The sequence below is a fragment of the Synchiropus splendidus genome, chromosome 6 (genome assembly GCF_027744825.2).
Source record: "Synchiropus splendidus isolate RoL2022-P1 chromosome 6, RoL_Sspl_1.0, whole genome shotgun sequence".
Taxonomy (NCBI): domain Eukaryota; kingdom Metazoa; phylum Chordata; class Actinopteri; order Syngnathiformes; family Callionymidae; genus Synchiropus; species Synchiropus splendidus.
This window is the reverse complement of record NC_071339.1, coordinates 10675744-10922742: the sequence shown is the minus strand read 5'-3', so window position 1 is coordinate 10922742 and position 246999 is coordinate 10675744. Positions and strand designations below refer to the sequence as shown.

The 246999-nt window shown below is 43.1% G+C and overlaps 1 protein-coding gene across 2 annotated transcripts; it reads left to right on the top strand.

Moving 5' to 3' along the window:
* The first annotated feature begins 25370 nt into the window (after nt 1–25370).
* On the top strand, nt 25371–178557 carry LOC128760024 (plexin-A1-like). Of its 2 annotated transcripts, none has more exons than XM_053866907.1 (32): nt 25371–25510; nt 51369–52788; nt 64750–64932; nt 92292–92432; nt 106486–106586; nt 108705–108828; nt 109902–110055; nt 110816–110915; nt 117276–117390; nt 128334–128534; nt 138821–138917; nt 141058–141248; nt 146700–146851; nt 150157–150280; nt 150359–150495; nt 153029–153196; nt 154999–155092; nt 155728–155964; nt 157106–157249; nt 157982–158216; nt 161052–161194; nt 162286–162542; nt 167888–167954; nt 169823–169969; nt 170230–170389; nt 170479–170582; nt 170805–170901; nt 172348–172538; nt 174719–174888; nt 175067–175279; nt 175351–175501; nt 175785–178557. In XM_053866907.1, exons 2-32 carry the CDS (start codon nt 51610–51612, stop codon nt 175878–175880), a joined length of 5673 nt encoding a protein of 1890 aa, XP_053722882.1. In that variant the 5' UTR covers nt 25371–25510; nt 51369–51609; the 3' UTR covers nt 175881–178557. The 2 variants fall into 2 exon arrangements, with proteins under 2 accessions (XP_053722882.1, XP_053722881.1); XM_053866906.1 differs by having other exon boundaries at nt 170805–170913.
* Nucleotides 178558–246999: the final 68442 nt, after the last annotated feature.

Here is a 246999-nt window from a genome sequence, read left to right as displayed (position 1 = left end):
ATAAAAGAACCACACATATTTGGGCATTTTTCCAGCATAATGTGATCGTGCTGACGTGCCCCCACGCTCAGAGGCGACGGGTCAGAGTAGGCCACATGATCCCGGGTCAGCGTCTCCCTTGGGGCCAGCTATAGCATCTAGTGGCACAGCCTGTTCAGGACAGCCTGTGGAGCCAACACGCCGGCCACTGTTGTGTCCTTCTTTCACTCCCACTTCCCATGGAATCAAACATTAGTGTCACATTAACCAATTTATGTCAGCCGCTGCCAGTTTTTATGTGCTCCGTCCGCATCCTCCTTGTCTGCTGTCGTCTCCCGCTGCCTTTATTCACATTATCTGGATGCATCTCTCCCTCCTCGGCCTGCTCCTCTAATGCCTGGCAGCCCCACTGACATGTTCACAACACACTGCCTCGGTATTTAAAGCTTGCAATCCACAGCATCTTTAAAAAGAATAGACTTGATGTTAGCGTTTCTTCAGAGCCAGCGGCTAACAAAGAACCAGAACACGCCACAAGTTATGCACAGCAACTGTTGTTACTTTACTGCCTTAACCAGAGGTCTCAAACTCCACACTTGTGGGCCATTTGTGACCCGCCAGATGCAATTCCGTGGCCCACCACTTGGTGTCCAACTGTAGTATAAGTGAGGCCCCAACAGGGCAGTCCCTTTTGTGTTGTTAAAAAACACTGAATAGGTACATTCCTTACAGATAGATGTGGCTACTGATATATTTCATTTTTATTCATGATTCATTTGGGTGAAGTAGTCATAGCTTTAATGATACTTGAGATGGCACATCTAGTAAGTCCTGCTGTACATAACTCAGGCTTCCCCTGTGGCCCCGCCTCTCTGAAACTGTGCCCCTTGAGCGCCACCTAATGGACGGTTTCATGAAGCCTTAACAGCACTGTGTATTTCTGTAACTTTCACAGCAAATGGAAGTCATGATTAGATGCATTTGCACGTGAGGACTCTATATTTGTTCTGTTGAGTGCTGCAAATAGACTTGAATATTAAGAGTCAGTGACTTTTGTGGGGGTTTCACATGCTGAGAAATTAGTGATTGAGGACCAGTTTGGGTCTCTCTGTGCACGCGCTGGTCTACATGGTTAGCTGTGTTTACTTGGGCCGTTCCAGTCGGAATAGATGCCTGATCTAAATGAAAATACTGTCTTTCTGACGACCGACTGGCAACAGGTTGGAAGGGAGGAGCAGTTCACTGAATCAAGGTCACAAACAACAGATCAATGACTCCAGGATCTTAGTCCAAACTAGGCAGAAGTGTCCAGACAGGGTCCAAAAAACCTGATCAGACAGGCAACATAACAAAGGCTGGAGAACTAGACCAGACAAACGATGATCGTGTGAAGTGGAAAAGCAGCTGAAGGTGGAGTGGGCGTGACCGATCGATCGACAGATGTGACAAGAGGAAGTCGTGTGCTGGAAGAGTCTCTTCTTCTCCGCTTCAAGCTATTTGTGCTCGGTTTTCTGGCGCTGCTCATGTCAGCGTAGTTTGGTTCAGATTAAAAGCCGGATGCCAGGAAGATGGTGGATGAGTGGCTGGAGTAGACGTGTCGTTTTGAGCTCCTGTCACACGGTCCTTTTTGAGTCTTTCTCGCCCATATTTCTCAAATTTGACCGACCCACAGACATGTCATCAAAATATAGGAAAACATCAAGAAAAAACGAATAACCTGAGACTTCTTCTGTCAACATCAATAACACCACCTTGGCTAAAATGTAAAAAGAGCTGCAAAATCATCACTTGACCGGGCAAGACTCTCTCTCAGGCCATTTTGGAGACTAACTAAGGACAAAGCACTCTTAAACTTGGCGGAATACTGAGTACCAATTCTGACCACGAACATCAACTGAAGGTAAGATTTAGGGCAGCTTCTAAAGATTCCACAGTCAGTGTGACCAAGCGAGCAAACTTCTGCCGAGCTCGGCTTCATCGTGTTTTTGATCGACGCTCAAAACAACAACAACAATGGCAGCCATGCAGGGGTTCACGTGGGTTCAACGTTTGCTGCTCCCAGGAACAGCTGGACAAGACTGGAACCTCTGTCAGAACCAGCCTGAAGTCAGCTCAGGAATGGAGTCATGACGGATGACTTCAACAGAATGTGACAGAGATTACCAATGGGCGAGTGTACAGTAGAAAATGACCACAAACCTGAGGCAGATTGATGTTACTCTCCACAGTGTTATCGCCATCAGCCAATATCAAACTCTACCAAACTTTAATTGAACAGCCGGGGAGCACCGACAGGATGTCCTGGTTTTAGTGCACATCTTAAAGACATTACAATGAACCGGAGTCATGTAACTGGTCACCGGATATCTTCAAAAGACAGTGACTTTTCTCAGTTGTGTTCTGTTCCCTGGAATCTCCTCAAGCCAGCGCTGCACTTCTCATCTATTCCCCATAACAATAAGGTAATTTAATCTAAGACCAAGACTATCGAAACAGCACAGAAACAACAAGTCATAGTAGAGCTGTGGGAAGTCGCCATCACGCAACCAGCATGTGCCTGACCTCCTTTAGACCCAGCAACAGCAGCAAAGTTTTGCTTCCAGCGAAGAGCATGTGATGAGGAGTTTAACTGGAGGAAATGAAAAACAAAATGCAAAAATCCCAGCAAAATGATTACAAGAATTATTTATTACATCTGAGATGCAATAAACAAAATTCCTGTCTGTCATCAATTTGGAATTTAGAGCAGAATATTAATACATTATGCAATAGACACACACGCGGTCACCATCTGTGCCTGCCGGGATTCAGACTCTTTAAACGCGCTGATGTTAATTGAAGTGCAGGAGTCCCATGACAACAACTGGGCGAAGCCGAGCCGCCAGAAGAACACCTTTATTAAGAATAAATAAATAAAAACTTGGCTTCTGAAGGTCGTCCTTTGGATTCAAGCCTTAATTGTGTGATTTCAAAAGAGTAAGACATGCTTGTGGGGACTTCTGTTGACCTGTCAAGTGAGTCACTCGGTGGCAAAAATATTTTTCAACTTTTATCCATGTTTTATGCGATCTGTTTTAGAGAGTCCAAGAAAAACGTCCATCTACACAACATTACCAAAAGCAAGACACAGGAGAACATAGTTATCATACTGGCTAAGATGAGGACAATTTATAGATTTTTCATGTCAACAAAATTAAAACATTTTAAACCATTTAAAATGTCTCACAATTTCCTGATGTCGTTTCATAATTCTGGCTGTTTAAAAAAATCATTCCCAGTCCTGTAAATGAAATATTGTCATATAGCGGCCGCAGGCTGTCGCTTTGAGGGTCATGATTTATTCGATAGGGGAGTATTCAATGGCATCAATATGCATATGTACACGCTAGACATCATCCTGCACTACTTTTCCACTCATTGCAGTATTTGTCTTTTTCTCTGTCTTTAGATTTTCTCCAGGGAGAGGCATGGGACACTGAAATCCTGGGCAAGCATCTCCAACAAAGAGACGTCACATTCTGTTGCTCTGGTTTGGAACAAATTGTCAGAAAAACTCCTAAATTGGTCATCTTTTTATTTTATTTTGGTTGGACCTCTGCTGCCTTAAGGTAAGAGAAGAACGTGTCCTTGACCAGAGTGGCCAATAATGTTCCCAATGTTCCGCTGTCAGCATGTTGTCAAGCCTCTTCAAAGCCTTTGAGGTTATTCGGAAGCATGTTCTTGACACTATCTGTTCTGTTGGGTTGTTGGAGGAAACAAATGTTTGCATGAGGAAAGCATTATTGGCCACTCTGCTGTGGAGAACAGCTTCCATTAAGATACATTTAGAACAGATACAATATGTGGGATTCATTTGCCATTAATCACGAGTTAACTCAGCTTTAGCGCGATTAATTCAGATTAAAATTTTAATCCATTGGCAGCGCTAGTGATTTCAAATTCTTCCTAGAATGCATTGCGTATTGGGAGAATTTCTGAAAGCATCTTGGTCATTTTCATCATCTGCCAAGTCAGGATCTGCGTAGAAATGACTGCTCGAGCTGTTCTCTGCAGAAATGCCATTTTTCTGAATGGTAACCTCCAAACTCCCAGCAGGGAATACATGCTCAACATCTTCCACCTGGAATGTCCCTTCAGTCGTAGTCGGTGGTGCAGATTATCTGCCCTGATCTGTGCTAAACTCTCCCTTCTTCAGGTTTCTTTGTCCTCTAATTACCTTTCCCTCTCCACTTTTCCCCATCACACAACTCTCTCTCCTGCCTCTCTTATCCACTCTCTGCCCGCACCCCTTTTCCTCCAGGGAACCAGCAATCCCATCTCCAGAGTAATGGCTCCTTCTGACCGAGCGTTACAACTCTTTCAACCACAAATGTCTGTTGAGTGACAGCCTCGGAGAGGAGAAAATGCCAGTCAGATTGCTATTTAAGATTTGCCGGAGGAGACAGAGAAGCCAATCTCTTCTGGCGGAGAGTCAAAATATTCCACCTGGACTTAACAGTGGTGGCGATGAAGGGCTACCCTCAAATTCAAAAGTAATTTTCTGTAGCAGAGATAACGCTCTTGGATAAAAAGAGAAAGGTTTTACTTACTTCTCATAATTATCGAGATTAAAATCGTACTTGGTATGTGTGTTTCGTCATGCCTGGAGTAGAGGCAATAGAAAACCTCAATCTACCTCAATGCATATTGAGATGTGATATTTAGAGGAACAGAGACATGAACTGGAATACAGTGTCTGGATTGATGGTCTACGTCTGCCGTACAAACTCCTCCTGAATGAGACCCAGTCTACTTCTCCTAAACAGTGACGCACTTCCCTTTATATCTATCTCTCATGTTCATAATTCCTGATATAAATCATTCTTCGTCACTCCTCAGAGCAAAAATCTTCTGAATCCATTTGAATTTTGGGTCACACTTTAGATTAAGGGACATATAAAGCTGTCAGTAGTTTATGTGTCTTGGCAGCGTATTAGCGGGTAACTAACCGTTATTACACACCAGGAATAGAGTTTCACTGTAAACCACACCATAATTACTGATTAATGACCGTAAATAAGCAAATCATTAATTTTTAGTACTTAATATGTCTTTTCCGATCTATAATGTAACCAAATTTTGATTCCAAGATTTCAACCAAGCTCTGGCTACCAAAGCTGGATACAGCCGAACCACACATCTTGCGACAGAAACAGCCCTAAACTGAATTATGCTTGTTTATAAGTCAATTATTTTAAGTACTGTCATTGTGAAATCAGAGCTGGCATATTCTCCATAGATCATGGTTTGGTTTGGTTTTGGTTCCCAGGCTGTTGTGTGCGGTGAATGGATGACAGCAACAGGGTTTCCCCTCATTATGAAGGGGCACATTCTTTCCTCACTTTGACCACGTCTTCCCGTAAACTTTGCCGTCCATGTGCATCTACATTTCAGTCACTGACTACCAACTAGTCTTGAAATGTAGCACCATATCACACTTTAGAAAAATAAATGAGCTTAGACAACATAATTCACTGACAACCTTAAAGTATTTGTGTCTTCCCAACAAGGTTTTATGCCCTTTCTCCACGATGAAAATTCTTTCGTCTTTACGAAAATTTTCACCAGACGGCAGACATTTCTGACTAGCAGCTGGCTAAGTTTTTGACAGACGTCACTGTTATGTCTGTGGCATTAAATGGACAACGTTTCTGTAAAGCGCCATGGATGATTTTGAAAACTTTATTTTCAAATTATATATTATTTTCATGGATAGGAATTTCAAGTTGTGCCCAGCTGGCAAAACAACAACTGTTTGCAAAGACAAAATAATTTCTGTGGTTGGAAATCACATGAAACTGTCAGGATTTCGTCTCTTCCTTTGCCAATATTTCACTGTGCACTGTTGCTTGGCTAGTGCTTTTGTGTCCATCCCAGATACAGGGGCATGATTTGCGCAGGTAGCGTGCTTCACCTCCCCCTCTCCACCTCTCTGCTCACCCACCACTGCGGCGCATTCAGTTCCTGACAAGGCCCCACATCCTGCTGGCTGCTACTAAATGAATAATACATGCATGTTCTTGCGGTGCTGTTAGACGGAGGGATCAACAAAAGAATGAGACGCTGTGTGTGAGTTGGTGTGTTTCTCAAGGACTGTCAAGTCCTCCAGCCCGGCTCGGACGGGTTGTCATGGAACTTTGCAGAGTCTATACCCGGCCACGCAGGAGGTGCTTCAGTCTAACGCCAGCTTTCTTGTTGCTCATGGAATTGGACAAAGGAGAGGCAGAGCAATTACGGATGATTGAGAACATTATTTCAGTCCCTGGATGTGTCTGACTGTACAGCAGTGGTGCAGCTGCAGCGGCTCCCCGGCAGAAGAAGGGTTGCCCTACATTTTATCAGCTCTTCCCTTTCAGTTTTGACGGAGATCAAAGCAATCCACCAGCCGCCAGCACGAGCTTGCATGCATTACCAGTCGTGTCTGTGGCTTTTTGTTGCGCTGGAACGTCTACTGCCGAGCAGAGATCAAACGGAAAAGGTCATCAAAGGCGCAATGGTTGTCTCGATGCAAGCGGGTTGATTTGCACCCAAATATTCCTGATGTACGCGTCCGTGCTCAGTTTTGTTGTTGCATATATGCGGCACAGTTTTCAGATATTTGTCACAGATATTATGTGCCGTCCTGTGTACTTGAGATTGCTGCTGTTCTTCATTCTGCCTCCATTTTCCCAAGACAAGAAATGTCTGATATGAGCATAGTATGTTATCTCAAAGGACACATGCAGAGTCAAATTACTCGGCTCATGCTCTGAACTGTTTCGGCTTTTATTAGGGAAAACTGAGCAAATTAAACGGAACAGTGGGGGTGGGCCGTGCTCGCCTCTCTTCTGCCTTTATGCTTTTCGGAATTTGAAAGTTCTGCCGATGCAGGCTCAGCTGTTTCCAGTGCTGCAGGTGAGCCGGTAGGTGCCGTCCTGATGGCAGGCTGCTGATAGATGCTCCCTGACACAGACAGGCAGCTGAGGAATCTGTCTGCACCGCTCTCGACACACTCTCACAAACGTGTGTAGACGCTCACTGTTTCCAGGCAGAGCCTGATGAGTCAGGAGCGCCCCTCGATTGGCAGCTTTTTCTCCAATTTCTGCTCTTCATTATCAATCCCTAATTGGCAGACTCTAGAGTAGTGAAAGAGCAGCTCCTGCTTCATTTTTTTTTTTACCTCTGCTAAGGCAGTAATTATGTGTCCAGGGGCGCGAGTTCAAATCCCTGCAGGGGCCGACGTTTTCGCCTTGATCCAACACATTTCTGGAATCATGGAAGTTGCTAGTTTTATTGATTTGACTGTACGCTGTGTTTTTTATGAAGTCATGTGAGATGAGCTCCTCGTGACAATGGTAGGAGGTAAAGTGAGTATTTAGGTCACCTGCAGTGCTGCACACGTGCACCACAGGAAGCAGAATATGATCAAGAAATATTGCTTATCCTCTGACAACCTCTTGAAAATGACAGGTCTTCCAGATCTCAAGTCGCCTCTTGCAACCTGTAGTGAATGTCGGCCCGTTTGAGGCCTTCGTGTTGCGTCACTTCTGTCTGACAGTGCCACAGGCCTTGTTGACCCCCCCAGTCTTGTGATACACGTTGTGATTATCAGCTATGGGGAGCCAAGTTATCTCTCCTGCTGCTGGCTCATCTGCACCAGACAAAGCCTCCTGTCACCAGCATACACACAACACATACTCTATTCCTCTCAAACACTTTTTTATGACATAAAATTGGGTGAAAGGGTAAAGGATAAATTAGGTTTGAGGATGAATAATCAGTATTTGGTTTGGGATTCATTTGACCCAACTTTTACTCGGTGAGGTCAGGCGGAGACTCTGACCTCTCACCTGGCAGTGGGGTTCTGGCATGCAACACTGCATCCTGAATCCACTGACTTTCTTTGACTATGAGCTGGAGATGAAGGAAAGTTATTCAGGACATCTGAGTACATCATAAAGCATCCAGAAGGAAAACATATTGCATACTTGGCTCCAGACTCTCAGTAAACTGGATTGCGTCAGACTGAATTTTCATTGTAAAACAGCTTTTTACATTTCTATAACATTCATGCTTCAGTCCTTGCTCAATTGTGATCTGTAAAATTAAAATATATATATATATATAATTTTTTGTTTTTTTATTGCGACCAATCATGCTAGAGCTCATGGTTAACTCAAGAGTCATCTTAATAAAATGGACAAACCCCATCTAACAGTGCTTCTGTGTAGTTTCATTGCTTATTGTTGACTTATTGCATGACCATGAATGCTACAAATTACGGAAAATGAAGGTTGAATACCTAGTTTCCCAGAGTACGTTCAGACTACATCCACATAGATTTTGCAATCATGATAGTCTTGGCTACCGTTCCTTCCTGGTCTCGCACACTAGAGGGGGGATAGAGGGTCATTCCAAACACACACGTGGAGGTGCAAAGAGCAACACATGCGCGCTAATCGCGTGTTAAAAATATTAGTGCCATTAAAGCCCCACTTCTACTCAACGTTACAGACGGATACAGATATGGACAGAGCCTTCTGGCCATGCTCTGTGTTCATTTCCTCCGTGTTTCTGCATGTTTCCACAAAGCTAACGGATACTGGACAAACAGATCCGTACCACGTGAAACTGTAGGGGGCAGTGTTGCTGTTACTACCTGTTACGAAGCTCTAATGAGACACGATGATGATGATGAATGTTATGTAACAATGGTGGAAATTCTCCATCCTAAGTATGTCAAGTTAGGGGAACATGAATGGGCCTCAAAAGTCCTAAAAGTTTGCACTGAATAGGTTGCTATTCTACAGAGCCCGGAAGTGACATGAGCATGTGTTTATTTTTTTGAATGTGACATGCATGACTTAATCTTTTTTTAGCCCGAGATAACAGCCATCTCAAGAAATTTTTTATCTCGGGATAATAAAAATTAAGTCATGCATGTCGCTTCCAGGGACGCGTAATACATATCGCTTAGTCACATGTGGTATTATTTTGAGTTGATCCGAGTGTTAAAAGCGCACAGACTTGCAGACAGTGAATGACAACGTTGACACAGTTATGAAGCCATGGGAGACATAGTGGTTCCAGGCAGAGGTATACAAAATGCTTTGCCAGAGAGGTAGCTACGCATGCGCTGACATTTACGATCGTATCTTGATATAAAAATTATAATTGTTATCTCGGGCAAAAAGAAATAAAGTCATGCATGTCACATTCAAAAAAATAAGCACATGCATGTCACTTCCAGGGCTCCGTACTATTTGACACATACGTTCAGCAGTTCAACCTCAAACGCAGAGTAGCGGTCCAAACCAGGAAGTGTCCAAGAGTTTCAGAAGTTCGCCATACATAGGAGCCAGAAGGCTTGACACAAAGTATATTTTGTTATGGGAAAAAAAACAGTAAATGTGACGCCCTCCTGCTGCTAAACCTGCTCCAGTACAACTCCTTCCTCTTCTCTCATTTCTCTCCTGCGTCATTATCGCTCTGATTCCATCTTTAAAAGCAAGCTCACACTCTCTAATTCACCTTCCTCGTCCCATGTGCCTCTTAATCGCTTGTTCTCTCTCCTGTCTTCCCTTCACCCACCCTCTCTCTTTCTTCCTCACTGCCTCCTCTGCCTCAAAGTCCATTGAGGATTCTCAACAATAGAGTCGTAGACTGGATTAAGCAATACAATGTCTGTTGGAGGGGGGCCAGCGGGGAGAAATCAATGGGCAGACGTGATTTCCTAAGCTGCTAAACATCCTCTGACACATCGACCAATTAACTGTGTCAAATGGGGATATCTCAACTGCGTGTGCAAGGTCATTAGATAAGTAGGACTGTAACACCCTGCGCATTTAAAAGTGTTTGCTAAACAAATAGGGAAAGTAGCGGTGGAGTGGAGTTTTATCTTCATTACCTGCATGCACTGCTTGAAAACATTTGGGATTCCACAATTTGCCGCTTGTCACACTGCAGGTGATTGCATTCAGTTTGGAGAAATGAATCCACAAACAATACAGCGCTATTTTCTGCTTCATCTGTAAATGCAATTACAAAAGACTTCATTGGTTGGCTTTCTACACCCCAACTGTTTCTTTATTGTCTGCCATTACTTACAAATCCAGGAAAAATGAAGAGACTGATGGCTGTTGTTCCTGTTTATCGGCGGTGTAGCAAAGCGGCGTTGATAAACAAACAGCTCTCATACAGTCTGTACTCCTCAGGGACATCCTCCCGCTCTTCACTCGTGTGTGCCACATGTCCTTTTTCAGTCGACTTTTTTTCAAACATGGGGCAGAATGAATAGCGTTTAAAAATATTGTGTTTGCTTTTCATTATGTATTGACTTTGTCAAATTGCTGAGATCAGATCCTTAAAGAATGTCACCTCTGATGCCTTACAATTGTCTGATATGGTGACAGACAGACTGACAGAGAATGTGAGGGAGGAGTCTCCTTGGATGATGATGTTTGCTGAAGATATAGGAATTTGCAGTGATGCTGAAGGGGAGGTGGAGGCAATCAGTGAAGACAGGGATTCAAACAGTTGAGAGTTTAAGTGTATGGAACCAGTCATACGGAGTGATGGACAGAGATTAAAAGAGGTGAAGAGGAGAGTCAGGGCAGGGTGGAACGGGAGGAATCACAAATGGTGATACTCAGATTTTCATTGAGAGTGACTCGGAAGGACGACATTAGAAACCAGTATATCAGAGGGACATCTCAAAAGTTTGGAGGCCAGACTTGAGATCAGACACAGAAAATGTGTGGGCTAAGAGTGTTAGAAAATTATTTTTTTTAAATGACACCGTGGGGTAGATGCAGCGACATAGTGGATGCTGCCCAACGGTGGCGACTCATCCGTAACATATTGACGTTGGAAAGCACAAACTCCGCCTACTTTACCTCCCTTCCAACTAATTTTTTTCAGTTCTTGGTAGTGTGTGTGTGTTTGATGGCATCACTAATGTGTGTTTCTCAACTTAACTTAAACGCTGGGACATCGACATGAAGATTGACCGAGGGTCAGGTTTGGGTCATCCGAATGTCTTGGGCCAGATTTGGCCCCGAGGTCCTGTGCTCTGACCAGACTTCTGAGACTACTAAGCCTATTGAATCACACTGACATCTTGGTAAGAATTAAAAAGTAAAGTATAAAAGGTGAGTATAAAATAGCCAAGGGTGATGTATTTATTTATTAGATGTGGCTACAAAATGACCAAACAGCACTGGGTCAGATTTACTTCCAAGGAATGTCTTGTTTTCTTTTAGATCATCTTCGATGACAATTGTTAATTTCCCAGTGGATTTTGAGAGGGAGACTGTAGCCTTCGCTGCATGTCTGTTTACACTCATTCATACAGACACAAAGAAGCTGCTGTGTATCTAGCAACCAATAAAACCTTGTTGCTCTAGCGAGAGACAATTGTGTAACTTGTGAAATCCCTCTCTTTTCTTTTCCATCATGCAGAAGGTACAGTACTGGTTCCCAAGGTGTTGGTGTTTTATATTGACCTTGGGAGAAGATGGTTGAATGTGTACCGATGAGAGTGTGCTCATAATTCTGCTACAAAACCAGAGCTTGTCTGTTTGCTTCATTTTGACTTGGACTTCAAGGGCTCCTCTTCATGAGCAGGATAAGTATTGAATCCATGATCTTCAACAATCCCATCTCATGGAGCATCACTTGCTTTTTTTCTGTAATCTAGCATCATAATAAATCTTTTATTTTCCCTCAACACAGTAGAGTCTTGTATTTCCACCAGCATCCGTCCCTCATTTATTCTTCAAATCTCTCAGCGAAACGAACGTTTTTCGGAACACAAGCTCCTCTGTTTCTGGAAAGCTGTTTTATTCCTGATATAAAAAGATGGTTACTTATCATAATGTTTACACTAACGTTGCTTCTTAGTCTGACGCGTGAAAGTCTTTTTGTTTTGGCCGTAACACTTTTGATAAACTGCTTATTCATGTGCGTATTCACAGCATGTTAGCCATTTTAAATCATTCTCAAGTACTTAATATCATCTTGCTTGGCATGACCCAATATAACCTGAGGACACTACCCCATGTATTGTTGTTCACTCTAAACAACAATCAAATTCTATAAATTACATTTCTTGACAACAGCTTCCTTAAGTTACACATAGAACAGATACAAAATGTGGCGTCCATTTAACATTAATTGTGAGTTAACTCAGGTTTAGTGTGATTAATAAAGATTAAATTGAGACAAAATTAATAATTTAATCTTATTAAAAATACGTCATTTTCATTCACTGCTTTTTCTTCTGTCATGTCAGCTCATGAGGCTACAATTGGTTTCTCCATCTTCTTATCCTGCGTCGCTGTTCCCAGAACTGAGCCCAGCTGCGGATGACTGAGCTCAGGAAAGTGTTGAATTAGGGACACAGTGTCAGTGGTTATAGAAGCGCTGACCTGAGACTCGCTCTCCTCTCCGCTTCTACTACCTGTCACCTTTTCCATCCTGCTACAGGATTACATATCGAAGAACACAGTGGGCAAGTATGGGACATTTTTATTTTCCTGTAAGAGCTTTTCCAGCCGAATGTCTTCTGAGGGATTCATGCTTTCAACTCAACCCATCAACAAGCTGAAGCTATGTGTGTCACATCTTCTCTGTTGGATATGTAAAGATTGCTGTTGTTGTGTGACCTTCACAGTAAGATAAATCATATAACCTACTCTGCTGACTGGCAGCATTAGGTAACGTTACACTGATAATAATGAATAAAACTGCCCTGATTGGATCCAGCCAGATTCCACTGGATATCAGATGTCACACTCTTAAGATTCCTCCGCCTCCAGAAAATGTGATTAAAAATGCTGTTGAAATAGTTTCAAGTGAGAGGTAATGAGAAGGATTCTATCCATGCAAGTTTTTCTTTATTATTATTATTATTATTATTATTTTAGTTCCGGTACAACTCATTAAATACTGTGATCAACAGCTCCTTGTTTATTGTATAAATGAAGCAATAATATGTAGTGGTTCGTTCACACTCATTGAAATAAAAGATTCTTAATTCTAACAGAAACATAAAGGCTTGCATTGTTTGGGGAGAAGTCTTTTACTGTTCTGCAGATGTCTTTCATATCTGTGTGAACACTTTAACAGCACATATGTTGTCATTTTTACTTTACAATTTCTGCACATTAGTAAGGAACCAACCACTTTGGGAGACTCTTAATTACATGCAGTAAAAAGTTGCAACACATTCATTCATCAGCTAGGTTGTGTTGGGCACCAGTAACATGAAAATAAAACAAGTGAAATGTTTAAGTGAAGGTGCAGAGAAACTGACTGAGTAAGTGCAGGTCAATAATCAACAATAAAGAGCTGCAGCATCAGTGCGTTGTCTTAGGTGCAGTGTTGTATTGGTCATGATTTGATGGGAAAATATAACTTTTGAACCAGGAGATTCTGGTCCTGAAAAGCTCAGCCTCCTGCCTGAAGGGGGCTGTTCAAACCAGAGATGTTCTGGGTTAGAGGGGTCTGCTGCAATGCTGTCTGTCCACCTCAACAACTGGAGATGTACAAGCACTGGAATGAGTCAGTCTGATCTGGTTTGTTACAGTAGCAGTGGTGGACCACACAGTGAGGAGGTGATGGAAGAACTGCACCAGCATCAGCAGTGGGAGGTGAGATTTCCTCAGATGACAATGGAAGTACGTCTGCTTGTTCATCTTCTACTTCTGATCCCCGGTGAAGAGGCTAAACTCCACAGCAGTGGTGGTTGAGCTGAGGTATCATGAGACAGTATCGCAGGGTGGATAAAACTGTGTCACTCGATGGCGGTTTCATTGAATTAGTTGTTCAAGTCCAAACATTTTACAACAGACGGCGCCATCTGGTGGCCTCTGAAGATCAGGACACTGTTTTATAAAACCTCATCAAACCTCCAATACGCCATAGTGTGAACCATGGAGTGGCAGAGGGTCTGTGGGTTGGGGTTCAGTGGAGCTCTTCAGAGGTCCACCATCATCTTCAGTCTTCTGAGCATTGGGCCACAGGTCATTCTGGCTGCACGAGGTCATCAGTTGATCCAGTTCTGATCTATAGATGGACTCATCTCTATCCAAGATGAGCCTGATCAGACTGGTTTCATCCACAAATTTGAGTGGTATCTCAATATGCAACTGTTTGTGTATTTCACTGTTTTGAAAATTAGCATCGCCACAAGCTCCACTTTGAATCTTTATATAATTTTCATTCAATTCAAAGAGCATTGTTCCATTCCTTTGGCATTATAATGCAGAAGCTTTGTGTGTGTAACAGACACCAATTGATAGCACTGGTGAACCCCCCGAAAACAAGACTCACACCTATGCAGTAGCTTTCCAGTGAAGTGACATAGTCAATGTAAATATTCATCACGTTGTGTTCACTTAAGATTAACTGATATCTTGACTTGGTAAAACACCAATAAAGTAGGATGAGTGACAAGGACTACAAAAATGGTTGAGGCGATTCCAAATTTGTTGGGAATGGGGACATACTGTGTAAGTTCAGATCCAGAACAAATCGTTGGAATAGCTCGTTGACTGAGCATGAGATTCTTACAATACCTGCAAGGTAGTGGGTCATGATTGCTTTTACCAAACCCACACAATAACAAGAGATTTATTTCAATCCCATGTCAAACATACAACAACTCTCCCACTTGGATGAGGTTTTAGGGGTCGGAAAAATCTCTAAAAAATAGAAAACGCACTTACTCTTTGTAGCGGTCTTAGGTAACTATGAGCGCTTTCCCTCACCACCAAAAACACGCTGTTGTCTTTCAGGAAAAATTATAAATGCAGATAAAAAGTCTGTTGAGTCTGTCCACCTGTCACAGTGATGTGCCATTGATCCCATGATCCCTTGTGTTAGTTGCTTGAACACGCTTGGTACAAGTGACATCATAAGGACATTATTTACAGTTACATTAGTTAGTTACATTTATAAAAATGCTCGCATGTTTAATGACCAAATCAAAATGTTCTTTTTTCATTTTCTTTCATTTCACGTGACCAAATATGGTAGTGAGCAAAGTGGGCGGCACATCACCTGACCAAATATGGTACTGAGAAAAGTGGGCCGCGTGTCACTCGACCAAATATGGTATTGAGCAAAGTGGACGGTAAAGTGGGCGGCGTGTCACTCGACCAAATATGCTAATGGGCAAAGTGATCGGTGCGTCACGCAACCATATGTGGTAATAAGCAGAGTGGGTGGCAAAGTGGGCAGAGAGGCCACAAAGGTAAAAGTGCCAACTCATTTGTAAATCCCTGGTCGTCGTTCTTGAAATATTCAACAACATTATCGCACACCTTCTCCCCTTCCACCTCGCAGCTCTTTGCTTAACGCTGCATTTTTACAAGTTGCTCTGATATTCTCATTTTCAGCCCTAAAAGAGCAGAAATATGTGACTGCTATCTTAAAGAAAGATCACTGAGCTCAGGTACATTGTTTGAGCAGTTCTCAGGCGGTCAGGCATTTCTATTTGCGCTACAGATTAGAAATCACTTACACTGCTGTATCCCAAAATGGGTGCGAAAAATGGCATTTAAACCAAGCTGCTTGCTCCCTGGAAATATCATGGCGTATGATGATACTGAATTTTTGAAAGTGTCTGCGAAGGCGCACAATTGCTCTTTTTTATTTGCGGGCTTTAATCCAGCAAGTTTCATCGGCAGGACAGCTGCTTCCATTTTGGATTCACCCTGAGGCCACTTGGATGGCAGCGCTCTCTCTACATAGGATCTTGTATTCTCTCTGGCTTCTTAATAATTCAGCAGAAAGAGGAGATGTCAGCACTGGTATAATTACCGTGTGATGGTGACAAGCTCCTACTTCAAGGGCAGCTGCAGCTTCACTGTATCCAGACACCATCGCCATGACTGCTCAGAGGACGTGTGAGACAGTAAATGTGACAACATGAGAGAAGAACGATGTTTAGGACAGACTCTTCAGTGCTGGAGTGTAAATATTCAGTGTCTGGGAAATGAAGCTGTAACAGTTCATCCGGTTTTGCTAGTGTTCCAAGTTCTGCAGGGTCAGCACAAGCCATGACCGTTGAAATGAGGGATCTGATTTCAGCTGTGGGCTCAGCGGAGATGACAGATCCTGTTCATGGAACCACCAAACTTCCTGGTGACTAAACCTCAGCTTTTGAGAAACCTGCCAAGAGAGAGTGGAAAGTGTATGTTGGGCAAGAGCAAAACAATGGCAGTTGTCCCAGGTTTTATAATGTACCAGCAAGCAGGCCTAAAAAGGAACAGTCTCAGGAGGGTAGTACCATCCTGGCTTGTCATTTCCGAGAATACCTGTCCTAATCCTAACCTTAACCAAGTTCATCCTAAAACACTCGTCTCTGCTCAGCTACTTGCTTCAGTTGCTCAGCTACGGGTGAGATGTCAGCTCAGCTTTGTTAATAATATGTTATTCACAGATATGAATTTCCACTGAAAGCAAACCAATAGATGGTGAACTTGCTAATGACTAAGTTGGGATCATCTTGTCTCATCTTGTAATATTCTTCACCCAAGGTAGCTTCAAACTTCAGACCATGCACCTGAACAATATCTTTTTGAAGTATGCAGTGACTCAGAGAAAAACTAATGGGAAACGGGTGCGATGGGGTCACCAGTCGAAACATCCAACCAAGGCCGCTGCTGATATGTCTACAAAGAACTGTATAAAACATTTGAGTCTCCAGTACCCTCAACAAGTTCTTCAGCTGATGACTTCATAACCTTGTTTTTACTCAACTCTTCCAGAGTAAGATATCCTGTTTTAGATGTTCAGTAGAAAAGTTTTTTTTTTTAATTGGCATCAGAAACAGCTTTTTACCTCAGATGTTAAGCCTGCTCTCAAAGTGAGTTGATGTTATGGTGACCAAATGTTTCAAGAGCATTTAATGACTTTGAATAGAAACACCTCATCCCTGACTCTCCCCTTTCAGATTGCTGAAGGGTCAAGTGGATGATACAGACAGTGCAGTCTGTAGATTTCTCTGCTGTCCTTAATGGCAGTATTTGTTCCTTTAGATTCATTCAAACTGAGCTCAGTATGCTTCATTTTTGCTGGTTGGCAAAAGCCCAAAATCCCTTTTTTTGTCCCAGTCCAGCTCTGATTGTTGGGATAGGTATTTAGATATCTCAGTCCTCGACACGATGCTCTCTCCTCTGTTACACATATTTGTCACATATTGACCTTCATAGGAAAGAACTTTTTTTTTATTTTTAGATTTTTTAGATTTCACAAAGGATTTTCCAGAGGATTAGTAACTTTTCTCCTCTCATTACTGAATGAAGGTGGGCAGCAGAAATCACAACCTCCAATCTTGTCATTTGGATGAGAGCCTTTAATCAGAAACGCCAGAGTCACATCCAGACCCACATCGGAGCCCGACAAAGAAGTGTTTGATAGCAGCCGAAAAATCACTGCGAAGAGCCTGTTTGTGAATAAATGGGTGACTGTTGCCTCAACTAGATTTCAATTATGATTGGATACATCAGAAATGTTCCCTGCAACCTTTTAAATGCCTTGCATAATGGCTGGCCAAGTCAGGGGAAAATAGCTAACTGAGGTATCAGCCAAGTCAACTTCAAGACAATCCAAGACCACAGACACACGTCCCAGAGAGGACGAGCTGGCAAAAGATCTTTAATCAAAAGTCTGAGTAGAGGTCAAAACCATACATCAGTGAGAGGTGCTGGGCAAGTCGAGTAAAGAGCAAGACAGGATTGAAAGTGGAGGTCACAGGAAGACCAGTTCACTCGTGTGAGATATCACATCACTCATCCACCACCAGTCAGACGAGTCCAGACACCAGTCTGTGTAATCTGTGTGAGTGGTTGGATATTACGTCTGATGAGGGGATTCATGAACAAGTGAAAGGATGAGGGGTGAAACATGAGAGGGCAGCAGATAGGGTCCGCTCTCCTTCATCTGGGGCGCACATCACATCTTTCTTTTCCCTGACTTGTCGGTGGAATTCCTATGACTGTGGACTGATGAAGACAAACAATGAAAGACCAACCCTTGACCTGGGGACCCCACTTAGGACACAACAATCCTGACAGATCCCAACATTCCAAAACCAAACTAAGTAATGCTTCTGCTTCCAAGATATTGAATCAATAGAGAGCAGTTTCACTCAAATTCTGATCCATGATTTAACAATATTTCACATTCAATACACCGGACTCTAACAACACACTGCTGCTCTATAAAATCAATGCCACCCACATTGTGTTGTTCATCAGACAGAATATAGCATCGATGATTGTTTCAGTTATTGTGTCCTTGTTTATCCATCTGCTTCCGTCCGAGAGACGCAGGGAGAGGCTGCATTTACACTACAGATAAATGTGATCGCCATCTGTCGATGACTGCCTTTGAAGGGGGATTGAAAGAAGTGGATTCAATCGCTGCTCATTGCATTTTGGGTGTGTTTTACACTGGGAAAGCTCAATTTAATGCCAGGTTTTCTAAACACTGGTGTATATGTTCATGATATTGACGAGAATCCAACTTTCCACTGAAACTTAATGTTCAGCCGAGCAGCTTCCCTTCCCTGCAGGTGGATCATCATGTGTCCGACATGACTGGGCTTATTCCCACCGGTATTCACAACAGTCAACTGATAATTGGAGCCTATGAAAAGATGCACATTTAATCAGAGCTAATGAAGCTGGAAGAACAAGTCTCCAGAGTGTTGTGAGGTGTCTGCAACTAAAATGCATTCTGAATGAAAAAAAAAAAATGTTTCACTCCAATGCTATTTCATATCTTGAAATGACCTCTCACCTCTGGTGGTACACTCTTTGATTCTCGATTAACTCCGTCTGTTTTTTTTTTTTTATAATTGCTTTTATCATCACCACTTTTATTATTTAGACCTTGGGAAAATGCGTTTCAATGGAGTAAAGAAAGTTTTCCTTCCTGAGGAGCGGGGTTGCATAGCATGTCACTTGCTATACATGACCCCTTGTGTGGCTATCCTCTTTACTGACATGATGGGCTGCTGAGGCTTCGGGAACCAGTGTCCTCGTTTTCAGGGCCCATTAGATGCCGACAACTTCTGAGATCTCAAATTGAGGACACCGTTTCATGAAGCATCATCTGCCCATCACTTATTGACGTTTGGAAGTTCATGTGAATTGCTGCCTACGAGGTCAGGATTTGCCGTGGATGTTGAAACGTGCCCCAATACCGAGCATGGCAAATAAAAAAAGAATAATGACTGTTTCTGATGGAATTACTCTGAGAGTTATTCAATCCACTTATCCATCTACTTGTGAAGACAGTATAGTATTTAAGCATAAGATAATTGAGAATACAAAAAGCATATGCGAAGAAACATGACTCTGTGAGACCTGCTGTCAGATGATAATTTCCATCTTTAGAATGAGGCCTAAAATATCGGCTTCTGCGTCATATCATTCACAAGAAATGCAGATCCTGAAATGGTCCTTGAAATATAGGGTTAATAATAGATTATAATCGGGTTTGTTGGAACTATTTGCCATGGGCACAATATGAATAGATTCAAAGTATTGTTTTTTAAGTTTTTTTTCAAGATAAATAATGAGCTGAATTTCTGGTGTGTACACAGCTTACGATCTGTTGAGCTTGACAGTTTGAGGCTAAAGCAGTTATGTGAAAACAAACATTGAATCCAAACCGTGACAAACTACCACACCATTTGTTTGTGTTGGACGGTGTTTATATCTGACAGGTTTAGCATGAATCAGGTCTTAGAGGTTCTTATCACTTCTGATCTGGCAGCCGCGACTACAGATGGCCCTGTTCCACGTTGGCTGGAAATACTGCAATTTGAACTGGGAACAGAAAGACTGAACAAACTGATCCCACTCGTTTAGACAGATGATATCCTGTAACTGTGCTCTCTCCTGGTCAGCCATCTTGTTCTACGCCAATTAACAGGTCATTACCTGCTTAGACTGAGCGGTACCACCCGAGGTTGCAAGGCCACCAAATCTGCACTCCACCTCTGCGACCAAATCTTATTAGCAGCACCCAATTGGCACTGATGTAATGGGTTTTTGGTTTTGAGTTCAGCTGATCAAATAACATGGGCAGAGGAAGCTGCAGCAGGTGAGACACAGTAGAAACAGGTTTGATCTGCTACAACAACACCAGAATGGAATGGCTGATCCAGTTCAATGACATTTCCTTGTGCATTTGAAAACATGAACAAAATAAACATCCATCAATCTAGTATTCTATCTATGTGAATACAAACAAAAGGTGTGTGTTTATAAGTGTTTATTAAGTGTCTGTTGACTATATATATATATATATATATATATATATATATATATATATATATATATATAGTACTGTTTAAAGTATACAGGGAAGCATGCAGGCATCAAGAATTGTCAACTCTAACTAAACTTTGAAAATAGAACAAAAGTATTACTGCAGAAGCAAAATCTCTTTTGTTACCATTACATTACCTTGTTTTAAACTCCAAAGACTTCCACATGAAACACAAGCAACACAAGTGCTGAAGATTCCCAGCTCATAGTATTGACTACTCATAGTATCCTGCTCAACATGGATAGAAATTGGGGACAACAGACAGCAAGAAGAATCAGGGAAAATAAATATGTGCTATGCTCAGATCTTGTTGCCATTTTTAAATTGTCCCAAACCCAAAACAGGACTAAAAAACTTGGCATCTCCACCACCAATTAAAATGAAAACATTTCCACTTTCATTCCAAAATTGTAATTCATGTTGCTGTTTTCTGCAAACCAGATTCCATAGAGATAATGCTGAAAAAGATGGGAGAGAACAGCTATGTGGAAGATCAATTTCAAATGAGCAAAAACGTATTGTAATCATTTGGTGACGTCCGCATTTAGCCAGCTCCATTTTACTACGCATGAACGTTCGCAAGTGAGGAAGAAGAAATAAAACAGCTGCACAATGAAAATGACTGCCTCGTGTATTTATAAAGACCATATTTAATGGTCCTTTCTTTACTTTATTTAACTGTATATAAAAGCTGAGACGCCTTGTCGACGCCTGATCCAGTGGCCATTTGCTGTCTAAAATTGGTGATGGTACTGTAACTCTGCTCATAAACTTGTTTACATTTGTTGTGATCAAAAGCTGATAAAGGATGGAGAGTGAGAGTGAATTAATATCCCAGCTTTGGAAATAGGAAAGAAATGAGAAAGCCTTCCAGGCTTAATTTTCTTTATGTTCAGTGTCACATTGCATGCTACACTTTCCAAAATTACTGGGAACTGACTGATGTGATGGACAAATATTTGACAGGCTGTGAGATTCAGCTGCCCTTTTATTCATGTAGCGCACACCAACATGTCTGTCTCGTTCGATCAGAAGTGCCCTCCACACTGGTCTCTCTCTCACACACACACACACACAGGGCCAGGTGGTGTGGTTAGTGCAAGAGCTCGCTCCTTGCTCTCTGGAGTGCAGTTGGTAACCCGAGCTGCCTGTTTGAATAACTCAGTTATCCCAAAAGCTTCCTCGCTGCAGTGAAATCATGGAATGCTGCCCAAAACACACTCCGTACAACCTCCATACACTGGCTGATGAATATTAATGAAACATTTCCATTCAAAGTCACTTTAGCTGTCCTCACATAACAAATCACAGGACAGCAGAATTTAAGAAAAGTTCGTTCTAGCTCTCCCGCTTCTATCCAGGATCTGTCATCACTGTGTCACCCGTGTGGCGAGTTTGTGGAAGAGCATAGATGTATCGGCTGATGGGAAATGACAGGCAATCCTGGGGCCTTTTCATTAAATTAGGAGCCAGTCTCCTTTCATGGAGATCACACTCAGACTTGTCTTGTGGTCTCTAAGGCTTTTTGGATTCAGAGCAAATGTACCATCCGGCGGTTTTTCCAGCGGGCACTTGTTGTTCTACACACACTGGAGTTATTGGGTCACACAGCTGAGACGTCTTCTGTCCGTAGTTAAATATCACCACACCATTCATTTTCTTGACTAATTTCCAACTCGGTGTCAATCATATTTCATGGAGACTTGGGCTGAACCTTTTTGCGAAGAATCTGAATTGCGATCTATTGTTACTGTTGTTGTTGGTAAGTATGCTATTTTTAAAATGTATCTAGTTATTTTAAACTAAACACAAGCAATCCGTTCTTCTTGTGGTATGACCAACAACATATAAACACACGTTATGAAATGATAAATGATGTATACATTGATATGACAACATATGTTTATATAACTAGTAGTGTAATTATCATTTGCTTAAAAAAGATTAGAGAAAGAAGCAAAGCATGTAAACACACTCTGGTCGCAGTGTTCAGGGGCATCCTCACACCCAAAACTCTACTGACTAACTAGACTGGGTACCACGTTCCACTCCAGCAGGGAGTCAGTCATTGGAAAGCAAAGTAGATAATGGTAATAGGTAAATTCTGAAAGTTCCCCAATGCATCAGTGCAGACTTTGAACCAGCCTGGACACTGCGATGCTTTTGCTTTCAAACTCACAGCCTCTGCAATTTGACATTCTATTACACCGCTATGTCTATTTGAATTGCAAAAATCACAACAAATGCATCAGTAAATCCTGAGTGTTGTCTTCCTCACTGTGGGAGGGTTTTATTTTGAGTTTTCTCCGGGTTCTCTGGTTTCCTAGCACAGCCCAAAGACATGCTCACAAGGTTAATCGGACATCGCTGGGATAGACTCCAGCACTCTGCACAACCCTGAACAGGACTAAGCACTGGTTACCTGATGAAGTGCTGTATGTATGTACTGTATGTATGTTTGTGTCAGGGGCTCAGGTTAAGGGGGCTGAGCTTAACTGCAACTGGTGGCATGAAATGTATTGATGAATGTCTCTGTCCAGTGAATCATCTGGTTGGGCTTCCTCACAAAGACTCTTCACAAAAGCCTCCCCTCCTTGATCTTTCAATAAACAAGTGGAAATGAATCACTTTATTTTAGAAACTGGTCTTTATACACTTGTGCTTATTTCCTGCAGAGATATCTTGTGATTAGATTTTGTCGAGTCTTTCATCGCCCACTGGTACAAAGTGGCAGTGTTTCCAAGTACAAATAAACTGTTGCCGAGTGTTTATTAAAGCCAGCTAAGAACGTGCTGCTACAGGGTAGATTAATTCAGAACATTGCTCAATGTCAAAGTGAAGCCTTCAGGAAAGTTATTCAATTAGGAGATACTTGATTGACACTAGTAGCCAGGAGGCTATGTTTTTGTCAGGCTGTGTTTGAGGAGAAGTAATGACTTGTGGAAGTCAGTATTTAAAACATGAAATGTTTGATCAGAAGTTTAAAAAAAGGACTCAGTGGCAGATGAAATATAGACGCCATCTCCAAGAGGGTGGTTCATCTGCATGGACTCTGAGTCAGCAAAAAAATAAAACCCAACCCACGGTGCCTGATTCAATAATTGTGTTGGCTCAGGGTAAAAACAAAAGTAATACCTTGACCCAGAATCAAACTGGAGCCTCAGCAGATGACTGTAGCACTTGCAATAACCCCAGTAACAGCAGTTGGAAACCATAAAACAATGATGTCTGACCATTAACAACATGTTTAGTCACTACATTTGATACATTTTTTTTTCTCTTGTTTCTTTGCTTTTCTGAGTCGAGCAGGGCGCATGAGAAGCCATGTTAGTGAATGACCATTCATTCAGAACTTTGCCTGGTTTCGCTATACTTATGGGGACCAATTCTTGGAAACACGCCTGCTTGTGAGGACGTTTTTACCTGTCCCCACAGGGTTAAGCCTGAATTTGAGGATTAAAGATTCTAAATAGCTGGGTCATTATAATTGGGTTTCAGTTTGGTACAGAGTAAGGTTAAGGTTAGTCATTTGAGGCTGGGGGAAGGGCTATGGCAATGAGAGGTCCCCCATAATGATGGCAGTACAAGTGTGTGTGTGTGTGCATTAGATGGTTCAAGGGTCAAAGAACAGAGAGATAATCAGACAAATAAATACATGAGAAAAACTTTGATCCAACATTTAAGAAAGTTATTGAAATTAATAATCATTAACTTGACTGAGATTGTTTATTAAAAATGTGTGTGAGTAGTCCAATTTAGATTAGCTAAATGTTAAATGTTACTGAAAAAGTCTTGAAAGTTTCTCTCTTTTGAACGTCTTGTCTTGACTGCAGAGCAAGAGTTCTGTGGTTTCTAATCCCTTGTTTTGGTGGTTGTTAAAGTGCAAAGTTGTAATCTGTCAATATTGATACACCGCTCAAGCAGTTAAAACAAACAAGGAATCACTGTCTCACACTTGAATGACATTTAAAACTATTATTTTGAACCAAAGTCTCAGTGATTCTGTCCACACTGCTGAACATGCTTGAAGCAGGTTTGTTACTGAGAAGAATCCATCAAGTATTTACCCTAAAAACGGGATCTAGTCAAAGGTCGCTTCTATATCTTTGAATCTGCTCCTCAGAGGTCACTTAGCAAGCTTTATATTTATATCATAACAAAGAACATTTCTGGACAAATATAGTTGCCTCTTATTGAGTAATTCAATGGAGATGTGGTCTAGATTAGCAGAAGCATCCATGTGAAATATAAAATAATTCCTTGATTTAACGATTCTATAGTAGAAAAGTCTCTTGTATTTTGAATGTGTGAGGGTTATGCTTTACATGTATGAGGAGAGTGGGGAGGTGTGACCCAAGAGTGAGTGAGATTTGAGAGTAGGATTACGTGCACTTGCTGTGATGATGGACTGAGGCTAGGAAGGAGTCTTGGACAATGATGTGAACTCATGTTTTTGGGAAACATCACAGTGCTGTGACTGGTGCTTTTGGTGCAAACCGCTTTTTAAGACCCTCAAATACAAGATACATGCAACAAAATCAAGTTATATCATGTTCAAATTGCATGGTAAATAGTTGTTGTGGTAAGGGGTGATGTCCATGAATTGATAGACAGCAAAAGTTGTCTTTGAGGAGCAGTGTTGTTGCGCCAACATTTGTATGATACTTTTCTCCTACTCCATTACATTATTAATTTTTGTTTGTTGCCATCTCAGAACTCTGTCGTAGTACTGTTTTTGGTGGTAAGTGAACCTTTTTTTCCTGATTTTAACTCACCAATTATGACAAATAACTCCACATATAACACTCTCAGTCACATCTAGTTTTAACCTGATGAAAATTGTGATTAAATGTGCTCATAAAGCCTCGCTGTCTTCAGCCTTTTGTTACTATGACAAATTGGCGGCACATGCCTGCAGAAAGCGCGAGTCGGATCAGCGGCGCCCTCTGTGCCGCCTGACAGGTACTGCAGCAGGGAAGCTCCCTCCTCCCTCCTCCTCCTCTTCCCTTCGAGCCCGAGCTGCATTCCTCTTCTCTCCGTCCATTCACACGCTGGGAGCCGCCGGAGCGAGAGCCCCGCCACTCCGGGTCACCACTGGAAATGTCTCCAAGTTTTGGATTTTAAAATCATGGCGAGGATATCTAGCAGACGGATCACCTAACCAGTAAGTGGCGATGCGAACTCCGATGTGCGGCGTGGGTTGTGTGAGGAGTCCGCGGGGTTTGAGTGGCGGAGACCGGCTCCGATCTTAGCTCCTGCTCGGTGTGGTGAGTTTGCTCTTGCCGTGTGCCGTGTCCACGCGAGTTTGCAGAACTGAACCAAACCCTGCAGCCGCTTGAAAACACACGAAAAAACTTTGAATATACTGCCGCTAAATAAGTATAGCGACAAGAAACGAACATTAACTGGTATGGTTTGTTTCCATGTTCAACCGCTGTTTTCCACAGATTTGGTGCAGCCGACTGTTAGCTACAGCAACTGAGAAAACCCTAAATATTCGGATATTTGTCTGTTCAAACCTTCACAATTGTTTGTGTTGTCTCATTGTGGAGGAGCTTAGAGCAGTCCGTTGCTGGAATGAGCTTCTAACTGCAGGTATTCACACCCTGTGTCGCCTGGACAAACAACCAAACAAACCGTACCGGGTTTATGTAAAACATGTGTCCACCGCACTAGTTTATTCCCACCTTTTTTTTTTTTAGACACAGTTCGCTCTCTTAATGGACCTAAGGGAGGAGTTGAGTGGGTTTTCTCCAGGGAGGGACGTGGTACTCGCCTGTTTAACAAATCGATTCCCTTATTAGCTTTGAAATAATTAGAAATTGTGTTGGCCTGGTCATGAAAAGAGTGCTAATCTGCCGACGAATGAGGGCAATTTGTGGGCTTTTATAATTCCACCCTCAATGAATTCTCGTCTTGGAGAAGGGCGGATGGTGTGCAGAGGCTGGGAAGTCATTCAGTCAGTGTTTTTAAGTCATGTAATATCCACACACAATTTATTTGACCTTATGATAAAGGGCAGAGCACATTTATAGTCCTCAAAATTGCCTGTGAATGAACATTTAATATTCATCTATGGTTTTGGCAGGGTGTCTTATTCACATCAGTCTTATTTTACTGACCTAATGTTCATTTAAAAACACACATGTAACAACTATTTTGCATCGTTCCAGTCGAGCCACCGCTAGTTATTGACAGTTGAATGCGATGACCAGCATTCACATGTAAATGATGTGGGATTTGAACCGTGACATGAGTGTTTATTTAAGAGGTGGTGCCCAGTCACGGCTTTAAGTCAGTCACCCACCCACACACACACTGACATCTCAGCAACAGTGCCTCCGAAAAGTCCACTTAACTTTTACATGAGCGCTCGACAGACGCAGAGGAGGAGCTGGCGTTCAGGCAAAGCTTGAATATTAACGTTTGAATTTGCTTTAAAGGGGAATGTAAACCGCGTGCATCACGGGGGGGGGCACTTTTCGGCATGTTTGTCCAGGGAAGCTGCCAACTCAGGCAGAAAATAACAAGCAATTTGCCTCAATCTTCCCTAATTATGATACAGATCCACACACAATGGAGTGACCATGTCATGGGTTTTCAAAGTCTGACCCGTCCGATCCGTCTGCTGCAGTGAGGGTTAAAGCTGTGATGTCCAGACTTTGGAATTTGAGCTGACATGTGCACGCTGCACCCCTATGGTTCTTCCTTTGTACGTTCCCACCCCTGTATAGCATTCCTCTGGAGTGCAGCATATTCCAGGTCTAGGGTTTGGTTGGAGATGAATGACCAAGCCAGTTTGGAGAATGCAAGGAGAGCGGCAGCAAAGTTGGCGGCTGAGGCATTAAGAGTTACACAGCGAAAAATGACCAGTCATCAATGTCAAAGAAGCTTTTGCACGTTTGCGTTACTCTGCTGATGCATTAATATCCACCACAGAGACTATTTTGTGCTAATGGTTCCTGGTAGAGTTGGAAGTTCTATCAGTCAACAAATACATAATAAAAAAATGTATCATTTGGTTTTATCTCATTTTTTTTTTCAAAATGTCAGTTTTAGAAGTGCAGCTATAGAAACGCCGATTATTTAAACTGTTTAAACAATAAAGCAATGTGAATTTAAAATATACAGAGGCAATACATAACGTATAACTAGCTACTCAAATGTATAAAAATAGAAAAGAACACTCTTTAAAACGAAGCAAGTAAAATGAATTGTGGAGCAGTCTCTAATCTGCACACTGAAGTGAAGTGGTGTTATGCCATGTTGACTGCAACACAACAAACGGACGGTCTAATTGATAAGTTAAATATATGCTCAGTTATGGTTTGAGATATTTTATATTTTGGTGGTCAGAGGAGCGGTGTATTCAAATAGCTTTCCGTTCAATTGATAAGCAGGATGACATGACAATCTAGGTTGTCCATACATTTTCCACAATTGACTGTGTCTCTAGGGCAACTACCTTTGTGACCTTTTTGTTAACGGTGACATTTTTGCTGCTATTTCCACGGTCGCTGTGTTATTTAATTAATCAGAGAAACTGTTTTCACATTTGTCCAGGCCAAATATTGCAGTTCCGCCAGTAGTGCTGTGTATTGGCGGGTATCGTGCGATACGATACACAACCCGGTATGAGGAGTGGTGATACAATAAATGGTGAAACTGTAAGTTCAGCACTATATTTTACAATACAAGCCATTATTTTTAGGCCCAAATCAGAAAATGCTGTACAGTGTTATGCACATGAATACTTATTCTTATGATGTCTGCAGTGTGTAATAAGGAAACAAGTCCATGATATTGTACTGCATCTGATTTTCCTCCATGTATTGCTGAGCTAACCGTATTGCGATGTATTGTATCACCACTCCTCTATCGTGGTACGTATCGTACTGCAAAATACCTGCCAATGCACTGCCCTAATTGGTATTAAATACGTCACAAATGCAGACGCATATCCAAGTATCTAAGCATTAAATATGGATATAGACAACTAGCGGAATAGCGGAATCAATTTTTGTCATATTTGAGCACATCGAGATTTTCTTACACCCCCATCTGTCAGACTCCTTGGAATTACTCGAAATTCGGAGGAAGACTGCACCTGCAGACCGGCATGCTTCCTTGTGCCTCTGTTTGGCCCTGAGCTCAGAGCGTTCACTCAGATTTGAAGTGGTTTTGTCAGTGTGTTGGAGTTGCTTTAGTTTATGCACTTTCCCTGCGCGTGATTGAGAGCTTCCTGAGCACCGCAGCGCTGTAATGCAATCTCTGCTTTCATATTGTAGCCGGTGCAGACGGCTTGTTTTTATTACATAAGTTTTCATTTGTGTCAGTCTCGATAAAAAGGTTAGTGCGAGTGCTTGCGCTTGCTCCGTCTTTCTTGCCTGCTTGTCTCTTCTCTCACACCTCTTGTTCTTGTCTCAGTTCTGTCACATGGCAACTCTCACCACATCGTCACATCCGCTCCATTGTGTTAGGTGTCGGAGTGTTGCAAAGGTGAGGAGCGCGGCAACGGCAGGACACTCCGCCCACTGCCTTGTATGTTCATCGATAAACTGCATTGGTGTGGTGCGAGAAGCATGAAGCATCATTAGTGCCAGTTAGACGTGAACTGAATGGAGCCGCCCACTTGGTAAAGATACTTTGCAAAGGAGGATCTTCTCACGCTTGCAGGTTTATTTCAGTCCCAGAAAAAGTCCTGAATTAGAATGTGGTCGATTTAAATTGTCAGGCTTGGTTTGTTTTGTTTGATGCTTTGACCCATTCGAGGAAAGTCTTTGTTATATCTCTGACTTCACTTGTCGCTAAATAAAAACCACACTGGCGAGGCAGTGAAGCAAATTCCTCCATTTTTTTCTTTATCTCCAAACAAAGCAGCCACAGTTTCCATTTCTCCTATTCGCTCATCTGAGTGAACTGCCTGTTATGTATAATTAATTTTTCTCCTCTCTCCCGGTTTATTTTTATCGCCCACTTTTAACCATTCCTTCAAAGGACCCCTCCCCCGCTTCAGTCCTCCATAGCGCCTACTGAAAGTGACAGCTGCTTGGGTGAGGGGGAAGCTTTTTGAAGCAGGCACTAAAAAGGCCACTCACTCAAGATGACTTGGAATGGAAAAAATATCTGCTTTTCTGACAGTATCAAAACACTTGCGTTAATCTGGCTGCAAATTGAAAATAAGCCCTGATTCATCTGTCCGGCCTGTTAGAAACATTGATTACATACTTGTGTGTTCAGAGAGCAGTCTGGTTGGGACTTCACTGGTTGACATTACTCACTTCTCGACACCTTAGAGTACGACGTCCTTCTTGTGCCAACAGGAACGACGGCAAAAAATCTTCATTGGTGAGAATGTGTCACTCAAATGAATTATTTCTCTTTTTGCGTCCTCTTTGTGTAACACAACATGATTTCAGGAACATTCAGTATTTCACTGCTGGTTGTCCTCATATTGTGGCAGTAGGTAACACATTTTTGACCAAAATTGTTGTCTATAGTAGTTTAAGTACAAAAACTGACCCCCCCAAAAAATGCTATTGAATGTATCCAGTCAAGTTAATTGTTGACATGAAATCTAAAAAAATCTCACCCGGCCTGTTTCTTGTGTCCAGCCAGGATGCGCGACACCTGTCATTTAGTTATGTTTCTTTTGGGATTTTTACGTTAACTGCATGCCAGAAAACACCATAATAACTCCACTTCTATCCACTTCCATGTAATGCGTTTTCCGCATGTTTCAATGTTTCCACTTCGTTTTAATACGTTTGATCACATGAGCGTTCATCTTTAAAAAATATCAATGTTCTGAAGCGTGGCAGCTTTCATTTAAGCTGTGGCATTGCAACGTGAATGTATAACATAAATATTGTTGCTGTTGAGCTTAGACAAACACCAGGCACCATCTTCCTTCAGTTCTGTTCCTCATGGCAGAAATGCTTACCTCTGTAAAAAGCATTCTTTTGTTCTGTATTCCATGGAAATATTTACCGTGGCTACATCTCATCTTCCGCAAGCACTCGTCAACACCCAGATTGAGTTGCAGTTTTTTTCCAAACGGTCCAAAGATGCTATGTTGACCCCAGTTCTGCATCTGACCTGGTGGCCTTGAGTGGAAATCCCACCGTCCTCCTGCTGCTCTTTGGCACAACCTTATCGTATGGAGTTTCCTCACTGTCATGCTAATGTTCTTGTCAGCATTCTCTTCATACCCTCTCTGGCTCTACTGCCAGCAGTGTTTAAAAATGGCAGCGAAGATTTGTTTGTCCGAAATACATAGCCACAATACAGGACCCTGCAGCATCAACCATAATCTGCTAGCACAGTGTATTTGTTGAGTTATTCCTCTGTCTGTATGATATACCTGCTTGTGCCCAACTGCATTAAACTCGAATGCTCCGTGCATGATTGCCTTGTTATTTGCTGAGTACTGGTTACTCCTGTCAAGTGGTTCGACATTTCCTCCTTGTACTGAGCACCTCCATATGTGGATGGGCGGAATAAAAGATGGTGTGTCTACCAGTCTGCTGTCCCTGTCCCACGTTTTGTCGTCAAATCCTGTGCTGTCTATACTAAAATAGTCTCCGCTCAGATGAGGAAGCCTACTGGTTGTTTACTGTGCTCACCAGAGTCTGTCTGCCTCTTCAGGCATGTTTGGCTTGTTAATGAGAGGCGCAGTGTGAGCGAGGAGGCGGCACACTTTGGGTGTGTGCTTGTGCATGTATTTGCATTGAGATAAGCTGCAGAGCATCATCAGCGTGCGTTTGACGGCGCTCACAGAAGGGAAATAAACTGGATTTTATATATTTGGGATGAAGTCGTATGTTGTGTGGAATGAAATCTTAGCTAGCTGTTATGGATTTGTTTGAGTGGAGCTTCCGAAGGTTGCTCATTTTTGTGGTTATTCACAGTCCATATCTAACGTGACTTGCCTTTCTTCTGCTATTCATTCCTCACACATAGCCATGTAGTTTCTGCAATTTCCCGGGAGGGCTAATCCTCCATGATTCTCTGTAAAATGATGACAATTAGTCCCATAATTTTGTGTTCAAAATATTAATATAAATAGTGTAGTCATAGGTATGTCTGTATGCATGGACCATGAGGTCCACTTAGCCTTCAGGGACTTTAATATACAAGCTCCTCCTCAATCTCATCACATAATATTGAAAAAGGTCAATGAATTTTCTGGCAGAAAAATGTGGGATGATAAGCTACTGGAAAAGAGGGATTACTCCTTTCTCAAGAAAACGGCTTCCACACTTACACACTGATTCCTGCACTTAAATGGGCATTACCTGAACCTCTGAATCACTCGAAACAGACATTTAACTACCTTTAACAGATCTCTCTACAAGTGCCTGTGTGCCAGAGATGGATGGCGGACCCCTTACTGGTTGGAGGAATACCAAATTAAGGCTAATGGATCCGACTTGGGTGTTTTACTACTGTGTGAAAGGCGGCTTCTGTGTTTACCTGAAACACACAAGTTACACAATGATTTTTTGGGAGAAAGCTTTACGAAAGCCAGAACTGACACTTCCCTTTTCTGTGAAATCCCTGTGCAGGTAGAAGAAGAGTGCAGGCAGATTTTAAACAGCTTTTAACTTGTATCACTGTATAACACTCCCAACCTTTCCCCTTTTTGCCTTAAACTCTCAGCAGCAACCTTTCAAGTTGCGGCTCAAGAAGACCTGGAAGTCTGGAAGCAGCAGGAACGTATCTGTGGATTACAGAGTTGGAAAATTACCCATGCGCTGCTAAATAAAAGATTAGGCCTGAGTAACTTTGTTTACAGCAGACTGTAAAATCAAGTTTCAAATATTGATGCCATAGTAAGCATTGAGTACGTATAATTATTGCTAACACTTGCATCACATTGTAAATAAGTCCTTGTAAAAAGGAATTTTATTTTATTTTGGGTTAGGGTTTACCCATCCTCCCTTTCTTAGTCCCATTGTTTCCCCATATCTTTGTTCCTCTTGTGTCCCTTTCTCAAAGGGTTGAAGAGGTGGAGGTGATGAGTAGCCTACCAAGTCTGACCTCAATTGTGCGTTGCCATTGTGAGACTGCATCTCATGCCAATCATGGTCACATGCACGAGAGACATTCTTGCATTTCTGTCATTCACGGCTCTATTTTAACGCCACCCATTCGCAGGTGAGCGATAAGCATCGATGGTATTGGCAATGATTTACTCCTATATTAATCTGTCCGGACCTTATTGTGCGTCTGAAGATTTGCCTCTCCCTTGCTGCTGTTTGCCAGAACCGTGTTGCAGAGTTATGTAGAATCTATCATTGACTCCCTTCCAATTTTGGAATTTACCAGTAAGTTTGGTTGTTTTCACTTTGCTCTCTCAGTGGAAACATGTGCGTAAATCCATAAAACCTGTTCCCCTCCCTTTCCTGCCTTGCATAGCTTGTTAAGAAGAAAACCACTCGGGCAGCATGTTGTGAATACTGGTGACTGTTCAGCTTTATTCTTTTAGCAGGCATTGGTTACCTTCTTTTTGCATTGGCTCAATTCCCTAGGGGGCTTTAAAGTCCCTTCTCCGTCCTCGACCCCCTGCTGAAGAGAGGCACGCAGGGCTGAGGAACTCTGTGAATAAGTCCTCCTCATCAGACAATTGGTGAAGGGGGGGCTGGGAGGCCACCAAACTGGATGCAGCTTTAGTTAATAGGGTAGAATGAGGTCAGAGGTTGTACTGATCCGAGGTTTAGAGGTGGAGTGGGAGCACAGAGGTTTATTACTAGATTCCTCTTCCTGCCTGTCAATCTGAGCAAAACTTCTCGTGATGAACCTGGTTGTGCTTGATGACCTTTGACCTGGGGTGGTCCGTCTCTGATCACAAGATGCCACATTAGCTGGTGTCATTGTGACTAGAGGTGATGTAGCGTTACGTTTTCCCGGTTAATCATTTACTTTTTGCACTCATAACGCCTCCACCACTGAGTGCGAGCACCAGATGAACCAGCCAGTATGCGTGAAGGAATGCATCAGTTGATAAGATTCACTTTTTGTTAGGCTGCTGCATTCCAAACAAAATGGGGCGTGTAACTTGTGACTGGTGAGACGTGCTGATGCGTGGCAGCTGGGAGGAGTTGCTGACTATTTCACCTTTTTTTTTGTCTTGCAGCCATTCTTCATTGAGATCTATGATTTCCATGCGAGTGCAGGAATGCGGCTGGTCGGGTCGGTCCTCTTGCCATTGTTGTTGCTCACTAATGACCTCATTTGGCCCTTGAGATCAGTGTGTCATGGCCTACAGCATGCCAACCTCTCTCCTCTTGCCCGGTGGCACAACACAATAATCGGCTGTCCAACCGGCTGTTGAAACAGCACTGAATAGTTCTCACAACAACAAAAAATGCTTAAATTTAGCCCACTGGTCACCGGAGGTTGCATTCTCTGAGCAGGTGAAGATCACACAGGAGAACCGATCTCAGGGAGACACCCTATGCTGCCAAAGGCAAAGTGTCCAAACTTGGCCAGAGCATGCATGATTACTAAGCCCTACTAGTTGCCTCTACATAAAAGCAGGGTGTAGAGAAATGGACTGGGAAAAAACTGAGCAGAACCAAGCCAGAGACGGCTCCTTGGTCAACTTCTCTGGGGAAAAAAGACTTGAACAAAAGTGGGTGGGAGTTGGCAGTATCACTCAGAACAGCCAAAAAAGTCTAGTGATAAAACTTTCTAATAAATACAGTCAACATATTTATATATGTAAAAAAAGAGGATGACTTGCTTAAATTCACATGTTGGGGAAAACTTAAATTAAAGGCTGCTGGGTGCATTTACTTCTGAGGTTAGTAGTGTTACTTTTTCACACTGGCTTTAGAGCTTTTGTATTTGGGATCGCAACAGATGTTATGAGGGGATAGCACACCAGAAGTTGAGTGACAGAGGTTAGGGAATTAAACTCTCGCAAGGATTTGTGAAGTTCTGCTGGTAATATCGCTGATGCTTGACCCATTATTTCCAATGGTTATAACAAAGTACAATGTATAAGAACACTGGTTGTAGTGGTGGCTCCGCGAACTTCACAAAGTACATGACAGTGTGGAAGTTTTAAACTGTTTAAACACTTAATGGCAAAAGAGTTGATGTTTAAATTTACCTTGCTCCGCACCAGCTGGTTCTGCCATATGGCATAATATAATGGACAGAAATGAACACTGAATTTTAATTTTACTCGTAAATGTTCTGAACAAATAATTTGTTTTTGGGACACTCCTGCCAAATGGGGTAGGTATGCGGTGTCAGTCAATCAAAGAGGAAGGATTGCGGTTTTATGGCTTGATCTGCCGCCCTCCAACCAGAGTGTGGGCAGTGGAAGGGTTCCGGCCACCATGGTACACCTTGAGTCTCTCATCACTCAGGAGTAGTCTATTATGGTCAGACGCGGCAACCTCGCCTATCAGATTCCGTCGTCCTCATGCTCCCTCTCTCTTTCTGTCACTTGCCTGTGAAGGACGTGATGAAAATGGCTGTTTAATCATGCAGAGAGGTCAACCAATCACAGGGCCGAGGCTGAGTGATTTAAGGGCCTATTCAGAGCACAGCTGGAAGGTTGGAGCAAGGCGAGGGAGAGAGATGGGCTGGGGTTTGATTGCTGCATGGTCAGGTCAGCCCTCATCCACTTACCACTATTCTCATTTCACCAATTATTGTGCCTGCTGGATTAATTTGTGGGCTGGCAGCTGAATAGGTAAACAGGCAGAGGGTGGGTAAGCAAGCTTACATTACAGAGAAAAACCGTTGAGTTACGTGGTACAGACTAATGTCAGAGTCCATTGAAAGTTTTAAGCACACTTTTGTCACTTCATTCTGTTTTTTCTATTGGGGATATTCCTGCTTTAACATTATATAATGTCTATAATGTCTAACAAAACATCTAAAGTTGAACATTTTGAACATTTTACATTTCACAATTTTGTCGTCCTTGTAATCATGTTATACCACCGTCAACCTTTTCTTGTCTGACCGCTTAGTATCTGTTTGTGGAGTACCACTTCATTGGATAGTTGGCCTCGCTCACTATTGCGTTCTGTTTTCTGCCCCCCCTCCCTCCAAACCCCTCAGCCTCTCTGACCTTGCGTTGGCGTGTGATGATGAGTACTGAGTGGATATACTCATGAGTGTTGAGGGCGTCTGTCTATGAGCTGTAGAATCTGTGGGAGCTTGATTCATTGTCTAAATGTAAGCCGCTAATTGACTGCTGGGCACGCAGCCTCTCCTTCAGTGGCTGAACCTTGCCCTCCACCGGGTCCTGGGGATCCTGCCAGGAAATTGTTTGCCCCCTCACACGCTTACAACACCCTCCCTTTCTTTCTGTTCCTCTGTTAGAGCAGGCCTGGCAATTTTCCAAATATGAAGATGGGCACAACATAGACTTTTTCTTTTTCCATGTGCTGCATCTATTATGAAATAATAAACAGCATCTGAATACAGTTAAACACAAGAGACCCTTCTTAATAGTGTAACCATGAAAGGTGTATCACTTCCAGATGGTTTTTATACACCTGGCTCATTGAGCGAGTGTTAAACCAAAGACTACATTTTTGCTGTGTAGGTGCTTTGACTGCAGTTATTTTGTGTGAAGCCATTTGAAATGTTAATATCTGCTCTCACACACACATAAAAAAATAATATCAGATGTATTCAAATGTGGTAGTGCTTATTTGAGGACATGCAGTGTTGGTGCTGCTTGAGAATTAACAGACTTTGTGTGTGGGTTGAGTTGCTTGAATTTTTGCTGATGGCATACTCTAAAACAACAAAGCATTAAAATTAAAAGCAGTACGCACTAGACTGACACCACCCTCTGTTGAAGGTTTAACCAAACATAACATTTGGATTGACTCAACAAATAATTTGTCTGAATGTTGTTACTGCATATTATTCCAAGTGTTATCTGTAAAGTTGCTAAGATTGTTTTGTATCACAGCAACATAGATGAGTCATTACTAAGTTAAACAGATGGCAGTATTGTCAACAACCTCACAATACGATATGCATAGCGATACCTGGGTCACGCTACAATATATTGCCTGTGACTTATTGTGCTATTATCATAAAAAAAAAATACACTTTCCTTGAAATATAAAGGACAAATTATTTGTTTGATACTTTTTGTTTGAAAACATCTTTTCCATTTTATTTATTTATGCTTTTTTTTTTTAAATGCTGAAAGTCAAATCCTGTATAACATACCAGCAGGGTTTCCTCTACATATCGAGTATTGTGGCGCACCTATGTGATGAAATGCATTAAGATGAAGTGGAAACACTTCCTTCCTGCCGTCAGAGTACTTGTTGATTGGCTGCATTCAGCTCAGTTTTTTTTTTATTTTTGGGGTGGAGGGTGACCACCAGCGGGCTCTTTATCCGTAACCTGGAGTTTTGACCCCCAGTATGTCAACATAAAAAGGTCCCTCACTATTTGTGGTGGCTTGTCGTGGCTGTTTGTCATGGCGCCATCTTTAAATGATGACACACAGTCATAGATGTAGAATGTGCTGTGTCATCATGTATGAATCTGCCTTCAAACTTTGACACATCTCCACCCTTATTGTCGCTCCCCTCTTCACTTTTAGCCGTGAAGGGCATCAAGTTTGTCACGTCAACTGCTGTGACATGTCAGCATGCTGCCACGTCAATATTTTATCACACTGCGTGTGTTTATAAACATCTTTCACCTGACTGTAACTCACCGGCTTCAACACTTTGACATTGGCTATAAAACTACTTCTTGTTCCCTTACTTTTTTTGATACCAAGCTGGAAAAAGTGAAGTGACCTGAACTCAACAACAGTTTTTATGTGTGCTTTGGTAATGATTGTTAATGTCGCCAAATGGTGTGTAATGTTATGGGAGACCTTGCCAGTATCACACACAGTGTTGTGGGGGGAATTTGTGTCTTGTTGTTTGAACCCCGGGGGAACTGTCTACAATCTGAATTTTGTTGTGTTTAATATGCCGAATAGATGCTTATCAGTGAAGAAGTGCAAGTCAATTACACCTGGGTAGGAAGAACTGCGACTGTATCAGACCTTCAGTGCTCAGAATTTCCCAGGCCACTCCATTGTTCTGCAGCAGTAAACATTTGGGAACACAGTGGAACAAACAATAAACTGACACACTCTGTTTAGACTGCAAACACAAAGGAGCAAGTGCATGTTTGCATTCATCAAACATGACAGTAAATCACATTTATGAAACTGAGACAGGAAGTAGGAGGCTGTGTCTGAGCTGATGCATCAAGTCTCTGCAAATCTGCCCAAGATGCATGTAAACGTTGCAGGAGGAGCATTTTTTTCTCTAAAAATACGTCTGTCATGGAGTAATTCCAAAACCAGGCCAAGTGAACAAGGAAAGCTGGTGCTTGTTCGAGACTCTGTCCTCATCCGGTGACGCTGCATATCAGGTGCTTCTTTTAAAAATAGCCTCCACTTGACTTGAGGACCATAATTTGTACAGTTTAATTGCTGCTAATGATCCACAAAGAGACAAAAGCGAGGATTTAACACGGACCTCGCCACTTGTGCTCCGCAGACGGCAACAATAGGATTAGCTGGCATGCTAAATGACTAAGGTCTAAGCCAAGCCTCTTATAATGTCACAAGACCCTTTTTAATATATTTTAATGCAGCAGTTGTTGCAGTTGATACGTGACATTCCTATCTGGAAAAGTGAAAATGAAAGGACTAATAACGTATTGAGAGAGACCTTTGAGTTCAGTGTGGGACACGCGACGTAATGACTTTCAGTGCTTCAAATAATTAACCTAGGAAACACCAAAGTGGTTTAATTTTTGAGCTGGCTTTTAGCGAGGATTTTGAAACGGGGTGTCAGAAACCCCGCCTCTAGCATATAACCCCGCCCCCAATTAATCCTCCTCCTGACACGCGATGACTTACTTAACAACTTGCTTTGTAAAAAAGAAGCTGTAAACAGTCAAATAACAATCATTTATATATATATATATATATATATATATATTAATAATAATTAATATGCACACATTCTGATCTTAATGAGGTTTGCTGTGATTATTCTTAGGTCCTATTTGGGCATAGTAGTTGTATTTTTATACTCAAGCTCTGTCTCTCATTGGTTGTCACAATGCATTTCTTACAACATAAACAACATATTCAGAGTTTATGATATATGTGGGCTTCTTGGCCACAGTATGGTGGAGAACAGTCACATGACAAAAGTCAATGAATTTTTGACAACCACACCATAACCAGTCATATTTTCTGTTGAAAGCTTTTGCTTTATAAGCCAACGTTCACTTAGCACGTGTATGTGGATGGAACTAAGAGCCACTTCTTCTGCCAAAATTCCCATTTTTTTCAGTTGTGAAGAGGTCTATGAAATAGCATTGATCAACATATTTTGTTTCTTTATTCAATGTTTTTACTCTGTAGTCACAGAAGATTCTGCTCTGTCACTTTATCAAACTGTCCTTCAGTAAGATGTTTGTTTGATTTCCAGTTTAGAAATATAGTCTTCGTTCAAATTATGAACAGTTTCCTGTGTGCTGTATAGGTTTGAGGAACAATTTTTATTGGTTTTCTATGAAGCAGTTTTGCATTTGAAACATATCTGAATCATGTTTAGAGTGGATGGATGATAAGAAACTTTATTTAAAAAGTAAATTTACAATCTATGGCCAGAGATGAAAGAATGCGTAGATTCCCCTAATATTAGATGAGTGTATGCATAGTAATGAGAACAGCTAAGTTGTTGAGATCATTTATTGCACTTGTCCTTGCTAGTCTTTTATCAAACATTAATTTGTATATAACATACTATCAATGTCCTCTTTGAACCTCGTCATGTGACATGCTCGGAAGGAAATTTCACTTTATGACTCCATATTGATCAAAGGGGTTACCACAGCTGACCCACAGCCGCTGTAGGACAGCTGGACCAACTGTTGTTCTAACGCCGAGAAAATGATTGATCTGAAACGAGTAATGTTTGTTGCTCGCCAGTAAAGGCAAATGTATTTCCTGTTTTGATCCCCTCTATAATCCCCATCTCTGCTTGCTAAACACTATCTCTGTCAATAAAGCTTAGCGTAAAGTATCGACTGTGCTGAAGAGGCAAAGAAAGTCAGAAAATAACAGGGCTGCCGTGGCAGGGGAGTGGAACGGTGAAAACTAACAGAAAGCAAAGAGAAAGGAGAACAATTTGCTTTTCCCCCTGCCAGCTGTAGTGGAGGCATCATAGCCAGACATGCAGTGTTGAATCTGAGTCAGCAAGACTTGAACTAGAGCCCTTGTCTATAGCCCCAGGGGCAGTAGTAACCCACACACACTCACACAGGCACTGTGTCAGACCTGTTGCCCTATTCTCTTCAGCCCTGCAGCACCAGCTCTAACCATAGCTGTTCAGCCGAGCACTCTTAATTACTAACTGCTGCTGCTGTCGCCCTGCCCAGGCGCCACCAGAGCGCCCCAGCCCCTGGTCACACTATGTGTGTGTGCATCATGTGGGACGCTGCAACAATTCTATCATCAATCTCCATGTGTTTTATCTTGATGCTTTGCATGCTGCGTAATGGATAGTTTTAAATGTCTGGTGTAAAATCATGTCGCCGTGTCTACTTTTTCTGACTCCCTCACCAAGTGTCCAGATTTCTGAGTGTTTGCCAGGCACTTTGTTGTGTTCATACTCTTGACATCGCTCGCTGGCTTTTCTCCACACCCTGTCATGTTCAGAGTATGCAGGGGGCACCGGCGGTCTTGTCCGAGCAGCAGATAAAGTTGACACATTTCTCTCAGAGGACCCTGGAGAACAAACACATTGCTGGAATAGCTCTGCAGGCGAGCGACTGCAACCATGCGCCTGCTAATCAAGAGCAGGTCGTGATTGAAGGGAGGGCAAATGGGATCCCAGTCTTCGCTCAGCACAGGAAACGCGCCCAGCGCAGGAGTTGACAGACTATAATATAAACAGGCTCCTTATGTATACACAGAAGGTAAATAAATCGATTGTGAAGCGCCAACAATGGAGACCATGAATCCCAGTGACCCAGATTTGCTTATGGGGAAATGCATTGGTGTGAAATATGAAGGCAAAGCTTGTGTGCAGTTGCTTAAACTGGGTTCATTCATGCAAAAGTACAATGCTGCCAGCTGTGATGGTCACGTGCAGTATACTATAAAATCTGATCACAGTTTCAGAACAATGTCCTCATATGCTGATATTGCCACTTGCTATAGTTTCTTAGACTATTCTTATTTGACACGATTATGTCTCCAAAAGGTTTTCGTCAGTGGTCTCAGTGGTTGTGGTCACACTGCATAATCTGCCAGATCTTTTTTTTCCCCGCTGGATCCTCTTTTTCATCCCGTCTTCTCTGTGTGTAATGAATCAGCTTACAGCGAGGCTCCATGTTCTCATGCCCTGTTTATGCAGGCTTTAAGCTGCAGAATATCCAGTTTTTGGTGACAGATTGACACGTTTGACTAACCAAAAATAAGATCAAATAAGGACCGCTCTGTGGAGCTTAGAAGCATCTACATCTGTCGAGTAAATTTCTCACAAAACATCAGTCCTAGTAATAATCTTTTTGCACGTCATGTTACATTATCTCACGTTCAGCTGCCCTTTGTTGACCAGATCTGTTATTTTTGGCATAAATGGTTGTAAAAATTGCGCATAGAGAACACGAATTTGACCGGTGACAATTCCTGTGTGAGTCTGTTCCCTTTTGAGAATTCACATGAGTTTAAATATGCTGGAACAGTCCGTATAAAGCAGGCTTTCAGAACATTTTGGGACGATTCAGCCAACCTGCAGAGGAAAGTGAAGAGCTGCAGTGGCTTAGTCTCGAATCTCATTATCAGGCTGCATTTGCCAAATAAAAGGTCAAGGCCCACTTGTGCCAGAGACAATTGGGTTTTAATCCAGAGCCTGCTGTAACTAATATTCTTAGAGCAAAGTTAATTATTTAACATTGGCCTGTGCTACAGCTGGCAATGAATGACATAGTAGGTCAAATGTGGCTGTTGGGTTTAATGTTAAAGAAGACGAGGTTTATAGTGTTGTGAAGAATTTTCCTCTCCTTCACACCGTCTTCAGCTCCATTGTCTTCCTGAATGATGAAGCACATGTCACAAGCGCCTCTGCTATATGCTAGTCCATGCAGCTCTGCGTTATATTGAACAGAATAATGTTATATTTAGTCCCTCCTCTGCCCTGTCCTCTTTCCTACCCCCCTTTTTGTTTTTGTCTCAGGCATTCCTCTCACTCACCACTCTAGCTCTCATCTTCCCTCGCTCCCACCAGTCTCTGCTTATCTCTGTTCCTCTCTACTCACATTTCTTTTTTCCAGCACGTCTCCCTCTGTTTTCCTTCCCTGCGTGTCTGCTCTTATCCTCCCGCAAGCTCCCCACCTCCCCAAAGCTCTACCTCATCCTGAGTTCTGTTGCTGAAACGATACTGACAAGCTCTCAGGACGCAGTCTTGGCTTGCGTTCATTTCCGCCTGTTTCTCCCTTTATTGACTCGTAGTTTTGCAGCGCAGCTATGTGATTCGGTTTCCCGGTCACTGTTCATGTAAACTTATACGGACAGCAGACACCCGTAAAATAACATACTCAAACAGCATGTTTACACAAGTGACAGCTTTATTAATTGCACTGTTTGGGTGAAAGACAGATACTGTAATGTGGCCTAATTGGTTTGTGCACCAGGTTGTTGGGTTTTGTTTTCAGTTGAACACTGTGCCCTTCTCGCTTAGTCTCATCCTGTAACTGTAACTCAGTCAAAAAGTGATATTTCTTGTTTATCCGGAACAACCTGTTGCACTCTTTCTGTTGAAGGAGCGGTTTGGCAGACACGTCTTCACTATTGCTTTGTTTTGAATGGTATTATTCAGTCGACTGAAGTGATATATGGCCTGGTTTGTGTTAGGTGTACTCTACCGATACTGTTACTTTGAACACATTTGACCAACTACCTTGACACATGTTGAACTTATTGGAAATATTAGCACAACATCTTCGGCAGTCTTTCGATAACATTGTTTACATTTTCTTGTAAATTAAGACAATATATATGGATATAATTGTTCATTTAAGATCGGTGGTAATTCATCTTAATTCCAATATGAACCTCTTGATATATACATAGGCCCCTGTAAAATGTAAAAAAGACCAGAAAATGTCTGACATGGTCTTGAGGCATCCCATCATTCATTGCAGGACTGAAAGGTCTCACTAGACTCTTTTTTTTATTATCCTTCTGTATGGATCTCGTCTGGTCAAAACCAGATGTGGTAACAATGGCAGTGTTATGATGACATTAATAGCGATAACATTTGAGTGATTTGGTGGTATTGCACTTTAATAAAGGTGCTTCCAGGATAAAGCCTAAATGTCCTCCATTGGAATTCATGTATACAGTGTTTTCTAAGCATCTGACTTTGGATAAAATGGGGGTGCCCTGTCAAGGCCACTAAAATTGGGCATGCAGGGCAGGCCACAAAACTGCATCATGACGGCCTAAAATGGCCTGCAAGCCTGTGAGTTTGAGACCTCTGATTTGTAATTTTTACGGTTCCTGCTGTAGCTATAACAAAATGAAATGAGTGTATTTTTATCTCTGATTTTAAATGCCCATTGTTGAAACCAAAGAGACAGAGAGTGTGCCATCGTATCCATCCATGATCCAGATGATTTTATATTTATTCAGCTATTATTTTGGTTGATGGCAACGCTGTACAAGTGTCACCTTCTTATCGCGGCTCCCAAGGCAGCTATAGTATATGAGGGAAGTGTTGCGTAGACAGGATTGCCTGTTAACGTGAACTTTGACCAAGTTCTTGCTTTAGCATGGCACAAATTAATAGAATTGTTCTTGGCCTTACGTGGCTGAATTATTATTGTGTCACTTAGACAAATGGTCCTGTCTTCAGGTTCTGACCTCGTGTGCCTTTATTAGTCAAATTGTTCCCGGTTGTTTAACACATCACACAGTCAGTCAACCTTTAGCTTGTCGGTAGAATATCAAAAGATATGATGAAATGCAGCTCGGCTCTCCAGCCAAGATAACATTACTGTAGCTACAAGTTAGCAGCATTAGCATATTTATGATGCAGACCAGCAGTTAGAATACATTATCTTGGAATGGTGAAGCATGTTTTGTAATTGACTTTGAGTCACAGCAGCTTAATATAGCCGTATAAATGATTCCCGCTGCAATAGTAGTCACTGAAGTCAATGACCTCCAACCAGGACACGTGGATTAACTCTGTCTTGTGAATCATCAGGGTACACAAAGTGGCTCAATACCATGTGACACAAGCCACACGCTTGTCTTAAAGCATTTAGGGCAGTTGATAAACGTTGCGGTCATAGTCAGTGATATGGTTACGAAGGCTCCTCAACAGCACACATCCGGAAACTGTACTGGCCTTAATGGACAAAGATGGATAAGGATTTGGTACCCAGTCAATAGAGGACCCACCCAGACACACTCTGAAAGTGCTTTAGTTCTTCGCTGTCGTTATAATATAGAGGGACATTTATTTCAATAAACTTGTGGACTAATAGAATGATTCTGACTGAAGAAGCTGGAGCTCCAGATGGCCAGCTGGCTGTCTCTTTTAATAGACATAATAAATGGAGACTATTTCAAGTAGGATGCACCACAAGAATGTGCAGAACTGATGCAAGTCTCGTGGTCAATAGAATTTAGTGGCGACAAGATTAATGAAATGTATATTGCGATTGCGATTTTGCCTCAAAACAACAGGCCTCACCCATAGGAGATAGTTTGTTCTGCGCTTTAAAATGCAACTAAAGTTATCCTGAAGTCTGAAAATGACACTGACTTTATTTAAGATAAAAATAAAACAAAGAACAGAAAAATCATTGTGAACAGAATTTAACTTGGTCATGAATATTCGCTATATCTATTTTAGAGTTGTGTGTAGTGACAAGCTGAAATTTTTGTTTTTCCTTATTTGTTCTCCTGTTCTCTGCACGTTAATGGACTGAAACATTCTTCAGAAGGAGTGAATTTTGGTTCCGTTCATATCTGCTGCATTAAAAATGAAATGTATTTTTCAGGTTCGGAGAAGAGAAAGTGCACACAACCTGCTAGAGGTGAAGTTAATGTCCATATCAGAGTTTTAGTTCACGATAGCTCACCTTAGAAGTGTTCTTAAAAATAAAGGCACTGTTTATTGCTCCATTATTGTGAAAGTAGGCGATGAATTCTTCTTAAAGCCTTTCTCCTTGAGGAGCTTCTCCCCTCCAAATGTCTGCTGTCATTACAGCCTCTGTCCTTAAAGCCATGGCGAGAGGATTTATATTGTCGCACACTTTTTTTTTAACAGCAGTCAATTTTGTGCAGTCTAACCAGAGTGTGAGGGGAAGAAAGTAGACAAGGGCAGTATGGTTTTATGCCAGCAGTGTTGGGAAATAAGCTGTTTTGGGCAGTCTAGGCTGCATTCCATTGTACTGAACTCAGTGGGGAAAGTGAAGCGATGTTTTACAGAAATGCATTTTTTTTGTTGAAGCTGTTGCACCAGTGTGCACCATGTGCTGCCCACGTTTTTGTTCGTTTCAAATTTCACTAAGAACACCAAGTTATTTATGCGTTCCACTATTCGGAATTGTCATCAAGGCTTCAACACCTGTTCCCTAAACCACATGGGAAAATATTTATGACTTTATGTTTGTAGATTCAACTGGCATGTTTTGTTGTTACTTTTGACCTTTATTCTGGTCTACAACAATGACGGCATTGGCTTTAGGCTGAATATGGTGATGGTGTCTTGAGCTTTGTGAGCTGGTGGTGAAATGTTCAACTAGATGTGCGATTACTGCATTACGCTGTGACTCATATCAGGCACACTCCAGCCATGACCTACATATCGCCTACCTCACCCACCTTCACATACTGACATACACTCACATCGACAGAAACAGACTGACACTGGATTTGCCATAGAAAGAAAGGCCCAGTTGAGAGATTAAGAGTAAACCACTAATCTTACCGTGTATTTGTGTGCTGTGCGCACCGTTTTGAAATGTGGGTAGGTTTTATGTGAGGGCTGTTAGACAGCGTTTCATTCTGTTTTTACAGCTGCATTGAAAGCTTTTTTTCAGGAATTTCTCCCTTGATAGAAAAAAAAATGTTTGAGAAAATGACGGTTGTGGAAGTTTGAGTCTTGCAACAATTTTGCCATGTTTTGAGTCACTGCGCCGCAAAGAGTTTCAAGCAGCACAGTTGAATGAGATGGATACCCATAATGGGTTGGTCTGCTTTCAATGTGTTGTTTTACACATTGCCTTAGAGACCCTCACTGTTGTGAAGCAGTTACAATCTCACACCTGAGGGAAAGCTGATAGTGGCACATATAAAGCACTGGCAGTGTTTGCAAACGTATCCCCAACTAATGTTCAACACAAGGCAGGGTTTCCGCCAGGATTTTTGGAAACACTGATGGAGTAGCAACAGCCAATAATGGTGCAAGAGAGAAACCATAAATCTGAAGGGAAGGTTTTGATATTTACTGAATTGTAATTTTTGTTTAAATCATAAGAAGTAGATCTCTGAAATCAGCAGCAGTCTGTCCCTTCATATGTCCGACCGGAATGTGCAACTTCAGTTCTGCGAGCAACAGACTTGAGTTATTATGATGTTATGGGATTTTTCCGTTAAAAACATACCAAATACTGTCACGCTTAAGTCCACTTCCATGATGTGCTGTATGATATCGGTTTGTTTCAATGTTTACACTTTGTCATAAAAAAAATTACAAGTTTGATTACGCGAGTAATCAAACTTGTAATTTTAAATATCTTTAAAAAGAGATTTTTGTCTGATGGATGTGGCAGCTCTCATTTAAGCAGTGACTGTGCTGTGAAAACCCTACAAGGCCTTGTCATGACGCAAGGTTATTACAATGGTGAACAACTGCCTGTCATTGAGTTCAACATAATCCAATCAGTATTACCAGTCCGTTGGTGCCCGTCGTTTGACTGCTACACACTTGAGCATGCAGGAGTTTGGTGACATCCCTGTGACGTCCAGATATCTCTGCTCCCCCAAATGGTGGTGTGTTTACCTTCTTGTTTTGAACCTCCATGATGGATCACTCACTTTTGTGAGTCACTTTGGCTGTAAACATCAGCTACGTTTTGGCTGTACTCGCAGTGACACCTGTCGTGAAGTTTACACGTACAGAATCCCACGCACAGACTTCGTTTTATGAGGTGATGAATTCCTAGTTGAGGTGTGTTCACAGAACATTCCTGCTTTGTTTCTGTTTCCTTTCCAGGCTGGCTGTGGTTTCTAACAGAGTTGGAAGAACTGCAATTGCTTTGCTTTTTTTGCTTTTGCTCTCTGGAGATGGTGACTGTGAACCCTTTGTATTAAATATGTTGACCTCATACTTGGCTGGGCAGTTGTTGGTCTTCACAAAGGCATTTATGACGCAGCTGCTGCACTCGGATACACAGTATTTCTTTGCATATGTCAGTATGAAGGCTGATCTTTGTTTTTGCACCTCACAGAATGATGGAACAATTTCACCAGTATTCACTAGTCATGCTCCCATGCTCAGTACTTCATTAGAAATAAAGTTAAAGTTGTACAATAATACTCCTGACCCATTTCTTCCAAATTCAAATACACCTGCATGTGTGTGGGAGTGTTGTGCATTAATTAACAGACCAAGCTAACTCTTGTTATTTTAATCCTTTCAAGTACCTGTAGCTCTTGTTTTATTGGCTTTGCACCAATGAGTCCCATTTGGAAAAAGGTTACAGTCTCCATTTTCTTCATTAAAAAATTATAGCTCTCAGCAGCAGTTGCAGTGGGGCTGCAAAGTATTAAATTTTAGCGCTGCACTCTATGAACTTACTTCATGTCACCTGCCTCCATGAGCAAGTGTTCTCCCTGACACTGATCAAGCTGGCACTAAAGCAGAAGTCCTAGGGGTTTTTGCTCCAACTCTGTTCCAGTCAAGGCAGGAAGGAAATGATACACGATAGCAATGCGCAACAATGCCTTATTGTCTCGTCTCCCAAAGACCCGTTTTCTCTTTCCATCAAATGTGACTTGGCTTAGTAGATTATTACGATACATTACAGCCATGTTTAAATGCCAGTATATTTTAGTTCTAGATCGTCTTCCAACAGCAATCAAAACATTACCCATTTATGTAGCCAAAAAAGCTGCGTGGCATTCATGTTCATGTTTCTATTTACCCTTAACTTTGGCCTGAACGTGAGAGTATTCTCAGGTAATTCAGCTGTCTGGGTGCTCTGTGCCCTTTGCTTGAATATTTAATACTTCTGAGTGTGTTGAAGGGCAATAATCCCGCTGTTTGATTTTCACATTGTGCCTGGTCTCAGTGGTTCCACTACACACTACATGGTGATTTAGTAGTACTCTACTAAAGCATGCTATCCACAGAAAACATCTCTCTGAGGGGAGTGTGTACTTCTGCTTGCTGCCAAACACCAAAGCACTTTTCCTCCCAGTCAGCTCGCCTCAGCAGCTCTCCTGGTCTCGCCATTGCTCCCTGCTCTTGACCAAAGACCAGTCTGTCTCCTGGTTTTCCTGCTTTTGTCATACACAGTCATTCAAATGAATCACATGTTTGGAATCATTTTTAAGTGGTTGATTTCATTATGCAGATGTTGTGGGGGACTTTGAGGGAAGCGTTTATGTTTCAGCATTCAGGATGGAATTAAAACTAACTTCTGTTTGCCTCTTTGTTGTTTAGGGGTTTTGTAAAAAAAATGCTCCAATAACAGGGGTTAGTGTCTAGGGTGCTTTGGATTCTGAAGAAGGGTGGCTGATGAATCCTATAAGGATCACGGCACGGCATCTGTCACACACCCAGGTTTGAAGCTGTCTGCTTCGAACAGTGTGATCTTGTTGGGTCACCAGCCAGGTGGAACCTAGAATGTTTCAGTTTAGGCAAGAAAAGATCGTGGGGCTAATGGCAATGGAGTCACGTGACTCTGTGTTGACTAATGTGTTACGTAATTGATTCGCTTTGTACTTCATTAGTAATAGTTTCTCTCGATTTAATTAAAAAGAAAGCCAGCAATACGCTATGTTTATGCTCCTGATTGATTCATTCTACACATAAATTGTTTTCATCCTTTCCAGAAAAACTCTGAATACTTAGTTTCAGTCTTTACTTTGTGTGCTGTGAGCGTAATCTGAAAAGCCGAGTCTTTCTGGGGTATGTGGTTTAATAGGAAAGCTAACAGGCTCACCATTCAGCCACAGACAAGTGAAACACTTTTAGCTCCGAGTGCATGAATACTTTAGGGAGCAACTCCTGTCCCTCGCAAGTGTCACCCAGACCACGTGTGTTTGTGTCTGTGAGTCTCTATCCAGAGATCCGTCAATCCATCGAGCCATCAGTGTGTCGGGGGATGGTAATCCATTCTTCCCATATGCAGATAGTGGCAGTGAGATTAGGCAGACCCCGGGTGAGGATTAAAGCACCAGGACTTGGCTCCCCTTCTATTTTACCTCCTCTGTAACCAGCCATCCCCCTCTACCATCACCCCACCTCATTTTTCCATCCCCTCACCCAGCTCCCACCCCCGGGGCAAATCTGCAATCTGTGGAGTGTTTTGGCTGCTGTGTGAAGAGGTGGAGAGCAGATTAAGATAGACCCATTTAGGTTCTGAATGTATGTATTTTGATTTACTTGCATACATTTTATTGGTGTGCTTCATGTGTTTAGTCTGTGTGTGTGTATGCAATGTTTGCTCATGAGGAATATGCAGCAAATGTGGGCTGTAGTGTGTCTAATGGTTCTTTTAAGTTATATTGCTTGCGGTTGCCTTCTCGATTATGTCATGGTATGGATACAGTAATTGACTTTCTGGAAATGTGAGATTGACTGTGTTGTGCTCACTTGATTTGCATATTTTTATGGACTCACCATGCTGTTCAGATTCTTCCAGTGTACTGTTGGATTTTAGACCTCTTCCTAGTGGACAAATATTGACTGTTGTTTGATGTGATAAAGAATTAAACGATTCATGTCTAGAACTTTATGTAGACATCCTCACAAGAAGACAAACTAATCTTTACACATTATTTTAGCGTTCAGCAAGTTGAAGCACAAATCTAGGGTGGTTCAGTTGCCAGTTGGTCCCAGTCCAGGAACTGAACTGAACTTATGGCACAGTGCGTTGTACATCCGTGATGGTCCTCCATAAACATCTGCCTTATAAGGCGTAGTCCTCATCCATCGACTGACTTTAACGGAGTACTGGCGTTGCGAGTCATGAGGCACTTCATGCTGACAAAAACAGACGGAAACTCACCCTGAGGAAATCAGTTTGGGGGCCCCTATAGGGCTTGAGCACTTGGTAGAGCCGTGGTGTTCTTCTGGTCACAAGCATACGAATGAACAAGCTCTTTTCATCTGCTTCAACCTGCATCACAGGGCTGACTTGAGTTGGAATGCAGAAGGCAGATAAAAGCTAATATTGGTTCACATCTGTGTGTTCCCTCTCTTGCACTGACCCTGCTCACTTCCCCACTTCACTGGGAAACACGCTCACCCCAATCTCCTTTCACTATTCCAACCACTTTAAAATCAAATGAAGAAAATTAACCAGAGCTGAGCGCGGAGTCTGTTTTCCCACTGGTATCCTGGTCACGTTCTTACTCGTTCATTCTCTTTTCCAGACTCGGTTGTGATGCAGTGACGGCCTTCTCATTTTTGTTCTCAAAAGAAAAAAAAATCCCGTTATCATCATCATGTAGTTTGCTCTCACTTTATTGTTGTCATTCCATTATTACTTGTATGTAGCGTATAGATGTTTCAATCCAGATGTTTGTATCTTATCCCATCTTCTTTTAACGGTTAGGTACTGTAGTTCATTCATTTTATTACCTTCTTTTAACGTAGAAGTTCAAATCAATGTTTCTCTTACTTTATTCCTTGACATGAAAAACATTTGTTACTCTTGAACACACAGATCATGTAACAGAAATAGCTGCCCCGGATATTAATTGTGTCAAATGTATACAAGAAAATGCATTCTATTCTCCTTCAGATGGTCTGGACATTTATTGATGGTCCTAACACCTGTTTTTAGCTTTTTGGCTGTTGTTGTAAAGTTCCCTCTTTAGATAGTCGAGGTGAAATAATTTCTACAGTTGTAATTACTGTAGAAATTATTTCTAAAGTCATTATTTCTATTACTTTAGAAACAATATATTTTTAGGTGCAGGATTGGCAAAAAAAGTGTTGCTCCTACTCTTTGTCCTTTACAAGTAAAACCTCCATCCATGTTATTGTCTCAGTACCTGAAGATAAGCAGAACAGTGCTGTGTTGTTTATTTTACCTTTTGTTTTTCATTGGAATGACCTTATGGGCTATCTATGATTTGCAATTGCATGGCAATACGATGGCTGACATTTACTGCATTGGGTGTCTAATTGAACTAAATATAATGTCTTTCAATTAGACTCAGGTGTTGTGCTTTGTTCAAGTCTGACGGCTGATTTACACCAGTCATGTCCTGAAGATGCCAATATTAGACAGCAGTAAACTCCTGAAGGTTTGGAACGGATCTGCAGAAGTCATGTTGAGTGTGTTTCAGCAGTGACAGGAAGGTGCCTGCCTCTGAATCACTTTCTGTCAGTGTTACAGGCTCCATTGGCCCTTTTTCAAACTCGGGCATTTTCCAAAGCCACCATGGTTGAAAGTCATTAAATATTCAAGAGGTTAATGTTGCAAGTTCATAACTCATTTCAGCAAGACTGAGCCGACAATAATCGGCCTACAGCTCCCTTGCTATCGTCACTTTAATTAAATGCCGACATACATTTGCCTTGCAGACTTGATTTGATATCATTTATTCATCACTGGGGCAAATGTCAGCTGGGCTTTTTTTTTTTATTATTTTGGATTTGCATTTCTGCGTTTATGGCGGCATGGTCGATTGATCATCAATAGGAAGTGTTCCATTGACATTCACAGTGTTATTTCTCTCTGTCTTCCAGGGCTCTCTCCTTCTCCCTCCGTGGATGATGTTCCTGATGACGGCTTGCATCACTGACAAGAGGAGTTGAATCAATAGTTCTGTTCCCCTGTCTGAAACCTTCTCTCCGCTTCAATGTTCTTTCTATTTATTGACAGAAAAGTTGACAAAATATAAAGCCCTTAACCGGTGCACCTAACTGGTTTAGGCCAGTCCTAATTCCCACCCCCTACTCCCCCTAAATTGCATCTAAAAGTGCCCTGATGTCTCCCCTAGGTCGGCCGACGGCCTCTATTGGCCTGCAGCATTTGATACATCTCGGGCTTTTACTTGTGTGGAGTTCACCTTTCTCTGAAGGCCATGCCCCACCATTTGAAAGATTCAAACCTTTCCAATGGGGGCTCACACATTTGGCTATCCACAATCAAACTGGAGAAGTCTATGTGGGTGCCGTCAACTGGATTTACAAACTCTCCAGCAACCTCACCAAATTGCGCAGCCACATGACTGGACCCGTTGTAGACAATGAAAAGTGCTACCCTCCTCCAAGTGTCCAGTCTTGCCCTCACGATCTGGCCCAAATTGCTAATGTGAACAAGCTTCTTCTAATAGATTACGCTCAGAATCGTCTTATAGCCTGTGGTAGCACCTCGCAGGGTATCTGTCAGTTTTTACGCCTCGATGACCTCTTCAAGCTTGGTGAACCCCATCATCGCAAAGAACACTACCTTTCCAGCGTGGAAGAGTCCGGAACGATGTCAGGGGTCATCATTGGGGTCCCCTACAGCAAAACCAGCAAGCTGTTCATAGGGACCCCTATTGACGGCAAGTCTGAATACTTTCCAACCCTGTCGAGTCGCAAGCTGATGGAGAATGAAGAAAATGCTGACATGTTCAGTTTCGTCTATCAGGATGAGTTTGTTTCCTCCCAACTCAAAATCCCTTCTGACACCTTATCCAAATTCCCTGCTTTTGACATCTACTATATTTATAGTTTCAGCAGTGAGCAGTTTGTCTATTATCTTACCATGCAGTTGGATACTCAGCTCACCTCTCCCGATGCGAGTGGAGAACAGTTTTTCACCTCCAAAATAGTCCGCCTCTGTGTGGATGACCCCAAGTTCTACTCTTATGTTGAGTTTCCCATCGGCTGCACGAAGGATGGTGTTGAGTACCGTCTTATTCAAGATGCTTACTTGGCTCAGCCGGGGCGCCAGCTCGCTAACTCCCTGGGGATATCGGAGAGCGAAGAAGTCCTCTTCACCATCTTCTCTCAGGGTCAAAAGAACCGGGCCAAACCACCTAAAGAGTCGGTGCTGTGTCTGTTTACGCTGAGAAAAATCAAGGAGAAGATCAAAGAAAGGATTCAGTCTTGCTACAAAGGAGAAGGAAAACTGTCTCTACCATGGCTGCTCAACAAAGAACTGGCCTGCATCAACTCTGTAAGTACTATTGCCTATTGTTTTAAGGAATCACTTGTACATGTGATGTCAACCTTTTTCAAATTGATCATGAGCAGTGTTCCTTGACTCAACATGACCCTTTTTGCACTTGCAATTATGCACGACGGCTAATCCTATATAGCACCTAAAAAATTGGTCACGTTTTCCACTTGAAAATCCACACATCCAACTTTTTTTTTTACTGCAATGGTAGATAGCATTGCTGATAAAAATATAAAAAGGTGTTCAGGGGTGTTGGAGTTTGTGCGAGCCAGGAAGTTGCCTGGGGCTGGATTAGATATTTGCTGCCAAAACAGCTCTCACTGAAAGTAGTGATGACAAAGAGAAAAGGGATACCTCAGCAATGCAAATACTTGCTTCATTTTTTTTCAAGACTGTTGACATTTTTTTGCCTGGTCTGAAAAGGTACTTTACAACCTAAACCAAGGGTATTGATGACCATCTGGGATGTCTTGAGACTTATACCAGTACTAGTACTACCAGTACCAGCCTTTTTTGCAGCAATGGTATTCATCATATATTGCCCACCTCAGCACCTGATACCTACTACAGTGTTCCCTTGCTATATTCTGTGGGTTCATTGCGTTGCAGGTTTTTACTGTGCTGTCAACTCTCAAACTAATGAGGGTGGGTGGCAGGTAGACACTCCCTGATGTTCAGCACGGTGGCGGACCTTGGCTCCACTTCAAATCGGCAACGGTTCTATTTTTTACGGAGCTCCGCCCACCACCAAGGATCTTTCAGGCTGGAACTATACAATGAAAAGTGATGTGAATCGGAGCACATGCCATAATAAAGCATTGTGGAGACGCATTCAACATTCAATGACATTAGTAGTTCCAGAGACTGTGCTTTGTATCAGTACTCTATTAGCAAGTACTCATGCTTAGTCACCAATAAAGTAGTATCGAGACCTCCCTAATGACTATATGACTGACTTTATGAAATACTGCTGTTTTTAATGTTTCTATTTAATCTTGTAAATGACTTTGGTTTTGGTTTGTTGTGCTAAAAGAGATGAAAACAAGCTTATTTTGGCGAACATTCGATGGTAGGAAAAGGCAGAGAAGAGGAATTTTGATCACCCTACTAGCCTTTACACCAGCTGGTTGTGTGTTTCTCACTTGTTTGGTAGTTTTTTTTCCCTCTCCTATTCACATCTCGCTGCAACCCCTTGGTTCTTTGATTTAGTCAGGCTGGGGACATCATTAGACCACAGCCCTGGATTTGTGAAATGTCACTCAGAAGTCATTCAAACATGCACAAACCCCAGTAAGAGGTTGGTTTCTCTGCAGTGTTAGATCCTCAGGGATAGAATCAGCTTGACTTGGTTCTTTACTAACTGATCCACTGAGCATGGCCCTGCATGTATTAACAACACACATCCACACTAACTCAAACTGTCGACCTCACAGGGCTACACACAACATCACAGGCTGGTTCTCTCTTTAACCTGCTCACATACTGTGGGTATTCTGTATGACCTTCATTCTCTATTCAGTTCCGTCGATCTTCAGGATGCAGCTGCGTGCTTTTATTTTATTCATATGTGATTGTGGCCACCTGTTTGAGAAAGCCCATTCCTCACTCTGCTTTCAATCCTCCCATCATTCATGCCACCATTTTCTCTTCTCAAACAGCCAAATTAAAAGACCACTTAGAGACACTTTTTTTCCCTTCAAATGTCACCGCACTCCATTTCTTGCAGAACATGCCATTGTGTGGCAGTTCAGTCTGCTCTGTGCTCAATGGACTGGGTTACTGGATATAAAAGAAGCGCTGCTCTTCTTAGGCCTTCATTAGCTTTGTCCTCAGGTGTGTTTTTCTGTGACAGTGTAAATGATGATAGTGGCCTTGTTAAGACCTCCTGTACCTCCATCCCCCTTCTATCTCTGTTTCACCAATGCACTGTGTCTCACTCCAGTTTATAAAGTTTGATTATTATTATTATTTTTTTTCAATCACTTTCGTCACATGGATGATAGCATTTGGTGCAAAAGAAGAATTTCTTATTTATAGCTACCAGAATTGTTCAGCACAAGTTTTCCATCAAAAAGTTGCATCAAAATTTTGATCCAGCAGCTGTTTCTAGAGCAAAATCTATTTTGTCAACACTTAAGTCAAACACTTATTTGGAACTGTAACATCATATTGCGTGCCATCCTCCTTTAAACATACACATACAGAGGACTGATACCCCTTCAACCTTTAAAGGTATTTTGATGTCAGCAAGTCATATAAGACTGGTGTCTGAGGAGTTATAATTTTAATGTCACTCTGACAGTTCACCTTGACTCTTTCTGTTATAGCTTCTGGTATTTTTGTAATGTGCTCATTCAGTAGTGATATTCCTCGAATGGACAGAAAGTGATGATGGTCAGCTTGTTGGAGCTGTGGGCGGTGGTGATGTAATGGCCTGGGAGACGAGCTGACCCGGCAACAGCAGTGAAGCTGAAGGGTCAACCTTTAGGTTAATGACATCTACCTCCTTGCCCTAAAGCAGCCCCTGATGTCAGTGCTCACTGCTGACCCTAGCCACATTAGGTGGCACATGGGGCCTCAAATCTGACCTCTGATTTAAGTCCAATATCACGCTCAGAGAGTGAATATTTCTCCAAACACCGTTTGTACAATAAAAGATGTACCCTACACTTCCATTAATGTTGTGACAACTGATGATATTATCATTATTCAAAGTCCTAGACAAAACTGAAGCGAGAAGGAGAATAAAAACCATAGAGTGTGTTTTCTCCCGGTCCACCGCTAATTTAAAAACAATATTTTGTGTGCTATTTTATACTTTGAGGCAAAATAAAAATCTTCAATAGCTTATTGTTTCTCCCTTGTTGACAAAAAAGAGACATACTTGCATAGATGTCTTTCTTGTTTCTCTTACGGGAACAGGTCAGTGCGTTTTCCCTTGGACTGCGATGTGCTCAGAAAAAAATATCCTAACCTCTTGCTTAGCCTGGCTTGAGCACCCATGTTCAGTCGATGTGAAACATGTATTTTAGTATACGAAGTGACCAGCTTATATACTGGGAGTGGGCTTTACAAGTGTACATGGAACTGGGAAATTCTCAGCTCTGTCCACAAAGTTAGATTTGATGGGGGGAAGATGTGAGAAATCTCACCATCCTGAGATCATAATCCAAGATGGCTTCCCTGATGTAAAACAAGACGTAGAAGTCAAGAATACATGAAATATAGCAAAGGAAAGGGACAGAAATTCAACATCTTTGTTTTTCCGCTTCATCTTGAGGTTTTTTTGTTGTTAACGAAACACACATTTATCAAGAAGTTGATTATGTTCGGACAATGCTTGCTTGAGGTTAGCTTTCGCAGACGTCGCACCTTCTTTTCCGTCCTTCTGAGGGAACTAGTGGGCTGCAGTGGTGAAGGTTTTTTTTTTTTCAACCAATCTAGAGGACAGGTGTCTTAGGTCTGTAATCAGTCAGATGTTGCTTGTTTCAGCTGAAACCTCATTGGTTAAACCGTGAGCGCTTAACTTGCCTTTGACTACTGGATTGCCGTGGTCTGTTATATACTGTACGCTGTTGGTGAAATTATGAATGTGAATGTGACTGCTCGCAATCTCGAAGAGATGACTGACTTGCTCAAGAATCATGTGAAATAAACTGTAAGACTAACTAGTTAATCGTGGTTTTGGAGCTCTTAAACAGGAGGCTTTGATGGTCGACACCAGGAGAGAAGTTGTACACTTCAATACAGTAAATTAATAGATTGTCTAAAGTGGACTAATACATCAACTTAAGTAACAAATGATAGATATATCACACACTGGGTTCTATTCTTGCTTTTCTACAAGAATGTTTAATCATCTCCTGCCCGATGTTATTATTTAAAGCAATTACTCTTTCTTTAACAAAGATCATAGTTAGGCTCACATTTTAAAGAGGAGTTATAGAATTATCTTTTGCTTGAGGCTTGTCCTCTGATGAATCAATGAAGCGATGCCCCTCGGCGGAGCAGCGTGGGGAAGATGCCACGCTCGACTCTGCGACAGTCCGCCGTAGAGGGCAGGGAGGGGACACAGCTGTTTGTCACTCTGGCGAGATTAATGGCCAAGACCTTAGTCAGGATCCCGTGTGGAGTTTTGACTTGTACTGCTTCATGATTTGTAGCCTCTGGGTGTCATTAGGATGAAACATTTACAGTCACTGTGAGATGGAGGCTGTTTTCTGTAAACACGCGTTTGGGCACACAGCAACGGCTTCATAAATACACACACGCACCATTTAATCTTGGGTCAGTTTATGTGTGGTTGTGTGTTTGCCTCCTGTTTGGGATATTCATAAGCAAACTCATTACCTTCAATAGGGTCTTGAGTAAATAGACGCAAGTCTTTGGAAGATATTAATATGGTGTTAAACTGTGTTTGCGAACTTTGTGGCTGCATTCTGTCTCAATTAATCATAGTCATTTGATGTTGATTTTTAATGTTGACTTGTTGACCGATCATTTTATTCCCTTGGCCTTGGACTAAATTAGCGGTGTGTCACTAGTGCGTCAAAGCTGTTGCTTAAAAGTGAATTAGCTTGAGATCTTGACAGTCCACTGAGGCGGCTATAGAATGGTTAAATATTTTTAGCAGGAACATGTCGTGCTTTCGTGCTCAGATTCTTTTCTTGTGTTATTGTTGTCGTGTCCCAACTTGTGTGGGCGGCAGGGAACATTCGCATGGTGGCTGCAAACCTAAACATAGTGTTCAAGAGCATAGTAGGAAATGGAAGGAAAGGTGACACAAGAGTAGTAATTTTAGGCTGAGAAGATGAGGAAACGAGGGAACGGTATGCAGAGAGGGAAAGTAGAAGGCGATGCAGTGGTTCAGCGGAATAGTGCTGAGGGCCTGCTGAAAGAAAGAGTAATAGCCCCAGAAATTTTTCACCACCTCTTCCAAGAACAGCATGAGAAGAGGGTGGATAACAGGATGGAGTGATAGAGTGGAGAACATTGGGCCTCAGCACACGTGATATCAGGGTTTGTCACCTGGCCACCACACTGTCCGATTCTCCAGCCTGCCTTGCTGTCATGTCACTTCCATGTGTGAGTTCTATGGATGCCAGAGACAACTTCAGAGCGATCCTCATTCGAAGGGCCGATACAGGTGCAGGAATGTGATGATGCAGTTGGAGAACATCCCTGCTGAGTTCATTTATATATTTCTGTCCTGTAAAATTGTTTTATTTACTACTGCTCACAACAATCAAAACAATTAACTGATAAGGATTTCACATGCTCTCAGTGGGGTCACATTTGAAGGGAAGACATGCAGGAAAAAAAAAAAAAAAAAAAAAAAAAAAAAAAAAATATATATATATATATATATATATATATATATATATATATATATTTTTTTTTTTTTTTTTTTTTCCTGCATGTCTTCCCTTCAAATGCGAAGGGAAGACATGCTACTGGTGAGGAAGAAGAATGTCAGTACACACACACACACACACATATATATATATATATATACATATATACGTTTATATATATACATATATACGTGTATATATATATATATATATATATACACGTATATATGTGTGTGTGTGTGTGTGTACTGACATTCTTCTTCCTCACCAGTAGCAACTGAGTCGACCAGAAGACTATTCAAGTGTCACAGTGCTTTCTGTCCAGCACCAGATGGATGGCGAAGTTTTCATCTTTGACACCAACTAGTACATCAATCATGCAATCAATCATAGCAAACCAGTCGATCTGAAGTGTCTTCATTTCATGTTAGGCATGCCGGCTGGTATGTGGTCGCTGGGGTCAGAGGGGTCAACTCTCAATATATTGCCCAGTGTGGAGAAACCACATGACTGTTGACTGACTGACCCCATATCCAATAAGAACTATGTCAATTTTTTAAATGTAATTTTTTTTAAATAAAGCTCCCCATTCCCCAAAATTCAACATGTATAATATTTCCTTTACACTATATTCTTGCTGTATCTCATTACATATTAATTTTATCATGATTCAAACACTTTCAGGTTTTTTTCTGTGCCTCATTTGCTTTTCACCCAGACAAGTCAAGTTAGTTTGCTCCACAATGTCAAGTTAAGAGTATAACTCACTTATGCTCTCATTTAAACTCTTCTCTTTCTGTGGACTGAAGCTAAAGGGATCTACCGGCAAATGCGTTTAAGTAATTAGGTTTGATTAATTGAGTCAGAGCCGACGAACAGAGTTAATAGACAGGGTGGACGTGTCGAGCCAAGAGACATGCACTGATCTGGAGGCCTTAAATTCTTCCTTCAGGTTGACTTTTTCTGTTTTTTTTGGTTTGATATTTTAATGGAGGCTCATCCGATTGTGACAGTTGTGTGTGATTATGGATGGACGCATTCATGTGTGAGCTTAAATATCGTGTCACCTCACCACAAGTGACTGTGAGAAGTTAGCGTCTTCTTCTGTCTAATTGTGAGTGTAATTATATATTGATCTGCTGCCTCTCTCTCGCTGTGTGTTTATGGGTGGGTGGTTTGTGTACACTTCATTATCATCAGTTGAACTCGGCTTTAACAATACAAATCGTTTGTTTGTTTTCTTGTAAATAGGAAAACATCTTCTGCGTTCTTTTGCTGTCTTGTGTTTCAGTTTAAATGTGTGGTTTTGGAAGCAGTTCTCTGTAGAGGCGCCAACGCATTGATGTTCCACTGTCTTCCTGGAGAGCGTTCAACAGCAAAATTACTACTGTGTTACACGAATGTGGAACGCAGTCAAATACCTTTCTCATTGTTTTGTTCAGTAAATATAGTCAGAATTTGTGTGTCTATCATGCCATCATGATTTATTATTTTATTATTACAGGCTAAAAGGACAGTACTCCAAGTTATGATCAAATATTTATCATTTCACTGTGTTCATTCTATGTAAAGGTTGGCGTGCAGGCGCCATATATTCCTCCGATTAGGAAGCAATGAGTTAGTTTTGTGAACAATTGTTTATGGTTTGGAACTTATCTGTGGTTTCCTCCTGTCATCACAAACAAAATTCAATATAAACCAGTGAGATGACACTACAAGGTGGGCATTATACAGGCACTAATAATACATTTAGGGCGTCCTGCTGAGGAAACAGGGCATCCGGCTTTGAGTGCTGGACGCCGTCCATTTTTTCATGTTTTGCAGTTTATGGCGCCCACCGGATGCCCAAGACGCCCTCTAGCTAAAAGCCTGTTTACATGTTTGCAAGTACATTTCCAGAGGGATGACGTTATATTATTATTATATGGTGACACTTTCGATCGGGGAACAAATAACCATTAGTTGAGTGTTTATTCATGTAATTAATCATAATAAACTAAAAGTAAATAGGATAAGAAACCGTGTAAATAGAAGGCTTACAAAATACAAGAGAAATTATAATAATGAGTAACGCTTAAATATTTGAAAATAAAATTGGTGTCTGAATCATTCCTTTAAGGACTGGCAAATAACCCTCTCTGGGTCCTCGCATTGTCACTGATGCTTTTACTGACAGTGTTGTGTTTCTAAGATTCGGTGCTCCTGACTGCACGTCGTCAATACCCCTAATTATCATAGGAATGTCATTTTGACATGACTTTTATAGCTGACCATGATCTATGAGGTGTTGGTCAGACTTAACTGTTTGAGTTCTTGCAGAGAGCTAAAGCTGTTCTCTTTAAATTGATAATCGGATAATGTCTGCTTCAAGCGTGTTTGTTTTCCAGCAGCACTGCACACTTGATGTTTTCAGCTGCTACCTACTGAGCCCTGCAGTTGTCTGTTGCCTCTGCAGAGATTCTCGATTATTTATTACCCAGCCTGACCCAGAACGCCGTCGTCAGCTTCACTCGTACATCAGGAAATTAAATTGTCAAACTACTTTAAAAGTCAGTATATATTTTTGGTTTACTATCAAGGAAATTACTGGCAAATTGGAATTTATTTCCATTGGAGCGTAGAAGAATGCCCAGTCTCCTGGTCATGTGAAGGGAGCGAGTTTAACTCGCTGAATTAGGAGTGTTAGCGCCACCTGTCGTGTCTGTGTCAGTGTTTCCTGGGTCTGACTGACTAGTACTCAGGTTTAAAGGTTAGATTTTCACTGTTGTATTGTCGTAAATTCCCTTTCATGTTCGATTTGAGATCAGCTTTTGAGGAGATCCGATGAATGATGAGTGACTCTACCATCCATCACTGTCTTGTTTGCGCCTTGTTTCTCCTGTCATTACAGATGTAATTTAGGATTTTGACTTTAATGGCTTTTTTTTGTTTCGAAATAGTGCATGTCATCCTACACCAGTTGTTTATATTCTTACTGAAAGCAAGGGATTGTGGACAACTTGGCCAGGATTGTGTGCTTTTGCTGAATATGGTGTTGGTTTTAAGCCATTTCCTTAACATCTGATTGCCGAGCACACACCAGTGTTATTATGGGATGTCATGTGCATGCACACGAGCCCACAGCTGTATGAATGACTGCATTTCACGGTTTTGCAGTGTGAAGCTGCCGAGGCTTCCTGAAAGCAGCCCCGCCCTTGGAAGCCCCACAGTAGTGGCTGTTAGCCAGGATCCCCTATGACCCCGAGTTGTTTGCACAAGCCACCCTGGTTCTGTGGCATGTCTTTATACCTCATACTTTGTATATACTGTAGGTCACAGGTAGGTTTCTGACCTTTAAAACCTGCCCATGTGCGCCGTAGATGACTTTAAGCTGTGCTCTTATTATTTTTATGTATATCATGGGGTGCAGTCACTTCAGCACTGGTTAGAGGAATGATTTTGGCTGCACCTCTTTCAAGTCTTCTGTGTCAGCCAGAGAAGGCTTTATTGAATACAGTGAGTGATGAGCAATATATTCATGTGTTGGAAAGTGTCAGCCATCAGCACAAAACAAGGTTGACTGCTTAACAAGGCCACACAGTTATTTATGATAATTACTGATGGCTTTTTGAAAGTTTGTTGACGAATGTCAGAGCAGTTGTGGAGCCTGTGTGACGTCATTCTGTCCCAAACAAGCCTTTTTTTTTTTATAACAATCATTGGGACAACTTTTCTTCTCCTACATTTCATCTTTGTTGTAATACATGTAGTATCTGTTCCACTTATGTTGTATATACAATATTACATAAGTGACTAATGATTAGAATGTAATTTGAAATGATAAAAGCATTTGTTCATTATAACAGGTTTTATCTCACCTCACTTTTCTCATGCATCGGAAACCGATATTAATATGCTCAAACCACGCATTATAGTACTCCTAGAAATGAATAGAAAAAAAGAAAACAGTTTCCTGTCAGTTACACTGGTGAGACCACTGTGAGGAATATTATTTCCATACTGAATATCAGCCTCAATTCCTGAGGGATCACTGGAGAGAGTTAAATGGCAAACCCACTCTAAAATGTTGCGTCTATTAAAATGGTCCCTGACCTCAAGGGACATGCTTTCCTTCTATACTTTTCCGAGCTGCCTAAACCTTCCGATATCCCAGAGAGTAAAGCAGGGATTTATATATGTTGCCTTATGCACATGTTTTTGCGCGGTTCTCTTGGCCCACTGTGTCCACGGTTCCCACAGTTCCCACACTCCACTGTAGCAAATGAATTAACCCTTTATACTTGGTTTGCCTTGCCTGCTCCAATTGTTTGGTGTTGGTGGTGATTTGGTCTGAACAAATTCAGAATTATGAATGTAACTCCAACGTCTATACCTTCGTGCATATGTAACGTTGCTTTAATTTGTGCCACAGTGGTGAATTATAATTATGCCAATAATTTGTTTCTTACAGTTTAAACAGAAAAATAAAAAATACATTTTGGTTTCCTGTGAAAGACCTGTGTTAAAACCAACCCTAAGATAATGCTGTTAAAAGTTCCAAGCTCAACAATAGTGAAACCACACAATTGCCCATTAATGTTGATGGGTTATATGATTCTACCATTCACTGTCCAATGTCAGCTATCTGGCATGTTCATATTTTGATGGAAGATTCCATCCATTTTGGTCAAATTACCCTTTTGACCCCCAATTTCCTGCAAGCTGGACAGAAGTTTTACAAAAAGAATAAATTGTTTTCAATTTGTCCATTCCCACTGGCTGTGGGGCTTCGCACAGCACCACTGTGGACACACTCGTTGAGACATGAAATCGGCCAATATGGGAAATTTTCATAATTAAACACCATGTTTTGATTAATTTATTCGTACCTTACTGTGAAAACAATATGTCATAACCCGTGAACGTGTCTCCGAAGTTATTAATTTTGGTGAGCGTTCTTTATAACACTCTAAAAAGACTCTCTATAACTCTATAACTCTATAAAGACATTGGCTCTTTAAATTCGCATAGTACTGCGGGGGTGTTGATTCTCACGTGACTGAGTGGATAACAGGTGGAAACTGAAACTCCTGCTCCGTAGAAGATAGAAAGGGGTTTACAGGGACAGGTATTGAAGTGGTCTCTTTTCATGAAAGAACAGCAGAAAAATGAAAATTGTATCAGATTAGTGATCTGTTGTCAGTTACAGAGGTCTATGTTGTTGTTGTTTTTTTTAAGCTAAACCTGTGAACTAGTGAAGAAAACCAGAAGGGCAATTGACAGCTGTCCAGAAGAAGGCTGGAATTTGGGCGATGTGGAAAATTGGGCAAATCCGACCAGCAGAGAGAGCGAGGGGCCGGCACTGTTATCTCTCTTTTCTGAATCAATTAGATAATGTACTGATAGCACTGTGGATGACGCTGTCATTTACTCCCCGGCATTGACACACTTGCCAAGTGTGTCTGCTGAAACACACGTGAATCATGAGAACACAAGCCCCCCATTTAGCATGGCTGTTCACCAGCGTTAACTCCCCACTATTACACACATTCACTGTGTTCCTGATACCATCAGTACCAGTCCCAGCAGATATACTTCCTTATGTTAGGTGTGGTGCAGTCTAAAGCATGATTAATTGCTCTGTCAGTTTGGGTCATTTTTAAGTTGTCAGAAGGTTTTGAGTATTAGATTATGTATTAGCTTAAAGACTATTAATCTTGATGGCCGCCTCGTCCACCTCGCTGACAGCTGTATATAGTAGATGTATAAGAGCCGACTGGTTGAGACATCATATGGGTCAGTGGATTGCCTGGGGCAATGGTCCCTTCGTGACACAGGAATGCTCCAGATATTGTCACATGGTCTACAACATAGCCCCCTCCCGCCCCCTGCATCACTGCCATGACTGAACACTTTTGCCGGGTGGAGATCTTTTGTGGTGTTTATGAATGGCTCCTAATTGAATTGGCGGAAAATCAACTTAACAATTTAATCCAATGACGTGTCTTTAGGTCACTACATATTCCTGCTGGTTTGACAAAAATGGGATCAATGATGGACATTGTATTCCTGTGCATCCTTATTTATCCAAATCTCGTGTTTAACACATACATTGGAAACAGGAGTAAAACTGCTGCCATCACTTGTTTTAAGTGAAAAAATTAAATGACTTTTGATATAGTATGTAATGCTGTCAATAGATTATTTTAATCTCAATTAAAGCAGAGTTAACTCGTGTTAATAGCAAATGAATCCCATATGTTGTATCTGTGCTAAATGTAACTCAAAGGAAGATGCTCTCCAGAGTGGCCAATAGTGTTTCCGATGTTCTGCTGTTAGCATGTTGTCGAGCCTCTTCAGAGCCTCTGAGGTTATTCTGCAGCATGTTCTTGACAGTATCGGTTATGCTGGGTTGTTGGATGAAACAAATGTTTGCATGATGGAAGCATTATTGGCCACTCTGCTTTACATCCTCCTTTAATCTACATTTAGAAATGGTGGCTTCATTTGCCGTGAATCGCTGCTTAACTCCTCTTTAATGCAATTCATTTTAATCTATTGACGGCCCTAATTATTTCACCTCTCCTGATCTAAATCCAACTCTCCTCTCTCTCTCTCTCTCCAGCCTTTGCAGATTGATGACAACTTTTGTGGCCAGGACTTCAACCAGCCCTTAGGGGGCACCAGCACCATCGAGGGTATTCCACTTTTTATCGATAAAGATGATGGCATGACGTCGGTGGCAGCTTATGACTACCGCAGCAACACGGTGGCGTTCGTCGGAACACGCAATGGCAAATTGAAAAAGGTAAGAATTTTTTTCCAATTTTTTTCCTGTTGTTTTGAGCTGCTGATGCTTATAATTGCTGCGTCAAGTTTAAAAATGTAGTTTCTCTTTTATGACTGTTTAAGGCTGGCAATCTAATCTTTTTTTTATACAACTAATTTGAATTTTCTATGTGTAGCTCAAGTTAATGCCCACTAAAATGCTAATCTTCTGCGAAGTGAGATGCTGCTGATTGGGAAATGGTGATAAATGGGTGCAAGCAGGACTCGTCCATGTGATCATATGTAATTTACTTTTAAAAATAATGGTCTAGATTTATACAATTGGCTTGTAAAATGCCATTCTGCGCGTTGCATAGTTATTGATTTAGAACTGTCTCATATTTGAGAATGTGGGAGAAAACGCTTGTTGGGTAAATGGAGGTTCATTTGAATTCACCCCGTTTCCTCTGCGTAGCTCAAAACCTGCCATCTATTCAGAATTCTGAATATATAATCAGTTGTGTCTTTCCCCACGTTTAATGCATACTTTGCTTGCACACTGTTTGTCAGTCTCAGGAAACATAATAACGCCTGTGCTGGTGTTGGGAGGAATTTGTGTGTCTGTGTGTGTGTTTATTAGAGAATGAGAGACGACAAACAATACAGTGTTGACTAAGATTCAGTGCCGTGCATTTGTCAAAGTGACATCCATTCACTTAGCTTGACAACAGTTTCTTTATTTATTTTGCTCATGTCTGTGCATTTCCTATTCCCGGTGTATTCTTCTGCGTGTATAGAAAGTCAGTGGGGGGAAATAATACTGCACTGCTGTTTGTTGTTTAGCTGTCTATGTTGTTTGTTTGGGAGTCTCATGTTTCTGCCAAAACTAGATACTCTGTGTTGGCCACATTTCAGTCTCGCATGGGTTGTATATACCTCAACCAGACGTTGTGGCTTATAATTATACTCAAATGATGAACCCTGGAACACTCAGACTAGAATTAAAGACTATGAGAAAATAAAGCTTAATAAGGAGGAGGGTAAGGGAAAATGAAGAGGAACAGCAAGGGAATTTTCTAGTCTGTAATAATGGATTCAGTCGCCATAATCACCGTCCTCATGTGCTGTCTACAGTTTTTTAGGTCAACATTTCCTGGAGTGAGTTATTGTATGGATGGCAGACCACAGTAAATACTAAATTAACTTTGAGTTCAACCAGCAACTTTGCGTTATTATTAAAATGATTTTTACCCTCAAATGGTGTTTACTTCTGTATCTCCTCTCATCGCTAAAGCATCTTTTGCTACTTCAGAAGTCTGTATCAAACTGGCAGAAGCCCTTCAGCTCACTCACTTGACTAGCTCTGTGATGGGAAACGGCTTGCCAGCTTTCTCCTCCTTGCCATGGGCATCTCGAATGTTACTACTTTATTCTCTTGGCACGACGGGGAATGTTTATCTTGATTAGTTTGCATTCAGGCTCTATTTATAAACCACTTCTTCTTTGGCTCACTTTCACAAGACTGTCCCCAACTACTTTGTTGGCATCACACTCGGTGTGGAAGAGTGATTCTTGTTTTTAAGGGCAAATCGGTACAAGGAAAGGAAAGAGGGGAAACCTGATACAGCCAAGTTGTGTGATGAACAAGGTGTCATCTGGATACCACCACAGTCAAGGGCCTAGCATCGGGCAGCTCTTCGTTGCTCTTGTTGAGATCAATATGTTCACTCTTTCTAGTTTATTTTGTATGTTTGAGAAGTCAGAATCAAACGTCTCTTCTGCCAAGCACCTACCTTTACAAACACTACTGTAGCAATGTTTGATTTGCTGCAGTTCTGGCACATAAGTAGGGCTGAACTCTGAATCGTAATGTGATGGAGGTCTGACACAGTTTTCACTGTGCTGTCCGTTCATCCATGTGTTTGTTGTGTCCGTTCCATACAGCAACACGTCAGTCTTAGATGTTATGAGTAAAAATGGCAACCACACTTCACAATTCAGTGCTAGATCCTGCGCCGCCGCTATGCTAGGTCTTGTCGCTTGAGTGTACAAGCCCACATGCTACTTCATTTCTGAAATGTCTTCAGCTCAACCAGAAATGCAGGATTTAATCCCAAAAAAAACAGTCAAGCACATGATTCCCTCCCTCTCAGGTTGTTACTCTATGCGCGAATGTTGCTCTGATATTAAGAAAATTGTGTATCAAAACCATGCTGGCGTACAGAAATGTATTTCTTTCCCCTAAAATCTTTGAATTCTGGACCAAAGTTTGACACTGACAACATGTTACTGTTGGCAATATGGGCCATTTGTCAAGTGAGCATCCAGTGTATGAGGTTATCGTAGACCAGCTGGTCATGTCAGCTTCAGGTGATTTAGTCATTTAAGTCTTCCTCATTTAATCAAGTCATGTGCCTCTCTCACATAAAATGAATCATGTCCTTCATCAAGAAATACAGAGAAATGATCGCGCCTGTTGAATGCTAAAATGCTTTGTAATGATATAATCCTAGATTTCTTTTGGTGGCAGAAACCCTCGAGTTTCAGCAGATTTCCTTTCAAGTGTGCATAAATGTAAAATTAGATGAGCAGTTAAGCGCGCAAATTAATGGGCTCCAATAAATGTCAGAATTAGCTGCCATTACTATTCAGTATTTCAAAATCATCACTCTCCTTTAGGAAATTTAAGTTCTGAGTATAATCCATCCCTTTACATGCAGAGTGACCCTTTATGATGAAAAAGTTTTCGTCCATATGTAAGAAAAACATTTTCTCCAGCTTATTTCGTAACGTCAGAGTGACTGAGGTGGAGCCCTGTCTATCACATGGGTGATCAGATACAGGCAACCGGAGGAAGACTCTCTACAGCCATCACTTTGTGCATCTGTATCTTGTGCATTGTGGGAGGAAAATGGAGGGCCAAGGTCCACTCTTTATATCCAGAGTTCAGCCTTCAACCATTTTGCTCTTCAAGTGACCTCCAAATTCATGAACAGTTTTAAAAACTCTACTCCTTTTGTGGGTTTCTTATTCCTTAATGGATATTCTGTACAGATAAAAGGGCTGATTCTTCAGTAGAAAAATGTTATTTATTTTTAACCCACTGGATTTTTCCTGATGTAGACACGAGGGAATAGAAGGTGGGTGATTAATGGGGAAAAAATGGTGCCACGAATGCTTGTTTTTTGACTAAAACTGCATTTAAAGGCGTTAATATATTCACGCGGGAGAGTCCCAGCAGTAGTTGATAAAGCATATTTAGCTGAAGTGTTTGTCAGGAAAATAAATGTCAACAATCGATGGAATATGTATAAAAATAAATACATGGGAAGCATGTTGAGCTGTTACTCTTGGCAATGCCACACCACAACCAGTCTTAAATTATATAATAATTTTATTTATAGAGAAATCTAGTTTTCATAACTTTGCAGTCAGAACATTTTTTAATTGGCAGTAAAAGCAGAGCGTTATGCTTCCACTGTCCCTCAGGAAGCCCATTTCTGTTTCTATTTATTTCCCCAACTCCGTCTATTGCCACAAATTGGTCTGTAGGGACTGAACCTGCGTTGAACTTCTGGTTCCCAGGTCAACCCTTCAAAGACTGAGGTCTTGTGACACTGTGTCACACTTCTGTGTGCTCTCTTTTAAATGAGGTGGTTAAAGCACAATTACTTGATGGGAAATCAGTGAAGAAAATGTGTGTGTAAAGTGCTCTTGTGTGCGTGTGTAATCGTCTGGCTCAGCCAGTCGAGCCACGAGTTGTTTGGCCGGGGCAGCTGCACAGAGGCTCGCTTTGTGCAGGCGTCTTCAAGCCTACGGTCATTAGTTCACACGACTGCATGCGATCTCCCACGTTTACAACAGTGAGAGGGTGAGAGCAGGGCAGTTTGATGAAAGGATTAAAACTCTTATTTGCATCCTTTCTCAGACTTCCAAGATGCGTTGCTTTACGTCAAAATTTTACTGAGTAGGAATGTTGCGGCCTCATGTGAAGACGACTGCGCTTAACCACGCTTGACTTCACCATCATGTCTTTTAGTTGTGTGGCTTATTCATTTTTGAAATGCATCTGCCTTTGCGTGCATTCAGCTTCCTGTTCAAGCATGTGGATATTAATTATCTTGCTATTGCCAACCCAAATCATGTCTTCCATTTGCTGGTATGTCTTTTGGAAAACATTGAGGTGAATGACCCAGGTTAATTCATTTTGATCTGGAACTATTTGTGTCGTCGTTGATTGACATTGCAATGAAGCCTTCGTGGCATCCCATTTTTTCAAGACTAGTAGTAATTACGCTGTACACTGGGTTTCAGCCTTTTATTTTACAGTGATACTCATAAAATGGCTGCCGATACCATGACGCTTAATGGCAGTGTGCAATTTTTGAATGTAACTTTGTTGAGTTTGTGTTTGTACTGCTGCGAAACACTTACTGTGGAATGTTGTTCAAACAACGATGTATATGGTAAAATTCAACGCAAATTTATAAACTCGATACAGTACATGTTTTTCACCAGGATGGTTTTTGAACTGCGGTGGACAAAAACCACCTGCAGCCATCTTCACCTGGTCTGTCACTTCATTCATCTGACAGGATGGTTGACTTAAGTCAAGTGCAACTGACATGTTTCTGTCATCAAGTTATTTCTTTTTGGATTTTTCACTATAATTACTACAATCATGTCGACCTCTAGGATGCTTTGTGCATTTTTGCTTGTTTTGATTTGTCCCCTTTATCACATTTGATCCCTTGAGATTTCGCCTTTACAGGAACATCATTATTCTGAAGGCATGGCAGTTCTCATTTGTGTGCTGCCATTGTTTATATGTAGCAGAAACCCTATAATAATGCTTTATTTAGATGTCAGCTATTGTAATATATTGGGCACAAAGTTTTGCTCCGTAGAGATGAGCAGGTGCAATGGGCAAGTGAGCTTTTGACTAACTTCAAGAGTGCCAAATGTGTTGGCTGTAGATCTAATGAATGAAAAGCAGTGAAGTGGCATCAGGGAGATGACTGTCCTGGCTTAGTGAGGCACATATGTCACTTACCTGAAACACACGCGGCTCAAGAAAAACATTTGAGTCGAGAATGCCACTTTTTTTTTTGACAGAAGGCGAAAGAAGAGTTTCATGTCAAAATTAAAGCATATTCTGTCAGTGAAATTCAGTTCACCAAATGTGTTTAAGACAGTTTTTAGATTCTTTGAGGGATGTCTTTCACTGCAGTCATGATAGTGGTGTGTTGCCTTTCTCAAAACTGGCAGACATTTGTAATTATGGTTACGGGGTGAATAGCAAAGAATTCTTTGACTGAACCGTATATTTCAACTGAGACATATAACGCAGAAGAAAGATAGATGGCTTATATTTTAAGTTGCAGAAAAAGTCAAATTCCTGTTAGCCATCAATATCGCTGCAGCCTTCATGCAAGCATGTTGATGAATAAGTGGAAGAGTCACTTCCTCACTTTCACTTCCTCCTTCCCGTTTTCTTTGTTTTATCTGACACTCGTCTATTCTCTTTCTACATCGTCTCTCTGTCTCCTCCTGTGATCAAAGATTCTCCTTCTTGATAATAGATGGGCTTTGTGTTGAGTCGAGATCCAGTGTTCGCTATTTTTCTCTAATCATTTTTTCCTCTTTAAAGAGAAGCAGAGTGCACGTGTATAGACACTGAAACACATGCACGTCACGTGAATGTAGCTGCACACACACGCGCGCTGTTTCACATCTGAAAATGGGTTGAAACACTATGTTGGTCGTTAATGAGGATCCTTTTACATTTAGCACCACACTTCCAATTCACAGGCACATGCACACGCGCGCGCACACACACATGGACCCGCCCACTTGGACTCATTAAAGTCTCTAATGGTAGACCTCTTCCCAACCAGGGCGTCAACTGGCGCAGTGATCCATATCTCTTGACTGTCTCTAATAAGTATCAGACACTCAATGTTACAATAGGACTAGCTTGCCACATGATCAATTATTAATACCTCAGATCAGCGCCATTACCGCTCACTCTTAACAATCGAGAGCTCATCTCATTTTAACTCAAGTCGCATTATCCTCACACTAGCCTCACATAGCTAATGACTTTTTTTAAGGACATTTTGGTCCCGATTATGTCAGTGCTATTACAGTTCTGCTCAGACTGTGCTGCGGCTCCGTATTGTGCTCTTTCCAGGACGCCTCCTGATTTGCTGCTTGCATGGGTTAATGAGGCAAAGTGAGGACTGATGAGAAAGGAGATATGTAGGATAAGCTGTGAGAAGTGAAGATGGCAGGGAAGCGAAGGAGATTAATAATAAATGTGTTGGCCAAGAAGCCTTTTTTACAGTAAGATTAGAAGAATGCAAACCGCATGACTGAAGTAGGGCCACTTCTAGGTCAGCTCTGGCAGTCATTTAAATGACCTCGATACTTCTTTTTTCCAATCATTTATTTGCTTTCCATATAGCTCTTTTCAGGATGATGGACAAGTTCTGACTTCTCAGCCATAGATGGTATTTGGCTGGCTGCAACATTGTGGAGCTTCTCATCTAGACTTTTTTTGTCTCTGTGTTGCGCTGTGCTCCTCAATTGTCTCTTCACAACGGTTGCTCCGCCGCGTCACCCTCCTATGCTCCTTTCACTTCATTTAATGATGACATCTCCAATTCAGAGACGCCGGAAACCACCTCAATCGTGTCCATTTCAATGGCATGTGATCACACGATATATTACTATCTTGGAGAATAACCTCCTTGATCAGTGGCAACGAGATTGTTGGGGTGCATCTCGTAATATTTGTTTAATGCAATACAGATATACTAAAAAATACTCCAAAGCATAGATCTCAAACAGCCTGCCATATCTGAAGATAGCAGGCCAAAGTCAACATATTCTCACAGGTATGTCGGCCACCATCTCCCAGTGTGACGCCCCGCGTCCAGAGGGTTAGACATGAGTAGCACAGTTGGTACAGATTACCTTTTGGCCCAAAGGAGCCAGTATCTCGAAGACTAGCGGAGGCACACGTGTCCACTTTCCTCTATCTCTAGCTAGCTATTGGCACCAGCAGCTGCTGCCTTGGCTAAGAAGAAGTAAATAAAATATGACAGGCACATCTCTATCTTCATTACGTCACGTGCAGAGTAAAAATCAGTTATTATCAGGTGGACAATGCAAGACATCTCACACTGCGATGGAAGCCATCTGTAGTAGGTTTACCTTCCTATTGCTTGTTGCTTTGAAATGAATTGCAGGAACATGTGCATGTAGAAATACATTGAAATAGTAATTGAAATACCCAAAACAGACGCACACATGTCAACAACTCAAATGAAAAGCTCACCGTGATCCCTCTCACACAGCATGGTAGCATGTCCAGGTCTGACTAATTATCCTCTAAGCCCCGCCCTTCCACACCCCCTATGGCGACTAGATTTGCCAAATGTTTTCTTAGACTTGTTGCTGGCTGGATATTTTGCCCCCCAGCTAGACAGATTTCAGGCCACCGGCCTTCCGATCGCTGCTAACCCCAGCTGCCCTATCCTTAGTTAATCCTGTTAGTCTATGGCTTGTTTGAGAGTCCCTCGACGACCCACCTGGAATGTCCTCTCAGTAATCTTTAAGCAATGCAGTGACATCAAATAAACAAAGTTATTTTATTTGGCTCATTAGCTGTTAGTTCTGGTGTTGGAAAGTTAATTACACCGTGGAGATAATGGTAATTAAATGTAACTATTGTTTCAGCTGTGGATCAGTCCCTTTTTTTGAATGTTTGCGAGCAGAAAAACAGATAATGGGTCCATTATTGGTGTAGCGACAAGGTCAGCTCACCCATTTCCATCTGTTAAGATCTACAAACTGAGGAATTAGGCATTTAAGAGAAGGCTGACTGGACGCAGTGTGTCACTTGGTGGCAGATGGTAATTTCTTCTTCACCTTTTTCCTCTTCATCTCCTTCGCTCACCCATCACAGATCTCTTAAGTATGAGAGACAGAAAGAGCTCATAGTCTCCTCTTCCTGGTGAAATATTTATTCATCCTCTTTGGTTGAAATGCTTTAAACTGACGGAGTCTTTAATTAGTCATGCATGCATCCTTGCCTCTTCTCTCTCCAGCTCTTGTTCTTCTTGGCTCTAGTCGTAGTCTGTCTCTGTTTTTCTCTTTGATTCACTCACACCATTGCCTCTCACTTTCTGCTCCTCTTTTTCCCCTCAATGGAATTAGTCATTAGCCGACTGACTGAGCTGATTGCATCTATTCCCAAGGCTAGCATTTGTTTGTGAGTCTTCCTTTTGTGCCTTTCTTATCAGACGCCCACATCTCCCCAGTGACTCTCTCCACACTCCACTCTGTCCTCCTCCCAACATATTTCCAACTTATTTACCCTCCCATCAGGATTCCCCCTGGCTGGCGAGCCACGGTAGACTGACACACCCAACCACCCCACACATTCATCGCTTCAGTATGGAGTCTCTTTGGAAATTATTTTGGATAGTCTCCTGCAGAACATGAGGCCATTTCTGAGCGTTTTTTTCACGCTCACCGGGGTCTCACCGAGGTCTTGCCAGCTATTTTGGTTGCCAACATCCTAGATGAAGGTGTGTGCCACAAATGGCAGCGGGAGAAGCGTTATTGGTTGTAAACCCCTCCTTTGTGCCAACCTCTCCTTCCACCATCAACACACCCCTCACCTCCATCCATGTGTTGCAGGTGGATTAAGCTAATTAAAGCACCACAGCAAGGCTCCCGAGAGACAAGCAGGCGACACACAGTTGTTACACACGCTCTTATTCAATGCGGTGAATAGAGGGGGCAAGAATTAAGGAAATGTTTTTTGTGGGCGCCACTAACTGCTGTTATAGTAATTTGTTAGTCATTATTGGAGATGGTTTATTATGTGAATGACACTGGCGGAACAGTGCACTGTGGGTCCATCAACCAGATTAATGGGCAGTCACCGTAAAGGTGAAAGGGAGGGTCCAGGTAGGGTGTAACGACAGAGACAAGATAGTCTAGCCAGAGTAGCAGCATCATAGGTGCTGCAGAGACAAATGCCCTAAAAGTGGACACCAGAACTAAGTCAGGATTAAGCTACTTGTAAATGAGTTTGAGTGTTTCTATATACAGATGGTCAACTGATTGAAACAAATGGATAACACATACCCATCATGGAGGTGGACATGAACATGGTGTTTTTCACAGAAAAAGCCTAAAAAAATGACTAAGGTCTGTTACTCACACAAGTTGCTCATCCCGGCCGGAAGAGACGGACCGCTGCTGATTGGAGATTTACCTTTCATGATGAATATAAATATAAATATTCACAAAAAAGTCCCTGCAATTTTTTTCCTCACAAGTGTTATTACTATATTATACACTTTACGAATACATATGTACTTGTGTCAGACTTTGATGCCAAATAAAACAAGAAGCAGCATTTTATATGCTTGGCCTGCTTTCTGTCTGACTCCACTGTTCCTTTCCAAATATTTGGATCGATGGCCAGTGTAAAACTCTTGTCACCCCTGAAATGGGTAGGATTTTGTCACTACATGATGGTGCAGCTCATGTTCATTTTTGTGGCTTATGGGTCTGTAAAAAAGTATCACTGAGCTGAAAGGCAAATGTAATGACTTTGTATGAGGACACAGAGTCTCAGGGGGTAAAGTATGTTTTTAGGAGTTATTACGATTGGGACTTATGTCTCTCTGTTATATTCAGTAATGTACTGATCGTAAAGTGGGATCGGGCAATGGTGAAAATTGCCTGTCCAGGAGCCGAACCTGGCATTTGAACTCTATGTTTAGTTTCACTGCGCTTTCCAACTCAGATCTGCGGTTCATCAAATAAAATCATCAATCAGTCGATTCTCTGTATGTCATTGTTTAACATTTTCTTGATCGAACGTGCTTAAAACTACATTGATAAACATAAATTCCTTCTAAATATCCTCATTATGCAAATCTCAACTGTTTCTCGTGTCTGAAGTACAATTAAAAGCAAGCTGGCCACACATTTATAGTGGTCATACTTTGTGGCAAAGTTCCCACCATGTCTTTTATGTGTTATAAAAAAGGAAGCCAGCTCATATTTGAACACTGCTGCCGGTGGAAGTGATCCATTCATCCTGTCAACAGAGAAGGACAGGAAGAGAACAAAGTCTGTATCACGGACGAAATTCTTTCCCCATGTTTCTGTACACAGGATATTGAGTGTGCCTCTGGAAAGCTTCCTTCTTCCAGGGAAACCTATTGGATTACTGATAACCTTGGAATGGATAGGTCCAGGACAGATGGCGTGCATTTGGGTCCCACTGAGAATGAAGAGAGGAACATTAGCTAATAGATGTCACCAATGAACATTTAGACAATGTTTTTTGCTTTCATGTATTTGGGATTTATTGGCATGCAAATGTGGGAGGTTCCCAGAGCACATTAAATGCCTTATAGTTGTGCACTCTTCTCATTCTAAGAAGGAGACTATGCATTCTTTTCCTGCCAAATTTGAGGACAGAGAATTATTTTAATTTTTATATTTTTTATAATCCTTCAATATCTTGGCGGTGTTTTCTCTGCTAAGATGCATGTGTAAAACCTTCCACAATGCACTCTGGGAAGCTCATTTTAGTATTATTCAGAAAATATTTTCTTTTTTGAAGAGAATAAACACGGTCCTGCCTGACACACATGAGCACACACCCAATAATAAGACTCCAATAACACAAGTTGTCTCTAAATCCCCCAGTGGCAGGCCTGCTTCTGGGTTGCCGTGGCAACAGTAGTCAGGGCGTGCTTGGCTTGCAGTAGAGTGGAATAGGATGGCTGAGGCAGATAGGGAATCGTATAGAGCTTTGATATTTGTGCTACATGCTGTTGCAACAGCCATTGCTGCTGAATGTTGCAGAGAGCATGACTTCAGCTGGGGTAGAAAATAAAGTGGGCTTGTAGGTCATGTTTACCCATGTGGATGCTGCACTCACACACACACACACATGCATGCCCGTGTGCGACTGCGTTGTTGGTGCGAGGACGAACAAGGCTGAAGCAGTGGAGATAAACAGAAACGATTGGATGTGTGGTCATTTACCGCGCCCCGAGATGCGCTCATTCCGTCAGCACATGAGCCTTGTCGCAAGGACGAGAGCCTCCTTGGGAATTGTTTGCAGCTAATTTAGATCAGCCTCACTTAAATTACAGTGTTCACACCTCCCTGTTTGTTAATGAGTACAGTAAATACATCATTTACAGACTTGAGCTGCGACCTCACATTGCACTCTGTCCAGGATTTTGCCTCATTTTTGATGCTGTCAATAATGCTGGTATACAAGTATTTTTGAATTTTTGAAAGTCGCTATCATTAATTTTCAGGCTGGAATAATTTTAACCAAATATGCTTTATTTGCATAATATTAAGACATAAATGTTCATGCTAAATAGAAAATGATGATAAAATTAGAGCATCTTTTTTATGATGATAATCCGTGAGTAGTTTCTGGGCTGACGCCATGTAGTGAGCGTTCGCTGTTCTGTTACGGTGGTGGGGAATGGTTGCGTGTGCGAGTTGTTCAGCGGCTCTTTATTGCACACAATTTAAACAGTAACTGCTGATATGTACCACAGGGTCGTGATGTTGACTTTCAGAAATAGCGTGGAGAGAGATGGATCTCGTGGTTAGCCATGTTTGTTTACGTCCGCCCCGTATAGTGTTTGGGTGACGGCAGGCTGCAGTAGCAAGTTCTGCTTTTTAGTTCAGTCTGTTCTGCATTTCAACCATGGAAATTTGGACATGATGATACATTATAAATATATTCAGAATTGCTCACGTGCGAATCACGACATTTGCCAGCAATATTTCTGGGCAAACGTGAGTGTTTGGTGTCGCACATGACTGCATCTCAACAAGGAGGGAGGGAATATGATGCTGCACGTGCTGCAAAGAGCGAAAGGAGACTAAAGTGATAGATGGAATTGGCAGGAAAGTTGCGGTGATTGGACAAAATTGAAGCGCCTTGCTGAAATCAATGGACTTGGTAAGAATTTGGTTTTCATAGTTGAGATTGCGACATCGCCATCCCCTGCAGGGACTGGTTAATATCTTAGATAATGAAAAAAAAATCACGATGCATGTATGACTTTGCTCTGGAAGAAAACAGGAATAGATCTTAGACAAGACAGAAAAATGTTGTGTGTGGTTGCGTTTCCTGGCTGTCTGTCTTCATGTGCCCTGCAATGGAGTGGAGCCTTGGTTCCCCCTGTGAGCCTATCCCGGGAATATGTCATAGAAAATACAGATATTCTGGAGCAAATCATGAGTTTGAAGACATCTATAAATAATGTTGAGTCAACACAACTGTGTGGACTTGGCTCGCTAACCAATTCAACTGGACAAGCATGCATTAATCCTATATGTGTTTGCATGACATATCTCACAGTCGACAATATTTCTTATTGAGGTCGACGTCATAGTCCGGGGCGGAAAAGATGGAACAGCGTGCACACACACTGAATTCTTCAATCTAACGGTGTGCCTTTAAGCTACCGAGTCAATACCTGTCGTACATATTTATTACTGTAAAGCCTATGAACCATGGCTGAAGGATTTGAAAGAAGAAAAAAAAAATCAGTAAAGCTTATGAGAGGGGAATTTCCCCTCCACATACTGTACAGAATATTGCTGCAGAGATCGGATGCACAGCAAACAGGCAATTAGTGTCAGCACGACGATGGAAAATCCATAGTTTCATTACTGGCCCAGTGGTATAAATGTGGCTGGGAGGCGACCAAAGCTCCATCATGGGTCCTATGGGAGCAGGAATGGCTGCATTTAGTGATTCAGTGGAGTGAAGAAGCAAGAGGGTCAAGGTTGCAGCTGCCAGTGAAGTGTTTGCGAGACAAAAAGATGCTGCTAGATAAAGTTAATTTGCACTAAGTGGCACACTTTGTTCCATCTTACTCTCATTTTCGACTGTTGTTGTAGAAAATTATTTAAGATGCAAAGAATTTGCTTCATGAAAAAAATATGAGGTCATTCCTCTTTTTTTGCCGTCATAATAAAGAAATGTTTGGATGCATTCCGTTTTTTAATCTAGCCTCTTGTTTTTATCTATTATGACGTCATAATCCTCAATCCAAATTCTTTATTTATAACCGTGGTGCAGAGTTCAGGCCTCCAGAGACCAGAGTGGAGCCCAGTTCCATTTGGGTAGAAAGAGGTCAGTTGCAGTGGTTCAGTTTCCTGTTGAGGACATCACTTTGACTCACATAGTCTTTGGAGCTTTTTCGTGTGCCTGGACCACCTGAATCGATTTTCAAGAAGGAAAATGGAGTTTGTTCATACATAGCTGGCACTGTTCTATAACCACCAGGTGCTGTTTATGCGGTGGCAGAACAGGGTTCAGCATTGAGACTGATTCATGAAACAAACTTCTGAACTCTAAACCATGCCGCCATTTATTTTTTATCACATTTTTAAAGTAATTTCCGGACTATAGGTCGCTTTATTTTCCTTGCTGTCTGAACCCTGCGCCTGATACGACTCGGCTAATATATGGAAATTTACAGGCTAAAGAGTGTCGCGCTGCCAAAAAGCTGAGTGTCGTCACATCAAACCAATGAAATCACAGGCATTTTATTTACCGTAAAGTGCTCAAAATGCACTGTTTTCGCCCAAGCCGGAGACAAGAAGCAGCAGCTGGGACCGGCTGTGGTGTCGGACACATGAAAATGGCGCTTTTTGAGCACTTTAATGTAAATAAATGATGTAACGAGTTGATGATTCAAGTTCAGAACATTGCCTAGTTTGTTTCATGAGTCAGTCTCGATACTGGACACTGTTTTCAAAACTAGTTTAGAAGCGCTCCTCATGCATTTTTAAGCCTGGTGCACCACTGTCCTTTCTATGGCGCAGACAGCACCAGTGCACCCACGGCTTAAAGACCGGTGCGGCTCATGTATGAACAAGATCTATTTTCCTTCTTACACTTAGTGGGTTTGGCTAATATTAAGGTACCACTTTATAGTCCTGAAATTATTGTACATTAGAGTGCTCAAAAAGTGTTGTTTTTCACCCAGGTGTACAAAGTGAATACCCTATAGTTTGTAATCCATTTGCCTTCTTTGGTGTATGGAATACATGACTTTTATATCATAGTCAAGTGTGGCAAAAAGGGTATTTTTGTGCTGATCTTGGTAACGGTGGTGTAGCATGTCATAAACACGCCTGACTTCTTTATTCCCATCTCCTTGGAGAAAGAAACCGAGCCAGCAGCAATGCAAATTGAGTAAAATGTTCCACAAAGTGGCTTCTCCCATCGGGACTTCTTGACTCCAACACTGACTTAACGTGCAAGTGTGTGTGTGCATGTGTGTCATAGCTTTACATATTGCGTTGTGGGTGTCTGAATGTTATTTGTTCATCACGTGGTGGGAACCGTGTTCTTAATTCTGTCTGACTGCTGTGGCTACAGGCCGTTTGTAATGTCATTTTAGGGGTAAAAAGTCGTGCAACCGGCGAGGTAGCGTGTGGAAGAATGCTGGGAGCAAAATGTTGATGGGATTTCTCTCAATCTCACTGGCAGACCCGATGAAGTCGTTGATGAAAAGTTCCAATTCATGTCGCAGCTGCAAGTGCATTCGGATTGAGGGATGGAGACACAGGTTCATCAGAGTTGTGAATTTGTCACAGATCAGTTTAGAAATGCACAGATGATCACTTCTCATTGCTCTGACTTTTAACATCGGTAACTTTCCCTGTTAACGTCTGAATGGTGGCTCAAATGCTGCTTGATATCAAGGAGTTTTATTTTGTCTGTCTGGCAGTTTTGCCTATTTATGTTTGTTTAAAAAAATCATTTTAAAATGCATCACACTACTTGAACAGGGATTTTATTCCTCATAACATTGCATTTGATATCTGTGAAAAAGGGTCTGTCCAAGAAGCCAATCTTGGCATTTTAACTCTATGTTTAGCGCTCAAGTTGACATCACACGCTGCGCCCGTCATAATGGAAACATGGCAGCAGCTAAGAGCACAAACTTAGCTCTGTAATGTAAATATATATAATTATTTCTAATGTCAATTCCACTTCACACTCTTGATTTGCATCTGTATGGGGCTCATCTTTTGTCGTGAGGATAACACTGAAAACACCGAGCCAAAGTAATGTCTACATTACTTTTCATTTGTTGTCTTTCCTGCTTTCTTGAATGTTCATCGTGTTTAAATGATGTTTTCCTACTGTGGAAATTGAACCCACTTACATTGCATATTTATTACGTGTATGTCAAGAAGCTGATGAATCTTGACTCATTGTAGTGCTCTGAACAGAAAACAGTTTTTAAAACAAAAAATCATTAGCTCTCAGTGATTTATCGGAATTGTACGTTCGTAAAGAAAAATACCTGTTTTTCTAATCGTCTACATCTTGAAAAATCAGCATCACATGCCCTCCTGTGAGCATGAATCAAGTTTACCTCCGGATGAACTCTCAGATTTGGTACACTTTTCTGGCCTTAACCCTCACTCCCACTGTGTCTTTTGAGGGGGCCGCATTCGCCTGGCTAAAATTTATTGTCCACCACACATGTGAGTGTTTTCTCTGGGTTCATTTGTGTATCCAATATGGGTGGACAGTGAAACATGGCTTCTCAAGCAACGTCTCAGAAAGACCTTTGTTTGCTTGCGAATGTGAATGCAAATGAAAAGTTCACACAGACGTGTAGTGTGTCTGACTCAGGTACCTCAGGAACCATGAATAAGGAAGTAGAAAACAATAGAGTAGTGACGCTAGTTTACTGGAAGTGGCGCATGTCGGAGAAGGAAGGGAACAGAAACATTGACGTAGAAAACTATTGTGAAAGGACTGCGTCTTCATGTGAAATAATCACCCGATCCTCAGCAGATATTACCAAACTGGTTTCCCACGAAGTCATTTGTTTTGGTGCATTTTGAGTTTGAGGATTGAGGGCACATTTCCATCCGGCACTTATCTCAACAGCCTGCCAGATGCAGCACCATTAGACGTATTTACAACAGCGCCTTCCCTCTCCGCCGACTCTCCCTTGTGTTGCGTCCCTGGAGGATACCAGTGAAGTGTGCGTCTTTCTAAATGCAAAGAGCTTGTTTTGCCATCTGTAAGATGCGCATTCCTTGATATACAAATTTCCGACTAATCAAGCTTTTTTAATTGTCCTCTAAATCCTGCTGAGCTCGCATGCTGCTGCTTAATGGTGTCAGTGTGTGTGCGCGTGAATCACTTGTGGAAATGTGCGTCCAGGCTGTTGGAAGAAAAACAACTTTAATTCTGCCTTCATATTAGGGTGTAAGGTAATAGCGATACGGCCAGTATCGCGATACTTGTGTGATGTTGTCCTCATATTTAAGTCAGCTATATCAACATTTAATACATGGCTGCTTGGATACGACTCAGCATTTGTGACGTGTTTTTCTTTTTGCATGTTATTTTGTAGATTAAGGTAGCTATTGATTCCTCTGTTGGCTGCGCAAAGGTTAATAACAATAAATTCTTTATTTTCATGCACATATTGTACAGCGTTATCAGATTTCCCCTGTTGAGAATGATGGCGACGAATATTGCAATATATTGTTGAACTTAGAGTATCGCAGTGTACCGTATGATCACTCCAGTATTGGGATATGTATTGTATCACAGCCCTGTTTCAGGCATGCTCACTGAATAGAATGACATCAGTAGCTAGTCTGTTGTGTGCCTGCAACAAACTTTAGTAATAGTATTATTAGTCATAACAAGGTTATAATTGTGCTTTATATTGTTTTATTTTATTATACATTATTAAAAACAACTTGACTATATCAATGATAGCTGTTTAATAATGCAGCGAGCACTGTGCCATAAAAGCTTTGTTTTTTTACAGCTGCATAGTTAAGTAAGGATATGCCATTCGTGTAGATGCAATTCATCCCATGACATAATAATAAGACCTGTCTTGCAGGGAAGGACTGTTTCTATATTACTTGTATCATATTCCATGGTGGTCATAATATGGAACGATTTAAAGCTGATTTACTGTAATATCATTAGTGAATAATGCGGAACAACAAACAAATTTCTTCCCTCCAAAAACTGCATGCGAAATCGTAATCACCCAACTCAATTTTTAAAAAGAGTTTTAACTTGCATAGTGATTTCTCCTTAGCCTCGTCTGTTTCAAATGCCTTCCTGCTCAGCTTGATACTGACGCCTAGATTCTGCGCCACCGCCATACGTACATTTTGTATATTTCATTCATGTGGACATGCTTAAAATTTTTCCTCGCACGAAAAGCTAAAAACGCACACGATTTATTCTTTTGTCCAGGATCAGAAGAAAGCAACATTTGTTGTTCCAAATCCGGTGTCAGTTTATTCAACATTTTGTTGCTCTCCACATGAGCTTTTCCCACATCGTTCTACACCATCCGAAGAGAACAGTAATGTTGAGGCTTACAGCAAAGTCAACACAGCTGCGATATAATCTTTACATGCATCGCTGTGAAACTGCCACAATCAGGCCTGATGACTATGATTGCATGTTGGTGTAATTGCCCACAGTGTCCATGCGCCGACCTGTATGTCGACCTGCGCACTGGTGTCTTAAAGTGATCTGAGGTTAATGACTTCCATGTTGTTCTATATGTACAACTTCCCTTGTTCATGCCGGCCTCCTCTTGCTGTGTAGGGCAGATTGAAAGAAAGGCCAGAGGAAGGGGGGAGGAAGGAAATGGGCCTGGGAGGGGGGGGACACTGGTCCACATTGGCAAGAGAGAGATGATGAACAGAGTGACATAATGCAGCACTCTTCTATAAAAAGCAATCTTGTGACTGTCCAGTGAACTCAGCTGACTGTCTGGAAACTTCGCTGCTCATTCTGCTCTCTCTGCTTTCCAAATATAGGGAACCCTTTTTGACATGATGATGTAAGCAGTGAGTGTAAACCTTCTTCTTTTCCTCCTGTTAAATGATTAATGCAAACAGTTGTACACTGTTTGACAATTCCCTTCTTTTCCATATGGATCTTAGTTCATACCTCGGTATCTACCCTCTGCCTGGGTGGAGATGGCCTGCGCCATGGGCAGCCAAATCCATTCACAGTATATGATTTTTCTGAGCAGCTAATGAGGAAAATACATGTTAAATGTAGGCTTGGGTGTGGGGGGCGTAGAAGAATCCCACTGGCTTTAGGACCCTTTGAATGAAGAAAGATTTTTGCAAAAGTTTGAGCGCATCATATCCTAGTTTTGTTTTAAGCTCCCCACTGGTTTGAATGTTGCCAAATTTGTTCCTACTAATTGCGCCAGTGCTGCTCAGCCCTGGATGAAGTCAGTCTCCCGCTGAAACATGCAGCCTCTAATTGTCATAGTTTGGCAGGAATCTGGATGAATGTGGGTGATCCGCATCATCATAAAATGCTTTGAGTGTCAACCAAACCCATCCCCACCTACTCCTCCCGAGACGCTGGCTATTGTGTTTCCATGGCCACGTGCCAAACCAGGAGGGGCATCTGTCCCCCACCTGGTCGCACCAGATGCTGGGCCTCTGCTGCTGTGGCAAATGTCTATGTTTGTGTGCTTTAATGTTGGCATGCAGAATGGGTGTGTATTTTTTCTGTCCTTCCATCCATTGTCTCGCTTTCTTTACTCCCTTTATCACCCAGAAGTTTCAAGCTATAAAGTTGCTGCTTTTAATAGTGACAGTATGTGAGTGCAGAGTGTTCTAAGCCTCATGCATTAAAAAGCAGGAAAGTCAGCGTTGTTGCTGGGCCAGGTGTTCAATCCTTCGCTTTACCCCGAAGGTGCATTTATTTTGTACTTGTGTCGGCACAAGAATCTCCACTTCTTGTTTATATATTCCCCAGACAAGGCAAGTATTGAAAACGCTGGTGACACGACTTCTGTGTCATATTTCTGAGCAAGAATAATGATTATAGTTCCCTTTTCACACTATTAATCTTCCTGCTTTCTACTTAATCATCCCAGAAACCAACTGACAGTACGAAAGGTCAGAGAGTGAGCGTTGAGTGAGGACATGACCCAACTATTTCCCCTAAGATTTAGACATCGTTCCTCTCAGTGGGCGTCATCAAGCAAGAACAATCAGCAGAAATGATCAAACAGGATTTGTGACTCAGCCATGTCATAAGGTTGAGGGAGTTGAGGAGGAGTGGGCTGGTGTTCATTTACAAGGGTTATATACACACGTCAACATGCTAAGATTTTAGATAATAATGTGGTTGAGTCAGGGAGGAAGGGATTGAAGGGGAAAAGAAAAATAATTACTTTATTTTTTAATATTAATATTTCCCCATGTATGCATACATAAACTACATGTCTCTATGTCTCTATGTCTCTTCATATGTCCGGCAGGATTCACAATGGACATGCGCCTGTCCTTTTATTATTTCTGTCAGGATTTTTCCTTTGAATGTGGCGGCTCTCATTGAAGCTGCAACAATCATTTAAATAGCGGAAACCAGTCACATCCTTCTGGTTGTGGCTCAGGAATGAGGGATAGAAATTGGTGATCATACGTTGTGAAATTATATTATCTAAAGGTTATGCTTAGGTTAAGGATATTCCTTTGTTTTGATTGATTTATCTATTTTTATTTGACACGCTTAACGGCACATTTAGCACAATAGTCGATTGTACTTGCTTGTTCTGTTTGGTGGGCAGCAACCAGGAACTTTTCAGCATGTTAAGAAAGCAGAGTGAGCTCACTGGGACAGAGGGAGAGGCGTATTACACTGGAGGTTGGGCATCATGAGCTTGTGAAGACCACATTTCTCAAAGTCTCACCACTGCTCTGTGTTTAACAACCCTGCTATTTCTCCTCCCCATTACATATTTCAGCATTGGTCCTGTAACTCGAGGCCCAAACTTAAGCCAGGTACTTTCCTTTGGCTCTTACCCAAACACAAGTTTGCAATTGCCGCAACATGGTGGAGCTGAACCAGCAAACATTTTCTCTGGGATTTCTGTGCTAGCTCAGTGTTATTATTTGGGTGGATAAACGATAAAAAGTTACTGTAACTGCCCACAGAAACTGCTATGTGTCTCTTTCAATAGACTCTGAAACTGCCTTTGCCTGCCCTTATGGAATTCTAACACAAGACTTCACTCACTCAAGTTCACACAGGCCACTCCACCTAAGTACTTTAGTGTGTTTTCACCTCCCGCCTTCGAACAGACTATATCTGGTGTGCCATTTAACCTTTTCCATTAGAAGCTCGAGCATTTTTGCTTAGCTGCTTGTCAAGAAATATAATCGCCAGTGGAAGCTAAATGTCCAGATTCTCCAAATCTTTTGCAGTTTTGACTTATTGATAGCCCTGAATATATAGTACACTGCCATAAAGTAAATACAATTGTGTTGGTAGGAGCAGTAATGGATTGCTCTGAAAGACTTATGGAATGTGGCCTTTGTCACGCACTAGTGAACACAAGTGTGTCACTATCTCTGACTGTTTCAACTCTTGACCTCGTCTTCATTTCTAACCGACTGAGCCTCAATCTCATTACTCAGTTTCCTGCTAGAGGAGGGTTGTACCAGTCCTTCTTTATTGATTGTTTGGGCCAAAAATGCCTGATTTTGCAGCATATTTTAATGAAAGATTGTGGTGAAAGTTCTGATCATTCATCACAAAACATTGAGTATTTCAACTTCAAAGAAGAAGATGTTCATGTTAAATAATAAATGATAATAAAATAAGTTAATCTTTTTTATGATGTTCCATGAGTAGTGTCTGGGTTGACACTGTGTAGTGAGCACTCTTTGTTTTGTTACGTAGCTCCTCCCAAAGTTGGAGATTCAAAGAGTCAAAGATTGGACATTTATAAATCGATTCAAAAACGTTCACGTCCGAATAGCGACACTTGGCGGCAATATTTGTGAGGAAATGTGTGTGCCATCGCACATAAGTTCATCTCAACAAGGAAGGAGGAAATATGATGCCACACATGCCGCATAAAGGAGTAGGAGAAAGGAGACTAAAGTGATTGGTGGAATTAGAGGCAAAGTCATGGTGATGCAACAAGATTGTAGCGCCTTGCCGAACTCGCTGGGATTGGTTGGAATTTCGTTAATAGTTGCAATTGCAACATTGCCATCTCCTGGAGGGACTGTGAAACGTGAAATACAAAGGGTTGATGATGTTTTGACTTCTGTTACGCTGATATTTTAGTTTGCTTATGAAAGAAAGAAATGATATACAGGAAGTTAGATTTCTAGATTTTATGTTGCGCGACATTTCACTGTCATGAGGCATAAGTCGAGGAATCCAGTGTAGTAGATTGTCTGATGACAATCTGTGAGGAAAGGCAACAGCGTATTCATTTTAATGTAATTTGAAATACAGAGAAGTAGTCAATCAGGTCAATCAGTTAGACTTTCAGTTGGACTACCATTTCATTCTTTATGTGTCGTCTGTTTACACTTAGTCCATCGTGTGATCAAAGCAACTTGAACATTGAGAAACCATCAGTGACGGCAGCATTGGTTTGGTGGCTAACAAGATGATAGACTGAGTTCACATTTGCGTTGTTTTTCACTGGCTAACACACAACATTTTAAAAATGCTGCAGACATGCACCCACAGAACCACTGCCTGCCTACCGCCACTGTAAATTGCTCTAAACAGTGCTATAAAATCTTATTTTAAACGCTACTGCGTTCCTCATTGCTTACTGCCAGACATCATTTTGACTCTCTATTTTATTTTGTTTTTCCCCTCAAACCCCTGCACCGAGATGAGACTTCATTACCAGTAACCTGACTCTTAATTTGAAACATCTTCTCTGTTGCCAAGTAATGATTTTGTGGTTACTGCTTGCTGTTTTTTCATTTTCTCTAAACCCCCCTGCCCCCATCTGTCTTTGGTGTTTTTGATTTTATTTTGGGTGGAAAGTGACAGACTGCTTCTTAATTTATATGTTCTATACAGTTTTGAAATGTAGAATGGGTACAAAACAAGGGTGGCATTATATAGTTATGTAAAGTGGCCATGAAATGAATGCATATGTATGTTTTCTGTGCGAGTGGCTAAAGTGGGTAGAGAAATCAGTTTGCAGTGGAGGGAGGAATGTTCTGGATTGGAGTCATTGGGCGCTCACCTCATTGAGGTGTGGTTTTGGCCTGGCTCCCATTATGCTCGTGTGTTACATCCATTGCTAACATCTGCTTCCACACACGCACACACAGACACACACACACACACACACATATATACTCAAGCAGACATGGGCACAATGGCAAAGTCAAAACAGAGCCTCAGCCATGATTTCTGCTGCTTCCAAGAAAGATTGAAATCACGTTTCTTTTTTCCTCGGTGTCTCTAAAATATGCTATTAGATGCACCAGTGGCCATGTTATCAGCGTGCCTCTGCCACTAGAACACACACACACACACACACACAGTCTCACACACAGCTCCTATTGACTACAACACTAGACAATAGAAACCAATAGTCGAGTGCCAGATTTATTTTTCACATTCTTCCCCTTTGATGAATGCAGTATGTATAAGCCCTATTGTGAAGAGATGAAACTAAATTGGGAATATAGAGCGATAGATTGTTTGCTCACAAATTGATGGACTGGCTCCCATTTAATATGCACCTATATTTATATTCCCTCCACTCCAATTTAGTCTCCATACAAACAGGTAACTCCCTAGTTGTCATTTTTATCATATTCAAATGTGCTCTGCTTCTGTTGCCAAAGTTGCATACAGGCTGGGAATGATATCAGCTAGTCTTAGTAGCAAAAAAAAATCTACGAGTGCAACTGTTGAACTAGAAGCTATATGGCAGGTTTGACTTAAAACTTAATGGAACACCACTTATACCTGATGTTGCCTATGCCTGGTCTAAGACGAGTTGATACAGCTATTTGGTTAGCATTTTTTCTCGCAGCCTGAAGCCAGAGGCTTACGCAACGATGAGGCTAATATATGGATTTTTACCGGCTAAAAGGAGTGTTGTGCTGCCAAAATATTGAGCCTCATCTCATCAAATTGATGAAATCACAGGCATGCTATAGTCCGGAATGTACGGTTTGTCACCTTGTATAAATTGGGAAAACATGTAAGTGCTTGGTATGTTTTGGATCCCAATGAAACCATGCTAGCCAAATAACGCTACGCAACGTAAATGTTGAACACATGCACAAAGAGAGAGAAAGCTGTATCATCATCAAGTGCGTATTTCACGAAGGAGTCGCAGTGGCATGTTCCTTAAAGAAAAGTGGTTCAAAACCCATTTAACTGATTGGAACTAGATAGCATCACAATTTATAAACCATATCATCTAAATCAGTCCATAACGCTTCAAGTTATTTTCAACGCAGACATACGAACCAACACTGTTGAAAACGTAACCTCGTTGAAGGCGGTAATAAATGAACTTGATTCCCGGCCTAGTGGAAGGTGATAAACAAAGGGAATGATGTATGGAAGATCAATGTAAATATGGTTGTTTCTATTGAATTGCTTTGTTTACTTGAATTCTCACGTAAAAATGGCTTTTAATTAGTGAGCAGCATGACATTGTAAAGCGTCAGAATTGGTGTCACCGTCTGCTCTGAGATGTGTGTGTGAGGTGCTAGATAGATAAAATGCTGTGGCCACTCCGGATTCAGCGACCTGCTACACACACTTATCTGGCGACTTCTACCTAAAGCAACTTAATTTGAAAGGTTCGGGCAGGCGAAGAAGAAAAATTTGAAACTTGTGACCGTCAGCCATGTACATGAAAAACATACTGAAGAATGTTGTTCAAATAACAACGTACGTAGAAAATTAAAAGGGCTACTAGCGCAAGTATTCTGTATCGGTGAGCACTCAAATGCAAGTACTTGTACACTACCCCGTCATCCCTTAATAGTAGTAATGGTAATATTACAGTGAATAAATGCTGCAATTATACATTAATACAGATTACTATACAATCATTAACAGAACTATGACATCACTGAAAAAAAAGCAGTCGATACTGTGTTGTTGATTGATTTCACATCTGTATTAAACCAATTGACTGCAAATAACCTTGAAAACAAACCAACCAATGACACACACCGACATTCCACTGCTTGTCTTTGTGATTTGTATGTGTTCTTCTACGTGCCTCGTCCGTCACTGTCAACACAGCTCTTTGTCCATCTTGCTGCTTTTGAAGGAAGACGTGTTTTGTCTTTGTGACCCACATATGGCTCGGGTTTACTCTGTCTGATCGCGGTGATGAAGGACGTTTTTGTGTACTATGCTCCTGTCTAAACTACACACACAAAGACAGACAGTTAAGTGAAACCAAAGTCAACATTCGACTGCGAGACTGAACGTGTAATCATCCAACTGACTGGATTATGTTTCTACAAACGCACAAAAGGTGTGCTCACATACGGCACATGTAGTCAAAGGAGGGAACCACTGGTGTATTTGTTTTGTGTCTGGGCCTATTTACCTTTTGCTTAGCTCCCATCGCTGTCGGAAATGATGCATTTTAGACTTTTATCTGATAGGCTGTTGGGGATAAAAACCCAGCTTATTGGCACAAAGAGGTTATATGAAGTTTACATGAATCTGTCCAAAGGATAAAAGGAAAGTGCCATCTGTTGTTTTTAGATTGTTGTATGCAGCTGTTTGGAATAATCCAATCGTATTAAAACGGCTGCTCATATGGGAATAATTTTCTTTGATAACATAATTTTCATTGAGACACTTTGACACTTTTGTCTTGAATGAATGCTGGAAATGGTGAAGAAGTTTGAGGAGTGTTTCTACAACTTGATTCACGAGGATTATCTTAATCAAATTGCTTGAAAATGTTCTTTTAAGTTTGCATTTTATCTGTTGCCTCTTCAGGACCAACGTTACATTCGGATACGGACGCAGCCTTCTGTCTGTGCAGTGTGCACTCATTTCCTCCGTGTTTGGGCGCAAAGCTTACGGTTACGGGCCAAACACATCAGTATCACCGGAAACCGTGGGGGGGCAGTGTTGTTGTCACTACCTGATATGTAGCTATAATGAGACATGAAGAAGACATAACAAGCGTTGAAATTCTCCATCGTTTTCCTCTTTTGTTGATACTTCTTCCTCAGTCGCCATGTTTGTTTTGGAGTTTGTTGTCATAAACCTTTGACCAGGGGCTGCTCCCCCTGGTGGGCATATTGGTGAACAGCAAGGTAAAGAACGTATGGATACGTGATCAGTGACGGGAATATGGTTGGAAAGGGATGGGTTCTGGTTTTCTGTTCATAGCGGGAGCATGAGTATCCGTACATGGGGCGTTTTCTTGGAACACTCTCCTACCAATATTTAGTCTCATCTGTCTTTGCTCTCCTTGTTGAAAGAAACAACATAGATATAATCACAGCGTTTGACTACCTATCTTTCTCTCCTCAGTTGTCACTCCTTGTGTTGACAGGTATCATTCTCATGGATGTGCTGCTGTCTTATCCTATCAGCCTCTCTCTGTCGCACTGTGCCAGCCTCCCTATCACGAGCGAACGATCCTGTGTGTCTATCAGAGCTCACCAGGCCTGCTGACACAGATAAAACCCAACATTTAGGATGTACTTCTGGGTGGATCGGCAGACTGGGCTATTAATATTCCCGCATTCGGTGAAAACAATGTGTCGTTCAAAGATGTATGTGGGGGGTGAGTTGCATGCCACTGAAGGTTGTTAAACAGAAGAACAAAATGCATTTCAAAGGATGGAATCTGAAGCTCAGTCAAGGCAATATGTTCCAGTGCAGTGGTCATTTGCATTTTTTCTTCCTTGTTAATAAGTCATACACTAATATTCATGTGCTATTCAAAAATACTTATTTCACTGAGTTCATTGAAGCTTAGGTTGACGTCTGCTTACCACATACAAGATTCACAGGAAAAACGTACAAAATAGATCTGGCGTCTTATGAAATGATTTGAGCTGAATGGATGGTGTCAGAGTGATAAGGTTGCGGGAATAACAACATCGTTCTAAACTCTAGAATGAATGCAGTGACCTTGAGGTCATGTTTCAAACTCTTAATATCTGTAATTAAGAGTTCCTGAGTGAACTTTACATCAGTTGGATTGAAGAAATCGCAGCCAGGTGCTCCTTGATATTGAGGGGAATTACATATGCTCCACCAGATTTCAAGCCAAGAAATTGTGCTGAGTAATACAGTCAAGATGCTGTTCCTTGAACAGAAGTGAGGCTTATGTTTTAGCAAAACCTTCAGAATGAAAATATGCCGAGCACATTTCTGGTAACGAAATATATTCAATATCAATATAAGACATTAAAGCTTCATACAATTTGGCTGAGCAATTAACCTTAGAAGAGAACGATCAGTCATATAATAAAGCCTAACCCTAACTCTCTTTACATTGAACTCATTTACTTCTGCTTACAACTTCATCCTATGTCAGGAATATTCCTGTAATTTAATTTTACTCCCCCTCTATAACAACTATAGTTCATGAGTAATATGCATGTGAACATTTCCACGTGCGTGAAAGGTTTTAGCCAGTTTGCACAACAAATCTCACATTTAGAGCCACTAACTTACAAGTCTGAACTCATGTGTCTGTCTTCTGTTTGGTTGGTTATTAGATTGTATCCCTTGACTTCCAGGCAAAGAAGCCTGGTTTGATTTGATTTGATTTGATGATGTTGCTTGTTTTTCTCATCGATCAATCAATAGATCCACCCAGACAAATTCTATATCTATGTGACGCTCATGCTCTCACCATTCTATGTTTAGCTTTTCATTTTTTTTAATCATCCTGAATGTGCATGTGTTATTCCTCCTTCCTTGACTCCTTCTGAGGTTATATATATCATGGATGGTTCACGTCTGTCTTAAGCGTGTCACACACTGATGGGGGAGCCGGATAAGCACATGATTGGTTTTGTCTTGATGCCAGCCATCTGTAAATGAAATGTATCTAATATTTACAGGCCTATTATCTAGATAATAAGATCCATATTTCATTTTCATCTGCAGTGCTTCATCACAGTCTTATGAGCTTATTCGCTTATAGAGATAATATGATTGTTGTCCCTGCATTTTTCCTCTCTGTTGAGATGCTAAATTGATTTTCTTATTGTCCATGGGCGTGTTCAGCCTCCTCCCTGAAGACCTGTGTGTGGATTTCTTTCCTCTCTTATCTCTTCTTTCTGGGCGTTTTTTTTTTAGTTTTGGCCATGTATATTTTTGCAGCTTATCTTTATTGTGCTTTGTCTCTAATGCTAGCTGATAGCATAAGCACAGCCAATAAACATCAGTGATGGAGCGCTAATGCAAGCGCCCTCTTTGTTGTGGCTTGATATGTTACACACAGCTTCCCATCTTTAACCAAGTTAAAAAATGCTTTTTTTCTCTCTGTTATTTTCCAGATTTTGGTCAACTCTGTGAGTTCCAACCGTCCTGCAGTTCTTTACGAGAAGGTGACCTTAAGTGAGGGAGGTCATCCGTTACTGAGGGACATGCTTTTCAGCCCCGACCGGCAGCACCTGTACATGATGACTGACAGACAGGTGAGTCAGAGCTTTATCTATCTTTAAGGACGGCACTTAGCGACGGCATGGGGCGAACGCCCCAAATTTATTGCAAAAGAGTTACTATGAACCAGCCAAAACATGAATATCAAGTAGTTGTTGCTGTTGTCGGAACAATAATTTCCAGCACGGCGGTCGATAAACAACTCCTGAACAAACCCTAATGGTGTTTGGTTTAATCCTCCTCAACCTTTGCTAAACGTAATTGCATGGCTCCAAACTCAACCGCAGTCGCAACCCACGTCTCCGCAACACGACAGTTCTCTAATAATCAAGACATTACAGGCACACCGACATACAGAGTGTGTTATAGGTCACACGTGGAGTGTGTACATGTGCCCGTGGTCATTACCAGCTCCACCGCTGGTAAGTGCCGGGTCTACTTTGATGGTTAGACAGCGGGAGAAAGCAGAGGTGGAAAGGGGAGGGGGGTGTTGGAGGCGGAGGTGAGCGTGTCGCTTCTCTGTTGCTCCCCAGGCCCAGCTGCTCCGCTCGTTTTTCTGTCTCATTAGTGTGGTGAGTGAAGGAAGCAGAGATTGAAGGAGCATGATGGGAACATGCTCGTGTTTAATAGATCTAAGGCAAGCTCAGGAAAGCGGCTGTCTGGTTAAGAAGAGAGGGTCTGAGATCTGTTTTTGGGAGAAGGTTTTAGGCTGATTCACGAGACCTTGGTTAAAGCTGAAGATGAAATACTACATCAGCAGTTACCCTGGTGTAGATACAAATTTGGTCTTCAGGCAACACCATATTATTTTGTTTCGTGCAAACAATGGTTTCATGTCAGTTCTTTCAAATCTTCTCAAAGTAGGTGACTAAATACCAGTAGCTCCAACTCGAGTTTGGTTTTTGCTTGGAGTAAGTCCAGTGCAAGTACGAGGTACTAAAACTTGATTCAACTGAAGGATCATAAAATAATCACAGTGCCTCAAACTACACAATCGAGACACAGAGTTCTCCCCAGGATTTCTCAGACAGTGACGTGTTATAGGGTCCTCCTTTAGGTCCTTTAAAGGTCTACCTCAGATGGCAGAGTCCTGCTCTACTGATTCACCATCAGCACTGACATTGCTGTCATACTGACAAAAACAGCTCCCCCCGTGCTGGTGTTTTCCCAGTGTCAGGGGTGAAGTCCCAGCATGCGAGGTCAAAACCCCAGCGTAGGAAGGCCTTATGATGTGAAAGCGCCAGTGAGAACCCAGAAGATGGCATGGTATGATCCTAACAAGCAACATGCAAACATCACACTTCTCCAACCAACCCTGGACAACACCATATCACACCATGTCAGCCTCTCTGAACTTCCTCCTTTAGGCCTGTTGAAAGATGACTTTTGATAGTACACAATTATCATGAGAAATATTTCACCTTAATTTTAATCATGAAGGCAAGAAGTTGACAGCAAAGTTGATATTGTCTTGTGATTTGTTGTGCTGCCATTTCTACTTCATTCTTCATTTGATATCACTTGTTTTTCATCCATGTTGTGTCCATACTTAAGCGACATGTTATTTAACCACAGGCTTAGGAAAAAAAAATATGGCACACAAACCATGCCTGTGCAGTAACAGCACTCTTGTGGGCGTGGTTCTTGCACGGTGTTATGATGAGGTATGACAGTATAGTCGTGCTATTCTGTGGCCATGGTGAAAAAATGAGCGTCAGAAATATGTTTGCCGTTGCTTGGTTAAGCATGTAGAGGGCTGTTTGACTACGCAGGTGTTAACTTACTGCTAGAACATGATGATGAAGGTTAGAATGTAATGTAGTGTCATGTCCCAGCCATCTCTACTTATTGGGTCGACCAACCCTATGATGAGGCTGAAGTTGCCCTTGGTTGTGTGACTGGGTGGCCTGTCCCACATAATCATGGTGGCTGGACAGGCAAGGAATGAGTGTAAGCACCCACACACTTGAATGCTTGGTGGTCTCTTCGCCACCTTGAGTTTTGACAGTGAGGCAAGTGTGCTCGCTGTGAAATACAAAGACAACGCCTCATGTTCCGGAAAGCATACATTCAAGGACACTGTGCGTCTGTGTCCTTCAATTATTGCCCTTTTTGGAACTTCCTCTGGTAACATAAACCCAGTCCTCATCTCGCTGTGAGTTTGATCATCATTAATAGTTAACAGGCTTGACTTAAGCAGAGCAGCAGTGTTGCTGCTCCTGCTATCTAAACCCCCTTTTGAGTGCTTATGCCTAGAGGGGGCAATTTTCTTCTCTTGCCCTCCATCTTACCCTCGTTTTTATCCCTCGCCCTTCATCTACCCCCTGTACCACCACCCCTGCTTTTTTAAATCTGGCTGCTATACGCACTGAAACCCATTCCCATGTTTCCGCCTAAGCCCAAATTGAGTCTCAGCCTTTTTTTTCACTTTTTCTGATCCCATTGCCGTGTTTAAATGATCCCCTATTGCAGCTGCATCCCCACTCACAGAGGGGAATAAAAGCGGAGGTAGGTTGAGTTTGGCCTTGGCCTGTTATACAAGCTAGGGTGAGAGTTACAGACCGTAGGTCAGAAATTAAGAGGCACATCATAAGAGAATAAATAAGAAAGAAAAAAATAATCACCTGAGAGGAAAAGTAAAATTGAAAGATGATTTTTATCGTGGCAATAGCAAAATGCCATCTTGCAATCTTCAAGGTCAGGGTTACAGGGAAGGGCAGATCTGGAGAGACATTGCGATGTATTAACAGTGAGATTATCTATCTATTCTTTTTCATTAGATCTTATGACATGCGTGCAGAGTTTTCATTTTGACTCGCAGAAAAAAGAGGTGGCTGAATGCTGTACACTCTGACACGCTCAACCCCTCTAGATAAAGCCATTTACCATGGTGCTTTTGTCTGTTCTGCGTCTGCTGCTCAGGCTTACTTCAGAAATGCCGGCTTCTGTTTTTGTGTTTTCCGATGAAGTTGCAGCTCTCGTGGACTTGCGTTTCTGTGTGTGTGTTGCTCACGCCTGGCTGGTTGCCCACAGGGGTTTCTTCAGACAAGCCAAGCACATTAAGGTGTCACTGGACATATCCACTGATGCGTGCCCCGCGTCAGGTCCCCTCGCCACCCCACGCCCCCCCATGCAAGCATACATACATTTGAATACGAGAACCCAAGCTGTGAGGGATTGCGGGGTGAAGCCCAGTGATTTATGACTCCTTCTGCTCCAGCTATATGCATCACTGTCATTATTATCAATGAGGGATACGACAGCAGGAGAGCCAGCCTGGTGCGTGTGTGAATGTCTGTGTAATGAAAAGGAATGTTATGATAATGAAGGATTGAAATTATTAAAAGGCTGAGATGGGCTTGTCTCTTTTGGTTTACAGACTTTTTCCTCACCACTGTGCCACAATGCAGAAATGGAATGTTTTCTCAGACATTTTTGAGTTTGATCGGCTGGATAGTTTATCGATTTATTTCATATTGGTGTGAGCTTTTAGAGGTTGCTTTAAATTAAATATTAATAAAGTCCTTTTCTTGGTTCTCATAACGGAAGAGTGTATGATAAACCAATAGTGTGGTCACAACACTGGAGTTCTTTAGTTAATCTTTAAGGCTGCAGCACTTTTTTGTGTCTGTAACCTCACACTGTCTTCTGTCAGCTTTATTTTGGGGTTCATCAGTGGATCTGTGCTGCTCCATGTTTGTAGTAGGGATGTGTCGAATATTCGTCGGAATGGTCTGGCAACCCAGTCTACCATTCAGAGACATACCGTGATAGAAATCTGGCAACAAACTTCACCACTTCAGCAGTGACAGCACCATCTTGCTGGTGTAAGTACCCAATGGGCTCGGCTGGTCCGATCGCCTCGGGGCGACCACTGATGATGGATTATATTACCGGGCTTACGTCCAGCGGAGCAACAGAACTGATGGCGAGGACGTGATAATAGTGATATTCCATGTTGTATTTTGTAGTAGTTTGTGCCTGTAGTGTGGACGCCAGCAGTGGTTGTCACATGCCTCTGTCCGGCCTTGATTTAGACTCACTCGCTGTTCGCTCCTCAGCAGAATTATTTAGTGCATCCCAAGTTTGTACCTTTGTGTCTGTCAACAAAAGAGGTACCAAAAATGTCATGCTATTATTTCCAATAAGATCAAGGGGCTGCCTTAACAATGTTGAGTGACTGGAAACCTTGCATTAGGGTCCAGCCAATGTGTGTGGAAGGGCACGCTCCAAAATGTGATTGATAGTTCAGAGTAGCTTCACAAATTCTTTACAAACGCATGGAATGTTTAAATACTCTAGACCCATTGGTCTGATTCAATTCCAAGCCTTCCATCTTCATACCGGCTCGCCGCTGCTCACCTGAAAGATCCGACTGAATTAAATCCAACAGCTGCTGCACGCGGTTGCTCTCATCCGCTTGCTTTTGATTGCTCTCTGCTCATGTTAGTGTTGTGGTGTTTGCTGCTGGCTAATTGCTGCGAGCATGAATATTCATCTCCTGTGGTGTGGGAGGAAATGTGATGGGAATGATCTTGAGAGTTTTGTAATCAGAGGAGAGGACCTCTGAGTGTCTTTGTTGCGTTGGACAAAATAGTTTTCTTGAGACACGGTGCTTAGTGTACTGTGAGGCTTCAATGTCAGGGAGTCAAAATGAGTGACAGTTAGGGATGGGTGATATGAGCTGAAGTCCTCTACGTGACATCTCAATGACATACTGTCAGTGTTTGAAAATGAGCAGAACTATTCATGTTGATATCGAAGGCCTTCATCCCAAATTCCAAATACAGCCAGGTGACGGCAAGCTTTAAGAGTTCAGAATGTTTCTGAGCTCACCACTTCACCACTGTCTGACAAAGCCGCCCAAAAAGTAACTATACACAGCAGCAGTAGGCTCCAGCTTGATAAGTTGGTATATACCTGGCTCTGCTGCCTGCCTGTAGTTAATGTCTCGTGGAATATATTTTCCAACCTTTGTATCCAATCACCTCCAGTTTTTCAGCTAGTTCGATGACATATGTTTGCGGGATATTGCCGCCTATTTTTGTGAATAATTTCGCCCAACAAGTAAATGGATTCGGAGAGTAGACCTCTATGTAAATCTCTGCGCTTCCAGCGCTTTCTAAATGTCCATTTACAGTCTGACAGTGATTTTCCTCTGCGGCGTTTATCAAGGATCATCCCTCTGAGGAATTGACACTAATGCATATTTACATACACAGACTCTCACACTTGGTGATTAAGCCATTTCCAAGCTGTTGGTTCGGGTCCCAGCAGCAGCAGCAGCAAGCGCTCGTGTCTGCTCCGTTATTGTCATCAAAGCATCATCAAGTTATGTTTTTTTGCTGGAAATATTGGGCACCCATCGCTCCTGTGCGTGTGTGAGCGCGCGCCCGTGCCACTGTTTGCTGATCTGTGTCTGCGAGCGTGTTGATCTGTTTACATTCACATATTACTGGTTTGCTGCCAATCTCGTTAGCAAACACATTAGCAGCGACTGACATCAACATGCATAATCAGCAGCTGGTTGTATCCATCAAGATTGACATTTGGTGAACTAGATGCAGCTAATCAGTCACTTCTAAGTGGCTGGAAGATTAATTTTCCTAATTTATCAAACTCCGGCGGTGGATGTCCTGAAGTTAACGAGCGCAAAATACAGCGGTTAAACATGCCGTCGTTGGCTGAGGCTGTCTTTCATCATAGCAGGAGGAGATGCCTCTGCAGACAATGGCATGGACTTGGATTGAAGGGCTATTGTCATGCTTAAAACCAGAATTCAGCGTGTCACGAATAGAGCAGCACAATGCTGCCGTTTTCTGTAGCTTCATTTGAAATGGAAAAAGACAGTAGGCTGCGTGTTGGACTGTAATAGCGTGTTGAGACCACTCTCAGCAGAGCAGATGTTCTGTGTCTTCTCATCAAATTTGTATGTGGACCTTGTCCTCAATTGTACTGAGATGAGAAATCTCCAAAAAACAAACCTAATGACTGAAGTCCGTAGCACGTGCGTTCACCTTGTGTGTCCCATCTGGACAAATGAAGAGACGGACCGCAGCTCATTGAAGAGGGATTTTCCTCTCATGATTTACAACTTGTGTTTTTATCATCACCAATTCAGTAAATGTCAAACATTTGCTTCTGTGTTTCTTTATCGTGTCTTGCTGTGCTGCGTTCCATTCTGTGTTTATTATTTATTCTTTTTTCTTTTTTTAGTTGGGTTGGGTTGGCTGGGTTGAGTTGCTCCCCGGACACCCTGAAGTGCTTTGGATGAGTTGTATTTCAAACCTTTTCATTTGTACGTATTCTTTATGCTTTTCTTTTTTCACTTTTGGTTTTGAATAGGTAGCCCGACGTCCTCTGCTCCGACTTCTCTGCACCAACGCACGGGCCACATAAATATACGTTCACACGTTAGTTACACACACGCACACAGACACGTGGACACACACACACCGAGAACAATATGCTGGTCATTGTTATGCAAATGTTAATAGGCTCGGTGCAGTGAAGCGCGGAAGTACAGTGGCAAGATGGAGGCAGTAGTGAAAGTGGGGGTGAAGTGGTAGACGGGCAAGTATATGACATTCAATTACAGGAGTTCAAACCAATATAGTACCTTTTTCATCCCAAGACCAAGTGCTTTTACTCCAACATATACACATTTATGTTAACCATAGCCGTGCTCACCAATACAATTACTTTCAGAGGTCCGCTCTCACGAAGTACTTATTCCCTTCGTCATAGCGAGCCTCTGTTGTCTCTCTTGTCCATAGAAGAGATGATTGCAGAACTCTGCCCAGTGTTTGTTCTTTAAATAAGTGTAAAAGGTGTCTGCATGTCACAGAGCACGTACTTGTCTTTAGCGTGATACCATCAGTCCTAATGGAAGTGTAGCCGTCACTGGATAGCTCTGTCTTTCTCTCATCTCTTTCTGTTTTACTCTGCTGTCGTTTCCCAGAGGATGCTGTGATGGAGCAGACTGATAGGGTTTGAGGAGAACGTGAGATGGATAGGGATGTTAATGGTTTTTCTTTTTGGCTATCTCCCCCATCAGCTTCTTTTTTCCCTCAGTCACTCTCAATCCGACAAACAATTGGTTCTCTTGTTGCCTGACATGGATATGGCGCGCCTAAAGATGTCACTGAATGATCGTCATGAGACGAAGCCGATCAACAGCTGCTGTGGCCCCAAGAGCAGCTCAGTGTGGCACGTCACTGTTTTGGGTCCCAAGGAGCTGAACAATGATCTGCCACTCATGCATGACAAACCAGGAGAGGCATCGGAGTATAGTTATGTAAGATGGAGAAGTTGGAAGTGGAAGGTGTTCATCTCAGTTCTGTTTTTCAGAATAGTGAACAGAAGCCACAAATGTCTTTATGATCAATAAACCATTCTTTATGAACACTTTTATTGGCTGCTTATTTAATCACTAGCTTCTTGATGTCTATTATGAGGCCACTGTCATATACACTGTAATTTCTGTACTATAACATGCTACTTTTCTCCTCGTCTGAACTCTGGGGCTTATACAATGATGCGGCTAGTATATGGATTTTTACAGACTAAAGAGTGTCATGCTGCCAAAAAAAACTGTATTGAGCATCATTGCATCAAACCAATGAAACTACACATTGCCCAGTTTCTTTTGTGACTCAGTCTCAATGCTGGACCCTGTTTTTAAAACTAGTTTAGAAATGGAAACAATGGACTGATATGTTTCATGTTTTTTCCCTTTCTTACCTGCCCATATGTTTAAGCTTCCTTCAGTATTCCTTGCCATTTCTGAACAAACAATTAAAGAAGATCAACATTTATTCTGAGTCCCTCCCTGACTTTCTCGGCCTGTGCATGTACGGCGGCGGGTCACTTGGCGATGCTAATGGAAATGCCAGCTGTGTTGCTCCTCACTCCTCACCAAGTCCATTTACTAAAGTGACAGAGTCATTTACCAGGCAGCATGCTTCTCCCATCCTCACTTAATTAGAAGGCCTCCAGGCCTGTCTACCTTTGCCGCTCACATTTACCTCTTGCTCGCTGCTGTTTTACTCTCCCTCTATCCGTCGTTGGTATTGCTCTTTGTTTTTAGTGCTGTTGAATCTCTGCCGAGCCCCACTTCTTTTCCCATTCCTCCTCCCCCTATGTCTCATGTCTTTTGTCCTCACCTGGGCTTCAGTGTACTTCATGAGGACAGTGAGAAAAAAATGAATGAATCAGTCAATGCATTTAGAGCACAAAGTGACTGTAGAAAGGACACTTCATTTTGTTTGGAAATTTAGTGGGCAAGGTTAGACATGAATGAATGTTCATGAAATATTTAGAATTACTTTGATATCTTTGTTTACATCGTCTGCACTCCTTTTTTTGTGCCGTCCTTTTCATTTCACTCATTACAGCGGATACTGTAGTTTAAATAGATAACCTTGTTGCTAACCTTTCATGAATTTGAATGTTTTCCTGAAAAGTGACAAACAATGATTTAAAAAAAATATAATACTTGAAAACAAATTTATTAGGGATGCATCGAATTTCACAAAAAAAAGTAACCTTCGGTATTTAGTAGCGAAGAGTAACAGAATAGTGGCGCGTGAGACTGTCGGACAACAGCCTGAACCATAATTTATGATGCAAAGGCGACGTAATAGAATGTGTTTTTCAAATACAATACAAAAATGTGCTACGGCGGTGAAACAAGCTCTGTAAGACTGAGGTGGAAATTCTGGCAACCCACTCCCCCCTATTGTTATCTAGCCAGACAATCCTCCAGTTGAACACAAGTGGAATTGATTTGGACTTTCTGACTCATGTATCACACGTTTCCTCTTCATTTGATAATTTGTTTGTTGTCTACATTGTCAAGTTTTAAGCGTGGTCAGCTCTGACCGTTGTCATGGCGACACGTCAGTGCAACGTGTGCATTCATTGTTGAAGAATTTGGATATTTGAAAGTGTTTTAGAGTGAGAATAGAATTGCAAGAGTTTGCAAGAATTTTCAACCAAACTATCTTGGGCCTCCTGTTTATATTATTAGCATGTTCATGGTGGCTAAGCCAACTTGAACCAAAAGGATAGGAATTCTTTTGTAGTGGTTGATCTAATTTAATGAATTTTGGAATGCCTGTTTTGTTTGAACGACTAATATGAATGGAATAACTCATCTCCAATCTCTCCATAATTTATACAATTTAAGTCAGAAAAATAGATGCTCCTCTCCTCATCGAACACTTCTATCAAAATGTACATGATCAACTGCCAGCACTGGTTGTGAAGGCTCAAATATAGCTATAATGTTCCTAATGAAACCATATCTAGTTGTGCAAGTGAAAGTCCACATGTGGTTCAGTCCCACTAACCAGCTACCTCTGGTTTGCTTTCCTTGATGCTTTGTCAGCACAAGCTGATGTAGGGTCTGTTAGTGATGATTCTGTAAATGAAAGAACCAATCAACTCTCAGGTAGTCTCTGGTTTTTCTGAGTCATCCCTGAAGAAATGAGGCTTCCAATGACCAGAGGCCAGGCTGTGACGTCTTTCTTATCACTTTTGCCTGTGATGGTGATGGCAGAGCAGAAACTGACATCATGGATTACGGTCACTGCACATTTATGATTGGCAGCTATGGTGTCTTCCATCAGCTGCGTTGCCTCCACTTGTGCTCCCGTTAATGTGCAGTGCCTTCCTCCTCTCCGGCCCTCCCCTTGTCCCCCCGCACTGCACCCTTTATTTGAATGTTACACCAGAAGAAGCAGTAACAGCGTTGATCCTTTTATGTGTTTAGATTTAACAACCAATGAAAAGCCACATTGAAAGCTTTACAGGTCCTCTGGGTTTTTGGGGTGACCATCACAAAGCCTGTTAGCCAGACTTTTAGAAGTAGGTGCAATCGCTCTGTAAAAGCAGATTGGAGAGGAAAGGTGGAAAGTTTATTGCAGAAAGGAGATGTCATGGCATGGCGACATGGTCGGGGGAGACAGCGAGCAACTGTAGCAGAGAGAGGGACCAGAGATTGGGAGTTACAGCCACAGATTTTATAGTAAATACGGAGATGGCAAGACCAGGAAGAGGCTCACATGGTTTATAAGGTCATTTAAAGGAGTAATGTGGCGCACTGACAGAAACAAGCCTGTGTTAAGAGTCGTTGAATCAAGACGGTTTTATTGTTGTTTGCCTCCCCGATTGTCTGCTCAAGAAGTCTTGTATGGTTCATAATGCTAACTCACGTGCTGCTTCATCCCTACATGGCGATGTTAAGTGGCTTGTTCGATGGGTACTAATGAAGTTAGTTATCGATGTGGCCAAAACAGCCAATACATTATGGTACATTGTTGGTCTCATTCTGAGTGTTGACCGATTTTACATGTTTAGGTTACAACTGAATTCCCAGAGACGTGCAGGTGGGATCAGAGCCGACCCTTCTCACCCTGGACATGGACTGTTTGTTCCTCTTCCCTCTGGCAGGAGGCTACGGTCCATCCAGACCAGAACCTCCCGTCACAGGAACAGATTCTTCCCCTCCGCCATCAGACTGTTAAATTCGTGAACAGCCTTGTTGTTATGTTATTCTATTTATTTTTTTTTATTTTATTTTATTTGTTTTTTGTTGCACTTTATTCCAAGACACTTTCCTAGTCAGTGGCTCCCCACTGACCATGGCAATAAATCTGATTCTGATTCTGAATTCAGTTTGACACAGGGGTTAACAATTTAGGGGGAAGACTGTTTTTTTCTGGATGATATTGCGATCTTGATTAGATTGTGCAGTATTTTAAAATAAATCTTTCACATTTTTCATTTACAAAAAATAACATTATTGGATCATGGATTAAAATATGAAGTATAATTATTTGAAGCCACGAAAAAAAAAACACAAGGTAAGAATCAATTATAATTTCATTTATTAGAAACTTGTGTGCCCAGAACTGGACAACTGAAACTTTTCTAACAATTCTCAGAAACCTCGCTGAAGCAGGCCAGCAGCCTCAAACTACACCCAACTGACCAATGCTGCATGTATTGGAAATTAGCTTGAGGTTTGTCAAAGTGCTCGACTATAGTTGATGCTACTACACTTGTCTGCAGTGCAGAGTTGGAACTGGTAATGAGTTGGAGCCATATCACTATTGATTGCCTCCACAACACAAGTGCATAAAAAAAAAGCATATTTTGTTTTTGGCCTTGAGGCCCTTAACTTCAGGCCATGACCTCTCTCCATGTTTAATGTTGAAGAATGGACAGCTGAGTCTCCTGCCACAGATTTGCTCCTGTTGTTACTTGTGTTTTCCAGGTAGAGCCCAACCAAATGGCTCATTCAAACCAAGTCTACCCACAGTCTTGATGAAGAATGAATCCTTGATGTAGATTATTCTTTATCTCACATATTTACTGGACCTTATTTACCAAACTTCACAGTAAGCTTGACTCATCAATTGCAACAGCTTGGCCACATTTCACTTGCTTATATCAGAGTTATCTGTGACTTGATTGGTGAAGGACAAAACTGAACAGGTGACTTTTGCATATTTCACTTCTCTGAGACCCATAATGCAAACCAGGGCCCGGCTCCCCGCGCCGTCCCTGAGATTAGCACAGGAACAGTTTTAAGCAATTGGCCAAATCTATCATCAGACGGGGATGAGATAAGGTTATGTCGGCCCACCAAGAAACCCCCAGTGAAAGTGTGATTTATGTGGGCCATTGTCCTTAAATAAAGTCATGATGATTAATGGCATGGAGGGCTGGTCTCTGTGATGATATGAGAAACAGCCTGTTCTGGCTTCATTTTCCTTGTGTGTTCCATCATAGACGAAAGTGAAAGGCGTTCTCTGATGTTTTTCTCCTGCCAGGATGGACAATCGAATTCCTCCAACCACTACTGTCTCCCCCATCACTCTCGCCGCTATCACTCTTTTCATTCACACCCCTCTTATCACCCTGTTACTTTGAATCAATTCCTAGCTCCAGCCGCGCTTCATCTCTTTTCTTCTGTGTTGAATTTTGGCTCACACTTTTTGACAATGACTCATAGAAGCTGTCTGCCACCCCATCATATCTGCTTAGCACAATGTCCTGGCTGATTCGCCCCATGTGTGTCTTCCATTACAGTACTCTTTCCTTCCATTCATCTATCCACTAAACACTTCAAGTAGATTGCCTCCTCCTCCCGCGCTCTGGTTCTGACTATTGCTCGTTGGCATCATTTCTTCTGTCTCTCCGTCTCCGGGCAGCCTGCCAGCTACAGCACTGGACTGGACTGCTGAGCATGGAGGCAGCTGCCATGCATCTATCTCCAGAGGAGAAGCGAGCCTTGCTTATGGGCCACTTGGAGGATAGTAAATCACAATTCCTGCTAAAACCTCAGCTTTCTGTCCCGACAGGAAGTAGCAGGAGATGTTGAAAGTGAATTTGTCCGACATTGTGCTCAGCATTTTTGTGGAGCTGCTCACTGCCAAAGCAATATAATTCCTTTAAAAAGCCTGAGGCCTTACTGATATAAGTCATTGTCGCACATAAATGAGTTTCATCATGTCACATCTGTCTCATATCAATAATGTACTTAAAGCTCACAAGGGAATCTCAGCTTCAAGTCTAATATCTCAGCACTGCATTCCTTTGTCATCCTGTTGCCATCTTGCAGCTAAACAGCTTTATCTCTCGTCGTGGGCTTCTGCTTTCTTTCCTCTTATCTACACCCCCATTCAAACACAGCTATACAAGCATGGACGCTCACTAAAGCAAAGAGAAATTACAATGTGCCCAAGGTCTGCTGTCTGCTGTTGCTGGGTGCATGCGAGGGAAGCAAAGGAAGGCTTTTCTCAGATCACCAGAGATGGTGGTTAAAACGTGTGCAAGATGAGGTATAGCTCGCCACACTTCTGCTCATCTGTCTAATACTCTTATTTGATGAAGTCGAACACCCAAACAGAAAAGCTCATGAAAACAAGTGTGCATGTTTGTAGCATGGTGGTGGTAATATGGCTGCATGTGTCCATTGGTGGTGCTGAAAGTTTTACAGCGAATTACTCCAACTGTCTCAACTAATGGACCATCTTGATGTCCATGACCGCAGAGGCAACTGAATACTTCAGGAGAAAAGCACACACACGTCATTAAGGGGATCACAATTCTCATCGACTGAAAGCTGTTGGCGCAGAAAAGTTAAAAGTCGCGTTGACACTTCAACCACATGGGTACATGCGGAGGTGCAAACAGACATGCGTTCTCAGATGCGCTAGCACTGTGCACACATGCGAGCAATCTGTCTGTCACACACTTAAAACACCCTTGATCTCTCATGAGTACCCCAGAATGTGGAGCACCTAGAGAGCCACAGGGACGGTGCTGTGAACCATCTGTTCGCACCCTTTTAGTGCTGGAGAACGTGCCAGGACTGGATCTTTGGCGGCATATGTGTCTTATCAAAGAAGTTTTGCATCCAGTGTGAAGGACTGACAGGCATGTAGTAGTGTTGGGAGGAAAAAAAAATCAACATAATGAATGGGATAGTATCACTTTGAGCCATGAAAACAGAGAAGATTTAATTGACAAAGTGCCCATTGGATGCTGCTGAAGTTTATGAACTTATCTTTTGCATTCACTTCAATCAAAATTGAATTAAAATAGAATTTTGTGTGGTCCATTTTAGTTCACCATCCTTTACTAGTTGACAATGTACTTACCTTTTGTCAACGTTTTCTAACCACATACATTACCAGCCTTTGATGCCAAAATATCTGTCTTGGTCATACCGTCTCCTGTCCTCCTCCTCAGCACTAAGCAACAGCAAACATCAGGGTCTTTCCTTGTGCGCCTTTGCTTTCCAGTGGTTTTTGAGGTCAGCTGTCAATCAAGGCGCTGCTGCCGGGCCACCTGTCAGCTGTCCCAGCATGCAGTGCCAGGCCTCACCTGTGCATGCTTCACTGAAGTCTGTCACACACCACTGGACTAGATTCTTTCAACAAAACAGAAATGTACCCCTCAGGACTGCCTCTGCTCGCGCGAAAAAAAAAATACAGCACAGATTTCTGCTACCTTTCTGATGTTTTACCAGGTTTTCATTCAAACATTTACAAAGATTCTGCCTTTTCTGCTCAGGTGGTGAGAGTTCCAGTGGAGAGTTGTGAACAGTACACCACATGTGGCGAGTGTCTGGGCTCCAGAGACCCTCACTGCGGATGGTGTGTTCTCCACAACGTGTAAGTACCACACACTTCTATTCTCACATTAGCTCACTTCAACTTTCACAATGAGCCCATTTCAATCCAACGTGATCAAGAGATGCGGGTGAATTTATCATTGTGATTCATGCTTTTCTGTGATTAACTAGTCGACAACAATAAGTACTGTCACTCTCCACAGGAAACGTGGAGAAATATGGCATCAAATCTTTTATATATGAACACTGGGTTAAACTCTATTATATTACCATTTTTGAGCTACTTATACATATGTTTATAAGCAGCATTTTCGATAATTATTAATCATTATAAAGTGCTAATTACCTTCTTGTTTAGTCAGTATAGTGTCAACTTAGTGTTAAACAGTCCCATAATTACTGTTGACAATAAATAAGGAAATAAGAAACCATTTTTTATGGACTATAAGTCACCTGTTCGGGGCAAGTTTATTTTACAAAATCTTTAGCATGGAGTGGTAACACCACAAAATTCTTTTATATTCATTGGTCCAGACATGGAACCGAATGTTGCCAAGAGGCGAACTGACTGAGAAACAAGGAAGCAAAGGGGGTGAATTTTGCCTTTTAATCATGAGAAATAAATGAATATAATTTCCAGCTGCTCCTACCAGGGCCATCCCTCTAGGTGTCTGCACTCCACTCTCAAGTAACTCCCTGTCATTTTGTTACTGTGATGTTTCTCTCTGGATTTTCCATTGAAAAACACCATGTGACTTCTTTCCCAGCTTGGACTTCCAACTTCGAGGGAACTCAATGCAAATACGATGGGTGTATTTTGGTCACGTGCACTCCAAGAATCTAGTCTAATTCTTTGTCGATTAGAATATGGAAGACCTGACCGACCAGACCTTCTCTGTGCAGGCAGCCATTAGCCACCAGCCACACACACTCCAGCAAACGCATGTTTCAAATTTCTCTTTGTCATCACAGAACTGAATCGCAGATAGTGCCGATACTTGGACACTATTTGACCTTGTCTCCCTAATACGGGCGACTCATTTCCAACTGTGCCATGTTACCTAATCTGACCGAGCCCTGCCGGCAAAATGGCCAAGAATTAATAGACAAATTATTTATAAGGCTCATTTCAGTCCTCTGGTACTTTTGGTTGAATCTTATTAGGGGCTGTGGTAGTTTCAATCAAAAGTGTAATTGAGGTGGACACACAGAGACACATTTAGTATTACACACACACTGAATCATTTACACACCATTCAGGCTGAGGCTGATGAATACACTTTTTTCTGTGGTACACACTGACACACCAGAGTGAATCCTGGAGGACCATAATGAGAAAATCTGTCGAAACCTTTTTGTGTCTATTCTTATGCATCTGCCTAGTTTTTTATTTATTTATTTATTTTTTTGCGTCAACTGCCATCGGTGACGCTGGGGACCGATATTCCTTGCTGAATTCGAACGACTGCTGACGAAACGGCGGGGGGTGGGGGCTGCAAATGGACTAGGCAGTTAACATTAATTCTGCCTCTCGCTTATTATTAAGAGCGCCATATCAGCACTTTTCTCTCACCACTGGGAGCCGTTGTTGTTAGCGCAATGGTGAAGTGATAGCCAATGCAAAATGATCAGCAAATCCCAGCAACAAGATCCTCTTTATGCTCATCGCCTTTTTCCCCACACAAATGAGATGCTTTCAAATCAGAAGGGGGAACTTGCTGACCCCTGTCTGAGTGAGGAGGAATTGTATCATTTTAATGGCAGCTGGGAACTTCAATGATTGCCTGTATGTCTCCTCACAAGTTTGAACTGGTGCTGTTGTAAACAGAATTGATGAGGGGAACCGGATATTCATATAGCTTAGCAGTTCTTGCACAAATGTCAGGGGCAATAAGGTAATGATATAAAGGCCCGTGGTAATGGCTGCAGGAAGCTATTAGCCAGTTTGTCTTCGGTTATTGCTCCCATTTCTGTATGATGGCTATGCATGTTTGTCATCTTAAAATGACTGTAATTTAGGTTTAACAGTTGCTCGCATCCTTTGTTTCTTCGCTCCCCCTCGCCTTGTGTACTTTTAGTCTTCATCTCACTGGATGTTCACCACTCCTTTTTCTCTGCCTGCTTCCTTATCCCGTCTTTATTTTTTGCTTCTGCATAGTTGCTCACGCAAGGATCGATGTGAACGAGCAGGAGAGCCCCAGAGGTTTGCGTCTGACCAGAGGCAGTGTGTGGAGCTCACCGTGCAGCCTAAAAATATATCTGTTACCATGTCTGAAGTCCAGGTACATGTTCTTTTTTTCCTCATCTGTGCGGGTACTGCTGCAATGAATTCACTGGATTGTAATGTTCAAGTGGATAGAAGCTTGTTGTTGTCCTAATAAGAGGTCAGCAAATTGTCAAATTTTAAGCCTTGGGTTGGGAACCATCTTCTCTGCGAGAGCCCACATTTTCATGTGTAATTCCATGAGAGCCACTGATCTGCATATATATATATATATATATATATATATATATATATATATATATATATATATATATATATATATATATATATATATATATATATATATATATATATATGTTCTACTGGAGTGGAACACACTCCCCAATGTGCCAGCTAATGTTAAGCATCATGGGACTTACCTTGTTGTTGAGGGCGATGGGACCTCACATGCTACTTTGCTTCACTTATTATTCCTGAGGCCAAACCGGATGGATACATTTGAACGGAAGCCAGGGGGACTGTGCTTAGTCGTGATGTATTAGCTCCGTTCAAAGAGTCAGATGCCCTGGTTGAGAGAGCCACATCTGGCCTAGGTTTCTCTTGTTAGCACACCTGCAAGCTTACACTCAAAATTACCACTGGATAGTCTTATTCTAAAAGTAAGAAAGCACCATAGTATGTACTCATCTGTTTACTCAGTATTTGATATAGTATTGCTGTAATGACCATTTCTGTTTCTAACCCATGAGGACACACTTGTCAACTTCTAGTGCTGATTAAATATGCAAAGAGGCAACCATTTCACGTGATGCCTCATCTGTGCTATTTTTACCGAGTTTTGTGGTCAAGTTCTGTCGTTCATGTTTGCTGCGGTTCCATCTGCTTGTTATCGCACAATCATATTGCTGTTATAGCTGCTGCGGCGGTTGACACACTCTTGAATGTCACCCCCTTTTTATTCTTAATACCGTCTCCTTCTCCCCGGCACACATATACCCAATCTTTTCTCACATTATCTCAGCCTCCCCCAACAGCCATTAACCCTCGTGTCATATCTTATAACAATCCATGTACACCGTGTCCTTCCATTGATCTTGTACTGATTGTCTTCCTCTCTCTTCCCGTCCGTAGCTGGTCCTCCAGGCTCGTAATGTGCCCGATCTATCGGCGGGGGTCAACTGCTCCTTCGAGGACTATGTGGAGACCGAGGGACAAATCCAAGGCGGACACATTTTCTGTCTGTCTCCCTCTGTCCGGGACATAATTCCAATCACCAGGAACAAAGGTCAGTTGTGTGAGAAGGATGGTTATGATATCATTGCGTGGTGAGGTCACTGGGCTCTACACTGGACTGGGTGGTAATATGGGAAGTGAAGTCATGTTCATTGTTGATGTGCCTTTTTTCCCTCCATCCTCTTGGTATGGTCTCATTTTTTGCTTGTGGGTGTCATGTTGTCATCGCAGGAGGTTTTATTGTAACCAACGACTGCTTTAATTTACCGTTCTCTTTTCTCTCAACTCTATTGCTTACACTTGAACTAGAGCTGTTTCTGGTAATGTTTCTGAATAGGCCCTCCGATGTGTTTATATTTAGCCTTCCCTGTCGTCACTAATAACATGATAGTTCCAAGGGTTTACATTTTCCTCAGTTCGAATAGCCACACTGTTTTGTAGCTATCTTTTCAACACAGTGGTGTCAGGTTGGCTTAGCGTTTCTCTCCCATTGTTTTGTAACTCACTTTGCTTCAATGCCATGTTCTGTTACATCAGAAAGATTCAAACAAATTCCATTCCCGGCCATTTATGTTGACGTGCCTCGTAGAAGTTCTTATAAGAAACACAGCAGGAGTGAAAGTGCACACCAATCACAAATTTGGGTTTTCATCAGCTCTGTCATCCAAGCGCTGATTGAAGCTGCTATTTTTAATTCCACCCCACTGTGCCAGCGACAAGAGTGATGTGTTGCTAAGTTACAGTGTTTGTGAGGACCATTTTAAGTTGCTGTTATTGTTCTGTGCTGCTCTTGACACTCCTGTGCGTTTCAGGTGACAAACGGGTGGTGAAGCTCTATCTGAAGTCAAAGGAAACTGGCAAGAAGTTCGCAAGCGTCGATTTTGTCTTCTACAACTGCAGCGTCCACCACTCGTGAGTACCACCCTTTGACTTCAATACTATTCTCTTTTGACACTCAACGTTGTCAAACTGCTATATTAAGATTCACGAGTTTTGGACTGGCATCAGGGTTCAAGCCAGAGATGTCCAAGTTGCAGATTCAAGTCCCACTTTATTCTTTTTGCAATGTTTTTTGAACAAAACATGACAGCTGCCGAAGTGTTTTGCAATGTAGTATTATATTTAAAACAGTCGGTACAGCTCCCAATGATGATCTCATAGTTCATGCTTTCACTATCCCTTCTCAGAAACAATTCACACTTTTCTGTTATACATTGCAGACCGCTCTATTCAAGTGATTGCCAGACGTAGTGCTTTGCACTAGCACTGCTCTCTGGTTTCAGAGTCAGTTGCAACTCAATCTTCCGTAAGCTACCTTACTACTTAATGTCCTTATCACCGGAGAGCCACACCCCTAATTTAATGTAACCCTGAGCTGCATGCACCCTGCTGTGGTAAAAGAATCCTTCGGATCCTCGACACAACCCGAGACCCCGCCTGCTCCTTCTTTGGTGGCTGATCCTGGGGAGGTTAAAACGTCTGCTAGGGTATTAGCCTTGGGGTGACAGATGGCCATGAGGTCCAGGGGGTACTGCAGGGCTACATCCTGGCCTCCCAGAGGAAGCTAGATGAGCCTCCTTCGAGAATTGTCCATAGCACACACGGACACTCATAGAGACATGCACGGCCACACCTCTTAAAGCTCCGCCGCTTACTACTCATTCACGCCATGGACACCTAATCTCTTGTTGTGACCTTTAACCTAGCACCCTGTTTTTTTTTTTTTTTTAACCATGTGGAAGGAACAATCACGTCTCGGCCAATAATTAGCAATGTCTTTGTTCATATATAACGTTGTTATAATGCTTAGATTGTTTGATGTATTTTATTTAAGAAACAAAGAAAAACGCTACAGTCAGCGCTAGGACAGCGTCAACAGTTTGGCTGGAGCTGTATCTATATTGTTTGTCTTGCATAATATCAATACATTAAAAAAATTGCTAGCAAGTACACAATAAACCAACACAAACTATATTCCAGTAAGCCAATGTACGGGTCAGCTATAATATGACATTAATGCTAGAAGATGAAAAAGCCTTTCTCTCCGTATGTTAAAAACTACGACCAAGTGTGATGTCTGACGAGACTCTCAGTGGTTAAAGAATTAATGCAATAATGTGATTAAATGCTCGTCAGAGGTCAGTCTAATGCAGCCTTTCACGTTTAATGAAGTTACCGATCTGTCGCTTCTTCAGGCGTGACTCTGAAGATGCCGAGATAAGACTCTCTCTCAGAGCTGCGACTGTGTCCCACATACCCTTGGCGGCTGCTCAGCATCAGTACGCGGTGTCTGATGAGATCAGACTGGTAATGTTGTTGGCGTAATCACTCTGAGCAGCACAGCAAGACATTTTCCAGAGCACGCCGTCGTTTTCTACCAGGATCAGTTGTTCTCCCTAGTTTAGGTCGGAAAGAAACGGAACATTTTAAGGTTGTTCTGTTGATGTGGTGTTGTCCTTCTGAGTACGCACGTCTTCTGTATGTGTGGTTAAAGTCCAGGTGATAAATGATAAATATACAAGTATCATAGATTGATTTAATTAAAGCTCTATAAATACAATTGAAATTATATTTTAAAATGCTTATACATATATGTCTATTTAAATAACCCTAATGTGTATTTACACATGAAATGCCTTGAGTTAATTCCTCCAAAACACACATCCTGTCGACTTATTTACCCAACTGTTTTCATGAATTTGCATAGTAGTGTTAAACTGATTAGACATTCATTATTTCACTTTAATGTTGCCTCATTTAAAACCCTCCTGGGTGACTCATTAATAAAATATTTCTGCGAGCACCACAGAAAAAGTGTGTTACAAAGGACTGTTTTTAGAATTATAGCTGGAGACTCTGACCTCTTCTGTCTGTCTCCCTACTTCAATGGCTTGTCAATTCAACTTTTATCTCGCCACCGCCATTGTGCGTTGGAGGTGTTGTAAAGGTTCAGTGAATGGAAACAGAACCAGTGAATGTGATTGATGAATGTGAACAGGGGTAGTTAAAAATAACGGGTTAAACATTAGTTAAAAATGTGATGATATTCTTGTTTTCATTATCTCGGAACCTGCCAGACACTTTTCGTTCGATGTAAATGTAGTTTTAATACACGGGGAACACAGGCCTGCTGCCTTGTGTTGGAGAGAAGACACACCTCTCCTCTGCCGCCTGGACAGTCCGATTAGCATCTGAATATGGACAGATTAAATTAGCATCATGAGCGAGACCATACGGGGAGCGTGGCTGCTGCTTTTCAACAACTGGACTATAACTGGAAGAAAAAAATAATGAGTGACTGGGGGGTCTGGAGAGGGGGGGGGAATCCCACGAATAGCAATTAACTACTGGGCCCACTTGCCCCCAGGTGGGATTTTCCTTTTTGGTGCGCCTACGCGGGCTAAAAAAAAGAGTTTTGAGATCCTTGGGCAGCACTTGACAGGGATCATGGTCACTTCAGGAGCGAGCAGTTGGGGGTTGTCAAACAGGATGGACCGCTGGCCTTGGCTGAGCACACATTATAGAACCGCCTCCTCTTTCAAAGAGCGGTATCATGTATTTCGCTGGTAACCTGCTGGTATTTTGATCATTATTTCAATGTCTGCGGTTTGCTAAGGAGTTTGATTTGACATGAATAAAAGATAAAAAGATAAGATGGGGCCGTAGCAGCAGATGTCTTTGGGTGTGACCTACAGTACAATTGATTTCTTCTGCTGCCGACTGCTCTCTTGGCTTTCCAGTAATATATGTGTTGTGCTGTAATTGAATGAGCCCTGAGCCAATACTGTATGGCCCACTGACCTTTAAGCAGAATATTGTTTCTGAGCTAATTATATTAGCTGCTAATCAAAAGGTTAATTTGTGCTGAGCCAATTTGTGTTAACAGTTACCCTTTTGTTTTTAAATCTGTCTGCAGATACACCGGTCCTCCTGGTGTTAGCTGCTGCCGTTTCAGAAGGATGTAAAAAATGCAGGATTTTACAACCATAACACCCTTATGGATCATAATTATGTATGTCACCAGTGAGTGAGGAGCATGTGGAGGCTGTTGGGGAAAAATTCTGCGTGTATATGGAAGTAAAAGGCGATAGAGGCAAGGTCCTGGTGAGGCTGGGCTGAAGGCCAGCAGAATGAGGGATCTCATGGTTTGGCCACTTCTCAAACTGTGGGGGGCACTGTTACTACTCGACACATAGCTCTAATGAGACACGAAGAAGACATAACAACGGCGGAAATTTTTCGTCCTCCAGTCGCGATATATTTAGCAGTCTCACCGACCACCGCCTCCTACAACTCTGCCTCCGTTTTTCTCTTTAGTGCTTGAGGTACAATACCTCTTCCAGAATTACCATGTTGGTTTTGTCGTCATAAACTTTTGAGTCTGGGCTCCTTCCCGTGGTAGATATATTGGTGAGCACCAATACCAATATGAAAAATGCTTGGAAGCATGTGATCAGTCATGGCAACATTGCTTGATATGGACAGGTACATTTTCAAGCATAGACTGGCCTTAATGGTGCTTTCAGAGTAAAGCCTAAAACCCCTTTATTGGAATTCACTTACACAGTGTTTGATAAGAATCTCGCCGTGGATAAAAGGTGGGTGCCCTGCAGGGGCCACTCCCAGGCTAAAATTGGTCACCCAGTGGTGGCCCGCATAGTTGCATCCTGAGGGCCACAAATGGGCTTTAAGAACTTCAACTCAGATTTTGTTTTTTTAACATAGTGATACGACCAGTATAAAAGGGGCCCAAAAATTAAACCCATGCTTAGACTCCAGACATCTGCATCAACGTTGTGGTTTTTGGAATTAACTCTTGGCATATTGATGCTGTGGTCCTCATGGGTCACATTAGCTTCATACATAGCAAGGATCAGTAGAAATTATTTCGATTCGGAATCTTTGCTAGTTGTATTTGGCCCAAGGTTTGAGTTTAAGCCACATGTCATAAATAAAATATTTCAGTTTCACACGAAGAGTCAATAATGAGTCTTTGTAGTTTGTTTAAAAACAAAAGTCTGTCGTCACGATCTACTGACCTTAATCATTTGCGCTGGTCTTTGACTCCAAGCGTTTAGCTATCAAAGCTTTACCTAATTGTTTCTCCCCATACGTTGACAGTATTGAATAATCTCCGCTTTGCTCCAGTGTGGTACCGAGAGGCTCGCCGTGCATCCTTCACTCTAAATGGACAGCTTCACTCAACACAATGTTAAATTGGTCAATTAAAACGGCTGTGGGATTGAATTAAGCTCCAGTCTGTGATCTCCGTCAAAGGGAGGGCTGTGAGCTGGAAACGATTGCTCCGAGTGCTCACCTAACACACGAGCCGTTCTAATTGATCCAAATGAATCCACGTCAGGGTTTGATGGATTCATGAAGACTTCTATCTCAGCCATGTTTAGGAAGCCCATTTTCTAGGGAGATTAGGGGAATACAACTGGCCTTGTATGTGAAAACCGTTCTGATAGTGCTGCTTTAATAAGGTGGTGGTGTGCACCAATGTCTGTTGACCATTGGACTCCAGAACTCATCCCATCCTGATAAAATTCAGTGCGTGAAGCATAGACCCATTGAATTTTTAATGTGTTTTGATGCCACTTGATGAGTCTTTTTTCACTCCTAATCCAGGAAGGGAAATGTAAATTGCAAATGTAATGGCTACAGTATGAACAGCGTTGAGTCCTGGGCCTCTTGGTGACTCATGCTCTGAGGCTCTTGTGTGAGGAACATATGGTGTGGCACCAAGTGGCACCGTGGAGCACATGTTCATTATGTGAAACTGCTTATGACTAAATGCAGCAATTTCATTTATTACTGATGCCAACTTAAGTAGCATGAGAACACCCCCTCCACACTCAACCACTATCCTTATTAGGACCTCTCATTGCCATAACCTTTTCCCCAGCCTCTCACCCTAAACCTAGCCATCCTAAATGCAAGGCTTACCTTAACTTGGACAAACTGAAACCCAATTGTAATGACACAGGTATTTGGAAGTTTTAATCCTCAATTTGATGCTTAACCTTGTGGGCTCCTGCAAAATGTCCTTACAAGGAGGCGTGTTTCCAAGAATCGGTCCCCACAAATATAGCTATACAAAATACATGCACACATATGTATTGTCTTTCACGAATTTGTCCGCCCATCTGTGACACAGCTGCGATGTTCTTTATTCACTGTTCACCGTGGTGTTGAAACGCTTCTATTGTTGCTATATAAGATGTGCTCTCCTATGACTTGTGCTCTGATTATCTCAATATACCATCCTCCAATGTGTGCAACTGTGATATATCGATATAGCTGAAACATTATACAGTAATGCGTTACATCCGATTCTGCATTTGCAGCAATTTGTGTTGCGCCACTAACAACGTTTAGCTCTCTTGCTAAACTGCTGTTGAACCTTGCTGACTCTCCTCACACATCCAACACACACATGTTCAGTGCACAACTTCCTACCGAATGTCTCCCGCGAGACCCCCATGCAGAGCCCAAAGTGCTACAACCCCATCCCTATTTTCTCTCTGCCACAATAACTGGCGTCTCAACGTCGCTCTGGGAAATCCACCTTCTTTTGATCTCTCTCCTTCCCTCCCATCATCCTCTTTTCTTTCTCCTATCTTTTCTTCTGTCTGTCCATCTGCACCGTCGCAAAAGCAGGTGAATTTAAAAAGGTGGAGCGCTTTAAGCTGTGAGGATGAAAGGGAGAGCGAGACAAAAGGCAAAGGGGGAAGCCTTTTAAAAGATGGCAGTGAATGAAAGTGATAGAGGGCGCATGGGAGGCAGAGATGGAAGGATGGGAGGAAAGCATGAATGAATTCAGGGAATTGGACAGATGAGTTATAGAAAGAGAGAAAATGGATGTATGTGCTGTGAGTGGTGCCATTGTGTTGGGAAGAGGCTGACTGAAGTATGAAGGGGTTATGATGGAGGGAGTTGGGGTGAGGAGGGCGAAACAGCTGATAAATAGGATGAAAGGGAAGTGAAAGGAATTCCAGACTGGTCGATGACACCAAAGATTTTTTTTGTCATAATTCCCAAAACTCACTCCATGTTCAGCTGGCCTTTACCTAATGAGTCTCTCAGAAAAAGCTTGTATTTCCTGCCGCTCATGTATCTTCAGCTGTCATCTGATGAAAGCTAGATTTAGATGGCTCTTAATGATTTCATTGATGTTTTTTTTTCTTGTGTATTATGAGTTTGGAAGTGACATAAACAACTGCAGTGACCATGTTGACTTACAACATTGAATATTCTTCTGTGTTCCAGCTGCCTTTCCTGTGTAAACGGCTCATTCCCTTGTTACTGGTGCAAGTACCGACACATGTGTACTCAAAACGCCAACGACTGCTCATTCCAGGAAGGACGAGTCAACATATCTGAGGTACTTGTCTGATTTTTGTTGTTATTGTTGTTGTGGTGTAAGCAGAGACTCCCTGTTGCTGCCTCCACTGGTCATACAAACCTGTATGAACTGGGTCTGAATGCCGTTGGACCTGAGCCCCACGTCTTGTTTGGCATTAACGTCTGCCTCCATAAACCCTCCGGCTCTCCGAGTCGAATGTTTGCATTTGTCATTTTGGATCTTGGCACAGTGTCAAATCTCGTGCAGTGTGCAGCCACAATTCTGTCGGGTCGATAAAGCCATGCAAAGGCTGCTATGAATCACTGTTCATGGAAATATGTGCTTGTTCTGACATGGCTAAATGTATTATTGGTATATAGGCTAATATCAGTAGCACTGCAGGGTGCAGAGCATTAGCACAGAGCGACTCATGACATTTCATGAACGGATATTAGTGACTGACAGATCATCACGTCTTCCTAGTTTACTCTGACAACCCAGATGAGAGTCATGAACGGAGGGAACGGCGTCCTTCTACATTTATCTGATGCCGCCACACACACTCATTCACATGTATCCAAAAACACCCTCATTGCCTCTTTGTGTTTTATCCAATAGCCCCTGTTATCTCAATGCGGATTAAGAACCCCCCACTCCCTCTCTCTGGTTGGCTTGCTGGCATCAATGGCTTTTATTAATTGGTCAACTTTTATCCAATTATTTACCTCTTTATCTCCCTTCTCAACCAGAACACTGCACAAACCAAATCAGTACGTGCTTTAACTGCAGCCCTAGTGCCCATCCAAAATCATACACGGGCCTCTGTCTTCACGCGCCATGGATCTAGCTTTAGCGGATTAGTGCGCCCATCTGCAAGACATGGGAATAGGGTAATAGTGTTGGCAAGCAAGCCCACTCCAAACTGGGGAAGGCCAGAGGGTCAATAGATGGATAAACTGCAGTTATGGAAGGACTGAAAGAAGTGAACTTCATAGAGAATGTGCCTAATATGTCAGTTGAGTGACATGGAGAAACCTTTCTCTATATTTTCGTCGTAGGTTTGAATGGTCTTGAGCTGAATGATTTTAGTTTTTATGTGTGACACGTCCGAAAATCAAAGGGCAGGAACAAAAGGTCCCTTTTCCTCTCATTGCCGTTGTCCTTTCCTCAGCCTCTCACCCTAAACCTAACCATCCAAAACACATGGCTAATCTTTGAGTCTGAGTCAAACTCGAACCCATTGATAATGACCCAGTTATTTTGAGGTTTTCATCCTCAAATTGAGGCTTAACCTTGTGGGGACCTCAAAAATGTCCCCACAGGGACACATAAACAAGTCCACACACGTCCACACACACACCCAGTGATTCATCATCATTCTCAAAGCTGCCATATCCATTAGTTGCCCTCCCTACAAATACAGCTTTCACTGTAGGCCAGACCTATCTTTCTCTTTTCCAAGGCTATTTCTCGCCTTATTACCCATCTCTCACTGCTTGTATTACTCACACCTGTCCGTTGCTCATCCCTCTTCTCCTTCTTCTTCATCTTCTTCTCCTCATACTGTATTATTGTTTGTCATCGTCTTTTTACAAATGCAATTATGCTGCACATCTCAACTCTTTTAATACTCTTGTAATAAATTCAGTTCATTTTGGTGAAAAAAAAGACAAGTGAAATAACTTGATGGAATAGCACAACTTAAGTATAAATGAACCATCATAATTACGGGAAATGATGTCACCCTCAACTAATCCGAGACAGTGAAGAACGCTTTCTAGTGTTAGCATATGAGTGGTTTCAATGAAGAGTTTCGAAGACAGAAGGCAGGAATATTGACAGGCAGATTAAGTCAGCGAGAAATAAATATAATGAGTGACATTTTCAAATCAAATATGCATGAATCAACAGTGCCTCCAAAGGCACAACAAACAAAATCTTGAATTAAGGAGCAACCGGCTGGAAAATTACTGCACAGTCCCTTTTATATAGAAACAAAAAAAAATCACAACATGCAAGAGAAGGCAGGGTCTTGGAGCATTTCTTCTTTGTGGATAAATCTGCCGGAATGAAAGCTGCGTATTAAACGTCTTCCTTTTCTTTCGTTTCCTTCCCGCTCGGAGAGAAAGCGCTTTTCTGCACGGTGTCCCTGATGGGTGCCAGGCTAGGTTTGTAGTGGTCAGACTCGGCTATGTTTAGACCTGCTTATGTGTTTGTTTGGCTGCAAACCAGAAGCCCTGTCTGCCTTCCCTCCTCTTAATTTGAATGGATGTTACCTCTCCCTGTTCTTTCATAATAGTGGGAACCCAGTAAGGTTGTGGTTTCACTCTGTTTCGTCTTAAAATAACAGTTTAGAGTGATTTATATTCAACTTCTCAGCCCCATATATTTCAGCCACAAATGAAAGGACCTTTTGGTTAACCAGGGTTTCTGCCTGGATTTTTTAACAAAGAGGAGCATCCCTTCCTTTCCTCCCAAAACCCCCTACCCCATCCCCCAAACGTGAAATTGTACATTTTTAGATAAATGTATATGTTGCAGGATCAGTGACAATTTGAAAAAAAAAGTCTGAATTGTAGTCCAAAACAATACAGTAATCTTTTTTTCTGAGTAAATTGACTGCACCAGTGGCGTCAGGCTTTGATATGTTGAATGCTTGACACACTGTTTGACACGGTCATATTGTGGTACAGTAAACGAAGAGGCCTCACTTCTGAAACATAATAGACCCAAACAGGACGTTGTTTGCTTTCGTTTCTCTTCTCTTACACATGCTTTTGCTCACACTCTTTCACTCACACTCTCTTTCTCCTGCTCTCTCTCTGTCTTTCTCACCCTCACTCTCTCCTTCTCTTTCTCTTTCTCCATGGCTGACTGGGTTTTTTTGTGACAGAGGTGTGAAGGCCCTGGACCGTGACATTCTGGCACACAGTGTTTACTCTAGCTCGAACTCAGACATTGAACAGAGCACACTCTCACTCCAGAGAAGGACACCCCGCACATTGTGGGCCAAGACCGCTTGAGGGCCTCCCCGGTGTGCATGCATATACATATATTTCCGTTGAATGTGAGTGCATGTGTGCCGTTGGTTCTTATCAAGACGGAGCACAACCTACAGCTCAGGACTGCAGGGAAACACGTGGGTGAGGAGGACTGAGGAAGAATATCCACCCTCTATCTGCTCACTCTTTGCTCATCTCTCTTTCTTCAAGTGACTGTGTCTCAAAACTTCTCAGTTTTCGTCTAGAAATAGTTCATGACATGATGTTCTTTCAGTTTAGGCTTTTTGTACTTTGACTTCAGCGTTTCTGCCAGTATTTTTTGCAACTGTGGCGATACTGAACACAGCAAGCATGAAGCAGAGCGGAACGTTTTGACATTTACTAAATTGGTGAGGGTAAAAACATTAGTTTTAGTCACAGGAAGTAAATCTCTCTCCAGTCAGCAACCGTCCTTCTCTTTATATGTCCGTCCAGATGCACTTCTACAGTTGTCTTTCAGAATTTTTCAATGAAAAAACACGCCCCATACCGTCCTGTTCATGTCCACCTCCATGATGTTTTATGTGTTATCTATTTGTTCCAATGTTTCCACTTGATCACGTGAGATTTCATCTTTAAAAGGAAAATCATTTTTCTGAAGTCACGGTGGCTCTCATTTCGGTCACTCACATATTGTGCAAAACCTGGACTTTTTCCTGCTATATTGAATAGAAATGATTTTTATTTTCCCCAAATATATTTTTCATTTCCACATTTGCAAAACAATATTACTTTACGTTATTACTTCTACAACAAAAGTCATGAATGAAATTAGATGACCTTTCAATGACAGTTATAAAGAATAATAAAAGCACAACACTAATTGAAGACTTTGAATTTTATATATCTGTTGGTCTCTGCATGATCATGGCAGGCATTGGAATAAAGTATAATGCATAGGGAAGCTTATTCTCCCTCTGCGTGCCTGAGTGGGAGAGAAAAGATAGAGGAGCTGAACACTGAAGGAAGTGGAGGCGGCGGGTGAAATGACCACATGGCTCCATTGCCAGATGGATCCCAGTCAGAGCGTGACCAGTCAGGGTTTAACCCTTGATTTGGCCTGGTCGCAGACCGCCTTCTTTGGCTGTCCAAACCACTTCTGACAACCCACTGTCCTCACCAGGCTTTTGGTGTCCTTTTAAAAATTCCATGTTCAGATTTCGCGTGCCAGTCTGTATTTGGGACTGTGATGGACTGAAATATGCAGAAGGTCTGACTCCAAAAATGATGGAATTATGCAGGTCACTTTCGGATCAGGAGCTTGCATGTATTTTTAATTTACATCTGGAGGTGTGTATTTTTAACTCTGACCTTGGTCCGGAGTTCAGATCATAAATCCGAGGCATGTGTCTTGAGAGGCAGCTGCTTGCTCTGTGCCCCGCCTCCACACACAGCGAGGAATGTGTCGTTTCTGTGGATTATTATTCTTAATGTTCCAGTTTGCTTGAGTCAGGCTTTACGTTTTAATACAGGTACAGTACTAATAATTCACAATTTCTTTGGAGTGGATAAAAATATATGTCTGAATAGAAAAGTAATTTTCAGAGTAGCTGGCTTTCTCCCTCACGCTGGGTGATCTGGGAGTTATTTTAATAGCAGCAAACACAGTCAATGATGAGTGTTTTCTTTTCCTTCTTTCCTGAGACCACATGAGGCTCCCCCCTGCAACGGTGCTCAAATAACCCTTGCACCCTTAAACAAAAGCCTAATGAAGAGCAAGAGGGAGGACACATTCACGGCAACGTGTATCGGCAGATGCACACCACGCAATATGACAAGATGATGAATGTTCTGGGCTTTTTGGGGCCGTGCATGAGTGTCTTTCAGTGTTTGTTCCTGTGCAAGTGTTTGTGTCACTCAGGGGTCCCACTGGTTTAATTATTCAGGATGTATTAAATCTTCATTTTGGGCAGCCCTCAGAGCCACTCGCTGGAGAACAGATGTATTTTGCAGCATGGACTCCAGAATGATGTGTACAGAGAGCTGTAAATTGGTAAGGGAGAGGTATGGTGGAGGCTTAACAGCAGCACTGCGGATTCAAAGTAAGAAGTAGAGGATAGAGGAAACGTTCTCAGTCCACATTAACATCCACTTTACTCGAGGTCTTCTTCAGTTGTATTGGATTCGGACTGAAACAGTGCAATAAGTTCCTTCCTGGAATTAGGAAGTTGTACTGTCATGGCTGGAACTTTCCCAATTATATGGAAAGTTTTGTTTTGTTTTTTTGAGGAGAAAGGGGGGGATGAAAAACTCAACAGCCAAAAAAGAAATTTTTTTTAGAAATGGAAAAAGTATTTAATGAAACATACGTGTTTCATCAATTCATGGGACTTTTCCACCCCTCATGTAGAAAAGTTTTTTGAATTGCGAACAATATAGTGGCCACACTTGAGCCATACTTATGTCTCAGATGATTTTGAAATGGGGAATCACAGCAATGGTGGAACAGTGTTTCAGTGCTCTGCATTGCTCTGTCATGACTGTTATCCGTGATCAAGTGATCCGCCATCTAGCCACACCGTACGTTTTTGCAGCAGACACTAGAATAAAATTGTAACAGGCAAGATATGTGCCAACATTCATCCCAATTTTGGGCAATTTTTAAACAATATTTTTTGTTTGTTTTAAATTGATTGAAGAACTATTTATTAAAAATAAATGATTGGTTGGAACAAAGACCTGCACCCACTGGGGCCTTTTCTGGAACAGTCTGACCAGCCCTGGATTAGCGTTTGGTTCATTTCTGGTGTCCACTGATGATAATTTTCGTCCCTCTAGACTTCAGTACTTTTTCAGGTTTGAGGAAAAAGTTTCAATCCCACAATTCCACGCATTCTATTTATAATATACATTATTTATATGCATCTTTAAGCTGTGCGTCTGCTGGGATGAGCTGCAGGTAGGTGACAGCAAAGCATATCTGTCTTTGAAATCGAGGCTTGTCTTTGAAAAACAGAGATGCACAAGGTTTGATTGTTGCTGACATATCTGGGTTAGACTGATAACGGGGGTTTCAAGCTCCCACCCCCATCCTGTGAAAATCCATACAGAGAAGGGGAAGAAAAAAAATAACATCTTTTGCTCAGGAAAAATATTCACACGATACGTTGCTTTTACTGCATTATAGGACATGTATATTTTGTAGAGATGGTGTGTAGGTTTGACAGCTCACAAGTCAGGTAGAAGGGATTAGAAGACTAAATGGCTTCATGGTTCATAAATGGTTCATACAGTCACACTCCAAGGGAACGGTGAAGGAATATGTCAATGTTTGAGAGACTCATTGACGCGCTGTGGAGTTAATTAATTGCCAGAAAAACACCGGCAGAATCATTTTTTCTCATCCTCTGTCTCTGTCACAAGGATGCGAGAAAACAAAGGTCGTGGGCGGACTGTCTGAGTTCCGTTAAAGGTTAAAAGTCCCCGTTCTCAGTCTGATTTCTGAGTGCCTTCACTCTTCTGCTATGTGTTGCTGCCTTAAGTCGCTCCGCACTCTTCATCCTCTTCCATCGTCTCCTCCACCATCTCTGCTTCACCAAGTGATCCTTCTCATATCTGAAAACATCAGTCTGTGACTATACACACACGCTGTTCCTGTGCCACACTTTCTTCCATATTATTTATGTTGTTATTAACAAGCTGGAATGTATGCTACCCAGATGTCAGTGGTTATTTCCGCTCAGTGTCCCGAGCCTCTTTCCTGAGGCTGCTGTTTCTTCAACTCGGCCCAGCGGCTGATGATGGATGGATGTAGTTGATTGAACAAATGAGCATTTACGTTTTGAGGATTGTCAACTTGTTACCATAGCAGCTGTTCACCACAGCCCTTGACCTTTTAGTTTGAGCCAGTGCTCTTTAACCTTAAAGACCGTGTTTATAAGAACTGGCCGCAGTGCAGGTTCCTGCAGTGTAAAGGCATGTAGAGAGGTTGAGATGTGCATCAGCAGAATAATGCGATTCTTTTGCCGTGTATCAGAGTGAAAGCTTGCTATAATATTTATGTGCAGTATAATTAATTCTGCCATGGCTTGTAGACCTCCACCTGCAGATAATATTTCTGACCTTTGCCATGACAATACGGGGTCCATGTTGATGGGCAGTTCAGGAGAGTGTCCCTCATGCGCCGCGCTGTGACACAGACACACATAGCTGAGCACACACACTGTTGCATATCCCGCTCATCGGTACCAACAAGCCCCCATCCAGTGGCCCGCCATGCCATCTTATCTCTCCCTCGGGCTCCACATATCGCTTTACTTAATTATTTAGTGTGTTATTTTTCTCCTCTCTTCTCCACATCACAGAGACAGCAAATTAATTATGGATGGGAAAAGGGGGAGGGGGTAACAAACGACCAGACGCCTCCCTTCATTCATGTGAGGACTGTTTTTCCAGCTTTCATTTATATTAAGTCAGGCGGTGCCAAAGACGTCGCATCTCTTTTTGTTGAATGTATTAATGCGCCCACTTCCCTTTTAACGCCTAAAGGTTCTGTCTTTTCCATTTGGTTGAGATTATATCCTGTTATTACTGTTAAATTCATATGTTACACAATGTTTTTAGATTTCAAATGTTAATTAAAATGTGATAAACGCTGTGTATCGCGCTGCTTGTTACGACATTGTGAACTACATCTTTCATTATGCATTTACCGTTAACTGAGTTGGAACTGTGTCTCTAGCCGCGGGCAACAAAGTTAACACCAGCATCGGGGCGAACACACAGGTAGAAGTAAAAGCAAACCCCCCAGGCTGTTTGACTTTGAAGAAAAGTTGAAGACCTGCACGTCAGCCGTTACAACTCACTCGATGCTGTTAAAATTTGTTCACATCCCAAGATACACAAGTGATGTTGCTCACATTCAAACACAAATACAGTATTCCGAGGTACAGGCAAGTGTCTGTGTTTGCTTGCATGCGTTTGTGTCCCTTTAGTGAGAAAAGACATTGTCCCATTGATCTCTCATATTTGCTCTTTGGCAACTATTGACTCACTGATAAAACATTGCCTCATCACTTGTATCTCAACTGCACACATGCGTGTCATCAGACCTTCATCGTTTTTTCCCACCCTGTTCCTGCTGTAAATCATCACATCTGGCCGCCATAAGCCGACGCCTCTGTCTTCAATGTTGTAATGATGGATGAGAATCAGGAAAAAAAAAAACTGCAAAGGATATTGTGAAGAAATGATCTCTTCCTGCTTCCAATGATTTCCCTCAGTGAAATATTGTTTCAACCTATTTTGCACTTTGTAGCCTCCTTGCCGCCTTTGAACTATTTTGGCACCTGTCACAAATACTAATGGAGCAGCTTCTCCCTGCAGACCGCCTGTTTTCCCGCTCTTTCTTTCTCCTTTGCTCTCACTCCAACTGTGGAACTCTGCTCTCCTTCATTTGTTGAGCAATCAGAGCATATTTTCACGCTGTTACACAAAGCATGCCTTTTTTTTATCTTGTGCCATTGTTGAAATAAAATAATCATGGGGATCATAGGATGCAATTACTCTTCAAAAGACCCTAAAAAGTATCACAGTATTGGATATGCCATGAAACAGCCCAATCATCTGTCACTCTAGTAAAAGCGTCACCACAAAACAAGAAGCAGCTTCCAAGTATGCCATAAAAAGAATTTAATAGGACTGTAAATAGAGTTTTTAATATATATATATACAGTATTTTTTTTTTACAGTGCATAAGTAGCATTCCAAATGCTCCCGGTCAATTGCACCATTTGATGTTTATTGGTATCTAGCAATACAGATTGGTTGTGTGAAATGATGACTACAGCACAACATAACTAGGCCGACGCTAATGTTACTTCAGGCAGAGTGGCTTTGGTGCCATCACTCTCAATAATACACTTAGTTATGTCGACCAAACAGTTCCCATGATGCTTTGCAGTCCAGTCGACCAATCATAGTATACGATAACTGGGCTACGGAGCATCTTGAGAAGTCACTGTCACTGAGCTGGCTGTTGAGGAGGGTGGCACCTCACATGCAAGTCAGGAGAACCGCCTGCAGTTGTGATGGCATCTTGGCCTCTGATATCAGAGAGCACGTCAGCAGGTCATACTCCTTAACCTCGTAGGTTCCCCACACCTGACCTAAAAGCTTGATAGCTGTTTCTGATGATTAGAAAATGATATGTGTCTGAAATGAGGAATTGACAGCAGATAAACTAAGTAAAAGAACAGTGAAGCCTCACCAAGCTCAACAGTGTCCCTCCTCCTCTTGTATCTACCCATCTATCTCAGTCTCTTGCCTTCTAAGAGCTTCTTCGAAGAGTCCAGACTCTTGATTAAGCATGATGTCGCTCTGGGGCTTGTTGGGTTTGTGGCATGCTTGAATTTATCCGATGAATAAAGAGTCAATAAGTATGCGTGAGAATGCAGGAATTTTCTTGTTTCCACCTCCCTCACTCACTGCTTTCTTCCACCTCTGAACAACTCCCCGACTGCTCAGTTTTGCATGACCTCTTCCCCAATTAAAATGAGCGCTGCATGTTTTTTTTTCCTCTTTCTTTGTGTGAGTTTCCAACCTCATCTCTTCATCTTGCCACGCCATTCTTTTTTTTTTTTTCTTCTCTCCGGTCGACCTTTCTGCCCCATTTTCTTTAGTGCTTCAGGATTTCTCTCTCCAACAATTCCTTATCTGTTTCCCTTCTTCAATACCATCGCTCCTGTCTCCTCGCCTTCCTCCCATCTGATTATACATGGTCTCTCTTGTAGCCTGCACCGTTCTTTCTTCAATATTCCCTGCTCTCATTATGTGCTGTGCATGCGTTTGTGTGTGATCAGACACACAAGGCCAGGGCTAAGCAGGCTAATGAACAAACTCCGGCATTGTGTTCAGGCCCTGGGGATGAGCTGTAGCTTCTAATGTACAACAGCTCAGAGTAGAAGAGGGGAACAAAAAAAAAAAAAAACCTGACAACAAGCCAGCTGTCTGCTTCAAGAGAAAGCTTGCAGGAGGACACAAAGAAGGGGACAGTGTAATGTCTGTCATTATTGCTGCACAAGGATGAAATGGATCACTGGAAATAGGAAAATATGTAATTAACAATGAGTAGCGTACAACCAAAACCAATCCTACAACCAGTCTCCAATTGATACAAAAAGCCTCTGCAAAACATGGACAGCCAGCTTTTGTTAATATTGGTATCACAGAGCCCAATGTCAGCTGGGATTGCCACCTTTTTTTTCTATATTAAATCAATGGTTTTGCGGTTTCTTTGTCCTTTTAAACTAATTCCATTCTCCATACAAAAAGTAGTGGCGCGCTGGCTAGTGTGCCTCTCCTCCCGCATGTGTTTCTCATTATATGAATCACAAAATGGTATCATGTGATTTGTTGGCAGTGATTCCACCCAATGTTTAAGCTATGTTCTGTAGGACTGATCATTCCTCCACCCTTTTGCCTGCCTTTCCTGTCAAGAGCCGCATCGCTGAGTTGTTATGGACCGACGCCACTGACATAATTTCTCCTTGCAACATTATCGCTGATCACTATTGGAAACCTGCACGAGCTTTGCAACATATATAAGTGAAGGTTAAGCTGCAGTCTTGGTCAATGGGCTGGACACCAAATCATACAAGCCATAGTGAGTGGATTACATCATGTCATGTAACACAATATGAAACAGACAGGATGCAGTAATAGATACTTTGTCAGGAACCAATGTCAATAATTGACTGTGTGAAGTCTTGACCCACTGGGCATCACATAATCATTCCTCCTTTTTTCTCCTCTGTCTTCTGCTTAAATTCAGACATGACTGTTGCAGGAACTGCCTTGTCTGTCTCCTGAATCATACGCTCTATTCAGCGTGTGACTTCATTTGTTGTCGTTCAAACTGACTGTAAAAAGCTGGTTCTCTCTGAAACATTCCAAGGTATATGGTCCGTTGTGTGTAACGTTTCCCTTCCTTCACTCTCGCAGGATTGCCCCCAGATCCTTCCCTCAACGCAGATCTACATCCCAGTCGGCGTGACCAAGCCCATCACCTTAGCTGCCAAAAACCTGCCCCAGCCCCAGTCAGGACAGAGGAATTATGAGTGTGTTTTCCACATCCAGGGGGAGACCCTCAGTGTCCCCGCCCTGCGCTTCAACAGCAGCTCCATTCAGTGCCAGAAGACACCTGTGAGTAAAATCCCTTATCAACAGTCATATTATGTGTTTATTATTAGTGCTTTTATGAAGCTGAAATGTGGCCTTTTAACTGTCAGATGTTTGTTTGCAGTTAGTTGGACAGTCACATGGATATTTTCCTCAGTTTTCATATTTTACATATTTGGGCTGGATGATTTTGACTACTAGCAAAATCCTACAAGTCAATTTAAATTTTTGGATGGCAATACTAAAGACTGACTTGCTCAAGTGTTGGTATAAGTTGGCAGCGCTATGTTTACTGCTGCTGACATGGTGGCATGCTGCATCGTGCTTAACATGTCCGGATGTATGCATCTTCTGTGCTTCGAGCAGAGGTGGCCGGTGCAGTGGGACACAGACGCCAATCCTACTGGTACAGACAGAAGCAAATCATGATGAGTGGAAGATCATTTAAAAAAGTTTAAAGAACCGGCTGTGCCTTGTTTTGCACTCTGTTTTTATGTCATTTGAATTTTGCTCTACCAATTGAGGCAGTGACTCGGACTACTGTCTCTTGACACAGTCATGTCACAGCAAAAGTGTGTTTGTGATCCTGCTGTTTGGACAAGTAACAGGCACTGACATATTCGTGCACCAGACTTAAGGTGTGGCTTGATGGCGGCTCACTTCACCACGGTTATACCGCGAGTTTCATGTTGATCTGTCTTTTTTAGCCTCAAAATCATTCGTTCTTATTGCTGTCCAATGCTAGCATGTTAGTGTTGTGTAGTTTTCATTGGGGGGTTTTCTGGCAAGTGGAAGGAGAACGTAGCTTCGCCAGTGTGCGAGAGTGGGTAACGTAAATACCGTAGTAAGAGGGCAAATTAATTTCATGTTTTTCGTCCAAAATCCAGATGAATAGACCGGTCCTATATGATACTAAACTGATCGATGCCCAGCGGACCCAAATCATGACCACACTAAGCACGTTGGCTCGTTCAAGTAATGACCTCCTACGTCTAATGACCACTTTGGACACTAACATGCTCATTGTCCTGATGGATCGCTGCACTCTCCGTGGATTCTGGGGACGGTCACAATCCAGATAAATGACCTCATTCTGATCCCCCAAATTGAACTGACTCCTAGAAAACTGATAGTGACGTCGAGAATCGGCTTTTATTCCGTCTGAAATGAGACACTTGGTGATGTTGCTTGAAGGGACAGTTTCCAGTTTCCTCCGGTTTCAGATCTGCATGTGTGAGTATAAAATAGACCAATTAGTAGCTGCCTTTGGAACTTAATTAAAGATCAATGGAGTATGCTAATACATAAATTGTGTTGGCGTGAAACGTAGCGTTGGAATCACTGAACGCTCCGTGCATCCGAGTGTTGCTGTTTATACAGTGTCTCTGTGCTTACGTGTGTCTCTGTATGTGCTGAACTTGTATGATGGATAAGGAATAGCAAGAGTTGCGCTTCATTGAGGCTGAAAATGTGCAGGGGGATGTTGTTTCCGAGGCTAGTTGGGTGCAGATAGATAGACCGGCTCCTTTACTCACTCATGTTTTCAACCGCTTTCCTCTCCTCACGCGCTTTCATCATCCCGTCTTTTCCGAACTGTTCTTCCACAAATCAAGTGATTCATTTCACAAGCTCAATGAAATGCAATTCATTGTTGTTTTTTTAAATCAACTCCCTTCTTCAATTCACTGTAACATAGGAGGAGCGTCAAGGAAATCCTTGAAGCTGGCACCCGTCCATGCTAATGTCTTTGATCTGAGAGGAAAAAGGCCTGGGTTTGGTAATCAACAGCGATGTCTGTTTATTGACTGTTTATTGTAGCTGCAAGGCCAGTGCTCATCAGCAGGGAAGCTCAAGTCTGGCCAGCAGCTGAATTTCTCCACTCAATGTCCACAAAACCGACACGCTAGCAGCAATTAGCCCTGGGCTGTCAGTGCTTTGTCCTTGTTAGCAATTAGCTGTGCCAGCTTGACACCATGTGTGGCGTTTCATAGGACCCCATTGAAGCTCGGATATTCTGATGTGGAGAAGCATTTATGAGGAGTGCTTTTTCATTGTGTATTATGGTGATCATGTGTATTAGTTTGTGGCTTGAAAAAAATACTTGCTGCTCTGTCACCAATGTGTGACACTACCTACAGGCTTAACAGTAAAAACAAATAATATCGTGCAGGTCAGAATATTCATGTTGCTGAACCAAAGATAAAAGATCCACGCCCCATTTAAGTACTCAATCCAGCTTTCACAAACTAAAACAGAGTTGCATTCTATTCAATATAATCCTCACTTGTTGAATTCATGGAAGCATGTGATCAGTGATGGGAATATTGTTTGAAACGGATGGGTAAATTTTCGTAGATGAATGGAGCATAAATGGGTGATTAGACACGCTGTATGTGTACAAGGTCAGATGGGGTTCAGTCGAGTGATTATCTTAGTAGAGCGCAGTTTTTTATTTTTTATTTTTTAAATGGGGTCTTCAATATTAATTCATTCATATCCATTCATTTTTTTTTCATTTATGCACACTGTTTGTTTTTGAAGCAGCTCAATGAATCATAAATGACTGCCGCCGAAGAAGGATTCATAACTCATTCGACTAACAGACTGTTGCCTCCGTTTGTGGACTTAAGGCAGCGGGGGTCTACGAGGATAGTGGCTAGTGTCTTTGCATGTGTGCATCCGTCATTTTGCTTCTGGCAACGGATCCCAGGGTAGTTTTGCAAGTGTGTGTGCACAATGGTTACTGGAAGCTTTTGGGGCGAGGAGAGGGGGGTTCTCTAATCAATAGTGTAAACAGAGGGGTTCTAATCCAGTGTTTAGCTTTCCAGGGCTAGTATTTGCAGCTGTGTCAAAGGACACAAACCTCGAAAACCCTGGATATATCTGACTCCATTTTTCTAATGAATTAATAAAAGCAAGCGATGAATAAATAAAATTTGGTGGATGGATGATGAAAGTGTGAATATGAATTGCCTGTTATTCAGGCAGAACACATGTAGTGATATTGTACGTAAAGTCTTCTACTGATGGATGTGAACATAACACGCGGAAGCCATTGTTTCCACTGGCTTGTTTTACGTCACTGTTGGCGGCCCTAATAGGTCAATACACTTGTAGTATCCTCTAACAGGCACTAAAACCACTGTGTGTATGACACATGCGATACGTGATAATGTAACACGAGCTCCGTTTTAACCTTGTGGGCTATCGCAGATCCATATCTGCTCATGGGAAGGGAAAATCATTCCTGCATTCTCTGAGGTTACTTTACCTACCAGCTAATCCCTGAGGGGACAGGCTCATCATATCACAAGACATGTTACAGAATAGAGCTTTGTGAAAAGACGACACAGACACAAGTTTACTTTCAAAGCCTTGCCATGTGATTTGTTGTGCACTTTCTTTCATGTCACATTAAGGTCTCAGCTTTTCTGCAGGTGTTACGTGGTGGCCTGTTTAGATCCCTTTTAAGTGACATATTTTCTTCCTTAAAATTAAATTCAGATGTAGTCGTCCATCAAGGTTTTCCAATATCATTGGCTGTGAAAATGAATAATGTTATTAGCCATAGCCCAAAATAAGCAGTCGGATCTTCCGCCAGGCCTTATGGTAATAGTTAGCCATAGTCAACAGAAGTGAAAACAACACGCTGCCATCGTGACTGGATCTTGCAGACCTCTAAGCCAGCCCAGGAGGCACCATGGTGTGAAGGCCACTTGGAACTCTAGGTGAAGGGGAAAGGGCAAGAGAGGCTTTAGCTGTGGGCTGTGATGTGATGCCCTCAGCAGCAAGTGGCCACAGGAGCACATAAACACATGCATTCCACAATACGCCTCACAGATGACCACACTCTGGGGTCAGAGGCTGACGAAGCACAGCTGTGTCACCAGAAGAAGGGTGAGGGTGAGAAAATCAACTCGGAGCTGTTAACTTTTCTTTTTTTCTTCTCTTATCTCCTTCTGTTCTCTGCCTTTTTTTCTTTGTTTGAACTTCAGCGTCTCTTATTTCCTCCTCGCACCCCCCTTTATCCGTCATTTCTTACTAGAGGGCAGGAGCGAGTGGACGGATAACATCAGTGTGCGCCTTACACCATTACCTTCCATCTGATAAACCGCTTGGCCACTCCATCATCACCCTCAGTCTTTCACTCTTTTGCCAGTGGAGGAAAACCAGCAGAAGACATGGGGCACGAGGAGAAAATCTCGTTTGGAAGAGGGTGTGCATCTCTGGGCCGAGTGGCTGTTTGTGAGAGAGATATGGGGAGGATCGGGGTTCCTGATGGCATCCAATTAAGGCAGATAAAATGATGCATTGCAGCCTGGACTCTCCTGTAGGTCTGTCAAAAGTTTCAGCTAAAATGAGTTTAGGAAGAAGCTAGTGTCTGAGATGCTATAGTTCGAGAGAAAGCACCCTAAATTCCGACTATACTGTAGAGCGTAGCGGAATATAAGCCATGCCCACTAAAGTTAAAAAGGAAAATAGATCTTGCCGCACTGGTCTATTACACCACACCATTTATAGTTGGGGTTTGCTCTGGGCTGTAGCAAAATAATAAAATTAATTGGAAAGATTTGCATCACAACCTGTCTAACAAGGTTGCTTTCACGTAAACTTGGCGAGCAAACTTGGAGCCTTTAACTATGGAAATGACTGTGCTATATTTTCAGTGGTGGTTTGTTTGTGACTTCAATGAATGACATGAAATGCTTATTTAGTGATGTTTATTTTCTTGTGCTGTTTACCTCTGCTGTCGAGATAAACAGCTACAGGATGGGTGTCTAGACTGCACTGCTAATATCTGCTGAGTAAGAATGTTTACTCTTTGTGCTAGCTTCACAAATGAAGTGATGGGCAGTCATTTGGTTTTTGTCTAAAGAAGGGGTCAGGATTTTCTGAAACCGTGCTGGACCCAATGAATGTGACGGAGAAACAGTGAAGCAGAGAATGCTATCTTTTAATCCAATCTGCAGCCGATGTCACCTTGTCCGTCCAGCCTAGATGTGATACTTTAGTTCCACAAGGAACAGACCTGAACATCTGTCACCGATCTCGCACTATTTTGTAATTGCACCACAAGGTGAGATTAAAAAAAGGTAAAGTCCCTTCCTGGCTGTAGGTTTAAATTCAAAAGTTACATCCAATCTTTAAAAGAAGATTGGATGTAACTTTTTCCTTCCTATTTTCTGACTGCCGTTGCAGCGTGAGAATCTAATGAGCAAGTCTTTTTTAAGAACCCTCTCGTCACGACTGCTTCTGTTTGCAAATGCCCCAGTGTTCCCAGTAAGGACAAGACTACTATTTACTGCTGCACTCTGAGAAATCACCTGCATGTTCATGCACTCTCCTCCCGCTGCCATCATCTATTCCTGCTCACTCCAGCTCCCCCATCTTCGCACCCAGTGACCTTTGCTTTGCATTTCATCCTTCCTCCGTTTCATCTTTGCACATCCTTCATTAGATGAACATAAATCAGTCCTTGTTTCATTCTTGAGATAGAATCTTCGTTTCACAAATGTCTTGGTCGCCTTCATAATAACAGCCTCTCAAAAAGCCTGTAATATACAGTATTAAATCTGGACTCTGACTCGGATTTCCGTTCATTGTTCGACATTTTGCAAATTTCTGCACTTAATAGTTGTATATTTTTGGGGATATTTTTTCCTTTTTGTTTTATTTATTTATTTTTTTTCTACATTGTAGAATTTAATTGATTTATTTTTACATTTGTTTGATTTCTGTTGTTGTTCATTGTATATCTTAGATGTTTTTATGCTGCTGTAACAGTCAAAATTACTCTTTGTGAAGAATAAAGACAGTCTATTCTAATCTAGTACTGGATATAGCATATCTAGCAAGTTATGAATAATAGCTGTGGTTTTCCTTTTCTATTTCAAACAGAATTTGTAAATTATGAAAGTGACATCTGCTGTGACTCGGAAAAAATCTTTTTTTTTGCGTCTCATTGTAACCTCTTCATGAATCAGCGAATGTGTGCTGAGGGAATTGCGTTCCAACATACATAGATACAGAAGGCGTGTGTCTGCTCCAATGAGTGAGATTGATGTGTTTTATTATTTTGGTGTCACCTTGAGCCACCTCGAATGGGAGGGTGGAAGTAGCTGGGTCTACCTCTATATTAGCTTCCCGGGTCCAGGACTATTTTTAGACGCCCAGATTGTGCTTACCTTTAAAATGATTAATTATCGGTCTTTGTCCCACCCATCTCCTTCTTCCAACAGTCTTCATATCAGTGTGATATTTAAATAACATCATTTCTAAATACCCAGCGAGATGCCGATGGTACACTGTTGTATAACATGAGGCTGTTGAGTGTGTAATTATATCTTAACAGCTTCTTTCAGGTGCAAATGTTTCCCCTTTATGTATGAAGTTAAGCGGCTCGATGGCAGTACTGTAAATCGTCTGTACGTAGAGTAAACACTGTGAGGGGAATGTGTGTATTCCCAGAACTGTGTGTTGTACAAAAGTGCTGGTCCTGTATGAAAGTTTAATAAGCCTTCGGTGCGATGAGAGATTCAGAATCATTACCTAATCTTCTTGCCTCTCCCACCCACCACTGCCCATTAAGCTCATGCACTTGCTTACCTCTTCCTAAATATTTATGCTCCATCTTTCTGGGGGAATGTAAATCCTCAGAAACACACATTCCCTTTGCGTGTGAATGGGAAGGACACTTTCCAAAGGATGGAATGGTAGCATCAACACCTTATCAGCTGTGAAGTGTGTGTCGCAAAGTCGCACCTGGATTCACACAAGGTGAAGAGGTTCACTCACTTCTTGATTGCTCAATAGTGCAATAATGTAATTACAATTCCAGTTTTCTGATGAAAGAAAAATTATAGATACAACTAGTAGAACATTTTAGTCGGGCTGTCAAAGGATGGAAATTTTAATCGCACTAAAGATGAGTTGGCAAATGAATCCCACATGTTGTATCTGTTCTAAATGTAACTTAAGGGAAGAAGTTCTCAACAGCAGAGTGGCCAATAATGTCTCCAGTGTTCTGCTGTTAGCATGTTGTTGAGCCTCTTCAGAGCCTCCATACTGAGGAATCGTCTTGACATAATCTGTTATGTTGGGTTGAAACACGTTTGCATGAGGAAAACAATGTTGGGCACTCTGCTGTTGAGAGCAACTTCCTTTAAGATACATTTAGAACAGACACAAAATGCCTGATTTATTTGTGAGTTTGAGCTTTAGTGTGAAAAATTGAGATAATTTTTTTTAATCTCATGACTGCTCTTCATTTCAGAAAGTGAAAAAAGTAAAATATACAAATTTTAAGAGGAATGTTGTGGTCAAAGATTCTATGACCAGTATGCAGTACAGTGATATTTGCTGTCAAGCTTTAAAAGCTAAAAAAAAAAAAGCTTTAAGATGCATTCAAAACGCATTTTGATCATATGCTCGTAGTTTCACCTACATTTCTCCTGCGTTTGAGTGACTTTCATCTCATCCTCACGCTGTTGTTTCCATGCGACATCCACTTGTCCTCTTGAAGTGTCTTTGAACATCACTCCCCATTGTTTGTATACACACACTCACTCACACAAACCACATGTTCCCTTCATCTGTGGTCTGTGAAGAAGAGGCCTCCTTCCCATGCTAAGTGGGTGGTCTTGTCCGGAGGAGAGCAAAAAGACAGGGTTCATGTGCTCCGAGTTTAGATTAGAGAAATGATTGCATCATATACGTTTCTCTCTGCCCTCGTCTTTCTGGTTTATTTATCTGATTCATTCTCTGTTGTTGTGGTTCTCATGGAAACTCCACCCTACTGGAACAGATTTTCACAATTAAGGTTTACTTGGATGCATGTTTGGAAGTTTACAGAATCTGCTTCATATTTCCTTTTTCTTCACTGTTGGTACTCAGACAGGTGGAGTAAGGGAGGAACAAGTCTGACCCCGAGACAGGGGAAGGGGAAGAGGAAGTGGGGATGGATAATGAGGGTGAGGTAGAGAGGGAATCTCGTAAAAAGAGTGCAGGAAGAATGTGCGAAAGGACAAAGGCAGACATGTCAGGGAACAAATTGAAAATGCCAATTTCACTTTAGCCCCAACCGGCTCAGGCGCTTCCAGCCAGGCCGCAGCCTCTTATTCCATGTGCAAATGAATGGTGTCCGCAGAATAACACACAATCACCCCTCTCTATCCGTCTCTGCCTGGCTATTTCTCCTTCACCCTTCGCTGCTGCATTATCATCACTTCTTCCTGCTATCCATTCCTCCATCGCTCCAGTCACAGTGCTCCTCTCTCTTTTTTATCTCTGCTTTTTTTTTCTACCTATTGCCTCATGCTTCCCTGTGCCCCATCAACCATAACAATTATTTTCAAGCCTTCTTGCCACCACCTGTCACATTCCTCACCTCTCCCCCTGCACACACTTGGCTTTGTAGAACTGTTTTAGCGAGTTTTCCAGCTGATCTCGTCTGCATTTTTCCATGATAGACAAACATACATTCACAGCTGATCATCTGCGTACGTAAGAGGTGCTAGGGATTTTGAAACGTTTTCCAAACATTGAGATGTCAGAGGTTTTACGTGACGTCTTTACTAAATATGGAAATCCCTGTCGTACACTCAAGGGCGCATAATATTAGAGGTTATGAAATAGGATCTTACTTTCATGAGGAAAAGCATAAAAAATGATATAATTTCGCAACCACAAGAATGGCAACCCATCTTAGCTTCTGTTGGCTGCAGGTTCAACAGGGAGGTTGTCATTCATTGACTCCAGGAAACAAACCATTCCCCACCTTTACCTCTCGGACTCCACCCTCGTGAGAAGCTCCGTAACAAAACAACGAGCCTTCAGTCCGTAAACTACATGGAACATCATCATAAAAGAAAAAAAAAATGTATTTAAATTTTAAAAATATTTTATTGTGCATTGGAATGTGCAATGAAATGAATGAAATAAAGCATTATAGTACCAAGAAGTTGCCAGTTAGTAACAACCTTAAGTAAACTATTACTGAGGGCATCATGATGGATCAAACTGAAAGGGACTATAACAAGTGGTGGCAACCCTTTAGCCAGATTCCATTGGTGCAGCCCCCCTCAGGCATGAGGCTTCAAATTGGATTTTATCAGCGCTCCACTTGGATAGAATAATCTTGCTATCTCGCACCCCGAGGCTGTGGAGCATAGTGACCACACCAATGGAAGTGGATGTGCCGGTTAGCCTTTGACAGACACAGGTTCGATGTCAACATCGATGAACCCGGAGCCAAAATCAACAGAACACTTTAGAAGGGACGATCTAACGGCTGGTTGTATTTGGAGTGGTCTTAGAGAGGCTTTATCCTTTGCCATCGATGGATGATGAATTAAAAGCCCTGACTTTGTTGAACTACTACTCACTGACATCACTCAACAGAAGCCACGGACATGTTTTTAAGTCACTGCAGCGTCACAGGCTCCTGAATCTTTTGACTATAGATGTAAGTAGCCGATCGACGTCTCATTGATTCCTGCAAAATAAGTTACATTTTTCTCTTAGTTTTAAGTCTTTGTCAATCGAAAACAGGGACAGCTCTTCTCTGCATCCTGAGTTAGCTGGAGCCCTCACGCTTCTGTCTGTGACAGACACTAGGCACACAACGTGGTGTTTTGGGTCATTTATTCATGTGTTTTCAAATTTGGAAGGTAACTCAGAACTTTTGCGCCATATTATTTGATGTTTAAGTTGGAAAATATTCAGATAAAAACTGTGAGGGTTTTGTTCTTGTTTCTAATTTAAAGCACACATGAATGTGCTGCTTCTCTTCGGAGGATTCGCACCGTGTTTACCGCATACAAACTTCACCTGTGATTCCTCCTCTGTGATGGTGGGCTCATTTCATTTCCCTCTGATAATCCTCAGATTATTGTTCTGCCATCACTTGGAAGCCCTAGTTGTGATTCGATTAAAGCGATTACGCCAACAAAGAGTCAATTACATTTTAACTCTTATTAGTTCAGGATGCAAAAAGTGAAATTAGATGAGACCGTTATTGTTGGAGATATATTAAGCGTTTCATTCATCACTGGAATGGAATGAGTCATGCAGTGATGCGGTTTCCAATCTCTTAATCAACTCTGTTCTCTGCCAGGCATTGTCAGATGAGCAGCGTGTAAAAATGGCAATATAGCCTGCCTCTCATCATTCATTTTTATGGGGTTTCAACTGTTTAAACAGCGCTGAGCGCAGCCCACGCTGCCAGGAGATAAAGAGTCTGCACTTCGTGTTGCCCTTTTTTTCCTCTGCGATTCATAAGACTAAGTGCCTTTTCCCCCTTCATATTTCAGTATACCTATGAGGGCAATGACATCAGCGACCTTCCAGTGGATCTGTCTGTGGTGTGGAATGGGAACTTTGTCATCGACAACCCCTTCAACATCCAAGGTGAGCCATGACTTTTTTCCCCTTTCCTCAAATCTTCCCCCTATAATGCACATCCACCGCTGTGAAAAATGGAAACACCATTTGGTTTTCCCAGGACACCGCAAGTGTCTATTCCCCTCTACCTTGTTCATGCTGCGGTCCACTAGACCTCTGATTATGTCATGAAATATTTACAACCATAAACAACTGGCTTTGTTTCGTGTGAAAGGGCAGCAGCTCTGCTCTGTTGAGTTTCACCAGCTAACCCAATGGGTGGCTCAATTATAAACTGAGATTCTTAAACCATTCCTGACTTTCTGTTTCAGTATAGTTGTTGCACAACATAAAACATTTTCAAGATTGTATATGAAATTTGATGGGCTTAACACTTTTTGATACCTCTTCTTTATAAATTTATAAAAAGAAGAAACAAATATTTTTTGCTATTTTTCTAAAAGTTGCGAGAAAGTGTGAGTGCGAATATCACCTATTTTTATAATAATAATAATACTTTATTTATTTTGTTTGTATGTATATATTTTTTATTTTAGTTTTATTTGTTATTTTGGGGGGTAGTGTGTGGATAAAGTAAGCTAAATGTCACAAGTATGACCTAATAAAACTGAATCCAAAGAATAAAAACATAAATATTATGCAAATATATTCATTGCTGTAGGTGATGGAAAAGCCACCTATTTTGAAAAATAGAAAAAAATATTTGAGATATTTCCGTCGCCACACAACATCAAGGGTGGAACCTCACTAACCCCTCTGGATAATTACTGCGTAAACACAAGGCAAAAAATTATTGAAATTAGGAGGCTCTGAAAGGTTGAATACATTCTACACAAATAATATAAGTTGATGTGAGGTGTTGTAAACAACACTGGACTTTTGTGCATGGCTGTGATTGAAGTATATTCACTTACACACACACACACACACACACACACATATACATTATTTACCTGTTTTTTTTCTCAACAGAAATCCATTTATTTCAACATACAAAATGTACTCATTAAATGCTTTGTGACCTGAAGAGCCTGTGGAGTTATTCAGTAACAAACAGGCTTATATACTTACATGCATATTTTCTATGGTATCACATAGTCCATATTTACTGTCCATCGGGGGCTATCGGTTTTCCAGTTAACATATAGCTTTACTTGCTGAAACACTGGGACATGAGATCACGTCTGTTGGATATAATTACTGGGAGGAAACTTTATAGTGTCTCTGTAATTTTCCCTCCCTGCGGAGCACAGCGGGGAGTTGTAACGTTCCTCTCCTGCTGTGAGGCAAAGTAAGATCCTCACTCGCCGCCACTGTGACCCGTGGACGACGAGGTTCAAAGATGGAAGCTGCATGGTCTGCCTCTTTTTTCTTTGGCTTTGATTGTCAGGACACCGTGTGGAGCTCATTTTCCCGTCATTCATTTCTCAAATTACAAGCTGTTTCATGTCATTTGTCGGTGGGGGAGCAATTATTTGCATTTGCACCATAAGAGAATGCTACTGTCAGTCGTACAGTGAATCTATGTGGCTCCCTATAGACCGTGATAAATGAACATAACAAGCTGTTCTCCAGTCTCATGTATGGCTCTCGGTGATGTTTATAGCAGACACCTCTGGAGAAGTGAGACCTAGATTTGCCGTACAACACAACATAAACTACTGTGACAGATTTCGGTCTTGAAAGGCAAAAGCAGTTCAATAAATTCAGTCCCGGCTGCGAGCATTATCAGCCGCATGTATCAGTGTCTGTACGCTGTGTGTGCTATCTGGAGTGTAGATCTGCTGGAGTACACCCATCGATGACCTACGGTGGCGCATTTTCACCGCTGCCACGTGTCTCACTCACTGTAATCATCTGATGAGTTGATACTCACTTTTGCAAAACCCTGATATGTTAATGTAATTAGAGTGAAGTCGTTCAACAGACAGTCATTTGTGGAGAGTTGCTTAAAAGCCGCTCTGTGACTGATGGGATTTGATGATAGAGTAAGGAAGGAGAATCATTTCAGTTTACAATCATTAAAGCCTTGGAAAAAAAAAAAGGAACAACTGAAAAAGACTGGTTTTCAGATGTCAGCCGTGTCTTCTGGATTATATGCCGTTTGTCCATAGGTTTTCCTAAATATGTCCTTCTCACTTCCCAGCCCATCTCTACAAATGCTACGCTCTGCGGGACAGCTGTGGCATGTGTCTGAAGGCGAACCCCAGATTTGAGTGCGGGTGGTGCGTACAGGAGAAGAAGTGCTCCCTCAGACACGAGTGTGCTCCCACAGAGAGCACTTGGATGCACGCCACAACTGGAAACAGCCGCTGTGCACATCCCAAGATCACAAAGGTAAGAGGTCTTCTGGAGATTGTGAAGCACTGTCTCAGGCGCTGGGAACATCTCCAGCTGAAGGTCTGCAGGTGTTTTTGCTTTCGCACTGTGAGACTGTTCTGCAATGATCATTCGTTTTGAAGAAGATTCTGGTCGATACAGTGAACTGAAATACTTATTTAACACACGCTTTCTACTGTTGTGTGCTCAGCTATGCTACAGGATTTTCGTAGCGCGGTGAAAGCCGAAGGTAACTGGTTGGCAAGGTGTTGCCAGGTTAAACTCTGGTCTCCAAAGAAGTGGCACCTCCTCTCCTTAATGATGATAAGAGGGAAGGAGGCAGAGTGGACAGGCATTTTTAGAGTCATCCCCATGACAGTCACCACAACACAGATGGGCTGGCCAGGAGGAGGCAGTTCACATGCACCCAGTCTCAACACTCTGACATGATTAGAAATGATGGTCACACTCACAGCCCGACACACACTCACACACACACTTGTTTTCCTATCCTTGTGGGGACATTTCTCATTGCTATGACTCTTTCCCCAGCCTCTCCCCCTAAACCTAACCATCCAAAACACATGGCAAATCTTAACCAGGACCAAACTGAAACCCAATTATAATGACAGACTTCATCCTCACATTTAGGATGAAGACGTGTTGTGTCCAGCCAAGTGACCCCACAATGTCATACGGTCCTCACAAGGCTAGTGTTTCGTCACCACCACAGACACACACACACACACACATCCACCTGATGAGGCGACAGAATGGGTAATAACATGGAGGTAAACTAAGGGAAGGCAGAGAAGTCTGCCTGTGTGTTAATTGCGTCCCTCCACGAGTGCGAGTGTTTTTGAGAGTGTGACAGGCGGGGTGAGCTTAGGCGTCTAAACACCATAGCGCACCCATCTGCTGCCGTCGTTAGCCGTGGCGGTGGTCCGCGTCTGACTGTGACCCGGGTCACTGTTCCTGCAGCTCTGCACACAGTTTGAACACACACACGCACGGACGCGCACGCACAGACACTGTCTTAGACACATACTCTGAGCAACTGTGTGAAACCCATGCATGGCTGTGTGAGTCATTTCGTGGCACCCCATCCTCTTGCACTTGTTTATTTGTCCTTTGGCTTTTTTTCTCCGCAACTTTTTCAGACCTGTGAAACATCTTATTATAATTCATAAATCCAAACCACCGGCAGAAGGGCTGCAATACTGATAGAAGTTGATTTGGTCAAGCACTTTTAGTGTTTGAGATGCTTCCCCGCTTCATCATGACAGACCTCTGGGGTCTCATCCGGCAAGACATTTCCTGTGCAACTTTGGTTCGTCTTGCTGAATGCCTAATGGAGATTCTGTTTAATTGGGGCACCAGAACATAGATAAGTCTTTTAACAAATTCCACATATCTCTCTCTCACTCCCTCTCGCTCGCTTGTCCGCCACAGTTATCTCTTTGGAACAAGCGTAAAGAGGCAATTTGGGTAGTGATGGTGAGGGTGGCAGCGGGGGTGCACCCCGCACGCTTGTGTGAATTCAGGGCCAAATCCTTTCCTGGGGGCAAGATGTTGATGGCAGCCGAAATAAGGTCGACATGTTAGGATCTTTAATGTGATCAGGAAATGGAGCTGTGAGAGTTTGAGAAGGCAGAAGGGCTTCATGGATGCGATTGTCTTATGCGATTGAATATACACATTGACGCAAGGCTCTCCACAGCATAGGAGGTCCAATTGGGGGATGAGGGCAGCGATGTGTCCAATTTCCGATGGGGAACACAAAAGCAGGGTGTTATACATACATCTTCCTTTCGTATCATTCCTCCTTCCGTAATAGGTGGAGGCTTACTCGACTGACGGTGAGGCAGAATGACATTGGGGTCATTTTTCACAATATTTGGACAAAAAAATTCCAGCTTTTTTTGCACTCAGTTTTTTACAACGCAGCATGGGGAGTGACATTCCACATAGTGAGGCCTTATGGTGCTAAAGCACTGGGAAAAACCTTTTTTTTTGCACTGTGTGACCAAATAGTGGCCTTTTCGTGACTTGTTTTTGCCCTGTTAGGTTTACAATCGTGATCAACATGTGGTCTGGGTTTGCTTCCATTTGATGGAGGCAGTGACTGACCTTCCTTTGTGTGGTGGATGAGATCAAGTTCACATAAAAGTAGGGGCGAACGTTTATTTATTGTAGACTGATCTTCAAGAATTTTACCTTGGATAGAATATGTATGAAGGATGGCAGCCCTTTTTCTTCAAATAAGTGTGCCGAAAGAAATCATCGCACCACACTAAAAGAAATCTTTTCACTTCCATCTGTCATTTGTTCTTGGCGAACATAACATCAGCCACACAAATTGAATATTACTCCACTTCTTACTCTCCATTTGTTCAAATCCCTCTTCCCCATTTGATCCCTTTTTGTGTTTCTCTTTGCTCCATTCAGATGGCTTTGTTCGTCGCTGCAGAATGCCCGGCTGCTGCGTGTCCATTAGCTGGAGGATTAGCTGCTAATTTGATTTCGTCTGCAGAATGTATGTTCGACCCGGAAAGCCGCTAGAGGAAGAGACAGCGTGACTGTTCGCACAAACATTTGCTATTGTGCGCTAGTGTGCTTTGTGTAACAGGACATACATTTACACATTTATCTTGCTAGCTCGAGCTTTCAGAGCCATTTGGTCCCATTTCTGGCGTTGTGTTGCCCATATAATGCTGCTCAGTAGCGTGCTATTGGGTGCTGTTCCACTAATGGCTTCTGCACCTTTGCTGCTCCCCAAATGTGAGCATTGATTCATTTCAGAGATTGCAAGGACTGTAATTGTCTGGTAAGTGATGTTTTCTTGTGGTCCTGTTCTACACGTACTCAGCTCGTGTTTTCGAGCGGATCTTATAAAGAGGCTCCTTGTAGAAGCAGCAATCCTAATTAAATCGAAGGTTCACAACTTTTTCTTGAAAAACACAGACGCACACACACACACACTTCTCTGGAGTCCAGTGCTGGACTCTTAGATGCTGCCTGTTTTTTTATCATTTATCATTCCTCGTCTGCTCCGTCTGAGGGGACCGGAAGACCAATGCAGCTCGCCCTTAGAAACCAATTAAAAGCAGTGTTGCCACTGAGCAAGGGACTGATCCTGTTTCCTACTGTGTGTTGACTACGTTGACTCGGCTACGTTCGAGCTGCGACTTTGTGATTTTGCGTGCAAGTATTTTTGGCTGATAATCAGGATTTCCGCTACATGTAAATGATCATGGTCCATGTTAAATGAGAGCCGCCACACCATCAAATTGTTAAAGATGAAAGCTTACGTGAGCAAACATGTTCAAATAAGTGGATAACCCGTAACACTTCATGGTGGCGGACATGATTATGGTGGTTTTCGGTGTGTTTTTAACAGAAAAATATTGAAAGGAATAGCACAATAACAAAGGTCAGTGCTCGTGGAACACAAGTGGCAGGTCCGGAACGCCTGAATATTGGAGAAAGACTTACTTTTCATTCTCAAAAACTAGCGTTTTTTATTGCCATGGGTTCAATAAATCTCAAAACTCCACCCCACTGTTTCCTTGTTTGGCTGTCGGATCGTTTCTTTATTTGCAGTGCTCCATTCAGGATATTTGTTTATTATTTATTTAAATTGCGACTAGAGTTCTGCAAGCGACATACTTTTTTTCCCTTGAAAAATACACTGAAAACCATCACGTTCAAGTCCACCTCCCTGATATGTCATGTCCACTTGTTTTGATGTATCCACTTCGTTTCAATATGTGAAATTTCACCTCTTAAAAAGAGACTGTTTTTCTAAAAGTGGGGTGGGTATAATGCCATGCTCATTTACATGAAGAAGAAACCCTGTATTATTTTTACATATTTTTTAATTTGTTCATTTAATACTTATTTGAATACGCACAGTGCATATATGTCAGCGTAAACTATGGAAAAATATTGCAAGTAAACCCAATGTTTCACCGAATTCAGATGAAAAAGGTTGAGCTAGTCATTCGACCTTTTTATTCAGCATAGAGCTTTACATCAGAGAATTTATTTTTCCATGAACTACCTTTATTTATATAGCAGCAATTGGAAAGTTTTGATCCGACCAGATCCTGGTAGTTTTTGTTCATAGACTGGGCTGAACTTGGTCTTCTGCCATGTCTCTGTCTTTTACTCCTGCGTGTCCTGTGATTCCACCATCCCTCTCCCTCCAGTAACAGCAGATGTTATCTCTGTACCGCTGTTCTGCCTGCGACAAAAAAGCCTCGCACAAAGCAGCTGACACCACGGGACGAGTCAAGAGAAAGAAGAATGAGAGAAAATGGCCTTTGATTGGATATAGAGCACCATGAGTGGAGAAAAGCAGGCGTATTTAGACTGTTGTTTTGTCTAAAAAGAGCTTTTTATTTGTGTTGTTGCCAGTGTACCGACGCGATAAGCTTGCGCTTATGGAAGTAGTAAGATTTCATTGTTGTTTCCTAAGGCTGTCTCCTGAGAGACATTGTCATTCACAGGCAGAGTAAATGAAATGCAGAGGAATGAGAGGGAAGAAAATGATTGTTGGCCAGTCTGAGCCAAAGTTCTGCGTCTCTGGCGTGACACTGCGCTTATGTTGCGGCTTTCTGGCGCGGGCTCTTCTGCCATTTTTCTTTGATAACGATGACGATATTCCAGAATGGAATTTTCCGCAGACAAAAGTGAAGGGACTGTTTAATTAAATTCAAGAGCACTCACCTGTTAAAGGGGTTTAGTGGTGGTTTAGCATGAGCAAGACGGATTACTGGTGGGCTAAGTACTTTTGTTTGTTCATGTGACTTTTGATACTTCAAATCAATGGGACTTTTTCCAATACTGGACTAAGATGCACTATCTTGTAATGATCACGCATATCTCCATTTTACTTTGAATTTATTGCTGCTGCACAGGGCCCCTTGAGGATAAATCTGCTCGTGTTGCTTGTACTTTATGGCCATCAAGGTCAAGTGTTGCCGCACGGATCCTTGTTCACCAGCATTTGCTTCCACAGACGTGACAAATGACCCTACCCCTGCCAGGATCTAATCCAATTAGCCCCGACTGAAGTTATGCTTCTAATGGCTGATTAGAAAAAGGACCATTGTCTACATCAGCGGTTGGTGAATTGGACTGTGATTAGTGATGAGGTGAGCCTGAGGTATCCATTAGCACCTCCTTGCACAGTCCGCAGACCTCTGGAGGGAACCCACGGCCAGAGGTCACTTTGCACTGTAATTGTGTTCTGTAGATTAATTGTCCAAGGGTTAGGCGCAGAATGTGGAGGCGGTTTGCCGGGTTGGTACAGGTTAAGTGCGTGCCCTGACAGGATGCTGATGGTTGACAGAGTTGAGTTCATGAATCTTCAGGCATCTCTCATCATTCTTATTGATGGGTCAAGTACGTTTTTTCTTTAAACACCTTTCTCTTTCTTTTGTTTTTTTTTTTTTACCCCTCCAGCTTTTTCCAGAAACGGGGCCCAGACAAGGAGGAACTATGCTGACCATCATCGGAGAGAACTTGGGGCTGCAGTTCAAAGATATCCAGAACGGAGTCCGAATTGGAAAAGTGTCCTGCAACCCTCAGGAGGATCAGTACATCAGTGCTGAGCAGTAAGTGACCGCTCACTTCGGCAGATCTTTGATGGTGCATTCCGGGAAGTTAAATCCATCTTGGGAGGTCCTGATCCACAAAGTCGGTCCCTGTCCGTTGTTTTTTTTTTTTGTTTATTCCCACCAATACCAATCCAGTACCGATCCGATCTGCTAAAGTGCTGAAAGTTGTTGGTGCCACAGAAGAACTTAAGTGTGGAACAGGTTTTTAACAATAACAAAAACTAAACTTATACATTTGTATGAAAGCTTTCAATGCTATTCAGTCTTCCAAACAGCTCGGCAATTGATACTGACCCTGAGTGTCTGATCCGGACATCCATCCACTCATTCAACATTTAAAATTTCTGTTCAGCAGCAGAACTTGTCAGACACCGAAGTGGATTTATACTGAAGTTAAATCAGTTTTAAATTTGTTTTATCTACAGCACACTAAATTAACTAACCCTCATATAACATAAGTGGTGCATTCATCATTTTGTTCTCTTTATTGTTGTACTTCTTTAGTTTTCACTACATTCAGTTATGCTATTCTTATTTACAATCATCTACTAAATGGTTGGCTTATATAACTCTCGTTGTAAAGTCTACTGGAATATGTTCAACTATTGCTGCATTTATCCACCCGTGAAAATAATAAAACATTTTAGGGCAAAGAAAACCAGGGGACGCGTGTCAGTGTTGAGGCTGTCCTCAATATTCTATTTATGTAGCTGTCATCTGTCGACACAACACTCTTTGCTGCAGTCTTGGGAGATATGATTCTCTCTCCATCTCCTTACTAAAAAGAAATCACAGAAACTTTTCTGTTGATGGTTTGACAGTTTAGACATCAGAATACCGTGCTTCTCCCCACAGCATTGACAAGTGTCCCAAAAACGGTTTCACATCTGATGTTTTGTTTTGTTTTCTCTTTCACAGCGACATATACCGAGTGGTACTTTTATGTCCTCAGTAGCTTTTGGGTTCCGATTATGTGTTGCGCCCGTCCTCCTATACGTTGCCTCCAAAACCTAATATTCGTGTTCTTTGTATTCAGCACAGATGGCTGCTATTGAATCTGACTGTCAGGTTTATTAAAAGTGATGATAACCATACGCTTCCATTAGAGGCCCCAACTGCTCACACCAGTGCTGGGTACCAGACCCGATCCCCCACGTCCTTGCAGGTGAAACAAGATATGCGACTGGTGTGGTAGGTCGAAGGTCACAAGCTGTATAGCCTAACATCAGCTTGACACAAATTGGTTCACAAATAGGTTAATCGATGATTTTAACTGTGGGTGTAGAACTTGAATAATGACACACTATTCTCTCGATCAAAGCGAGGCGTTTAAGAAAATATATGTTCATTTGACCATAACAATGAAGCTATAATAGGAACCGAAAAACAAAGCATAATAGGCCGCGTCACTTAGAATCTTAAGGAGGCAAAACTGGATGCACACAAAAGACAATAAGTCTATGATAACAAGCTTTGATTTATCATCCATCTGTTGCAACTAGAAGGTTTTTTTCTCTGGTGCATTCTCTCATTGACTTATTTTTAGTAGAACAATCAACCTCCATTACTCACGGAATATTATGTTGGTTAACACTTTTCAGCTCCTTGTAATTGTGTGCGTCTTCATATACAGAGTATAGATGCAGTTGGCTTTATCCAACTGGTTGGCTTCTAATCTTCAGGTGTATCTGCGGCATTCATGCTCGAGTGTCGCAGGTTAATATCCCAAGCTTTAGCTCGACAGGTCCGGCATTTTAATTACGCCTCTTGTCTTAGTGGGACTCCTGGGAATGAAGGGAAGGGAAAATGAAAACAATGGACATATGACATACTGCCTTGGTATGTGAAATGTATTCACACTTGCTGCAGTTGCCATGGTCACCTGGAGGGGGGCTGGAAGCAGGGGACTTGATTAAACTCATCTGAGTGAAGCTGAGGAAACCATATGAGTCGAGTCAATTAATCAGCCACTTCCATTCTATATCTTCTCTCCCTTTCCCTCCGTCTTTGCTTCTCGGACTCGCATTGCTCTCTGTCTTGTTTGTTCGTTCTGTCTAATTATGAGTCGTGTGTGTGTGTGTGTGTGTGTGTGTGTGTGTGTGTGTGTGTGTGTGTGTGTGTGTGTGTGTGTGTGTGTGTGTGTGTGTGTGTGTGTGTGTGTGTGTGTGTGTGTGTGTGTGTGTGTGTGTGTGTGTGTGTGTGTGTGTGTGTGTGTGTGTGGTCTTGGGATCTGCCCTCCTCCCCCTCCCCTTCCCTCTGTCATTAACTATGCTGGCTTTCATTGGGTCAGCCAGTGGTCAGAACAATATATAGCCACACTAACATCACTCACAAGTTTCACTTTAATCTCAAACGTTCCTGACGTGTCCGAGGGACATTTTCTGGCTAATGATATGGTAACAGTTCATTGTCTATTTTTCATTATCATATCTCAGCTTGGCGAAGGTTAACTCAAGCTTTGGGAATTACAAGCTGACTCATGGAATGATTTGATGCGCAGCCATAATTGATCTTTTAGCCTTCCACAAAACTGCCTTTCCCCTTTAGTTTGAGACAGATCATGAAACAGCACGCCAGTGGTAGTCAAAGGAAGAGTATTGGTGATCAGAATTGAAGTATCACTACAGTTTTTTTTTGTTAAATCAATCCAAGCAGAGAAATCTTACAATATTACTAGCAATACTTGCACTTAGTTTTATTTCGAGCTTCCATCTGACGAGACAGGAATTGATCATAAAAGGAATATATGAAGGCTGTCAAACTGACCTGCATCCACTGCATGAATGCATCTACCTGTATACAGTAAGTGGGATTGGGAATAAGTCTACTAGATTTTCAAAGCACATCTGTCAGTGTCCTTCAAACTGGTTCCTTGTGGAACACATCAGCGGCTACTTGTTGTAATTGGCTGTATTAATGATACCCTGAGCAACTCACACACAGATGCAAAGATTCCCCAACTTTACCTCTCAGACTCTGCCCATCCTTACGTCTGCCAGTCTCCACCCTTGTGAGGAGCTCCGTAACAAAACAACGAGCACTCACTACACACGATCAGCCTGGAAACTATTCACAGAACGTCATCATAAACAGTAACTAATTTTAGCACCATTTTTTAAACTGCAACTTTTTTAGTCTGCAGGCACTGATTAAAGGACGTGAAAGATATATTTGCATACTCCTGTACACAGTAGACTTTCTCTCTGACTTTGAACCACTGCAACAGTATTGATGATCTGGAATGGGAGCAGCCTTTCTTCAATACTCGCTCTGCCTTGTTTTAAACATCTTCTTTCTTGCAGGATTGTTTGTAGACTGAACGATGCCACAGGCTACAGGGTGCAGGAGGCCCAGGTGGAGGTGTGTGTGAGGGACTGCATACATCCTGACTACAAGGCCATCTCCACCAAGGCCTTCACTTTTGTGGTAAGTTTGTTTGATCGAGCGTCAAGAAGATAACTGAACTCCATTCAGCCTCGCTTAACTGTCCATGTCTCGCTTTAGTCTCCCTACTTCACTCGCGTCAACCCAACCACTGGACCCATGTCTGGAGGAACCAAGATCACCATTGAAGGGAGCCATCTCAACGCTGGAAGCGCCGTGAATGTGAAAATCGGACTCCACCCATGTCGCTTTGAGAAGTAAGTGACTCCTATTTAGTCAGACCAACGGAGTTCCATGTGATTTATAGCCTCCAGCAACATATATTGCACACAGATATATAGATAGAGATATATATTCCACATATAGCACATCGGTGATAAAGTTGTGCTGCGTCTGTAAATGTATTCATGCCTCAGTTGTTCCGGTCATGCAGGGATTTTCAACAGTTTTAGAGAACACTGTCTTCCATTATTAAGTGAACAAGCAGTGCTGAGTTGATAGCAGGCTTGATAAGAAGGTGCAGTATAGAAAGCCCCTATATCGTACTCTACCTGTCATCTGGCAAATATGCAGAAGTGCTTAAACTTTTTAGAGTTTTCCTCCTTTGAGAGCAGACTTCTCTGTCTATCTCCTAGGCAACAACTGACAGAGTAAACTAATGAGCTGCGGCCTATCAAGCTCCTTTTTAGATTTAAAGAGAGAACGTAAAGGCCAATTTCAGCTGTGCTGCTTGGAGAAAAAAAAAAACAATTCATAATAGTCTCAGCCCTTTCACTGAGCAGCAATAACCTTTATGCCAAAGTAATGAACTGGTGGAGTCCATCTCTTTAACACGTCTCTGTTCCGCGGGACCTCTGTCGCTGGAATCAAAACCTGTTTACCCCGAGTCAGTCATCCTCTTATCTGGCTCTGCAAACCTCCCTTTCTTCCGTCTCTCTTACCCCTCTGTTTGCCCTCTTGGTATTCTTTTGTCTGGCTGCCACCTTGTCAAAAATATGTACGGAACACAACAGGTGCTCTCAGAGGCCGGTAGTGCACTGGTTTCCATAGAAACATGATCCGCCAGTGGAATGCAGAAAAGATTCTTTCTACTGAATTTCGTTTTCAGTCCAGTGTTTCGCTCCTCAGCATACTGGTCGGCCTCAGGCAATGACTTGCTTTTAATAATTATGGCGTCATTACCTTGTCCTTCAAACATGTCTCTGGCAAGGTCAAAGAAATAAGATGCAACACTGGAGGCATCTTACCAGTCGTCTTGAATCACAGTTGTCTGTCACTGCTGATTATGTCGTTATGCGGCTGTCGCTTTTGTTCCCAGCTTCATAATGTTTTTAATCTTCACACCTGCACAACAGCCTGAAATGGCTACTCTAAGACTTCTGCATGTCTCCAAGACTTCAAGATTATGATTTGCCAGAAATTGGTTTGCCTCTATGTTACGATTTTTTCATTTTTTTTTACGATATTTTTCATTCATTGTTTCATTCACATGTTGACGGACGCAATGGCGTGATGTTGTAATTGTTTCTGGATAAACAGAAGGAGAAGGAGCAGTCAGCCTAAAACCTAAAACTAAACTTTTATTTTCAAGCCTGAATCAAACAAGAACTTGGGTCAAACATAAACACAGTACTCTTCACTGGCTCTGCAAACACTTTCTATTCCAGCAGATTTTTTTCAAGGTTCCTTCCCAACCTCCCCAAAAGAGTGCAATTTTGCGTTGCATGAGGTGAACTGTCCCTCGGCTCTGCACAGCCTCACAGCCTACGCTCCGTTTTACACTGTTATGTTATGGCAGTTATGACACTGCCATAGCGTACCTCTGCATCTGTGCTTGATGGCTCAGCGCTTGTCTGACCGCCACCGGTTCCCAATGAAATGTATGTTGTCTTTTTATGTAGCTCATGCTGCCTCTCGACAAATGCCGACCTGGGCATTTTCCGTCTTCGTCTGGGCCTAGAACCGCCACTGTGTACACTGTAGACAGATCTACTTATCCAACGTCCACTGCTTCTATGCAGTTGGGTCATGTGTTAGATTTCTGCAACATGTAGTTCAACACTATTGTGATTTATCTATATATAAGGTAGAAGTAAACATTTCTATCGATATGTCGCCAGGTTCAAAACATTAAAACTGATATGGAGCTTCACTTCTTGTGTGATCAGGACGGAAAATATAATGAAATGAAAGAAAAAAATGACATTAAAATGTTCTGTGTTCAAATTCCTGAAATCCATTTGAAGCCTGCACATCTGTGTGACACGCTCGGCCCAATCAACAGTCTCACAGTGACCCCCGCTCGCTTGGCCAGCAGCCGCTGCCTCGGATTGGGGGGAAGGGCGGACGAGTGAACCACTAGAGTCGAGAGAAAGTTTCTGGCAACAGTACAGAGTTTCCCTGCAGGTCACAGTTGGCCGCCTGTCTGCAAAAGGGAGGGAGTTACATCACACAGAGAGACGACCAGCCTGATCTGCCACTACAGATCTGTCAGCCAGGAAGAGCGTGGGAGGGAAGAAGAGACAGAAAAACAGAGAGAGGAAAAGAAAGAGCTTTCAAATGGAGCACTCTGATTCGAGCTGATGAAACCACTGCTGGTCACATTGAAAGATGTTAACCTTGGCAATTCAGTGAGTCACCAGTGAGGTTGAAGCACGCTGGTAGAAGTTCTTTTCATCAAGCGGACACGTACTTCCAGAAGACTAAAAGTCTCCACTCCGACTCTCGCCAGTGTCACATCTTTCTCACCTGTCCTCTCCTCCTGTCTCAATCCTTTGCCCCCCCCCCCAGGCGAAGCAGCAAGGAAATAGTGTGTGTAACACCGGCAGGACAGACCCCAGGGACCACGCCTGTCATGGTGGACATCAACGCTGCTGAGCTGAGGAACCCAGAGGTCAAGTTCAACTACACGAATGATCCCACCATCCTCAAAATTGAACCTGACTGGAGCATCGCCAGGTAAGTCTGAGCTAGTTAAAGTGCACTTGGTGTATCGAGGATTCTTCTGTGGTGGATGGAACATAAAAAAATTTGCAGGGATGTGTTGATCAGAAATTGAAACTGCATTAATTGATTTAATTCCTACCTTTGAGCTAACCGTATGTTAGTCACTTGTGCTATAAGTCACTGGAGTTCAAAGATGATCAATTATTCACTTCAGTAGTCGTTGATCTACAATTCTACTTGATGTATAGAACAAATAAAAAGGCTTGCATTATTAATTCAGCAAGCTGAAGGGTCCATTACATAAAAAAACCTCCTGCAGTTCATCCATGCTTGTTGTTATAAATATAATATTGCATATCTATTTCATTCTCTTTTACATATAACCTTCCTTTAAGATGCCTTTTTGTGTTTGAAAATAAATCTTTGAGGGTGAGAACAAACATAGAGGGAGCTCCAGACACACATTGATGAGCAAGAGCAGCGATGGATCTGTAAATATTGCTCGACTTATGGAAATAAGACAACGGCGTGATGGGGAGATGCAAACACGAGCTGAGTCGGAGTGGAAACTTGGTGCGACCAGATGCTAATGAGCTCGCTCGCGTGACCTAGAAACTTTGTGCGCTCAGAAATAAAACATGCTCACTGTTGAGCGTCTCATTTGCTGGGAAAATGTCTCCGGATCTAGCCGTATATCACGTCGGAGAGTGGTTTACATTTGCATGTCGTTGCTTGAGACGCTGCGTGAGGAGCTAAAAATAAATATTTTGTGGCTCGACACTTTGGAGGGTCAGAGTTGTTCAAAAGTGCCAATGCATTAAATATGAAGTATAAAGCTCGCATTATTTAAATGTGGAGTTGTCATTTTGCCCCCTGAAATTGAATTAAACAGAGTTTTGTTGTAGTTCTTGCTGTGAAAGAGGCTTACAATATTGACAGTGAGGCTGTGGCTGCACTTCATGTCTCTCAGGCAGAGCTGTGCTGGACGAGTGTTGTCTGCACGATGAAGGGAAAATAATGAGGAACTCTTGCCCTGTGTTATCAGTAAAATTACAATGCACATTCAATTATGGCTGCTGCAGTCCAAAGTACAATACAATTCTTGTGAAGTATGATTTCTTTCCTTGTCATTTCACTTCTATTTACCGTGTTTGCAGCGGTCATCTCTTTACATTGAGAGTTAGGTTGTTATCTAACCAGCCTGTTTGGGTCATTCTGTTATATTTTGTGGATGTTTGCTATGTTTTATATATATATATCTGTGTGTGTGTGTGTGTGTGTGTGTATCAAATATGCATTCATCCTTCAGGTCCAGCATGAGGAAAAGAAAAACATTTGGCTCTGAAAAATAATTCGTCACATTTCCTATTCATCCCTTTTATGGCAGTAGCAGTTTAGAAGCTTTTAAAATTCATAGGGAAGCTCTTGTGTCCGTGGCATTACCTGAAAATGGGTTTCCGCGTATAAGAAGCTGATAGGCCACGAGTTTGAATGGTAAATTGCCAAGTGGTAGGTTCTCTTTGCTCGCATGCAGATTTAATTTATTACTGTTTAGCAGCACAGACCGCTGTCCCCTGTGCACCCTGGGTGTTAAAAATGCATGTAACAATGCGTATTTGACTAATCATAGCGGCATAAATAGTTTTTAAATGGTAAATATTTTTGGGAATGCAGTTGGTTGCAGAGTAGCTTATTTTCATTGCATCTTACACTGGAGAATTAAAAAGAAAAAGTTTTTTTTTAAGTAGACAAAATCATGATCCATGACATTTCACTCATTTTGACGTTGATGTTTTCTTGGGTTTGTTTTCTAGTGGAGGAACCATGTTGACCATCACAGGAACCAACCTGCTGACCATCAGAGAACCCAAAATGCGTGCCAAGTATGGATTTGCCGAGTCAGAGAATGTAAGTGGATGGACTCTCACACTCACACGCACACCCTCAGAGTCGTGTTGACCAGGGAGAACCGCCTCGTGTCCTGTCTTCTCCTGCATGATGGAAAACTGATTTTTCACACACTCCTGGGACGGACTGAGGCGCGCACACACCTGACCTGCTGGTCAACCAGCCATGGGCCCATTTTGTGTTTGTTTTTGATGTTGAATTTCCTTTTAGCAGTTTAACCTTTGAAATGTCAACCAGCAATAAAGTGTCTCCAGCAAATCCCCCTCTTCTCACCTAGCACCAGGGGGCTGAGCTAACCTTTCTCCACTCCAATGCAAGTAGCAACACCCTTCTGTGTTATTGTTGCTCTCTGCCATCGTTAGAAGTATGAATTCACCTCTCTCTTTTTTTGTGTTAAGGTCTGCTACTGTGTGCAAAGAAGTCTATTTAGCTTGTACCTGTTGTTTGCTCCTAGTTGACTTCTTCTGAATCGATAGAGTACTGTTGTGCTTTATGATTCCCAGCCATGTTAATAAATGTCAGACATTATATTGCTCTTGGTGAGGCAGTCTTTGTGTGAGCAGGCAGGTTACAGCAGTACTCTACCGTATGGCCAGAATCCTTCTCTGAATCCAGTCTTATCTCTCTTCCTCCAGAACTGCACGGTGGTGAACAACACGGTGATGCTGTGCCTCGCTCCCTCTGTGGCTGCATCTGAGAAAAGTTTCTCGGAAGTCGGCAGCAGTCCTGATGAGATCGGGTTTGTCATGGACGATGTCCGTGCTTTGCTGGTGGTGAATGAGACTTTTAACTACCACCCGGACCCTGTGTTTGAACCGCTGAGTGCTGACGGCAAATACGACAGGAAGCCCAGTTCCCCACTCATCCTCAAGGTATGCAGGCTTGTACTATGTGTTCATGGGATGTGACTTCACCACCTTTGAAATGACCTCCTCAAACGGTTCCATCAGAGATGTCCCAGTACCACAAGATTGATCGGTACTCACTCCAATACTAGCTATTTCACTCTACTCGTGCTTGTCAAGTACTCGTTCATGACAGCACCTGATACCTACTACAGTGTTCCCTCGCTGTATCCCGCGGGTTCAGTGTGTCGCTGGTATTTACAGTGCTGTCAGCTCTCGTGCTAATGAGAGTGGGTCTCAGGTAGGGATGATAGGCAGGCGTGCGGCACGGTGGCGGACGGCCACTCTGCTTCCAATTGCGATGGATGCATTTTTCACGCCCACTCCCACGCCGCCCACCACCGAGGATCGCTCAGACAGGAAATCCACCATGAAAAGTGACGTGAATCCAGGAACATTATGTGGAGATCTTTCGCATTTCTCTGTGAAAGAGCAACTGGAACATCACAACATGGACTGCTGCTCTATACTGTGTGAAACCAGACAGTTTTAAACATCAGAAACTTGACAGTTAATCCTGCTGATGTGATGAGATCCACCATGCCCCGATGACAAATGAGTTGATCTTTGATCACTTGATTTATGACCTGCTGCGGTGAGAGAAACTAGTCACATACTAGAAGTTTTGTTTTGAAGAATGCAGTTTTTTTTTCATGACATTAGTAGTTCCAGAGGCTCTGAATTGATTTTATGATCTCACCGCTAAAACGGGTTACATGATCGTTCCATTATGGTGATGTTGAGCCCAACAGAATACAATTGTTTTGCCGCAGTATGTAGATTTATGGGAATGTAAGTGATGTTATTTTGGAAAGAAAAAAAATCTCATCTAAACTATCTGAAGCTTTTTACAACTCAGACAAAGCTGTGTTGATTTACTGTTGCACCACAGTGGCTTTTGTTGTCCCCTCTACTAGTATATATATATATATATATATATATATATATATATATATATATATATATATATATATATATATACATATGTTCCAGCTTCTGTCTCTCACCACTCAGTGCAGTGATGAATTACTTTGGTCCAATTATATTGAGTTGTTTTTCCATGGTATCGTGTGATAGTGTCAGTCAAGTGTGTTTTTCCTCCTCCCAGGGTCGGAACCTTATTCCCGCCGCTCCAGGAAACGCCAAGCTGAACTACACGGTTCTGATCGGGGACACGCCGTGCGCCCTCACCCTGTCGGAGAACCAGCTGATGTGTGAATTGCCGAACCTGACTGGGGAGCACAAAGTCACGGTGAGTCTTTATAAAGTCACCTGTGATGTTGACACGCAGCACATCCGAGATGCTTCTGTGCTCCAGAGAAAAAGAAGTTCCCTGATTTCTCCGCCGTGTTTCTTCTCACCGTCTTTTAATCGTCACGGGTTTTAAATATCCTTCTATCCTGAGGATTTATTATCCTCAGTAGATCCCATTCAGCCACCACTCCTTTCTTCTTTTTATCCCTTTTATTCATGTCAATCCTCTTCCTTCCTATTCCACTCCTTCACCATTGGAACCTAAATCTCTTCAATTACTCTGAGATTTCTCTCGCTGTTCATATTTCAACACAAGTGCAAACACACACACACACACACATCCTGTCTCTGACTGACATCTTGTTTGAAGAAGTACATTAACGTGCTCGGCACTTTTTGCCTGATATTGTTTGCCTGGCGTGCTCTCACAATGACTTCACCTCAAACCAAATAACTCAGGCTGGATGGAGTAGTTCCTGCTTGTTTATGTGGAAGAAATGTGACAAAAGAAAAGCGAAAGTATTTTGCAGTAGATATGAAGCAATACAGATCTGGCATGCAGCATCAAAACAATGAGGCTTAAGAAGTAGTATATTTTCTAGAATACATCTTCAAGCTCCAGACTCTTCAGGTGAAGCCAGTTGTGGTGGATGAAAGGAACCCAAGGTGGTTAGTGTTAGACGTGTTGTCTCCCGTGTGAGAGGCTAAAGTCTCTTTTCGGCTCTTCCAGGTACGAGTCGGAGGCTTTGAATACTCACCAGGGACCTTGAAGATCTACTCAGACAGCCTGCTGACTCTCCCTGCCATCATTGGAATCGGTGGAGGCGGAGGCCTCCTCCTGCTGGTTATCATCGCTGTGCTCATTGCTTACAAGCGGAAGTCTCGAGATGCTGATCGCACTCTCAAACGACTTCAGCTGCAGATGGACAACCTGGAGTCCAGGGTGGCGCTGGAGTGCAAGGAGGGTGAGTCACTCCTCGAATGAGGGTTTCCTCCACTTACTAGTCAGGTGTTAAACCCTGTGAATGTGGGTTGTATTTTTATTGAGGAAATTGATTTTGACTCTGCACTTTTCAATCCCATTTTTATTTTTATTTTTATTTTTATTTTTGCCCCACAACTGTTGACGTTTATATTAAAGTTATATTAATGAAATTTCATTTTGTCAAAATTCATTAATGGATTTATTTCCACCTTATTTATTTATTTGTATTTTTATGTGGGCCTCAAGGAATTTCATTCTATTCCTTTTTGTTTGTTCATTTGTTAATAACAAAGCTTATTGATTTTAAGTTTTTCTGTATATATTTTGCTCCAACCCGGCCCAAAAGTCTTGAACGCGGTTGACCCCATGTCATGTGATGTGGCTCTGTTTTTACTTGTCAAGTTTTCCATCCTTCCCAAATTGCTCTCTCTTCCCCCGTAACCTTCTGAAAATGCCCCCCCGTGCTGCATTTTAGGCCGGAGTGGCCCAAACTATTTCCCCTTCAGCTGTCTCTGTATATATTTTTCCTCTCTCCCCCTTCCAACTGTCCCCCTGCTGATTGGTGGCAATGGTGGGTGGGTGTGTGTGGGGCAGGGGGGGATGTTGGTGTGCATCCAGAACACCACTTTGATCTGAGCCAGCCACCAGATGTTGGCTCTCCTCCCCACGAGAGCGCTGTGAGTTTGGCCCAAGTTACACAGAGAGGAAGAGATGGAGGTTAGATAGATACAGGGCAGCACATTAGCATAAATTCATTTGCTTGGATGTGGCGGCGGTGCCAGCTCCACACAGGTCGTACTTCTGGTTTGTTTGGTGGATAGTGGAGATGCGCAACCAGATGACAACAAACGCATTAGATTTCTATCATAGAAGACTCTATCGCAGAAAAACACAAACAATTCAGAAGATCATGAATTTTTTTTTGCGGGGTGGCGGGGATGCCTGCTGGCATCTCTCTGCGGGAAGACGAGATAGATGGAAGGAGGGACAGGCAGACAGAGAGATGTGAAGTTAGTGTTGCTCAGTGGTGATGTTTGATTTTGGGATCTGCCAAATTAGCTTGACAAATATTGGGACGGAAATACAATATTCAAAATGAAGTGGAAGAATAGTTTTCAACTCCTGTGGAGCTCAGAGGCAGCTTACAAGAGAGTTTGGGATGCAAGTCTCCAGGATGGTGACTAGAGACAGAAGAGGGAGCGAACAGACAGTATGGGGATTTAGCAGAGGTGTGTACGATATAAGATCATGGACCATTTGAACTGTTGGCAGTCTAGTGAGTGAGGAGACCGTGTGGATTGTCTCTGTCTCATTCTATACAATATAGATCTATGCTGATGCGCCGCTGCCGATTCTCTGCACTCTTGTCACTAGTGCGCGTCATCCTACATGTTCATGGCAAAATGAGTTTTCTTGCTCTGAAGACTGTCTGCCCCGCAGAGCTAAGGGGGCTAACGTGACACCTTTTGAAACCTTTATTGACACTCGTGGAAAAGACAAGAAACAATCTGAATGTCAAAGATTTAACAGTAAACTCCCCAGAACTATCATAAATGTATGCAATAGAGGGTAAACCAAAACAGTATGCCATGGTTAACTCAGTGCATGCCAGATAAAGTTGACAGAATGGTTTCCCTAGCCAATAATCTGTGACATGAAGAAGTTTAAACTAGATTAAATAGGCATATGGTTTAAAGCTGCAGTACCTGTAATAATCACTTCCAGTTGCCAGACAGTGGATCTTTTTTATTCTAAATTGCTCAGTTAGCATTTTCATTGGATCCATTTCAATAACATCAATAAAGTGTTTTCGTGCACTTTAGTCTTTAATTTAATCCTTCTAAAATGCCTGTGTGATGAAAGGAAGCAGTCATGTGTTGACTGATATTACACTTAAGTTCCATGCTGATTGAAAGCCATCTTTTATGTTGCAAGAGTGTTTTCATTGTAAAAAAAAATCCTGACATGATGTTTTTGCCACATTGTCCACCCCTAGGAGTTAATCTTTCACTTGGCCATACACACACAATTCTGGCTAAGTGCAGCGTGTCTAGCAATTGTTAGCGACTGCTGGGGAAAGTATTCATTTCATATCTTGGAGGAAGCCTAAGACTTCCTGCCTAAAACTGTATGTCGTTCTCTACTCCCCTGGGAAGAGTTTTTGAAGGCAGTGTTTGGTGGTACAGGGTCAGAAAAGACACCGGGGACAGAGAACGTGTAGAGAAAATGACACATGCACTCACATAAATCATCTGGGCACGAGGTTATGTGTTCAGCTGTAGGGCAGGAGGGGAAATATCTTGTGTGTGTGTGCGTGTGTCGGGGGGATGTGTGTGGTCACAGGCTCATGTTGCTGTGTGTAATTGCTATCCTTAAGTTCCCTCTAGCAACTGAACAATTTATTTTCCTCCAATCGCTCTTTCTCACTTCCCACCCTGCACCTTCTGCCATGTCGGCTTCCACCTGGACTCCAGTGGATGCATATTCACATTGTGTATTTGTTTTTATTGTCAGTGAGAATTACTCTTAAATGCCAGGTATTTTCAATTTGAGTTTCTCTCCCTCGCAGATGCGCAAAATATCCCTGTTTTTTCTAGAATACATGAAGTATTGGACTTTCATCATGGCGCTAATTTACAATTGCTGGAAATGGTTTTAACAGCAGTTGATTGGCTGAGCGTGTTAGAAAATCGATGTGTTGTGAGTCAAATTAACTGCTTTGAAATGGTGAAATGACACTTGTGCCCTCATCAGCTATGTTTATGGCTTCATCCCAAGCTTCATCACAGTTATCTCTGTCCTCATGTGTTTGCAGCCTTTGCAGAGCTGCAGACTGACATCCATGAGCTCACCCAGGAGTTGGATGGAGCAGGAATCCCCTTCCTGGATTACCGCACTTATGCCATGAGGGTCCTGTTTCCTGGAATTGAGGACCATCCGGTTCTCAAGGAGATGGAGGTACGGGTCAGTCGCGAGCACGTTGTACACACGCCCACGGGCTGGTCCAAACTAATGCAGAAATGTAAGCAGAAGATTGTCGCAGATCCCTGAAATACTACTTCAATAATGATATATTGGGTACAAATATGATGGTCACATGGTTTGATCCAGCATGGCCATCGTTGAATATTCCATCAAAACCATTGGCAGGGTTTGGGAGCAAACAATAGAGGGAGGAACCCATTTGAGGCCGGATCACCTATGATGTGATACAGTGGAAGGAAGTTTCTGTTTAAGGAGCGAGCAATGTGGGAGCTGCAGATGGAACAGTACGGATGATAGATTGTCTCTGCAGGAGCAAGTCCCTTTGAGCCCCCTGAAAAAGCAATGTTCACACGTTCAATAAAACACTGCTCCACTTCTCCTGTTTTATCAGGGGAGACCGCTCCATCACTAGCATGAACCTCGGCTGCGGGGACGATGTAATGCTGCATGCACATGTGACTCCATCATTTCACCATCCACCCTCAACACCTACGTACACACAGCGTACGCTTGTAAATGCACACTTGAGCTCCCGACATGCATGCATGGCGTCGGTGCGCTCCAAGACGTTCTGTATCTGCTCATGCTATCAACTGTATTCTGAAGGGAAAGTGCAGCACGACATTGGATTTTCATTTGTATGGCCCAGGCAATCACAGGCCACTATAGCGCGCTAGCAGGCAGATCAATTTCTTATTACTGCACGAGGCTCACATTCTCCCTTGAAACGACCGTCTCTCTCTAAAGCGGAGGCTAGACAGAGAGGGAACTGCTCTGAGGTAAAGGCGGTGTGCAGAATGAAAGACGGCAAAGTGTTTCCGGAGGATGTAGACAGCAATTTGGAACAGTTTTATCAGCATGTGTGACATTGTATGCCAAAGTGTGGTGTGTCATATTTGCTCTTCACACATCCATTGCCTCCTTTCTTAACATTGTCTCTGACATTTCTCTTTCAATCAACCCACACCTTTGTCTTTTCTTCCTCCACGTACCATTGTTCTCGCTCACTCACCTGGCTCTTGTGTTGCCATTCATTCATTTTCACCACCTTATCAACCCTTTAGGTCCCCGCTAATGTGGAGAAGGCCCTCACGTTGTTTGGCCAGTTGCTGACCAAAAAGCACTTCCTGCTGACTTTCATCCGCACCCTGGAGGCTCAGCGATCCTTCTCCATGCGAGACCGGGGCAACGTGGCCTCCCTCATCATGACTGCACTGCAGGGAGAAATGGAGTACGCCACAGGTGTCCTCAAACAGCTTTTGTCAGACCTCATCGACAAAAATCTGGAGAGCAAAAACCATCCCAAGCTCCTCCTGCGAAGGTATGAGTCTGCTTTTACATCATGTGTGCAGTTTTCTGACTTTTGAGTTGCTCATCTCCTCAAAATAACCAACTGATCCTCGCACACTGTTTGTCTTGTCTTTACCCTCATGTGAATGTGAAGTCATGAACTACACCATTATAATTTTCAGCACTTACAGAGTCACATTATTAAAATACAGTGTTGCATCTGTCAAGCAACAGAAATGTTGTGAGTCCTGACAAGTTGTTTTGATATCCTTATTCACAAGAACATTTAAGAAAGCAGTAGCTGGATGAGGAGCTGTGACAGAGGTGGTTGAAGCCGAGTAGCTGTGGCAACACCTGATGGGAAACGCTGAAATGTTTTTGCTGAAAATCGTTTGAAAATGTCTGTTTTTGTATCCACATTTTGAGTGTGTGTCATAAATAAGACGGGAAAGTTTTGAGATTTAAGATCATCATTTTAGAGGCGTGCTGACATCACCTCTGTGCTATCTCTCAACTCTGTTGCTGTCACAGCCGATTACACCCCCGAGTGCGCACATGTACACACACACACGCGCACACACACACACATCAGTGCGGCAGTCAGACTGCAATCTTCAGCTACACAAAGGGAAATTATGAGGGATGGATGGATACAAAGAGGAGATGGAGAGAAAGGCTGGATTTACAAGTGTAGTGAGGAATGGAGGTGTGGGGGAGGGGGGCGCAGACCAATGAAATATGTGAGGCGAAAGTGTCAGAAGAGGTGGATGTAGCATCAGAAGAGAAGAACCGATGATTGACAGAACGTGAGGGCAAATCTCTGGAGGCAGATCTTGGCTCGGAGCAAATTGATGGCGATGGAAAATGGAGGGAGAACAGATGAATAGATAGACCATTGTCTCTTGCTGTGATGGAAGATGGGCGTGAGATGGCTGGAGTTGTTTAGGCTCTATATACCTGTTCCAGGCTGTGGTGCAGACGAAGCCTTCTTGTTCTGCAGATGAATGAAAATGCAGCGTGTTTCTTTTTGTCTTTGTTCGTTCAAAGATGCTGAATTAAAGTGCTAAGCGATTGAAGTCATGAGAAGCCGTTTCTCTCCAGCCCAGAGTCATGTACCCACGACATGGTGTCGGACATTAGTAACATCCAAAATGACTATTCAGTCTCTAACCTGCTTCTCGAGTCAAAGTCTAGCATTAACAAATGATTAACAGTGCCTAAGAAAATGTGGTTATCTACTGAGCATTTGACTGGTGCAGAAAGGTGTGATAGGGCTGAATGCAACAGTGACCAGTTATGAGGAATCATTAACTGTTAAAACTGCCTCAGTTAAAGGAGCACACCTGAAATACTCCTCATTAATCTTTCCACTCCGTTATTGCATGATCACAGAGCTGAAACTAAATAAAGCAGACAGCTCCTGTGTTAATGTGACAATTTCTCCACTTCAGTTGCTTTCTTTGAACATCATAAGTCCCATCTCTGTCAGTCTGTCTGCCTGTGTCATTGATGTCGGGTCGTGGGGGCAGCAGCCAAAAGAAAGAGGCCCAGACTCCCCTCATCAGGTGTCCTGCCAAGATGCCAAGGCCACATTAGCTAGCTTCTCTCTGACTTGGTGTGCAGTGTTATTACCCCTGACTCTCACCAAAAACGGCTTTTGTGCCACTTGAAACAGAATGAATGCAAAATGTATAAACAAAACCGCGAACCACGGCACTTGAAATGGGATTGAGTTCTGTTTTTGGTGCTGCGTTTGTAGTTACGTTAAGTCAGTTTCTGTTGTCATGACAATAGCTGAATGTGCGTCATTTATTTTGTGTATTACTGGTCATTGAGTGCCGTGAAGTCAGTTTTATTCAGTGGAGCGGAGCGTTGTCATGAGATGCTCTGGTCTGCACAGCGTCACTCACACAGACTGCTCAGGTTAGCGAAGCACTGTTGCTCTTCTATGGTTCTATTCTTTTTTTGCTGCTTGGAAACCTCGTCAGTCTTGAGTAAAGCACTTCAATCAGGCAGGAAGTCATTCCCCAAAAACCAAAGTTTTCAGTTTTCAAACTAAAGCACTGTGCACTCGATAAATCCCAATTCACCGCAACATGAAACATTACGCTTCCACCATCGCCCAGGTTCTTAGCTACTGTACAGCCCTTTAGGGGCGAGTATTTTCAGAACCACGTTGCTGATTCTTCACTGGTGCCCTTGTGTATCGCATGGATGACCACTGCTGTATGTAATGCTGGAGAATATAGCTGTGTGCCTGCGCTGTTAGAAGCAAGCGTGGTCGTGAGGGTGTAGCCTCCAACTCTAATTCCTCTTCTTAGATCCCGCCGGCTCAGCTTGGAACCTCATGTGAAGGAACAAGGAGTGGTTTGGGTTGCCCACTCTCTAGTCATGACATGCCCAATAGTCTCTTCTGTCCAGGTTTATTTGCTTCCCTTGTTCCCCAACCTTCCGTTCCCTCTTGCCTCATCTTTCATCTGTATTATTCTGCTGACAGCCATGAAACAGAAACGGCTTCACATACATCAAACACTGCTCAATAGTCAAATGGGAAGCTCGCGGAAGCGTAGGAGTTCATATCCCGAACCAGCTACAGGCTCTCACTGCTCTCTCTGGCCTACTTTCCTGTCTTCACTTTTATTACATCTCAGTTGTCTGCAAACATGAGAAGAAGGTTTTCATCATAACCTGTCAAGGTTTTCAATATAATCTAGCGGGACGTTACAGTTGAGGATCGCATTGTCCCAAGTTTCTGTCTTCTCCTTCATATTCTAATGGAGGTTTTTCTTAACACTTTACTTAAAGGTCTCGTCTAAATGTACTAATAACGCCACGTTGCATTATTGGTACATATGCAAGGCATCATAAGGCATTTACAAGGCTTCACAGAAGATAATCTGAATATTAATAATCATGAATGCTAATTTATGACAAGGTTCATAACCCTTAATCTCACCACGGAGTGTAATATTAGATTAGTATAGATATGACTCGGATTATTAGACATATTCTTTCAAATTCTATATTGTGATCATGACCATTTATAACAATTTTAATTAAGAACATTTTGTTTGTACTGGTGATGCACCAATCCCGTCCCCGGGTATTGACTCGAGCCAGCCTCTTGAAGTGGGATTGGTGAAAAACCATTGATCCGGGAGCCAATCCTGGCATATACACTCTATGTTTAGTGCTGCTGTTGCCGTCGCATGCGGCCCCAGTCATAATGATAACATGGCTGCAGCTAACAGCACATACAGCATTGCTGCAATAGTTTTCAATTTCCACCCGAAGCTGAGCGGCACTTCTCCACTCAGTCACACAAGGGTGGCTGCATCGTGAGTGACTTGATGCATTTATAGAGACCAGTAATTGAGGATGAGATAACCCACCTATATTAAATAAATAAATAAATGAATGGATGGATGTCCACGGTCAGCTGTGCGTGTGTTGAGGGTAGCGCTTCATTGAGTGATCGATAATAAAGAAGACACAGCACAAGTTTAGTTAATAATACACTGATGTGAAACGCTGAACTAACAAATTGGATCACTGTGCCGTCTCACGCAGATCCACACATCATTAAATAAAAGTTTGTCATCAAAGAGCTGATCACACGACCATCTGTTTCATCGAGCAGACACACGGTGGAGTTCATCAGATCTCAACTGTTTCTTGTGTCAAAAGTAAAACTCAGTTTCATACGGCGCAGTGCTGCGGCCCATGCTGTGGTTTCACTGTAAAATGCAAATAACACCAACATATCTTTATTTTGAAATTTTCCCGGATTCACGTCACTTTTCGCAGGTAGTTGCCTGCCTGTACGTTCCACTCCAAACTTGAAGCAGTGCTGCGCCTGCAAGAAAAAGAATCCTCAAGAATTTGAAGCCTTGCTGCAACGGTTCAGTAGCATGCAATAGGATAGGCAATTTGGTACTTGGTTAGTACTTTACCGCTGGTATCGGATCGGTATTGATCGCTACTCACAGCCCAGGTATTGATGTGGTGACCACAATAGTAGGCTCGGTGCATCCTTAGTTTAAAGTGCAGTGAAGCTTGTGACCGTCATTCATGTATAATAAAAACATACTGAGGAATGCTGTTCAAATAACCACGTATATGGAAAATGAAAGTAACTAAATGTGCAATGGTGCATCGGCACTTGTACAGTACTTGTTTTGGAAAAAGCTAGTATTGGTGCATCCTTATTTATATCGTCTTCCAGGAAGCCTTATAAATGCGCTATGGTATGGTGTATGAATTCAGTAATAACACATTATAGGTGAAGTGTAACTGGGGCTCTGAGTCATGTTGGTTTTGTTTCCAATATTTCCATGCAACAGGGCTCTGGTTTATTGAGAATGATGGCCTTCCCTAATGGAAGTGGACGCTGATCTTAGCAGAAGCATTTAACGCAGCAACCAAGCAGAGGGTTATTCGTCCACTCACACTTGTAACTAACTTGCTCGCCTCTAATAAGAGTCCTGTACTTTTCGTTCCCCATCACCTCTCTTCCTTGTCATGTGTCGGGGTCGTGATTAACGGTCCCAGTTAGCTACTAATACTAATGCCTTTATTTCTAATGAAGATGAATGTCTTTGGAATTTGTTGGAACCAACGGCAACAGGATTTGTTTTTCCCCCGTGATTTGTTTGCATGTGGAGGTCGAGGAGGAGCGAGTGGAAGGGCTGTGTGGAGCGTGTTGCCTTTCATGTGCCAGCTCTTAAGCACCCCCTGTGATGAAAGTGTTGGTTCAGAACCACAGATCGTTGCCACGGGCAGCAAGATTGAGTTGCTGTGTTGTAATGGAGCTCCAGCCAACGCTGATAACACACTCAATATTTCTGAATAACATGGTTTTTTTCTGCACTTTATTCTCCACTCTTTGATTGTATAAGTGCTATGACAATAGGATCGTAATGATGGCAGAAACACCTGCATCAATAGTGAGACGCAAATGCTGAATATATAGTCTGGATTTTATTTTTTTAAGCAGCTTTCAGCCTGGAGCATGATTCTGTTTCACGGTTGTTTCTGGGTAAAGAAGAAGAATGATTAGGACGCCATTTCATGTGCATATATGTTTTGATTTGGTTTTTGTATTTTTAAATATTAGCACGAAAATAACCCAACAAAATAAAAAAAAATCAACATATTTTGCAATTCTCATAATCAACAAACGACTTGAGAGGTACTTGCCTTTTGTCCTTGACCTGTGTTCTCTGCTGTGGCAGGGAACCTTTATTTTTAAACTGTTGTTGACAGCAGTGGTTCACATGAGTGCACTGCCATCACAGCCACCGGGTTCATACAGGCACCGTTGTTGTTGGTGCACTGCCTTAATCTAACCATCTCTCATCTTCGTGTTTCCTCCAGGACCGAGTCTGTCGCTGAGAAAATGCTCACCAACTGGTTCACCTTCCTGCTTTACAAGTTCCTGAAGGTAAAAATGTTTTCCACTCGCAACGTCACACTCCATTTTCAAGCTTGTTCACTTGGTCACACAAACACAGCTGCTGCTTTAGATAAGGGAAGGCAGACATCGAAGCCTCAAATGATTTGATGTTATAACGTTTACTGAGGATTTAGAGTCTGTTAACTCGGCCATCCGCCGCAATGACTGGCACAAGAGCCGGTCCACTTCCCTGATGCCCGTGTGGTTCTTGTTCAGCCAGGAGATTCGGCAGAAGTACCTCTCTCTGTCTCATTTTAGCGTTTCATTTCAGCGTCTAATGTGGAATCAGAGGGAATGGTCAGGAATGTTGTTTTAACTTCATTTCACACACATCCGTAATCCAGGCCCAGATGAAGCCAGCTGGTGTTGGCTGGCCGTGAGAGGAGGGTCCTTCAGGTTCACATCCATGGAGCTGAGATAGCAGAGGAGCAGTGAATGGGACGGAGTCCTCCTGTCGCAGTGTTAGAACATCAAGTAGTCTCACTGGAGGAGGAACATTTGCTGTTGAATTCATGTATGGTTTTGGGTAAACTGACTGAAGTTGAATTTCCCCACTGTTGGAAGAATCCATCCATCCACACAACACGTCAGGAGCAGGGATCGAACCAGCCACCTGTCAGTCACAGGCTGACCACTCGACCATCTGAGCAATGTTGTCCTAGCTATGAGCCATGTGCATGCATCTTGATATAAAGCGCTCATTCGGGAGTTGCCTCAGCCTGTGTTGTAGGCTAAAGAGGAGTAAGTAACGCTGCACTCACCGACACCTCAGTCAGCTCAGAAAGGACTGGGTTAGAGATGGGCTGTCAGACAGAAGGCTGTGATTCATATGCAGGTCAAATATGTACAGTATATGCCCTCTGATTTGGTCCCAGTTTTGTTTTTGCTTGCTTTCCTTTGACTACATTTAGGTTGGACTTCAAATTGGGGTTTCTCTGCTCACTAACAAACGGTGGGAGAAGTGTCCTCGTGGTTTGAGCAAGCTTCAGTTTGGATTCAGCTGCATTTCATTATCCCTGCCTCCAGAACTGGACAGCATTGCTCGCTAACTCATTGCAGAGAGACTGAGAGAGAACAGAGGGAGAGTGGCGGTTGAGTTTGATAGACAATGTTGAGTGATCAGATGCTGCTTTTATAGCAAAGTACATTCCACCGCTGACTGAAGTATTACTTTTGTATTTGTGTTTATTGGTTGCAATCACGGCGTGAAGGGGAGTTGAAGCCGTATACCAAAAGATGCTCCTGGGGAAAGCCTCCTACCCTTCCTTTAATAGCTTCGCCACAGCATTAATGACTTCCTGTCAGGGGCTTCAAAACTGCAATGTTTTTTTTCCCTTGATTTTCGACACATACTAAGTTGTAGCAGTTTTTGTCGCACCTCAATCCGGAAACATTTGCATACTGTGTTTTCTCCTTTTCAAAATATGATGACTCTGCGTTTGCAGCTCCGAAGGAAGGATGAGGGACGGAGTGGGGAAAGGGAGGGGGGGAAGCCCAGCGTCCCAGTGCTCGTTGGCTTTTTGACATGTCTCACTCAACAAAGTGCCTCTTGAAGCGTTTTTCACCCCTCGGTCATTAACCCTCCATTAACTTTCACATCAATCTCGTCCGCTTGCACTTTTCTTGAGTCGTCCCCTCAGTTGCGGCTGTCCATCCACTCGCACTCACACCAAGAACCCCATCCTCGTCGCCTAAAACAAGGCTACAATCCAAGAGTGTTGATGACTTTGACCCTTCAGCCGTCTGTTTGCTACAATGCTGCTAAATAGACAGCTCAATATTAGTCGTGTACTTCTGTTGGTGGAACTTTGTCTGGGTGTTTGACCCACTTTCTTATGTGTGTCTCTCTTCCTCAGGAGTGCGCCGGCGAGCCGCTCTTCATGTTGTACTGTGCCATGAAGCAGCAAATGGAAAAGGGGCCGATTGATGCGATCACAGGAGAAGCACGCTACTCCCTCAGCGAGGATAAACTCATCAGACAGCAGATCGACTACAAGACGCTGGTCAGTCACGCAATCTCAACCTGTTGGTCGCATGTCTGAGCCACAATTCGATATTTAAAATGGTCTGTCAAGTTTGTATGGAAGGGTGAGGACGTGCATTCTAAGATTAGATTCTTTTGTTATTGTCAAAAATACTCGGAAGGTTAAAAAACAGTGACAAGATTGTTTAGTCCTGAGCACCATGGGGTCGTGCCCTCACTCATCACGAGTCAGCGCTGTCAGTAAAGCCTTCTGAACACTGCAACACTCTGGGTCTGCAGACGCTGCACTGTGTGAACCCGGAGAATGAGAACGCTCCCGAGGTGACTGTAAAGAGCCTGAACTGCGACACGGTGACGCAGGTGAAGGAGAAACTGCTGGATGCGGTTTACAAAGGAACGCCGTACTCTCAGAGGCCCAAGGCCTCGGACATGGATCTGGGTGAGAGACAAGAGTCGAGGCAATCTTTATCTGCTTCATTTCAGTATGTAAAGATGTGTAAATGTCAAGCATCTGTTTGACTCTGACAGAATGGCGTCAGGGTAGAATGGCCCGCATCATCCTGCAGGACGAGGACGTCACCACCAAGATCGACAACGACTGGAAGCGACTGAACACGCTGGCCCACTACCAGGTACTGGCAGGGAAACCTCCTGTTGTCACCAGTTCTGCATTCAACAGACGTCTTTTGAATGCTCTGGCATGCACCTGTTTACACATGCGTCGAGGTAGTCCATGTCCCGCTTTAATTGAAAGAGCGGCGTGTCAACAGTGTGTCAAGGACTTTTAGCGTTTTTACGAGTGTTTTGTTTTAACTTTGCTGAGCGCCCAACACTCGTGTGGATCCTCTCCACAGGTGACAGATGGCTCCGTGATTGCTCTGGTGCCGAAGCAGAACTCAGCGTACAACATCTCCAACTCCTCCACTTTCACCAAATCCCTCAGCAGATACGGTACGAGAGAAGGTGTGTGTGTGTGTACATGCTGGTACATTTTTTTTTTTTAAGCGTTATGAACTTGTCATCTTCATCACTTGAGAGTGTTGTTAGAACCTCCTAAAGGTTTTATCTATCCTCAGGTTTACTGAACTGGTATTTAGAAAATACAGTGACGAAAGCAGCCAGCTGGGGAGTTTCTAATTCCAGGGCCCAGTGGAGGAATTCCGCTGACTTACATGAAGCTCGGATTCAGTGTCTGTGCTTCTTAGAGTGAAGCAAGAGTAATCGTGAATTAAGGGGTACAAATTTAAGGCATTATGAAACAGTGTAATCTCATGACTGTGTTTCAGATCTGTGGCGGCTTACCTACTGCTTTGGTCAGAAAGAAAATATTCAGCAAAACAGGTTAAAAGGCTGAAACTATCACACTGATGTTTGGCCCTCTAGAGCCCCCCATCTCCAGTATGCTTTATGAAGATGTTTTGGGATATTTGGGCCACATTTCAGTCAACAAAATATGAGCCACATGGACTAGATTACGGTGATGCAAAATGAAAACATGGACCCACATCTCTTTATTTTTATGTGACACGACTCTGCTGTTTTCACTCATGCATCATCGTTGATTAAGAAGATGTGAGATGGCACACCTGTCACTTCCTGTGGCCAACACACACTCACTTCCATACCTTTGTGGGGACCATTCATTGCCATAACCCTTTCCCCCGCCTCTCACTCTAAACCTAACCGTCCACAAATGGCTCACCTTCACCAAACCCAATCAGAATGACTGAGTTATTTTGAAGGTTTAATCCTCATACTGAGGCTTGAACTCTCACCGTAACTTCTTGGGCCGCCAGTGTCCTCTAGCAGCACACTTGACATTGCCACAGCGATCCTCTCACTCGTTCATCAGTCCCAAGTCGGACGCAGCCCTCGCTCTCTGCTGACACTGTAAACCTTTCAGTCTGTGACAGCCACTCAAACTAAAAGCATAATGCTCTGTGTCGCAAAATGGGGGATCACTGTCCAAAAGTGTGGGGGGTGGAATTGGGGGCAGACGGTGTGGGGGGGAGACTGATGGACGATTGTATTTTCATAGACGGAAGTGACATCTGAGAGGAAGAGAGCTTTTAACTTGCTGTCAGCAACTTGGCCTGCCTCAAGTGAAATTCATTTCATTGGGGCTTTATGAAAAGACGATTTTTACATGAGCGAAAAATTCATTTGCTTTGATATTAGGTGTAAATTGTCTGGTAAATAATATAATTATATCTGTCTGTTTTTGAAGTGGCTATTATCAAAAACTACTTTCCAAGAATATTTTTAAACTCGTATCTCATTGACACCTCCACTGAAGTCATATTAACAGTATCTCATTGAATTCTGTGTTTTTCCTCCATCCAAACGGGTTTTGGTGAGTGGGCTCTAAACACACATCTCTGCCGCTTCACCCCTCAGAGAGCATGCTGAGAACTGCCAGCAGTCCTGACAGTCTGCGATCCCGGACCCCCATGATCACCCCTGACCTGGAGAGCGGCACCAAACTCTGGCATCTGGTCAAGAACCATGACCACTCGGACCAGAGGGAGGGAGACCGGGGCAGCAAGATGGTGTCGGAGATTTATCTGACCCGACTGCTGGCCACCAAGGTAAGGTCCTCAGCGTCTCTCATCCACCCCAGGGGGACCTCGGCTAAGAGTTGGGACTAAAAGCTCATGAATGTTTTTCACCACCTTTACCACGAAGACACATATTTGCACAGGACGGAGCGTGTGTGTCTTAATTAGGAGGCTGACCTTTGACTATTGAGCTGCTGTGTTGCTGTTACTGGCCTGCTGTTCGTGGCCTCGGGGCTCAAAGGCCTTTATACCACGATCATTACTCGACACATTCCTGCAGACCCTCCGACTGAAGCTGCAGGCTTTGTTTTCCACGGTGGTGTCAAAGGTGGTTTGGCATCCAGCTCGTGTGTTCTCATCTTCCTTCTTGGTTAGTCATGGTTCTGCCAGGAAATGCTTTTTTTTCTGAAATTAACATGAATCATGTGATCATCTCCCACGATTTGTGCCAAGAATCAGATCCAAAATGGTTTATCATCTTCTACCAAGATTGGCATCCACTTCCTACTAAGAATTCCCATCTCACCATCACTATCTCCACTGTCTGTTTGTTGGCAGTTCAAGGTAAACCATGTGATGCTCCGTTGTCTGTTGAACCCATTTCAAGAGAGAGAGGCACCATTGCTGTATGTTCTGGGGAGGATATTCGGCAAGGCCTCCCCGAATGTTCGCCTGAAAGACGTTGGACCAAGCCATCTTTTGCTCTTACGGCGATGAACTGAACCAGATCAATTGCCCAGTCATGACATGCCTCACAGAAACCAAGGCCGCAGAAGTTCAACGTGGCGCAGCACAGACACCAAGAATCCAACCATCAATCAGTGTGCAGCTCTAATCAAATGATGCAGATTTGTTTAATTAATCATAACTTATATTCTCATCTGCGGTACTAAAGAGGCTGCATCTGGTGCACTCAGTGTCTTTTGTATTTTGGCATCTGTTCCTTTCTATTGCACTTGCAGAATGATGGGGAAAGGCAGCAGTTGGCTGCTTGGATGAGGTGAAGAGAAGATGAGGGGGTTTGTGTCTCTCTAGGAGAAAGTTACCGCAGCAAAGCATTGAATGAAAGTCGTTCAAATGGCTCCGTTTTAAACTCTGAATAATGGCCTAACACTTGGCTGGGCAATATTTAAGTATGTAGGAGGGAAAGATCAACTCAGACTGGTGAAAGAAGAACCATGTTATTTAAAGGTGGCATCAGTCATCCTGACAAAGCATCCAGCGGCTGTTTGGTTAAGGCCCACCTCCTTTCTTCAGACGCTCCCCTGAAGCCACGCCTCCAGTGTGGGACAGTTAAATGATTGGACAGTGTTTTACAGTATACAGATAATGTTGACAACAAAACAATGTCGACGTCAACATCTGTGCATCAATGCGTCGTGTCACTGTTGGGGTAAACACACACGGGCCGCAGGATGGGCATCGAGAAGTGGTTGTTGTTGAGAAGCAGTGAGAAAATATCACATTCTCTGGAGTCATTAAGATATGTTCATTTCTCTTCCTGGAATTAGTTCTTAACCAGTCGGCTTGCTCCGCCTCATCACCTCCGACTGACTGCCTCAGTCACGGAGGAGTTCGACCGGCGACGGGTCGTAGTGTTCAAAAGTCTTAAGGATGAGCAAACCCCTTCGACACTGTCGTGGAATGATGAAAGAGTGTTCCGTGTTTGGTCTGTGACGCCACACACCCACATCGTTTTTGATTACTATTCAAATAAGACCTTTTGATGTGGAGGTTGATCAGATATTTTATATGAGATACATATGTGTATAGTGATGATTTCAAGTTCTTCTCAAGGACCAATGAAGACCTCCGTTGTAAAGTTCTGGAGCTCTCTGTCTACTGTTTTATGCTTCATGCTTCACAGAGTTAATACATGTTCCTGGATTATGTGTCATTATTTTTATATACTTGTTTAATAATGTATGGTGTCGGAGTATCACAGTGAGATGATTTAAGCAACTTTAGGTTAAATGGAAATTCCAGATAGGTCCAAACAAAGGTAATCGCGAGTAGTCGACTGATCGGAAAAATAATAAATAGATGAGTCGACAACGAAAATAATCCTTAGCTGCAGCCCTACAATATAGTGAAGTTCTAGCCGGCCCGCCCTACATGAGCAGTGAAGAGTTGTGTGTTGTGCTCCACTGTGAGACTGGAAACCTGGAGAGCAGCACCGATCAGAGAATGTATTTGTCATTTGGTTCCAGGGCACGCTGCAGAAGTTTGTTGACGACCTGTTCGAGACCATCTTCAGCACGGCGCACCGCGGTAGCGCCCTGCCGCTCGCCATCAAGTACATGTTCGACTTCCTGGACGAGCAGGCGGACAAACACTCCATATCTGACCCGGACGTGCGGCACACTTGGAAGAGCAACTGGTGAGTTGCTTTGAAAAATCATCACGTGTTTAGCGCCGTGGAATCCAGCGACTTGTCACGTCTGCTTCCCTCCATCCATCACCCCCCCGCCTCAGCCAAGCGCGCGTCGTGCGCCCTAATCGCTTGTCAAGCCTCCTCTAACGCCGGCGCTTCTTTCTGTCTCTCCCTGTTTCTTCAGTCTCCCGCTGCGTTTTTGGGTGAACGTGATCAAAAACCCTCAGTTTGTCTTCGACATCCACAAGAACAGCATCACAGACGCCTGCCTGTCTGTGGTGGCGCAGACCTTCATGGACTCCTGCTCCACGTCGGAGCACAAGCTCGGGAAGGACTCGCCGTCCAACAAGCTGCTCTACGCTAAAGACATCCCAAACTACAAGAACTGGGTGGAGAGGTAACCGAGTCACCTGATGTGTCGCCTCCGCCTCTAAATGCACACACCAACCCACTCTTCCACCCTCTCAGGTACTACTCGGACATCTCTCGGTTGTCGGCCATCAGTGACCAGGACATGAGCGCCTACCTGGCAGAGCAGTCCAGGTTGCACGCCAACCAGTTCAACAGCATGTCCGCGCTGCACGAGATTTACTCGTACATCATCAAGTATAAAGATGAGGTGAGCACACTTCAGAGCCAGTGGCGCCTTACACTGTGGTGCCAAAATATGAAGAGAGTCCGAGTCACAGGTGGGACCCCTGTTGGGCAGCCTTATAACATGGACGGTGCACTTTCAGTTACTGCCACCATGAATTCAGCACTGAATATAAGCCACACATACGCTTAAGTTTGTCGGAAACAAGATTTTAGTTTCCTTAGTTTTCCAGTTGTGAAATGGTTATGTATGTGTGACAGTATTAGATGAGAGCGGTTGTTAATGTGGAGCTTGTCGTCCTCCTCAGATCTTGTCGTCGCTGGAGCGGGACGAGCAGTCACGGCGTCAGAGACTGAGGAGCAAGCTGGAGCAGGTGATCGACACAATGGCCATCACCAGCTGAGGACGGACCCCGCCCCGCCCTCCGTCTCTCTCCTCCTCCTCTCACCAGGACAGAAAAAAACTCCACTCCAAACGATAGGAACTGCAAAAACATGAAGGCAGAATACTGTAACATGGTGGGGGTTCGGCAGAACTGGACGGTCTGTGCTTTGATGTGTACGTGTGCGTCTGTCTGCGCCCCCGCCCCACCGCCCAGTGGCGTCGACGCGTGTCTGCGGGAGATGAGGCCGCACACGCCGAAAAGATCAACCGAAGCTTTTCATTCTTGTGGATGTTGGTGTTTTGTGATTTGCTTGAATTTATTTCCTGGAGTTTTGACGCGATGACAGTCCCGAAAGAAGCTGAAAAAAAAGACTTTCATGGCTTTGTTTTCAGACTGGACTGATCGGATGAGCCAATGGAGAGAGGCGCTCTCAGTCATGTGACTCCAACTGTTTTCCAGTGTAATCAGCTGCCCACTCTCCGATCTCTCGCCACTCGTATTACTGCTGATTTTGCACAATTTACAGAAACGTTACAAAGGAAGACTATATAGATATTATATATACATTTTTAAAAGAGTTGTTTTTTTTCTTTCAGCCAACAACCACAAAGACGAAACGCAAAAGATTTCCATATTTCAATTGCAGAGAAAAAAAAAGCAACACAGACAAAAAAAAAAGAAACGTCGTACTGTGCCATGTTTTCTTTGAATGTCGTTTAGTGCAAAGACATTTTGTTCGATGGAATGTGCAACCAGATGATTTTAAATATGCCTCGTGACTGAAAAGTAGATTGAGCCGTTGTGGACGGGAAGCTTATGTTTTCACAATCTCGGGTCGGACCATTCCCGCCGCTCATGGTGACGACATGAAGAATTTTGTTTTTAAGACTCATTCAGTGCAATCTGTTGGTTTCAGGGAACCATGCGTTATCCTCACTGCGCTAGCTAACGTTAGCATCTAGCTCCGCCGCCTCCTCCTCAAGTAGAAACCGATCGATGAAGTAGTAAAGTTGCACTACGTGTTTGCAAACGCGAGGCTCGGTCCCATAGGTGCCGGCTCTTTCTGGGAGACTTTGTTTACCGAAGCGGCAGTCGGATCCGAACAGAACGGGAAATCCGTTTTTAGCCTGGAGTCACCTTTATTCAGTTTTTAGCGGTAATACCCAAACGGAAGCGCAGGAGCATCTCTCACCCGCCTCGTACCTCTGGTCGAGCAGAGGCAGAGTTTTAGCTTTTAGGGGTCTGGAGGAACGCCGAGGTGGAGTGTTCATCCGCGACACACCCCCCCACCCTTACTGCCATGTGTGGCTTAAGCTTTTTTACATTAAGAGGATTCCGTTCTCTTTTTTAAGTCACCGTTTTTAACTATGAGGACGTTTCTTTCCTTTTCTGGATCTTGCTTGCCGAAGAAACCAAACTGTGGTCTGTAAATTGTTTGTTGATGTTTTCATTTGTACAACTGTTAGCTTTTTTTTTTTCATGCGTTGTCATTTTGCGATCAGGTCGTTTTTGTCTTAATTTTTCTTTTCTTTTTTTATCATGTAAATTGTACATTGTGAGACATATTTACGGTACACAGAAGACAAAAGCTCTCTTCAGGTGGCGCTGAAGGTTGAAATACTTGACCCGAGTCACAGTTTAGGATTTTGTAAAATGAGCATCTGTGTCTTGTGGATGCAAATGTGACCTGCTGCTTCAACTCTTTGGTTGTTTATCAGTCAGTCAGGCTGTGATCTGATGCTGGTCCTTCATGCTGTCCACTCTCACGAAAACCTCCTGGGTCTGTGCATCGGTCTTTTAATATTCCGCAACAAATAGTCCCATTCTAGAACCAAAAATGCCCTTCTATTAGCCCAAATGCAGCTCAGCACTCAGCCATGTCTTAGATTGGAAATAAAAGTTTATCCTCGGCTTATTGTCTGACCTTTTTAGGACCTTTCAAGTAATTGGCGGCAGTTTTAAAGTCTTTTCGCCCCCAGAAAAAGTGAGCTGCGTGACTCCCCTCTTGATGTTCGTTGCCCTGGAACTATATTTGGAGTCGATGCTCAGCAGGTGACAGCTTGATAAAAGGCGGGAAGATTACAGGAGAAAGCATCTTTCCGCACGAGTTGCTGCGCTGGCTGTCGTGGGCGTGAAGTCGCAGCTCCTGTTGATCAGAATTCGCTCAGCGGAGACGCGACCGCAGCGATCCGTCAGTCTTCTGAAAGGCTGTGGATTCACTCTCAGGTTCACGATTCATTAGTGCCACATTCTGGTTGTAATTCACTGCGCTAAGTGGCAGGTGAGCGGGTTGATGTGTTTCATCAGCCCAGCGACAACATGCCTCTGCGACTGGCCCCATCTTCAAGTCCAGGAGGTTCAGCCACCCGTCATTATCCCGCATGTTGCACAGACTCAGCTGGTGTTTTGCTGAGGGAGAAAACAAACGATACAAATGTGAGGATTGAGCCTGTTTCTCTGCCCCTCCTCTCGTCTCCCGCTCCTTCTGTGGACCGACAGCCTCTCTCGCCTGCTTTCTGTACGGAAGCCACGTCAAATCCCAGACAGAAGAAGTCAGCGGCAAAGGAATTTTAATACCTGATACATTTGTAGAGTTTCAGAATTGAAGTCACATGTTTGCAGGTTCATTCATTTTGTAAATATTGTGTTATTTCCTATTTTGCTGATTTACTACTTGTAAATAAACACGCATCAAGGAGAGATTAAACATTTTTTGGTAAATAAAGCATCACTGAATGTTTCCTTTATCTTCTTTTTTTCCACTTCAGCCACTCGACTGCGACCACAGACTTGTCTTTACGACGGCAGACTCAGACTTGTGGCCATCCTGAATGTGTTTACTGCAAAACGTGTCGTGAGAAGTACATTAAGTCCCACTTTCAAATTCAGCCTGGTCAAATGTTTGTCGGCCATCGAAACAATGTCCTCAGAGTGAAGGGCTCCTGTAGCTGTGGGTCCCGACACAAGACACAACCCAAAAAATGCCCTTGTTTGCCCCTGCCAGAAACTGACTGTATTGGCGGCCACGTTTTCGTAGGAGCTTTCCCACATGGCAGCCAGGAATCAGGCAGAATCAGGCCTCTGCGCCGGATCCGAAAACTTTCTGAATTAGTTTCAAATCTTGGCATGTTCTATCACTTCATTTGGATCCATCGGTGCTGCGATTCTCGCTCGGCAGGCGTCACTCAGTGACAATCATCAAGTGGAACGTCAGAGTCAGCCTTCAAACCACCCACAGGTTCCACCAGAATAGCTGGACTTAACTGGCATGTAGCCGATTAGCTCAACTATGACCGGTCTGGGTGATGCTTCAGCTACGCAGCGGAGGTACAAACTAATGGTGTCTGATAATCTTCTATACAATGGAGAAGTGGTGTGTGTGGAACCTGACGCAGTGTGTTCCTTGGTCTTGGCCAATGTCAGCGGTGAACACGTGACCAACCTGACATCATTTGAACTTGCGACAACGATGATCTGCAAGTCTTCATCTTCTATCGTTTTTGTAAAACATAGCACAATATCAGGAATATTTCATTTTATTCAGAAACTTGCAAGGCAGAAGTTGCCGATGATGACAGCTGCCCACAGACTTCGACATGACAGTCTGAAGTAGCTTCTTGCAACGATTAGCTTCCAGTGCTGTTCCTCTTCGGTCATAGGAATTGGAAGGACTGAAGAGGTCACGGCGCCACCCCTGGTCACGGTGGTGAACTACTTATTGAGCTCAGACATGGTCGGGCATTACTGAAGGCCGAGGTGTGAAGCGCACGGCTCGCCACTGATTCAAGTAGTTAAGCAGAGAAGGACGCAGCACTGTTGTGTCGGCGTAAACAAACGCTAAAAGCTCCCAAGTGCAACGAAGCACTCCCATTAATGGCAGCTATTTCCTGCGCTATCAACAGATTAAAAGTCATTTGTGAAGGTGTTAAGACGTGTGGAGGGATTTTCAACATTTTAAAATAGAACTTGCAGATGAAGTTGCAGAAGCTCATGGACAGGACTCGGACTTGCGAGGACGAGCGGGCGACGGCACGTGGACGGAGCAGTTCAACAGACAGGTGATAGCGTGTTGTTAGCGTGTACACCAACGTGACGCTCATCACCATCAGCTCTGCTTCCTTTCATCGCTCTTGTCGAGGAACAAAGTGAGGTTGAAACTGTTCCTAACCTTCTAGTCAGCCTGCAGCATGATGGATTCCATCCTGGGCCCGCCTGCCTTTCATAACCGCTCGGGCGTTATCCATCATCCTTACGGGAACATAGGCGAGTGGCCATTGGGGATTTGTTCTCCGGAGGTGTTAATGCTAACGTGTCTAGCATCACGCGCCCCCAGGACCAACACATGGAGGAACAGCTGTGAGCGTCAGACGTCCACACACCTCTGCACACGGGCCCGTCTCGGAGCCCCCCACCCTCCTCCCCCACCCCGCTCCTGGAGTCAATGAGCCTAGATAGACAGAAAATGTTATCATTTGCACCATGTGTAACCAGCCGGGCTAATTCAATTAAGACTCCAGAAAAGGAGGACCGCTGAAATTGCATAATAGTGGTGGGAGCACTGAATCTCATAATGATCCTGTCAAGAGGCAAATGATCTTGCAGTGTGAGCATTATGATGAATTCCTTGCAAAGCACAAGATGCTCGTTTCTACACCCTCTGCCTCCCCCGCCACCGCGGCGGCTTCCATGCGCCGCTCTCTTGCCATAATTGATAAAGCCCTGATCTGCGTTGGCCCCTCACCCCGCGCCTCCTTCATGCTGCTGAGCCACAAGGCTGCGGCCCAGCAGCCTTCTCTCCTCTCTGCCTCCTGGCGTGAGTGGCAGGAGCATCTATAGGACCTTAAATCCTGTGGGAAGTGGAGACGCTCCCACGCCGCGCGAAGGTGACGGCCGCGACTGCCAGTGGATTAATGTCAGGGGTCTTCAGGAGGTGCGCGAAGAGGCTCAGCGTGAGTCAAGAGACGCTGCCGCCAACTTTCAGCGCCAGTCACTCGGAATTCAGGGAGCGTTTTACATCCACACTTTCTCTGTTTTGGTGGCCGCTCAGCGTGTTCGGTGAGGTGTCTGCTTCTGTTCTGAAAAGTTCTATGCAAATCAAGCTTGATTGATTTGGTGGTCGTTGCCCCAAAGGTTTCCAACGAAACAAACCAAAGACCCAAACACATCAGAGGGGAGCTGCAACAAAGACGCAGGTGGAGGGAGCCACACCACGCGATGTAGTGTGTTCCTCTGACTGACCCTGAATATCACAGTGGCTGCAGGTGAGAGTCTCTGGGCTCCAGTGTGCAGGAATGATCAGAGAGCAAGGCTTCAGTCTGCCCTCCAGCAACACACCGCTGGCTTGTTCCGTGAATTTTTTAAATGTATTTATTCATTGTCAGATTAGTTTGAGACCCGCAGGAGTGTGAGGAATATTCCTAAAAATCTAGAAGCACAATTTAGTGATGGGGCTTCATGAAACAGTGGCCCCACCAGATATCACTTTCTGCTGTAAATTCTTTGGGTTTGTACAACCACAAAGATGAAATCAGTTATCATTTTTAAACGTAGAGCGCCACGTACTGAGCTTGTAGTTCTTTGTGCTTCAATGGAGTTTTGGGCTACTTTACTAGAACAAGTAACATCCGACTTACGACCTGCTCGACTTACGTCCACCCGTACTTAGGACCACGGCCAGCAGAGGCTTTTTTTTGTTATTCAATGTCTGGAAGCGCAGCATGTAGCAGCGCGGCGACTCGTACGACAGTTACGGCAGCGCAGTATCCTAGCATTTCACTCTCACACAGCCATCTACCACTACAGTAGCACCTACTGTATCACCCTCGCGTCGGCTATTTTGAATGGCATTCCACTTACGTCCAATCTGACTTACGACCGGTTGGTTGGAACAGATCCGTAAGTCGGATGTTACTTGTATATGAGAGTTGATTCTGAAGGGAAAAAAACAAGTTGTCCCCTTTAAATTGTTGTATACAAATGGGTATGGGTAAATATTGTTGGGAGGAATTTTGGTCGTCGATCATTCAGTGTAACAACTGACATGGGGGATGTCCGAGAGTGATACCTGGGGGTTAACTGCGGGTGCAACCCATCCTCACTCGCGTGGTGTAAGATAAAGAGAGGTGGACTGTAGCGTGCTACACTGACACCACAGGCAGCCTTCAGCGCTGCATCTTGACGCATTGACCTTCCAGTTGAAGAACACAGCATATCCTCACGCCGTGGGCAGCGGGTCACAAGGAAAGCTGAAGGTTGGGGTTAGGTAATCCATGGGATGGCGCTCCTTTCGTTCTCAACACTTTCTGTTTAAAGCCACCAGAAGGGTTATATATATATCGCAACTGACATCCAGTGTAATTCAGTGTGGAGAGCTACCGACCGATTCCCTGGTGAGCAATGCTCCTCGCACTCCCACGTTACTTTTTTCCTCATCTTTCCACAGTCTAGTCCGCGGAGCTCACAACGTCCACTCCCTCTCTCTTTTCCGTCTGTGCTCTTCTCCTCCCATTTCAAAGAGCCAGCTCTGAGAGCGACCTCTGGAGTCTCAAGCTAGGACTTTTATTCCAATATGAAGCTACTCCCTTCTGAATGCTTTCAAACAACTCAGCATCGATACACATCACTGTTGCTGCTGAAGTCCTGCTCTTCCAGTGTATCGTATAGACCCACCCTCAAAAGTCCCTCACACTCGGCCCTGGTCCATTTAGAGTCACCACCTCTGCGCGCTCGGGTGTGTGGGAGTAAGCCAGGCCTCTAACCCAGGTCTGCCTGAAGAGGAAGCCCCGCCCCCCGCGTGAGCGATGGCAGGTCTTATGTGTCAAACACTCGACCTCTGCCTAATGGGAATGGACCTGAACTTATCGATTCATCCTGGACGCCTTCAAAATAAAACCCTGTGATCAATCAGCGCAGTAAGAGCAGCTCTGGACTTATAATTGTTTTGTTCCATAACCCTGCAAATCAATTATAATGACCCCATTTGTCGCCTGATTACAACGCGTCCGCCGACTCGCTGGCAGGAAAATCAATGAACAACAGATTTGTTGTGTTGCAGAGCGTTTGAGGTGAATGTAATTCAGGATTTCACATTTCACTTCACCTCCGCGCACATCAGCGGGGGAGACACTGTAGCGCCACCATGGCTGTGGAAACACCAGTGTTTTAGCCTCGCAGGGTTTGATCATTGTTCTGAGACGACAACAGGAGACTGACAGACGCTACTCCATGTGTTTTAAAAAAGTTGCTACAGCAAACACAGGAGTGCAGCTACTGCCTCCAGGTGGCCAACAGGAGACGTGACACAGGGAAGCTCTGTACACCTGTGTCTCATAGTGGATGGGGACTGTCTTCATTGAAATGTTAAAAATAATGACTTATTTACTAATATATATATATATATATATATATATATATATATATATATATATATATATATATATATATACTTTTATATATTATACTTTTGTGTGTGTATATGAATATGAAACTTTTTATTAGCATTCTAACTTATTAGAAGGATTAATATTTGTGGCTCTCACCTGGAGAATTTCTTTTTGTTTGGGAAGTTTCTTTTGAGAAGTGGGTGACGGCCGCACATCATTTCGCTGATGCTCTTTATTTCTTTCTTTCTTTTTTTTCCAAAAACTTCAAAAACAAACAGAATAAATAAGCAGTCAACATAAACTAAACACAAGGGATAATAAGAAGACACTGAAAATGACATAAATGACATCAGAACACATAAAATTAATAGTTAAGAACCTTAAAGACGAGACACAAAATAAAGAAATTTAAGTAAGAATACGAAGGCTGTCGACTAGAATGAACAGATTTATCTGAATATATTCAGTCGATTACAAACATCTTCTGTTTTTATTGCTTTTAGATTCAGCGAACCCCTGGTTACTGATGTATAGCATTCAGATTTTTTTTCAAAACTAAAAATGTTTGCTTCGTATTAGTAAATTTGAATTTGCTGTACGTGGAATTTGGCGAGAAATAAAATCAAACTGACGACAAAATAAATATTGTTTGACTGGGTGAATCTCTTTTACTTTCTTTGTGAGAAAGAACTATTTTAAAGGAATATTTTAAAATAAATTGGGCAAAGACGATTTAGCTGAATGTTCTTTATTTCTTTCTTTAGGTATCTCGGACGCTTGTGGATGGTGCGTTCAGGGGCATCGGAATTTTCCGCACTACTGAAAATAGCCAGGGTTACGATGGCTTGAAGGATTTGTGTTTGGTGGGGACAAAACGACACTTGGCAAAGAGTGTGGAGTCCAATGTCACATCAATAAGAGTCTATATTCACACATCCTTGAAAAACTGATCCCAAGCCTGGGCACTTGACCAGGTTTAAAGCCTTGATGTAAAAATATGAAACAGTATAAATGTAAACATCCAAGACCCCCAGGCTTGAGGTTTGTTCTTCAGTTGCCTCCGATAGCTTCAAAAACACAACCATAAAATCGCCACAGAAATGTCATGTTCAGGCCGTTGTCGGCAGCTGCGAAATGTAACTTGAAAAGTCACTTGCAATCGAACTTTTAAAGTCAAGTCATCAGTAAAGTTACTTTTTAAGGGAGTAGTCTGAAGTAACAGAGGCAACACTGTCTGTCTGCTCTACAGTCGGCCTCCTTGAAAACGCTTGTCCACAGATCTTCCACCTGTTATTAGAGCCGATCCACGCTGCACCTGAGCAGAGGCAGCAGATGCCGAGGACAGGTCCCAGATAATAATAACCGGAGACAGTCATTTCAAAATGACCTGCCGCTGTTGACGTCAAGACGCAGGAGAAGTCCATTAAACACTTTAGCATCATCTTCTCCGGGAGAGCGAGTGCGCCTGACGCCAAGCCTTTAGTGTCAGGTCTTTCTCTCCCCTGACTGGATTGTTAATGTCTTCACAGGTCCAAATGGTCCGTGGACCCGGGGAAATCTATTCGCTGCTCCAGTGAACTAAAACCTCCTGATGTCTGATTAACACACTCGGCTTGGCAATCCATACTCTCAACTCCAGAGCTTTTAGAGAGCGTCGCCGTGACGCCGCCGGACGGAGAGCGGCTCTGCCGTCTCTTTGTTGTTCCGGTTTACTCGCGCCGTCGCTCCTCATGTTTGTTTTCTTCAGCGGAATGAGGACTAAACTGGACGTCTCTGGTCAGGAGAAGGTTCTGGCTGCGAGCGTGGGTCACTGGCTGCTCCTCAGCAGGTGTCGTGTCCGTCAGAAAAGTCGCTCAGATTACTCATCCAACCCTCACCGCTCCGTTCAAGGATGCAGTCGTCAGCCACACCTCAGTGGGGTCCACCGCACCAGACCTCACCAGGCTGTCAATTTCATCCAGAACCACTGGACTGGACAGTTGAAGGATTTATTTGGCAAATATTGGTCTTCCTCCTCCCTCGCTCTCTTTGTAATGCAAACACACAACCCTGCCCCTTTTATCTCTCGTCTTCACTTGCGAGTCTTTGGCCCCATTTTGCGTTGCAGCTTCAGTGAATTCACTTTAAAGCAGCAGAGAAAAAACTTGTTTGTCTTGTGGGACATTTAAGCTTTGAACATCGACCTTAAGACAGACAGCTCTTTTACACAAAGCAATGTTGGCCAAAAGTTTTGAAATACAGTTTGTTGTTTTGTAGCCGAGTTACTGCTGTGAACATCATGACCTCTGCAGAACAGGATCAGCTCTGGTTTTGCCAAGAAGCTAAAGTGCTGCTGGTTCATATTGTCACACCAGCCCCAACAAGGATTTAGCTGCAGGACACTTCCTCATACCACTGACAATGTTATCCTCATAATAATTTTTATGATAGCTTTTTGTAGATTGTTGAAGTCATTACATATTCAATGGCATTCATTTAATTCACTGAACACTTAACACTAGGTTTAGCCTCAGTTTGAGGAGTAAAACCTGCTTTATATTGCTCTATAGTCCTGGTTAAGGTTGGCCATGTGTTTTGGGTGGTTAGGTTTAGACGGAGAGACTGGGGAAAGGGTTAGGGTAATGAGCAGTCCTGAATCTATGAATCTATACCTGGCAGCCATACCATAATGTCGGTCTGATTCCCCCAAAGTCTAGGTAACAATCTACAAGTAACATCCGACTTAGGACCAGCTCAACTTGTACTTCCGACCACGGCCAGCAGATGCTTATTTTTTTGTATTCAATGTCTGGCACTGCAGCACGTAGCAGCCCAGTTACGGCAGCGCAGTATCCCAGCATCTCACTCTCACACAGCCATCTACCACTACAGTAGCACCTATAACCCTCGCATCGGCTATTTTCAATGGCATTCTACTTATGTCCAAGCTCATGACCGGTTGGTCGGATCCCGGCTGTATGAATCTTTACCTGGCAGCCAATCCATAAAGCCGGTGTGATTCCCCAAAATCTAGGTAACAATCTCCTTCTTTATCTCCCGTCAGAGGTTGCAACAGTGAGTCGGCCTCCTCCACACTCACCGACCCTGCGCTCCCTGATGTCTCGGGCTCAGTAGTGTCTCGGTTGATGTGGTCTGGACTACGACACTACATGTGTGAGTGATGACCACCCCAGTCACTGCTGGTCATAATGTTACGCCTGATGAGTTTAGGTACCCTGCCTAACATCAGAACCCTTTCTAAACCCCTAAAATACCGAGGACATCATTTAATGCCTTTTCTGGAGCAAACTCTGGAATCAGGAGTCAATACTGAAGTGTATCGGCTCCAGACGACGTTTGTTTGGTACCGGTCTTATAGTTGGTCATTAGCAGCTTCAGCTCAGTGGGGACTTGCTGATAGAATTGCATGCGTTCTAAAGATAAGCAAAAAAACAGATGATGTTTAATTAATTTGTTTGCGTCTAAAGAGCGGTTTGTTTTAGCATAAAACCTTTGCTGATGACTGGTTGTTGTCCATCTAATTAGGAGGCTCAGCTGCATCAAAGGCCTCAAATCCCTCAAAGATTCGGACTTTCATCCACGAGCTTTCATCGTCCTAATGCTCCGCCGCGGACTCTCGCCGCCTCCGCGCCGCCGTCTGCCGCGCGCCGCGCCGGGGAACGTGGCGTGTATGTTAGCGACCCGCCGCTTATGGATTAATGAATGGCATCTCAAAGACAGCAGCTTGTGATCAAGTGCATCGTGGGAATGAGATAAGGCGCCTACATCGCCTCGGCAATGGACGCGACACCAGGAGCCGTAATTAGCTTCATTCATTATCAGAGGGCAAACAAGGGTGGATTTATGAGAGAGCTGCACCTGCAGATCGGCTGGGTGCACGTGCAAATATCACCCTCATGTTTCATGACTGGCTTGGCTTCATGGCTGCAGAAGTCACGGGGGACCACCGAATTCTCCCTCATTTAGTGTGTTTGTGCGATTTCATCTAAAGTTTTAGCGCTTCACATTTGACATGTCAAACGGCTTGTGCAGTAGGGCAGGTGTCTCGCGATACGTTTCTCGACACAGGAGTGGTGAGACCAAACATCATGATACTGTAAGTTCAGCAATATAATGAAAGCACAATTTACGGGGGCAATTGTTATGAGTCAAGACGTGGAGCGGGACACAAGTGCAGTGGTGAAAGAGTCACAGGAGGCTGGAGAAAGTCAATACAATTGTATTTAACAAAAAGCGTCACCGAACCGAAGAAGAAAACAGAAAATAAATCCAGAGCGTCACCAAAACTGGGAAGAGTCCACAACGTCCAAACGAAAAGCGTCACTGAACTGGGAGAAAGAACGCAAGAAGAGTCTGTAAAAGGAGAACAAACACACAATGAGCAATAAAACACAAAGTAAACTATCGGGGTCGTGAAAATGAACACACGAGTAGAAAGTAACAGAGAAAACCAGGAAGCCACGCGGAGCAGGGAGAACAGGCCTCTGAAAATCAGGACACTGAGTCATGAGACCATCTACTCATCACTAGCTGAAAGTACGTCCCCGACTCTTCGGTCCACCAAAGCAGGAGATCTGCATATGAGGTTCAGCGCCCGGGCAGGACGGTGCACGTTTTGACTGACGACTGAAGTGGGGCTTTGGCTGCCAGAGGTTTTTTCTGTTTCATGTGTGAGGCGTTCCTGAAAGTAGCCTTCAGCAGAGACGGGCTGAAGGAGAACAAGATTTCAGCTCCAGTGGGTGGGGCTCATGCACACAGACACAGACTGACCTGTTCAATAGGGTCCAACGTCACTTTAAAAGACTCAAGTTCCCGCTTCAACAAGACATTTTTCTTCGCCTGAGAATAAAAGCCCAAGAGACTGCTGTTTTTGGAAGGTTTGAATCGTGTTTTAACTTCCCTAGTTTGATCAGTCACTTCACTGAAATAGCTCAGTGAATTTGCAGTCATTTGCCGCCGTTTACCGGTGTTTAGACAGTTTTAAAAACAATGCTCTCCGTGGTGAGTCTTTAAACTGTCACGAGAAACACCTGAGATAAAACAGCTGTGTATCGGCAGACTTGAGTCCAAATGAAGGAAGTGGGTGAAGCCGATCAAACGTGTGTGCGTTCAATACTGAGCATTAATAGTGTATGGATCAGCCCTGTGGTGTGATGCAGAGCGCACATTCATCTAAAATCCTTTTTTTTACAGCAGCAACCTTTTTTTCCACACAATAAACTGATAAAGTTCTGCCGGCTATGAATCAATAAATACGTCGTGGACCAAGAGGGAAGGTTCACAGAGCACAGTTCACCTGCTGCACTGCACTGATGAATTTTTAAAAACTCGTGTTGCTTGTCGCCGCACCGTCGCCGCCATTGTGGGCTCAGTTGGTTGGTACGGTAGCTTTCAACAAGCCGCCGGCCCCGACCTTTCCTGCTCGGCTCACAGCACTTGTGATGCAGGGAAAGAAGAGATGGAAGGATAAGGAGACTGGAGGTTAGAGCAAAGGCGAGATGGAAGAGATTGCTGCGGCACGGATGGATCAAGAGTTGCCTTCAATTTCAGGTAACCATGGCAACCTGTCTGAAGGCAGCCAACCCAGGAACAGCTGGAGAAGGCTGGATTGGGCATCTCGCCTTTGCAAATCGTCAAAAAGAGGTGCACCGTTGTCAAACTTCCGACCAGAAAAACTTGCAGTATCTTCAGCTGGAATATTAGATCTGAAGCTTCATGGATGAAGACGCGATGGGGAGAAGAAGACGGTAGCAGGTGCGTGTGATAATGACCAGGTGGAGGCGGCCAAGCTCCGATTCCCTCCGTCGCTCTGCTGAGTCCTGAGGGCTGAAGAAGAGAGAGAGAGGAAACGCTGCGAGAAGTGGAAGGTTGGGAAATGTTCTGGGCACTTTCTGTTGCCAAGACGCTCGGTCCTCCGCCTGCAGCCCCTGTCTCCCCGTCAATGCCTCAAAAGTAGGGCTTTTCATTAGCCATAATTCCGCGCTCGCTGCATTTAACAGTCCAAGTGTGTAACAAACACAGAAGCAGCTTGTTGCCGCACTGCAGCACCTGTGAGCGGCGAGAGCCACTGTCTCTAAAACCGCTGCTCGCTGCAGAAAAGTTCACTTTCGCTGGTGTTTTGTCAAACTTCGCTGTCAGTCATTCAATTATTTAAAAGCTGTGGGGAAAAAAAAACCTGACATCTCTTTAGCGTTGCATGTTGCTAAGAAGCTCTGAGTGAAACGGCGAGAGAGAATTCGGAAAGATTGGGAGAAGGTGAGACAGAGGGGGCGCTAGGGAGGGACGGGGAGATCTGCCTGAGCAAAACTAGGATTATTAACAGGCTCCAGAAAATAAATGACTAATATCATCCAGCGGTTCCGACACATCTCCATGGAAACAGGTAGTGCACCGCTGAAATAAAAACACTCTTCATTATTTATTCCACGTTGGAATGGTGTTCTCCATTCATGTCTCGCACTTACAGCTGAAAGTACATTAAGTAAAACAAACTTGATTTATGGACAGGCTGCACACAAGCAGGCATTGTATCTCATTTGAAGTGTAGTATTGCAGTAGTAGAAAAGAAAAACAACGTGAAGTAACAAAGAAAATATTAAGCTTGATGACCAGAGTGATCGCACCTTTGTGTTTATCTGGTCTATACAACCACAAGCATTTTTATCTTCACGAGTTCTTCACTGAAAGTGTGTATTGGGTGTGTGTTAGCTAGCTGGCTGGAATCGAAGCAAAACTAGAACAGACTAAAGGATATGTGCTCCTTAGCAAACCATGTCCCCGTCACTGCTCACATGCTTCCATGCGTTCTTTACCTTGCTGTCCACCAATTTCTCCACCAGGGGGAGCAGCCCAGAGTCAACATGGCGACCGTGGAAGAAGTACATACAACATATTGATCATGTACCTCTTGCACAAAAGAGGAAAACAGAGGTGGCATTGTAGGGCTGTTATGTCTTCCTCGAGTCTCATGAGAGCAACATATCTGGTAGTAACAGCAACACTGCCCCCTGCTGTTCCGGTGGTACTGCTCTATTTGGCCATACAGCCAGTTTTGCATGTGATGTTGAGCACAAATGGGCCTTTAGCCTTCAATTACAGACGATGTTTGCCCCCACAGTTCAACTGCGAGGACAGGAAAAGGCTAGTTCTCAGCATGTTCGAGTCATTTCCCAATCCTTCTGAAGAACGTCTTTGGCAGTGGCTGTTTTTTCCTTGGCTCAGATGAAGTGTTCACTGCGGGAAGCTCAAGTCTGATTTTTCCTCCATCTAAAATGTGGCAGCAGCTCAAGTCAGAAATCCAAAACCAAGCAAGAATCCTTCAGACATCCTGGACAGTTGGGAAGGACATTTAAGTCCTCAGTAAAGCTCATTAGACAGACGGGAAAAGTGTTGTTTTTCAGATATTAGAAAGGTTATTGTTGTAGACTTTTTATTTAAGCTTGAAGACAAACTGCATCATCAGTGGTGTGCACAATTTAAAGGTAAGGTAGGAGGTTTTTTTTTTTTGCCAGGATCATTTTTCTCCCGGTTTCTTAAACCTACTTAAAGGACACAAAACAGTGTAAAGTATAGTGTGGAAAGCATCCATAACTTTAAGCAGCTGATACGAAATCTAATTCACACTCTTGCTCCCTTTCTTTTTTTTTAATTGTGACAGCAGAATTTTTGTCTTTTAACAAAAATGCAAACTTTGTTTTTTTTAGTCCCAATTTTGTCATCTAAATTGTTTTAGTTTTAGCATAGTTTTAGTTGACAAAAGTGTCTATATCACAAGATTATAGTTGAACATCAATAGATTTAGTCGACTAAAATGAAAAAACGTAACGCATTTTTTAATGGCATTTTGTTTTGTTTTTATTATTGACAATTTTTGTGAGCTATTTCATTCTTCAATCTTGTTCTAATACCTCATATTGACGGAAAAAAAAATGAAACTAATGAGTGCGCTGGCTAGTTTGGAAACAAATGAAAACTAACTGAAATGGAAAGACAAAAGTTCCAAACTAAATAAAAATAATAACTCCCAAAAATCCCAAACTATTATAACCTTGCTCACCTTATGTTTACACCTTACCTGACCTTGCTTTTTCACTGGATTTCACTCCTCAAACATTGGATGTTCTTCGCGGTGAAACCAATTCAGCGGGATCATCTGTTTGAAATACATGTTGATGTTGAGATGCAACAAACCCCAAGTGATGGAGACATGACAGAGCTTTCAATATGGTGATGTGATGGATGTGTCTGCGGTGCACCAGCACACAGCCAGAGTGCTCAGAGTTTCAGCTGTTATGGTACCATCCGTCAGGCTCCGCCCTTGTGAGGAGTCCTGTAACAAAGCAAACCACTGCTCACCACACGCTGTTCAGCCTGGAACCCAGTTACGGAACATCATCATGAAAAAGATGGGCTTATTTTAGCATCATTGTCATTCAGCATGGACATTTATTTATTTATTGTATGCGTGTGTGTGTTCTTTGCATTTGAAATATTATATAATATAAATACTTTTTGCAAATAAAACATATTTTGTTAAAATTATTGCAGCCTGGAGCCTTTTTAGGCTAAAAACTGACTTGATTTTGAATCAAAGCAAATGTTCCAGAACCATGCATAACTTATCATACCATGCCACTTACCATAACCATAACCATTTTTTTTTTTTTTTTTTTGCAAACCAAAATCAGACATTATTGGCTGCAATAATAATAGGTGCGACCTTCCCTCTTCAGCCACCTTCATCACCTAATACCAGATTTGCCAATTTGTAGGAGAAAAGAAGTCAAAGCACGTCTTACGTTGAAAGTTTATCAAAAGTAGTCAAAGCAGAAAAGTAAGTTTTCCGAATTCTTCATGTTGTCTCATTGCAGTGTTTTCCATTTTCCCACGTCGGGACTTGATGTTTTGGTTGTGTCACCATCTCTGACAAGTTTCCTGCCATCATTGTTTTGCATCTCAACAGATCTGATGTTTCCGTCTCCCCTATCTAACCCCCACGCAAGCGCTTTCCAGAAACTGGAAAGTGTTCGGAGCACTTTCATTCGGAGCGGTAGAAAACCTTAAAGCCACTTGTCATTTGGAAAAGTTTTCCTCCCTGCAGAGGAAAGAAAGAGCAAGTTCTCCACCAAAGGAAGGGGAACAAAGGAGCAGGCAATTAGAGAAGGCTCACTACACAGCATCTGAACCCAGAGAGAGTCCTCACCTGCTTCTAGCTACAAACAGGACCCTCTTTAAGATGCACAATTAACATGTTCAACACAAACAAGTCCAAGTCTATGAGGTGTTTGTCACGGCGACATGTCACTCGGAAAAGTCTGTCGACAAACAACTGTGTCTTCAAAGCAATTTGTGTGAACCAAAGTGCTTCTCCTCTATGAATCCAAATGAATCTCCCTTCAAAGTTCTAGTTATCTCAGGTTCTAGTGCTCAGTACTGTCAGTGATGAATTTGAAAAAGTGAAACGGACCTCTGGCACAAAACACAGATGCATTGATCTGGTCTTTCCGCATGGAATCTGATGTCTACATCAGAGGAAGCATTTAATACATGTGTCCATAACAGAAATCAGACACCAAGAATTGTCAATATTGAAAGTCAACCTAAAGGGGTCGACTCGATTCAGGGGTCTTTCAAATGAGTTTCTCTGGTGATAGGATCACATCCCTGACATGCTGTCATGACTCAACACCTCTGAGTCTCTTGTCCTGAGGACCTCTTGTGGAGACCTTCCTTTAAATGATCTGCTCCGGCTCAAACAAACTTGTGAACCCTGTGGAGGCGAGACGTTCAGGCAGCCCGCAAAGCATTATGGCATCACTGACGCAGTGTTTTGGTTAAGTAAAGGCACTGGCCGGTGTCATGGAGCGACTTTTTAACATGGGATAACTGTCGTCTAGAAAGATGAGGCAAGTGTTTTTCAAGATGGCAGCCTAAAGTTCACTGTGGAAAGTTCCACAGAGTTTTATCTGGGATGTGAACTGTCTTTTCACTGCTCCACAGCGGAGATTTTCAAGTGTATATAATATACTTGAATTATCAGCCAATAAAACACTCCTTTTCAAAGATACATTCCCAAACTAAGCAAATCAACTCAGCAGCTGTGGCTGTGCTTCTCCTCCCTCACAGCAACAGGAATGGTTGTTAACAGTCACACGACAGTTGAGCATTCTGAGGAGCACAATAGATCTTTAGCTCGCCATCTTTTCTGGACGATTCTGCTCCCTTATACTGTGTAATTTCTCTGCATCCTTGTTGTTGTAGTCGGCTCCTATGGGAAATGCTTTGCTTAAAGGCAGACGAAAACAACGTTAAAACGGAGGCAGAGCTGCAGCAGTTTGTCTCTCCTTCCTACTTATACTGGGTTTGCTAAACTTCAAAAAATACCAGGATGTAAACCAGTGATTCTTAACCATAGGGCCGAGGCCCGTGGTTGGGCCACCAACGCCCCCAAGAGGGCCACTAAAAGTTGTTTTCTTTTACACCTTTGGGCCGCGAGACACTCAGTTTTAATACATGAGCCACATATGGTTGCAATAGTGAGTCACTGAATTGACTTGACAGCTGCAAATCTGTGAGAGTTAACAAATATGGAGTTCTTGAAAAGAAAAAAAATGATAAAGAAAGTGATGGCGCCCCTCCAACAGTGAAAACTGTTCATGAAAGCACCTGTTGAAGCAGTTTTGAAAAACATTTCATGGCGATACTTTCTTTTCTACTTACACTTACATATTCTTTGGAGTTTAAATAAGATATGTAATTTCATATATTTATGCATGGTTTTATTATATTTATTTTATTCCCAATTTTATTCAGTTTTTCCAATTTTTTCCACAGTTAGCTTTTTTTTTTGCCAATTTGAATATGACTCTCACCTGGTTCTGCTGCTGGTTGGACTTTTCAATGACAAATATCTTTGCGATGATCACATGTTTATGTCATTTCACAAGGTTTTGGTTTGTTTCATGTAAGTAGATTAAATATGGTTGTTGATGACAAATGGGATCAAGAGAAATGAATCAGTTTTATTGCTTGAATGGGCCCCAAAAAGGTGAAGAACCCCTGATGTAAATGATGATCCCCTGCTGCAGCACTAAGCGTTTAACAATAGGAAATTGAAATTGCAAACGCTTTAGTTTTAGTATCTGAGATTTAATTACAGGGTTGGGGGAAATGCACAATAGAGCCCCTATAATAACATGAAAAGTGCTGATCCTGAGGAAAACTGAGGACTGCAGATGTTAGCATAATGGCATCAAAACATTTCTGACATATTAAAATCATTGGAATGTAGATGTCAGATCCTGTCGGCGACAGGAAGGTCACCAGAGATTTATGGAAATGTCACACAGAGGTTATTAGATGGATTGTAGTGGTGTGCGCTCCACGAAACTGAAGTCCTATAGTCTTAGAACTCTATTAAAGTGAAGCATCTTTTGTGAGACAAGTGTTTTTTAAATCTTATTAAACAGTGTTTCTGTTGATCGAGTCAAACGTTGTTCATTTCTGTGAGTCTTGTGACTCGAGTGTGAGTCGCCCGATGTACTTGACTGCTGAACTTCAGTGAAGTCTCTCTGTGTCTCCATGTCCTCTCCAAAAAGGGGGTTAGCCACTGTGTGCAGGCGTCTGATAGACTTGAAGCACACACAAAGACTGGGCCACGTTATCGCTCCAAGTTTAATTCCACACTCACCCCCAAACGCACAAATGAGGGCGAGTGGCAGCCTCGCTATTGGTTTTCTGAGCTGCAGAAAGGAGGAGCTGTAATGAAGGGAGACAGATTCAGGTCAGCCGCTGGAGATGCAGAGAAGATTCTGCGAGATGCAGAGGAGGAGCGTGTGAGAAGGACAGTAGGATCACGTTAGAAATGGCTTTGTCACTGAGAGAAAAGAGGCAGAAGTGGATGATGGACAGTGACACATTTAATGAACAGGCTCCATAAAAGATGACTCGGGAGATGATGAAGAGGCTTTGTTTGGGGTGTGAAATGGAAAGAGTGACGGGATGGTGAGTTACAGGCTCACATGTGTGAGCCGGGCGGAGCAGGAGCAGCGGTGGATGGAGGTATTGATACAGAAGGGACACGAGGAGGAGGAGAGCCAGAGACACAGAGAGCAGCGAATGAATGAGGGAAAGCTTTAGGTGGCGCCACAGCGAGGAAAGAATGAGAGCACAGTCTGATATGTTAAATCATTCAACAAAGTATGCCGTGTAAGACACACAGTTGTAGCGCAGTCATGCATCATTCAGGGGCGTCATAGTCGAAGCTTCAACAGCCACTGTCATCCCTGACCTCTGTAGGTCTGTATGCTTTTTACATGGCCTTTTACAGGCCGTGGAAGCAGACGAACGCAGAGTGGGAGTTCCAAGCAAAAGCTTCAGCAGGTTTGTGCACGTTGTTCTAGCCCATGGTGAGTGATGAGATGCTGCCAAGACGGTGAGAAACAATTCATTAAAAATTATCTTTCTTTGACTTCTCAGACTTGTTTGAAGGCACTGCAGAGGAGCGGCAGGGGGGTCCTGGCAGGAGAGCAAAACAAGACAGGTGGGCTGGAAACTCAAACGCACCTCGTGATTCCAGCAACATCAGACTCCGTGGCTCATTACCACGGACAGACAGTTGACATTCTGGCAGGCAAGTTTCCCTGAGACTAAAAATAATCCCCAGCTATATATTAAACAATCCTTTCAGAGTGCGTTCTCCATACTCTGCGTGCTGTTCTTTAGGGCCTGTCTTTACAACGCTAGCATGTTGTTGAGCCTCTTCAGAGACTCTCAGGTTATTCTGGAGAATGTTCTGGACAGTGTCTGTTCTGTTGGCTTGTTGGAGGAAACAAATGTTTGCATGAGGAAAGCATTATTGGCCACTCTGCTGTTGAGAACAGCTTCCTTTAAGATACATTTAGAACAGATTCAAAGTGGGTGATTAATGTGCCATTAATCGCGAGCTAACTATGGCGATTAATTGCGATTAAAGATTGGCAGTTTGCATACTCTGACTCCAAAACTCAAGATCATTCCCCTGCAGGCCTCATTTCTTTTAGAGAGTTATCATCCAGAATAATACTTGCCAACAGTCCGCACTTTGTTTGTCCCTTCATTGTCGTACTTTTCTGCGATTTGTCTCGTGCTTTTATTTTGTTACCCTCGGTTGATCTCGTTTCCTGCTCCCTCCTTCTCTCCAGCTTCACGGGCAACACAGCTGGCGTTCATCTGTCATTAAGTCTCCCAAGAATATGGATCCGCCAACGCTCCTGTTGCCAGATGGTTGCTTCGCATCCGTGACGGTAAACGCTTCTAAGACTTCCAAGCTCTCGTTTGATTCCCTGACTTTTTTAAATTCTCTGCATGTTCGAATTCCAATTCAGCCCAATTCTTCCTCGCTACGTTTCAGTTTCTCCCCTTCGCTATTCAGCCTGCGTGTGAGCAGTTTACCAGTCTCACTTTTCTTTTCTCGCCAACGTAGTTATTTCCTTGTGTGTGTGTGTGTTTTACTGTTTATTGAGCCTCGTGAGTTTAACGCCGAGTGCGTTTTTGTGTTCTCCCATTTATTCAGGCTTGAATTCTAATTCGCCTTTCTTGTGTTCCAGATTCTTCCCCAGTCCCTGCATCTAGTTCCCAGTAATTCATCGATTAAATTCTGTCAGTTCTGTCGACCAGCACTTCCTGCACTTGGGTCCCTCCTTCCGAAACCATGACACTAACATGTTGTCTCCCTCTGTGCTTTTTCTTTGGCGTCTTGCACTCTGTATTCAAACGAGAAATACATCCGTGCAGCGCAGAAGCAGCCGCACAACTCTTTGTGTTTCTCTGAGGGGATGAAGCTGCGACCTCTGGCTTTTCTCGGCAGTGAGGAAGGAGAATTAGAACAGAGCAGCGACAGAGGAATGATGAGACAAAGAGATGGCTTGATGAATAGAGTGGGATAAAAGCTAGTGTTGTTGTGAAAGAGAAGAGGAATGAGGTCATTATCTCTGTCCTCACCTGTGGCCCCCGATCCACACAAACACACACAATGGTGCGCTCCCCGCGCTGGGAGGAGTCGCTCCGTCTCACTCGTGCTGTTAGTCCGACTTCACATGGAATATTGGGATCATAATATCACCAGCTTTAAAAAGTTGATTTGGATGGCGTTCTGAAAAACGGATTGTTTATCGCACCTTTCTGCAGGAGAGGTCAGCGCTGAACGTCTTGATAGGAAGACTGTGAGTTTCTTGGTGTGAAACTTGTTTTTCCAACTTCACGCTGTCTGATGCTTTGCCTACATGCCAGCCTTCCTCTTCTTTAGAACCCTTCGTCTTCATCTATTTCTGGCTCTTTTTCCACCCAGTGCTTTGCAGCCATCACAGTAAGATTTCTCGCTCCTTGCATTACTGTTACATTGTTTCACGCCAATCCCGCTCCCTGCCAAATTACGGCTCTTTTTTTTCCCACCCGTTTCCCCCCTGTCAGAGCCCAGCAGGCTGTAATCACGTCCACTGGGCCATGATCACCCCTCTTCTTCGCTTCCTCCTCATCCTCCGGCTTGTCTAACCCCCCCTGTGCACACTCATACCCTCACTTACGTGAAACGGGTCACGCCCCTGTAAGCGGTGGAGCGCAGAAATTGCCTGTTATCGAGGGTCGATTTTCCATGCGCTTGTAAATTGCTTTGTATTGACACTCTGTCAGACCGGGTCGTCGCACCGGGCCTGGCCACTCGCCACCCTACGGACTTACTGCTGGTGTCTGGGTGGATCGCTTGGAAAGTGGGGGTCACCGGGGTTCTAGCTGGTGTGTGGAGAAGTGGGCGGAGCGTCAGTGTGTGAGAGCTGTTCCAGTTTGAGTTGAAAGGTGTAGAAAGTTTCTGACAGCACAAACTTCTAAGGTTTGGGCTTGAAGCGCCAAATCTCGGGACATGCAACAGAAATATGTCTGTTATCTCAGTCTCTGTTTAATTTCCCAAAAAACTTGCTCACTACTGACTCCCACAATTTCACTGAATTCCCGTCCATCTGAATTGATATTCTCCACATTTTCAGATGGATTTCTCGCTAGACCAGAAAACCTCTGGTCAGATGTCCGAGCTCGAGCTCAACGTGCGTTGGAGACCATCTTTTTGGGTGAGCTTAGGACCGTAAGCATACTTGGCTGCCAAATGAAGTGAAATACTCGCCGAAGAAAGCAACACATTCTCACTCCTAGGGCATCAAATAGCAACTACCTGCCAGTGGACTTGTGGGTCCAATATTGACGCTGAAGTCATCAGTACTACGACTTACTGTACAGCATATGGCAGTGCGCTTCAGTGATGGTGCCTCGATACCGTCATGATATTTGATGTTCCATGCATACCAAGTGCGTATTCAGAGCGGAAGACGCGCTAGTGCATTACTTACCCTCAATCTCCATCTTTCCTGCTGCCCACAACATCAGCAAGCACAGCCCAAGATGAAGACAGTCGCGAGACTCTATTGCATGCTATAAGCATGTGACCTAATAAGCATGAACGTGTTCATCATTTAGAAGAAATATAAACAGCTTTACATGCTAAAGTCACAGGGAGTAACTTAACTATGGGAGGATTTGCACCACCTGCTCCAAAGGAACCTGTTTCTCTTTCACAATGTTCAGTCCATGTGACTGCAATGAACAGGATTTAGTTTAAGTTTTGATTTCATTTCTGCTGGAATTCTCTGCAAAGTTCCTTCCCGCTGCCTGTTTATTCTCTAGATGTCGTGTTTTTTTCTGATGATTATTTCTTCTCTTGTTACATAACCTGTTGTTCACCAGTTTTTCTCTGTCAATCACATTCCAAGCTTTGTTTTTTTAATCAATTAATTTTGGTTTTATTCTTGTTTTTGCTCCTTCAAATCTCGCTGTCCCTGCTTTGACTGTTAAACAGAGAATTGTTTCATATATATTCAGCAAAGTCAGGCGCTTCATGCGAGTGTGTGTGTGTGTGTGTGTGTGTGTGTGGGCTGATTGCCGTCATCTCAGGTTCACAGCTATTTGGTGTCAAACTGCAGCTGAGGAAGGAACAACATCCGTCTCAGATACATTCTCACATCTGATGATGCGATGATGATGGTGGTTTGACTGTCACTCAAAACGACATTGTGGGGCTACCACTGGAAAAAGAAAGCAACGATTTGTATGGATATTTTTCCTCCTCTCAATCACTTCTCCTGTGTCCTAAAGTGTTTTTCTCTTACCTGTCAAAGACGTGGCTGGCACCTGGGAGGAGGGACACGTGCTGCTGACAGCTGATCCCTGAGCACACACAGTCATCCACACTAGACATCAGACTCTCTCCAACCAGAAGACTGAGTACAGCAATTTAGTCACCAAAGCAAATGTCATTCCTTAAGCTGCTCTGTGATCCCCCTCTCATGTCTGTCACTCCCTCCAGGTTTTCACCCACGTTTTTATAGATTGTTGCGGCAAAAAATGTCTGTTTTTGAGGCAGATTTCTTTTTAAACTGTGGTGAAAGTTCGGATCATTTATGGTTCTGGAACAACATGACGGGAAACAAGGACCTTTGCAAATGAGCTTGTAAAAAATGGTGTCAGTTTTTAGCCTTAAGATCACGCACACAAAACAAATAAATAAATAAATGTCCATGCTAAATAAAAATATATGCTAAAATAAGCCCCATCTTTTTTATGATAATGTTCCGTGAGTAGTGTCTGGCCTGACAGCGTGTAGTGAGCGCTTGTTTTGGTACGAAGATCCTCACAAGGGCGAAGACTGACAGATGTTTGGATGGGCAGAGTCTGAGAGGTAAAGGTGGGGAATGTTTGTGTGAGTGTGACCGTAGTTATTCATTAATAGAGAGTCAGAAATAATGTGGAGAGGGATGGATCTCGCGGTCAGCCATGTTGGTTTACGTCCACCCTGTACGCTGCACTAGTGAGTTCTGCTTTTTAGTTCCGTCTGTTCTACACTTCAAACATGGGAATTTGCACATTTGTGAATGGATTCAGAATCGTTCACATCCGAATCGCGACCCTTGGCCACAATATTTGTGGCAAATGTGATTGTTTGGTGTTGTATATGACGTCATCTCAACATGTATTTTCCCCCAACATTACCTCCTTTTCTCTCACAACTCAAAGCATGCTTCACTGCAGGAGCGCTGCATTTACAATAGCCTGCTCATTCCACGAACTCATGTTTCATGGGCTCTCAAAATTGAGTCAGAACAGCATTTAAATGGGTCCAAACTGTTAAGTGCGGTGTTGTGAATTACACAACAATATGTGATTCAGAGTTAGTGTGACTGTTTTACGTACATCTAAAAAGCTTTGTCAGTGAAATCATCTGGTGTATTTGCTTCAGACATCGCTGCAGACACACTCTGCTTTAGCTAACAACATTTGAAGTATTGCTTTTGTTTCTTCACAGGCAAGTGCCCAAACTCCTCGAATCGTGCTGAATTATTGAAGCCGAGATGAGACCAGAACAGCAGATTTGGTTTGAAATGGGATTTTTTTTCTTCGTCTTTTTTTCCCCCTTCAGCTCCATATGAACCAGAACCATCTGAGACAGGAGGGGAAGATGGCAGTGTGTTTTCCTTAAACCATTGGCTTGGTTTGGTAGCATTTCTCTGGCACTCTGTGAGGGTGTCTGTTTTACACCCACTCTCTCGGCAGCGTGGCACAATCGAGGCGGCTCTGGAGCAGATGTATGCCAAGATCCGTCCCTGTGAAAAGATGCAATGAGAAGATGATTTAAAGACACAAAGAGGCTGAAGTTGAAAGAAGCTGCTCGGGAGAGATAGAGGCCAGTGAAAGGAATTACAATGAGGATAAAACATGAGAGGACGTTTAGAGCCTGGACAGGAAGGAGAGAGACTCGCGATAGGGCAAAAAAAAAGAAAAGAGAGAGAGCAGTGAGAGCGTCCAGATGCAGCAAGAAAACAAGAAAAGGATGGCACTAATAGACGGACGGACACAAAGGCAGAAGGCCTGAGAGATTTCCTCAGATATGCAGCCAAACACCCCCTTCCTGCACACGCCTTCTGCTCCACCCTTCCCGCCCACCTCCCCTCCCAGCAGCCTACTGTTACCCCTCTTTTCCATCCAGCCTGACACGCAGCTGCTCATCAACGTCCCTCGCATGGCACTTATCGACCATGAGCCCAGGTTCAGGGGCTTATTCTCCCCCTCCACAGACATGTCTTTTTCTTCACAGCCGTTCCATGTATGTTGCACAGCAGAATAGGACGTAAGCTAACAAACAGCACTGCCTGAATCCGAGCACATTTCGAATTACCAATCGATTGTGAAGCAAATCCACAGGCAGAGCGGAGACCGCAAAATTGGGCTAATGTCATCTCCCCCCGTCTGGACTTAGTCAGCACACATGCGACAGAATCGACCGAAGTTATTGTAATTGTCCAATTCATACTGAGGAAGACCAGAAGCAAAAGCATTACAGTGACTTCAGTTTGATCGGCGTGAGGTCTCGAATGGTGTTCCAACAAAAATATCTCGGGTTTGACAGACAGCCCCACGTGACAGTCTGCACACACACATAACAATAACTGGATTGTTTCTGTTCTGATTCTGCTCCTTCCCAAACAAGGATTGTGAACACCTGGTATCCTCGCTCTTATATCATTGTCCAATGAGAGAATCCTCATGTCTGAGGTGTGTACAGTGTGAAATCCCTTGAAAACAGTGGGAACAATCGTAAATGCTAAACATGATCGATATTTATGATCCAAAAACCTGTGGGGAGAGCCGATCGTTCCTGACCCGAACTGTGGCGTGGAACGGAGCCAATGAAGAAGCGATTCAACACAGAAACAAGGAAGCAGAGGAGGATGTTTCAAAGTTTGTTGAAATGCTGGCAATAAAAACATTCATTTTTTAAATGAATCTGGCTCCAACCTGCAGCGTCCTCACATGGTCCGTCCCTTCATGCGTCTGGGTGGGTGATCGTGTCATTTAGTTATGATGATGTTTCTTTCAGGATCCTTCCGGTAAAAGAAGCAAAACAAAAAACGTCATTTTATTACGCTTGATCTTGCAAGATTTCTGGCTCGGAGGACGTGATTCTTGGTTGGTGGTGAGGCTGAATCAGACAGAAAGAGGGTGTGGCCCTCTTTTAAGACACATTAATACTGAAAGTATTTTTTGTTTTTTTTTACGTATTTCTCTGCGTTTCCACAAAGCACACAAATGGAGCAGTACCACCGAAAACCGTTCGGGGCAGTGTTGCTGTTACTACCCGATACGTAGCTCGAATGAGACACGAAGAAGACAGAACTATGGCAGAAATTCTCCATCCTCCAGTGGCGATATGTTTAACAGCGTCACCAACCACCGCCTCCAGCAACGCTGCCAGTCTTTTCCTCTTTTGTACAAGAGCTACATGATCAATACTTCTTCCACAGTCGCCATGTGTGTTTTGGAGTTTGTTGTTGTCATAAACGTTTGACTCTGGGCTGCTCCCCCTGGTGGATATATTGGTGTAAAGCACTACAAATGTGAAGAACACATGGAAGAACACATTATAAAGTATCAAAACAAAATTCTGGATGATGATTTTACATGATGGAAATAAAAATCTTATGACCATCAGGTGACAGAGCAACGCAAAGCTGCATGTCATTTGCATATGATTGAAATCAGATGATCGAGGATGAATGTGCAGATTCAATCGTATATTGATTTGACTTGAGTGACAAAACTGGTTAACAACGTCTTCCCCCACAGTCATTCACCAGCAGCTTCAATGAACTGTATCTTGAATAAACCTCTCTCAATTCCTTCATCCTCTCATTCACTCACTTTCTCCTACGAACCGATCTATTCGTAAAATCCTTCAATTCATGAAATACTGAACCTTTCATTTAACCCGAACATATGAATTCAGCCTTTTATTATTTGACAAAAGCATCGGCCTACAGTGCAGGGACATTGTTCCTCGATGAAAGGCGCAGCATGTCCTTCAACAGCAAAGGCGAAACACAGGGTTGACAGTACATTGCTGATGCAGTTCCATGTTCTTACTCTGGAGCGGTGAGGAGTCCCACTTTTGTCTTTCAAGTGCCAAACACAGCTCACTCCACAAATGACTCACATTTGCGGCTGGAAAAGTAATTGAGGGCTGAATTCACAAACAGCTGCCAAGGGTGTGTTTTTTTTCTTTCTCTGCGAAGCAAAAAGCTTATCAGACACAGAAAATGAAGGAATTTAGGTCCAGGGCTGCAATACAACAACACATTACATAATAATTTATGGGAAGAATAATGATGGCATTGGAACTGTTGAAAGCTCTGACGCTGCCACTTGGGACGGAAGAGTTGCAAATTAAGAGACTTGAAATTCATACAAGTCCATCTGCATTCTGTTGTGACAGCTGCAGTCGACCAGACAAAACGGTCAATGTTGACATGTAACTCATATAAGACATTGCACGTGTTGTCTTCATGACCAAATCTCAGTAGATTTATGTTTTAAAATGTCAAACCAGCGAAGGGGGATACGCCCAAAGCCAACCCAAATATGGTTAGCCGCGACTTCTTAAACAATAATGTCATATTTGTGCAGTACAAATGGGAAAGAAATACACATTTGACTGCAGTGTGAAGTGTTAAAAGAGGACGCAAGAACAAACAGCTCCATTTTTATATACACATGAGCATGTTACATGTAAAATATATATTATTTTGTGTCATAATCCTGAAGCAGCTGTAGTTTTAGCATTAAATACACTTAAAACCACCAATATATAATGGTGCCCACTTCCATGACACCTCTTGTGTTTCCCTCTTGTGCTGTATTCACTTTGTTCTATCATGTGTGTTATCGGAATGTGCCACAGACTTAACGGACAACGGTGGATTTTTTTTTTATCTTAGTGTGAGTGGTCTCTTTTTAAAAAAAAAAAAAAAAAATAATAATAATAAAAATAAATAAATCTTAGAATTCTACATTGCTAAAATAATAATTCAAAATAATATAGAGATGCACCGATACCCTGCTTGAGGACTCACAGAATGGCCACCAATACCGCAAGACAGCTACCACTTTATGGCAGTGCACGTGTTTGTACTGCTGTGAAACTTGAAACCGTCATCCATGTACAAGAAAATAATATATATATATATATATTTGAAAAAATTAATTGATTTTATATATATATATATATATATATATATATATATATATATATATATATATATATATATATATATATATATATATATATATATATAGTAATATGGGTTGCCATAACACTATAGTGTAGCTTGTTCAACGAGTCCAACATCAAACATGCAAAGTCGTCTCTAGGAGTGTAGGAAATATTGAAGGGACAGGCATGTAATTTAAATATGAATTAATGTGACACACTAATGGAATTATAATCTCTCTCTGACTGTGAAAGCCATTTGATGAAGTTGTTAAGATGTCGAACAAAAGAGGCCTTGAACATATGCACAATTTCACGCATGCATGGAGGTGCACAAAGGCAACATCTCTAAAAACAATTCCAGCTCTGTCAGCCAGGCGAAGCACCTTGTGAACGTGATGATGATGAGCAGCAGGAGCGGCGGCTCATTTATGAGCTTCCCTCTGACCTGGAGCTCCGCTGCACTGTTCTCACAAATGAGCTGAAGTTTCTCTGCAGCTTCATCTTGGGAGCATCATGCTTCACTGGAGACACAGGCCGTACGCTTAGCTGTTCCCACTTCACTGTATTCGAACCCTGTGAGCGCTGCACCTTGTGCAGAGCAGTTACAAGCTGAGAGTCTTGTGTACCTGGCCGCTCAGACAGGTGCGATCAGGCAAAGACCATCTGAGTTAGGGAGGTTTCACACTGCGCGCTCTGTCTCCAGACAAAATACGTTCGGTTCAAAAGTCCGAGAGGTGAACACAAGCGAGTCGGGTTTTGGCCGTGGACTTGATCCCGGCTGGAGAGCTGCACTTTGTCTCGGGAAACTCTCCACAGGGGGTGAGCTTCTCGCCTCAGGTGACTCTGCGCTAGATGCCGGAAACTACGTGCACAGCGCGATTCCACACAAACATGATAAATGCCGGGCAGTAAAGGGTCTGATCGCTGTCTGTCCGTTCAAAAACAACTTCTCAAACTCCCTGAACACTGGTGTGTGCAGACCACAGCTGCAGGAAACTTGGGCTGGTGAATGGGAGCGCAGCGCAGCGGTCTGGGACGCGCTAGGTGTGCTAGGCTAGGCTGACAAACATCAGAGAGATTTGCTTAAATGAATAAGGTTGTGCTCTTCAGTAACTGTTTCCACTGCTGTGATCTCGCAGCTGTTGGCATGAGGACAACAAAGAGGAAAGACGCTGGTTTTCCCCCAGTTACTGAAGATCACCAGACTATTCATTGATCATTTCTGACGTCGGGATCTGGACTTCACTGACTAAAACCTTCTCGATTGTCAGGAATCCCTCTCACTGTGTTCAAGGTGTTGTGAGAGCAGAGTATTACGCAGCTTGTTTCCACTATTTCCTTGTAAAACAAACATGACAAGACTCTTTCACATTTAGTTTTGGCTGTGAAACGTCACATTCTGTCTCATAACTGAGGTGAGGACGACTCGTGGTGCTAAGAAGCGACAGAGAAATAAGATGGTCAAGCCGATGATGTTAAACAGGTTGTCGCGCGGCTCATGACAACTTCCTTTAGACGTGCTTTGTTGTGGGTCACAAACCTGCTATTTTGCACAGAGCGCCACCAGCTGAGGAGGGAAAAAAGGGACACGGCCTGAGGCGTAGAGGTGCGAGGCTGCAGAGCAGGGGGCGAGTCGGACTCAGACCACCCGAGACAGAACCCGCAGTGTGAAACTGCCCTCTTATATATCCAGTGATTCATTTAACTAAGCAGTTCTGCACAGTTATTCAAACTTTCAACATGAGTCGAACGCCGTGACAGCTCTCAGCAGGATGGGCACTTGGCATTTACATATGATTGGATGAAAACAAAAATGCTTCATTTTTAGGGACGCATCATTATTCTACAGGTTTCACTGTGACCTTTGATTCTTCAGTCGGAGTTTTACTGATTTATCTGCGGCTAATGATGCCATTTGCATTTTTACGACGGCGTTTTGAGACTTTCCAGATCTGTGGATAAATCACACACTGTCAGCGACGCACAGCAAGTAGCTAGCACAAAACTCACGTATCGACCAACGCATCATTAGAAAGAAGAAGTTCTGGGTTTTCATTCCGTGTATACAAAACTATTCAATAGAATTTGGTTTCCATATCTGGCCATAAAATCCATTGTGATTCTGACAAGGCTTCTTGAGTGGGTCAACCAATCTTCCACTACTGAAGTAGTGGAAGTGGCAGCCAATGGGGGATTTGTCAATGGTTTTGAGGAAGAGGAGCAGGTTCATGAAAACCAAGGAAGCGACTACTCGGACTGTTGTGAGAGGATGAAGTGTCTGAACGGATCAGAGACAGAAGCGTCAGTAGTACATAACATGTCACGCGTCTGGGTCAACAGTGGGACTGACTCAGTCTTTTACCGGCGAGTATTGACACCTCCTCACCCATGTTTTTGATAGCTCTCTACTGTTTTGATAGGTTGCTATCATGGTTTGCCTTTTGTTTACGCTAGAAACCCCTGGCCATGGTTGCCACTCGTCCCTCATTCTTTAAACTGGCTTCACCTATTTCTTATGACGCTCTTCATCTTTTGGTCAGAAGAACAGGCTTCCATGCTCATTGGAACCATTTGAACATGCAGCTGTCATTTGTTGTTTCTCCTCTGATCCTGAAGCTGAAGAGCTTTTTTGGCCTGCATTCTAATGGTGCGGAGACAGGAAACACCTCCAGTGACCTCACAAAGGCTTGGTTCTGGTTCTGACTTTGATCCACTTAGAACAAGATTTATGCAGATTTAGCGTGGTGATTCAGCAGAACCACCTTTGTAGATGAGAGATGACCATTTCATGCAGCAGATTTGTGCATTGTTCCAGAGGCGTGTCGGTGACACATTAATGTTGCATGAAAAGCATCAGTCACATTTGTCTTTACAGTTAAACATCAACAAACTGCCATTTCAGACGTATGATTGCAATAAAATGGTCAATATACTGTGAGAAAAATGTTCACTGTCTGTCACTGGCTCCTACGTTTGTTCACCAACATGATGCTTCAATCAACAATCCAACTTCACACTATAATTTCCAACCAAACCTTGAAAGTTCCATCTCTGCTGCAGGTTATTGTGTTGTTCTCGCACAGTAGCAAGCGATACGTAATCCATGGAACAGTCATAAGAGAGAAGGATTTAGCAACAGCTCAGCACAGAATATAATTCTGACGCACATTACATATAGTGACAATAAAGTGATTCATCTTTCATTACGAATCTAATTATCTTTGTTGTAAAAATATATATGCCAGTTAGAACGAACACAACTAGACAGAGCAAAGAAACCATGAAAAAAAAATCACATCACGTGGGGATTCATTTGACTTTTCCATTGCCACCATTACGTAGTAAACCAACTTCTTATTTTCACTTTTCAACCCTAGTTTAATCTATGCTAATGCTAATGCTAATGCTCGTCAACACATTGTTTTGAAGTCCCCTTTCGGTATGTCCTTAAAACTATACTACAAATACACAACGCATCACAAATACGCTTCTGTTGACAGCTATTCCTCTTATACATGTGTGATTTGGTTCCCGTTGTGGCCGTGAAATTGAATGTAAGCTGCCTTCAGATGCCAGAGGGAACAGTTGTTGACTGCAGATTCTATAAAAATAAAAAAAAAATACACCAAACAGGATGCTAGTGGAAGGCAACTGGTGATACATGGGGACTATATGCACTCTGTTTATAACAAAACCTGTGAAACAAATTTTCTAAGCAAGTATTCATTTGAAGTTGAAGTATTTAGAGGAGTTTTTACCTCACTAATTTGTCGGTGTGTGGAGCCGGTCTGCGCATGCTAACAGGTCTCAGCTGGAACAGACTTCTTGTTTCAGGTTCAGTTCAGGTTCCTCTGTATTCAGGTTTTCACATCAGAGTATCCTCCCCTGATGCTTTTGCAGCCACTTGTCCGTCTATGAGTTTTGCCACTGTCAAGTGCTTAGTGGTCAGTTTGTGTCAGGTGCAGCGCTTGTTTCCATGTGAGTCCAACTAACTTTGTAAACAGGGTTGTAATGGGCAGCATGTGCTGCAATGTTCAAGTGTGCCGCTCAGGGGAGTTTTTGTGCTCCCTAGTCACCGAATGACATCAAAAAGTAGTTTGTCCTGGCCTTATATTGGCCTGTAGGCAGTACTGTATATAACTCCCTCCGACACTGTGGATGTGTCTGTGACAGAGGAACCATAATACAGCGACCATCTCCGGGTCCAGAGTGGGAACTTTCCGAGGCGAAAGTGAAAACCCAGCCAGCACCACAGAGTTCGTGCACGTCCACTCTGACCATCCCCACTCCCACGGTGTAATGTAGTGACGTTGGGCAAATAGACTTTTGCATCCTATATTGACGCCAAAGGCGGTTGTCAGCTTGTTTCGATGGAGTAAAAAACAGTTAGGCAAGGAATGTATTCAGCCTTTTTCACTGAAGGAATAGAACTGAAACACCAATGCGCACAGCATATGATCAAATCAATAACGCCAGAATGTTTTGCTGGTGTTCACCTGTTGAAGGGCTGTGAAAGAAGAGTTCTAGCAGCTATTTCTCAGCATGCTGAGCCCAACAATCCAATTGGAGACTCAGTCAAGAATGAGCCTTAAATGTTTGAAGGGGCGATTTGGGTCGAAATGAGTCAGTATGTTTTCAGAATCAGAATCAGAATAGAATTTATTGCCATGGTCAGTGGGGAGCCCACTAACTAGGAAAGTGTTTTGGAATAAAGTGCTGAAAAATAAAATAAAATAAAATAAAATAACAAGGCTGTTCACAAATTCAACAGTCTGGTGGCCGAGGGGAAGAAGCTGTTCCTGTGATGGGAGGTTCTGGTCTGGATGGACCGTAGCCTCCTGCCAGAGGGAAGAGGAACAAACAGTCCATGTCCAGGATCGGCTCTGATCCCATCTGCACGTCTCTGGGTCCTAGAGACATACAAGTCCTGAAGAGGTGGCAGGCTGCAACCGATCACCTTCTCAGCAGAACGTACGATTTTACGATTTACGTTTTTAAGTATCTTAGAATCTTGGGGTGAATTTCAATTCCTTCTTTAAACCTCAAGCTTAACCCTCAACCTTAGCCCTCACAACCAAGCGTTAAGTGCTATGACTTAGAAGGGCAACAGCCCAAATGCAGATACATCCTCAGACGTATTGTTCAGAAGTGGCGTTCAGTGGCTCAATTCAGAAAAAGAAGAAAATGATTGACAAGAGATGGTAAAATAAAAGTAAATGTCATGCAACAATGAGGTAAATAATGCATAAAATTGGCATGGAGACTAAGATAATGGAATGGTTTTCCTCATATTCAAATCTCCATTAAAGAAAATACTTACATTTGCATTTCTTTATTGGCTGAAATTCTGGGTAGTCTGGGTTTTCCTCATCCTAAGGTAGGAGCTGGCAAATGTTACTGATACTTTCCTCAATCTTGCCACTCAACTTAGCCTCCTGAGATTCGGCACAGTCCGCAGAAGCACCCACTTTTGAGGTTGAGGACTGAGGTTGTGGATTAAAGAAGGAATTGGAAATGATCCTTGGACTCATATCTGAGTCTGCGTGAATGCAAAACAATAACACGAATGCAATACGTCTGATTCACTGAAGAAGTTTGCTGGCGCACACACAGTCTTTCACACACAGCAACAGACAAACGCATCAATTCTTACTTATTTATGTTGTCATTGTTTATGAATGTGGAACAGCGACTGGTGTGGAAAGAGGAAGGTGGTGGGGAAGCATGTTTTGGAACAGGTTGGCGATGATCACAGAGACTTGGGGCCAGTGATAATGACTTATTCATCTGCCCCTCTGGCCCCCTCTGGCTCACTGGGAATTCAACAAACAGAAGCAGTGAAGAACGCAGGTTTGGGAGGAGGGAAGATGTATGGGAAGATATGCGAAGCAGAACAAAGTGTTCAGGCCAGTTGTGGGGAGCATCGGATGAGGCTGGGGGATGTGGTTTACATTGAAAAGCCCTAAACAAAGCAGGGGATCAAAAATAGAAGAGAGTTTAAATAAAACAGACCTGTCTGTGTGGATCATCTCTCACAGCGTGGCGAAGTCATGATGCGGTTCAGCAGAGAGAGTACACAGTTTGACCAGTTTTACTGGTGATCCAGTCATAATTGGTCGGTTTCTACAGATACTTTTGAGCAACATGCACAACACCGCATTGAACACCTCATTAATATTTCTGCCCTTCAAAATAAAAAGTCAAATACAGTAACCTGATTCTCAGAGGTAGTTTGCTATTTGTTATTTCAAAATAAAATGCTTTTGAAACAAGCAATATAGTGATTTAAACCAAATTTTTAAAAGGTAAATTCTGTAGTGTCCCACCACCGTGACACACACTACACACACACACACACACCCATCACACTAAACCCTCTTACAATAACAGTAATTTACAGTGGAAGGAATTCCTCACTTGTTCAATTGCTCACAATCACGGCTCCTCCACTCCACTGACAACGCCACTGACCTTTTGACTGCAAACACTCTGCTCCTGGATCCGTCTGTCTGCTTCGCTTCTCCACCCTGCCCATCATTGATCCGGCACTCGTGTCCTCTCATCTTCCCCGGTTGCTCCTTGGCCCCTTGTGAACCCACCATCGCCGGGTCCTTAACTTGCTGAAGACTTAAGATCAACAAATAAAGATCAACCCTTTTAGTCTCATGTGAGGGGGGGAAATACAAGTTAAGTTTTGAAAGAGTTTGAGAACAACTAGGTCTTTATTTCAGACATAATGGGTGGACGAATCTGAGCGCTTTTCAATCAGATCTACACAAGAGGTCAGAGACTCGCCAGCCTTGTTTCCTTGAGCAGACTGTTACAAAGCCAAGGCTCTTTGCTGAAAGACGATCAATCCTCCTTTTGATTTCTGCCTTAACGTCGGAGCAACTACTAAGCACCCGCCCCCACAAGCCGCTCGCACGTGGCCAGTACTTGCTTGACATTATTACACGCAGGGATGGGCACACACAACGGGGTCATCCTGAACCAGGGCCTTTTGTGTCCAGTCCTTTACACGGCTTCAGAAAAATGTAAAAATGTGTCAAGCTGTATTTCAAAGGATCAAAAGTGTCAGTTCAATTTTCTTTTCATTCATTCTTTTCCAATGTATGGCTTTTATTCAGCGCCAAACTGTATGCTTTTTGCTACACAAAACATCATTTGTAAAATAAGAAAATCCAAATTCATGCCTGTCCTGCGGTTTTACACGCCACCCCGAAACACTTCATTATGTTTACTACAAAGACATCATTTCTGTAAGGGACATCAGAGAAAGCAGATGGAGGATGGCGTAACAGAAGTGATAGCAAAAGACGTAATAGTAGAGATATTTTGCTTGTTATTTTGTCCTACCATCATGTTCCTTTTAAGCTTTAACGCATGTATGCCTTGTGCTACACACAGCTTTTAAAATTCATCACATGGAAAGTCACTAATATCATTACGATTTTGCTTACGTTTTATGTAGTAGTTAGTGCTGCTATTTTGTTGTCATCTTCAGACTCCAGGGACACATTAGCTCCTTTAGGGCGCTTTCACACTGCAGTGTTCTGTGTCGCGAGCCTGAATCCGAGTCGGCCCCCTTCTTCACACCTGTGAGTCTGACTCGCTCCGCGGCGAGCCTCACTCCGCGTTTCCACCTCTAACTTCGCCCACACGAGGGCAGCAAATACCGGAAGAGGCTTTGTTCATGTGAATGAACAATGCGGCGGCCCAGTTCGTGATCAAAACACACCGTGTTGTTGTGAGCGAGAGAGATGACTGACGATCGAGAAGGTTTTAATCAGTGAAGTTCAGATCCCGACGTCAGAAATGATCAATGAATAGTCTGGTGATCTTCAGCACCCGGCTGCACACCTCAGTGTTCTGGGAGTTTGAGAAGTTGTTTTTGAACGATGTTGTGCACCCAGACAGCGATCAGACCCTTTACTGCCCGACATTTATCATGTTTGTGTGGAGTCAGGCTGTGCACGTAGTTTCCAGCATCTAGCGTTGAGTCACCAGTGGTGTGAAGCTCAGTCTTCCATGCGCCTGCTCTGCCTGCTCCTGTGCGATGCTTCTTGTACTGTAGCATTCGTACGGAAAGCTAATTTGGAAGAAAATGTTTTACTCCATTGAAAAGCGTATGCGTCAAGATGCGACACGGTAACTGCTTTTAGCATCAGTATAGGACTTCTCCATGTCAGTGTATTGTGGCATGCGAGTGGGGATTGGCTGTCGGGATGTGCCACAGAAGGCGGAACTCACCCATGTGTCAAAACGCTACAGGAGCGGCCGACTTCAGCGTCACTCTGGGACGATAAAGACCACTTGCAATGCTCTCCGTGAGAAGGTGGGGAGTGAGAATGTGTTGTTTTGTTGTGACATGGACGTCACAATAAAAGTGTGTCAATAATGTCGGTGCCTGAAAAATGCCTTGTCCTGGATGATTTTAGAAAGAAAGGCGAAGCTGAAACCGCAGTTGGTTTTGTCCTAGATACAACAGTGTTCACACAGCTCACACACAGGTCAAACTCCTAGCCCACCCAACCACCAGGATTAGAAACTTCATGACCTTTAATTTGTCGGTACATTTTGTCCTCCTCAGTCATGGAAACTTTAAAAAGTCTCCATTTAGAAGTGTAATCTGACTGCTTAATCACCTTCTTCCTTAGAAACCTGCCTCCGCAGCAGCTCCTCTGACAGGTGAGGTATCAGATCTGGCCTGTCGCAAAAATAGGCACAACTTGACAATTGCTCTTTTCGCGTCTCCATATCCGCATTAATATAAACATGCTATCAGGCTGCCAGACGAGAGCAAGTCCCGGTGTCTTCTCTGAATTAAAAAGCCAACTCTTCCTCTCCCGCTCCGTGGCTTGTTTACTCCAATTCCACAAGACCTCGGGTTGTTTGTTCAATCCATCTGGAATCTCTGTCTTAATCAGACGTGTTGGAAGGTAAGATAAGGCCCTGTGCAAATCCTTCATAAACCGCTGGTGACACACTTCACAGCAATTTACAAAGTTTCTCGTAGCGCTCAGATAAAAAGCCGAGCGGAGGCTTTGATCGAGTGACAGATATCCACAAAGAATTACATGGCTTTGTTTTTTCCGCGGAAACATCTCTTTTTTTTATGAAGTCTGTGGTGGAATTTGGGATGCCTGATAGGTTGGTTTGACTGATGGAATATGTCAGATGAAATGCTATTAAAGGGCTTTGCCCCACTTAGTGGTCCTGCGCTGTTGCCCCAGTTTTGCTTCATCTATTTCAGTCCTCAAGTTTAATATATGAGGCTTCCTGTCTGTTTTTCAAGTCTCCCGCTGTTGCGGCTTTATCTTAAAACTTGAGCGAGCGGATATGGCGCTAACCGCCTGAAACACAGCCGACGCTTCTGATTCACCCAAAGCACGGCGTTGTCGATCATATCATTAAAATGGCGACATCGATATTTCTGAGAGAATAAATGATGGATGAAATATCACTCTCCGCACACTCCTCCTCCCCATCCTGTCACTGCAGCAACTTTGATGCGGATCCTTAAAAGGGCAGAACTGGCGGGAAAGCTGTGTATCGCCATGGCAATGCGGACTGGGAGAAATCCATTTTTCATAGACAGGCCCTGCTGGCTGGCTTATTCGGAGTGGAATGCATGTGATATCAAGAGAAAGGAGAGCCAAGGGGAAAAGCAAACACCGTCAAAGAGCCAGACGTCTGACAGAAAATGCTCCAGGATGAGACTTGAAAAGGTTGTGCTCTCCGCTGTTTCGGGACTGTGACTGCTTGGATCATTTGACAGGAGGAGAGATTGCATGTTGGTGAACAGTTGGACCGTTTGGGAGAAGCATTCGTTGGCTGGCAAGCTAGCGGGTTAGATGAGAGGAGTGACACCGCTGTGATGTCGCTGCAGCAAATGAGGAGTCAAACTTTTCAGCCGAACCGGATATTGAATTCCACGTTGGCAGAAATTCGCCACTTACAATTCAGTCAGATTTAGTTTAATCCCAATGTATCAACACTAACTTGATAGAAAGCAGATATCGAGCTGGAGATGGACATGAAACAATAATACTACAACAGCAGAAACAAACTCCATTGTTTGTTTCACAGTGACAGCGCAGAATAATTGAAACCTGAAATTAGTGGGAGGTTTGGATGACAAGTGGTCGAGGATTTGAATCAGAGGGAACTTAACAGAACTCTCACTTTCATGCCTTGGATTCCATTTTGATTGATCTTCTGGGATTTTATTTATAGCCTGGGTTTTTTATCTGTATTTAATGACTTCTTATCAAAACAATTATTTGGTCTAAAAATAAAAGACGAGACCCAAACAAGATGCTGGAGAGTAAAAACAAGTGCCGCAGTGTCATGAAAGCCCTCCAGTTGACTGAAAACTCCTGGCTGAAGCTCCCACTCCACTTTCCTCAAAAAGCAAAAATGATTCACTGGAGTAGACACCAAACAAGTCCAGAGCCGAATGATGAAATAGTTGCATTTATGGAGCATGAAAAGAAATGCTTCTCCATTCATAATCACAGAATTGTTTGGTTTGTGTGATGTAATTGAACATAAATTACTGTCTATACAGTACCTTTGTGTAATAAGGGATTTAAAAAAAACTCGACAGCTGATGTGAAAGGAAATGTGGACGACGCTTGAGGACAGCATCTATGAAACAAGACAAAGAAAAGGAGATATATTTGATGGTGAAAGAGCGACGGCAGTGAAAGAAGCAGCAGTGACTAAGTTAGAGCGCAACTGCCTCCTGGCCAAGGCCAACGTGCAGCTATGCAAGGCAACCAAACGCACCTGACACGGCACTGCAGACACCCACTCAATCTCTCTCCTGATAATTAAGTATGACTTTTTTATGCGTGTGTTTCTAACAACCTCCTGTTTAGTTCACCTTCTGATGGCTCCCAGTGTCGGAACAAAAACTGCACAGATGAGAAGCTTCATCTTTTCACAGCCCAGGTCTGCCTACGACCCCTGCAGACAGTTTTAAAGGAACATAAAACAGTCTTTATTCTTCTTATCTTATTTCACCTTAAAGTTACCTATGGGATAAGTTCTATGCAAGATTAAGAGTAATATTTCTGTAAATGCTTCTGTTCAGACGACAGTCTTCGTGATGTCGCTAGCTCCTTCGCCCAACTCATGCAAAGGATTATGGGATAGAAGTGGTGGAGGAAAGGCTCCACTGCTGCATAACTGACTGTTTTTTTCCTGAAAGATTGCTTTTGGCTGTGAGGGACATAAACACGTTTTTGTGTTACCACAGAACCTCATAACAAAGGCTCTGTTGAGTTACCCCATTTTCACTGAGGACCTAAGCTCTGTGAAGCTGAATGCATCGTCTTTACAAATATGTAATAGACAAAACAGCGATTAATATCAGAAAATAGCACTTTGCGTATAAGCAGTGCCAAAAATAACAGTAAGATCAATGAATCCCAAAAGTAGGGTCCATTTTGGTGAGCGCAAACTCGCATTTTGAACAATCGCGGGACTTTAACAGGGAAAAGAAACTGCTCTTAAACTTGACACACCTCCCGTCGTTCATTTGCCTCTATTTGCTGTGCGATTCACCCCCAAAGGCTGTCATTGGTTAAGGAGCATGGTGACACTGCTTTCCTCCTGTGAGGCAAAGCCAGGCAAAGCAGTAACCAACTTATGTTAGTCTATCGTGTTAATATACATAAGACATTAATGTAGATAATATACAGTGGTGCCTCGGTTCTCAACTACAATCCATTCCAGACGGCCGTTTGAGAAGCGTTTTGTTCGGAATCTGAATCGATTTTTCCCATTACAATGAATGGAAAAAGAAATAATGCGTTCCAACCCTTAAAACAGGCTTTTGTAGGAGTGAATGTAGAGTGTCTGCTGCAGGTGCGCTGTTCCTCTATGTGTGTGGCCGCTGCATGTGGGAGGGGTTGACGAGTGAGTGACGTCTCTCCAGAAGTGAAGAGGTGCCCGGTGCGTGTCCAGCTCTGAATGTGCGCTTCTGTGCAGTTTGGCTGTGACAAAGTCATAAACCAAGTCACGCTCTGTCCCAGACTCGCCTCATCCCTGTCCCAGCTCCAGCCCACAACAGGACATCAAACCCTGGAGTGCTCCAGCCTCGGAGGTGTGGAGAGCGAGCACCTCCCCTGTGACACTCTACCACGGTCCAGTGCGGAGACAGGAAAGGTTTTGCACCTCAATATGAAGAAAAAACAGTCAGTAAATGTAGCTAACGGGAACAGGTCTGCGTACAGAGGTTACGTTATACACAATAACAAAGTGCGTCGTGGGTCAGCTCATCGGTCCGCGCACATTTTGTTTTTTCCAGCTTTTTACGGGGGCGTTCGAGTTCTGGATTTTCGTTCGAAATCCGAAGCAAAAAAATCTCGAAATTTTTGTTTGAACTCAGATTTGTTCGAAGTCCGGGACGTTCGAAAACCGAGGTAAAACTGTATATACATCATGCAAACACACGACGCAGTAGCTGTTAACACCTGCGTGAGTCTACACAGTATCTGTGCTTGGGTACCTGTGCGATGGCTGTAATCCATCACGGGCCGCACCACCCTGGTATCAGCAGAGCCACAACAAGACTCGCCTGCAGATGTTGGGAATGGTGCCATCCACAGAAGAGGGAAAGGCAACCCACGCAAAATCTCCAACTCACAACAAGTGCTGCCTCCTTCTTTCGCTCTTGTGCACAAAACTCTTGGACACGCAGCACACTCATGCATGCATGTTTCCTCACCAGCTCTCATACAAGAGACAGGTCAGCCTAAAGAGTCAGGTTCTCCCTGGAAACAACAGCCTCCACTAAACTGAAGGTCAGTTGATTATTCTCTGGTGTGAGCTGGAGGAGTGACGAGACAAGAGAAAACACATTCAAATCACCCATCAAGCCCATCTTCAGTCTGTTGCCAGGGAGTGGCACTGCACCACCACACTCTCCTGGACTTTTTTGCTGCTTCTCCCTCATCACCGCAACAACACTGGTCATCAAGGTGGTTCTCATTGGAAGAGCAGTGAGATTCAAGGTCATCAGTGACATTCGAGTGCATTTCATTAAGGACACTGCTAGCGTCAAGAAAGACGGAATGTAATTCATGCGGAATATTTTGAAGCGGTGCCTGATCTTGCCTGCACTTTAAATACATAAAAGGGTGGAACATGAGAGGCGTCTCCCGCTGAACCCGCTCATCAGGAATTCTCACTATCAAAAGAAAAGTGTGACTGTGACGGCATTCTTTCCTCTTCCTCAACACATCTCAACAGTTAGTGTGTGTTGGCGTGCAAAAACAAAGTCACACAACTCGCGACTTGCTGTTGCCACCCACCAACAGACTGGCATCAGCTCCCTTCATGCATACTCAAGCGCTTGTTTCGCACATTCGTGCACACTTCTGTCACAATGATTTGTATGCAAAGTAGCTGGCTGTGAGTGGTTGCCATGGTTTCTGTTACTAGGTTATGTGGCGAGAGGCAGAAAGTTAAACTCTTGTTTGTGCCAATGTAAAGAGCAGCGGAGTGTTCGCATATAGCGCCGAAGAGGCAATCACACAAGAGCAGTGGGGAAACACTGGCAGGGACAGCAGCATGAAGACAAGTGTGTGCAGTTAGCTGGATATAATGGGGCTTCAACAGCCACGTGCGCCTGCATCGCTGAGATACATGTTGAATTGTATAGCACAATATATTACAACGCTGTTCTGGCAAAACATTTTTGTGATTATTCATTCCACCGTGTGGCAGCTGTATGTGCCTCCATCCAACTGAACCCACGTGCACAGTCGGATCAAAGTATCCTCAATGAAACCTGCTTAATCGATTGAAAACAAAGATACAGTGGTTACCTTACAGTAACTTCAGTTCTATGAGAATGTGCGCTGTATGAGTAACAGGCTTCAGCTTTTAAATCATGTTACACACACGTCTGATCTGCTCTACTACCGTGTTTGTTTTTACAGTGATGTCAGAGAAGTGTCCCCAGTATGTCTCCGCGGGAAGCTTGTGTGGTTGTCCTGCACTGCTATTAATAACCAAGCGACACTGAACGCATCATTTTACATGTCATGTGTATATTGTCATTCAAATAAGACCTTTTAAGCAGCACATATATATGAATGATATCAGGTTTATAATTGCACTGATGTTTTAAATGGTTGGCATGAACCGATAAAGACGTCGGTTTAAAAGAAATGGCTCTCTCAGTGTCAGCTGTTTCATGGTTCAGGCTTCACAGGGTTCATTTCTGTTCCAGATCAGACAGCACGACTCATTCCTGCTTCACTGATACCAAATCCAAAGAGCTTTTTGAACTGTAAATGACAGTTTCTCAAGTTTCCTTGTCATTTATGCAACGCTGTGAACTGATTGAGAAGTTTAAAAACATCGCTTTTTTTAAAATCCTGATTTGACTCTTTAGAACCTGACATTTGTTATGTGCCGTTGGAATTGGAATTGTCAAAATCAAACTCTATACCCAATTCTAGTGATACAAATTGACCCGTTCCTCTTTCTTTTTCCTCTCACTGAGAAGTGATAAGCGGCGTCAGAATCATAGAAATCTTATCACTTCCCTTCCCTACTTCTGATGGTGGTGGTCGATACCAGTACTAGTGATTTTCCATGATATTCCATACGATTCGATACCACAAAAAAAGTGAGTTTAAAAGTTCCCCTCATCCAGTCACTTGGAATGCTGTATTTCCACGCACAAATCCAATGACCTGGTTTATCGATAAGCCAAAGTGTGTTTTCACCGCACCGCCATTCTTTTAGAAAGGTCTTCTTTGGCGCATGTAGTACGCGCACATGTGTATACTGCTTGTCAGTATACACAGTATACACACAGTATATTCAGTGCTGGAAGAGACTGTCATCGTTCTATTTTTTGTGTGTTGGTACCGAACTGGGACCAAAGTATCGGTTCTTGTGACAAACTCAGAAGCAAAGAGTTGGCTGTTCTGTGAATCACATGACGTCTGTGCTAAGAAGAAAAGAAAAGAAAAAAAGCCTCAGCCTGAGGGTAAGTCTGCCGGAGGAAATCATTGAGGCTGAGGCAGGGGAGTTGGCGATAATGAAGTTTATGAGCCATACTAAGATTAACGTGACTATTTTTACCATCCATATCAAGTGTAATATGATGTGGATTGAAATAAACTAGTATGGTATTATACTACTGTTTTCCACGAGCAGACAGGTGATTCACAAAGGGCAAATAAGCTCTCCATCCTCGACAATATGGGAGACAACAAAGGTTTTCCCAAATAGTACTCAGTGATTTGCATCCCGTCTCTTTTAAATGTCCCATTACAGACATAACAGATGAGTGGCACAATCTGTTCAAATAACGCTGCTGTCTTCTCCATGGTCTGGTTTCACAGCTACAAATCTTTAACAACCAGAGCACATGAATGATCTGTTATCGTGTCGATCAAATGCATATATGCATGTGAGACGCCGCGCACGTACTGAAGATAGTGCCGGCAGCTTAAGGTCAGGAGAGAAGGGACGAGCACATCTGACGGCAAGTCTTTCATCAGGTAGGTGTGACAGTGTGTTGGAGCCTCTGCAGACGCGCGTCAAATAGACTGTGGAGCGTCTGCATTGTGAACCTTTCATTCTGGACTTGAAAGCTCCCGATGTGAGCTACCTCAGGTGTCGACGACAATGCTGTGAAAAGGCAGCTGTCCCTCCATACTTCTGTGTATGTTTCCTTCTTGTGGTCATTACGAGGCCTAGCACGAAGAGGGCAGCGGTATTTATCGACACACTTTGACAACACCATCCCGCAGCAGAGGGAAGGATGAAAGACAATCTACCGCCGCTGAACTGTCGAGAATCAAGCTATGAACTAATTGACTGAATCTACCCGTTAACTGTCGAGGCCCCCGCCGGTTTCCCCGTCTCTCCCTAATTGGCCATTTGTTCTTCCTCCACCGGGTCTCCAGGGCAGAACCATCTGGCGACATCAACAGGTGAGTGCGGAGACGCTTGTGTGATTGTCTACATCTGTTTGACAAGGCTGGGATCCGCAGTTAAGTCAGCGCATGACTGTTTTCATCTGCGCCGGCAGAGACGCTGGATATAAATGGGAGCCATAAATGATGAATATTGCTCGCCGTCCTGTTGAGCGTCTGAAAACATGAGGCAAACTTGAAATAAAGAGGAGGAAAGTGCAGCAGGAGGAGGAGAGGAGGGGGGGAGGGAGGAGCGCATCATTCATCAGCAGAGCAACAGAGCATGAACTGTGCTGGCTGCCGAATTATTTCAACTCTCCCTCTCATTTAGCGTATTATCTCCTTATCCATACGCATCATTATGGCGGACGCCGCTCCTGTGATGAATTGCCTTTTTGATTAAGGATGCAGCGTTTGTCGGGTCTAACATATGTAGCTCGCTTGAGTGTGTGCGGCCTCACGTGAAATCTTTCACCTCCGCCAGTCGTGGTTTGGGAATTTGATTTAGCAATCCACGCTCGCGTGTTGTTCATTATTCCCTAATTGTAGCTTTTGCGTTCTCCCACATCATTTGCTGATAATGAAGAGGGAAATCTGACCTGGAAAAAACTGTTTTCTATCTACCACTGAACCCATAAACAGCCAAGATGCGGCCTGGTTTGCATGAAATGTATATTACAATTACAGTTTTTAATCGTGATTAATCACACTGAAGACTTAGTGAACTCCTTATTAATTGCAAATTAATCTCACTTTTTGCATGTGAATAAATGCTAAATCCAAACCTCTGATACTTTACAAAGATTATGAACGTATGACATTATCTGTTACGTCGCTATTTCAACATCTGCTCTAAATGTGAACACAGCCACTGGAAGCGGACGGTCAAACACCTGCGAGTTATCGCTGTCACGTCCGCACTTTAATTGTCCGTTCCTTTTTGTATTTTCCTCCGTGTTTCTGTCTTGTGCTTTTATTTTGTTAGCCGCGGTTGTAATCGTTTCCTGTTCCTGCTCTCTCTCCAGCTTCACAGGCCGCACAGCTGGCGTTCATTCCCTCATCAATCCTTCCATGGATATCAACCCGTCAGTGCCAGCTCCTGTTGCCAGATGGTTGCTTCTCGTTCTATGTTACGGTGAACTCCTTCAAAACCTTTTCTAAATTTTCCTTGAAATCCTATACGGCCATATCCTGAGTTCCTCGCTCTTCCTGGCTCTGTTTTTGTTTCTCCTTTATGTCATTCAGTGCGCGTGTGAGCTGTTTTAGAGTCTCACTTTTCATTTATATCTCAGACGCAGTTTATTCCTCGTGTGTTTCTCCACCACAGAGCACTTTCTGTTTACTGTCACCTCGCGAGCTTAACTCCGAGTGTGTTTTGTGTTCTCCCTGTTTTAGGCTTTGAATTTTAATTCGCCTCTCTTGTCTTTTCAGATTCTTCCCCACTCTCTGCGTGTTGTTCCCAGCCCGCATTCTGGTTCCGGTGACTTTAGTTATAGTTATTTGTCTGTCTATTTATTGTTTATTTTTAACAAGCAAACTTTGACAGGCCTCATCACAGTTATGGAGGAGTGTGAGTGGTGATGGTGTCATGGTAAATCGCTCATAAGGCTTTGTTTCGTTTGCAGAGATGAATCGGCTTTAGGACGATACGAACCCCTTCGACATCATGGTCTGATGAAAGAGACACTACATTGTGCTAACTGTTGTTGTCGTCAGAGGAAACTGATTTGTCGTCACACAGGTCTGAGTTGCGTTGCTACCGTGCTTGTTTTTACAGTGATGTAGCAAAGTGTTATGCATGTGCAGGGTGCTGCACTGATGATAGTAACCAGAACTGGACTACACTGAACGCATCATTTTAGATGCCATGTGTATGTTACTCTAATACGACTGTTTAAGCACGATGAGCAGATACATTTAAGTTACATGTACGTTGATATAAATTGTACACATGGACCAGTAGAGACCTCAGTTTAAAGAGAACTGGAGCACTCAGTGTCCACTGCTTCATGGTTCAGGCTTCACAGGCTTCATTTCTGTTCCAGATCAGACAGCACGACTCACTCCTGATTCCTTGACTCTTTCGAAACTGACAAATGCTACAGAGCCGTTTCATGAACTAAATTGCTATAATCGAAAGCAATAATAATCATATCTACTGATACCAATTGACCAATTTCGCTTCCTTTTTTCCCCATTGAGAATCAATAAGAGAATCATTAAGGAACCAAATCATTAAGTGGAATCAATAACCGAATTGTTCAAATCGAATCAATTCTCATCCCGACCTGCAGCTGACTATACCATGTGACTGGTAGAGGAAGTGGATTGTTCAGTTCCAGTTCTGAGTGGCAACGAAACAGCAACAGTGGGAGCCCCACTGGCTGCAGGTGTCATGAGATCTGTGTAGGTCACGGCTCAGCCCAAGTCAAGTCATAGTCTGGTCAAGTCTCGTCTAGTCACTGTCAAGTCCAGGCGTCACCTCATCGTGTCACAGCTTATCTAGTCATCTTTCTTTGTCAAGGCATCGTCAAGTTTATTCAACATCACCAGGCGTGGTGAGACAAGACTTGGCTTGACTTTACCAGACGAGATGAGACGACGACTTGACTGCACGGTGACTAGACGAGATGGGGCTCGACTGTTTCTTGACTTGAAGATTTTACTTAGCTGGCATGATGAGGACTTGACAAGACGAAAGAGACACACATAACGGCAAATGAAAACACTGGACACAGGAACAAAGCGGCAGATAAAGGTGCAGTCATGAAAAAGACTGGAGACGAGACAAGACAGACGTGGTGCACACAGGACGACCGGACTAACCCCACCAAAATAAAACAGGAAATACACAACCAGACGTTCATACTAATTGAACAACAAACGTAACCTCACACAACTGGTGACACGCGGTTGGAATATTTTTCTGTACCCATCTGGTTCCAGTTGCCTGCGAACACAAGTGTTCCTCCTGAAAACTTGGAGGTTTCTGGGGAGCCCACAGCCTGTGCCTCTTAGCTCCTGATGCTGCCCCCGCAACCCGACCTTCAATAAGTGTAGCGCAGTGTCATTATAGTCCTTTGATGGGTTGCTTTTCTGGAAGTAATGCAACACTGAAGTCATGAAAGTGCAACAGAGCTGGCAAGAGGATACAAACGCAGAACGTAACAGACATTGACAGTATTATGCGAGACAGCTATTTTTCAATTGTAAATACCCAAATATTAGCGCCCAACATTGACATTGAAGTCTTGATGCTGTTCAACCAAGATCGCAGTGAGAGCTCAGGGGAGCAAAGATCATTTGCTGGTGGCAGACTAAAGGCAGTGACAAGTTCTGTCAGTTTCCTGTTCAGATTCCTTGAGGCTTAGTGAGTCGCACACTCATCACCGATATTATTTGTTTTAGTTAGACGCTTTCCTTACAAATAAGATGTTGACCCACAAGCTGAAGGTACTTTAAAATTGTCTAATAAATCCTGAAAAAAAGAGCAGCACCTCAAAATGTCATTTTGATGAGTCTGGAATCGATGGAGGGAAACGACGAGGACTTAGTGGAGCGTTTAGCCTCTTCCAGTCTGGAGCGTTAACATGCACGCTGTGTCTGCGACGGGCCGCAGATGATGTGTAGGAGAATGGCCGCGCTCACTAGCCGTGCTGTAATGAGCGCGAGCCGCTAATTAGCTTATAGCGGGACGCCAGCTCTGGCTGGAGCTGAAGCTGAAGCTCCGTCAGTGGAGCAGTGCAGCAGGGAGAGCTTCTCTAATGAGCTCTCAGTGGTGTGTTTACTGTGAACCAAAGTCATGGGCTTACTCTCACTGTGGCTCCCCCTGCAGGTAGTGCTCGCACACACACACACACACACACACACACACACACTGTTTGCCTGTGATTGGGCTTAATTAATGTGATCACTCTGCGGCTTTTCATCATGAGTGTAGCAAGCGATCGACAGCCTGACATGATAGGCTTGATGTATGACACATTAGTGAGCGCGCTCTCTTGGTGCTTCTTCACACCAGGGCCACGGGTAACTGCAAGCTACATTTGTTTTTGAACATGTCCTGTATGGCATTCGAGGCAGTGTCTGTTGTCAGCGTCGATGTCTGTTGCAGTTATTTTAGAAGACGTGTTTGCTGCCATTGACCTACTGTAATCCCTGGTATCACTGGTGGGATGACAGACGGAGAAGGCTATTAACATGATGTACAAGTACATACCAATGAACTGCTTGATAAAGCAAGAATTCTGAAATTTCCTAAGCGAGTTGAGAGACAAACACTGTTAGTCATGTTTAGAGCCAGAAATGGACTCTGCCATTCTACAAAGACTGTTGAAACCGCACTGCTTTTATCTGTTGTATTTCCTCCACGTCCCTTGCTTGTGCTTTTATTTTGTTATTCCCTGTCATTTCCGTTTCCTGTCTTCCCTCCACCTTCCCAGGCAAACGCAGCTGGCTCTGATCTCCTCATCAATCCTCCCATAGATGTATTCCCTCCGACGCCAGCTATGTTTGCCTTCTTGTCTCCACTCAGGTAACCCTTCCAAGACTTCCATGATCTCGCTTTGTCCCTGACCTATTCTAAATTTCCATTGCGCGCTCAAATTCCTACGTAACTTTCATGTCCTCGTTCTTCCTCATTCTGCTATCGTTTCTCTCCAGTCTCGATTCAGTCCGCGTGTGAGCAGTTTTCAAGTCACTTTTTAGTGATATCATTCCGTATAGTTTAATCCTCGTGTGTGTAGTCACCACCGCCGAGCACTTTCAGTTTATCATCACCGCGTTGAGCTTAACTCCAGGTGTGTTTTCTGTCCTCCCCATTTTAGTAGGCTGTTGATTCTAATCCGCCCAGATTTTCCCCGTTCCCTGTGTGTTGATCCCAGTCCGCGTTTTGGTTCCCGGCGCTCTTTAGTTCATTAGTTATTTGTCTGTGTATATTATTTGTTCCACCTTCGATTAAAGTGTGTAATTTATTCTCGAGTCCCGTGTCTTCTGTCGACCAACACTGACTGCACTTGGGTCCATTCATCCGCCACCATGGCACTGCTGATGAGGAGGAGCAGAGAAGAAGAGGGAACGTCTATATGCTAGAACCACACTGAGACAAATGTACACTGCAGTAGTGGGAGGGAAAATGCAGAACTCACAAACAAAGGAAGTGGAAAATGTAAACAAACATGAGGGTTTTCAAGATGTCGATGACTCTAGAGAAGAGACTAACTGACAGTTACTCACAAATGTCTTACAGTTACACCTGACACAACATAAAAGACATCACACAGTCACAAGCTATTATGGGGAAACATAGGGAAACTATGGAAAGGTGGAATCCGGGGCAGGTCCATCCTGATTCTACCTTCATTCGTGCAGCAGAAACATTTTTGCCGTAGGAAATGGAAAATGCCTGTGTCATGGTCCCCCTACGCTTCATTAAAAATACAGCGCTGACAGAGGAAACTCATTCAGGATGGATGACTACCGCACGATCCACTTATTTTTTTATTTTGCTGTCAAGAGTGCTTCTAATGAAAAACAAGTGCTTTGTATCATCCTGCCGAGGCTATTTGTAAGAGACGGCTTCACGTACAGTGAGTGTCACTCATGCGTCCTGTGATGCAGAAGTCCATGTGTGCTTATCACCTGGGCAGACAGAGCACGCGTGCATCAGACAATAGGAGCCATTACTGGGCCATTACTGTATATTGAATTGCATGGTGACAGTAAAGCTGTAAGCAAAACAGTAAAAGCAACGGTGGCTGTATGTCTTGTGGTTTGGGACAATAAACACTCCTTAGAGGTTTGGGATTTTTTGCCATCCAGTTGAACTTCCATGACATCATTTTCCCCACACTGTTCGAAATAACTCCCTGTTTTAGTGATGTCAGCGCAGCAGACAAACATCTGACCTACAGCTCAGACATTTCACGTCAGGAAGACGTTTAAAAACATGCTAAAAACTCACCTGAAGAAGTCACTTGGCCAGGTCAGGACTTCCAACTACCTCTTAGTCAGGCCACAGTTACACGGGTCGGGGTGCAGGGTGGAATGTTTTCGTGAGCAGGGAACCGTTCTGTCACCATTCCCATTCACCACCTCAGACTGACTCAGGGACCTGTTGCATCCAAAGTGCTCAGGTGAGTCCTGAGGGACAATACAACACAGATGTTGCTGAGGACTTTGTGAACTGGAGTGGCAGGTTTTCGAGTAACTGGAGGGACCACATTGAGGCTCTCCACAGGAAAGCTCAAAGCTGGTACTTCTTCTTGAAGACAGAGAAGAAGTAGCCAATGATGAGCTGATCAGGGCGAGAAGTTCCTTCAACCCATATGAAGGACAAGAACGAAGAATGAAAGGCAGCGGAACCAGAACACTGACCGGACGGGGAGAACTCAAACGCACACGGAAATTACTTGCGAGGCCCAATAGACATAAAGCGCTCAGTGGTGGAAAAAAAACCAAAAACACACACACAGAAATAACTATATCAATGAGGAAACAAAAGTTGAGATATACAAAATACTCACACGCAAACAAAGTAGAAACGAAGCGAGGAGAACGGGAAATGAGGAAGCGGCTGAAAGGGAAATCAAGTGTGCACAAACTTTAGAATATTCGAGGGAGCTTAACCGAGAGTGGAGAGTCTTAGGAGAGATTACCACTAGGAACACGAAGAAACCATCTGGCGAAACAAGCTGGTGTCGAGGGGTTGATGCCCGTGGAAAGTCTGATGATCAATGCATGCCAGCTGTGTCGCTCGGAAAGCTGGCGAGAGAACAGGAAACAGAAACGAAGGGACGACCGAGAATCACAAAAATAAAAGCATGGAGAAAACGCAGACATAACAATAACGAGAAGAGGCATTTTATTGAAAAAAGTGCAACCCACACATGAGGTTGAACTAACAACAAGCTAATCTCATACAACACTCTGCAAACAAATGTTTTTTTAGCTATACTGTCATATCTCAACAATGAAATCTGAGAGGATGAAATACAATAGGCCATAATTCAGATATCAAAATGAAGTGCTACATTTCTCTGGTTAACTGAGCAGTTTATTTAGTACAGTACCATTCTTGCAAAAGCCAAAATGTCTCCAAACACTGGACTGCAACGACAACTAGGGTGTTTCGCGCTCCCCTCATCCACTCCACCATCGGCATCCTGTGGTTACGTTTACAGCTGGAGCAGAGGTGCGCGGTGATGAGAATGGTTGGCTCAGTCGAGTGAGAATTAATGCCTTTATGAATGTAACTTCAGTTTTATGAATACGTGCGAAGGCCTCTAACTGTTTGCCCAGCAGGACCTGATCTGTTGCTGAGTTCAAAGGAGGACGAGTATCAGCAAGCAGGGGGTTTTATGGGCCTCAGAGTGGACGCACGTATTCGCACATATTTATACAACTGGAGATACATTCAGGTAACTAACATTTTGGAAGTCCGACCGGCTGATCACAGCTCGATCTAGTTGGATCATAGGGATCTGAATCGATACACTGATCTGCTGGATTAATCTTTACACACAATATTAAACATCTTCAAAGATTATTTAGTGCGGTTCATGATACATTTAAAGCACCTTGCACTGGCATTCACAAACACATTTTTAAACTGCTTTATTACTACTTCTTTTGGCTGGTGTACAGTAAATAAAAAAATGATCCGTATATGTAAAGAATATACTGCAAATAAAACCTATAAAGAACTATTTCTAAAAACATTTTCATCGGTACAACCATACTACAACACAGACCTACTCATGCACACAGTCCAGAGTAGTTTGACCTTACATTACTCGCCAAAGTCTTTCCCATTTTTGTTGTTTATTGATGTTGTGTGCGTCCTCATCTGTTTCCTCCCTGCAGTGTCCCAGGCTAGTTTGAGACAAGCAGCAGTCTTCAGTTATTCATGGGTCTGTCAGACACAGTGACTGGTGACTTTCACAGGTCGCCACAGGAAATGAAAGCAGTCGATGATTCTCACGGTACAGGTTTCAGCGAGGTAGCCGAAATTAGTTCATTAAAAAACACGCCATGAACACTTTCAGTCCCTGGATGAAAAAAAAAATGTCTCAGTGTCTCTGCATTTTTTAGATCCGAGATGAGGGAACTGTTCGTGGCATTCACGTGGAGAGACGTGAACTAATGGGTAATATCTGATGTGCGGGTGTGTGATCCTTTTGTGCTTCTACGATTGTTTTTGGTCGCATTTGTGTGCAGGTGGTGTAGCGGCATTTCACAGTGTGAGACTGTGAATGTTTCTTTTATTTCCAGCCTTTCAGTTACGACTGTTCTTGATGATTCTCACATCAAACCTACATGTTCTTGCACACGGCATGCCATTAATGCGCTAAACTTTCCTTGTGTGAAAACTCCTAGACTTTGTGTGTGTGTCTCTGTGTTTGTGTGTAGAAGACAAACATGTGTGTGTGTGTGTCTCCGACTCCACAGATGAGGTGCAGCCCCCCCACTCTCCGAGCCAGGTGCGTGCACATTGCATGCATGCGTGTGTGTTGGAGGCAGAAGGAGACAGACAGGACTCTCCGATGAGTTTCACGCTGTCAGTGAGGAAAGCCGATTATGGGACATGCCGGGGTGTCAGGAACACCCCCCACCATCATTATACAGACTCACAGCTTTCTGCTCATCTGTATGGATGCAACTGCAGAGCGCCGTCTCCTCGGTCGCCTCCTGCCATCTGGAGACCGAGAGCTCCTCAGCTTGATTCCAAATTAGCCAGTTGTTCAGCTTTTGTTTTTAGCCTGGTTTACTCAGGCTGATGCTACAGGTTGACACTCATCCTGATGGGATTTGTTTTTGAGAGATTGGACGTGGTGTGGAGCGTTAGTTTAGTCTCGTTTTATGGGGCACAGTTGCTGATTTGAAAAAAAGTTTCTCTGCTTTATGGAGATGATGTGGATCGTAGGTCCGTTGGCTGCTTTGGCTGCTAAGGTGCAGATTAAACTTCTGAGCTTGTGGCTCTCAAAAGGAACTTTATTATTGGACCTGAACTCTGAGAGATGGCCAAAGTCACATGGAGGAGACAGAGGTGCAATGAGCACTTTTCAAGCAAGTTCGTCTCATGAAAGCAATAACGCTGAAAATCGCACAATAAATCGGAACAAAAATCTATCTGTACAAGAAACCAAAAGCATGTGAGGTGCAGGTCGAAGTTTATTTGGTCAGAAAGAGCTGTAATGACTTGTGGGATCAGTCAGCGTTCAGGGCTGATACAGAACTCAAATCAATGTGACCGCTGCGTACAATGACTGGTGCACACCCAAGCACCCACTGAGAATTTTGAGCAGCCACAGAAATTGCTGAACATTATGTCACTCAAATGGAAATCTAGCCAGGAGTATCAATAAATGCTGTCTGTGATGTTGTTCATGATAGCAGGCCAAGTAAAACCCCTATTGATCAATCCATCCCTCCCCGCTTATCCATCGCTGGGCCGCGGGGGCAGCTGCTTCAACAGGGAGCATCAAACGTCCTTCTTCGAGACAACTTCTGCCAGCTCTGACTGAGGGATCCCGAGTCGCTCTCAAGCCACTGAAGAGATCTCATCTCTCCACCTGGTCTTGGGTCGACCACTGGGTCTCCTCCCACCTTCCTGAAACACCTCCAAAGGGAGGCGTCGAGGGGGCATCCTCATGAGATGCCCAACCCACCTCAACGCAGAGAAGAAGCAGCTCTACTCTGAGTGACTCCCAAGTGACAGAACCCCTCGCCCTATCTCTGAGGGAGATGCCTGCCACCTGTCGAAGGAAACTCATCTCAGCTCCTTCTTTCGGTCACGACCCAAATTTCATGACCATTGTTGAGGGTCAGAAAGGGTAAATGGAGAGGTTTGCCTTTTGGCTCAGCTCTCTTTTACACTCAACAGTGGACTCAATGGACACACAAACGCGGCGGTAACAGAACATGAACAAATCACAATGCAACTCAACCCACAAATGCGATGCACACACACACACACAAGCAAACACACCCATCTGAAGCCTGTTGTATTTAGTGAAAGCAGTCCAAAGAAGAACGAGACAATGTGTGACGGTGTAGATAGTCACACATAAAGCTTCCCACATTTTATCACACATCAAGTTTTGATTCAGTCTTGCTTTCTCGCAGTGGGCGAACAAGCAGAGAGAAACTGAACATGTGTGTCATTACGGATGCAGTGTTGCACACTGTCAGCTGTGTTGTCAAAGACATTTGGTGAAGGAGAAAGTGACCAGACTCCCGTGAGTATACAGTCCACCCAGGACTCTTTAGTACCCATTAATTATTCTTCACACCTAATCTGAGAAGCCGAATGAGGAGAGACAGATGAGCGAGGGGGAAGGAGGGAGGGTGAAGGAGAAGAGAGGAGGAGCCAGGGCCTACTGGTGGGATTTGGTGGTGGCTGCATGCAAACAATGACTCATTGCAGCCGCCACCTGTCTGGTGATGCCCCTTCTGCTGCTCACTGTGTCTCTCTTGCAGTCTGTTTGGTGAAGATCCATCTCACTGGACATGATGAGCAGAGCAGTGGTTGGCTCAATAGTGAAGTCCACATTTCAATGTGATGATCCTTAAAGGGGCCCATATTTTGAACATGATCTGCGGTTGTCAGGAAGATGACACGCCACCTTACAGGATCCCTGACACAGTTCTGGAGATATGGATAAATATGCCGAATGTAAAGATCGTGAATGAAAGTTTGAACGCAAAATAAGTGTGAAACTATTTAAGGTAAATCCACATCACTAGAGGAATATCCTGCAGGCTGATCATGTGGTGTCAAGACTGGGGTTTCCTGATTCTTATTCAAATCTGAAATGCTAGAAATTCGAAAAAGGAAAAGTTGTAACGTTTTGACACATGGAGGAGACGGACTTTTGTATGGAAACGGGTTTTGCGATAAACAATGACGTCTCCCTGAAAGTCGCCGCCTGACAACAATACTGGCGCACTCAAACATGAACTTATGGGATTCAAATTCAAGCTACTGCCTGTGGTGTTGAGCAGGAAGCAGGTGACCACAGAGCTGCTTAGAACGCGTCCTCGGACACACTCTCGTGTCTCTCATGTCCCTGACTTGTAACAAAAGCTGAACAGCATCGTTGGTAAACAGTGGACGGCAGACACGGCTTTGCTCTTCTGGAGCACTGGATCGGTAAACGTGAGGAAACGGCACAGAAACATCAGCCGAGTGTGTGGTTTGTTTTATGGCAGGTAGATCCTCAATGATGACATCATATCATGGCGCGCCCTCCTCTCAATAACTGCACAATAATAACCAGTGGAAACGGGCATAAAATTGCATCTTCTTTTTGGACATTTTCATTCCGGTTCGCTAAAACATTCGGATGGAAAACTGACTACTGCTTTGCACCGAGTCACCCATTCACACACTGACGGCACCATTTGAACAGTCAGGTCAGAGACTACGACAAAAACCGTTGGGAGGAGGGATCCGACCGGCCAGCTGTCAGTCACAGGCTGGCTACTCTACCATCTGAGCTACGTCACTGTTTCTGGATTCAAATTTTCCGGATAAGATTCAAGAGCAATAACTTCAAATATAATACAGTTAAAATATTTGTTCCACCCTTAAGGTCTTATTAAAACTCCCAATATTAGCAGGAAATCTCAATAAATGTCTGATTCACAGACATTTATTCTCACATTTAGTTTCCAATGATGATGATTAGTTGGCGGTGGAGAAAATCTGCATGCAGAACATCACTCATTGTTTGGTTAATTGAAATGTCTGTTGCGTCACAGCTTGAAAACGGATAAGTATCTGGCAGCATTGTCACGCAGCTGTGTCGAGCCTCCCTGAATTCCTCAGTGTCTGTCCCTCTTCTCCACGTTGGACAACATCCGAAGGCGTCAGGGAGACTGGGCCAAGGTGAAAAATTCTGTTGAGGAATTCCCACCATCCCTGCAGCATATGGACACGAACGTAGACTCCGCCTCTAGCATCAATGTGCATTCTCCTCCATCTTCAATCAAACCCCACTCTCCTCCCACATCTATGTCCTGACTCTTGAGGAGGACTCAAACCACAAGTCCAATTACGATCAACCCACACCCTCCTCGCCGTCTCGCCTCACCATCGCTTCAAAGACAAAGTCCCTGAGCAGGCTTCTCCCTTCATTTTCCAGGTGTCCAACATTGATCTCCTCCTGCGGCTGATTAAAAACCCAGGGACGAGTCATGGCTGGTTCCACTTCCATCTCGTGGACTGGCAGGAGCCAACCGAGGATTGTCAGAGGGAGCAACTACATTCAAGCCTCACTCAGAGGTTCTCCATCTGACTGCTGGGCGAGCTGTATTGTCCTGCTGAGGGTACAAACACCAGCCTGAGCAGTTAAGGAAGCCTTGTTAGCTGCTCTGGAGGGACTCTTCGGCTCGACACTATAGCTTGCTAATAAAGCTTCAACTGAAGATGCCTGTTACCTGAGATTCCCCCTCGCCTTCACCACCAGTACTTTCAAACTGACTGGAGAAAAATAATTTCAGAGAAACCAAAGTTACTCGATGCTCTTTGACAATAGAGTATATACCTGACACAACCACGCATCAAACCAGATGGAGCGCCACTTCGTGAGTGGATCTTAAACATAGAATCTTACCTATGTGTCGATCTTGAATTATATTCATCAGTTTTCATGTGTTTCTGCAGAGTTTAACTCCGGTTTCCTTCCTCTCAGCACTCCCCCCAACCCTGATGGTTGATATCCACGGTGGTTAAATGATGATGTATGTATGTATGTATTCGGACATAGAAATAAAGCAGCATGTATGGATGTAGGGAAAATGCGAGAGGGAGAAAAACGTCTCGTCTCTCTGCACCCTTGTTGTTTGCTATGCGTGCAGTTAACAAGTGCAACATAGCAATCTTGTAGTTGTACTTGTTCTGAATGCACTTTGTTGTAGTAGTCCTATAAATATGGGTCCATCGATGCTTTTCTTGAGGGCTGAAGCCGATATCTGGTGGTTTAGGAAAGCTAATAACCGATATTAGGCAGGCCGATATTTTTCAGATTTGGCTTTAGCTTTTGGCTAAGTTACATAAGAATACATTGCTTAAGCTGAACAGAAAAATGTTGTCTGATGGTTCAATAACCCTTACGAACAACATACTGTGTAATACAGTCAGTGACTTAGTCAATAGATTAAAAGAATAAAGTGGAAATTCATTTATGACTGATGAAAACGTGAATTGACAAAAACATTTTTTAAGAACCAGTAGATTTCACATGAACTTGCTAAAGGCATGAATGAACAGCAGCTGTATTCTTAACACAAGAGGGCGCAATTGAACAAATATCGGCATGTACCAATATGGTGGAGACTGTTAGCGATGTGTACCGATAAGTGAAAAATGGCCCAAAAACGTCAAATGTATTGGTCAACCCATAAAGTAAATGTAAAAATACACTTGACTTAAAAGCGCTTTGTATTTTTGTGAGAGAACAAAGTTCCATTTTACAATCTTTAGCCAGTCAGAAGTAAGTTTATCATTCATGGCTGAGTTATTGAAGTGAGAATTTTCATTCCGGTGCAAAAAGGCTTCTACATGAAACCAGCAGTAAAATCATTAAAACCCCTGAAGGTTTATTTTCAGACGCACCGACCATGAAACACGTTTACAGAGATCACTACACCTGCATTTGCTTGCCAGAGAAACAAAGCTGTGATTATCCTTTTGCCTTAATTACACTGACTCATGCTGAAACCCCAATTTAACTCTTTGAGCAAGACAAGAGAATTACTCCGCCCATGAGGACAGTTCAGCCCCACTTTTTAGATCTGTGAAACAGATCAGACAAACTTTATGTCCCTGTAAAACTTTTATCCACAATTTAAAATTTCATTGACTGAGTTGAACGAAAATCATATTGATCATAAAGGAGGGCACGAAGAGGACTCTCCCTGGGCGAGACACCCTCCCGGTCAGATTTGAATTCGTGGCCCAGTAAGCCATGTCTTTCTGGACCATGATTTCAGCGTGGACTGGGCCTAAAACTGCAGTGCCAGAGTTGGATGCTATTGAGCGGCTACATACTTTCCACCTTGTTCCTATCAAAAGTGTCAAATATTCTGATGAGAGAATTGGTTGCAGAGCATAAAGATCAACAGGATTTTAGTACGCATCCATTGTATTATCAATGGAATGGAAAAGTGGCCCGTCCCCAACTCAAGGCTACCTCAAGGTTGAACCAGCACCCTGAGGTAGCCTTGAGTTGGGGGGCGGGCCTGTGGGGGGATTGTTTCCCCCCCTCTGCTGGCGTGTCACCGATGATAAGCTGCAGACCCCCGGGACCCTCGAGTACCTGGAACTGTGGAGAGTGTGTGGACATGATCTAAAACAATGTTATATTTTACTGACTAGACAAACTCCACTAACACACACATCGGCATAAGACACAGTGGCGGTGCACTCGCTGCATAAATCCAGGCCAACTCAGGCAGGGCTGCCAGCGCTGTGCACTAACCACGGCACTCTGATTTGTGTTTTGCTCCGCAAGGTGCGATGGAAACGTGGTGTTTATGCAGACCCTCGTCTGACCAGGAATGATGTATAGCATCCGAGCGAGCGGAGAATCGCTCGCCCCGAGGTTTTAATACTTTTTCTCCCGTTCATTTCAGAGGTCAATTACCAGCAGGTTAAAGACATCATTAAACTGGTGTTTCCTGAAGGGCCTCTTGCTCCCTGTCAAAATAACTTATGATACAGTGACAGAATTGATTTTAAATGTCGGGCAAGTGTGCGCCCAAAAAGCCTCTACACAAGCATCTGTTTTCATTATGCATCACAGTGTTTCCACAGCAAATCTTTCATTCTCCTGGGACCAAACGCTGGTGATTTGTCAGTGCCACCTTCCTTCACCCTCGCTCTACCTTCCACTATATATTTCACTGGCTCCTCTCTGCCGGATCGGGCTGTCACCAGCCGGAGCCTCTGTGTTATGGATTACTGTTGGTTCGTGTTTATATGGTTGATGAGAAATTCACTCTGTACGGACAAATATATTTGAATGATCTGGAAGTGTTTATTTACTACGGAGAGCGCGGTACCATAAATCGGATCCAAGTGTCCCATTTAAGAGCATATTTGGGGAAAGCTGGACCTTTCAATGGCAGATGGAGCAGATGGCCTCCTGAGCAGCCAGACAGCAGCCTCCTTCACCAAAGCTTCAGACTTTCAGCTGCAAGCACACGTTCATGCTCAAGTGCAGCACACTTTCTTCTCTTCAGCATATGAGCATTATATGTATTTTCATGAACGCCAAGACACGGCCAGCACTAAAGGAAAATATTAGGCTCCCAGCTAAAACCATGATGCTGACCACCATCAAAAAGTGAGAGGTAACCTTCACCAAAAGCACTTTACATCTTCAGTCTTTTATTTCCAGACAAAGGGGCACACACACACAGGCTTGTTGCACCAACTTTGTGCAGACCTCTCATTGCCATAACCCTTTCCCCAGCCTCTCACCCTAAACCTAACCATCCAAAACACATGGCTCACCTCAACCATGACCTGTTTTCCCCAAAATTGGACCACACTAGGATAAATATGTTTAAACACACACAGATACACAGATGAGAGGACACTCATAATCACAAACCAAGACTCTTACTTTAAATAAGTGAGGGAATAAAACATTCACATCAGAATTTCTTCATTGAAAGAACCAGTAAATGGTTGAGTGGATTCATTGAAAAATAAGTAAATAAAGTCTCAAAGTGTTGGAGGACATTCATAACATCTGCATGTCGCAACATTTTTTAAGCTTATTTCTGCTTTGTTCTGAGTTGCATTTGCTTCTGCAACATTTTTAGTAATATAACTCAACAGAATTCAGATGACAAGATGAAACAAAAACCTTGGTGCATTTTTGAGTTCAGTTGGATTTCTGAAAGCATCCCGCTGAGAACCTTCAGGTGGGCTGTCCCCATTATGACCAGTCCTGCTCCTCTGCTTCCTCACCTCCACTTCTCTCGTACAGTGGCGACCTAGTGAACTGTTTACTGATCATTCTTCCTCTGTGAAATGTATGGAGACAGACAACATTCTCCTAAGGTGTGATGAGTGTATATGGACTTTTGCGTCCCATACTGACGCCGAAGGCAGCCTCCAGCGTTGCATGTTGACGCATTGGGTTTTCAATTGAATCACATGTTCCTTGTTCCGCAGGATATCCTGATGGCGTGGACAGCGAGTCACACAAACAAAAGAGGGGAAAGAGAAAGAAGAAGTGGTTATATAGAGCAACTGAGACAGACTATAGACCAGGGTATGACAGGATATGTTTTTGCTTTTATTTTGTCTACCCGTGTTCACCCTTATCTCCAGAGCTCTGTACCTGCTGGTGATTTTCCTTATTAGCTATTTCCTGTCTTTTTTGTTCTCTCCTGTGGTTCTTGCTGGGTTTTCAACATATTTTTGTTTGTACTTTCTGTTTTACTGGATGTTGAATCTTATCACAAATGAGTGTCCAACCGTCTCGTGCATTTTGTGTTTCTTTGTGTTCCGTGTCCTGTGTTATTTTGTGAATTGATAAAATGTTTATTTTATTCTTGGGTGTCTTGGGTTCAGTGCTCACACAGTCCCTGTCAATGATGCTTCCACTGAGCAGCATGTCTAAACAGACAGCAGGCGAAACTTGTTTCCTGACCAACATCCACAACACAACACACAGTCGCGGCTGAGGCAACACTGTGGTCATCAGCAGCCGGAGGATCACCAGGAAACAAAGGGCGCTGCACAACAGCCACAAGGGGAACCACTCAAAATGAAACAGTTTTGTGTCTCTCTGCAGCTAAACTAGCAGACAGTTGCGGAGGATGCACTCCGAAACACCGATCAATTTCATGCAAATCACTGCAGAAATATTTCAGGAAAACCATTTCTCTTTTGTGGTGAGTCAGAGGACAACCTGAATTATAATTGCATTGCAGCCCGGTGAGAGTGCTGGACCCCGGCTCAAGCCAAGCCATGCTGAACTAGACTAAACCGAGCTTGGACCTATTCCGCTCAACATGCTTTGCAATTTAAGCCCTGGCTAATTGGGCCAAAAGCAAGCAAAAGCCCCATCCCAGCTGTGATGGGCACTGGCCTGGGAACAGACACGGATGGCGAAACAAGAACAGAGGACGAGACAGAGGGAGATTAGTTTTCACCCCTCCACCCATTCCGATGAGGCTCCATTGGATCAATGTCATTTGGTATTTCACCTTATTGGACTCTCGCTCCCCGCTTGCTCTTCGACTGGCTCACCTCAGCTCTGATGCTGAGGTTGCCAGCTAAAGGCAGAGACTTGAACCAGGCGATCTGGCACCGAACAGGAAGAGGCGGTCTCAAAAGCGCGCTATGCTTCTCTGCCAGTTTAAAGATATGAAATGGACGTCTCCAGACAATCTACAAGCTGTTTTCAGTGGGGGGCCCTCTAGCAACGCTGCAAGCGTGGCTGGGCTTTGAATGCAAAATACTAACTCAATTTGGGTTTCACTCCTTTCATCATACCGCAGGATCCCTGGATCCCCTTTTGTTCTGCATTTGACCCTGATTTGTCGTCACTGTGTTCTCACAATTGGAAGCCATTCATATATTATGTAGCGCAGCCATATGCAAGAACATACATTACTATTAGATGAGGTTTGTACCGTTGAGTTTGTTGCATCATGAAAGATTTCTGGTAAACAAAAAAGGGGAAATGGTGTCAAAAATGTGAGTGGAGGATGAGTTATTACTGCTGATTGCATGGTCTTGGCGTGTATGTGTGTGTGTGCGTGTGAGGGTGTGCATGAGTTTTCAAGGTAGAATCAGGTGTGTGTGTGTGTAAGGGGCCGTGCTTGAGGAGGTGGGGGGGCAATGGAAGGTTGTGCCCTCAAGGCTAGTTTTTGGCTTTAGGCATATACAAGCGCGCGCACACACACACACACACACACACTGAAGCAGCCCCCTACATTTCCACTGGCTGAGTGACAGCATGACTGCTGCATGCAGTCTCTCCATTATTCAACAGCATTAGGGAGAAAGAGGAGCGAGCACAGATGAGAAGCAACAGAAAAAAAAAAAAAAGGCAGCCGCTTCCATGCGATGTCGGATGCCAGTTCTGAAAAACAAAAATGAGTCTATGTAGGTTTAAGATCCCATTTGCTGTGAAAAGAGAGTCGGTTGAAAACAAAGACACTGATGACGACACACAAGAGGAGAAGTCACACTCGCAAAAAGATCCTTAGAATTAAAAAGAGACAGATCAGAGAGCGTTATCTCTGTCAGGAATATGGTCCAGGAGAGATCAGCAGACACTGGAGGACACGCGATGCTCTGTATCTTCTTCATCTGATATCCTGTCGCAAATGAAGAATGGACTAAGGTGATATCCTCCTCTGTGGCTGATACAGATGATTGAAAGGTTGTTTTTGACGGAATGGTTCTGGAGATAAACCTTTGCATTGTCACCTCTGGCGGTAACACTGTTTGACTGCGATCTGAAATCTTAAATAATGCTAAATGCTGGGAGCAAACTTGTTGCTTGTGGTAAACAATATTACGAAAACAATACGTTTTTATTTTATCCAAGTTCATTTTGATTTTTACATTATAGTGCAGAAAACAATGCGCAGTATAGTGTAAAAATGATTCAGCTGCTGCTCATACTGTACCGTACGAGTGAATCGCCGTCTCAGTCTCATCTCACGAATTCTGTTCTCACACAATACCATACAATGCTGAGATGTGATCTGGCTGCTCATATCGGACCTGCAACATCGATGGAGAAGAAGAAGCCGGAAGCCAATCCAGAAGCGATCCGACAGAGAAACGGCAAAGCAGTAAGCATCTCTGGCTGGTAACGGCTCACGTGGTTTCTTGGATTAGTTGCGTATTTCCATTGTCTGCTTTCAACTTGTTAGTTCGTAAAATCTGAAATGAGCTTTCAAAACATCCGGAGCATTTTTCATCCTGAATACTGCGGCGGAAAAAGAACTGCACAGTGTCTGCCCAGCCTCTGGCTGGTCATTGAAGGCTATGACTGTCGGAAATTAATCCATAAAATCCCCAATATTTAATGATTGAAAGATGGGAATACAGATGAATGTTTGTGCTTCAAGACAAAAACTGTATGTGTCTCGTGTTGTGAGTCAGTGATGCAAAATTTGCAAATGCAAAATAGTATTAATCGATCATGGCCTGTTATTGCATCAATGCGGAATCCTTCATGTCTGCATCACAATGCATTGAGAAAAGCATCTTCTTGCTAACACTTAGGCAACTCTTAACACACGGAAAAGCGTGATAGGGCTCCTTAAAATTTTGCCTTGAATTTGATTTCATGCATTTATTGCTGTTGCCGAGCGCATAAATTGAGTTGCTGGGCCAGATTTGGCCTTGAGTTTGGAGCAAGTGACTGAAAAATGAATTGAACCATTGATCATTTTTACTCGAGCCATCGATAACCAAGACCTCACTTTTGTGCTGGATGTCGACTGCCCTCTGCCAGTCTTGCTTTAGTTTCCAACAGCTAGTGAGAGAGAACATGGGTGGTTCAGGGGCTATCAGGACACAAGGCAACGTACTGAGGAACATCAGCATAGCAGAGAAATGTAATCACTTAAGCTTTCACCAAGTGGGAGAAGACAGGAATTTTCCTGACATAAATGCTGAGGCCATTATTCATAAACTATCCGAGGGTCTCAAACAGGCGCTGACTTTTTAACTGCCTGTCCAAGTTCAGAAAGGGTGTGGCCTGTGAAAGGCACTCTCTTCAGGAATACCACTATCATTATTGAATCCTAATTGATGCGAACTGGATCTCTACCTTGGAGACAAGACATCCATAGAGATGGAAAAAAACATACAAGCAGATGGCCAGTGCAACCTTTCAGCCCTGCAACACACCCTGGGACGCCTCAACACAAAAGCTCATTAATCCAGCGCGCTATGATTCATAATTCAAGAGTGGCGCCATGAGTGTGATTTACGTTTGTGGGTATGATGTACTTCATACAACGCACGACTATAGGAGGGGAGTTGCTACCACTGACCTGGAACAGGACAACTGAGAAGTAAAGACAGAGCCCAGGATCAAATGGTGGACGTTGAGACAGGAAGGTGAACTGTAAGGAAAGTGTCGGGTGTATGGTCAGAGGAGCCTTGGAGGGTAGACGTCACACAAAGAGAGAGGTTGCAAAGGCAGAGGCTTATAGTGAGTGAGTGAGAGAGACTGGATGAAGAAACAAGGATGTAATTGGATGTAGAACAGCCGAGAAAGAGAGCATGTGGATCTTTTTAGTGGGCTGGAAATGTGTGATCATGTAAAGAGAATGTGAGAGAAGAGAAGAGAGTGAAGAGCACGGGTGGAGACGACTGTCAGGTGTGACATCTTTGACAGCAGCTCGAGTGAAAGGAAAGCTCTACAGGACAGTAGTGAGACCTGCCACAATGTTTGTTTAGAGACAGTACACGCAAAGATAAGAAGCAGAGATGAAGACGCTCAATGCGAGTGACTAGGAAGGGAAAAGAATTGAAACCACTATACAGCTCATGGAGAAAGGATTGGAGACTGCAAACATATGGTTCAGACGGTTGATGGTTGAGACCAGTCTGAAGACCACATCTCTCCAGCTTTGGCCTTGTTCTTTCATTTGGCTCTGACATCTCTCATGGACTGGAAATCTTTGCTTGTTGGATCGCCAATTTCTGGTCTGTCAATATCGTTGGTATCCAAGCCTGAGACATATATGACATGAGGAGGTGAGGTGTGAACAGGGAGGTTGATCAATACAGGCAAGAGGGGAAGAGGTTGACTTGCTGCGGCAACATTAAACATTCAAAGAAAGATTATTGATCCCTTATGATCAGACCTGAACGGTATTCCGTCGGGTTTTATCACACAAACAAATGGCATTTTTATTGTTTATATTGTGCAGGACCTACCGTTTTGTTTTGTATCGTTTTATATTTATTATATAAGAATCCTTGTAAAAACAAAACAGTACTTTTAATTGAGTTAAAATACAACAGATTCCCAGAACATAGGGCCCAATTTAGTATCATGAGCTCACTGTAAACTTGACATTCCTTCCGCCCCAAGGCCATTGTCTAATGGTGAACTTGTTCGCCGTCCACAACTGGCCTTCTGTATCGTGACAGGACGCAGTGTTTCTGCTAAGTGAAGCGAAATCACCATTGTTTCTGTTCACTACCTTCTGTTTTACTTTGTTCATGCCTTCGGTTGCTTGTTTTTATTTGGCATCCATCATCAGTATGTGTCTCTCACTCAGACCCCTTCTGCTCCACTGAGAGACTTTTGCATATCTTCTCCCTAGAGGCCCTTTTCTGTTTGAAATATTCAATTTATTGGCCGTGGCTCAACAATGTGTTTTTTCACCTCTTCCACTCGCACATGCTGTTTCATCTATTTCCTATCTGAGGTCTGTTCGGCTGCCCGTCCCCAATTCTCCGAGGTTTTGTGGGGCACAAAACCTTCATTTCAATTCTGTCATCTTAACCCCCTGCACCTGCTGAGGTTTATAGTCAGTCTTCTGCTTTATTACCCTCTTTATTTCTTTCTTGTAGGTTCACCAAGATTTTGTTTTCTTTATGAATCATTTACTCATATGATGAGTGAATGATTCATATCATATGATGATTAAAAGATTAGCCTGGCGGCTTGGAACAGAGACCCTTTACTCGTCTGGCTTTGGGCGCCAACATCAGCGCTTAGCTACAAAATTTAGAAAAATAAATCATGATCATAATTGCGATAAATGTCCTCCCTACATAAATAAAAGTGTTCCTCATATTCTCTTCAGGTCTTATTATCCTTCCTCCAGGGTGATTTGTAGGTTAAAGTGAGTTTTTACCTGGCTGGCTTGCGTTGACAGTCTCTATGAAACCCACCCAGTTCTTCAGACTCAGTGCTGAGAGCATCTGAGCACTGAAGTGAACGGGCACATGCACTTGATAGTTCTCATAGCCGTTCAGATCACCATTTGGACCAAAACTAGCTTCAGAGCATTGATATCACTGACGTGTATTGACATCACAGATATCTGCATCACATTTGTCAAGGTGTACGAAGGGACGAGGGAGCTAAAGCCACGTATAGAGGACGTGGTGTAGGACCCAAGTGCGAGTGGTTATAGGCACAGGAGGGAATTAGAAATAACATTTAATAATAAAACAAACAAGAAAACAACTGAAAGCGTCACCGAACCGGGAGTTAAATGAGCTAGCTAGCATAAGAGACCGAAACAACGACAACCGGGAGTTAAATGAGCTGGCTAGGAGCAAATTAGAAATAATATTTAATAATTAAACAAACAAGAAAACTGAAAGCGTCACCGAACCGGGAGTTAAATGAGCTAGCTAGCATAAGAGACAGAAACAATGACAACCGGGAGTTAAATGAGCTGGCTAGCATGAGAGACCGAAACAATGAGAACCGGGAGTTAAATGAGCTAGCTAGCACACAAAACAAGAAGCTGAACAGAGAGGGAGAGACACGAGAACCAGGAGTTACCAAGGGGAACGAGAAGTCCAAAAAACACAGGAGCGAGTGGACGCATCACCAGGCACATGGAAACAAAGAACAACACTGGGAACAAACCATGGGAATAAATATATAACGAACTGGCACACGTTGCTGGAGCCCAGGTGTTCTTGTAGACAAGTCATCAGGTTAATCGGCTCCAGCCGTGTGCCAAAGGAAAAGAGGGGAAAAAAGCAAAACCAGGACTCGGAGTCTGGAAGCGGAGCCATGACAACATTGTGCCGATTTCGAACATAAACGGCAACTACCGGCACAGTGCTCCAGTGTTCCACAGCAGGACTGGCTAGATAACCCAAGCGCAGAAACGATTTGTCCGCCACTTCCATCCAAAGCGACGACCCTTGGCTCACACCTTGGTCAGCGTTTTTTTTTTTTTTTTTTTTTTCTTGTTTAATACACTGGTGCTACTGCGAGACTGTTCTCTAAGAGACTTGTTTCATTTTGACATGGCTGACTTGTTGTTGTCCTTCTCTTATTAATAGACTTACCAGACCTTTTTGGACCAATAATTTACAACACCCTTTTATTTTTAAGTTTAAATTTTTATATGTTGAAATGTGTCGGAGGTGATGCAATGCAATGCAAAGTAGTGCGTAAGTGGTGGTATCTCTCCAGCTGTGGTTATGCGGTGCCATAAGTCAGAGCAGGCGGGACATCAATGAAGGCGTAGGTGTGATAAATGGTCAAATGTACTGTAATTTTTTTTATATAAATACTTTTTTCTCGCGGTCTGAACCCTGAGCATCATACTGCCAAAATATTGAGCCTCATAACATCAAACTCACAGGTATTTTATTTACCTTCAAGCGCTCAAAAAGCGCTGTTTTTGCCTTCGTGCCCACAGATCCGCCAACAGACGAGAAGCAGCAGCTGAGACCAGCTGTGGTGTCGGAACTTCGGACACGTGGGTGACAACAGCGCATTTAGAGCGCTTTAATGTCAAGAAAAGATGTGAGGAGTTCATGAGTCAAGTTCAGAACATTGGCCAGTTTGTTTCATGAGTCAGTCTCGACGCTGGACCCCGTTTTTGAAAACTAGTTTAGACGTGACTCTCATGCATTTTTTATTGCATAGATGTTTTCTCTTCCGTACTCTCATCCTGACTAAAACACTCTCAAAATACTGTATTAAAAGAGTTTCCAGGCAAAACTTCCACTTTCTGAATAATTTCCAAAAACTCTTTGGCCGTGCTATTGTTCCCCTAATTAGCTGATGAAACATTTCTGTTCAACAATGCTTGGCTGGTAAAAGCTATTTTGTCTGTGGAAAGCCTTGGTTATTGTCTATAATTGAGAAGACTATAGAATGTGTTTGTGTGATTTCATATTAGCCCTCTTCAGCTGCAAGTCTGAGTGGTTCCGATTGGATCTCCACATTAAGTCGTACTCCAAAAACGTTGTAATTATGCAAATCGTATGCATGTTTCAATCACGTCGCATTCATAAAACATGCTCGTAATGATTTGAATTCATCACAGAGAGTTTAAGGAACTTACGACAAATGATGGAGAAGAGTGTTCGAGCTGTTCAGAATAATTTCCTCTGGGGAACACAGAGACAAAACAATACTTCCTGACTGCATGTCTGTCTTAGATAAGGATGCTAGGCTGAACACATTTTTTTAGGGGGGCACCTGTTATGTCCCCAGTCTAGGGGAAGGTGGACACAACATGGTTGTCTCCAAGCTCTCCAGCAGCCACGAAGGGGACATTTAACTATTTATTCAATGCTAACACAAAGCAACCATTTCGATACATCATGAAACAAAAGTAAAAGACACAGATCACAAATGAAACAAATGCCTTCCCTCTCGAGTCAAACGGCCTGGCCTTAAACAAAACTCAGTAAAAACTAGCGGATACGAAGTGAATGTTACATTGCAAACAGCAAACAAAAAGTTCTTCATACACTGAACTAAGGATATCTGTTGAAACTTACATTGAGGGATTTAACACAAATCAAACGCAATGACAAAAAGGAACAAAACAAAAACTAACTCTGAGGAGGAACATCCATCACAGGAGCACAGAACAACACCTGCTGCTGGCTTGGGAGTGGTTGGAGAAGAGAGAGAGAGAGAGAGAGCAGGCAGCAGCTACAGGCACTTGTAGACGTCTCCACTCGCTCTGATAGGCTGCACTCCGGCTCCAGCAAACCAGCCTCCATCTGACCACGCCCACAACCACACACTGCAGGAAGCAAAAACTGCAGTCTTCTCTGTTAGCAAAGCAATATGACCCCGGGATCATGACAGTGGGCACCAACAAGAGCGGCACCTCACGTTTGTAAGAAGAGTGATTGACTTGCTGGATGGGTGATGGTTCAGGAAGAGGGGCCCCACGTGTTGCTCAGCCATCACACTCCTCCAGTGGGACCCGAGCAACAAAGGTAATGCTAATGACGCTGCATTAATATTAATTTATATTTACACCATCATCAGCGACCACCTTAATGATGCAGGAGAGCAGCTGCTGAGGTCAGCAGCGCATGATGCCGACTGTATAATTGATCAAATATAGATGAGAGAACCTGCTCCAGCTCTTTAAGGTTGTGCCTCATGGCCAGCACAGTGTGCTTGCAATCACACTGTGTAGCTCATGAATTAACCAGCAGCATGTCTGGAGACGCGTGTATTGATCATCTCGGAAGAAAGTGAAAATGAACCTGGCAGAATTTCTGAGCAGCCTGTCCCTCCCGAAAAAATGGAATTCACAATTAACAGTCAGAAAACTAAACCTGAGGGGAAAATACTTAGGGTAGGTATATTGGCGTGTCCAGACAAAACAAAGCAATGTCTTCGTATGGATTTGACACTGAAGTGAAAAAGTCAAGCGTCACCCACACGCCTCTGGAACGATGCCTAAAATCTACAGCGGGAAATGATCATATATTGTCTGCATGAATCACAGCTAGAATGGGATAGTGAGACGCCAGAACCGGATCCACTAGAAGTGGATACGGCCAGCGCACCAATAGAATGCAGGTAAAAAAGCTCTTCAGCATCAGGATCAGAGGAGAAACGGCGAAGGGTAGAAGGACAGCTGGATGTTGTAATGATGCCAGTGAGCACAGAAGCCTGTTCTTCTAACCAAAAGACAAAGAGCATTCTAATAAATAGGTGAAGCAAGTTTAAAGAATGAGGGACGGGTGGCAACCATCTGTGTTACAAGCTTATTTTGCCCTGAAAGTTTGCCTCAAACTGGTTTTGAAACCAACTGCAAAATGCCCAGGGGTTGTCCAACAAACAGCAAGCCATGTTAGAAACCTATCAGAAAAGCTATCAAAAACGTAGGTGAGGAGGCGTCAATACTTGCCGGTAAAAGACCCAGTCACTCCCACTGTTTTGTGCTGCTGACCCTTCTGAAGAGCATTTTTCATTCCATCTACATTAGCGTTCAGTGTTGCCATCCGTCTCTGATCCGTTCAGACACTTCATCCTCTCACAATAGTCTGAGGCGTCGCTTCCACAACAACGTGGTTGGAATCAAAATAAGTCCTTGGTTTACATGAACCTGCTCTTCTTCCTCAAAAACTGTTGACAAACCTCATTATCGGCTGATATTGCAGATACTTCCACTGCTTCAAGGCCCAGCTCACCAGTGTTTGGTACCTCCACTGACGTCTCGTGATGGTGTTATCACCGAGAATCTTGTCAGAATCACAATGTATTTTACGGCCGCATATGGGAACCAAATTCTGTAGGTTTTTTTTGTTAACATTCAATGAACCCCCTGGAGATTGACTGTTTGTTTCATAACTTGCAGGAAGCTGATGAACACCTGAGCGCTAACGTGTCCTATCCACCAACAAAAGCAGATCAACCTTTATAGAGGTCTTCAGAAGAATTGAACCAATATGAAGCATCAAATTCGGAACCATCTATCAAAATAGCCAACTATGCGTTCAAATGTTCTACCAACGTTTTACCATCTGCTTCATGGCAACCAACACGAGGAAAAAGAACGTGCTCCTGACAAAGAGAGGCCAACACTGCCAGTAGACATGCATTGTCTTTATGCAGCTACGCTCCGAGAGAGACAATATACCACACAAGCAGACTTTGAATGACCATGTAACAGGTCGCATGACGGCCCAGAAAACTGAATTATTGCATTAGTCCGGCGGAGTTCGG

Bases quoted from the DNA above. Each gene is read 5' to 3' on its own strand.
- LOC128760024 (XM_053866906.1), top strand. From the start codon at position 51,610: ATGTCTCCCCTAGGTCGGCCGACGGCCTCTATTGGCCTGCAGCATTTG. The intron at 108,829-109,901 runs GTACATGTTCTT...TCCCGTCCGTAG, and splicing joins TTACCATGTCTGAAGTCCAG to CTGGTCCTCCAGGCTCGTAA. The intron at 174,889-175,066 runs GTGAGTTGCTTT...CTGTTTCTTCAG, and splicing joins CACACTTGGAAGAGCAACTG to TCTCCCGCTGCGTTTTTGGG.